We start from the raw sequence: 288,358 nt of genomic DNA on the forward strand, positions 1-288,358 counted from the left end.
ATCAAGATAATGGAGATATCCCACACAACCAAAAGATTCCTTGTAATCCTTTCCTTCCTTTATAATCCTTTCCTCCCAGTCCTTTCTGGCCCCCTTTCCCACAGTTCACAAGTAATAGCAAGCATTTCTAGAATTTCATATAAATAAAATCATGGTATATACTTTCTGGGGAGTGGGGACTCTGACATTTTTCACTAACCGTAACTATTTTGAGATTAAGCCATCGTGTTGCATGTATTAATTGTTCATTTGTATTGTTGAGTATTATTCCATTGTATGGATATACTACAATTGGTTTTTTATCCATTTGCCTGTTAGTGGATGTTTGGGTTATTTCCAGCGTTTGGCTGTTACAAATAAAGCTGCTGTGAAGATTTGCTTATAAGTTATCACTGAATAACATTCCATTGTATGGATGTAACAGTTTGCTTATCCATTCACTGGCTGAAGGACATCTTGATTGCTTCCAAGTTTTGGCAGTTATGAATAAACCTGCAATATGCATTGTGTGTAGGAGGACATAAGTTTGTAGACCTCAGATTTCAGTTTGTTTGGTTTCAAGCCAAGGCATGATTTGCTGGGTCATATAGTAAGAGTATATTTAGTTTTGTAAGAAACTGTCTTCCAAAGTGGCTGTATCATTTTGCATTCCCATGAGCAGTAGGTGAGAGTTCTGTTGCTCCATGTCCCTGTCAGCATTTGGTGTTGTCAGTGTTTTCGATTTTTGCCACTCACATAGGTGTGTAGTAACAGTATGTTTTTGTTGCTTTAATTTGCAATTCCCTAACGACATATGATGAATATCTTTCAATATTCTTTTAACAGTGTCTTTTGCAGAGCAGAACTTTTAAATTTTAGTCAAGTCCAAAATACTCGGTTTTTCTTTCATGGATTGTGGTTTGGTGTTGTATCTAAAAACTCATTGCCAAACCCAAGGTCTTCATTGTCTCCTGTGTTATCTTCTAGGTATTCTATAGTTTTTGTTTTTGTTTGTTTTTTTGCGGTACGCGGGTCTCTCACCGCTGTGGCCTCTCCTGTTGTGGAGCACAGGCTCCGGATGCGCAGGCTTAGCGGCCATGGCTCACAGGCCCAGCCGCTCCGCAGCATGTGGGATCTTCCTGGACCAGGGCACGAACCCGTGTCCCCTGCATTGGCAGGAGGACTCTCAACCACTGTGTCACCAGGGAAGCCCTATTCTATAGTTTTGTATTTAGGTTTATTATCCATTTTGCGAAAATATTTGTGAAAGGTGTAAGATCTGTGTCTGGGTCACTTTTTTAAAGCCCTATGTGTTGAAAAGACTATCCTTTCTCCATTCCTTTGCCTTTGCTCCCTTTTCAAAGATCACTTGACTGTATTAGCATGGATGTATTTCTAGACTCTTTGTTTCTGTTTTCTCCATTTATTGTGATAATCATCGTGTGGCTTTGGGGGATTTTTCTTGTTGTCTTTTATTTTATTTATATGGTTTATTCCATTAATTGATATCCAAATGTTAAGCCAACCTTGCCTTTCCTGGGACAAATCCCAGTGGATCATGTTGTATAATCCTTTGTATATGTTGCCGAGACAGTTTTCTGATACTTTGTTAATGTATTTTACATCTATATAGATGAACAATAATGAGTTTGTATATTTGTTTTCTTCTGATACCTCTGTATCACAGGGGTCCCCAACCCCCAGGCCATGGACTGGTACCGGTCCGTGGCCTATTAGGATCCGGGCTGCACCACAGGAGGCGAGCTGCGGGAGGGCACCCGGGGAGCGAAGCTTCACCTGCTGCTCCCCATGGCTCGTGTTACCGCCTGAACCATCCCCCCCCCCAACAACCCTCCCACCCGGTCCATTGGAAAATTGTCTTCTTCAAAACGAGTCTCTGGTGCCAAAATGTTTGGGGACTGCTGCTGTATCACAGTAATTCTGATCTCATAGAATAAGTTGGGAAGTGTTTCCCCTTCTTTTCTGGAAGAGTTTTTGAAGGATCAGTGATATTTCTTTTTTAAATGCTTGCTGGAATTCCTTAGTGAAGGCACCTGAGCCTGGAATTTTCTTGTGGGAAGATTTTCAATAAAAACTACTTTGTATAGTCCTATATACATTCTCTGCTTATGTCAGATTTGATCATTGGTGTCTTCTAGGAATTTGTCCATTTTAAATTAATTGTCTAATTTGGGAGGAATAAGATTGTTTATAATATTCCCTTATGATACTTTTAATTTCTGTAGTGTCTTCATTCCTGACTTTGTTAGTTTGTTGTCTTTTTTTGTGAGCCAACTTAGAGTTTTGTCAATTTTGTTGATCTTTTGAAACAAATAACATTTTTTCTTTCATTGATTTTTAAAAAATTTTTTTTCTGTTTCCTGTTTCAGTGTTTTGTTCTATTCTTTATTATTTCCTTTCTTATCCTTGCTTTGGGATTAGTTTGGTCTTATTTTCCAGGTTTCTTAATATGGAATATTAGGTTATTGACATCATTCTTCTTTTGTAATAAGCTTTTCTTTTTTAAATTTTTTTTGGCTGCATTGAGTTTTTGTTGCTGTGCGTGGGCTTTCTCTGGTTGCAGCGAGTGAAGGCTACTCTTCATTGCGGTGCACGGGCTTCTCACTGTGGTGGCTTCTCTTGTTGCAGAGCATGGGCTCTAGGTGTGCGGGCTTCAGTAGTTGCAGCATGCAGGCTCTAGAGCACAGATTCAGTAGTTGTGGCGCACGGGCTTAGTTGCTCTGTGGCATGTGGGATCTTCCCAGACCAGGGCTCGTACCTGGGTCCCCTGCATTGGCAGGCGGATTCTCAACCACTGGGCCACCAGGGAAGCCCTGTAATAAGCTTTTTAAAGCTATAATTTCCCTCTAATCATTTAATTTAGTTGTAGCATATCAATTTTTTGTACGTAACATTTTTATCTTCATCTAGTTCAAAATATTTATGTTTGTAACATTTTCCCTGTAATTTCTTCTTTTACCTATAGGATTTTGACAGTTTAATAACTTTTTCTATTAAATTTGCAGGGATAGTATCACAGAGCAGGAAGAATGCTTTTGCTTTTTCAGTCAATGGCTTTTTTCAGTCAATGCTTTTTCAGTCAATGCTTTTTCAGTCAATGGATTTTTCAGTTGAAATGGGGAAAATCTGTGGGTTATTTGAAATACCTTCCACTCTTAGGAAGAGATTAAGCTAAGCTGTTGGTGTTTAATGGAGAAAAAATAGCAACCATACCTACCAGGAATTGATGAAGATGATCATCTATAATTAACTCATCTTGAGGGCTTAAAGGATATGGCAGGTTATTGGCCACTTTTCCTTCCTTAAAGCACCCTGACTGCTCTGATTTGAGGGATTTTCTTTTTTAAAATAATTAATTAATTTGGCTGTTCCGGGCATTTAGTTGCGGCACACAGGATCTTTGTTGCAGCATGCGGGATTTAGTTCCCTGACCAGGGGTTGAACCCGTGCCCCCTGCATAGGGAGCAGGGAGCCCCTGAGGGGTTTTCTTTGTCTTGGTTTTTCTTCATAAGATGGGACAACCTTTTTTCCAGTGTCCCTTCTATTTACAATATTTACAAGTGTCCTTGTCAATAGGTGGTTGGTTGGGACATGGGCCCCTTAGCCCCTGCTGATCTGCAGGGACACATGTTTTCCTCAGATCCTGTCTTGTAGATATGTAGCTGCCAGGTTTTATAGTTCAGCTAAAGGGTCTAATTATTCTAAGTTCTGTTTTTGAATTAGGTCTCCAAGTTCAAACTTAACACCACTGGTAAAATGACATGAAACAGCTGCTCTTACATAAGCACCTCTGTGACTCCCAACTGTTGAAATTAGGAATTTTTTCTAGTCTGTCCTGAAAATCTCTTATAGTTTAAAAGTATTTTTGTTTTAATGATTAAATTACAGTGGATTTTTGCTGTTAATACTTCAGATATAGCTTTCAGGAGACTTGGACCTAGTTTCCTGAACTTTCTGTGACCCTCAGGCTTATTGTGGAAAGAGAACTCCTGTCAGTCCCTTCCTGATCAGTCCAGTCAGCTTTTGTCACCTTTGATTTAGCATCTTAGCTTCCAACCACCATGTATAAAAGTTGTGTAATTTAGATGACCTTGGTCAGATGTACCCTAAAGAATTCTAAACTTTTTAATGATTACTTTCTTGTCTTATTTGAGTTGAAAAGAATCTTTAGTTATACCTCTTAATTCAGCTCAGGTACAAGGTTTAAATTCTAAAATTTTCTGCATGCCTGACTCATGGCTGGGGTGGATATTTAGAGGTAACTGGCATTTGGGGTTTTATAAGAGTTGGGAAAAGGTGATGAAACTGAGTCCCCCTAAAACCGAGTTCCCCTGCTGAGTTTATGATTAACCTCTCTATCCAAAACTCTCTTCCCTTTCTTGTCCCTTTCTACCTCAGTCCTGTGCTAACTGAACCCTAATCAACCAGAGTCAGATGACTAAAATTGCCGTTGTTGATAACATCGTTAATGTACAGACCCGGGTGTTTCTCCAGGGCAAGATGAGCTAACAGAACTTCCAGGTCATGGACCATCAGACCATAGACTCGTAAACAATAGGCATTCTTATTCCTGAAACTATGATTAAGAAACGTCACAAGACGATTAACCCCAGCTTCTTTGTTCCTCCCCTCTAAAACCCCACAACTCAAAGACCCAGTTGCAGTGGGTGTCAGACTTGTCTCCCACTGCCTTGATTGGTGCCCTGCAACAAACCCTTACTTTGCTGCAAACACCCAATGTCAGTTTGGCTTTTGCTCAGTTACAGTAGGGGGTCTGAACAAGGGAGAGAGTAGGGGGAGAGGTGCTAAGGAGAGAGATCAGAAGGATAAGGAGGTGGGAGCACTGGATGGGGGAGGCTACTGCAGGACAAGGAGAGGGTGGCTTTACAGGGGAATGAGTCTCCTTTGTTCCTGCTGAGTTTGTCAACTTGCTCATTAGTTTTGGGCAAAGAATCTTTTAGTGATGTAACTTTTATTTCAGAATTTAATTTGGAGTTCTCTGCATACTAAGAAAAAATACTATCCATTGGGCCTGAGAACTCTTATTTCCTTTATTTTCAAAGATGTCTTACAAATTAACCCTTTTGTTCAAATCAAGTGTCCCCCAGAGTGGCCACTGAAGGCTCAAATCATCTTTGGTACAGTTATGCTATTCGGAAACACAGGCACAAGGGACTTCCCTGGTGGTCCAGTGGCTAAGACTCGGTGCTCCTGGGCTTCCCAGGTGGCGCAGTGGTTAAGAATCTGCCTGCCAATGCAAGGGACACGGGTTTGAGCCCTGGCCCAGGAAGACCCCAGATGCCACGGAGCAACGAAGTCCGTGCACCACAACTACTGAGCCTGTGCTCTAGAGCCTGCAAGCCACAACTACTGAGCCACGTGCCACAACTACTGAAGCCTGTGCACCTAGAGCCCATGCTCTGCAACAAGAGAAGCCACCACAATGAGAAGCCTGTGCACCGCAACAAAGAGTAGCCCCCGCTTGCTGCAACTAGAGGAAACCCACGTGCAACAACGAAGACACAACACAGCCAAAAATAAATAAATAAATTTATTTATTTAAAAAAAAGACTCCGCGCTTCCAATGCAGTGGGCCCGGTTTTGATCCTGGTGCTGCAACTAAGAGTTTGCATGCCACAACTAAAAAGATCATGCATGCTGCAAGTAAGACCTGGCACAGCCAAACAAAGAAAGAAAGAAAAAGAAAAGAAACACAGGCACAAGAATTAGGATTTTAACAAAATATGAAGATTTAAACTTAGACCACCCCAGAGGGCAGGCAGTGATCAGTAGGTATGGAATGCTTGTGGACCTCAAGTCCCTAACCTGATGGTTGGCTCCTCACCACACAGACCCATCGTGTTCCCCTGGCATGCGGAAACCAGAGAGAATGCTCTCTCTAGCTTATAGCCCAGCTCTCAATACAACAGTTTTAAGATGGAAGGAGACCTCATTTGGTTTATTGGTAACCTGCAAGAAAGTTTGTCCATGTAGCCTCCAGTACTATGAGAACTGCAAACCCACTGGTCTGTGAGGCTGGCCTGAACAACAGGCTTATAGGGCAGTGCCTGTGTTCTACCCTGTGATTCATATTCTCATGAGAAACTACATTTTTAGACAACACAGGGAAAACAAAAACAACCAGTAACTCAAAGGACATCAAAAAAGGTATGAAAAGGAATAGCCTGATTCACCCAAGTATCTCAACAGGGAACTATCAACAAAGTCCACGTTTCAAACTGAGAACAAAAAGCCAAGAAAATCAACACAGAGCAGAGTTTAGACCTACTGCTGATTTACCACGTCGTCATGGACTCAAGTTGCCCTTGAGCAGCAAGGCACATGGACATCTGTGGGTACTGCACCTGGTGGAAGGCTAGGGTTTGCGGTGACAGCGTAAACCACATTTCAGTGGGACTTCCACAGTAAACATAATAGGTTGTAACATAGCTTCTACAGTGGATACATCCAATTTTATCTTGTTCCTTTTGTCCATTGAACGTTGATTAGTGAGACACAGGCTCAACAGTAGTGTGAGCTGGAGGACTGATTATATACAGTGTGGAAGCTCCTTACAACTTCTCCTGTTACTATTTTCCCTTCTTAATCTGAATTTCTCGTAACAATTACTTTTTCACTTGCTTTAATACTAGTTGAGGAAATCATATAACTCTCATGCTTAACTTTAGTAATGTTGATTTACATCTGTCCATCATTTTCAATATTGAATGAACAATTGTATATCATTCAGAGACCTCAAAGAGGACTTTTACCACATTTAATAAATAACCACTCTTAAGAAAATTCATCACAAAAATTGTTTTTCTTTTTTTTGCGGTACGCGGGCCTCTCCCTGTTGTGGCCTCTCCCGCTGCGGAGCACAGGCTCCGGACGTGCAGGCCCAGCGGCCATGGCTCACGGGCCCAGCCGCTCCGCGGCATGTGGGATCTTTCTGGACCGGGGCACGAACCCGTGTCCTCTGCATCGGCAGGTGGACTCTCAACCACTGTGCCACCAGGGAAGCCCCATCACAAAATTTATATTTGCATTTTTATATTCAGTAAATACAAAAAATAGATAATAGCAATTTCAGCAAGAATAGAAAACATTGCCTTTGAAATCTCACGTGTGTCAATTTGTCTGTTACAAGTCCAAACTCATAACTGCTAACAGGTTGAACCGTTGAAAGCTTTTCAAACTTGTGAACTAACAGTGAATTGAACTTGGTATCTGATACAAAAAAAAAAAAAAAGAGGGGGAACATTCTGTTTGCCTGCCTGCTCTAATTGTCAGGCAGTCAACTCAAAAAAAGCCAGAGCGGTTCTCATAGGAGCTTTTGGGAAGTCTTGCATTCAGGAATTGGCAGACTTTCAGAAATGGGCATGTTTAATGATTGATGGACTTCCAGGTGTGTTACTTTGCTCACTACTGTTGACTAGGACTTTCAGAAGCAAGGTTGCTATAGTGAGGCACTTACTGATTGGTTGTTACCTAGGGGCTGGGGCTGTCACTGATTGGCTGTCTTTCAGGACTGGGGCCTGAACACTGATAGGCTGAATTCTAGAAGGTTGGGACTATCAATTATTTGCGAATTTTCAGAAGCTTCAGTTTACTGGGGTGAGGCTGTTGCTGACTGGCTGGCTTTCACAGGTTATCTGAAGTTATCTCTAAAAAACCATGTTTTCTGTTCAAGATTTTGGAATTGGGCTAAAGAACAGTCTTTGCTTTCCTGTTATGAAAAATAAACACTTTAATTATTAGTCCCCTCTTTTGTTCTTCCTTAGCCAGACCCTAAGGAGAGACCAGAAGGCATTGTCCAGAAGGTTATTTCTGGGGCTATGTTTATGAGCTAATGTTGCCACTAAGTGATTTAACTGCCAATTACAGTGAGAGAAAAATAGCTCTAACTGCTGAGTTTTTGTAATATATTGTAAAAAGCTAAATACAGGATATTTAGGGCATTCTGACAGTATCAATACAGGATACAGGATGTGTGCTCTATATGCAGAACAGCTGGCAGTCCTATTCCTGATGTCTGTCATGCACCTACTCTTGGACCTGAATCCTTGTTAGTGCTCATTGAACAGTTGTAGATCAGTAAATACACAACAGCACAACTTCTTTATTCATTTTTACCTCTCTGGCAACTCTTTTTAAATATTGTCTTTACCTCTCCCTCCAAGGTGTTAATGCATCATGTTTTCAAGTATTTAAAAAAAATAATCACATTTTGGAACCAAACTCTGAGTGTGGCTAAGGTTTCAGCAAGCCTTGAAGTCTCAGCTTCATTCTCTGACTTCTCAGACTCAGTGACTCTTTTTCAGACTTCATTGATTTCTTACCTTTTTTTCCTCCACTCTCACAGATAAATTTCTCTAGAACCATTTCTGCCACTTTCCTTGAAAACCTATAAAATTATTATTAATAACTTTTAGTAATATCCATTTAACAACTGTTTTCCCAGAGATAATCTCAACTCCCTGTGTATACTGTTGCTGCAATTACAGTTGAAATGACAAACCATTTTCCAGCAAGGAAATGAGATCACAGAATCCCAAACCTTTATGTCAGGAATAAGATGGCCCCTTTGCACACGTGGTCAAATTCTCAGGAGAGACATACTCTGTCCTGGCAGAAGATGGCATGTGATAAGTCCCTGTTCTTTTAGAGAGGTTTCACATTTCTTAAAAGAAATGGAGTAACCTCAGAGTTAATTAATTAATTTATTTAGGCCCTGCTGTGCAGTATTCAAGATCTTAGTTCCCCGACCAGCGATTGAACCCATCCCCCCTGCATTGGGAGCGCCGAATCTTAACGACTGGACTGCCAGGGAAGTCCCAAAATGGTGTATATCTCAGACATGAAGTAATATTATCTTAAATAGCAATGTTGTTGAAACACCATCACTGACTATTCAGGCAGGAAGGATGTTTTCTGTGGGAATCAGGTGCACATCGTCACCCTTTCTGGTGCCTCCAGACATCCCTTCTCCAAGTTCACCATCCTAAGCCCTGTCTGGGGGCTTTTTATATTGCGCTTGAGCGAAGCTACTGAAACTCATGAAAAGCGGGAGTGTACGTGTTTTTGACAAGCAGCAAGATAGCCGACAGCTATGAGAGGACGACAAGTAACATTATGGTATGGTGGATCCCTTTCTATGTGCAGTCTTTGGAAATTTGCTGCGATTCATGCAGTCTGAAATAATATGTCTCTAAACATTTCTGTGACTTGCCGTAGACTACACTCCAAGGAAATCTGGGTATAACGCCTTAAAGAGGCAGAGAAGCCCTGCCGGGTTTACAACCTAAGAACCGCATTTCCCAGAGCCCTTCGTGCCCTCGCTCGGCCTTTAGCCACAATCTGGAACTACCAACATTGAGAAAGCACAGGTAACACCCGTAGTGGAAACTACTCTACCCACAAGGCTGTGCAGCGGCGACCGCCCACCGGAGAGACTTCTGGGTAATGTAGTTTCCGCTGCTAACACCACCTACTATCTCTCACAGAATGAGTTACTTCCTACCTGGCCTATTAAAAGCCAAGAGGCACCCTCAGGGACACTGGGAAAAGGAGTTCCCTGCTCCAACCATGGGACAGGCCTTGCTTACTCTTAAATCGCACCCAGATTTGGAGAGCAGTCTTGGAAAAGCCCACAAAGATTAGGGACCTGTAATTTCAGACTCTATGAACTACAGCAAGTTCCCAAATCTACACACCGAAACAGACACACTATATCATGACATTCTATGTCCACACATAGTTGTCAGCTGTCTTGTTGACTGTCAAATAGACTGAAATTTTAGAGGCTGTTTCATGATATTGAATATGCAAGAAAAGAACCCAGACAGGGCATGAGGAAGAATTGGAGACAGGTAACTTTCCTGCCTTGATAATCAGTGATCGCGTTCCAACCTAGCAAACAACACTTTTATTGAAATGATATTTATTACTAAGATTTCTTTCAAAATCTGAAGCCTAGCTCTAAAGGACAGTGAATTATCACATGCCATCTCCTGCCAAGATACATCACTGAACATTTAAAGATGGTAGATAAATTTTATGTGTATTTTACCACAACCACAACAAAATGATTGATTTAAAAATGTGCTAAGAACTTTTATGACACAAAGACATAGCTGAAAGACACTACAAGAAAAAAGAAGTCAAATAAGAAAAATCTAGAAAGATGTGTTGGTGGAAGCTTGTTTACGAGGCACATGGTTCAAAATTTTTAAAGATATTAATTTCCTATGAAATTGAATTTAAATTTACTTAAACTTCACTTTCCCACTTTAAACAACTTTTTCTCAAAGTGCCTGTCAGAACACACAGCTTTACTACATAACAGAGGCTTGTTTATTCTTATATGATGCCATGCATTTGTGCACACAAAAGGGATAACACTAAATATATATTTATACACTTAGTGAAAGCAGCCATACAAGAATAACTATAGAATTCCATTTATATAAAATTCTAGAAAATAAAAACTATATTGGGAATTCCCTGGAGGTCCAGGGGTTAGGACTCCACACTTTCCCTGCTGAGGGCCCGGGTTCAATCCCTGGTCAGGGAACAAGATCCCGCAAGATGTGTGGCACAGCCAAAAACAAAAACAAAAAAGAAAAAAAACTATAATGTCTCCCTAGAGATGGCAGGTTGGCTAGGGCTGACAGAGAGAATACAAAGGGGCCAATGGAAATGCTATGACAGACATGTTCATTATCATGACTTTGGTGATGGTCCCATTATGCACACATGTGAAAATACATCTTACATTTTTAATAAATGCCGTTTATTGTATGTCAGTACAACAATAAAGGGGTTAAGAAAATCTAAATCTCTTCCTCTACAAAAATCATATCTGGCAAGGTAGTATTGACTCCATCAGCACCCTTCCCCATGTCTTGGGTGGGTCAATTCTGATTCCTTCTCAAAACAGAAGGAAATGTTGACAAATGCTTCAACATGGGGAAGTTATTCTAAGCTAAATAAGCCAGTTACAAAGAGATGAAAAATGTATGATTACACTTATATAAATTATCCAGAGTAATCAAATTCATAGAGACAGGTCCAATAGAGAGGGCATAGGAAGAGATGTTGTTTAATGGGTATAGAGTTTCATTTTTGCAAGATGAAAAGAATTCTGGAGATTAGTTGCACAAATACTTGAATTTTTAAACACACTAAACTGTACAATTAAAAAGGTAGAGGGTAGGGCTTCCCTGGTGGTGCAGTGGTTGAGAGTCTGCCTGCTGATGCAGGGGACATGGGTTCATGCCCTGGTCCAGGAAGATCCCACATGCTGCGGAGTGGCTGGGCCCGTGAGCCATGGCCACTGAGCCTGTACGTCTGGAGCCTGTGCTCCGCAACGGGAGAGGCCACAACAGTGAGAGGCCCGTGTACCGCAAAAACAAAAAAACAAAAACGTAGAGGGTAAACTTTGTTACATGTATGTTGCCACAATCAAAAATGTAAAATGTAAAAAAAAAAAAATACTGTATTAGGATACTATTAAGGATAGATTACAGCAGATATTTTGCTGAAGTCTTTCCCCATTTGCAACACTCCCCCTGTTGTGAAATTTTTGGTGAATGAGGTAGAAATTTTGGCTGAACATATGCCCATATTCACTGTACTTACAAGGTCTTTCTGCATTGTGAAATCTGTGATGTGCAATGGGCCTGACGTTTCACCTAAAGACTTATCCACATTCACTGCACTCAGAAGGCCTTCCTCCAATGTGAACTCTTGATGTCTAATGAGTGGGGAGCTGTACCAATTTCCCATATTTTCTGTACTCATAAGGCCCATTCCAACATCAACTCATAAGGTGCTCCTCCAGTGTAAGGAGTTTGGAGTAGTACCTAAAGAATTTACCATATTCTCTGAACTCATAAGTTTTTGATCACTGTGAATTCTCTGCTGAATGAGGTTGGAGTTGTATCTAAAGAGTTTGCCACATTAAGGGCACTCATATCGTTTTCACTGTGGATTTTCTGCTGATGTATGAGGTAGGACTTCCTAATGAAAGCCTTCTGACATTTTCTGCACTCATAAGGCCTTTCTCCAGTATGGGTTTTCTGATGCTGAAGAAGTACATTCTTATGGCTAAAGGCTTTCCCACATTCGCTGCACTCATAAGGCCTCTCTCCACTGTGAACTGTCTTATGTCTAATGAGTCTACAGTGGTACCTGAAGCCTTTCCCACATTCACTGCACTCGTAAGACCTTTCTCCAGTGTGATTTTGCCAATGTTTAATAAGCTTGGACTTGTAGTTAAAGAATTCCCCACATTCACTGCACTCATAAGGCCTTTCTACAGTATGAATTCTTTGATGTCTAGTGAGTGTGGAGGTGTACCTAAAGAATTTCCCACATTCACTGCACCCATAAGGCCTTTCTCCACTGTAGACTCTCTGATGTTTAATGAATGCAGAGTTGTACCTAAAGAATTTTCCACATTCACTGCACTTATAAATAAAGCCTTTCTCCAGTGCGAACTCTCTGATGTTTAATGAGTGTGGAGTTATACTGAAAGAATTTCCCACATACACTGCACTTATAAGGCCTTCCTGCAATGTGACCTCTCTGATATCTAATGAATGTTGAGCTGTACATGAAAGATTTCCCACATTCACTGCACTCATATGGCCTTTCTCCGGTGTGAATTCTCTCATGTCTTACCAGTCTGTAGTTATATCTAAAGAATTTTCCACATTCTCTGCACTCATAAGGGCTTTCTCCATTGTGAATTCTCTGATGTTTTATGAAGTTAGCATTGTACCTGAAGAATTCCCCGCATTTGCTGCACTCATAAAGCCTTACTCCAATGTGGATTTTCTGGTGCTCAACAAGCATCGTTTCTCAGCTGAAGGCTCTCCCACACTGAGTACCCCTGTAATCACTCTGTCCACTACCAAAGGCCTCCCTGCACTCAGTGTCCCTGTGTGGCTTCCCCACACTGTGAGGGGCCGGCTGCTGCAGAAGGCCTGCACTGCCTGAGAAGTCCTTTCTGTCTCTGTTGCCTGTCAAGGTCCTCTCTGCCATGTGAACGCTGCTGTTGGTCAGAAATGAAGGCTGCCCCTCACCCCTTCTGGAAAGTTTGTCTCTAATCTGCTCCTTCTGGTGTGGAAAAGGTTTGCCCCACCAAAGTATAGTCTGGGATCAGAGAACATTCTGTCATGCTCAAGCAGCTGCAAAAAGTCTTTCAAGAGTGGGCCATATATCTCACAGGGCTGGGCCTTCCTGGAGGATGGATCTGGCTTTGGAGTCCTGACCGGTGACACTCCTACAGAAACATCTTGCTCAGAAGGTGTCTCCTCATCCTGGACTCCATGCCAACAACCTGTAAGCAGAGAAATGCTGGTGAAGTGCATGATTATTTTGGTAGAAGGGGCAGCCCCATCAGAAATGACCCACCGAAAACTAAAGCCAGAGAGAGGAAGGTCTGCTGTGCAGAGATGGACCTGCATAGCTCCCATGAGAGAGCCCTGACAATAGGTAAGGACTGAAGGAAAAGTTACTGTCTCAGTCCTATTTTGCTATGACATACCACAGACTGGCTGGCTTATAAAGAACAGAAATTTATTTCTCACACTTCTGGAGACTGGAACCCATAGATCAGTCTGCACTCTCCTGCGTCACAGACTTCTCATAGTGTCCTCATGTGGTGGAAGGAGCTAGGAAGCTCTGTGGGGTCCCTTTTATAAGGGCACAAATCTCATTCATGAGGGCTTTTCCGGCATGACCTAATCACCCCAAAGGCCCCATCTCCTAATACTGTCACCTCAGGCATGACGTTTTCAACATACAGAACGTGGTGGGGACACAAACATTCAGACCAGAGCAGGGAGGAGAGACAGGCCTCCAAGTCAACATGGCCATGGCTACTGGTGACAGGTGAGCACTGTGTCAAAGGTTGTACCCAGACCTAGAAATACTTGATACAAAAGAAATGCTAAAGTTCAAGGACTATTTAAGGATACATGCAGACCTCATAACATCTTACATATAGGTCAAATGTTGAAAACTGCAAAGGGAGCAATGAAACAACATGTGACAAGTCACATGTGAGAGTCACAAAAGTGTGGCTGGAGTGTGACAGAAAAAATAAAAATGAAAAGTAAGAAATGAAGTGTGGCACTGGTCCAAACATCAATCAATGGTGAACACAGGACAGGTTCCCAGCTCTGACATGTGACCTTTCCCAGGACCTCACACCAAGCCCAAGTACTTCTGAGTGTCTCCTGTCATTGATGTAGTAATGGCCACACTAGCAGATACCACGAGTCCTCCCCATTGTTCCAGGTGAGCATTGATGTGGCACCTGAAAGAGGTTAGTCTTACGTGAAAGACAGAAAAAGAAGGGGCCAGCACATGTAGACAGAGATCCAACACAGGGCTTTCGGCATTCTAAAATTATAAGAACTTCACAGGGGAGACTGTAGTAACAATCAGTGGTTCCCCAAATTAGTAATTAGGTTGGTGCTAAAATTCCTGGCACAGAAGGCCCTAAGAAAAGTCAGCAAGAGGGAGGGGTAAGGCCTGGCACAACAAGAGTCCAAGCATCTAGACTGAGGACCCAACCAAGAACAGGCCAAGTCTGAAGGGGTCTCAGACAAAATCTAGATTTCTGACTCCTGAGCTCTATCTTGGAAGGACTCAGAGTAGAAGAGATGGGGCTCCCTGTGGAGAAAAATGACACTGTACACACAGTCCAGCCCCGGCACCAACAACACGTATGCCAGGAAACCAGGAAAGGAAGCAGTACCCGTGGTCTCAGTGTGGGGAGTACAGAGCTGCCCCCTGGGAAAAGGGAAAGAACAGAGCACAGCTCAGGGAACTGGCTGAGCTTGTGGACCTTACCTAGGGAGGTCACAAGTGCAAAGTTCTCCGTCATCACAGCATGGTACAAGTGTCTCTGAGCTTCATCAAGGAGGCCCCACTCCTCCTGGGAGAAATACACAGCCACGTCCTCAAAGACCACACGGTCCTGCCAAAATTGGAAGAGTTTGGTTCATGGACAGCTTCTTGTTTTAACTATATTTTTGTGGATTCTGTATTTATCTATTTGCCATCCATTAATTACAGGGCTATACTAATGCCCAAATTTGTTTACATCTCCCTTGCAATCCAGAGCCCATACTCTCAACCAACTCCTTAACTAACTCTCACGAACCAGGTCAGTATTTCCCCTGCCCTAAAGCAGCCCAGGGCCAGGTAACAGACAGCTGGGGACAGTTCCCATACCCCAGGTACACAGAATTATACAAACTAGTCACCCATAAACTTTTCATCCAATCCTCCCTGCATTTCCCTCAAAAGTCTAATAAAGGTTCTGACCTTTGGTGTCCCTTAGCTTGTGCTCACGCCTCCTGACCGAATCTGGTGCTTCTAGAGGTAGCTCTGTTACATAGTGTACCTCCTCCTCTTGGGAAATATAAGTAATAAAACTGTCTTTTAATGTCATTGGCCTCTCTGTATCACGACTCACTCGTCTCCACTAGCTAAAATCCTGTGGGTGCAATCACTGATGCACTTCCCTTTCCAGGACCTTCAGCCCTCCCCCTACACATCCATCCCTGCTCATCCTCCTCCCACACGTCCCACCATGGAATATATACCAGGTCCCAGTGGCACCAGTGCCTGCTCTCTCCTTATTACCATTGATCACTGTGTCCGGCACACAGCATAAAACACATGGGGGAGGGAGCAGAAAACCACCACCTAAGGTGTGGAACTGCATGCATGGCCCTACCCCTCTCCTGCCACACAGTTTCCCTGGGGTTCCCCAGGTGTTGACCCTCAGACACATTCAGACTCGTCCCTGTCCTCAAGCGCCCAGTGCCAGGGCCCAGGGCCAACCATTCACACTCCTCCTTACCTGCATCTCACTCGTTGGACTGCACCTTCCTCGTGACTCTAACCCTTCCACAGTGACAGTTCCACAGACAGCCCCAGCCCACACCATAGGCACTTCCTTCACCTCCTTATAGGGCACTCTGCACATGGAATCCAGGCAGTGAATGGAAATGCATCCAGCATTCATCTCAGCCCAGTCCTGCCCCTGAACACCAAAGTCCCCTGGGGCTAGGGCCTGCCCCAAGCCCTTCTTAGAAGGTCTCACCACCTGGCCCTGTTTTTTCCTTCCTCCCCAGCCACCCTTTTTATGTGAGACCTCATGTCCCCTTAGCCCTCTCCCTCTTCCGTGTTGCATGAACTGTCCCATAAGCAGTCAGCACCTTTTCTCCTCACGTGAAGCCCAGGTACACCGACCTCCCCACCCACACTGTGATTGCACCCTAAGTCTAGCGACTCTCCTAGCTGATCCCATTTCCTCCCTCAACATCCATCTCATGTTCGCTCTGGCCTCAGAAGACTCTCACGCCTACATCCTACTGTCATGCACAGACAAGGACACTCTGCTCCCTCATCTGTCTTTGTGATGCGCATCACCACCAGCCAGGTACCCAACCCACAGACTTAGTCCTGAGGCCCTTCATTCTCACTCCTTGTCCTCTAGTGGCATCACAACCATAAACTAGAAATGATGCCGCCTAAATCTTACCTTTGGCTTCATCGTAGTCCACACACGGGCCACTATGTTGTGGCTGTCTCCATCCTGAACCCGTCCTCTGAACTCCAGCCCTCTGTGTAAAAGTGCCCACTCAACACCTCCCCTTGGGAGTCTCTGGAACATTTGTGATGTGGACAAAAACGGACTCTCCTTATTCCACCTGCAAATTCCTCCTAAAGCTGACTTTGCCCATTTTAGTTGATGAGGCATCCATCCTTCCTAACAAGCCCAGAAACCTGAAGTCATCCCCAATTCTTCCTATCAGCCCACTTTCTTGAGTCCCTCACTCTCCATTACATAAAACATGGGCAGCTCTAGTTCAAAATACATCCAGAAACCAACCGATCCTCTATCTCAACAACTAGCATTCTTGTGTAACACCACCAACACTCATCTGGATTGCTGCAGGAAATCCCCCCTCCAAATATTCCTGCCTTCACTCATCCGTACCCCCAGCCCCATCTTTCTTCCAATTTGCAGCCAGAGGAAGCCTGTTAGGCTAGGTCATAGCACCTTTCTCCTCTGATTCAAACTTTCCCTACCACCCACCTTCCTCAGTAGAGGCTCAGGACTTCAGGCTATCATTAAAGGCCTCATACCTGTGTAATTCTCACTCAGCTCCCCATTTCCACTAGATATAACAGAGACATGCAGTTCCCTGACCTTCCCAGCTAAGTCTCACATGCAACTGTCTGAATATTCTGCATCCTGTAGTCAGGACTCTCTGCCACACCTTACCCCATCAGTTGTCAGAAATGGAACTGTTCCATGTAACCTGGTACTAAATATAGGATCCTGGGCCTGGTGAAAGCACATGATCTATAGATGCGAGAGAGGGAGAATGGATAGAAGTCTTGGGAGCTACCATTCCCTGAGGGCATATATATCAGAGTGAAAAAACATCAGGGTGATAATTGGGATGGGTGAAAGGTAGGACCCCTCCACGCACCTGTAAGGGTCCATAACCATTTCTGCCACTGCCGTGGGACCCTGAGGAAGAAGGAAGCCTTGAGAAATGGGTAGCATTGTAGGATCCTACAGCTGAGCTGGACCACCACCCCAGCCTTGCCCTGCCCTGGTATAACGGGATCTCAGCCTGACAGTCTATGGTCAGTTCTTCAGAAAACAGTACTGCCTCTTACTAGCTCAGTGACACTGGAGAAGGACTAAGCCTCCCTGAGCCTCAGGGAAAAGAAAATGTTTATGAAGATAAGAATGCTTCCAAACTCATAGGGATCTAATGTAAGGAGGACATACCATGTATCAGCTATGATTGTACATAGGATCAATAGTTTTGTACATATTTTCAGTGCAAGTGAAGCAGCAGAGTTTTGAAACTTAGGGTCTTCATTTTTACTGCTTTTTAAGATTTCAGAGGATGTCATATATAGAACTTTGCATTGTAAGCAAATACCTAGAGGTAAATCAATGCCAAGCCATTTAAAAAGTGTTTGCATAAATTTAACTGAGTGAACAGGCTCATTTCTAATTGCCTGTATGTATTTAGAGGAATGTTGATTAATTAGTGTTTAAATTAGTTTTCATACATTCTTAAGTTAATGAGTCATGGGGAGGGGCTGGGCAGGCAGGTCAGCTATTAGTCCATTCAGCACCAGCCTATCACTAAATAATCCTCAAAACAGAGCTTGTTGGGGACCCTTGACCGAAGCAGTTGATCATCCCTCTTGCCTTGAGAGGTGGAGGTGAGTTGGCAGTGCCCTTGTCTGGGACCCACTGGCTGCATTAGCCTGGCTGAGTGGCCCTGAGGGTTGGCAGAGCCTGCAAGTGGAGAATCCGCACAAGCACACACTTCAGGCTCTACAGAAGGAAAGCTCCTTACTCCATCCAGGCCTCCCTTTCTACAGACGTATCCCAGAATCCCTCCTATGTCAGGTCTGCTCTTTTCTGGAGGGAGCATCAGGGATGCCAGCACCAGCCCTCATGCCCTGCCCTCCAACTCTCAGCCTTCCCCTCCCTCACCACAGGGCCCATCTCAAGTAACACTCTTAAGACTCCCTCCTCAATCTGATCCCCAGGCCATGCCCTGGTCCAATCCACACCCTCCATGCCTTTGATATTTCCAACCCTGTCCCCTTCCTCTGCTTCCAGACTATATGTTCACCTCCACATATGGTATCTCCATTTGGTGACATCTCCATCTTGATACATGTCAGGATCAACATGTCCAAATACAACTCATGATCTTCCCCCTGAACCTGCTCCTCGAGCTGACTTCCTCATCTCCCCACTATCAGATGTTCAGGCAAAAAACTTGGATGGTACTTCATTCCCTACTTTTGCTTACAACCGTATTTTATGCAGCAGGAAATCCCGTTTCCTCCAAGTTTGAGATTTTTCCAGAATCTCATCCCATCTCCCAATGTCGAACTACCTTCCTGGCCCAGCCCCTGCCATAATTCTCCTGGGGTCTATCGCGGTGGTCTCCTCAGCAGTCTCCCTGCCTCCATTCTCATCCCGTTCTCCCAATTTTTAACTTCTAACTCTGGATACGGTTCTCCCATCCCCATTCCCTTCACAACCTTCCATGGATTCCACCTGCTCAGGTTGCCGTTTCAGGTGAGACAACTCCTCCCCCTCTGTCCACGACACAAGACACTCCAGGTGTCCCCAATGCTGCCGACTCCGTAGCACCTGCAAGCCGTGCACCGGGAACCCCCCGAGGGAACTCTCTCCCTCACCCCAGTCCACGGGCTGAAAGGGGACCCCTCCCAAGGCCGCCTTCTGTTCTGGGCGCTGGGGCTGACCGGCAGGGAATTGAACGGGCGCACCACCGGGTGGGGCCCTGGGAGACACATCACCCACCTGAGCTGGGCTCATCCCTAAGCCTCTCCACCTGCTTTTTCGCTCAGTCACCTCCATGCCCGCCAAGCGGCGTTTAAGCCCGGAACTCCTAAACGTCCAGAGAGACCCCCCCAAAGACAGGAAGGAACTCCGGAAGTCCCGCCCCAGATGATGCGCACGCAACCATCAGTCCCTCCTCTAAGCTTTCATTGGCCCAGTTACCGCGCCGCCGCCGGTCACCGAGCTAATGAAGGCTCAGCTGACGAACGTTTTCCTCTGCACGCATTCGGGGGCGAGACTTCCATAGGCTTCATGTGGGGTCCGGTTTCCGTGTTTTTTCACCTTTTTCAGGGCAGTGAGTCCTGAGTCGGGACCGAAGAGAATGGAACAGGCGAGGAGAGGCGTTGGCCCCGGTGCCCAGAGGCGGCTGTGAGGCCCCCCCGAGCCCGTAGTTGACGGCAGTGACCTCGTTCCCGCCCCGCCCGCCGCCTCTTCCGGCTCCGTTCTTCCCACCGACCGGTGACCGAGGCTGCGCCGATGAGGCCCGCTCAGGTGGATGCTGCGTCTCCCGGGCCCCCACCCGGTCCGACTGTCGCCTCCGAGTCCTAAATACGGACGGAGGGGCGCCCGCTCGGTTCCCTGACAGTCAGCCCCAGAGTCCAGAACAGAGGGCGGCCTTGGGAGGGGTTCCCCTTTCAGCCCGTGGACTGGGGTGAGGGAGAGAGTTCCCTCGGGGGGCCCCCGGTGCACGGCTTGCAGGTGCTACGGAGTCGGCAGCATTGGGGAAACCTGGGGTCGCTTTTGTCGTGGACAGAGGGGGAGGAATTACCTCACCTGAAACGGCAACCTGAGCAGGTGCAATCCGTGGAACGTTGTGAAGGGATTGGGGATGGGAGAACCGTGTCCAGAATTAGAAGTTAAAAATTGGGAGAATGGGATGCGAATGGAGGCAGGGAGACTGCTGAGGAGACCACCGCGATAGACCCCAGGAGAATTTTGGCGGGCTGGCCCAGGAAGGTAGCGCGACATGGGAGATGGGATGAGATTCTGCATAGATTTCATTAATAGAGCCTACAGGACTTTCTGATGTGCCATGTATAGCTGTGAGCAGAAGTAGGGAGTGAAGGACCATCTCAAGGTTTTTTTTGTTTTTGTTTTGTTTTTGCGTTTTTGGCAGGAAGCAACCACAAGGATCAGGTTTCAGAAGATAATGAGTTAAATTGTGGATGTGTGACCCTAAGATACCTCAAGGTGGAGACGGCACATAAGTATGTGGACATGAAGGTCTAGATGCGGGGGAAGAGGGCTGGACTGAAGCCGTCAAACGAGTGCAGGGTGTGGACTGAACCAGGGCATGGCCTGGGGATCAGATTGAGGAGAGAGATTTTTTTTTTTTAAGAAGATGTTGGGGGTAGGAGTTTATTAATTAATTAATTTATTTTTTCTGTGTTGGGTCTTCGTTTCTGTGCGAGGGCTTTCTCTAGTTGTGGCAAGCGGGGGCCACTCTTCATCGCGGTGCTCGGGCCTCTCACTATCGCGGCCTCTCTTGTTGCCGATCACAGGCTTCAGACGCACAGGCTCAGTAGTTGTGGCTCACGGGCCTAGTTGCTCCACGGCATGTGGGATCCTCCCAGACCAGGGCTCGAACCCGTGTCCCCTGCATTAGCAGGCGGTTTCTCAACCACTGCGCCACCAGGGAAGCCCGAGGAGGGAGATTTTTAAGGTTGTTATTTCTGATGGGCCCTGTAGTGAGTGTCAGGAGAGCTGAGACTTTGAGTTTGGGGCATTAGGGGGTTCATCGTCCCTGATGTTCTCTCCATAAAGGAGCATATCTGGCATAGGAGTTACTCTGGCCTGTGTCTGTAGAAAAGGATACCTAGATGTGATGAATTGCCGGCCTGGATGGAGATGAAGGTGTAAGGTCGTGTAGAATGAGCCCTGCAGGTCAGCTCTTCTCCTAGAGGAGAATCCCTGTGGAACAAAGAAATAGCCAGGTTTGTGGAGCAGATTGGTTCCAGACAAGCACACTTCTGACACACCTCTTCCACCACTCAGGGCAAGAGGAATGAGAGCTCTATAGTCAAGGGACTCCTGCATTGCACTTGAGCGGATCCTTTGCAAACAGGAAACAGTCTTGTTTGCAAAAAGGAAAAGTACCTGACCTGCCTGTTCAGACTCTCCCTACAACTCATTAAATTTAAAATGTATGAAACATACTTACTGATCAAAACATCTGTTAACCAGTATCCTTCTAAATATGTACACGTAGAGGGGCAGTTAGAAATGATGACATTCAATAGATTAAACATAGGAACACTTTATTAAAAATTGCTTGAAATTTAATTTACCTGTAGTATTGGTAATACTTTAGGTGTTAGCAAATTTAGTGGAATGTTATATATCTCATTTTCTGAAAAGCTTAAAAAGCAGAAACAGGAGGGGTGGGATGAGTTGGGAGATTGGGATTGACATATATATACTCTATGTATAAAGTAGATAACTGATGAGAACCTACTGTATAGCACAGGGAGCTCTACTCAATGCTCTGTGTGACCTAAACGGGAAGGAAATCTAAAAAAGAGAGGATATATGTATACGTATAACTGATTCACTTTGCTGTACAGCAGAAACTAACACAACACTGTAAAGCAACTATACTCCAATAAAACTACTTTTTTAAAAAAAGCAGAAACAATGCAAACCCACATTTTGAAAACCCAGTCCCTTCATTTGAACTGAAAACATGAAAAATTGTGAATCTTATGTATAGTTACAGCTGATAGGTAGTGTGTCCACTTATGTTTAATACTACTGTCAGCCTTATGAGGTAGAAACCATTGTTATCCCTATTTTACAGTAAAGGAATTGAGGCTCAGGGAGATTCAGTCATTAAAGAAGAGTCACACAGCTGATAATAGTGACACTGAGGTCAGAGAAACAGCATAGACCATCAGGCTTAGACCATTTTGCTCCAGGGCAGGCCAGAGGTGATAGTCTAGCCCAGCCTGTAGAATCCTAACGTGGTTGCCCATTTCTCATGGCCTCCCTCTTCCCACAGGTTCCCATGGCATTTGCAGAAATGCTTATGGACCTGTACAGGTGAATAGAGGATGTGCCAGACCTTCATCCACCCCAGTTATCACCCTGATGGTTCTGCCACTCTCATATAAAGAATGCTGGTGGCCTGAGATTGTTCACCCATCCTCCCTTCCTTGGGTCTGAAGTCCCTGTGGTTTCACCAAGGCCTAGGGTCTTGAACTCAGTCCCAGATTATATGGAGCTGTTCCCATTTCCAACAACTGATGGAGTAAGATGTGGAAGGATGTCGTGGGCACAGGATCCAGAATGTCCAGACGACTGGAGGTGAGACTGAGCTGAAATATTCAGGGAACTGCAAGTCTGTTACATGTGAGAGGATTATGGTTGCGGGGAGTGAGTGGAGGGTAGGGGCACACAGTTATCAGGTCTCAATTACAGCCTGAGGTTTTGGGCCTCTAATCCGAGGGAAGTAGGAGCTAGGGAAGGTTTGAAGTAGAGGAGCCAGGTATTTGACCCAGGTTGTAACTGGCTGTGTGAGAGGGAAGGTAGAGGTAGAGTGACATGGGGGAAGTGACTGTGGTGGACGTTGGTTGTTGCTGGACAAGAGTCACTGCCGTGGAGGTAGCAAAGTGGTTGCCTTCTGTTTGTGTTCTGAACAGACCTGCCCACATTGAGTGATGTGGAGAGCGTGGGACTGGGAGATGAGATGGAAGGGCAAGTCAGAGGTGACCCCAAGTTTCTAGTTTTCTCTGGAAAGATGTGTTCTGGACACAGTGATCAGTAGAAATAAGGAGAGAGAGGCACTGGTGTCACTGGACCTTGTATCTTTTCCACATTTGGGAAGTGGGGGTGGAGGTTGAGGAGGGAATGGACTTGTCGGGGGAAAGAGTAAAGATCCTGGAGAAATGGGCTGCGCATTGATTGAACCATCCCCATTTTGGCAGGGACTTGTGGTTTTTACAGACGTAGACATACATTTCTCTCAGGAGGAGTGGGGGCTCCTTGATGAGGCTCAGAGACACCTGTACCACCATGTGATGCTGGAGAACTTTGCACTTCTCTCATGACTAGGTAAGGCCCTCATAACCCTTCCCCCACCCCAGTGTCCTAGGCTGGGCTGTTTTTTCCAACCAAACCATGAGTAATCCTTCCTTCCTTTGTTTCCTAGCATATATGTGTGGGAGCCATTCCCAGGCTGTGTGCACCGTACTGCCTCTCCCCAAGCAGCCCCATCCCATGTTGCTCTGAAACCTTGCCTGTCCCTGGTCAAGTTACTCTGTTCAGATGCATGGAGGCCTTCCCCCTTCTTGCTGATGTTTTGGGGGGCCTGCCTGTGGCAGAAATACATGCTTACTACTTGTAGAGACCACTGACTCTGCGAGACCCTCCTCTGTAGTTCTTGCGATTTTTGAATGGGGGCCGTCATGTGTTGGCTCGCTCTGGGGGCATGCTGTCCACTCCCTTTTCCTGTGTTTCACCTGGGTTGGTCTGTGCCAGGTCCCATAGAAGTGCTCACCATGAGGCAGCGAGAGGGGCCTGAGTGTCTTGAAAGGATGGACATTACTCCATCAGTGCCAAAAAGAAGTGGCTCTGGAGCTTAGGAGCTGGGAGAGGGTGTGTTGTCAAAGCTGGCTTCAAATCACACTGGAAGCCAGGCCTTTGTCCACCACTGGGTGATGCCAGGGACAGTGGTCACACTTCATTTCTACATTTTCTTTCCTATTGTCATTTCTAATCTTCCAGTCCTCGGCTCCCCTGACTTTTGTAGTCTCCACCTCCTATTTGTTCCTTTGCTGTGCTGTCAACATTTGACCCACACTTAAGCTATTGTGACATTTGCACATATCTTTTTTATCTAAGTTACAAGTTCCTGTATTTTTTTAATTGAAGTATAATTGATTTACAATGTTGTGTTAATCTCTACTGTACAGCAAAGTGATTCAGTTATACATAGATATACATCCTTTTATTTTTTAATATTCTTTTCCATTATGGTTTATCACAAGATATTGAATATAGTCCCCTGTACTATACAGTAGTACCTTGTTGTTTATCCATCCTATGTATAGTAGCTTACATCTGTTAACCCCAACCTCTCACTCCATCCTTCCTCCAACACCCTCCCCTTGGCAACCACCAGTCTGTTTTCTATGTCCATGAGTCTGTTTCATAGATATGTTCATTTGTGTCATATTTTAGATTCCACATATAAGTGAAATCATATGGTATTTGTCTTTCTCTTTCTGACTTACTTCACTTAGTATGATAATCTATGGCTGCATCCATGTTGCTGCAAATGGTATTATTTCATTCTTTTTTACGGTTGAGCAGTATTCTATTGTATATATGTAGCACATCTTCTTTATATATTTGTCTGGCGATGGACATTTAGGTTGCTTCTATGTCCTGGCTATTGTGAATAGTGCTGCTGTGAACATACGGGTGCATTTATCTTTTTGAATTAGAGTTTTATCTGGATATATGCCCAGGAGTGTGATTGCAGGATCATATGGTACTTCTCTTTTTAGTTTTCTGAGGAAGCTCCATAGTATTTTCCAGTGACAGCACCAACTAACATTCCCACCAACAGTGTAGGAGGGTTCCCTTTTCTCCACACTCTCTCCAGCATTTGTTATTTGTAGAGTTTTTAATGAATGGCCATTCTATTTGCACATATCTTTAAACAGTCCTTGGATACCAACTACTGGGTCACAATCAGACATCTCTGGCTCTGGACACAGCCTTCTACACAGTACTCACTTCTCACCAGCAGCCATGGCCTTGTGGAAAGCCATTTTCAGAGGAGTGAGCTGGGGACCCTTCTCCTCCCTGCACTGTACCCCTTCCTTGTGTCCTTGCCTACTGTCAGGGCTCTCCCATCATCTGAGCTTCCCAGGCACAGCTCTGCACAGCAGGCCTTCTCACTGGCTCTGGCCCCTGTTGCTTATCGTCAGTCCTATGGATTTATTCGTAGGTGTGGGTGACACATATTTGTGGTAGGGCTGTTCCTCCCACCAGTGTCAATATGCTTCACCAGCATTTCTCTGGTTGCCGGTTGTTGGCATGGAGCCCAGGATGAGGAGCCAGCTTCAGAGCAAGGTGTTTCTATAGAAGTGTCACTGGCCAGGACACCGAAGCCAGCTCCCTCCATCGGGAATGCCCAGCCCTGTGGGACATGCAGCTCACTCTTGAAAGACATTCTGTCCCTGGCTGAGCAGGGTGGAATGCACCCTGGGCAAGGACTATACACTTGTGAGGCAAAGCTTTGCCAGCACCAAAAACGTCACATTAGAGAGAAACTTTCCTGAAAGGACAAGGAGAGGCCTTCATTTGTGAAAAACTGTACTGTCCACATGACACAGAGGACCTTCACATGCAGGGAAGGAGGGAAGGACTTCCCAGCTAACACAGGCCCTCTCCAGCACCAGCCTCTTCATGGTGTGGGAAAGCCACATGGGGACATTGCAGATGGAGAGGACTTTCAAAATGGGCAAAGTGCTTACAAGTGCACTCAGTGTGGGAAAGCCTTCAGCCATAACCATACACTTGTTGACCAAGAGAAGATCCACACTGGAGAATAGTTTTATGAGCATAGGGAATGTGGGAAGGCCTTTCTTAGAAAGTCCCACCACGAGCAGCATCAGAAAGTCCACACTGAGCCTGGGCTTTATGAGCACTCAGAATGTGGAGTATTCATTACAGAAATATCTGGCCTCAATGACCACCAGAGAATTCACACAAGGCCAAGGCCTTTTGAGTGCAGCCTTCTTTAGACCGTCCCAACTTGTTGGTCACCAGAAAATCCACACTGAAGAAAGAACTTACGGTGGTAGTGAGTGTGGAAAATTCTTTAGGAACTGTTCCACACTCATTAGACACCAGAGAGTTCGCACTGGAGAAAGGCCTTTTGAGTGCACTGAATGTGGGAGAGCCTTCACCTGCAAACATAGGCTTGTTGAGTACCAGAAAATCCACAGTGGTGAAAAGACTTTTTCAGTCACAAAGACACAGTTGTTGAGCACCAGAAAATCCACACTGGAGAAAGGCCTTACAAGTGCAGCGAATGTGGGAAATTCCTTATGGACAGCTCCTCACTCATTATTCATTAGAAAGTTCACACTGGACAAAGACGTTATGAGTATGGCAAATGTGGAAAAAAATTTATTTTAATTTATTTTAATTTATTTATTTTTAGCTGCATTGGGTCTTTGTTGATGCACGTGGGCTTTCTCTAGTTGTGGGGAGTGGGGGCTACTCTTTGTTGTGGTGAACGGACTTCTCATTGTGGTGTCTTCTCTTGTTGTTGAGCACGGGCTCTAGGGCACGTGGGCTTCAATAGTTGCAGTGCATGGGCTCAGTAGTTGTGGCTCGTGGGCTCTAGAGCTCAGGCTCAGTAGTTGTGGCACACAGGCTTAGTTGCTTCACGGCATGTGGGATCTTCCTGGACCAGGGCTCGAACCCGTGTCCCCTGCATTGGCAGGAGGATTCTTAACCACTGCGCCATGAGGGAAGCCCCAAATGTGGAAAATTCTTTAGGTACCGCTACACCCTTATTAGACATCAGAGAAATCATACTGGAGAAAGGCCTTATGAGTGCATCGATGTACGAAATCCTTTTGTTGCAGCTCCACACTCATTAGACATTGGACAAATCCCACTGGAGAAAGGCCTTATTAGTGCAGCTAATGTGGGAAATTTTTGTAGTAAAACTCCAGAGTCAGTACACACTAGCGAGTTCACGTTGATGTGAGGCATTATAAGAACAGCAAATAAGGGAACATCTTTACATACAGCTCTGGTCTTGTTAAACACTGTTGAATTTACACCAGAGAAATGCCTTCTGAGTGCAGTGAGTGCTGGAAAGTCTGTAGTCAAAACTTCCATTCATTTGGCTCCAAAAAGTTCACACCAGAGAAAGAACTTATGAAGGAAGCAAATGGGAAAAGGACTTCAGCTGAAAGTCTGCTCTGATTGGCACTGTGAAGTACATATTATGTACTTTTGGGTTTTTTTTTCCTTCTTATTGTGTTAAAATACACACACATAAAACTTGCCATCTTTTAAGTATTTTAGTGTGCCGTTCAGTACCGTGAGGTACATTCACACTGTTGTGCAACCTAATCTCCAGAGCTCCTCTTGTTTTGCAAAAATGAAACCCTGTACTCATTAAATAATAACTCGTACTCCTCTCCTTCTCCAGCCCCTGGAAACCACTATTCTCTGTCTCCTTGAATTTGAGTGCCCCAGCTGCCTCATGTAAGAAGAATCATACAGTTTTTGTAGTTTTGTGAAGACTTCATTTACCAGAATCTCACATTTCACGTATCACGTGTTCTGTTTCAGAAGTCCTTTCCTTTTTAAGCCTGAGTTATACTCCATTGTATGCATATACACATCTTTATCCATTCATCTGGTGATGAAGACTTCCCTTGTTTCCATATTTTAGCTGTTGTAAAGAGTGCAGCTGTGAGAACACTGCACAAATATCTCCTTGAGATCCTGTTTTCAGTTATTTTCAGTTTATAGCCAGAAGTGGAATTACTGGATCATATAGTCAATTTTTTTTTAATTTATTTTTGGCTGCATTGGGTCTTCATTGCTGCACACGGCCTTTCTCTAGTTGTGGAGTGCGGGCTTCTCATTGCAGTGGCTTCTCGTTGTGGAGCACCAGCTCTAGGCGCATGGGCTTCAGTAGTTGTGGCTCTCAGGCTCAGTAGTTGTGGCACACGGGCTTAGTTGCTCCGTGGCATGTGGGATCTTCCCAGACCAGGGCTCAAACCCGTGTCCCCTGCATTGGCAGGCAGATTCTTAACCACTGCACCACCAGGGAAGTCCCCAATCTATTTTTTTTTTTTTTTTTTTTTGCGGTACGTGGGCCTCTCACTGTTGTGGCCTCTCTCGTTGCGGAGCACAGGCTCCGGACGCACAGGCTCAGCAGCCATGGCTCACGGGCCAAGCTGCTCGGCAGCATGTGGGATCTTCCTGCACCGGGGCACGAACCCCTGTCCCCTGCATTTGCAGGCGGACTCTCAACCACTGCGCCACCAGGGAAGCCCCCCCCCATCTATTTTTAACATTTTGAACTCTTTCCTTTATTGGCTATACCATTTTATGCTCCCATCAAACGTCCACAGAGTTCCAGTATCTCCACATCCTCATTGACATAATTCTATTTTCCGTTTCATGTTTAATAGTAGCTATCCTAATGGATGTGAGGTAATATCTCACTGTAGTTTTGTTTATTTTATTTTATATATATATTTTTTATGGCTGCGTCAGGTCTTAGTTGCAGCATGCGGGCTCTTTGTTGTGGCACACAGGCTTCTCTAGTGTGGCATGCAGATTTTCTCTTCTCTAGTTGTGGCCCGTGGGCTTCTCTCTAGGTGTGGTGTGCAGGTTTTCTGTTCTTTAGTTGTGGCGCATGGGCTCCAGAGCATATGGGCTGCATAGTTGTGGCATGCAGGCTCCACAGCGTGTGGGCTCTGTAGTTTGCAGCATGCGGGCTCTCTAGTTGAGGAGCACGAGCTCAGTAGTTGTGATGTGTGGGCTTAGTTGCCCTGTGGCATTTGGGATCTTAGTTCCCCAACTAGGGATCGAACCCACATCCCCTGCATTGCAAGGTGGATTCTTTACCACTGGACCACCAGGGAAGTTCCCTTACTGTAGTTTTGTTTAGCATTTCCCTAATGATTAATGATCATGTCTTCTTGGCCATTTGTGTATATTCTTTGTAAAAATCTCTATGTTTAGCCCTTTAAAATTTTTCTTATTGGTGAGTTTTAGCAGTTCTTTATATAATCTGGATACTGACCACTTATCAAATATATGATTTGCAAATGCTTTTCTTCCATTCAGTAGCTTGCCATTTCACTCTGTTGATTGTGTCCTTTGCACAGAAGTTTGTACCCTTATTTTTGCTTTTGTTTCCTATGCTTTTCATGTCAATGCCAAGAAGTTATAAATCCAATGTCATGAAGCTTTTCCCCTATGTCTTCATCTAAGAGTTTTTGAGCTTACATCGTACTGTCAGGTCTTTGTTTATTTTGAGTTCATTTTTGGGTGTCGTATAAGGTAAGGGTCCAACTTCATTCATTTGAATGCAGATATCCACTGTAATTTGTTGGAGAGACTGTCCTCCTCCCATTGAATTGCGTTGGCACTCTTGTTGATTATTTGATCAAATATACTGGCTTCCAGTTCGGGGCACTCTGTTCTGTTTCATTGGCCTAAAGTTTTGTGTTTATGGCAGTACCAGTGTTTTGTTTTTGCTTTTTAAAAATTTTTATTACAATGTAGTTAATTTACAATGTTGTGTTAGTTTCAGGTGTACAGCAAAGTGAATCAGTTATTCGTATACATATATCCACTCTTTTTTAGATTCTTTTCCCATATAGACAATTACAGAGTTTTGAGTAGAGTTCCCTGTGTTAGACAGTAGCTCCTTATTAGTTATATTTCAGTTTTGAGTCCCTGGCTTGATGTTAGTCATTTCCTCTTTTAGAGCAGCAGCTGATTAAGACCACAACCAATCACTGTCTATATCAGGCACTCACACTCTGGACACCATCCCTTATGTCCCAGGGCCAGGAAACCAGGCAACTGGAGACAGCCTGTATGCCCCTGACCCCATGAAATTATTCCAGCTAGGTCATCCATGGGGAGCCTGGGAAACCTAGGTAGCCCCAGACCACCTGCTATGTATAGGGTTCTCCCTACAGCCCCAGGTTACTTACTGTGTCCCTGTACAGCCTGTTGTGTGCCCTGCCTGATGCCCTTGTCTCATCCTAAGCCCTAGGTAACAGAATTCTTCTTTTTATCTACCCAAGTGTCATCAAGAACTTTTAAATCTTACAAAACAACTACAAACCCAGAAGAGTGTTAGGAATGCAGTGAATGTTGAAAGTTATTCAGCTATTAACCTAAACTCAAACAGCACTGGTAAATTTAAATTGGAGAAACATCTTCGGAGTGCAGGCAACATGCTGTTTCCTTGTTCTACGTAATTACAGAGCGACATTTGGAGATTAGTCTTTGTGAAAGAGAACTCAGCCATAAATTGAACTTCATGCCTCCAGACATCCCAGGAAGATTCTCTTAAGTACCAAGTATATTGGAAGCTTTCATGATAACACCTTGCACTTCCGGACCTGCCTGGAGTCCTTGCCAGAAATAAGTTGTTACCAGTATCTGTTACGTTAGCCTTCCCTCCTCTGCCACATGGCAGGGTGCCGCACTGTGTATGAATCATCCTTACAGTGCTTGGGAGGCAGGAAGCTACACTTTCTTCCTTCATCTGGAGGACTCACCCGTCTCTTGACTTTTGGGGTATCTCATTCACTTCCCACTGATCGTTTTGGGTGGGATATTACCCAGTTCTGGACAAGAGGACTCCAGCTGGCTTCTGCAGGCAGCTTGTGGAGATTGCCCTTCTTAGTGAGTATATTTGATTGACTTGTAATGGTTGGGTTGATTTTTCCACCCTCAGAGTCACCCGACCCAGGACTATCAGCAGAGCTTAGAAGGGTTTGAATTCCGCTCTATCCCCAGAATCAAAGCTCTCAGACACCAGAGAACACTACCCTGCTCACCTGTCCCATGACTCCAAGATTCAACCCTTCTCTCACTCATGAACTCAGGATACATTTCTGCCATAGCAGTAGAATTTTTTCACTGCATGCACCTGCTTTCACATATGTGTACCATACTTAATGACGAGCTCCTTCCCTGCTCAAGGGCAGGACCCATATCTCTGTCATCCATATCATCCCACTACTCAGAACACAGTGCTTGGTGGGTGGAGCAGCAAGGCCACAGCCAGACCCTCTGAGTGACCACAGATATGAAGACAAGGCAGAGAAAACTGGATGGTGAGAGAATGAACCCTAGTGGGTCCTTCACCCCCTGGGATGCATCTCATATGTTTTGCAGTTTGGGGTCCAGGTCCCTTTATGGGCCACCTTGTCCCAAGGAGCTCCCAGTTATGGAAAGAATAACCCTCTGCTTTGAACCAAGAATTGTTTCCTGAGAGTGGATTCTCTGACTCTCATGGATCCCAAGGCTCAGATTCATGTACAGCTACAGCTACAAACCAGACAATTATCTTGAGAGGAGATATAAGAGGGTAGTGTCTTCAAAACGCAACTTACTTTCCTACAGAATACAGGAACCACACAAGCTATTCTCAAAACATCATAAATTTAGTGGAAAAAATGATGTTTTTTCTCACTGAGAGCCGTGTGTGCAGTAACAATATTGGATAAAACACAACATAAAGGGTTCGTGTCCACCTTGGCAACACAAAAGTATGTATTTGATTATATAAAAGGCTCCAAGGAGGGCTCAACTGGACAGTACATTTTTTTAAACCAAAGGTCATATTGATTATTTCATGCAGCTTTGAAATTAGCCCCAAAGACAGTCCCAAGGGAGGAATTTCAACACAACCTGACTGATAAGAGCATCCTGAGAATAAGACCACAGTAGTAACTGTGAAACCCATACGTGGCTACCTGTATGCATCCTGGTTTTCCTGTTAAAGTTCCAGTCACTTTACAATGTTTCACAGAAACTTTTCTTCCCCTGCAAAAAGCGCTATTTTTTCCATTTGCCCCCAAGGCTTGGAGAAGGCTCCAGGGTGGTTAACAAGCTGCCCAGTGGCTGCAGGGACAGGCTTCAGGGAGAAACCCTGACCCCAGAGGGGCTCCTCACAGGCCGCTGGGCTCCAGGGGCTCCTAGTGGTGCTTGAGGCTGAGCCTTTGGAAGAGACATTCGCCCAGCCCAGCCTGGGGGCCAAGCAGCCTGCGGAGGTTGGTCAGGTGGTCGTCAATCTTCTTGATGAATTTCACCTGCTCATCCAGGAAGTGGCTCCAGGAAGTCCAGAGGTGGAGTCTGTGCGGGCAGAGCCCAGGGCCTGCGGACCCACAGGGCCTGGCGCAGGTTCTTCTCCGTCAGCCGGGCGGCTTCCACGGCGTCCTGGGCTTTACCCACACTCCTGGGACGGCTTCTGCACGCCGCGGCCACAGCGCTGCTTTTGCCTTTTCCAGTGAGCTCGGGCCCTCCGGCTGCTCGGCCAGTTCGCGAAACGATGTCTCATGCCCTCGAGAAGCGCAGAGACAGGTAGGTATGGGAGAGAGGCAGATGCACGTTATCAGGCGGGTGACTGCGGCCTCCACCTGGCGGAGTAATTGTGACGAATCTGGGAGCTCATGCTTGGTCGGCAACAAGGAGCTAAGCTCAGAAAGTGGTGTTGGCTGGTCCCGGAGGGCGAGGAGAGCTGAGTGGGTGGTTCCAAGGTTGTGACTGGAAAAAAGGTTGGAGAGTGGTCAGAGTCAGGAGGAAGGGGCGCCCCTGGGCCTGTTCAGTCCAAATGCTGTTGAAATGAGAGATCTGCCGGACGGCCAAGAAACTTTTATAAAATTAAGCAATGAGCTTTCTTTTCCATGTTTGTTTCTCTGAATTTAACTTAGCTATGTGTTTTATTGTCTTTGTTGTAGTTGCAGTTCAGCACATAGAAAATTAGAAAAGCCCGTCTACTCAGGAGTAAAGACTTCAAGAAACACCAGGAAGAGGAAAGACTTAGGACTCACCTGGGATGACAACACAGCTACATGATCATCCTCACCCCTCTGGGTAAAATACAAACTTCCCAAACAATGGCTAACAATCCAGGGAAATAATTCCTCCCTTTGCCAAACCATCCTTGATCCGCTGTCCCTGAAACTTCCTCAACGCATACTGACCCTCCAGTAGAGACCATAACCTCCCCCAACTCTGTCCCCTTCAGACTGTGATTCCTGGGCCTTGTTAGCAGGCATTTCGGATATAGTTTTCTGCTACCAGGGCTTGGGCTGATTTGCTTCCATCACGTGACCTTTAGTGTTTACATTCGGTCTTCAAACCTGTGAGACTGCAGGTTGTGGCAAGAGCACCCGGCTCCTGTTCTGGCTGCCATCAGCACATCATCAAACCTGCAGGGATGGTGCTAGGATGGGGAAGAGCAGGGGTTATCTCCCAGCCAGGTTGAAACCACCTGTCACACTCGGTCCACGTGCATGATTGTGTGATCTTGTGTGTATATCCACACACTAGGCTTTTGGGCCTCCCTATCCCATGCTTGTCTCACAAGTCTCCCTGGAGCATTTGTGCATTTGTGTCCTCATACCTGGTGTGGTAGTTCAGCACCTCTCTCTATTCCCACAAGCCTCTAATGTGTGCCACATACACTGGTTGTGTGTCTCATGACTATCACATGTCTTTTCTGTTGTGGACGTGGTGTAATGCATGTGTGTGCGTAGGCTTGTTGAGGGGTGTCAGCATGCAGACCTCATCACAGTGTCCCCAGGATGCCTGTGCACGGGCCTCCAAGTTGTGCTGAGGTGTATCATTATTGTTACCGGACTCAGTGGGTCCTTCCCTTGGGGTGCATAGCCAGTGAACACACCAAGTACTTTCAGTTAAAGCAGAAGCATTTATTACTTGTGACAAGTAAGGAGACAGGGAGATAGCTCTCAAAGCACTGGACTGAAGTATTAAGCCTGGGGGGCATGCATATTCAAGAAAGGACCGGCTTGGAAAATGTTACTGTAGGTTGCCAAAATCTGCAAGCAAGCAGGCACTGGGTTGTTTGCTCACAGTGTGTTATCTTGTTCACTGGGATTCACCGTAACCTTTTCGGAATGTTGGGTATTTGGAGCTTTGTGCCATGAATCTCCTCCAATCTCTTAGAGCATTTCCGTTAGCAAACTTCTAATTCTGAATTCTTTCTCTGTCCCTTTGAGACGTACATAAAACTTTCGAAAAGCTAAATAATCCTCTTGTCAGTTTTACAACTGTGTAAAAATGTGCTCCCGGGATTTTAATTTATGGAGGTGACTGAGTGAGGACAGGAGAGGCTACTGCCGTTGAAAGTTCCCCAAGGAAACGACAGGCACAGCAGGACACGTAAGACCACATGAAGCCTGTCACATGCAGGTGTCAGGAAGCAGAGAGGAGCTGGGGCTGTGCCTTTATGACCACAGTGGCGGGAAGAACTAGGTAGTGACTTCCACTAGTGGGCAGGAAGCAAAAACACACATGCTATTGCTGGGAGTTTGTAACCCGTGGCCATGAGACCAGCTCGGAGGTGGGCCAGGACGTAACGAGGTCGGGCATCCGGGCGGCCGGCAGTGCGCCCTCGCCGGCCAGCGATCCGGATCCGTCCCGCTAATGTTCCCGCCGGTTGTCGGGCGCCATCTGGCGGTCACGTTTATTTTGTCCCTTCCCGTCCGGAGCTCGGGCGACGTCTGCAGGGGATGGGATTCGGCCGCAATGCCCGAGGCAGAGTTCCGGGAGGTCGGTGGGGCTGGCGGGATCATTCCGGTCTTGCCGGGCGGGCGCGCTTAGTGGTCTCTCCGGAGGTTGTACCTGCAGACTTACAGGGAAGAGGCTGGGTCCCCTCCGGTTGCCGAAGGGAGCAGGAAGGGGGTCTCCCGGCTCCGGAGGTGGGAACCGGGCCGGGTGGGGAGGCCCGAGGAGGGCGTGAGCCGTTCGGCCGCGGGCTCGCGTGGCCTGGTCTGCAGAGGTTCCCCCGTGGGGTTTTCCCGGGTCCTGATTCAGAGGCCGGCCGGCCCCGCACTGCCTGCGGGCGAACCAGGTAGGGTAAGCCGGGCCGCCTCTGCCCCCGGGGTCGGGGGTAGAAGGGGGGGCCGTCAGCAGGTTCTGTCATTTTCTTCACAAGGGAATTAGTGATGCAGCCCTGGTCTCCAGCTCTGAAGAGCTTCCCCTACTTGTTAAGAGGTAAAGTAAACATTTCAATCACAGCCAAGGAGTTTTTTGCGTTGAATGGGCTCTGTCTGCTTGGTGTATCATGAATGGGTGCGGTTTCTGTCTTTATAATGTCTTTAGTGGGTTGTCTGTGATGTGCATCAGTTTAGTTTCGAGCTCATAGAAGGAAGTATGTTTTTTCTCTACTTTGTGGAAAAGGTCTTGTTTTATTATCTCCCCAACATTGGACACCGTGTCAAACAGTATAAGATCCAATACAGGTGAAATTGAGAAACGTGGCAAATCCTAAAACAACGGCTATTGCAAGAAGGAAGAGTATTTTCTAGTATCAATTCTGTAGGCTAAAGGGGGGATTAATTACAAATGGCTAGGAGAAAACCTTTGGTTTCAGAAGTGTAACCCTGTGCCAATGTTTTTCAAACCCTGCACTTAAAATGCATTTTATTTTTAAGTTGATTATACGTAACAAAACTTTTTAAAAAGCACAATTACGTTCTGGAATGTGGAAGACCACCTTCAGGTTAAATAAATTGCTATCCACACTTCCAGAAGTTAGAGAAGCTATTATGAATTAAGGGTTAATGATCTGTTACAGTGAAAGGATACAGATGAAAAGCAGGAAAGATGGCACAATAGGATAAAGTCACAGAGGGACCACATTGCCAGTTTCCTGTGCCCTGTCACTTAGGCCTCACAGCATCCGTGGGTGACAATATGAAGTGTGCTGCTAAGGGGGGACCTCACACAAGACCTGGTATTATACAGGCTTTTTTTTAGTATGTCACGAACAAGGGACACCTGTGTGGCTGAACTTACTCTCTAGCTTCTCTGAATGTCAGCTACAGAGACCCTAAGGCTCCCCTACCCACTGGCATGTCAGATTATTAGTATAAATTAGTTAGCATGGCACAAGGTCCCGGGTAAACACACACTCTTATTATTCCAAATGTTTCAAGGGCTTAGAAGTTATCTCCCAAGAGTCGGGCCACTCTGCCAAACGTTTCTTTCAAATGAATACACATTGGACAACACAGGCCTGTGATGTAATCCTTTATACAGGTCAAGTAAAAATACTCAAAACTCGGACCCTTGTTTTAGCACATGTCGGTACTTATTATCTATGTCCTCAACCTTATTTATGGGCATCTGTATAAGGGAAATAGTAGAAAGGAGTGCTACTGCATGTGTTCCCCAGTCCACATTGGATGACCTTGAAACTGTGCCCCATAGGGGTTAACAGAAGCTGATGACTAACAACTTCTTGAGCTAGAATTATTAAAAAAAGGGAATATCATGTCAAAACCCCTCACTTGTGAACTGCCTTAATTGGTTAAGCTCACTTGGGTGGAGTTTTTTTTCTCCTACTTGCATGTGCTCCAACTTCCTCCCTAGTTGGGCCATGTAGGTTTTCTCTTCTCTAGTTGTGGAGTGGGCTCAGTTTGTGGCATGTAAGGCTTAGTTGCTCCACTGCATGTGGGATCGTAGTTCCCTGACCAGGGATTGTATCACCCTCATCCCCTATATTGGAAGGTGGATTCTTTACCACTGGACCACCAGGGAAGTCCCCCACTGTAGAAAACATCTCTGACAGGGTGGGGACACTGTAGGGAAGGGAGCCTCAGTTGTTTTTTAGGAAATTGGAGTCAGCTCTTATCCAGCTATGTGTGAAGAACAGAAGCCTGTAATGCAGATACAGCTGTACACACTGACTACTGCCTCACCTTTTCTCTGCCCTTCCCCCCACCTAAGACTACCCTGCCTCTTTGTCCCCTACAGCACCTCACCTCCAGGAAGGTGGCTGTGAGACTTTTTTGTCTCCTGGCTTGTGCTGCCTTGTGAGTGAAATTCCTCTCCGGCAAGCTTTGACGTCCCACTGTTTGGCTTCTTGCACCTCTGGTTCAGTAAAATAACCTCCTGTTCACAGTGTGAAACTCCCCACAGTTGGAGTATTCATACCAGGGAAATTGGCAAACACAATAATTGGGGGGGGGGGTTGGGTTTTTTAAGTAGGTGTTTAGACTTACAGTAATGGAGACTATGTTAATAAGGACTACATGTGGGGCACTAAACATTTATTCCATCCAGCAAAGTCACTGAGAAAAAACAAGTTGCAACACATTTCTTTTTATTCTCTCCACAGTTACTAATAAAAAGACATTTTAATCAAAGAAGACAATACACCTGGCAGAGAACACAGGAATGTTCAACATCATGAATCACTAGGGAAATGCATCAGACCACAGTGAGGTATGTATCCACACTTTTAAAACAGCTAATATTCAGGGGCTTCTCTAGTGATGCAATGGTTGAGAGTCTGTCTGCCGATGCGGGGACACGGGTTCATGCCCCGGTCCGGGAAGATCCCACATGCTGCAGAGTGGCTGGGCCCGTGAGCCATGGCAGCTGAGCCTGCACGTCAAGAGCCTGTGCTCTGCAACGGGAGAGGCCACAACAGTGAGAGGCCCGTGTACTGCAAAAAAAGTAATATTCAAAACAGTAACCATACCAACCCACTACTGGTGCGGAACACAGGGGATGGAAGGTTCCCAATGCAAAAAGGATACAACCCTATTCATTCGTTTTGATATATGAAACCAGGGGTTTCCCTGGTCCAGGGGTGTAAGACTCTGTACTTCCACTGCAGGGGCCACAGGTTCAATCTCTGGTTGGGGTAGATGCCCCATGGTGTGTGATGTGGCAAAAAAAAAAAAAAATTAGAATATGAAACATAAAGACCCCAATGATATTAAAAGTCTAGAAAACACTAACTGAATGGGAAAAAAGGAAATCAATAGTAGTTGCCTGGGAGTTGTGAGGGGGTGTTCAAAGGTGGGTGTGGCAGTGATGGTGGATGTTTGTAATTATGACAATTATGACACTGGTTCTGGGGGTTTATATGTATCAAAATTTAATCAAGCTGCACATTTTATGAGGTATGTTCAAATTCAATACATGCCCATATACAGCTCAATTAAATTTTGGCTCCACATAAAAATCTGAATTTGGGGGTGTGTATGTGTGCGCCATGTGCCTTGCAGGAGCCAAGGATCCCCCTGGAATCTTACTCTGAATCTCCTTTTCAGTAGAACTCTGGCGAACCACAACCCCATCCTTGACTCCTTGTCTCATGGGAGGGATTCTGTAGTAGTAGCGTTGAAGACTGGTGAGCAATGAAAGGTTTTTTTTATTTTATTTTTCGTTGTGTTGGGCCGTTGTTGCTGTGCCTGGGATTTCTCTAGCTGTGGTGAGCAGAGGTTACTCTTTGTTGTGGTGTGGGGGATTCTCATTGCAGTGGCCTCTCTTGTTGCAGAGCACAGGCTCTGGAAGTTTGGCACACAGGCCTAGTTGCTATGAGGCATGTGGGATCTTCCCAGGCCAGGGCTTGAACCCCTGTCCCCTGCAGCAGGTGGATTCTTAACCACCGTGCCACCAGGGGAATCCCTGAAAAGTGTTTCCACTTAAGTTATCCAAGAACCCTGCCTGGGTCCTAAAAATCACATGCCTGTACTACACGATTTCCACACTCATTCCCCATTGTTTTCACGGTGCAACAAATGGCCTTGAGATAAACTATTTGCAGATGCTGAGGGAATCCTAAAACCTTTACGTTACTCAGTCTGACACTGACTGAGGCTCAGGAGGTTTCTGCAAAAAACCTTTATGCAAAACAGCCACAGTGGTGGGAACATACATGAATGCAATTTTATATTTTATTCCTTCTTCTTTGGTAGTCTCTCCCTATAATTCCCTGTTTTAGTCCCACAGAGAGCCCTGCACTCTACCCCAGAAGGCCTTGGACAACGATGCAAAATGGGCCAGAACTGGAGTGAAAACTATTCTCTGCCATGATACTACCCCCAGTGAGGTATACTAAGTTTGGAACACCCACAAAACCTGTTCCTGTGTCCTAGCCAGTTGATGGAAGAGAATGACAAAACCCACGTGCTCAGGGAATCCATGCTTTTCTACAGGGGATAGAGAGCACAAAAGGCTACCTACCCTGATCACACTTAGATGACTGAGTCCCAGTATGGGGATCTGCCACTTGGAAAAGGTAAGAAACTCACAGTGACAGTAAGTCAGAAAGTAGAGCATAGCTCCTGAAAAGCTTCCTACAAACCTCGTACTCACAGGCAATCTGCACACTAGGGTGGTTCAGTTGTATGGCATTCAACTTCCGTTGATGAGTCCCTCACAAAGCCTATTCAGTATGATGTATTAACTAAGGAGACAGCTCATGTGCTACTCTCCTCATCTCATCTCAAGGCCTTTCTCCAGTATGAACTCTGGTGATAGATGAGGTTATAGACCTTTGGCTGAAAGCTTTCTTACATTTGCTGCACTCATATTCTTTTTCTGTGGCATGACCTGTTTGGTGTTCAGTAAGCTGGGTGTTTTGGCTGAAGAATTCTCCATATTTAGTGCATGCATGAGTTTTTTTCCTCCAGTGTGACTGTCTTCTTAAGGCCTCTCTCCTGTGTGGACTCTCTCATGCTCTGCAAGCCTATACATCCAGGGGTAGGCTTTCCCACACTCATAGCACTTATAGAGACTTTTACCATTGTGAAACACTGCTGTGCAGTCAGCATCCTTTTGTGGAGTGACCTGGTGCTGGAGAAGGCTAGAGCTACCAGGGAAATCCATCCCAGCCTCCTGGCATGTGAAGGAGTTCTTGGATGCGTGGACTATGTGGCTCCTCATAAAGGCCTTACCCCTGTCTCTTCTAAAGAGTTTCCCTCCACTGTGCTGGTGAAATTTCACACCTGACACACACAGTTTCTGACCAGGAATTGTTCCCAGGTCTTCACCTAGAGGCAAACTTACTGTTTAAGGCCAGGCTACACATCTTCCAGGGACAGGACTTTGGAAGGACAGGTCTCTGAAGTATTTATTCATGGCACTTCTTCAGAAACATTCTGCTCAGAAATTATCTCCTTGTGCTCTGCTCCATGCCAACAAACTGAAAGCAGAGAAATGACACAATGTTGGGGGGAGTGCACACAAATGAGGTACACAGTCACTGGCTTTGGCACCAAAACACTGTGGGGCACAGGACATGATCCTGATATAATTTGAACCCTTGATGCCAAATCAGTGGGGCCAAGCCCACTTTGAACCCCTCATGCTGGGGCTTGGAGTCATGTCCACTCTGTCATGTCCCAGGGTTCACCTCCCAGCTCCAGTTGGACAACAACCTAGAAACCTAGAAAATGCAAGTCCTAAGGGAAAGACAGGACAGGTGAACAGTCAGTACTAGCCCAGGAGAACAACCAATCCTCCAAAAAACCTGAGGAAAGAAAAACAGTGTCACAAAAAGAACCAGTGTCCCTGCTGGATCCCAACAATTCCTGGTACAGTCAGGGCCCAGGAAATATCAGCTGGAAGGGGGCAGAACCTAGCGCACAGAGGTGTGTGGGTCTACAGAGTCAACTTAGCAGGGAGTGGCTGAGACTGATGGAACCCACTGAACTAATTCCAAGTCTTATGACCCAGAAAAACTTCACTGAAAAAACTTCAGAGCTGCTGGTACTGGGGATACTTCTGAAAGGAGGTCGTACTCATTCAGCCTTGGCACCAACAACACAGATGAGAGGGAAGCAGTAATAGAGATGTGCCCACTGTCTAGGAGTCTGTGAAAAAACAGACTTGTCTTTGGAAAAGGGAAAGGCAGAGACCTACCCAGGATGCTGGGATAGGTGGGAGGGCCTTACCCAATGATGCAACAAGCGCAAAGGGCTCCAGGATCACATCACGGTACAGGAATCTCTGGGCCTCATCAAGAAGCTTCCATTCCTCCTGGGAAAAGTACCCAGCCACGTCCTCAAAGGTCACAGGGCCCTGTGATGATGGGACAGATTTGTACATAAGCAGCCTCTCTCCCCAGGACCCCATAAGTACTTCTAAACCCAGCCCATACTCTGGGTTCATCATCCACCCCAGCTCCGTGACTTAGAGGGCAGTGGGCCCAATAACTCTTCATGCTTCCTTGATCAGTATGTATAACCCTGAGCAACAACAGGCAGGTGGACAGAGAGATACCATGTAATCTGTGAGCCTGGTATGCAGGGCCCTTTCCCTTTCCTCCAAGACAACAGCCTGAGTGTACCGACTATCATGTCTCCCAGATACAAGCAAACTTAGCCCCATCCTTCTCTCTTATACTTCTAGTACTAGGGCCTGGGGCAATTACTTCACACACTTTCCTCACATGCATATTACTCACTGAACCTCCTCATACATTACATGTCTACCATCATTCTCAGAACAGAAACCTCGTGTTACCATTCTAATTCTGCCCCCCTTGCTCTCTGTCCTTATCAGTTGTTAACAGACCTACATGTCCTAGAGCACTCCCATCACAATCACATCCTCAAGCATTTGTATATACTAGCCCCATTACTAAGACAACCTTTCATGTCTCAGTCCGCTGGCTGCCAAAAATGGGAACATGTCCATAAAACCTAGGGTCTACAGACACCAAGTCCACGAAGACACCTGACACCAGTGCAGGGGCCATAAATGGTTCTGCTGAGTGAACCATTTAATATTTCAGGCAAAGACAAATACTCAAGAGAAAAATAAAGCATGTAAAAGAGGGCAGAAAATGTTATAGAGTTGTGCCATAAGGTCATGTGGATACCTTGAGAAAAGGCTGTCCAGAAGTGTGACAAAAAAGTGCAAAGCCTCTCTATCAGAGTCATGTCTGGTGTGTATGAGCAGCATCCACAAGGCTAGTGTGACTGGAGCCCATTGAGCCAGAAGAATAAGAGATTGTGTTGGAGAGGAAATGGTTCTTTTCAAATTTTACTTTGGTTATATTAAAAATTATTACTTTATAAAAATCTCCACCTTTCATAATCCATAGATTAAATTCTGATTTGTAATTATGCTAACATTACATAATAGGATTCAAGAATATATACTTTTTATACTTATCCACCATATTCTTTGATATATCCATTTTTCCCCCCATACCTGTTCAGAGAGACTATCTGTAATTTCCTACTAGATTTCTTCTCCAGGGGTAGAGATCATGAACCACAATTTACTGAATTCACACTGAATATGACTCTCTGGAAAAGGGGTTCTTGCCAGAATCAAAGTGCTTGGCCTCCAGCAGTTGGGGTGGGCATCATTGCTGACTCTTTAAACTTAAGAGAACTGCAACAAGCTATAGGACTTGACCTCTAGTCCATCTGCATTGTAGAAACACAGAAATACCTTATTGAGTTCTTAACATCTTGCTAGGGATTCACAAATCATTATCACTTTTTACACTTACAATGATTCATTTTATCACCCTTAAAACAAGTATTTTAACAAGATAGCTTAATCATTTATGATTTTCCACTAAAATAAGTATTATTCAGGAACTTCCCTGGTGGTCCAGTGATTAAAAATCTGCCTTCCAATGCAGGGGATGCAGGTTGGATCCCACATACTGTGGTGGGGCAACTGAGCCCATGTGCTTCAACGAAAGATCCTGTGTGCTGCAACTAAGACCTGACACAGCCAAAAATAAATAAAACAATACATAAGCATTATTTGAAGTGTACAATCACATTCTACCTGAAAAAGAATTCAGAGTAATGATAATAAAGATGATTCAAAATCTCAGAAAAAGAATGGAAACAGATGGAGAAGATACAAGAAATGTTTAAAAGAAAGGTAGATTTGATGAACAATACAATAACTGAAATGAAAAATACACTGGAGGGATTCAATAGCAGGATAACTAAGGTAGAAGAACGAGTAAGTGAGCTTGGATGACAGAGTGGTGGAAATAACGTTTAATGAACCAACATTTGCATTATAAGGGTCGAAGAAGAGAAAGGGAAAGGGCCTGAGAAAATATTTGAGGAGATTACAGCCAAAAACATCCCTAACATGGGAAAGGAAACACTCACCCGAGTCCAAGAAGTGCAGAGTCCCATACAGGATAAACCCAAGGAGAAACACACCAAAACACATATTAATCAAACTGATACAAATTAAACACAAAGGAAAAATATTAAAAGCAGCAAGGGAAAAGCAACAAATAACACACAAAGGAATGATAACCATAAGGCTATATCAGCTGATTTTTCAACAGAAACTCTGCAGGCCAAAGTGGCACAATATATATTTAAATGGTGAAAGGGAAAAAACCTACAACCAGCAATACTCTACTCAGCAAGGCTTTCATTCAGATTAGATGGAGAAATTAAAAGCTTTACAGACAAGACAAGCAAAAGCAAAGAGAATTCAGCACCACCAGACCAACTTTGCAAAAAATGCTAAAAGAACTTCTCTAGGCAGAAAAGAAAAGGTCACAACTAGAAACAAGAAAATCACAAAAGGGAAAGCTCATCAGTAAAGGCAAACAGACAGTAAAAGAAGGAAACCATCCACACACGAAATATGATATCAAAACAGCAACCATGAGGAGTACAAATGCAGGAAATGGGAATTGCATTTGAAATTAAGACACCAGCACCTCAAAACAATCCTGTACATACATAGACTGCTATATAAAAACCACATAGATGCAGGGGACACGGGTTCAAGTCCTGGTCAGGTACGATCGCACATGCCATGGAGCAAGTAAGCCTGTGTGCCACAACTACCGAGTGTGCACTCTAGAGCCCCCAAGCCACAATTACTGAGCTCACGTGCCTAGAGCCAATGCTCTGCAATGAGAAGCCATGTAAATGAGAAGCCTGCACACTGCAATGAAGAGTAGCCCCCAATTGCCGCAACTAGAGAAAGCCCGCACACAGCAACAAACACCCAACTCAGCCAAAAAGAAAAAAAACATACAGGCAGACTGCAAACCAAAAAATTACAATAGGTTCAAAAAAAGAAAAAAAAAAAAAAAACCCCAAACACAACACTAAAGATAATCATCAAACCACAAGAGATGAAATCAAAAGGAAGGGAAGACAGAACACCAGACAAAAACAAATCCAAAGTTGGGGAACTATGATCCCTCAAGCCATGGGAAGAAGAAAAAATAAAAGAAATTGCTTATATGAAATCCAAAGAAAGCTGGAGTAGCAATACTCATATCACACAAAATAGACTTTATGGTACAAGAGACAAAGAAGTACTGCAGAATGATCAAGGGATCAATCTATAATGCAAAAACGCTAACAGCCATAAGAAGAGAAACTGACAGCAACACAATGATGGGGGGACTTTAACACCCCACTTACACCAATGGACAGATCATCCAGAGAATCAATATGGAAAAACAAGCCTTAAATGACACATTAGACAAGATGGCATTGATATTTAAACCACATTGCATCCAAAAGCAACTGAATACACATTCTTTTCAAGTATACCTAGAACATTCTCCAGGATAGAACACATCCTGGGCCACAAAGAAAACCTTGGCAAATTTACATGAAATCATATCAAGCACCTTGTCCATATGAGATTAGAAATAAATTACACAACAAACTATTAAAAAAAAAAACCCCACACATGGAGGCTGAACATGTTACTAAAAAACAATGGATCACTGAATACATGAAAGAAAATCAAAAACTACCTAGAGGGTTTCCCTGGTGGCGCAGTGGTTGAGAGTCCGCCTGCCGATGCAGGGGACAGTTTTGTGCCCCGGCATGGGAAGATCCCACATGACGTGGAGCAGCTGGGCCTGTGAGCCATGGCCCCTGAGCCTGCGCGTCCAGAGCCTGTGCTGTGCAACGGGAGAGGCCACAACAGTGAGAGGCCTGCGTACCACAAAAAAAAAAAAAAAAAAAAAACTACCTAGAGACAAAGGATGATGAAAACACACTGATCCAAAACTATGGGATGTAGCAAAAACAGTTCTAAGAGCGAAGTTTATAACAATACAATCTTTCCTCAGGAAACAAGAAAAATCTTCAATAAACAACCTAATCTTACTTACACCTAAAGCAAATAATAGCAAAGATCAATGAAACTAAAAGCTGTTTTTTTGAAAACATAAACCTTGCCAGAGTCATCAAGAACAACAGGTGAGGGTTCAAATAAATAAAAACGGACACCACAAAAATACAAATGCTCCTAAGAGACTACTGCAAGCAACTATATACAATAAAATGGACAACCTAGAAGAAATAGGCAAATTCCTAGAAAGATACAACCTACCAAGACTGAGCCAGGAAGAAAAAGAAAATATGAACAAACCACTGACCAGTACTGAAATTAAAACTGATTTAGAAAAAAACTTCCAACAAACAGAAATGCCAGGACCAGATGGCCTCATAGAAGAACTTATCAAACATTTAAAAAGAAAACACCTATAAAAAACTGCAGAATAGGAGACACTCCCAAGCTCATTCTGTGAGGTCATCATCACCCTGATATCAAAACCAAACATACCACCCACACACAAGAAAATTACAGGCCAATATCACTGATGAACATACATGCAAAAACTCCTCAATAAAATACTAGCAAACTGACTACAACACATTAAAAGGATCATACACCATGATCAAGTAGGATTTACCCAGGGATGCAAGGATTCTTCAATATATGCAAATCAATCAATGTATACACCGTATTAACAAATTAAAGAATAAAACCCATATGATCATCTCAATAGATGCAGAAAAAGATTTTGACAAAATTCAAAACTCATTTATGATAAAAACTCTCCAGAAAGTTGGCATGGGGGAACCTACCTCAACATAATAAAGGCCATATACAACAAACCCACAGCTAACATCATTCTCAACGGTGAAACACTGAAAGCATTTCCTCAAAGATCAGGTACAAGGATGTCCACTCCTGCCAATAGTTTCAGAAGTTCTAGCCACAGCAATCAGAGAACAAAAAGAAAAGAAATGCAAATTGGAAGTAGTAAAACTATCACTGTTTGCAGATGACATGATACTACTCAGAGAAAATCCTAAAGATGCTATCAGAAAACTACTATGCTCATCAGTGAATTTGGTAAACCTGCAGAATACAAAATGAATGCACAAAAATCTCTTGCATTCCTATACACTAACAATGAAAGATCAGAAAGAGAAATTAAGGAAACAATCCCATTCACCACTGCAACAAAAAGAATAAACTACCTAGGAATAAACCTACCTAAGGGGCTTCCCTGGTGGCGCAGTGGTTAAGAATCCACCTGCCAATGCAGGGGATGTGGGTTCGAGCCTTCGTCCGAGAAGATCCCACATGCCGCAGAACAGCTGAGCCCCCATACCATAACTACTGAAGCCTGCATGCCTACAGCCTGTGCTCTGCAACAAGAAAGAAATGCCACTGCAACAAAAAGCCTACGCACCACCACGAGGAAGTAGCCCCTGCTCGGCACGACTAGAGAAAGCCTGCGTGGAGCAACAAAGACCTAATGCAGCCCAAGATAAATACATAAATAAATTTATTAAAATAATAATAAAAATAAACGTACCTAAGGAGGCCAAAGACCTGTACTCAGAAAACTGTAAGATGCTGATGAAAGCAATCAAACATGACATAAACAGAGAGATAGACCATGTTCTTGGATTGGAAGAATCTATATTGTGAAAATGACTATACTACCCAAAGCAGTCTACAGATTCAGTGTAGTCCCTAACAAATTACCAATGGCATTTTTCACAGAACTAGAACAAATAATTTTACCATTTGTATGGAAACAGAAAGACCTCGAATAGCCAAAGCAAGCCTGAGAAAGAAAAACGGAGCTGGAAGAATCAGGCTCCCTGACTCCAGACTATACTACAAAGTTAGAGTAACCAAAAGTTTGGCACTGGCACAAAAACAGAAATACAGATTGATGGAACAGGATAGATAGAAAGTCAAGAGATAAACCCACACACCTATGGTCACCTAATCTATGACCAAGGAGGCAAGAATGTAAAATGGAGAAAGGACAGTGTCTTCAATAAGTGGTGTTAGGAAAACTAGACAGCTACATGTAAAAGAATGAAATGAGAACACCCACTAACACCATACACAAAAATAAAGTCAAAATTGATTAAAGACCTAAGTGAAGGCCAGACACTATAAAACTCTTAGAGGAAAACATAGGCAGAACACTTTTGACATAAAGCGCAGCAAGATCTTTTTTGACCCACCTCCTAGAGTAATGAGAATAAAAACAAAAACAAATGGAACCTAATTAACCTTACGAGGTTGTGCACAGCAAAGGAAACCATAAAAAAGACGAAAAGACAACCCACAAAATGGGAGAAAATATTTGCAAACGAAGCAACTGACAAGGGATTAATTTCCAAAATAATCAAACAGTTCATGCAGATCAGTATCGAAAAAAACACAAACAATCCAATCAATAAATTGGCAGAAGACCTAAATAGACATTTCTCCAAAGACATTCAGATGGGCAAATGCACATGAAAAGATGCTCAACATCACTACTATTAGAGAAATGTAAATAAAAACTACAGTGGGAACCACCTCACACTGGTCAGAATGGCCATCATCAAAAAGTCTACAAATAATAAATGCTGGAGAGGATGTGGAAAAATGGGAACCCTCCTACACTGCTGGTGGGAATGTAAATTGGTACAACTATGGAGAACAGTATAGAGGTTCCTTAAAAAACTAAATATAGAAGTACCATATAATCCAGCAATCCAACTCCTGTGCATATATCCATAGAAAACCACAATCTGAAAAGATACAAGCAGCACAATGTTTACTGCAGCACTATTTACAACAGCCAAGACATGGAAGCAAATTAAGTGTCCACCAATGGAGGAGTGGATAAAGATGTGGTACATATACACACTGGATAAAAAAACCATAAAAAAGAACAAAATAATGCCATCGGTAGCAACATGGATGGACCTAGAGACTGTCATACTGAGTGAAGTAAGTCAAACAGAAAAAGACATGATGATATTGCTAAAAAACAAAAAATAATAGAAATAAACTTATTTACAAGGCAGAAACAGAGCCACAGGTGTAGAAACAAACTTCTTGTTACCGGGGGGAAGCGGGGAGGGGGGGATAATTTGGGAGACTGGGATTGATATATACACACTACTATATATAAAACAGATAACTAATTAGGACTTACTTTATAGCACAGGGAACTCTACTCAGTACCCTGTAATGACCTATATGGGAGAAGACTAGAAAAGAATGAATATATGTATATTTATAAGCGATTTACTTTGCTGTACACTTGAAACTAACACAACATTGTAAATCAACTATACTCCAATAAAAATTATTAAAAAACCCCAAAACCCTCTAAGTGTGTGTACGCTGTAAAACTGAGTTTATGTAATGTATAATAAGTCTGTATCAAAATCTAACAATGGGGTAGTTGAAAAATATGTATAATTTCATTCAAAGAACTAAGTTAAAATTAGTAAGAACAAAATTAAAAACTGGAAATGTTCATTTAAATAAATAATTTTAACATATATGCTAGATAAATGCATATGTACACAAGAACAGATGGCAGGTATGGCTATAAATACAGAAAGTAGACCAAAAAAAAAAAGAAGAAAAAAGAAACACGTAAACAAAGAAGAGCCTTCAACAGGGGAACTTATAAAGACATTTTACTCATATACTCATATCTACACAATACAGCACAAGAAAGGAAAATGAATGTGTTAGGGAACTGAAACCGCCCACCTTGGCCAGGCACAATGATAACCACTTGCCTGAATTGTCTCACAACAGGAAGTTCTGATAAAGAGGTGCTGCCTCTGAAAGCTAACTGGGAGAATTTGGGAGGGTCTGAAAGGAGGAGGGAAGAGATATGTCCTGCCTACCTCCCAGAATCCCCCTCACGCTGGAATCCACCTTGGCTGAGAGGTGAGGGCACCACCAGGAAGCACCCTGAGTCAGAACAACTGGCCATAGACAACCCGGAAACTAACCCTATTACCATAAAAGCTGAGATTGCCAGCATCATGGCAGAGCAATTCTCCTGGGTTCCCTACTGTGTTGCTCTTCGCCTAGGCACCCCTTTCCAATAAAGTCTCTTGCTTTGTCAGCATGTGTGTCTCCTTGGACAATTAATTCACGAGTGTTACACAAGTGCCCACTCTCAGACCCTGCAAGGGGTCCTCCTGAAACCATGCAACTCAGATTGGGACTTTACTTGATATCACACACCTGGTCTCAGGACTTAATGAACCTCAGGTTCTTGATGTCTCCTCACAGAAAGAGTTCAGTGAGACAACGTGATAGGTAAGAATTGGATTTATTTAGCGAGGAACACACTCCACAGAGTGTGGGCCATCTCAGAAGGCGAGAGGCCTCAAAATATGACGTGGTTACTTTTTAATTTCACAGGCTGAGTGGGAGGATTATTCCAACTACTTCCCGGGAAGGGGCAGGTATTTCCAGGATTTGGGCCACCACCCACTTTTTGGCCTTTTAGAGTTAGCCTTAGAACTGGCAGGTCGCTGGTGGGTGTGTTATTTACATGCTCATGTATTACAATGGGAGTATAATGAGCCTCAAGATCCACTGGAAATCAAATCTTCCGCCATCTTGGACCTAATTGGTTCAAACCTGTTTGTTTTAGTCAAGTCCTATGGATATGTCATTCCTTTAAAGGCTGTGCCCTGCCCCTTCCCTCCTGTTTCACCTCTTTCTTCCACAAAGGGATAGCCATGAAAAACATGGGTAAAGTCACACCAGATTGCGCAAAAGAAGAAAAACACATCATAAAACATATTACATTCATAAAAAACTTTTAAAACAAGTGAAACTAAACAAGACACGTCAAATAGTTTCCACATAGTTGGCAAAACTATCAAGAAAAGAAAGGAAATGCTTACTTCAAACAGCAGCCAATACATTAACTTGCTGGTGATGGGGATAATTGTTTGGAAAAATCCCACAGGCTGCTTCTGAGGTCCTATTTATATAGCAATTTTGGCCTGAGCGGTGATATTAATCTCAGAGCTTCTTCAACCGCACATTGAAGTCCTCTGCAATTTTTTTTTCCCAGGCAGGTCATATTTCAAACTTCGGAAAGCCAAGTTTTGGGGGTACAAATAATAACTATAGGACACTAGTAAAAGAACACAGATAAAACACTGCTGAATGAGAAGAGTTGGGGGAGGGCCCGGATGACGCAGCATTTACCTGAATCAGACACATCTGCGCCGGCGCCAGCGGAGTTTGTGGGTGAAGGTGGGGCCCGGGCACTGCGGCACCAACCGCCCGACAGAGTCAGGCCGGATAGCGCCCACGCCGAGCCTCAGACGAAGCTCAGAGAAGCGGGCACGGCGCCTTGCTGGCTCCCTGACCTCTGGCCTTCACAGCGTTGCGAAGTTCCCCGCCTGTGAACACAGCCGAGTTTACAAAATAACGACCTCAGTCGACGCCGGAAAAGCCGCCCAGACTCCGTCCTCTAGAACGGAAGTGACTCTTTCCTGAGCCTTCATTGGCCCAGGGGCGCCCACGAACTGGCGTAGTTTTTTTCCGGGTAATGCAGTTCACAGGCCTCTAGAACCTGTCAAGGGGTGGTGCTCCCCGCCTACAGGAAAAGCCCCGCCTCACTGCCCGGGCTCCTGGGAAAGAGTGTCCTGGAGGCTCTGAGGACGGGGGCGGAGTTTCACGCTTCTTAAAGGAGACGAACCCAGATTTCCATGGAATGTAGTCTTCGCTGGTCCCAGAGAGACAGCCATAATATTTCAGATGTTTCCGAAACCTACAATACCAAACGGGCACATGATACCAGGTTGTCACTATGACACAAAGTTCATGCATCCATAGCTGGGGTCTATTAAACATTGTCTTATTGCTCTTCCAAAAGATGTAGCCTAAGGCTTTAGACCTCACTGTGTTAGGTCAGAGTCAAGAGAACATAGACTCCAGACAGGGAGCCATAGTGAACAAGACAGAGGAGGAATGTGGGGTGGCCATAAGCAGGTGGACCATGTGTTGCTTCTCTGTTTCCCTCATTAAAGAGTAGAGCCAGTGATGTCCCATTCAGGGACACCATTTTTGAACATGCATCTGTGAAGAAGCATGTAATGAAATACACCTGCACACAGCAATTACCTCACCTTTTCTCTAACTCTGATGGCCTTTCCCCACACCTAAGACCACACTGCCTCTTTATACCTTAAATATCTCAAGCACATCGCCTCCGGGAAGGTGGATCTGAGACTTCTTCTAGCTCCCGGCTTGGCTGCCTTCTCCCCTGCAAACATTGGCATCTCAGTGTTTGGCTTCTTGCGCCACTGGTGCAGTAAAAACTTCATATTCACTGTTTGGAATTGCCCACAGTTGGAGTATTCATACCAGGGAAATTGGCAAACACAACAATCAAGGTTCGGTTAGTTGTTTTATACGTGTCTAGACTTAAAGTAACGGAGACTATGTTAATAATGAGGACCATACGTGATGAATAACGATGTGAGCACATTTATTCCACCCAGCGAAGTCATTGAAGAAAAGTCAAGCTCCAACAGGTTTTTGCCTTCTCAGTTACTAATAAAAGACAGACATTTTATCAAAGAAGACATACACCTGGCAAATAAACACAAAAATGTTCAACATCATGAATCATTAGGGAAATGCAATCAGACCATAGTGAGACACCTCTACACATTTAAACAGGTAATACTGAAACACTAGCCATATCAACCAAGTACTAGAGAGGAATACAGGAAAACCGGAATGCTCCCATACTGTGAATGGCACACAAAAGGGTATAGTCATTGAATTTTGAATATGAAACCATACGTACATATAATTTATTAAACTTATCTGTCATAGACATAAAGGATACAAACCACAAAAACCCATCCTTTAACAGATGTATGGATAAACAGTCAGTGGGTGGTATATCCAAACAGTATATTTTTCAGGAAAAAAAAATGAATTATACTTATCAGCAACTTAAATGATTCTCAAAATAATTATGCATCATGAAAAAGAAACAAATATAAAAGTAAACATTAAGACCCCAATGATATTAAGTGTAGAAAACACTAATTGAATGGGAAAAAAGTAAATCAATACTAGTTGCCTGGGAGTCCTGGGAGAGATGTCAGAAGGTGGATATGGGAGTGATGGATGTTTGTAATTATGATGGTTCTGTGGGTTTACACATATTAAAACTTAACCAAGCTGTACATTTTAGGTATGTTCAGTTCAGCGCATACCAACTATACAGCTCAATTAAATTTAATAAAAATTGGATTCACATAAAAAATCTGAATCTTTTCTGAATCTCCTTTTCAGTAGAACTCTGGCAACCACATGTTAACCCCATCACATCTCCTTGTCTAATGGGAGGGATTCTATTGTGGTAGCAGTGAAGACTGGTGAGCAATGAAAGGTGTTTCCACGTGAGTTATCCAGGAACTGCCTGCATCCTAAAAACCACATGCCTGGACTACACGATTTCCACTTTTATTACCCATTATCTTTGCTATGCACCAATGGCCTTGAGATAAACAATCTGAAGATGCTACGGGATCTCAAAACCTTTACATTATTTAGCCTGGCACTGACTGGGACCTCAGGAGAGAAACCGCTCTGTATCTCCTGAGAATTTTTGCAAAAACATTATCTTAAACAGCCACAGTCAAGGGAACATTCATGGATGCAATTTTAGAATAGGTTCATCTCTTTTTGTTTGCTAGTCACTCACTCCCTATTAATTCCCTGTTTCTGTACCAAATATGGTTCCCATCTGATGTCTGTAATCTAACGCTCAGCAAAACCAGCCTACCATGTTATGGATTATGGCACATGGCGCTTTTCCAGCTGGACCTAGAGAACTTCTTCTCTTGAACAGTACTGGGGTCATGATCTGACATCCCATGTGAAAAAAGAGAATTTATGCAGCTCCAAAAAACACTGGTGGTTCATAAAACTGTCCTCATCTCAGGGTGACCTCGGGACCCACCAAAAATTCTAACATCCAGGTCACATTAGTCCCAGAGCCCTATAGTCTACCCCAGGAGGCTTTGGACAACAATTCAAATTAGATCAAAACTGGAGTGAAAACCATTCTCCGCCATGATACTATACTTATTGAAGAATACAAAGATTGGAACACCCACAAAAGACGTGGCTTAAACTATAGTCTTTATTTTTTCACAGAGTAGAGCAAATGGAGGCAGATAGTTCCCAAACAGGGTGATCTGGAGCTAGAAACATCCATCGTGAGCATGACATGAGACAATACCACCAAGGAAAGTAAACTGTAAGCTGCCAAGGGAACCCACATTGGGTCACAGTGGTCAAAGCTGCTTAGGTCCTGTCCTTGACAGAAGAGCATGACAACACCCAAGTGCTCAGGCTATTCATGCTTCTCTCCAGAGAACAGGAAAGCACAAAGGTCTACCTACCCTGATCACAATGCGATGACTGATGCCCAGTACTGGGATCTGCCACTTGGGAGAGGTAAAAAACCTACAGTGATATTGAGTCCAGCAAGGGGCTTGCACAGGTTAGAAAGTAGAGTATAGCTCCTGAAAAGCTTCCTATGAAGCCAGTACTCATAGGCAATCTGCACACGAGGGCTGTTCAGATGTATGGCATTCAACTTCCAGTTGATGACTTCCTCAGAGAGTCTACTCAGTATGATGTATTAACTAAGGAGACAACTCATTCACTGCTCTCATCTCATTTGAAGGCCCTTCTCTAGATGAACTTTCTGGTATCAAATAAGGTAAGACCTTTGGCTGAAAGCTTTCCTACATTTGCTGTACTCATAGGGTCTATCTGAGCTGTGAAGTTTCTAGTGCTCAGTCAGAGCAGACCTTTGACAGAAAACTTTTCCACATCTGCTGCACTGATGAGACCTTTCTGGGGTGTGAGCTTTTCGGTGTTGAGTAAGCTGGATGCTTTGGCCAAAGAATTCTCCTCATTCAGAATTCTCCTCATATGGTTTTTCTCCAATGTGAACTCTGGTGCTTAATAAGAGTAGAGCTTTGGCTAAAACACTTTCCACATTCACTGCACTTATAAGGCCTTTCGCCAGTGTGAACTCTCTGGTGCGTAGTGAGAATAGAGTTTTGGCTAAAACATTTCCCACATTCACTGCACTTGTAAGTCTTTGCTCCAGTGTGAATTCTCTGGTGGACCTGAAGGTGGGCCCTTTGCCTAAAGGACTTCCCACATTCACTACACTCATAAGGCCTTTCCCCAGTGTGAATTCTTCTATGTTTAATGAGGCTGGCGATGTACCTAAAGACTTTCCCACATTCACTGCACTCATAAGGCCTCTCTCCAGTGTGGACTCTCTGATGCTGAACAAGCATGCGTTTATAGGTGAAGGCTTTTCTGCATTCTCCACATTCATAAGGTCTCTCTCCAGTGTGGACTCTCTGGTGCTGAATAAGTTTGCTTTTAGTAATGAAGGTTTTCCCACATTCACTGCACTCGTAAGGCTTGGCTCCAGTGTGAATTCTCTGGTGAACAATAAGTTGGGCGTTTTGTCTAAAGAACTTCCCACATTCTCTACACTCATAAGGCCTTTCCCCAGTGTGAATTCTTCTATGTATAACAAGGTTGGAGTTGCATCTAAAGACTTTCCCACATTCACTGCATTCATAAGGTCTTTCTCCAGTGTGGACTCTCTGGTGCTGAGCAAGCCTGTATTTACGGCAGAAAGCTTTCCCACATTCACTGCACTTGTAACACTTTTCTCCATTGTGAAAGGCCTCTACAAACTCGGTGTCCTTTTGTGGAGTGACCTGGTGCTGGAGAAGGCCAGAGCTACAAGGGAAATCCTTCCCAGACTCCTGGAATGTGAAAGACTTCTTGGATGCATGGACGGTGTGGCTCTTCATAAAGGTCTTACCCACGTCTCTTCTAAAGAGTTCCTCTCCAGTGTGCTGGTGAAACTGCACACCTGCCCCACAGAGTTTCTGGCCAGGGTTTGTGCCAAGGTCCTCAGCTAGATGCAAACCACCTTCTAAGGACAGGCAGCACGTCTGCCAGGCATAGGACTTCAGGGTGGACAGGTCTGCCTCTGAAGTATTTATTTGTGGCACTTCTACAGAAACATTCTGCTCAGAAGGTGTCTGCTTGTTCTCTGCTATATACCAACACCCTGAAAGCAGAGAAATACGGGTAAACTTGACATAGGATTTTGGTATAAGGAGGCAGCCCCATCACAAATGTTTGTCTGACATAGAAAGGAATAAATCTATGGGACTGTTTTCAAGACAAGAAGTTGCAGGGACGCTAGGCAAGCCTTGCTGTACAGTACTGACCCTCTACACATCACAGGACAGGGAGCACTCACCAGGCAAATGACAGAAGGATGCGGTGGAATGCATAAAGGAGCTAGGGGTCCACAACTCATTCCTCCAGGAACAGTTTTCACTAGGACCTTGGCTGCTGGTGACATGTGTGTGCTATGTGGAAAGCTGTGTCCAGGTCCAAGAAAATCTGATTTTCACTAAGTAGCTGGCGTTCAAGGACTATTTTGAGGAGAGGTGCAGACCTCATGAAACATTAAGTGTAGGTGAATAGTGGAAAGCACAGCAGAGGGAGGATGGAGAGGAAAAATTAGGAGTGGAAGACAGAGAGGTGAGGGATAATTCTGGGTTGGAAGTCAGAGGAAAAATCACAGGAGGCAAGTGTCAAGGATGGAGGAGAAACAGAAATGAGGTACACAGTCACTGGCCTTGACACCAAAACAGTGTTGGGTATGGGACATGTTCCTGATATGATGTGAATCAAACCATGATGTCACTTCCTCCCCCAATGCTAATTACCAGGGCCAGGCCATATTTGAGCCCCTCTTGCTCTGTCTGGAGTCATGTCCACTCTGTCATGTACCCAGGGTTCTCCTCTCAGCTCCAGCTGGACAACATGGTACCTAGAAGATGAAAGTCCTAAGAGAAAGACACGACAGGTGAACAGTTGGTACTGGCCCGAGGTGCAACCAATCCCAAAACAACCTCAGGAAAAAAATATGTAACAAAAAGAATCTTTGAGATGAGGGTCTCACAGAAACAGTCAAGAAGGCCCCACAAATACTGACCACATTAAGTCCCAACAATTCCTGGAATAGTAAGGCCCCAAGAAATGTCAGCTGGAAGGTGGCAGAGCCTGGAGCACAGAGGTGCAAGGGTCTATGGAGTCAACTTAGCAGGGAGTGGCTGAGACTAATGGAACCCATTGAACTAATTCCAAGTCTTATGACCCAGAAAAACTTCACTGAAAAAACTTCAGAGCCGCTGGTATTGGGGATACTCCTGAAAGGAGATCGTATACACATTCACTCAGCCTTGGCACCAACAACACAGATGAGAGGGAAGCAGTAATATAGATGTGCCCACTGTCTAGCTGTGAAAAAACAGACTTGCTTTTGGAAAAATGGGGAAAGGCGGAGACCTGCCTGGGATGCTGGGATAGGTGTGAGGGCCTTACCCAATGACGCAGCAAGTGCAAAGGTCTCAAGCATGACATCGTGGTACAGGAATCTCTGGGCCTCATCAAGAAGCTTCCATTCCTCCTGGGAAAAGTATACAGCCACGTCCTCAAAGGTCACAGAGCCCTGTGATGACAGGGACAGATGTCTCCATAAGCAGCCTCTCTCCCCAGGACCCCATAAGTGTCCCTAACCCATACTCACTCGGTTCATCTTCCTCCCCAGCTCCCTAACTTGGAGGCACTGGTACCTAATAACTCTTCATACTTCCTTGAGCACTAGGTACAACTCTTAGCAACAACAGGTAGGTAGGTGGGCAGACAGATGCCATCTAAGCTGTGGGCCTGGTATGCATGTCTCCCTCCCTCTCCTGCAAGACAACAGCCTGAGAGTCCCCAGGATCATGTCTCCCAGACACAAACAAACTTGGGCTCATCATTCTCTCTTAAACTCCTGGTATGAGGGCTCTGGGACAATTTGGTCACACACCTTCCCCACATACATACTCACTGGCTAACTCCTCATACATCTGATCCCCATCACCACCACCCAGCCCACAAAACTGGCATGTCTCCTGCCTCCTCACATACCGTCCTGCACATGGCATCAGAAAGTTCCTGCCAATGCAACAGGATCCCACCATACCCCAACTCTCCACCGGTCTGTTCTGAAGGCTTCCCCACCAGGCCTTGTTCCTGACTTTAACCTCAGTCAAAACATGCAAATCTAAATACGCCTGTTCATGTTCCACCTCTGTATTGCACATTATGTCTCTTCACCAGTTGCAATCTCTGTCCATATAACACCCATTCAAAATCCACACCCACTTGACACACCTTAGGTAAACTCATCTGACATTCTGTCAGAAACTACCCAAGTTCCACCACAAAAGCCTAGTGAGTGCACAGGAAGAAAAATAACCACCAGCCTGACTTTACTTTCACTTCACCTACATTCTGCTTTCCCTCTGCATCAATTAATCAATTTCATAGGCACTCCCCCATAAAAACCTGAGCCACCTGATGGACTTTCCCTCCCACCCCCCACCTTCCCACTGATGACCACTCTTCTTATCTGTCTTTGTGACAGCCCCCTTATCTTCCCTTGTCCCCTAATGGCATCCTGAAGCCTCCGCCAGCACTCTAGATTTGCACGTTCAGCCGTCCCCTTGTCTCCTATACTTGGAGTCACTGGAACATCTGAGAATCAAAACAGCCAAAACCCAATTCCTAATATTCTCACGGAAAAGGACTGCTACCACTGACCTCCCCATCTCAGTTGATGGCACTACCACCCTTCCAGATGCAAAGGGAAAAAAAACTTGGAGTTATCCGTGAGCCCTCCACATTAGAAAATCTGATCAGCCCCTACTTTAAAAGCAAATCCAGAAGCCAAGTATTTCTCCTACCTCCTCATGCACCACTTTGGTCCAGCAAGAACTAATGTGCATCTGGATGACTGCAATAGCCTCCTTCATTATCTCCTTTTCTTTCTCTCCCCCAGTATCTTGTGCACTCTGTAGCCAGGAGTAGCCTCTTAAAACCTAAGTCACATCACTTTCCCTCTCTGTTCCAAAAATTCCATGTCTTCCATCATTCTCAGAACAGAAACCTCTTCTCAGTCTACCATTCTAGGTCTAACTCTGGCCCCCTTGCTCTCTGTTCTTACCAGCTGTTAACAAAGACCTACAAGTCCTAAAACACTCCAATCTCGATCTCATCCTCAAACATTTATACATATTACCCGCTATACCTAAGACAACCTTTCACATCTCAGTCCACTGGCTGCCAAAAATGGGAATCTGTCCATATAACCTCTGGCCTGGACTTGGAAACCTGGGCTTAGGGTCCCCAGACACCAAGTCCAGGAAGAGTGGCAGCAAAAGACTTCTAGGACACCTGACACTCACCAGTGCAGGGTCCATAAGTGGTTCTGCTGAATGTGGAACCTGTGGGAAGAGTAGGGCCATGTAATATTAATTCCCATCAGCAACATAGACAAAAAAGGTTAATGAGTGAACCATTTAATATTTCAGATGAAGACAAATGCTCAAGAGGAAACTAAAGCATAAAAGAGGGCAGAAAATGTTACAGTTGTACCATAAGGTCATGTGGATATCTTGAGAAAAGGCCTTCCAAAAGTGGGACAAACAAGTACAAAGCCGCTCTATCAGAGTCATGCCTGGTGTCTTTGAGCAGCATTTACAAAGCTAGTATGACTGGAGCCCAGTGAGCCCAGAAGAATAAGGGATCGTGTTGGCAAGGAAATGGTGTTGGCATGTCATAAAGCACTATTATAGTCCTAAGTCACAAATATCAAAATTAAGTCTCATTTTACATACAGGTCTGTTTCTGACACTTCCATTTGATTCCCTCTTCTATTTATCCCTTGCTAATAATATATTTTTCTCTTCTTGTAGCTTGTAGTTGGCCCTCACATCTGATCAGAAGTTCGTATATTATACTTCCTTTTCCAATTTTACCTCTTATCTTTTTGTTTTGTTGTTGTTGTTTTTTTTTTTTTTGCAGTATGCGGGCCTCTCACTGTTGTGGCCTCTCCCGTTGTGGAGCACAGGCTCCAGACACGCAGGCTCAGCGGCCATGGCTCACGGGCCCAGCCACTCTGTGGCATGTGGGGTCTTCCCGGAAAAGGACACAAACCCGTGTCCCCTGCATTGGCAGGTGGACTCTCAACAACTGCACCACCAGGGAGGCCCCTTTGTTACCTTATAAATTATTGCTTTATATAAAATTTCAGCTTACATAATCCATATACTAAGTTCTGATTAGAAATTATTATAACATTATGGAAACTGGTTCAAGATGGCAGAGTAGAAGGATGTGTGTTCACTGCCTTTTGTGAGCGCACTGGAATTACAACTTACTACTGAACGATCATTGACAGGAAGACACTGGAACTCAGGAAAAAAGATACCCCACATCCAAAGACAAAGCAGAAACCGCAATGAGAGAGTAGGAGAGGTGCAATCACAATAAAATCAAATTCCATAACTACTGGATGGGTGACTCACAAACTGGAGAACACTTATAGCACAGAAGTCCACCCACTGGAGTGAAGGTTCTGAGCCCCAAGTCAGGGTTCCAACCTTGGGGTCTGGCAACAGGAGGAGGAATTCCCAGAGAAACAGACTTTGAAGGCTAGCAGGATTTGACTACAGGACTTCGACAGGACTGGGGGAAACATATACTCCAAGCTTGGAGGGCATACACAAAGTAGTGTGCATATCAGGACCCAAGGGGAAGGAGTAGTGACTCCATAGGAGACTGAACCAGACCTACCAGCTAGTGTTGGAAGGTATCCTGCAGATGCAGAATATGGCTGTGGCTCACCACAGGGACAAGAATAGCGGCAGCAGAAGCTCTGGGAGGTACTTGGCATGAGCCCTCCCAGAGTCCACAATTAGCCCCATCAAAGAGGCTGTAGCCTCCAGTGCTGCGTCGCCTCAGGCCAAACAACCAACAGGGAGGGAACTCAGCCCCACCCATCAGCAGACAAAACAATTAAAGTTTTACTGAGCTCTGTCCACCAGAGCAACACCCAGCTCTACCCACCACCAGTCCCTCCCACCAGGAAGCTTGCAAAAGCCTCTTAGATAGCCTCATCCACCAGAGGGCAGACAACAGAAGCAAGAAAAACTACATTGCTGCAGCCTGTGGAATGAAAACCACGTTCACAGAAAAACAAACAAAATGAAAAGGCAGATGACTATGTACCAGATGAAGAAACAAGATAAAATCCCAGAAAAACTACTAAATGAAGTGGAGATAGGCAAAACTCGGAAAAAGAATGGAGGCAAAGATCAAGAAGATGCAAAAAATGTTTAAAAAGACCTAGAAGAATTAAAGAACAAACAAACAGGGATGAATAATACAATAACCAAAATGAAAAATATACTAGAAGGAATCAATACCAGAATAACTGAGGCAGAACTCACCTGGAAGACAGAATGGTGGAATTCACTGCTGCAGAACAAAGGAAAAAGAAGAAAAGAAAAGAAGACAGCCTAAGAGACCTCTGGGACAAAGTTAAATGCAACAGCATTCATATTATACAGGTCCCAGAAGCAGAAGAGAGAGACAACAGACCTGAGAAACTATTTGAAGAGATTATAGTTGAAAACTTCCCTAACATGGGAAAGGAAATAGCCACCCAAGTCCAGGAATCACAGAGAGTCCCAGGCAGAACAAACCCAAGGAGTAACATGCTGAGACACATAGTAATCAAACTAACAAAAATGAAAGACAAAGAAAAATTATTGAAAGCAGCAAGGGAAAAATGACAAATAACATATAAGGGAACTCCCATAAGGTTAAAAGCTGATTTCTCAGCAGAAACTCTACAAGCCAGAAGGGAGTGGCATGATATATTTAAAGTGATGAAAAGAACCTACACGAAGATTAATCTCATTCAGGATCTCATTCAGATTTGACGGAGAAATCAAAACCTTTACAGACCAGCAAAAGCTAAGAGAATTCAGCATCACAAAACCAGCTCTATAACAAATGCTAAAGGAACTTCTCTAAGTGGGAAACACAAGAGAAGAAAAGGACCTACAAAAACAAACCCAAAACAATTAAGAAAATCGTGACAGGAACATCCATATTGGTAATTACCTTAAACGTGAATGGATTAAATGCTCCAACCAAAAGACACAGGCTCACTGAATGGATACAAAAACAAGACCCATATACATGCTGTCTACAAGAGACCCACTTAAGGGGTAAGACTTGGGGACACATAAGACTGAAAGTGAGGGGATGGAAAAAGATATTCCATGCAAATGGAAATCAAAAGACAGCTGGAGTAGCAATACTCATATCAGATAAAATAGACTTTAAGATAAAGAATGTTACAAGAGACTAGGAAGGACACTACATAATGACAAAGGGATCAATCCAAGAAGCGATAACAATTATAAATATATATGCACCCAACATAGGAGCACCTCAATACATAAGGCAAATGCTAACAGCCATAAAAGAGGAAATTGACAGTAACACAATAATGATGGGGGACTTTAAGACCTCACTTACATTAATGGACAGATCATCCAGACAGAAAATTAATAAAGAAACACAAGCTTTAAATGATGCAGTAGGCCAGATAGATTTAATTGATATTTATAGAACATTCCATCCAAAAACAGCAGATTACACTTTCTTCTCAAGTGCACATAGAACATTCTCCAGGATAGATCACATCCTGGGTCACAAATCAAGCCTCAGTAAATTTAAGAAAATTGAAATAATATTAAGGATCTTTTCCAACCACAATGCTATGAGATTAGAAATCAATTACAGGGGAAAAAGGTAATAAACACACACAGAGGCTAAACAGTATGTTACTAAATAACCAAGAGATCACTGAAGAAATAAAAAAATATCTAGAGACAAATGACAATGAAAACACAACGATCCAAAACCTATGGGATACAGCAAAAGCAGTTCTAAGAGGGAAGTTTATAGCAATACAAGCCTACCTCAAGAAACAAGAAAAATCTCAAATAATCTAAACTTAGACCTAAAGGAACTAGAGAAAGAAGAACAAACAAAACTCAAAGTTAGTAGAAGGAAAGAAATCATAAAGATAAGAGCAGAAATAAATGAAATAGAAACAAAGAAAACAATAGCAAAGATCAATAAAACTAAAAGCTGGTTCTTTGAGAAGATAAACAAAACTGATAAACCTTTAGCCAGACTCATCAAGAAAAAGAGGGAGAGGACTCAAATCAATAAAATTAGAAATGAAAAATGAGAAGTTACAACAGACACCACAGAAATACAAAGCATCGTAAGAGACTACTAAGGGACTTCCCTGGTGGTACAGTGGTTAAGAATCCATCTGCCAATGCAGGGGACACAGGTTTGGGCCCTGCTCTGGGATAATCCCACATGCCGTGGAGCAACTAAGCCCGTGCACCACAACTACTGAGCCCAGATGCCACAACTAATGAAGTCTGCATGCCTAGAGCTTGTGCTCCACAACAAGAGAAGCTGCCACACTGAGGAGTCCACACACTGCAACAAAGACCCAATGCAGCAAAAAATAAATAAAATAAATAAATAAATAAAAATTTTAATTGAAGAATAAAAGCCATATGATCATCTCAATAGATGCAGAAAAAGCTTCTGACAAAATTCAACATTCATTTACATGATAAAAACTCTCCAGAAAGTGGGCATCGAGGGAACCTACCTCAACATAATAAAGGTCATATACAATAAACCCACAGCAAACATCATTCTCAATGGTGGAAAACTGAAAGCATTTCCTGTAAGATCAGGAACAAGACAAGGATGTCCATTCTTGCCACTATTATTCAACATAATTCTTGAAGTAGTAGCCATGGCAATCAGAGAAGAAAAAAATAAAAGGAATACAAATTGGAAAAGAAGAAGTAAAAGTGTCACTGTTTGCAGATGACATGATACTATACATAGAGAATCCTAAAGATGCCACCAGAAAACTACTAGAGCTCATCAATGAATTTGTTAAAGTTGCAGGATACAAAATTAATGCATAAAAGTCTCTTGCATTCCTATACACTAACAATGAAAGATCAGAAAGAGAAATTAAGGAAATAATCCCATTCACCATTGCAACAAAAAAGAATAAAATACCTAGGAATAAATGTACCAAGGAGGTAAAAGACCTGTACTCAGAAACTGTAATACACTGATGAAAGAAAACAAAGATGACACAGATGGAGAGATATACCATGTTCTTGGATTGGAAGAATCAATATTGTGAAAATGACTATACTACCCAAAGCAATCTACAGATTCAATGCAATCTCTATCAAATTACCAGTGGCATTTTTTACAGAACTAGAACAAAAAAATCTTAAAATCTGTATGGAGACACAAAAGACCCCGAATAGCAAAAGCAGTGTTGAGGGAATAAAATGGCGCTGGAGGAATCAGACTCCCTGTCTTTAGACTATACTACAAAGCTACAGTAATCAAAACAATATGGTACTGACACAAGAACAGAAATATAGATCAATGGAACAGGACAGAAAGCCCAGAGAAAAACTCAAGCACCTATGGTCAACTAATCTATGACAAAAGAGGCAAGGATATACAATGGAGAAAAGACAGTCTCTTCAATAAGTGGTGCTGGGAAAACTGGACAGCTACATGTAGAGAATGAAATTAGAACACTCCCTAACACCATACACAAAAATAAACTCAAAATGGATTAGAGACCTAAATGTAAGACTGGACACTATAAAACTCTCAGAGGAAAATATAGGAAGAACACTCTTTGACATAAATCACAGCAAGATCTTTTTTGATCCACCTCCTAGAGTAATGGAAATAAAAACAAAAATAAACAAATGGGACCTAATAAAGGTTAAAAGCTTTTGCAAAGCAAAGGAAACCACAAACAAGACGAAAAGACAGCCCTCAGAATGGGAGAAAATACTTGCAAATGAATCAACGGACAAAGGATTAATCTCCAAAATATGTAAACAGATCATGCAGCTCAATATTAAAAAAACATACAACCCAATCCAAAAATGGGCAGAAGACCTAATTAGACATTTCTCCAAAGACATACAGATGACCAAGAAGCACATGAAAAGTCACTCAACATCACTAATTATTAGAGAAATGCAAATCAAAACTGCAATGAGGTGTCATCTCACACCAGTTAGAATGGGCATCATAAGAAAATCTGCAAACAACAAATGCTAAAGAGGGTGTGGAGAAAAGGGAACTGTCTTTCACTGTTGGTGGGAATGTAAATTGATACAGGCATATGACGAAGAGTATGGAGGTTCCTTAGAAAGCTAAAAATAGAATTACCATATGACCCAGCAATCCACTACTAGGCATATACCCAGAGAAAATTGTAAATCAAAAAGACTCATGCAGGGACTTCCCTGGTGGCACAGTGGTTAAGAATCTGCCCGCCAATGCAGGGGACAAGGGTTCAAGGCCAGGTCTGGGAAGATTCCACACGCTGCAGAGCAACTAAGCCTGTGCGTCACAACTACTAAGCCTGCACTGTAGAGCCCACAAGCCACAACTACTGAGCCCAAGAGCCACAACTACTGAAGCCCACATACCTAAAGCCCATGCTCCACAACAAGGAACTGCAACGAGAAGCCCACGCACTGCAATGAAGAGTAGCCCCTTCTTGCCGCAACCAGAGAAAGCCATGCACAGCAACGAAGACCCAACATAGCCATAAATAAATAAATGACGCATGCACCCCAAAGTTCACTGCAGCACTATTTACAAGAGCCAGGTCATGGAAACAACCTAAATGCCCATCGACAGATGACTGGATAAAGATGTGGTACATATATACAATGGAATATTACTCAGCCATAAAAAGGAACGAAATTGGGTCATTTATAGAGATGTGGATGGATCTAGAGACTGTTATACAGAGTGAAGTAAGTCAGAAAGAGAAAAACAAATATTGTATGTTAACACATATATGTGGAACCTAGAAAAATAGTACAGATGAACTGGTCTGCAGGGCAGAAATAGACACACAGATGTAGAGAACAAATATATGGACACCAAGGGGGGATGTTGGGGTGCGGGGAATGAATTGGGAGATTGGGATTGACATATACACACTAGTATGTATAAAATAAATAACTAATAAGAACCTGCTGTATATAAAAGAAATAATAAAACTCAAGAAAATTATTATAACATTATATAATAGAATTCAAGAATACAAATTTTAAATTTTTATCCATGTTATTTATATATCCTTTTTCTTTCATAAATATTCAGACAGATTTTCTGTAATTTCCTACCTGCTTTTTTCTCCTGCAGTAGAGAAGGGGACCACCATTTGTTGACTTCACAGTGAAAATGAATCTCAGAATTCCCTGGTGGTTCAGTGGCTAAAACTTGGTGCTTTCACTGCCATGGGTTCGATTTCAATCCCTGGTCTGGGAACTAAGATCCTGCTAGCTGCACAGTGTGGCCTAAAATAAAAAGAGAGAGAGAGAGAGTTACAAGAAGAAAATGGCACCAGAAAATTAATCTGTGATAAAGGGGTTGTTGCTGGCATCAGAGTAAAAGTGCTTGGCCTCCAGCAGTTTGAGATAAGTGGCTGTCAAAGATGACTCCTTAAACTTAAGACAAAGGAAACAACATATGAGACCTGACCTCTATTCCAACCTCATTATAAAAACATGGAAATTTCTTTGGTTCTAAACATCTTGATAAGGATTCCCAGCATTATAACTTTTTATCCTTACAAGGATTCATTTTGTCCCCCTTAAAACAAGTATTTTAACCAGATGTCTTAATCATTTTCTCTTCCAATACCAGCAGAGGATGATGACGTAACAGTAAAATAAATACTATTAACAGAGTACAATCACTGCAAAAGCAGAAACCCTCTAAGTGGCTGCATACTGTAAAACTGTAAGTTTACCTAATGCATGATGTGTATAAAAATACAACTACGGCATCACTAATCATTAGAGAAATGCAAATCAAAACTACAATAAGGTATCAATCACCTCACACCAGTCAGAATGGCCATCATCAAAAAATCTACGAACAATAAATTGTAGAGAGAGTGTGAAGAAAAGGGAAGCCTCTTGCACTGTTGGTGGGGATGTAAATTGATACAGCCACTATGGAGAACAGTATGGAAGTTCTTTAAAAAACTAAAAATAGAACTACCATACGACCCAGCAATCCCACTACTGGGCATATACCCTGAGAAAACCATAATTCAAAAAGTGTCATATACCACAATGTTCACTGCAGCACTATTGACAATAGCCAGGACATAGAAGCAACCTAAGTGTCCATCGACAGATGACTGGATAAAGAAGATGTGACACATATATACAATGGAATATTACTCAGCCATAAAAAGAAACGAAACTGAGTTATTTGTAGTGAGGTGGATGGACCTAGAGTCTGTCATACAGAGTGAAGTCAGAAAGAGAAAAACAAATACCGTATGCTAACACATATGTATGGAATCTTAAAAAAAATAGGTTATGAAGAACGTAGGGGCAGGACAGGAATAAAGACGCAGATGTAGAAAATGGACTTGAGGACACGGGGAGGGGGAAGGGTAAGCTGGGACGAAGTGACAGAGTGGCACTGACAGATATACACTACCAAATGTAAAACAGATAGCTAGTGGGAAGCAGCCGCATAGCACAGGGAGATCAGCTCGATCAGCTCAGTGCTTTGTGACCACCTAGAGGGATGGGATAGGGAGGGTGGGAGGGAGACGCAAGAGGGAGAGGATATGGGGATATATGTATACATATAGCTGATTCACTTTGTTATAAAGCAGAAAGTAACACACCATTGTAAAGCAATTATACCCCAATAAAGATGTTAAAAAAAATACAACTAACTACGGGATAGATTAAGACTAAGTATAACAATCTCATTCAAAACACTAAATTAAAATTAGTAACATGGAGCAAAACAAGATCAAAACGTGGAAATGTCCATTTAAATACAATAATAATTTTAACATATATGCTAAACAAATGTGTACTTTATATACCCCAGAAAGCAAGGAAGGTATGGCCACCATAGCAATAGTTATAATTACAGAAAGGAGACCAAAAACAAACAAGCCAAAAGAAAAAAACAAAGAAAGCCTTCAACAGCAGGATTTATAAAGATATTTTACTCATATACTGTATTCACACTATTAGAACACTGCAAAAGAAGGAAAATTAACGGATAGCCATGAAAAAATGGGTAAAGTCCCACCATATTGGGTGTGACACATCATAATACTTATATGATTCCAGTCATAAGAGAGTTTTAAGATAACTGAGCGAAGGTAAACTACAGTCGTCGAATATTTTCCACACAGCTGAAACTATCAGGAAAAGCAACGAAATGCTTACTTGAAACATCAGACAATACCTTAACTTTTGGGGGATGGGGATAACTGTTATGAAAGGAACCCATAGGCGGCTTCTGGGGTCCTACTTATATCTCATATCTTGACTTGAGCAAAGAACGGGTATTAGTAAGAGCTGCTTATTCAACTGAACATGGAAGTTCCCTGCAATTTTTTTTTTCCCCACGCACGTCTTATTTCAATATTCGGAAAACCAAGGTTTTGGGAAATAAAAAAACACAAACATAGGATGCTCGTTATAGAACATTGATAAGAACGAAAATACTGCAGAATGAGAAAAGTTGTCTGAGGGTCCGGAGGGAGCAGCATTTACCTGAATCGCACCCATCCGCTTGGCCGTCCCAGCGGAGTCTGTGGGCAATGGTGGGGCCCGGGCACGGAGGCCCGTCCCGGCCCCGAGACAGAGTCAGGACGGATGGCGCCCACGCGGAGCCTCAGCCTTTCCTCAGAGCAGCGGACACAGCGCCTTCCTGGCTCCCTTCACCTGGTGCCGACCCAAGGTACCGGAGCGGGCACCAGCGAACAGGTCCGAGTTTAAAAATGTCGCCCGCGGTCGACGCCGGAAGGCCCGCCCAGACACCGCCCCCCTAGAACGGAAGTGGCTCTCTCCTGAGCCGTCATTGGTTCAGGGGCCCTTACGCGCCGCGCTTTGCCTTCAGGGTAATGTGGTTCACAGCGCTCTACGACCTGTCAAGTGGCGGTGCTCCCCACCTCTGGGAAAGTTCCTCCTCACCCTGAGGGTAGCTGGGAAGGAGTGTCCCAAGGGTCTGAGTACTGGCGGGGTTCACGCTTCTTAAAGGGGACGCACCCAGATATCTGCCGAACCACGCTTCTTAAAGGGGACGCACCCAGATTTCCGTGGAATGTAGTCTGTGCTGTTCAGAGAGAGGTACTCAGATATAATAGAGTTATAGTCATATATATATATATATATATATATAAACTATAATAGAGTTATAGTTCAGATGTTCCCCAAACCTAAAAAAAAAACAAATGCGCACATGATACCAAATTGTCACTCAGCCACAAAGTGCATCCATCCATAGTTGGGATCTAATAAACACGGTCTTACTGCTCTTCCAAAGTATGTAGGCTGATGCTTTAGACTCAATTTATGAGTCTCAGTGTGTTAGGTCAGGGTCAAGAAAGCAAAGTTTCCAGACAGGGCCATGGTGGGGAAGACAGAGGAGGGATGTGGGATGGCCAGAAGCAGGTGGACAATGTGTTGTGTCTCTGCTTCCCTCAGAAGAAACGTAGAGCCAGTGACGGTGTCCCATTCAGGGGTGGACACATAATTCTTACTCCACATTTAGATATGTATTCAGTTCTTTTCTAGAATCTAAGATCTACCTATCTCAAAAGAGTGACTTACCGCATGCCATTTTCTCCCTGGACAGTGACTCTACGGTCCCAGTCATAGTTTATTTACAAAGGGGGCATTTGAATCCTGAGATAAAGGATTGGTTTACATGATCCTCGTTCCTTGCTGGGTAGAATATAATTTTACCCACAATTGCAGTAACAATGCATGGAGAGTTGATATCATCTCAGAAAAATATTTGTGAAATTTGGAAATTGCTGAAATCCATCATTATTTAATTATTCAAAGTTAGTGGTCAAAATAGCCCTTGACCATGTGAACAAGGTTAGGCTCTCAGTGCAGTTTCTAGAGACACTGAAGTCTGAGAAGTGAGGGAATAAAGCAGAGCACGTAGTTACACAGGAAACTTGGCTAGCTTGTGGTTATAGCTTTGTAACATGTGATCTATTATTTATTTATTTAAAATTTTTTTATTTAAGTACAGCTGGAAGGGCTATGTAAAGAGAGCAGACAGCTAAAAACAAACAGGGTATCTGTAGCATCATATTTATTCCCTCCTTAAGAAACATTCTTTAAGTTTCCCTCTTAAGAAACATTCATTAAGTGCCTACCCCATTCCAGGCACTACTTTGGTTGCATCAAGATCAAAAGAGAAAAAGATGTCTGCCCTCATGAGTCTGACCTTCCGGTCAAAGGAGATGAACAGTAAGAATTAATGACAACACAGTCAATTACAGAATACATTTATGTGTTTTGAGTGTTAGCCAAAATTTCAGAAATGAAGACGTGATTGATCAGGCATTTATTTAGGGCTTGTTAGGACACCCAGGAAACGTAGATGAGAGAAGCACTTGAATTGTTACCTGAACTACAAATGGAGGAAGCCTATAAAGGCAAAAAATGGAAGGCCACAGTTAGTTCCATAAGTTGTTTGTCAAGAATTATAATTGGAGCTGTCAAGAAGTAAGGGTGCTTATAAAGCAAGGATTGGTTAGGGTCAGAAATGGCTATATAGTTACAAAGGGGGGAATGTTGAAACTGCAAGGTTGTAGTTAGCAGAAGTTTTAAAAATGTCTCGTGTCTGTTATCAAACTGAACCTGGGTCTGCTCACCTACTTTCTTCTGATTGGTTGCTGGTAAGGTCACAGGGTGATTTTCAGGAATATTCATCATCAACTTTCTGTTTCCAACCAGTCTCAGGTTTATGTTCTTGTTGTCATCATGTAGTCATCATCCTCCACCTGGCTGGAAGTCTTGTTTCTGCAAAACAACTCAAGGATATGCATCAGATTGTTATCTATAACCTTTCAGAAGGAACTAGAATTCCTGTGAGTGTTTTATCACTGAACTATTGTTCCAACTGTCATTACTGGTTTTGACTGCTTTTCCTTTCTTTCTACACTCTCACCTCTCTAATTAGTAACTACTTGAATCTGCTCTTTGGAACTCAGGGAAGGCCTAGGAAACTAAAGTCTTTCTCTATGTACAGGAAACAAGAGAGACTTCCCTGGTAACACAGTGGGTTAAGACTCTGTGCTCCCAACGCAGGTCGGCCTGAGTTCGATCCCTGGACAGGGAACTAGATCCCACATGCATGCCTCAATTAAGAGTTCACATGCCACAACTAAGGAGTTCACCCACCACAACTAAGACCTGACACAACCAAATAAATAAATAAATATTTAAAAAAAAAAGAAACAAGGGGGACAGACTTTTGTACCCAGGAGGGCCCTGCAGGGTCCTGTTCAGTTTCAGAAACAAGGGTGCCATGGCTTGCAGAGCCTGGTTCAGCTAGGCCTCAGAGGCACCTCTGTAACGTTTCTTCTTGTGCTTTTCCTCTTGGTCACCTCTGCGTGGACCCAGAGCTCTAGAAGCCCATACAGGTGGGAAAAATCCAGAGTCCATAACAATGTCATCCCTAAAGGATACAGGAAGTTCCACTCACCTGTTGTGCACTGCATCTTAAGAGCACTTTGCTAAGCCTTCACTGGCTCAGTCACTGTACCTGCAGACTGAAGTGACTTCTGGGTAATACAGTTCCCAAATGAAGCATGTAGATCTCCAAAATGTGATTTATTTTCATACTTGAAAACACGGGTACTTAACTACTTAGCAGGAAAGGTGAAGACAATGTTTAGACTTGCCAGAAAGGTAAAAATGAATAAAGAAGCTGTACTGTGGTATGTATTCACTGGCCTAACAAATGTACCACAAGCACCTAAGGAGTTTCAACCACAATAGTAGGTGCATGGGACATATTGCGAATAGGGTTGTCAGCTGTTTCATGTATACAGCACAAGTCCTGTATTTCACAATTTTGTCCACAGTCCTTTGACATCGTCAGCACGACATAAACGTCGTACATCCCGCTTTTTGCAATGATTTCCAAAACGCCGTCAGTTAATTTGGAAAATGCTTTATGGTTTCTCTCAGGTTTGGCTGAGGGAAGACTAAAAACAGATATTAACAAATAAAGTGCTTACTTTACATAGTCAGGAGAGGGAAAATGTGTTCCTTGGCCACAGTCCAAAGTCATGAACAAATAATCATCGTTTCTAAGAGATAACTTTCGATGAATACATGTGTCCTCAAAATCAGCAGGGTCAACGACAGCCTCAAGAGAGAAACTAAGCTTCTGGAAGTTAGCAAATCATTGATAGGGACAAGCTTTTGAAATTTAACCAATCGGTGATAAGACTACTGCTCCCCAACCCAAGTCCTGAAAGACAGCCTATCAGTGACAGCTCCAGGCTCCTAAGCAACAGTCAATCAGCAACTACCTCAGTTCCATGCCCCAGCTTCTTAAAGTCAGCTGGTCAACAGGAGTGATCACACTAACACTGCGGAAAGTCGGAAAGTCGAGAAATCCTTCAACACACATTTCTGAAATTCCTCCATTCCTTAATGACTGGCTCCATAAAAGATAAATGCAGCTCAAGGTCTGTTCTAGGACACTGCCTGACAACTACAGCTCTCCCTCGTATGCATGCATAAGGTCCACATTTTTTGTATAAATATTAAGTTCAATTGATTGTTAGCTCAGAAGTTTGTAAACTTTTCAATGGTTCAACATTTGTTTATGGTTTCTTATGAGTTTAGAGTTAATGGCTATGTATAGATGGCAATTTGGGTGGGGATGCAAGGAAAAGAAAAGAGAAGGGCACTGAAACCTTACTGAGGCAACGGGAATATTCATTGACAACTCTGATGATGGGTTCAATGTCTATACATATGTGAAAATATGTCATGTTGGACACTTTATATAAATGCAGTTAATCTACATCAGTAATCCCTCAATGAAGCTGTTTGGGGAAAACTTTTTCCCATAAAGCGTTAAAATGCTATTCCTTCTAGAATATCAAACAACTGACAAAGCTGTACTGATCATCAGGACCCTCTCCCCACATCTTACATGAGTCAACTCTGATTCTTTGTCTACAAAACGGGGGAATAATGGAAACATGTCCACTCGTGTCACCAAGAATGATGGCTAGGACACAAAAGACCCACCCCTGAAGAAGAGAATCTCCCTTCACTCCCTCATGAGGTTCCTGCTTTGCCATTATTGTTTGAGGGAAACAGCCCAGAGAGGCTACAGGGATCCATAAAACCTCTGGCTCTGCTGCTCTGCCAATAAACTGGCTACGGGGACTGGTCTGCAGGTCCCGAGTTCTGTACACTCTCTTTCCACCTGGCCAGTTACTCAGATATTCACAGAGGCCCCTTTGGAAGTGGTTTATCCACTCTACTTTGGGGCAGTCTCCACCAGTCCAGTCCCTATTAATCCAGTCACAATTTCTGTACACAATATGGTTCCCAGCCTGGGCCTTGTTAAAAGTTTTATGTCCATGGACATAAACCTACATGATTTTTCTTCCTCAGGACACAGAGCTCCTAGGTGGGTATCAGGAGAAAGCTATCTCTCAATAATACCATGGAACATCCACGAAGTTCATGGTACTGTCAAATACGCTATTGTTTGCAAACCAACTGCCCCAAGTGACTGCGGAGCCACAAATAATCTTCACAACCAGGGCAGGAGATCTTGGTGCAAGGGTCATTCAGACTTTCCTAGGAGGCCTCAAGCAGCAATGCAACTAGGCCAAATCTACACTTAGTGTTGTGCTTTGTCCTCCTGCTGTTTCCTTTGGAGCACACAAAGTTGAGAGCCCCAGAAGTCTGTACTTTTTATTCTGGCAGAGCCCAATTCTGTTCTCAACCCACAGCATACAGTAAACAGAAACCCAAGAGTAAAGGTGGCTTAAACAATAAGACCTAGGGGAGGGATGGAGTGGGAGTTTGGGGGTAGCAGATGTAAACTTTTATACAGAATGGATAAACAACAAAGTCCTACTGTATAGCACAGGGAACCATATTCAATATCCTATGATAGGGCTTCCCTGGTAGTACAGTGGTTAAGAATCTGCCTACCAATGCAGGGGACCCGTGTCCGAGCCCTGGTCCAGGAAGATCCCACAGGCCGCGGAGCAACGAAGCCTGTGCGCCACAACTACCGAACCTGTGCTCTAGAGCTCGCAAGCCACAACTACTGAGCCCATGTGCCACAAATACTGAAGCCCGCACGCCTAGAGCCTGTGCTCCGCAACAAGAGAAGCCACCACAGTGAGAAGCCCGTGCACCACAATGAAGAGTAGTCCCCACTTGCCGCAACTACAGAAAGCCTGCGCACAGCAATGAAGACCCAACACAGACAAAAATAATTAAATTTATTTATTTATTTATTTTAAATCCTGTGATAAACCATATGGAAAAAAATATACATATATCTGAATCCCTTTGCTGTATACCAGTAATAAACACAACACTGCAAATCAACTGTAGTTCAATAAAAAAGAAGGAAACAAAGAAAAACACCCAATAATAACTTTATCGCAAAACCCAGCAAGGTGAGCAGTTCCTAGGGTGGGTAAAATTGAGGCTCGAAAAAATCTGTCAAGAATGTCATAAGACAATCAATAATGACCCTGAAACAAGCAAAACCTCTGTAAGCTGCCAGCCAACAGCTGATGGAGTCCTCTGTCCAAAGTGGGTGATGTCCACACCTGAACAAATCAAAGGGGTGGGCATGAGATCTCACCAAAGGGCTCAAATGGCTGGCGAATACTCCAGGAAAAGCAAGAGACTACAGCAATCTGTTCTCTCTGCTTTCTAAAAAAAATTGACATATAATTAACATATAATATTTATTAGTTTCAGATGTATAACATAATGATTCAGTATTGGTTTATATTGCAAAATGATCACCACAATAGGTCTACTTCACGTTTTCCTCATAGTTACATAAGTTTTTTTGTGTTGAGAACTTCTATGATTTACTCTTAGCAAGTTTTAAACACCCAATACAGTATTACTAACTATAGTGACCATACTCCCTGCCAGCTAATACCAGGAGAGTGGCTTCTATAATACACATGGGCAGTGACAGAACTCCAGTGACGGCCCCAGGCAGGTCTGAAAGTGCAACAGAATTCACCAGTTTCCCACAAACCTGGCCCTTACCGTGAATCTCCCTAGTGAGGATGTCTGGATGTACAAGATGCAGTTTCTGGGGGATATCTCCCTCACAGGGGCTAATCTCCAGAGCTTACATCTGTTATTATGTTAAAAAGCCAAGAGCACAGTGGCTGCACGTGTAACGTCTTTCTCCAGTGTGAGCTTCCTGGTGCTGAATGGAGACAGACTAGTGGCTGAAGACTGTCCAACATCTGCCGTACTCCTAATACCCTGCTGGGTGTGGAATGGTTCTGTAAGACCAAAAGGTTCTTGATGGTGGAATACACAGCACAATGATACTGGGATACATGAAAGACAGAACACTTTGTTACTTACAGCTCAGAATGAAAGACGTTAGACAGGCCAACAAAGAGGGCTGAGCCCAGGGACAGGATTAACAGAAAGCTGGAGCTGTGGTGGGCAGTTTATATTTGGCAAGAGTGATGGGATTAGCTAGGTTTCATGAGCTGTCTGTGGATTGGCTATTTTGAATAATTGTATGGGTTCCAGAACATAGGAGCTATCACTAAATGTCTGACACCTTGGTGTCTGGTAGTCCAGAGAATGAGAGCCTGATAAGGAAAGTGGTTGGGGTTGTGGGCTTCATCAGCTGTTCTAGAAGGGGAACGGACAGTCCTTCTCCTGCCAGAGCTTCAAAACTGAGTCAAACCACTTTCAAAAACTTAAAAAGTATATATCAAAATGCTGTGTTATTGACATACACAAACATATAGGAGAATGGAATAAAAGAGCACAGAAACAAACCTTCGCATACATACTCAGATGTTTTTAAAGGGTGCAGAGACCATTCAAAGAGAAATGAGTTTTTTCAGCAGGTGGTGTTGAAAAAACTAGATAACCATACATAAAAGAATGAAGTTGCACATGCACCTTACATGATATAGCTGTATCGGTGTAAAATGGTACAGCTACTATGGAAAACAGCCCCTTAGTTCCTCAAGAAATTTACATATTGAAATAATGATCCAACAATTCTCCATCTGGAAACATACCTAAAAAGGACAGAAACCAGGGCCTCAAAGAAATATTTGTGCAATCGTGCTTACAACAGCATTATACGAAATAGCCAAATAGTGAAAGCAGCCCAAGAGCTCACTGATGAAGGGATACAGAAAAAGTAGTTTATACATAAAATGGAGTACTACTCACTCAAAAAAGACGGAAATTCTGACACATGCTAGGACGCAGATGAAACTTGAGGACATTGTCTTCAGTGAAATAAGCCAGCCACAAGAGGAGAAAACCTTTATGACTCTTATATAAGGTACCCAGAGTGGACAAATTCATAGATAGAAAGTAGAATAGTTGTTGTCAGGGGATAAGAGAGTGGGGATGAGGAGTTGTTGTCTAATGGGTTTACTTTCAGTTTTATAAGATGAAAATACTTCTGAATATTTGTCTGCACAAAAGGTGAATGTATTATTACCGATAAACTTACAGTTAAATATGGTTAAGACTGTAAATGCTATGTTACAAGCATTGTATCACAATTTAAAAAAATTTTAAACACCTGCATAGCAGTACTTCCCAGCGCTAAATCAGACCAGACTTTTCCCACATTCACTGCATTTATATGGCTTTTCTCCCATGTGAACGCTCTGATGAAAAACGAGCGTAAAGTGGTCTTTTAATGCGCTTCCCACACTGGCTGCACTCATAAGACATTGGCCTAGTGTGAGCTCTCTGGTGTTCAATGAGGCCAGATCTTCGTGTAAAGAACCCTCCACATCCAAGGTGCTCATATAGCCTGGTTTCAGTGTGGATTTTCTGGTGCTGAACCACATGGAATGGTCTGATTAAAGTCTTCCCACTTTCGCTGCAATGGTTTTTCTGGTGCTCAACAAGTATGTGTTCATGGCTAAAGGTTTTCCCACATTCACTGCACTTGTAATCATTCTATCCACTTTCAAAGGTCTCCCTGCCCTCCATGTCACTGTGTGTCTTCCCTCGTGTGAGGGGCCTGGTTCTGGAGAAGGCCTGAACTGGCCGGAAAGTCCTTCCCTCCCGTTCAGCACGTCAAGGTCCTTTCTGCCACGTGAAAGCTGCAGTTCTTCACCAATGAAGTCCTCCCTTCATCCCATCTGGGGAGTTTCTTCCTACTCGGCTCCTTTTTGTGCTGGGAATGACTCACCACACGGGTACACCTCTTGCTCGCGCTGTGTCCCATCATACTCAACCAGGTGCAAAATGTCTTTCAAGAGTGGGCCACACATCACATTAAGAATGAGACTTCTGGGACTTCCCTGGGGGCACAGTGGTTAAGAACCCTCCTGCCAATGCAGGGGACATGGGTTTGAGCCCTGGTCCGGGAAGATCCCACATGCAGCGGAGCCACTAAGCCCATGCCACGACTGCTGAGCAGGCACTGTAGAGCCCGTGAGCCACAACTACTGAGCCCTGATGCCACAACTAATGAAGGTCATGTGCCTAGAGCCAGTGCTCCACAACAAGAGAAGCCACCACAATGAAGAGTAGCCCCTGAGTGCTGCAACTAGAGACAGCCTGTGCAGCAATGTATACCCAATGCAGCCAAAAATAAAAAGATAAATAAATTAATTTAAAAAAAGAAAAGAATGAGACTTCTGGATAGATGGACCTGGCTTTGGAGTCTTGACCTGTGACTCTATAACTGCATCACCTTGCTCTGAAAGCGCTTCCTCATCCTGGGCTCCATGTTGAAAACCTGAAAGGAGAGACATGCCAATAAACGTGGCCCCAGCAGAAATGTGTCTCAGACACACCCAGCAGTAAGTCCTTAAGATTGTTGAGATGCATGGGGCCAGAGCCTGTGTGAGGAAGGCCTGCTGTGCAGAGCTGAGCCTGGGAAGCTCATCTGATGGCAGAGCACAGACGATGGCTAAGAACACGAGGAAGGGTCTTCAACTTACCTTTCAACAAAGCCTGGCTACTGGTGACTGGTGAGCAATGAGTAGAAGGCTGTGTCCAGACCCAGAATGTCTGAATGCATCACAGCAGCTGGGCTACAAGGAGTATTTAAGGACACATGCACATATCCCAACACTTTAAGTGCAGGTCAATGTTGACAGCACTGCAAAGGGAGCAGTGGAAGGGAATGGGTGAGAACCAGGGCCAGAAGTGAAGAGTCACAGCATCAACAGCGGGCTTCCCTGATGGTGCAGTGGTTGAGAACCTGCCTGTCAATGCAGGGGACCTGGGTTTGATCCCTGGTCCAGGAAGATCCCACATGCCGTGGAGCAACTAAGCCCATGCGCCATAACTACTAAGCCTGTGTTCTGAGCCCGCATGCCACAACTACTGAAGCCTGTTTCTTGTTGCTTGAAGCCTGCACGCCTAGAGCCCATGCTCTGCAATGAGAAGTCACCACAATGAGAAGCCAGCGCACTGCAATGAAGAGTAGCCCCCACTCGCCACCAACTAGAGAAAGCCCGCATGCAGCGGCGAAGACCCAACACAGCCAAAAATAAATAAATAAACTAAAATAAACTTATAAAACAAAACAAAACAAAAAACATCAACAAGAAAGTAAAGGTAGAAACTCTTGAAATCTGTCACTGGTACCACACACTGGTAGATATAGGACACAGGCCTGGTGTGATGGGAACCCAGCTCTGATACCTCACCATTTCCTCACCCCCACACACGTGGGCCACGTTCATTTCAGCCTCCCTTGATGCTGCAGGAAAAACATCCACCCTCTCAGGCACCCAGGGCCCTCCTATGGCTCAAGGCGAGAAACCACCTGGGCCTGAGGAGGCCAGTCAAAGAGGAAAGACAGGGAAAGGGAGTGGGCCCCGTCCCATGAGATCACACATTCTAAAATTATAAGGACATTAAAGGAAGGTCTTAAAGGAAACAAGCCAGTGGTCCCCTCAAGTAGTGACCAGGTCAGTATGTGAACATCCTGGCATAAGCAGGTCCCAGAGTCTGTCAGCAAAAGACAGTGGAAGGCCTAGGACACCAAGGTTCCATGTCTCTGGACAGAGTCACCCAACCAGGGACAGGGAAGGCTGGTGGGATCTTTCACACAAACATCAAGATTTCTGAGCCCTGCCTTAGAAGACCTCAGAGCAGCAAGGATGGGACTGCTGGGAGAGAAGGAATACAGTGCACAGAGCCCAGTGCTGGCACCAATGACACACATGCCAGGAAACCAGGAAAGGAAGCAGTGCCCATGGTCTCACTGTGGGAAGCTCAGAGGTTTCACTTGGCTTGATCTGACTCTGGTTTGGTAACAACCTCATATTAACAGCTTGAAACTGCCCAGGGTTGGAGCATTTATACCAGGGAAATTGGCAAATGCAATAATCAAGGGTTGGCCGGGTTTTTTTTTCTTTTTACTAACTGTCTAGACTTAAAGTAATGGAAACTATGCTAATAATGAGGACTACACATGGTGAGTAATGTTGTGAATAGCAGAAACATTTATTCCACCCAGCAAAGTCACTGAAGAAAAATCAAGTTCCAACACATTTATTGTCTTCTTATGTACTAAAAAGAAGACATACATCTGACAAATGAACACAAAAATGTTCAACATCATGAATCACTAGGGAAATGCAATCAGACCACAGTGAGATACATCTCCACACTTTTAAGACAGATAATATTAAAAATACAGACCATACCAACCTAGTTCTGGTAAGGAATACAGGGGAACTGGAATGCTCCCATACTGCCGATGGGAATGCAAATGGGTACAGCCACTCACTTTAGACTAAGAATCCCTATGTTCATATAAAGAATTTTATGTACATGTTCATAGTAAGCTTATCTGTGATAGCCAAACTGGAAACAAACCACAAGACCTCATCCTTTAATAGAGAGATGGATAAACAGTCAAATGTTGGCATATTTAAACAGTACATTTTTCAGATATTTAAAAAATGATCTCTTCATGTAGACAAATTAGATGATTCTCAATATAATTATGCATCATTAAAGAAGAAAACAAATACAAAAGTAAACATTAAGATCACAGTGATGGGGGCTTCCCTGGTGGCGCAGTGGTTGAGAGTCAGCCTGCCGATGCAGGGGACACGAGTTCATGCCCCGGTCTGGGAAGATCCCACATGCCGTGGAGCGGCTGGGCCCGTGAGCCATGGCCACTGAGCCTGTGCGTCCGGAGCCTGTGCTCCGCAACGGGAGAGGCCACAACAGTGAGAGGCCTGCGTACTGCAAAAAAAAAAAAAAAAAAAAAAGATCACAGTGATATTAAAAGTCTAGAAAACACTACCTAATTGAATGGGAAAAAAGTAAATCAAAGGACTTCCCTGGCAGTCCAGGGATTGGAAATCTGTGCTTTCACTGCCACAGCCAAGGTATAATCCCTGGTTGGGGAACTAAGATCACACAAGCTGTGCAGCATAGCTGGGGGAAAAAAAAAGTAAATCAATACTAGCTACCTGAGAGTCCTGGGAGAGATGTCAGAAGTTGATATGGGAATGATGGATGTTTGTTATTATGATGATGATTCCATGGCTTTAGAAGTATTAAAATTTACCAAGCTGTACATTTTAGGTATGTTCATTTCAATGCATACAAACTATACAGCTCAATTAAATTGTAATAGGAATTGGTTTCACATAAAAATCTGAACTTCTTTTCTGAATCTCTTTTCAGTAAAACTGTGGCAACCACAGCTCAATTCCATCACCTCTCCTACTCTCATGAGGGGATTCTGTCACAGCAGCAATGAAGACTTGCGAGCAATAAAACGTGTTTCCACTTAAGTTATCCAGGAACTCTGCCTGGGTCCTAAAATTCACATGCCTGAACTACATGATTTCCACTCTCATTCCCCATTGTCTTCACTGTGCAGCAGTGGACTTCAGAGAAAAAATTTGCAGATGCTATAGGAATCCTAAAACCTTTACGTTATTCAGTCTGACACAGACTGGGGGCTCAGGGGGAGAGAAATAGCTCTGTAGCTCCTGAGAATTTCTGCAAAAATCTTATCCTAAACAGCCAGTCATGGGAACATTCGTGGATGCAGCTTTAGAAAAGGCTCATCCCTTCTTGTTGCTAGTCTCTCACATCCTATTAATTCCCAGTGTTTCTGTACCAAATATGGTTCCCTCCTGATATCTGTAATATAACAGTCATGAACACCAGCCTACCACATTGCGGACATCATAGCACACGTGGACATTATGGCACACGGCTCTTTTCCAGCTGGACCTAGAGAAATTCTTCTCTTGAACAGTACTGGGGTCATGATGTGACATTCCATGTGAAAAAAGAGAACTTATGCAGCTCCAAAAAACACTGGTGGTTCATACAACTGTCCTCATCTCAGGGTGACCTCAGGACCCACCAAAAATTCTAACATCCAGGTCACAACATTAGTCCCACAGAGCCCTGCAGTCTACCCCAGGAAACCTTCAACAATTCAAATTAGTGAAAACTATTCTCCACCATGATACTATCCCCAGTGAGGTATACAAACTTTGGAACACCCACAAAACCTGCTCCTCTTCATCCTGAGAGACCAATTTGCTTCTCAACATCAGTCTAACAGTGGACAAAGCCCAAGATGAAAGGTGGCTTAAATAATAGTTTTTATTATGGCATAGAGCAGAAAAACTGAGGCAGATAATTCCCAAACAGGGTGACTTGGATCTAAATAAAACCCACCATTAGCATGGTATTAGACAATGCCACCAAAGAAGGCAAACCACTGTGAGCCACCAGGAGAAAATGGACTGGATCCCCATGATCAAAGCTGCTTTGGTCCTGTCATAGGCAGTTGACAGGAACTAAGAGAACGACAAAACCCAAGTGCTCAGGGTATCCATGCTTTTCTACAAGGGATAGGAGAGCACAAAAGCCAACCTACCCTGATCACACTGAGGTGACTGATTCCAGTATTGGGATCTGCCACTTAGTAGAGATAAGAAACTCACAGTGACATTAAATATGGCAAGGGCCCTGCACAGGTCAGAAGTAGAGCATAGCTCCTTAAAAGCTTCCTATGAACCTGGAACTTACAGGCAATCTGCACACTAGGGCTGTTCAGATGTATGGCATTCAACTTCCAGATGATGAGTCCCTCACAGAGCCTACTTAATATGATGTATTAACTAAGGAGACAGCTCATTCACTGCTCTCCTCATCTCATTTGAAGGCCTTTCTCCAGTAGGAACTTTCTGGTGATGAATGAGGTTAGACCTTCAGTTGAAAGATTTCTTACGTTCACTGTGCTCACAGGATCCATCTGGGCTGTTAAGTTTCTGGTGCTCAGTCAGAGCAGACTCTGACAGAAAAATTTTCCACATTTGCTGTACCGGCGATGCCTTTCTGTAGCATGAGCTTTTCAGTGTTGAGTAAGCTAGGAGTTTTGGCTGAAGAATCCTCCACATACAGTGCACTCATATGGTTTTTCTCCAGTGTGAACTCTGGTGCTTAATGACAGTGGAGTATTGACTAAAATGTTTCCCATATTCAATGCACTTATAAGGCCTTTCCCCAGTGTAAACTCTCTTGTGTAAAACGAGAGCAGTTTGGCTAAATCACTTCCCACACTCACTGCCCTCAGAAGTCTTTGTGCCAGTGTGAATTCTCTGGTGTACAATAAGGCTGGAGATTTGGCTAAAGAACTTCCCCTTTCACTGCGCTCATAAGGCCTTTCTCCAATATGAATTCACTGGTGCCAAACAAGTGTGAGTGGGTCGCTATTTAAAAGTTTTCCCAGGGGCTTCAACTAAAGACGCCTCAACTAAAGATCCTGCATGCTGCAAAAAAGATCAAAGATCCAGGGTGCTGCAACTAAGACCCAGCACAGCTAAATCAATCAACCAAACAATAAATATTTTTTTAAAAAAAGTTTTCCCACATTCACTACACTTATAAGGCTATTTTCCACTGTGGACTCTCTGGTGCTTAACAAGTGAGTCTTTGCGGCTAAAGGCTTTTCCACATTCACTGCACTCATAAGGCCTTTCTCCAGTGTGGACTCTCCAGTGCCGAACAAGACTGTCTTTATAAATGAAGGTTTTTCCACATTCACTGCATTCATAAGGCCTTTCTCCAGTGTGGACTCTCTGGTGACGACAAAGGTTTACTTTAGAAATAAAGGCTTTCCCACATTCACAGCACTTATAAAGCAGTTCTCCAACATGGAGTCTCTGGTGCTCAACAAATGACTTTTTGTGTCTGAAGGCTTTCCCACATTCACTGCACTTATAAGGCCATTCTCCAGTGTGGACTCTCTGGTGAACAAGTGACTTTTTGTGTCTGAAGGCTTTTCCACATTCACTGCACTTATAAGGCCATTCTCCAGTGTGGACTCTCTGGTGCTTAACAAGTGAATTTTTGTGTTTGTAGGCTTTCCCACATTCGCTGCACTTATAAGGCCATTCTCTGGTGTGGACTCTTTGGTGCTGAACAAGCGAGCTTTTCCAGCTGAAGGCTTTCCCACACTCACAGCACTCATAAGGCCTTTCTCTAGTGTGGATTCTCTGGTGCTTAACAAGTATCCCTTTAAAGCTGAAGGTTTTCCCACATTCACTGCATTCGTAAGGCCTCTTTCCAGTGTGGACACTCGGGTGATGAGCCAGTTTGTGTTTGCAGCTGAAGGCTTTCTCACATACATAGTATTTATAGAGGCTATGTCCATTGTGAAAGGCCTCTGCACACTTGGCTTCCTTTTGTGGAGTGACCTGTGGCTGGAGAATGCTAGAGCTACCAGGGAAATCCTTCCCAGCCTCCTGGCATGTGAAAGAGTTCTTGGATGCATGGACTATGTGGCTCCTCATAAAGGTCTTACCCATGTCTCTTCTAAAGAGTTTCCCTCCACTGTGCTGGTGAAATTTCACACCTGACACACACAGTTTCTGGCCAGGAATTGTTCCCAGGTCTTCAGCTACACACAAACTACTGTCTAAGGCCAGGCAGCACCTCTCCCAGGGATAGGACTTCCGGATGGACAGGTCTGTCTTTGAAGTATTTATTTGTGGCACTTCTATAGAAACATTCTGCTCAGAAGTTATCTCCTTGTGCTCTGCTCCATGCCAACAACCTGAAAGCACAGACATATGGATGAACTTCATGTAGATTTTGGAAGAAGGAGGCGGCCCCATCACAAATATGTGTGTGATGTACCAAGAAATAAATCCATGGGACTATTTTCTGGACAAGGGAGCTGGCAGCATGTTAAGGAAAGGGCCTCTGTGCAGCACTGTGCCTCTCCATGTCACAGAACAGGGAGGACTAACCAGGCAAAAGACACAAGGGTGGTGGGAGCTCACGGAGGAGCCACGGGTCCACAACTCACTCTTCCGGAAACAGTTTTGACAGGCCTTGGTTGCTGGTGACATTTGTGTGCTGTGTGGAAAGCTGTATCCTGGACCAGGAAAATCCAACTGTCACTGAGTAGCTGGTATAAAAGGAGTATTTTATAAATAGGTGCAGACCTCATGACACATTAAGTGTAGGCCAATATTGGAGAGCACAGCAGAGTGAGGATGGAGAGGTCCAATAAGGAGTGGAAGACAGAGAGGTGAGGGGTAATCCTGGGTTGAAAGTCAGGGTAGAAATGAAAGAAGGAGCAAAGTATCATGAATGGGTAGGAAAGATAGATATGAGAAAAACAGTCACTGTCCTTGGCACCAAAACAGTGTTCAGCACAGGACATGTGCCTGATATGATCTGAACCCAGCCATGGTATTACTTCCTCCCCCTGATGCCAATCACCAGGGCCAGGCCCACTTTGAGCCCCCCTAGCTGGGGTTGGAGTCATGTCCACTCTGTCACATACCCAGGGTTCTCCTCCCAGCTCCAGTTGGAGAACAACATGGAACCTAGAAGATGCAACTTCTGAGGGAAAGATAGCACAGGTGAGTGGTCAGTACTGGCCAGGGGAACAACCAATCCCCCAAAAAAAACCTCAGGAAAGAAAAATAATGTCACAAAAATACTCTTTGAGGAGGGTATCATAGAAACAGCCTAGTGGACCCCACAAATAGTGACCATGTTGGTTCACAACAATGCCTGGTACACTCAGCACCCAGGAAATGTCACCTAAAAGAGGACAGAAGCTGGAGCACAGAGATGGCATGAGCCTATAGAGTCAACGTACCTGGGAGTGGCTGAGAATTATGGAACCCACTGAATAAATTCCAAGTTTTTGAAGCAGAAAATCTTCACTGAACAAACCTCAGAGCAGGTGGTATTGGGGCTTCTTGTGAAAGGAGGCAGTCTACACACTCACCCAGCCTTGGCACTTACAGCACAGATGACAAGGAAGCATTAATAGAGATGTACCCACTGTCTAGCTGAGAAAAGAGCAGACTTCCCCTTGGAAAAAGAAAGAAAGGCAGGGAGCAGCTCAGGATTCTGGGATAGGTGTGAGGGTCTTACCCAATGATGCAACAAGTACAAAGGTCTCCAGCAACACATCGTGGTACAGGAGTCTCTGGGCCTCATCAAGAAGCTTCCATTCCTCCTGGGAAAAGTACACAGCCACGTCCTCAAAGGTCACAGGGCCCTGTGATGATGGGACAGATTTGTACATAAGCAGCCTCTCTCCCCAGGACACCATAAGTACTTTTAACCCCAGCCTGTACTCACTCTGGGTTCACCATCCACCCCAGCTCTGTGACTTAGAGGGCAGTGGGCCCAATAACTCTTCATGCTTCCTTGATCAGTATGTACAACCCTGAGCAACAACAGGCAGGTGGACAGAGAGGTACCATGTAATCTGTGAGCCTGGTATGCAGGGCCCTTTCCCTTTCCTCCAAGACAACAGCCTGAGTGTACCCACTATCATGTCTCCCAGACACAAGCAAACTTAGCCCCATCCTTCTCTCTTATACTCCTAGTACTAGGGCCTGGGGCAATTACTTCATACACCTTCCCCACATGCATATTACTCAGTGGACCTCCTCATACATCTGATACCCATCACCACCACCCGGCCCACAAAATTGGCATGTCTCCTGCCTCCTCACATACCCTTCTGCACATGGCATCAGAAAGTGCCTGCCAATGCAACAGGATCCCACTGTACCCCAACTATCCACTGCCGGTTCCCCAGCCCTGTTCTGAAGGCTTTTCCACTAGGCCTCATTCATGACTTCTACCTCAGTCACAACATGCAAATCTAAATACGCCTGGTCATGTTCATTTCCATATAGCACATTATGTCTCTTCACCAGTTACAATCTTTGTCCATATAACACCCATTCAAAATCCACACCCACTTGACACACCTTAGGTAAACTCATCTGACGTTGTGACAAACTCCCCAAGTTCTACCACAAAATCCTGGTGAGTGCATAGGAAAAGAAATAAGAACAAGCCTGACTTTGCTATTACTTCACCTCCATTTCTGCCTTACCTCTGCATCAATTTCATGGCCAATCTCCCATAAAAACCTGGGCCACCTGCTGCACTTTCCCTACCCCCTACCTTCCCGCTGATGATCACTCCTCTTGTCTGTCTTTGTGACAGCCTGCCTCTCTTCCCTTTTTGCCTAATGGCATCCTGAAGCCTTCCCCAGCACTCTAGCACTGCATGTTCAGCTGTCCACTTTTCTCCTATATTTGGGAGTCACTGGAACATCTGAGACTCAACATGGCTGAAACCCAGTTCACCTGGTGCTTTCACTGCCATGGGCAAGGGTATGATTACTGGTCAGGGAACTAAGATCCCTGCAAGCCGCATGGTACAGCCAAAAAAAGAGGGAGAGAGAGGGAGCAACAAGAAGGAAATGGCACCAGAAAATTAATTTGTGATAAAGAGGTTGTGGCTAGAATCAGAGTAGTTTGAGATAACTGGACATCATTGATAACTCTTTAAACTTAAGACAAAGGAAACAATCTACAGGACCTGACCTTTACTGCACCCTCATTATATAAACATGGGTTCTTGGGTTCTAAACATCCTGATAGGGATTCCCAGCATTATAACTTTTTAACCTTACCATGATTCATTATATCCCCCTCCAAAAAAGTATTTTAACAAGATGTCTTAATCATTTTCTCTTCCAATACCACCAGAGAACGATGACGTACCAGTAAAATAAATACTATTAGAAGAGTAAAATCACTGAAAAAGCAAAAACCCTCTAAGTGCCTGTATACTGTAAAACTGTTAAGTTTACCTAATGCACAATGAGTGTGTATGAAAATACAACTATGGGATAGATTAAGACTAAGTATAATCATCTCATTCAAAGAACTAAGTTAAAATTAGTAACTTGAAGCTAAAAAAGATCAAAAAGTGGAAATGTTCATTTAAATATAATAGTAACTTTAATATACACTCTAGACAAGGGCATTCTTTATATATCCCAGAACACATAGCAGATATGACTGCAGTACGAAGTTTATAAATACGAAAGTAGACCAAACAAAAAAGCAAACCAAAAACCATAAACAAAGAAAAGCCTTTAAGAAGAGGATCTATAAAAACATTTTAATCATATAGTAATATCTATAAAATACTTCATAGAAAGAAAAATGAATGGATACTCACGAAAAACATGGGTAAAATAACACCATATTGTGCAAATGAAGAAAAACACAGAATTCTTACATGATTCAATTCATAAAAAATTTTAAAACAAGCGAGCAAAACTAGAATCATCAAATATTTCCCACATGGTTGGCAAAACTATCAAGAAAAGAAAGAAAATGCTTACTTGAAACATCAGCCAGTACATTCATTTTGGGGGGATGCGGATAATTGTTTTGGAAGAACCCCGCAGGCGGCTTCTGGGGGTCCTACTTATATCGCATTTTTTGACCTGAGTGGTGAACGGATATTAGTTTTAGAGCTTACTGAACTGCACATTGAAGTTCTCTGCATTTTCTTTTTCCACGCAGGTCATATTTGAAAATCCGGAAAACCAAGGTTTTGGGGAATAAAAATAACTATAGAACACTGGTAAGAGAACACAGATAAAATAAAACACTGCTGAATGAGAAGAATTGGGTGAGGCCCGGATGACGCAGCATTTACCTGAATCCGACACATCTGGGCTGTCGCCGTCGCTAGAGTTTGTGGGCGAAGGTGGGGCCCGAGCACGGACGCCCCTCCCGGACCCGAGAGAGAGTCAGGCCAAAGAGCAACCACGCCGAGCCTCAGACTAAGCTCAGAGCAGCGGGCACAGCGCCTTCCTGACTCCCTGACCTCGGGCCGGCCCTGCGTTGCTAACCTTTGAACACATCCGAGTTTACAAAATGACGACCACGGCAGACGCCGGAAAAGCCGTCCAGACGCAGTCCTCTAGCTCGGAAGTGCCTCTTTACTGAGCCTTTATTGGTCCAGGGGCGCCGAAGAACGGGCGCAGAGCCTTCAGGGTAATGTAGTTCACAGGCCTCCAGGACCTGGCAAGGGGCGGTGCTCCCCTCGTCCAGGAAAGGTGCCGCCTCTCCGCCAGGGCTGCTGGGAGTGAGGCTCTGAGGAAGGGGGCGAGGTTTCACGCTTCTTAAAAGGGACGCACCAGATTTTCATGTAGTCTTTGATGATCACAGAGAGGTACACGGACATAATATATGAGTTGTTCCCCAAACCTACAAAACCAAATGGGCAGATGATACCAGGTTTTCACTCAGACACAAAGTGCATCCATCCATAGCTGGGGTCTAATTAACGCTGTATTATTGCTCTTCCAATGGATGTAGGCTAAAGCTTTAGACTCAATTTATGAGTTTCACTGTGTTAGGTCAGGATACAGACAGGGCCATGGTGGACAACACAAATGAGGAATGTGGGGTGGCCAGAAGCAGGGGGACAATTTGTTGCTTCTCTGACTCCCTCAGAAAAGAGTAGAGCCGGTGACGTTGTCCACTTATGGACACCACTTCTAAACATGCATCGTGAAGAAGCATGTAATGAAACACACCTGTACACACCAATTACCTCGCTTTTCTCTAACTCTGATTGGCCTTTCCCCACACTTAAGACCACCCTGCCTCTTTATCCCCTAAATATCACAGGCACCTTGCCACCGGGAGGGTGGATCTGAGAATTGTTCTGTGTCCTCACTTGCCTGCCTTGTGAATGAAATACTCCCCAGCAAACCTTGGCATCTCAGAGTTTGGCTTGCTGTGCCTCCGGTTCAGTAATAACCTCATACACACAGTTTGAAATTGCGCACAGTTGGAGTATTCATACCAGGGAAATTGGCACACACAACAATGAAGGGTCAGTTGGCTTTTTTATTAAGTGTCTAGGCTTAAAGTAATAGAAGTATCTTAATAATGAGTATACATAGTAATAATGTTGAGTACAAATACCTATTCCACCCAGCAAAGTCACCAAAGAAAAGTCAAATTCCAACACATTTATTAACTTCTCAGTTACTAATAAGAAAGCAGACATTTTGTCAAAGAAGATATACACTTGGCAAATGAACACAAAAATGTTCAACATCATGAATCATTAGGGAAATGCAATCACACCACAGTGAGATATGTCTCCATGCTTTTAAAACAGGAAATATTCAAACTACTGACCATACTAACCAAGTACTGGTGAGGAACACAGGGGAACTGGAATGTTCCCATACTGTCAATGGGAATGCATTTGGGTACAGTCATTCATTTTAGAATGAAACCATGTGCTCATATAAAGGATTTTATGTACGCTAATAGTAAGCTTATCTGTGAGACAAACTGGAAACCACAAAACGCCATCCTTTAACAGATCAATACCAGTGAAGTAATGGTATATCCAAACAGTATATTATCATGAAAAAAGTGAATTATTCACATCGGCAACTTAGATGATTCTCAAAGTAACTATGCATGGAGATAAAAAAAGACAAACACAAAAGTAAACGTTAAGGCTCCAATAATATTAAAAGTCTAGAAAACACTAACTAATTGAAATAAGAGAAAAGTCAGTCAATAGTAGTTGCCTGAAAGCCCTGAGAGACATATCAGAAAGTAGATATGGCAGTGACAGATGTTTGTTATTATGATGGTTCCATGGCTTTACAAGTACTAAAACTTACCAAGCTGTGCATTTTAGGTATGTTCTGTTCAGTGCATACCAACTATACAGCTAATTAAATTTCAATAGAAATTGGCTTCAAATAAAAATCTTAATCTCTTTGCTGAATCTCCTTTTCAGTAGAACTCTGGCAACCTCACATTAACCCCATCACATCCCCTTGCCCATGGGAGGGAATCTGTAGCAGTAGCAAAGAAGACTTGTGAGCAGTGAAAGTTCTTTCCACTTAAGTTATCCAGGAACTCTGCCTGGGTACTAAAATTCACATGCCTGGACTACACAATTTCCACTCTCATTCCTCATTGCTTTCACTGCACAGCAATGGCCTTGAGATAAATTGTTTGCAGATGCTGATTCCTAAAACCTTTACATTATTCAATCTGACACTGACTAGGGGCTCAGGAGGAGAGGAACAGCTCTGGAACTCCTGAGAATGTCTTCAAACACTTTATCCTAAAGCGACAGAGTCACTGGAATATTTGTGGATGAAACTTTAGAAAAGGCTCATCCCTTCTTGTTTGCTTGTCTCTCACTCCCTATTAATTCCATGAGTGTTTCTGTATGAAATATGGTTCCCACCTGATGCCTGTAATATAACACTCAGGAACACCAGCCTACCACTTTGGGCACATTATGGCACATGGCTCTTTTCCAGCTGGACCTAGAGAATTTCTTCTCTTGAACAGTACTGGGGGCATGACGTGATATCCCATGTGAAAAAGAGAACCATTCATGTTGCTCCAAAAATCACTGGTGGTTCTCACAACTGTCCTCATCTCAGGTGACCTCAGGACCCACCAAAAATTCTGACATCCAGAATTCAACATTAGTCCCACAGAACCCTGCAGTCTACCCTAGGAGGCCTTGGACAACAGATTGGACCAAAACTGGAGTGAAAACTATTCTCTGCCATGATACTATCCTCATTGAGGTGTAAGAAGTTTGGAACACTCACAAAACCAGTTCCTCATCATCCTGAGAGTCCAATTTGGTTCTCAACACCAGTCTGAAAGTGAACAAACCCCAAGATGAAAGGTGGCTTAAATAGTCTTCATTATGGTATAGAGTGGAGCAAACTGAGGCAAATAGTTCCCAAACAGAGTGACTTAGACCTTGAAAAACCTATCCTGAGCATGATATGAGACAATGCCACCAAATAAGTTGTGAGCCACCAGCAGAACCGAGACTGGATTCCATTGGTCAAAGCTGCTTTGGTCCTGGCAGGACCAAAGAGAATGACAACACCCAAGTGCTCAGGCTATTCATGCATTTCTAAGGGGATAAGAGAGCACAAAGATCTACCTACCCTGATCACACTGAGGTGGCTGGTGCCAAGAATGGGGATCTACCACTTGGGTGAGGTAAGAAACTCACAGTGACATTAAGTCAGAAAGTACAGCATAGCTCCTTAAAAGCTCCCTACGAACCTGGCACTCATAGGCAATCTGCACACTAGAGCTGTTTAGATGTATGGCATTCAACTTCCAGTTGATGACTCCCTCACAGAGCCTATTCAGTATGATGTATTAACTAAGAAGACAGCTCATTCGCTGCTCTCCTCATCTCATTTGAAGGCCTTTCTCCAGTAGGAACTTTCTGGTGACGAATGAGGTTAGACCTTCAGCTGAAAGCTTTCTTACATTCACTGCGCTCATAGGGTCCATCTTGGCTGTTAAGTTTCTGGTGCTCAGTCAGAGCAGACTTTGACAGAAAAATTTTCCACATTTCCTGTACTGGCGATGCCTTTCTGTAGCATGAACTTTTTGGTGTTGAGTAAGCTGGGAGTTTTGGCTGAAGAAATCACCACATTTAGTGTACTCGTGGTTTTTCTCCAATGTGAACTCTGGTGCTTAATAAGAGTAGAGCTTTGGCTAAAACGTTTCCCACATTCACTGCACTTATAAGCCTTTGCTCCAGTGTGAACTCTCTGGTGCAAAATGAGAGTAGAGTTTTGGCTAAAATGTTTCCCACATTCACTACACTCATAAGTGTTTGCTATAGTGTGAATTCTTTGGTGGACTTTAAGGTGGGAGCTTTGCCTAAAGAACTTTCCACATTCACTACACTCATAAGGCCTTTCCCCAGTGTGAATTCTTCTATGTTTAATGAGGCTGGAGATGTACCTAAAGACTTTCTCACATTCACTGCACTCATAAGGCCTCTCTCCAGTGTGGATTCTCTGGTGCTGAACAAGCATGCGTTTACAGCTGAAGGCTCTCTTGCATTCTCCACATTCATAAGGCCTTTCTCCTGTGTGGACTCTCTGGTGCTGAACAAGTTTGCTTTTAGTGGTGAAGGTTTTCCCACATTCACTGCACTCATAAGGCTTGGCTCCAGTGTGAATTCTCTGGTGCACAATAAGTTGAGAGCTTTGGCTAAAGAACTTCCCACATTCTCTACACTCATAAGGCCTTTCCCCCGTGTGAATTCTTCTATGAGTAATGAGGCTGGAGTTGCATCTAAAGACTTTACCACATTCACTGCACTTATAAGGCCTTTCTCCAGTGTGGATTCTCTGGTGCTTAAATAGTATGGGTTTACGGGTGAAGGTTTTCCCACATTCGCAGCACTCATAAGGCCTCTCTCCAGTGTGGACTCTCTGGTGCTGAGCAAGTCTGTATTTGCGACAGAAGGCTTTCTCACATTCACTGCATTTGTAAGGCCTTTCTCCAGTGTGAATTTGCTGGTGCCGAACAAGTGTGTGTTTGTCGCTAAAAGCTTTCCCACATTCGCTGCACCCATAAGGCTTTTCTCTAGTGTGGACACTCCAGTGCTGAACAAGTATGTATTTACAGCCAAAGGCTTTCCCACATTCATCACATTCATAAGGTCTCTCTCCAGTGTGGACTCTCTGGTGCTGAGCAAGCCTAGACTTCCGGCAGAAGGCTTTCCCACATTCGTGGCATTTATACTGCCTTTGTCCATTGTGAGAGGCCTCTACACACTTGGTGTCTTTTGGTGAAGTGACCTGCTGCTGGAGAAGGCCAGAGGTACCAGGGAAATCCTTCCCAGGCTCCTGGCATGTGAAAGACTTCTTGTATGCATGGACTGTGTGGCTCTTCATAAAGGTCTTACCCACATGTCTTCTAAAGAGTTCCTCTCCACTGTGCTGGTGAAAGTTCACACCTGCCCCACACAGTTTCTGACCATGGTTTGTGCCAAGGTCCTCAGCTAGATGCAAACCTCCTTCTAAGTACAGGCAGAACCTCTGCCAGGGATAGGACTTCAGGGTGGACAGGTCTGTCTTTGAAGTATTTATTTGTGGCACTTCTACAGAAACTTTCTGCTCAGAAGGTGTCTCCTCATCCTCTGCTCTATGCCAACACCCTGAAAGCAGAGAAATGTGGGTGAACTTCATGTAGATTTTGGTAGAAGGATGCAGCCCCATTACAAATATGCGGCTGACATAGAAATGAATAAATCCATGGGACTATTTTCAGGACAAGAGAGCTGGGGCAGGTTATGAAAGGACTGCTGTGCAGTATTGGGCCTCTACATGTCACAGAACATGGATGACACACCAGGTGAAAGACACAGGATGGAGTGGAACACACAGAGGAGCTGGGGTCCACAACTCACTCCTCTGGGAGTGGTTTTCACCAGGGCCTTGGCTGCTGGTGCCACATGTGCTGTGTGGAAAGGTTTGTCCAGGCTCAGGAAAATCTGACTGTCACTGAGTAGGTAGTGTTCAAGGACTATTTTAAGGATACGGGGGGAACTCATGACACGTTAATGTAGGCCAATATTGGAGAGCACATCAGAGTGATGATGGAGAAGACCAATAAAGAGTGGAAGACAGAGAGGTGAGGGATAATCCTGGGTTCAGATTCAGAGTTGAAATGACAGAAGGAGCAAAGTATCAAGAATGGGTAGGAAAGATAGAAATGAGGCACACAGTCACTGGCCTTGGTCCTAAAACATTGTGGGGCACAGGACGTGTTCCTGATATGATCTGAACCCAGCCATGATATCCCTTCCTCCTCCTGATGCCAATCACCAATGTGGGTCCCACTTTGGGTCTCTCTAGCTGTGCCTGGAGTCATGTCCACTCTGTCATGTACCCAGGGTTCATCTCCCAGCTCGAACTGGAAAACAACATGGGACCTAGAAAATGCAAGTCCTAAGTGAAAGACATGACAGGTCAGTACTGGCCCAGGGGGACAACCAATCCCAAAACAACCTCAGGAAAGAAAAATAATATCACAAAAAAATCTTTGAGGAAGGTCTCACAGCAACAGCCAAGTGGACCCCACAAACAGTTACCACATTGAGTCCCAACAATTCCTGAAATAGTTAGGCCCCAGGAAATATTAGCTAGAGGGCACAGCCTGGAGCATGGTGGTGTATGGGTCTACAGAGTCAACTTAACAGGGAGTGGCTGAGACTAATGGAACCCATTGAACTAATTCCAAGTCATTTGACCCAGAAAACCTTCACTGAAAAAACTTCAGAGCATCTGGTATTGGGGATACTTCTGAAAGGAGATTGTATATACACTCACTCAGCCTTGGCACCCACAGCACAGCTGACAAGGAAGCAGTAATAGAGATGTAGTCACTGTCTAGCTGTGAAAAGAACAGAGTTGTCCTTGGAAAAAAGGGGAAAGGCAGAGACCTGCCCAGGATGCTGGGATAGGTGTGAGGGCCTTACCCAATGACGCAACAAGTGCAAAGGTCTCCAGGATCACATCACGGTACAGGAGTCTCTGGGCCTCATCAAGAAGCCTCCATTCCTCCTGGGAAAAGTACACAGCCACGTCCTCAAAGGTCACAGAGCCCTGTGATGATGGGGACAGATGTGTACATAAGCAGCCTCTCTCCCCAGGACCCCATAAGTACCCCTAACCCATACTGACTCTGGGTTCATCATCCTCCCCAGCTCCCTAACTTAGAGGGCACTGGTACCTAATAACTCTTCATACTTCCTTGAGCACTAGGTACAACTCTCAGCAACAACAGGCAGGTGGACAGATAGATGCCATCTATGCTGTTGGCCTGGTATTCAGGGCTCCCTCCCTCTCCAGCAAGACAACAGCCTGAGAGGCCCCAGGATCATGTCTCCTAGACACAAACTTGGGCTCATCGTCCTCTCTTAAACTTCTGGTATGAGGGCTCTAGGGCAATTTGGTCACACACCTTCCCCACATACGTATTACTCACTGGCTAACTCCTCATACATCTGATACCCATCACCACCACCTGGCCCACAAAATTGGCATGTCTCCTGCCTCCTCACATACCCTTATGCACACAGCATCAGAAAGTTCCTGTCAATGCAACAGGATCCCGCCGTACCCCAACTCTCCACTGGCAGTTCCCCAGCCCTGTTCTGAATGCTTCCCCACCAGGCCTTGTTCCTAACTTTAACCTCAGTCAAAACATGCAGATCTAAATACGCCTGGTCAGGTTCCACTTTTATATTGCAAGTTATGTCTCTTCAACAGTTACAATCTTTGTCCGTATAACACCCATTCAAAATCCACACCCACTTGACACACCTTAGGTAAAACTCATCTGACATTGTGACAGAAACTCCCCAAGTTCCACCACAAAAGGCTGGTCAGTGCATAGGAGGAGAAATAAGCACCAGCCTGACTTTGCTATCACTTCACCTCCATTACTGCTTTCCCTCTGCATTAATTTCAGGGCCACTCCCCCATAAAAACCTGGGCCACCCACTGGACTTTCCCTACCCCCTACCTTCCCGTTGATGTTCACTGCTCTTGTAGTTCTTTCTGACAGCCCAAGTCTCTTCCTTTGTCCCATAAGGGCATCCTGAAGCCTCCCCCAGCACTCTAGTGCTGCATGTCCAGCCAGTTGTCTCCTATACCTGGGAGTCAATGGAACTTTTGAGACTCAACACAGCCAAAAGCCAATTCCTAATATTCTCACTGAAAATGACTCCTACCATTGACTTCCCCATCCCAGTTCATGGCACATACCCCCTTCCAGATGCAAAGGGAAAAAAACTTTTGGAGTCATCTGTGAGCCCTCCACATTAGAAAATCTGGTCCACCTCTACTTAAGAAACAAATCCAGAAGCCAAGTATTTCTTACCTCTACATCTGTCACTCTCGTCCAGGCACAACAAATGTGCTTCTAGATGATTACAAGAGCCTTCTTGATTATCTCCTTGTCTTCCTTCCCCCGAATCTGCTGTGCACACTGCAGCCAGAGGTAACCTCTTAAAACCTAAGTCACATCACTTTTCCCCCCTGTTCCAAAAATTCCATATCTGCCATCATTCTCAGAACAAAAACCCAACTTCTCAGGCTACCATCCTAGGCCTGACTCTGGCCCCCTTGTTCTCTGTTCTCACCAGACATTAACAGAGACCTACAAGTCCTAAAACACTCCCATCTCAATCTCATCCTCAAACATTTGTACGTACTACCCCCGTACCTAAGACAACCTTTCACATCCTAGTCCACTGGCTGCTAAAAATGGGAATCTGTCCATATAACCTCTGGCCTGGACTTGGAAACCTGGGCTGAGGGTTTCTCTAGGGTCTACAGCCACCAAGTCCAGGAAGAGTGACAGCAAAATACTTTCAGGACACCTACACTCACTGGTGCAGTGTTCATAAGTGGTTCTGTTGAATGTGGAATCTGTGGGAAGACTAGGGCCATGTAATATTAATTCTCATCAGCAAAATAGACAAAAAAGAAGATTAGTGAGTGAACATTTAATATTTCAGACAAAGGCAAATACTTAAGGGAAAAACAAAGCACGTAAAAGAGGGCAGAAAGTATTTTGGAGTTGTGCCATAAAGTCATGAGGATATCTTGAGAAAAGGCTTTCCAGAAGTGGAAAACACAAGTGCAAAGACTCTTTGTCAGAGTCACCTCTGGCATGTTTGACTACCATCTATGAGGACAGTGTGACTGGAGCCCAATGAGAAAAAAGAATACAGGATCATGTTGGCAAAGAAATGGTTGTGCCAGGATATATAACACTATTATAGCCCTAAGCCACAAATATCAAAATTAGGACTCATTTCATGTACAGCTATTTCTGACACTTGCATTTGATTCCCTTATTCTGTCTCTCCCTTGCCAATAATGCATTTTTCTCTTCTTGTGGCTTGTAGTTGGCCATAACAGCTGACAAGGAGTTTTTATACTTCCTTTTCAAATTTTACTTTGGTTATGTTAAAAATTGTTTTATATAAAATTCCAACTTACATAATCCATAGATTAAGTTCTGATTTGAAATTATTATAACATTACATAATAAGATTCAAGAACATATACTTTTTTCATTTATTCCTATTCTTTGATATATCCATTTTTTTCCCCACAAATGTTCAGAGATTATTTGTAATTTCCTAAATGCTTTTTTCACATGTGATAGAGAATGGAACTACCGCTTACTGGCTTCACATCCAAAGTGAATCTGTGATAAAGGGGTTGTTGCTAGAATCAGAGTAAAAGTGCTTGCCCTTCAGCAGTTTGGGATAACCGGTTGTCATTTCTGATACTTTAAACTTAAGAGAGGGGAATTCCCTGGCAAACCAGTGATTAGGACTCCGTGCTTTCACTGACGAGGACGCAGGTTTGATCCCTGGTCTGGGAAGCAAGATCCCGCAAGCAGCATGGTGGGGAAAAAAGTAAAGTAAAAGTAAAGTAAAATAAAATAATCTTAAGAGAAAGGAAACAAGCTATAGGACCTGACCTCTATTCCATCCTCTATGGAAATATCTTCTTGCTTTCTAAACGTCTTGAAAGGGATTTGAAGCCTTATAACTTATTACCCTCACAATGATTCACTTCGTCCCCCTTCAAACAAGTATTTTAACAAGATATTTCTTAATCATTTTCTCTTCCAATACCACCAGAGTAAGAAAACTTAACAGTAAAATATATATTATTATGAGTACAATCACTGAAAAAGCACAAACTCTCTAAGTGGACGTACAATGTAAGACTGTAAGTTTACCTAATACATAATAAGTGTGTATCAAAATGTAACTAAGGGGGACTTCCCTGGTGGTCCAGTGGGTAAAGTGCTCCCAATGCAGGGGCCCAGGTTTGATCCCTGGTCAAGGAACTAGATCCCACATGTGTGCCGCAACTAAGAGTTCACATGCCACAACATAGAATTCTGCATGTCACAACTAAGGAGTCCACATGCCACAAATAACAGTCCACATGCCACAAGGAAGGGTCCACGTGCCGCAATGAAGATCCTGTGTGCCGCGACTAAGACCCAGTGCAGCCAAAATAAATAAATAAACTATTCCTTTAAAAAATGTAACTATGGAATAGATTAAGTAGAATCATCTCATTCAAAGACCTAAGTTAAAATTAGTAACATGGAGCAAAACAAGATCAAAAAGTGGAAATGTTCATTTAAATACAATAATAATTTTAACATATACCCTAGACAAATGTATGCTTGATATACCCCAGAAGACATGGCAGATATGACTACAGTAGCAATGTTTATCAATACAGAAAGCACACACCACTGTAAAACAATTATACTCCAATAAAGATGTTAAAAAAAATACAGAAAGCAGACCAAAAAACAAAGCAAAACAAAACAAAACAAAAAAGCCTTCAACAGCAGAATTTCGAAGGACATTTTACTCATATATCCAATGTAAAGAATACTGCACACACACATAAAAATTAACGGACAGCTATGAAAAACATGAGTAAAGTCACGCCATGTTTTGCAAATGAAGGAAAACACATCATAATATTTACTTGATTCCATTCATAAAATGTTTTAAAACAATTGAGCGAAGGTAAACTACAGCCGTGGAATAATTTCCACGTAGTTGGCAAAAGTATCAAGAATAGCAAGGGCTTCCCTGGTGGCGCAGTGGTTAAGAATCCGCCTGCCAATGCAGGGGTGACGGATTCGAGCCCTGGTCCAGAAAGATCCCACATGCTGCGGAGCAACTAAGCCCATACACCATAACTACTGAAGCCCGCGCACCTAGAGTCCGTGCTCCGCAACAAGAGAAGCCACCCAATGAGAAGCCCGCGCACCGCAACAAAAAGTAGGCCCCGCTCGCCGCAACTAGAGAAAGTCTGCGTGTAACAACGAAGACACAACACAGCCAAAAATAAATAAATAAATTTATTTAAAAAAAAAAAAGAATAGCAAGAAGGCGGCTTCCCTGGCATTGCAGTGGTTAAGAATCCGCCTGCCAACGCAGGGGACACGGGTTCGAGCCTTGGTCCGAGAAGATCCCACGTGCCACGGAGCAACTAAGCCTGTGCGCTAAAACTACTGAGACCGCATGTCACAACTACTGAAGCCCACGTGCCTAAAGCCCGTGCTCCACAAGAGAAGCCACCGCAATGAGGCCCGCGCACCGCAACGAAGAGCAGCCCCCATCTCTGCAACTAGAGAAAGCCCGCGCGCAGCAACAAAGACCCAATGCAGCCAAAAATGAATAAATAAATAAATTTTTAAAAAAGAAAAGCTTACTTAAAACATCAGACAATACCTTAACTTTTGGGGGATGGGGATAATCGTTTTGAAGGACCCCACTGGCGGCTTCTGAGGTCCTATTTATATCGCATTTCTTGACTTGAGCTGTGGCCGAATATCAATTTTAGAGCTGCTTATTCAACTACACTGGGAAGTTCTCTGCAATTTTTTTCTACACGGGTAATATTTCAATATTCAGAAAGCCAAGGTTTGGCGGGACAAATAAATATAAATATAGGACACTTGTAAGAGAATATTACTAAGAACAAAAATTCTGCAGAATAAGAAGAGTTGGCTGAGGGCCCGGGGGGCGCAGCATTTACCTGAATCGGATCCATCAGCGCGGGCCCTGCAGCACAGTTTGTGGGCGAAGCAGGGGCCCAGGCCCTGCGGTCCCTATCCCGGCCCCGAGACAGAGTCAATGCGGATGGCGCCCACACCAAGCCTCAGACCCGCCTCAGAGCAGCCAGCACAACGCCCTCCAGCCTCCCTGACCTCGCGCCGGCCCAGTGTTGTGAAGCTCACCACCGGTGAACAGACCCGAGCTTACAAAATGTCGCCCGCCGTCCACGCCAGAAAACCCGCTCAGACGCGGTCCTCTAGGTCGATGCTCTGGAGCAGTGCCTTTCGGGTAATGTAGTTCACAGCGCTCCAGGCCCTAGCAAGGGGCGGTACTCCCTGCCTCCGGAAAAGTTCCGCCTCACCCAGAGGGTTGCTGGGAAGGAGTGTCCAGAATCTCTCAGTACCAGGGCGGGGTTTCACACTTCTTAAAGGGGACGCACCCAGATTTGCGTGGAATGTAGTCTGTGCTGATCACAGAGAGGTACAGAGACATAATATTTCAGATGTTCCCCGAACCTACAAAACCAAGTGGGCACATGATACCTGGGTGTTGCTCAGACACAAAGTGCATCCAGCCATACTTAAGGTCTAATAAACAGTGTCTTATTGCACTTCCAATACATACAGGCTGAAGCTTTACACTCAACTTAAGAGTTTCACTGTGTTCGGTCAGGGTCAAGCGAGCAAAGGCTCCAGACACGGCCATGACTGGCAAGACAGAGAAGGGATGTGGGGCGGCCAAAAGCAGGTGGACCACGTGCTGTGTCTCTGGTTCCCTCACAAAAAACGTAGAGCCAGTGACGGTGTCCTATCCAGTGACCGACACATACTTCTGACTCCACATTTTGATATATATTCAGTTCTTATTTATTTATTTATTTATTGTATAAATTTATTTATTTATTTATGGCTGTGTTGGGTCTTCACTGCGGTGTGTGGGCTTCTCATTGTAGTGGCTTCTCTTGTTTCAGAGCACCAGCTCTAGGTGTGCAGGCTTCAGTAGCTGTGGCACGCGGGCTCAGTAGTTGTGGTTCGTGGGCTCTAGAGCGCAGGCTCAGTAGTTGTGGCACACAGGCTTGGTTGCTCTGCAGCATGTGGGATCTTCCCGGACCAGGGCTTGAACCCGTGTCCCTTGCATTGGCAGGCGGATTCTTAACCACTGTGCCACCAGGGAAGCCCCAGTTCTTTTTTAGAAGCCAAGGTCTACCTGACTGAAAAGAAGAGTGACTTACCACTTGCTGCTTTCTGCCTGGAGTGTGACTCTATGGTCACAGTCATACTTTATTTGGAAAGGGGGCCTCTGAACCCAGAGATAAAGGACTGGACTACATGATCTACTTTCCTTGCTGGGTAGTCAATATAATTTCACCTGCAATTGCAGTGACAATGCATGGAGACTTGAGATTATCTCAGAAAAATATTTGTGAAATGTTGAAAGTGCTGATATCGACCATAATTTTAGTTACTCAAAAGTGGTTGCTTAGGTCTTCCCTAATGGCACAGTGGTTGGGAGTCCGCCTGCTGATGCAGGGGACACAGGTTCATGCCATGGTCCGGGAGGATCCCACGTGCCGTGGAACGGCTGGGCCCGTGAGCCATGGCCACTGGGCCTGCGCGTCCAGATCCTGTGCTCCACGACAGGAGAGGCCACGGCAGTGAGAGGCCCGCGTGCCTCAAAAAAATAAAGAAATAAAAATTTTTAAAAAGTGGTTGCTGAAATAGCTCTTGGCCATGTGAACAAGGTTAGGGTCTCAGTGAAGACTGAAGGAACATTGAAGTCTGAGAAGTGAGGGAATGAAGCAGAGCACGTAATTACACAGGAAACTTGGCTAGTCTGTGGAAATGGCTTTCTAAATTGCGATTCATTATATATTTAAATCTTATTTTTTAGTACAGCCTTAGGGGACATGAAAAGACAGCAGATAGCTTTGCCTAAAAACAAACAGGTATCTGTCCCACCATATTTATTCCCTCCTTAACCAACACTCATTAAGTGCCTATCCCATTCCAAGTACTATTTTGGCTGCATGGGACACATCAATATTCAAAATGTCAAAGATGCCTGCCCTCGTGAGTCTGAACTTCCAGTCAAAGGAGACAGACAGTAAAAACTAATGACAACATAGTCAATTACATACTTTTATGTGTTATGAGTGTTAACTAAAATTTCAGAAACAAAGGCCTGAATGAAAGAAAGAAGCATGTATTTGGGGCTTGATACAACTGCAGCTGGGAGACACAGATTCGAGAAGCATGTGCATTGAGTTCCCCTGGACTACAAAATGGAGGAAGGTTATAAAGGCAAAAAACGGAAGGCCACAGTTAGTTCCATAAATTGTTTGTCAAGAATTACAATTGGAGCAATCAAGATGTAAGGGTGTTTGTAAACAAGCATTGGTTGGAATTGGAAATGGCTTTAGAATTGCAAGGGGAACTATTGAAACCACAAGGTTGTAGCTAGCAGATGTTTTAAAAACGTCTAGTATCTGTTATCAAACTGAACTTGGGTCTAATCACCTACTTTCTTCTTTTTAATTTTTATTTTATATTGAAGTATAGTTATTTACAAAGTTATATTGGTTTCAGGTGTACAGCAAAGTGATTCAGTTATACGTATACATATATCAATTCTTTTTCAGACTTTTTTCAAATACAGGTTATTGCAAAATATTGAGTACAGTTCCCTATTATATACAGTAGATCCTTGTTGGTTGTCTGTTTTATATATAGTAGTGTGTATGTGTTAATCCCAAACTCCTAATTTATCTCTCCCCACCATATTTATCCTTTGGTAACCATAAGTTTGTTTTCCATGTCTGTGAGTCTGTTTCTGTTTTGTAAATAAGCTGATTTGAATCATTTTTTTAGATTCCACAAATATCATATTATATTTGTCTTTCTCTGACTTACTTCATTTAGGATGATAATCTCTAGGTCCATCCATGTTGCTGCAAGTAGCATTACTTCATTCTTTTTTTTCTATCTGAATAATATTTCATTGTGTATATATACCACATCTCCTTTACCCATTAATCTGTTGATAGACATTTAGGTTGCTTCCATGTCTTGACTATTGTAAATAGTGCTGCAATGAATATTGTGGTGCGTGTATAATTTCCAATGATTATTTTCTCCAGATTTATGTCCAGGAATGGGATTGCTGGATCATATGGTAGCTCTAGTTTTAGTTTTTTGTGGAACCTCCACACTCTTCTCCATAGTGGCTGTGAGCCATATTATATTCCTACCAACAGTGTAGGAGGGTTCCTTTTCCTCCAGCACCCTCCAAATCATATGGAGGCCTCTTGAATAAATCAAGGTTTCTCCTGTTGGAGTTTTCATGGGAAATTGAATCTACCCGGATTATCTAAAATGGTTCCTTCCGTGACCTTTATCAAGTCACTGGAATGATGAGGTTATGGGAATGCACCCCTGGAATTTCCCCCAGCTCTATATAGAGACATTTCAGCTCAGACACATCTTGAGAGCCAGTCCCTGACTTGAGGAGACTGAAGGCAAGAGGGTTCGAAGGGGTAAGTGACAAGAGGGAATGTCTAAAGAGAGTCCTTAGAAATCAGGACAGATGGAGGCGGGCTTCAGAAAGCTTTGGCTTCCTATTCACCTTGCATTAGCTCAGAGACCTTGTGAAAGCAATGGATCTCCCTCAAACCCCACATTAACTATGGTTGATTGTTGAACTCTTCTGTGAGATGAGAAGAATGTTTCCACACACGTTGGTGTGGTGTGGTGTGTTGTGGTTCATTTTTTCAACAAGTTTCTGAACCACGGCCCTATAGACATTTTTGACCAGATACTTTTTTGCTTTACTATAAAGGTGGATGTCAGAAGAATAACAGAATGGATTATAGTTCCTGGTATCAAATATTGAAACAGTGAGGGAGTGGTGTCCAATACTGGGATGAGGGATGTAGGAGAGATGGAAAGGTGGAATAAAGTGAAAGACATCAGGTTCATTCTTTTTGTTTGTTTGTTTGTTTTTGTCCCCAGCCTTCTGAACAGTGACTCTATTGCAGAGGAAAAGCAGAGGAAATCCCTTTCCATAGGGGTCAACTGGCCACCAGCTTCTAGAAGCGTTTGCTCAGAGTCCTATTGGAAAATTCCTCCCTCAATATGGCTGAGGACCAGACATTTTTCCAGGGTCGTGGAAAACTCCCCAGAGGCCCTAGTTCAGAGTCACCAGTGTCTCTGCCATGCCAACATACACTTATGGAAAAGCCAGACTGTGACTGGGAGATGTGGCACGTTCGCTTCAGAACATTTAGAAGCTCAGAGGAATCCGACCCCGTCCAGGATCTGAGGAGACTCTGTGAGCTCTGCCATTAGTAACTGATGCCAGATCTTCACACAAAGGAGCAGACGATGGACAAACTAGTGCTGGATCAGTTTATGATCTGCATGCTGCTGGAGTGCCAGGTCTTAGTCAAGGAAAGTGGAGTGCAGAGTTGCAAAGACATGGAGGACATACTAAGAAATAACCAGAAACCCAGGAAATGGGTGAGTTGGACCCTTATGATTGGTATGGGAAAGGGAGAGGTGGGATGGGATCTGCAAGCTGGGGATTGAACAGATAGGACCTGAGTGATTGACTCTAAATCAGTGATTCCCAAATGGGTGAGAGTTTGCGTTGGGCATCGTTGAGAGATATTGATCTTTTAAACAAAAAAAAAAAGTATGCTTTTGTGGTATGATGTCATCGGATGCCTTGAGAGCTACTTTCCAGGTCTTATAGGAGACCGATCTCAATTTAGTTTTTCCCTCACAGACCACAGTTCGCATACAAGGAGATGAATATCTTGTGCAAAGCTTGGATATTGAGACGTTTGAAATTGAGCTCAGTGACACAAACGATGAGAAAGACCTACCCAGGGATCCCCAATCCCTTGTTAGTGAGATACCTCCAAAGAATGGCCAGCAAGTAAGCCAAGAGCTGCAGAATCCAGCAAGAGCCAAAGAACTGTCAAGAGGACGGGTGAGTGTGTGATGTGCTGATACCTAGAGAGAGTCTGGGAGAAGGTAAAAGAGGTTCAGATGGGCGTGGCTGCTAGAGTAATTGGTAGATTTGGCAAAGGACAGAAATGGACCCATTGACTCCATGAATTCCCATGGATGCATTCGGTTCCTAGACATTTTCAAGACAGTGTGAGAATGAAGACTCATCCATCTTTGTCCCTCCGCCATGAAAGCTTGTGGCCATAAGCGTGAGGAGGAAGAAATCCTGTCTCAATGGGATGGTGCTGAGTCAATTTGCCACGGGTGAATTCTTTGACAGCTGTTTCCCCATGGTCGTTTTCCTCAGAGGCACTTCTTATTTTGGAATATTGTCAATCCCTTGAGTTGAATGAGGAGTTCCCAATTGGAGTGGTTTTGCCTCTCAGAAGATATTAGAGAATGTCTGGAGACAGTTGATTTGTCCAAATGGGGATGGGGGTGGGGGATGCTATTGTTTTCTAGTGAGTAGAGACTAGGGATTTGCTGCTCATCATCATACCATTCACAGGACAACTGTCATCATAAAGACAAATCTAGGCAATGTATCAAAATGTGCTGAAGTTGGGAGACCTGGGCCTAGAGTCCTTTGCTCCAGAGTCAGGGGCAGAGAGAATTTGCGATGACTTGGAGAGACGTATGCGTAGCGAATTCACAGTGCCAACTGTGATGTCCGGACTGGATTGCAAGATGGGGTCAGTATAGATTAAGGACAGACTTGGGAATTAGGAGACAATTATCAATCGGGGTGTTAGGGTGGCCCAGAAGAAGTCAGGGTATATCCCCCAAAATTATATTTAGAAAGTTGGAGTCTTAGACTAGGATATGAGGGGGATGAGGGAAGAGGAGACAGAGCTTTCTATGGGCTAAGATGGATGGGTTATTGACTCTGCTTGGTTATCCATTGACAGGACCAGAAAGGTCTCCTGCCAGAGATCATTCCTGAAACAGGTGAACTAGAGGGTGTGACACCCAAGGAAAACTTGGAGAAGGACCTGATGGAAGACACGGAAGAGACAAGAACCCGTCAGTCTCAAGAGCTTGAACTTCCAAAGCGTCGTGGTGAGTATAAAAACTTGGAATCCAGAGGAGTTAGTGACTTGCTTCCAATGGTGGCACGGAGCTGGGTACCCAGCATTAACATTCCTTGTGGGGGGCAGGGGTTGGCTGGTTCTCTAATGCCAAACTTCTCCATCATTACCTTTCCAGGGTATTTAATAATCTAGGCTCTTAGGTATTTTGGTTGATGGGAAGTCCTCAGCCAACATCAGTGCTGGCTTCCAGTGAGGTTGGCACCACGGAAAATGCTCCTTGTTAAATGTTGTGTGCTGAATCTCTTCTTTCAGCACATTCTGGGAGGGTAGAGGGCGGCAAGAATCCCCAAGAAGGAATTGATATTTCAAATGTGAATGCTGAATGTTTTCCTCTTGTGTTCCAGAAGGAGAAGTTTCGACTAAGAGTGGATACAGAAGAGGCTCTCCAAGGGGTCTCAGACGTTTCAAAAGGAAACTGGCCAACATTCCCAGTTCCCATGAAGTGCATCAAGAAGGAGCCACAAGGACTTCCCTGGTGGCGCAGTGGTTAAGAATCTGCCTGCCTGTGCAGCGGACACGGGTTCGAGCCCTGGTCCGGGAAGATCCCACATGCTGCAGAACAACAAAGCCCGTGCACCACACCTACTGAGCCTGAGCTCTAGAGCCTGTGAACCACAACTACAGAGCCCGTGTGCGGCAACTACTGAAGCCCGTGAGCCTAGAGCCCGTGCTCCTCAACAAGAGAAGCCACCACAATGAGAAGCCCACGCACCGCAACGAAGAGTAGCCCCCACGTGCCACAACTAGAGAAAGCCCGTGCACAGCAACGAAGACCCAACGCAGCCAAAAATAAATAAATAAATAGATTTATTAAAAAAAAAAAGAAGCCACATCTTTGTACAAAGGACAGTTCTCAGGACAATTTGAGTCCCATTCTGTTGTTTCACCTAGCACAGTGGGACCAACCAGTCTTCCTGAGGGAAAAGGAGCCCAGGGATAGGCACCCTATTAATGTAGGGTATGCAAGAAGAGATTTCCTTATCAATCACAGGTTACCCTTCACCAGAGGACACACACAGGAGAAAGACCCTTTCAATGCAATATCTGTGCCGAAGGGTCCATGCAGTCTTCCGACCTGTAAACTCACGAGTGGATCCACACAGGTGAGAAACCATACTGCTGTGATCTCTGCCCCAAGAAGTTAACCCACAACTCCACGTTGCGTGCTCACAAGAGGACCCACACCAAGGAGAAGCCTTTCCGATATGAGCACTGTGACAAAGCCTTCAGCCACAGAGGGAACCTCAGCGTTCACCGATGCACCCATTCTGGGCTCAAACCGTACGTGTGCCCCGAGTGTCACAGCGCCCTCCGTCAGCTGGGAAGTTTCAAATGCCACCAGAAAACACATTCAAAATGACTCACCCAGGGGCTTCCCTGGTGGCTCAGTGGTTAAGAATCCGCCTGCCAATGCAGAGGACACGTGTTCGAGCCCTGGCCCGGGAAGATCCCACATGCCGCGGAGCAACTAAGCCCGTGCGCCACAAGTACTGAGCCTGCGCTCTAGAGCCCGCGAGCCACAAGTACTGAGCCCCCACGTCACAACTACTGAAGCCCGCACACCTAGAGCCCATGCTCCACAACAAGAGAAGCCACTACAATGAGAAGCCCACACACTGCAACGAAGAGTAACCCCCACTCGCCAGAACTAGAGAAAGCCCAAGCGCAGCAACGAAGACCCAACACAGCCAAAAATAAATAAATAAAATAAATTAAAAAAAAAAGACTCACCCAGGACTCTGCTCTCAGATCCAAGTTCCTTCTGCTCCAAGAAGGAAATTCAGGATGATTTGTCACCTCTGAGATACAAAGGATGGATGACATGTGAAGAACTTAGGAGGATACTGGAACCCAGTTGGGTTCCATCCACGTGAATTAGGAGGATCTTTGAGTGATGACTTATTTTCCCTTTGGCTTTTGTTTTCTTCTTTATATAGCCTATTTTCTTATAAGTTTTTGCTTTGTGTTGTTCTTTTTCTTCCAATGAATGCATGTCTCATTGGCTTTTAGTACTTCAGCATGAAACTGAGGCTACTGCTGATTGTCTTCATGTTAGGCATGATTTGTAAAATAGGATGTTCCAGGTAGGGCGGCCAGATTAAACATAGGATAATCAATGAAATTTAAATTTCAAATAAACAAATACATTTCTGTCAAAGAGTGTTTGCGTATTTCCTTCTCCAAGATTTTCTACATGGAGTAGATAATAGCTGTGTTTTTGTCCATGTGGCCTTTATTTCGTTGAGATTTGTACCCTCTATACTTGTTCGCGTATTGCTTCCTTAGTTATTTAGAAGAAGGAAGGTTCCCTAAATTGATAGATGTCATTATTTTTCCCTACTGGTGTACAACCTCTGGTTTTCTAAATGCCTACTCCGAAATAGGTTCTTCGCACACTTTAGCTCATCAGCTGATTTTAGACAAAAAGTCTTTTAAGACTTATTTCATGAAAAAAAGAAAAATAGATTAAATAACCCAATTCGATTACAACTACCAGATCTCAATTCTCTGACTCCCTCAAACTCTCCAGGCAATGAGAAAAAATTCCCTAGATCAGGAAAACCAATCTGTTTCCCCCCAAAATGCAACCCATAAAGTCTAAAATAGATAAAATACAATAAAGAAAATCTACCACCAAACAAATGTGGAGGCCTCTTTAATAAATCATGGTTTCTCCTATTGGAGTTTCCATGGGAAACTGAATCTATTCGGATTCTCTAAAATAGTTCCTTCCATGACATTTATCCAATCACTGTGCTGACTGGGTAACAGGAAGTGACCCCTAGAGTTTTCCCTAGCTCTGTAAATAGAGACATTTCAGCCTCAGACACACTTTGAGAGCCAATCCTCGACGTTTTATTTTTAACTTATTTTATATTGGGGTACAGTTCATTAACAATATTGTGTTAGTTTCAGGTGTACAGCAAAGTGATTCAGTATACATATACGTGTATCTACTCTTTTTCAAATTCGTTTCCCAATTAGCTGTTACAGAATTTTGAGCAGAGTTCCCTGTGCTATACAGTAAGTCCTTGTTGGTTATCCATTTTAAGTATACCAATGTGTACATGTCAGTCCCAAACTCCCTATCTGTCCCCCCTGCCTGCCCTTCCCTCTGGTGACCATAAGTTCGTTCTCTAAGTCTGTGAGTCTGTTTCTGTTTGTGAATAAGTTCATTTGTATCATTTCTTATATTTTGCATATAAGTGATATCATACGATATTTGTCTTTGTCTGACTTACTTCACTCAGTATGACAATTTCTAAGTCCATCCATGTTGCTGCAAATGGCATTATTTCATTCATTTTTTTTTTTTTTTGCGGTACGTGGGCCTCTCACTGTTGTGGCCTCTCCCGTTGCAGAGCACAGGCTCCAGACGTGCAGGCTTAGCGGCCATGGCTCACGGGCCCAGCTGCTCCGCGGCATGTGGGATCTTCCCGGACCGGGGCACGAACCCGCGTCCCCTGCATTGGCAGGCATACTCTCAACCACTGCGCCACCAGGGAAGCCCTATTTCATTCTTTTTAATGGCTAAGTAATATTCCATTGTATATATGTAACACATCCACACCTTCTTTATCCATTCTTCTGTCAATGGACATTTAGGCTGCTTCCATGTCTTGGCTATTGTAAAGAGCACTGCAATGAACATTTTGGTGCATGTATCCCTTTGGACCATGATTTTCTCCAGATATATATCCAGGAGTGGGATTGCAGGATCACATGGTAGCTCTATTTTTAGTTTCTTAAGGAACCTCCATACTGTAATTCATAGTGGCTGCACCAATTTACATTCCCACCAACAGTGTAGGAGGGTTTCCTCTCTCCACATCCTCTCCTGCATTTATTGTTTGTGGATTTTTAAATTTTTTTTGTGTGGTACGCGGGTCTCTCACTGTCGTGACCTCTCCTGTTGCGAAGCACAGGCTCTGGACGCACAGGCTCAGCGGCCATGGCTCACGGGCCCAGCCGCTTCGCGGCATGTGGGATCTTCCCGGACCAGGGCACGAACCTGTGTCCCCTGCATTGGCAGGCGGACTCTCAACCACTGCGCCACCAGGGAAGCCCGTTTGTGGATTTTTTGATGATAGCCATTCTAACTGGTGTGAGGTGATATCTCATTGTAGTTTTGATTTGCACTTCTCTAAGAATTAGTGATGTTGAACATCTTTTCATGTGTCTCTTGGCCATCTGTATGTCTACTTTGGAGAAATGTCTATTTAGGTCTTCTGCCCATGTTTTAATCGGGTTGTCTATTTTGATGATATTAAGCTGCATGAGCTGTTTGTAAATTTTGGAGACTAATCCCTTGTCGGTCACATCATTTGAAAATATTTTCTCCCATCTGTGGGTTGTCTTTTCATTTTGTTTATGGTTTCCTTAGCTGTGCAAAAGTTTTTGAGTTTAATTAGGTCCCATTTGTTTATTTTTGTTTTTATTTCCATTACTCTGGGAGATGGATCAAAAAAGCTCTTGCTGCAATTTATATCAGAGAATGTTCTGCCTATGTTTTCCTCTAAGAGTTTTATAGTGTCTGGTCTCAGAATTAGGTCTTTAATCCATTTTGAGTTTATTTTCGTGTATGGTCTTAAAGAATGTTCTACTTTAATTTTTTTACATTTAGCTGTCCAGTTTCTCCAGCACTATTTTTTTTAAATTTTATTTATTTTTGGCTGCATTGGGTCTTCATTGCTCTGTGGGCTTTCTCTAGTTGTGGCAAGCGGGGGCTACTCTTCGTTGTAGTGCATGGGCTTCTCATTGCAGTGGCTTCTCTTGTTGTGGAGCACAGGTCCTAGAGCAAGTGGGCCTTAGTAGTTGTGGCACATGGGCTCAGTAGTTGTGGCTCGTGGTCTCTAGAGCACAGGCTCAGTAGTTGTGGCACACAGGCTCGGTTGCTCTGCAGCATGTGGGATCTTCCAGGACCAGGGATTGAACCTGTGTCCCCTGCATTGGTAAGCAGATTCTTAACCACTGCACCACCAGGGAAGTCCCCTAACACTATTTATTGAAGAGACTGTCTTTCCTCCATTGTATAGTCTTGCCTCGTTTGCCACAGATTAATTGACCATAGGTGCGTGGGTTTGTCTCTGGGCTTTCTATCCTGCTTTATTGATCTATATTACTGTTTTTGGTGCCAGTACCATACTGTTTTAATGACTATAGCTTTGTAGTATAGTCCGAAGTCAGGGAGAATGATTCCTCCAACTTTGTTTTTCTTTCTCAAGGTTGCTTTGGCTATTCAGGGTCTTTTGTGTCTCCACACAAATTTTAAGATTTTTTTGTTCTAGTTCTGTAAAAAATGCCATTTTAAAATTTGATAGGTATTGCATGGAATCTGTAGATTGCCTTGGGTGGTATAGTCATTTTGACAATGTTGATTCTTCCAATCCAAAACATGGTATATCTTTCCATTTGTTTGTGTCATCATCAATTTCTTTCATCAGCATCTTATAGTTTTCAGAGTACAGGTCTTTTATCTTCTTAGGTAGATTTATTCCTAGTTATTTTATTCTTTTTGATGCAATGGTAAATGGAATTATTTCTTGAATTTCTCTTTCTGATATTTCATTGTTAGTGTATAAAAATGTAACAGATTTCTGTGTATTAATTTTGTAACCTGCAACTTTACCAAATTCATTGATGAGCTCGAGTAGTTTTCTGGTAGTGTCTTTAGGATTTTCTAGGTATAGTATCATGTCATCTGGAAACAGTGAGAGTTTAACTTCTTTTCCCATTTGGATTCCTTTTATTTCTTTTTCTTCTCTGATTGCCATAGCTAGGACTTCCAAAACTATGTTGAATAAAAGTAGCAAGTCACTTGTCTTATTTTGTTTCCAATCTTAGAGGAAATGCTTTTAGCTTTTCACCATTGAGTACGATGTTAGCTGTAGGTTTTTATGGCCTTTTTTAAGTTGAGGTATGTTCCCTCTATGCTATCAGCTATCTTCTTGCTTGTCAAAGACATGTTGACTGAAGTTTTGGAAGATGTTTCATGACCTTCAATATTCAAGAAAAGACAGGGCATAAGGGAGAGTTGGAGAGGGATATCTTTCTGGCCTTGATAATCATTGATTGCTTTCTGACCTAGCAAGTAAAATTTATTGAGATATTTATTATTCTCTGAGATATTTTCCATTTCTTTTAAAATCTGAAACCTGTCTGTAAAGGAGAGCAAATAATCACATGTCATTTTCTGCAAAGATAGCAGGTGACCTTCTAACTGTCGAAACCTTTGTGCAAAGGGGGCATCTTACCATGGAAAAAAAGGTTTGGCATTCCATGGTCTCATCTCCTTTATGGAAACTGATTTAGCAATTCACCTGAAATTGCAGCAACAGTGAATGCACAGGGAGTTGAAATTATCTCTGAAAATTACTTACGAAATGGATATTACAAAAAGTTAATAATAATAATTATGTAGCTATGCAACAAAATTGACAAAAATTGTAGAGAAACGTATGTTACAGCCGAAAGAAAGTTAAGATCTCAGTGAAGTTGGAGTGAGAGACAGAGACGTCTGAAAAAGTCATAGAATGAAATTGCACCTGTGGCTGTGCTAGAACCTTCACCACACTCAGGTTTTTATCTCCAAACAGTGCTTCCTTTTCACATTTGAAAACGTTGGACTCTAACAACTTGGAGAGATAAGGTCGAGATGACATTTTGAAGAACTTACTGGAAATGTAAAAAATAAATAGGAGAACCATAATGTTATGTGTATTTACTGCTCTAACACGTGTTCAATAAACCTCTACTCAGTTTCAGGAACAGTGGTAGGTTCATGAGACACATCTGCAATAGGGTGGCCAGTTCTGTCTATACAGGGTATTTCCTATATTTAATGATTTTCGTTCCGGTTCCTATACTGATTTGTTACGATGCCTTAAGTCTCTTGTAGTCCACTTTTTGTAATGGTTTGCAAAAAGTTGACACAGTGCAATTGTTTGATCAATATTGGAAATGATGGGCAGTCAACTATAATACAGCATGTAATAACAGTTAAGCATGAGAGATATAAATTTTCCACTACTAGCAAAGAAGATGATAAAATAAGATTGTTATTAAGAAGAATGTGGGTGAAAAAGATTTTTAAAAATCAAAGGAGAAGTTGTAGTGGTCTTCCACACTGGACAGTATCATCTGTCCTCCAGCTCACAATGCTACTTACAGCCTGTGTCTCCATGAGGAATGTTCAGTGGACAAAGGAATCAAATAAATTGGATGAGACTACCCTGGAAACTATGAAACAAACTAAATGGAATATAGAGGGTAATTACAAGGAATTTTATAAACAAATACTACAAAACAAGGAAAAGTTAAGAAGAAGCAAATTACCAGGTAAGTATACTTAAAGAGGTATGAAACTTAGTTATAATTTCCTTCAGAAACACAACAAATGATTTTTATATAAGTATGTCCTATGCAACATTTCCTTCTTATTTCAGTGTATATGTGCATAGGGAGTTAGAAATTTTCAAAATTTACTGAGCCAGATATTGTTTACTAAATCTAGCAAGCCTACTTTTCCACGTTATATTACCTAATAACCCTCTCAAGTAATTTCTGCTACTCATCCCCTCAATGGTAAATTCTGCATGTTGGGAGGACTTTTTCTTTAAGGGAGAAAAATTCCACCAGCAGAATAATATTATAAACCTGAATTGGGATATGAGACAGCCAATTGGTCATTTTGGGCTCCTCATGCCATTTAGAAAAAAAGTGAAATGTTCTACTGCCCAGGTGATGATGATTACTCTTTTTTACTAGAGGAAACTGAGTTGCTGCTCTCAATGGAATCCTGGAGCACTATGTCCGGAATCTGGGGGATTCTCCAGGGAATGTGACAGTAAATCCATGTCCAAAAATAAACCTGCAACAACACAATGAAGCAGGATCCCTTGGAGAGTCGGACCATTCTGGTTTTGAATTTTTGGTTCATCCACCAAATTAAAAAGAAAACCAAAACAAAGAAACCTCTGCCTAGCTGAAGGTCTGGCAAAGACGAAGGTGTAGGGTGGGTGATGGACAATGAGTGAAAATTAAAATAAAGTTCAACATGTGACCAGTTAAGAAAACAAGAAATCTCACTACTTTTTTTAGGTAGGAGAGATTGACTATACAAATTGGCAACGGGTACAGCAAATATAAAATAGAACTCAAGACTGCTCTCAGGAACCTAATAAGAGTTGTTGATTTTCAGTATTTTCAGCTTTTTACTTGCTGTTAGGATGGAGTGGTAACTTCCAGCTTCTTACACGCCAGGACAGAAAACGGAATTCCCTCTATCTGCTCTTATTTTCTTCATTTCTAGGGTCTTTGACTTATTTCTTAATAAGAATCTAAAACTTGTATGTCTAAAATTACACAAAAATAGGCACATTTAGATATTTTAAGTATCTTCTCTTAATGCCTCAAATCTCTAAATTTTGACTGTCATGAACTTCATGAAACAGAAAGACTTAAATTCAGATATAATTATCTTAAATTTTTCATTAAGTACATTGTGCACATTGGGACTTTAAAAATACAACCAGACAGTGGCCTCTGTGATTGTTTCCTAGCTCTCACTCTAAAACTATTCTCTTTTGATTTCCTGGTCTATAATGCCTGCTGACCTTTGTAAATTTTTATTTTCTCAAGAGCCACCTGGTTTGAGGATTACATGATAAAAAGATGACAAGGAATTGTACCAGCAGACTGCCTTTTGTCTTGACGGCAACTCTTCACTGGGTCTCCAGCCTACTGGCCTACCCTGCAAATTTTAGACTTTGCTGGCTATCACAATCACATCAGCTAATTCCTTTAAAAATCTCTCTCTCCTTTCTCTGTCTCTACAAAAAATGCATGCGCTCACACACATACACAGATGGTTCTATTTCACTGGAGATCCCAATATATCACAGAACTGAACACTTAAAATAATGAGATGATAAAGTGTATGTTAAGTGAATTTTACCACAACAAATGATTTTTAAAATTCCCTAAGAACCTTTATGACACAAAGATATAGCATAAAGACACGACTAGAAAAAAGAAGCCAAATAAGAGAAAAATCTAGAACGATGTGTCAGTGGAAGCTTGTGTACGATGCAGATGGTTCAAAATTCTTTCTTTTATAATGAATTCATATGAAACTGAATTTCAGTTTAAATTACTTAGTTTCAACTTCACTTCCCACTTTAAACAACTTTTTCTCATTGTGAGAAAAAAAACCACGTTTCTTACAAACAATGCAGCTCTAATACATAACAAAGCCTTCCTTATTTTTATTTAGTGTCATTCCTTTGCACATACATGAATAATACTAAAAATATATTCATGCACTCAGTGAAAACAGTCATAACAAGGAAACCTGTATGATTCCCTTTATATGAAATTCTAGAAAATGGAAACTACAGTGTCTACCTGGAGATGGCAACTTGGGTAGGCTTGGGAGAGAGAATACGAAGTGGCTAATGGAAACTCCATTAAGTAATGGACATGTTCATTATTGTGACTTATTTTTTGTTGTTGTTGTTGTTGCAGTACGCGGACCTCTCACTGTTGTGGCCTCTTTCGTTGCGGAGCACAGGCTCCAGATGCACAGGCTCAGCGGCCATGGCTCACGGACCTAGCCGCTCCACGGCATGTGGGATCTTCCCGGACCAGAGCACGAACCCGTGTCCCCTGCATTGGCAGGCGGACTCAACCACTGCACCACCAGGGAAGCCCTCGTGACTTTGGTGATAGTCCCATTGTGCACACAGATGTGAAAATACATTTTACAATTTTAATATGAAATTGAGTATGTCAGTACCTCAATAAAGTTGTCAATAAATATTCCATATAAAATCTGGATCTCCTCTTTCTCTAAATAGCATCATATCAGGCAAATTTGTATTGACCATCAGAATCCTTCCCCATGTCTTAGGTCAATTCTGATTCCTTCTCAAAACAGAAGAAAAAAAAAAAAAAAAACAGAAGAAAATGCTGACAAGTGCTTCAACATGGGGAAATTATGCTAAGCTAAATAAGCCAGTTGCAAAGAGGTGAAAACTGTATGATTATACTTGTATAAAGCATCCAGAGTAATCAAATTAATCGACTGAGTGTAAAAAAGAGGTTGCCAGGTGAGGTAGGGAAGGAGTAGAAAGAGATGTTGTTTAAGAGGCATAGTTTCATTTCTGCAAGATGAAAAAAATTCTGGAGATTAGATGTGAATTTTTAAACACACTACACCCAACAATTTAAAAGGTAGAGGGTAAACTTTGTTACATATATTTTACCACAATCAAAGAAAAAACAATAGTTCTCAGGGACAGATTAGAGCAGACGTTTTGCTAAAGTCTTTCCACATTTGCAATACTCTCTCTGGTGTGAACTTTTTGGTGCTGAATGAGGTGGGAGTTTTGGCTGAACATATGCCCATATTTGCTGCACTTAGACCTTTCTCCATTGTGAAACAGATGTTTAATGGAGTTGGAGTTTCACCTGAAGACTTCCATTCACTGTACTTAGAAGGCCTTCGTCTGGTGTGAACTCGATGTCTAACGAGTGGGGAGCTGTACCAAAACAACTTTCCATGCTCACTGTACTCAGAAGGCCCACTCCAACATAACTCATGAGGTACTTCTTCAGTGTTAGAAGTAGTACATAATTTACCATAACCTCTGCACTTGTAAGGTCTTTTGTTTTTTAATTGAAGTATAGTTGATTTACAATGTTTCAGGTGTACAGCAAAGTGATTTAGTTTATATATATATTATATATATATAATTCTTTTCCAAATTCTTTTCCATTATAAGTTATTACAAGATACTGAATATAATTCCCTGTGCTATACAGTAGGCCCTTTCATAAGGCCTTTACCACTGTGAATTCTCTGCTTCATGAGGTTGGAGTTGTATCTAATGAATTCCCCACATTCACAGCACTCATATTGTCTTCAGTGTGGATTTTCTGGTGATGAACAAGGTGGGACTTCCTAATGAAGGCTTTCTGACATCTACTGCACTCATAAGGCCTTTCTCCAGTATGGATTTTCTGATGCTCAACAAGTATATGCTTGTGGCTAAAGGCTTTCCCACACTCTCTGCACTCATAAGGCCTCTCGCCTGTGTGATTTCTCCAATGTTTAATGAGGTTGGAGTTGTATCGAAAGAATTTCCCACATTCGCTGCACTCGAAAGGCCTCTCTCCACTGTGAACTCTCTTATGTCTAATGAGTCTGCAGTGGTACCTAAATGCCTTCCCACATTCACTGCACTCGTAAGGCCTTTCTCCAGTGTGATTTTGCCAATGTTTAATGAGTTTGGACTTGGACCTAAAGTATTCCCCACACAAGCTGCACTCATAAGGCCTTTCTACAGTATGAACTCTTTGATGTCTAATGAGGGTGGATGTGTACCTAAAGAATTTCCCACATTCAGTGCACTCATAAGGCCTTTCTCCAGTGTGAACTCTCTGGTGTTTAATGAGTGTGGAATTATACCTAAAATATTTCCCACATTCATTACACTTATAAGGCCTTTCTGAAGTATGAACTCTCTGATGTCTAATGAATGTGGAGCTGTACCTGAAAAATTTCCCACATTCGCTGCACTTATAAGGTCGTTCTCCACTGTGAACTCTCCCATGCCTTACCAGTCTATAGTTGTACCTAAAGAATTTTCCACATTCTCTGCACTCATAAGGCCTTTCTCCATTGTGTTTTCTCTGATGTTTCATGAAGTTGGCATTGTACTTGAAGAATTCCCCACATTTGCTGCACTCATAAGGGCTCAATCCAGTGTGAACTCTCTGATGACTAATGAGTGTGGAGTTGTACCTAAAGCATTTCCCACATTCACTGCACTGAAAAGGCCTTTCTCCAGTATGGATTCTCTGGTGCTGAACAAGGTGAAACTTTCTAATGAAGGCCATCCCACATTTGCTGCACTCATAAGGCCTTACACCAGTGTGGATTTTCTGGTGCTCAACAAGGATCTGTTTTTGACGGAAGGCTTTCCCACACTGAGTGCACCTGTAATCACTCTGCCCACTATCAAAAGCTTCCCCACACTCAGTGTCCCTGTGTGGCTTCCCCGCATTGTGAGGGGTCGGCTGCTTCAGAAGGCCTATGCTGCCTGGGAAGTCCTTTCTGTCTCTGCTGCATGTCAAGGTCCTCTCTGTCGAGTGAATGTTGCTGTTGGTAAGAAATGAAGGCTGCCCCTCATCCCTTCTGGAAAGTTTGTCTCTAATCTGCTCCTTCTGGTGCTGGAAAAGGTTTGCCCCACAAATATACAGCCCTTCATCAGGGTACATTCCGTCATGCTCAGGTAGGTGCAAATGGTCTTTGGACAGTGGGTCACACATCTCATAGGGCTGGGCCTTCTTGGTGGATGGATCTGGCTTTGGAGTCCCAACCTCTGACATCCCTACAGAAACACTTTGCTCAGAAGGTGCCTCCTCATCCTGTGCTCCATGCCAACAACCTGTAAGCAGAGAAATGCCGATGAAGTGCATGATTATTTTGGTAGAAGGGGCAGCCCCATCAGAAATGACACACCGAAGACTAAAGCCAGAGAGAGGAAGGTCTGCTGTGCAGAGATGGGCCTGCATAGCTCCCATGATGAGAGAGCCCTGACAATAGGCAAGGACTGAAGGATGAGTTACTGTCTCAGTCCATTTCGGATGCTATGACAAAATACCAGAGACTGGCTGGCTTATAAAACCAGAAAGTTATTTCTCACACTTCTGGAGACTTGAACCCACAGATCAGCCTGTACTCTCCTGGGTTGCAGACTTCTCATAGTGTCCTCACATGTTGGAAGGAGCTAGGAGGCTCTGTGGGGTCCCTTTCATAAAGGCACAAATCTCATTCATGATGGCTCTTCCCTCATGACCTAATCACCCCAAAGGCCCCATCTCCTAATACTGTCACTGCATGGGGTTTTCAACATATGGAACATGGGGGAACACAAACATTCACACCAGAGCAGGGAGGAGAGGCAGGCCTCCAAGTCAACATGGCCATGGCTACTGGTGACAGATGAGCACTGTGTCGAAGGTTGTGCCCAGACCTACAAATACTTGATGCAAAAGAAATGCTAAAGTTCAAGGACTATATAAGGATACATGCAGACCTCACGATATCTTACATATAGGTCAAATGTTGAACATTGCAAAGGGAGCAGTGAAACAGAACATGTGACAAGTGAGAGTCACAAAAGTGTGGTTGGAGTATGACAGAAGAAATAAGAGTGGGGAAGAAATGAGGTGTGGCACTGGTCCGAGCATCAATCAATAGTGAACGCAGGACAGATTCCGAGCTCTGACATCACACCATTTCCCAGGACCTCACACCAAGCCCGGGTACTTCTGAGTGTCTCCTGCCATTGATGTAGTAGTGACCACACTAGACTAGCAGGTACCCAGAGTCCTCCCCATTGCTGCAGGTGAGCATTGATGTGGCACCTGAAAGAGGTTAGTCTTACGTGAAAGACAGAAAAAGAAGGGGCCAGCACATGTAGACAGAGATCCAACACAGGGCTTTCGGCATTCTAAAATTATAAGAACTTCACAGGGGAGACTGTAGTAACAATCAGTGGTTCCCCAAATTAGTAATTAGGTTGGTGCTAAAATTCCTGGCACAGAAGGCCCTAAGAAAAGTCAGCAAGAGGGAGGGGTAAGGCCTGGCACAACAAGAGTCCAAGCATCTAGACTGAGGACCCAACCAAGAACAGGCCAAGTCTGAAGGGGTCTCAGACAAAATCTAGATTTCTGACTCCTGAGCTCTATCTTGGAAGGACTCAGAGTAGAAGAGATGGGGCTCCCTGTGGAGAAAAATGACACTGTACACACAGTCCAGCCCCGGCACCAACAACACGTATGCCAGGAAACCAGGAAAGGAAGCAGTACCCGTGGTCTCAGTGTGGGGAGTACAGAGCTGCCCCCTGGGAAAAGGGAAAGAACAGAGCACAGCTCAGGGAACTGGCTGAGCTTGTGGACCTTACCTAGGGAGGTCACAAGTGCAAAGTTCTCCGTCATCACAGCATGGTACAAGTGTCTCTGAGCTTCATCAAGGAGGCCCCACTCCTCCTGGGAGAAATACACAGCCACGTCCTCAAAGACCACACGGTCCTGCCAAAATTGGAAGAGTTTGGTTCATGGACAGCTTCTTGTTTTAACTATATTTTTGTGGATTCTGTATTTATCTATTTGCCATCCATTAATTACAGGGCTATACTAATGCCCAAATTTGTTTACATCTCCCTTGCAATCCAGAGCCCATACTCTCAACCAACTCCTTAACTAACTCTCACGAACCAGGTCAGTATTTCCCCTGCCCTAAAGCAGCCCAGGGCCAGGTAACAGACAGCTGGGGACAGTTCCCATACCCCAGGTACACAGAATTATACAAACTAGTCACCCATAAACTTTTCATCCAATCCTCCCTGCATTTCCCTCAAAAGTCTAATAAAGGTTCTGACCTTTGGTGTCCCTTAGCTTGTGCTCACGCCTCCTGACCGAATCTGGTGCTTCTAGAGGTAGCTCTGTTACATAGTGTACCTCCTCCTCTTGGGAAATATAAGTAATAAAACTGTCTTTTAATGTCATTGGCCTCTCTGTATCACGACTCACTCGTCTCCACTAGCTAAAATCCTGTGGGTGCAATCACTGATGCACTTCCCTTTCCAGGACCTTCAGCCCTCCCCCTACACATCCATCCCTGCTCATCCTCCTCCCACACGTCCCACCATGGAATATATACCAGGTCCCAGTGGCACCAGTGCCTGCTCTCTCCTTATTACCATTGATCACTGTGTCCGGCACACAGCATAAAACACATGGGGGAGGGAGCAGAAAACCACCACCTAAGGTGTGGAACTGCATGCATGGCCCTACCCCTCTCCTGCCACACAGTTTCCCTGGGGTTCCCCAGGTGTTGACCCTCAGACACATTCAGACTCGTCCCTGTCCTCAAGCGCCCAGTGCCAGGGCCCAGGGCCAACCATTCACACTCCTCCTTACCTGCATCTCACTCGTTGGACTGCACCTTCCTCGTGACTCTAACCCTTCCACAGTGACAGTTCCACAGACAGCCCCAGCCCACACCATAGGCACTTCCTTCACCTCCTTATAGGGCACTCTGCACATGGAATCCAGGCAGTGAATGGAAATGCATCCAGCATTCATCTCAGCCCAGTCCTGCCCCTGAACACCAAAGTCCCCTGGGGCCAGGGCTTGCCCCAAGCCCTTCTTAGAAGGCCTCACCACCCGGCCCTGTTTTTTCCTTCCTCCCCAGCCACCCTTTTTATGTGAGACCTCATGTCCCCTTAGCCCTCTCCCTCTTCCGTGTTGCATGAACTGTCCCATAAGCAGTCAGCAACTTCTCTCCTCACGTGAAGCCCAGGTACACCGACCTCCCCACCCACACTGTGACTGCACCCTAAGTCTAGCGACTCTCCTAGCTGATCCCATTTCCTCCCTCAACATCCATCTCATGTTCGCTCTGGCCTCAGAAGACTCTCACGCCTACATCCCACTGTCATGCACAGACAAGAACACTCTGCTCCCTCATCTGTCTTCGTGATGCGCATCACCACCAGCCAGGTACCCAACCCACAGACTTAGTTCTGAGGCCCTTCATTCTCACTCCTTGTCCTCTAATGGCATCACCACCATAAACTAGAAATGATGCCGCCTAAATCTTACCTTCGGCTTCATCGTAGTCCACACAGCCACTCTGTTGTGGCTGTCTCCATCCTGAACCCGTCCTCTGAACTCCAGCTCTCTGTGTAAAAGTGCCCACTCAACACCTCCCCTTGGGTGTCTCTGGAACATTTGTGACGTGGACAAAAACGGACTCTCCTTATTCCACCTGCAAATTCCTCCTAAAGCTGACTTTGCCCATTTTAGTTGATGAGGCATCCATCCTTCCTAACAAGTCCAGAAACATGAAGTCATCCCCAATTCTTCCTATCAGCCCACTTTCTTGAGTCCCTCACTCTCCATTAGATAAAATATGGACAGTACAATACTGTAAATCATCTATATTTCAATTAAAAATATACTGATACATTTTAAAAAAATAAATAAAACACGGGCAGCTCTAGTTCAAAACACATCCAGAAAACAACCACTCCCTACTTCCATAGCCACCACTCGGATGTAGCCACCACCAACATTCACCTAGATGACTGCAGAAATTCCCCTCAGGTCTCCCTACCTTCACTCACACCGTTGTCTGTCTTTTATTCTACAGCCAGAGGGAATCTGTTAAAACATGAGTCATAGCACCTTCCTCCTCTGCTTCAAACCTTCCATACGTCCCATCAACCTGAGATGAGAGAACCAGGACCTCAGGCTATCATTCAAGGCCTGATACCTGTGAACCCCTATCCCAGCTCCCCATTCCCACCAGATATAACAGAGACCTGCAGTTCTCTGAACATCCCACCTCAGTATCACCTGCAACTCTCTGAACATTCAGAATCCTGAATGTAGTCAGGACTCTCTGCCACATCTTACCCCATCAATTTTCAGAAATGGAACTATTCTATATAACCTGGGACTAAATATAGGATCCTGGGCCTGGTGAAAGCACAGGGTCTACAGAGGCAAGAGACAAAAAAGGGATAGAAGTCCTGGGACACTACCATTCCCTGAGGGCATACAGATCAGGATGATAAAACTATCAGGGTGATAATTGGGATGGGTGAGAGGTGGGACCCCTCCATTCACCTGTACAGGGTCCATAAGCATTTCTGCCACTGCCATGGGACCCTGGGGGAAGGAAGCCATGTGAAATGGGTAACAGTGGCAGGATCCTACAGCAGAGCTGGACCACCACTTCTGCCCTACCCTGGTGTAATTAGATCTCAGCCTGAGAGTCTAAGCTCAGTTCCTCACAAAACAGTATTGTCTCTTACTAGCTGAGTGACACTGGAGAAGGGTTAAACCTCCCTGAGCCTCAGGGAAAAGAAAAAGTTTATGAAGATTAAGAATGCTTCCAACCTCACAGGGGTCATATTGTTATCTAACGTAAGGAGTACATACCATGTGTCAGCTATGACTGACCATAGGAACAACGGTTTTGTATATATTTTCAGTGCAACTGAAGTGATACAGTTTTGAAAACTGGGGTCTTTATTTTTACTGCTTTTTTAAGATCTCAGAGGATGTCATATATAAAACTTTGCATTGTTAAGCAAATACCTAGAGGTAAATCAATGCCAAGCCAATTACAAATTGTTTGCATAAATTTAACTGAGTGAACAGGCTTATTTCTAATTACCTATGTGTATGTATTTAGAGGAATATTGATAAATTAGTGTTTAAATTAATTTTCATACATTCTTTTTGCGGTACGTGGGCCTCTCACTGTTGTGGCCTCTCCCGTTGCGGACGCGCAGGCTCAGCGGCCATGGCTCACGGGCCTAGCCGCTCCGCGGCATGTGGGATCTTCCCAGACCGGGGCATGAACCTGTGTCCCCTGCATCGGCAGGCAGCTTCTCAACCACTGCGTCACCAGGGAAGCCCTCATACATTCTTAAGTTAATAAGTTGTAGCAAGGGGCTGAGCAGGCAGGTCAGCTATTAGTTCATTCAGCAACCAGGCCTACCCATTAAATAATCCTCAAAAGGGAGCAGTGGATCATCCCTCTTGCCCTGAGGGTTGGAAGTGAGCTGGCAGTGCCCTCGTCTAGGACCCACTGGCTGCACCACTCTGGCTCACCTTCCCCTTGCTCCATCAGGAGTGGCCCTGAGGATCAGTAGAGCCTGCAAGTGGAGAACCCACACCAGCACACACTGCAGGCTCCACAGAAGGGACGTTCCTTACCCCATCCAGACCTCCCTTCCTACAGACACAGGCCAGAAACCCTCCTATGTCAGGTCTGCTCTTTTCTGAAGGGAGCACCAGGGATGCCAGCACCCAGCCCTCATGTCCTCCCCTCAAACTCTCGCCCCTCCCTCACCACAGGGCCCATCTCATGTAACAATCTTAAGCCTCCCTGGTGACGCAGTGGTTGAGAATCCGCCTGCCAATGCAGGAGACACAGCTTTGAGCCCTTGTCCAGGAAGATCCCACATGCCGCGGAGCAACTAGGCCCGTACGCAACAACTACTGAGCCCGCGCTCTAGAGCCTGCAAGCCACAACTACTGAGCCCAGGTGATGCAACTACTGAAGCCCGTGCACCCTAGAGCCCATGCTCCGCAAGAAGAGAAGCCACCGCAATTAGAAGCCCACGCACCACAACGAAGAGTTGCCCCTGCTCACTGCAACTAGAGAAAGCCCGTGTGAAGCAACAAAGAGTCAATGCAGCCAAAAATAAAAACAAACAAACAAACAAACAAAACAATCTTAAGCCTCCCTCCTCAATCTGATCCCCAGGTCATGCCCTGGTCCAGTCCACACCCTCCATGCCTTTGATATTTCCAACACTGTCCCCTTCCTCTACTTCCAGACTTTATGTTCACCTCCACATATGGTATCTCCATTTGGTGACATCTCCATCTTGATACATGTCAGGATCAACATGTCCAAATACAACTCATGATCTTCCCCCGGAACCTGCTCCTCGCGCTGACTTCCTCATCTCCCCACTTTCAGATGTTCAGGCAAAAAAATTTGGATGGTACTTCATTCCCTACTTTTGCTTACAACCGTATTTTATGCAGCAGGAAATCCCATTTACTCCAAGTTTGAGATTTCTCCAGAATCTCATCCCATCTCCCAATGTCGCACTACCTTCCTGGCCCAGCCCCTGCCATAATTCTCCTGGGGTCTATCGCGGTGGTCTCCTCAGCAATCTCCCTGCCTCCATTCGCATCCTATTCTCCCAATTTTTAACTTCTAACTCTGAACACGGTTCTCCCATCCCCAATCCCTTCACAACCTTCCATGGATTCTACCTGCTCAGGTTGCCGTTTCAGTTGAGACACCTCGTCCCCCTCTGTCCCCAACAAAAGCGACCCCAGGTTTCCCCAATGCTTCCGACTCCGTAGCACCTGCAATCCGTGCACCGGTGGCCCCGAGGGTACTCTCTCCCTCACCCCAGTCCACTGGTGGAAAAGGGATCCCTCCCAAGGCCGCCCTCTGTTCTGGACTCTGGGGCTGACCGGCAAGGAATTGAGCGGACCCACCTCCTTCCGGATTTGGGACTCGGAGGCGGGGGTCGGGCCGGGTGGGGGCTCGGGAGACGCAGCACCCACCTGAGCCGGCCTCATCAGGGCCGCCTCCGTCACCGGCCGGTGGGAAGAACGGAGCCGGGAGAGGCGGCGAGCGGGGCGGGAACTAGGGCACCGTCGTCAACTACGGGCGCAGGGGGCCTCACAGCCGCCTCTGGGCAGCGGGGCCAACTTCTCTCCTCCCGCTCTTCGCTCCGTCACCTCGGTGCCCACCAAGCGACGCCGACACCCTGAACAGGTGAACAGCCCGACAACCACCCAACCACTACCAGAGACAACGCCGGAAGTCCCGCCCTCAGGCGATGAGCACGCACGTATGCGTCCCTCCCTAAGCTTTCATTGGCTCAGTCACCGCCGCTTCGCACCGTAGCTGCTTCTGGGTAATGTAGTTTCCGCTGCCACCACTTATGTCTAAGAGCTGAGCAGAACTCATTCCTAAGTGGCTGGTAGTGGCTTTGAGACTCCTTCAGGGGCACTGAGAAGCAGAGTTTCCTGTCTCCAACGGTGGGCGGGGCGTCCCCTTATCTTAAAGGGGACGCACCCAGATTTCTGGAGAGCAGTCCAGGAATACTTACAGAAAGCTTAGTGACGTGTTATTTCAGACTGTGAAACAGAGCAAGTTCCCAAATCTACACATCCAAAGGGACACACTATATTATAATGATACTCTATGTGCACTCATGGCTGTCAGCTATGCTGTCGCTTTTCAACAACTTGAAACCTAACAGGACCCTATGAGACTTTCCTAGAACAGATTCCTCTCCCCCATCCCATGTCCTCTGACTGCCTGTTGTCTGTAGAAAAAGTGTAGCCTCCTAGGCCTCTCGGAGGCAGGAAAGACAGGGACAGGCCCAAGGACAGCCTCTTCATGCATAAGGATTAAGCAGAATCAAAACCACCTACTTGTTTTGCACTTAATGCGGCCATGGTGCATGGAGGAATGGCTGGGGTTTTTTTTTTGGCGGTGCTGCGCTCTTGTGGGATTTTAGTTCCCCGACCAGAGACTGAACCCCAGCCCACGGCAGTGGAAGCGCCGTGTCCTGACCACTGGACAGCCAGGGAATTCCCTGGAATGGCATCTAAAACAGAAACTTTGCAACATCTCAGCAAGGAACTCTTGACGGTGAAAACCATGGAGCCAGCGTGTGCTTTGAGGTAGGAGATAGATAGGCTTCGGGGTAACCTGCTGCAACTGGTTTCATGCTGACCCTTTTGATAAACTACTGTTGGGACTAGGAGCCCTAATTGGATGAAAGATGAGAGGGTCCACCCCAGCCTCCACATTCTTGTGGTCAAGGAGATTTCCCAGCCCCACACATGCGCAGAGGGGGTTCTCAAGTCATCCTCTAGTAACTTTGGCTACATTGTAATATCATTATAATATCATTAGCATTGCAATTTTGACACCCACCCCCAATAGGTTTTGCTTAGGTGTTCTTGGGAAAGATTCAAAATGGAGCCTGGTGGAAGCCCAAATTAGGAATTGCAGATGACACTATCGTAGGGGAGGGAAAAGGGGAGTCACCCTGGCCCAAACCCTGGAAGATTAACCCCATACTAACAACCTAAGCTGCCCCTATTGCACGCAGCTCACTCCGTGAGCTCGCCTTGTGCTTTCCCACATGTACTGTGCTTCTAATGAATTCTGTGCCTGCCTTGCAATCTTAGTCTCTTTGTTGAATTCTTTCTCCAAAGAAAACAAAGACCGAGATCCTCTCGTTAGCTAAAATCATTCCCTGAGTTCCAGAGAGTAAATTTAATCACAGAAGTGAGAAAATCCAGAAGGGAAGTAAAACAGTCAAACAAGACAAAATAATAATTGTTTACTTGTTAAACAAAGTCAAGGACTTTTAATTCCTCTTCAAGGGTTATAGATAATATTCTGAGCCATGACCTTTGAGCTCTTTTACAGATACTGAAACCTGCACCAAGTGGGAAAAATGAACTACATGCAGCCTGCAAGCACATAAACACCAGAATGGTTGGAACCAGAAGGTTGGTGATGTTGACTCCAGATTACCTCACCACCAACCAATCAGAAGAATGTCCACGAGCTGATCACACACCCTACAACCCCCTCCCTCATCCTATTTTTGAAAACCTTTCCCTGGAAGCCTTTGGGGAGTTCGGGTCTTTTAAGTACTAGCTGCCCTGAATTCCTTGCTTGGCACCCTGCAATGAACACTGCACTTTCCTTTACCACAACCCGATGTCAGTAGATTGGCTTTCCTGCCTATGGGCAAGTGGACCCAATTTTGCTTCGGTAACAGACTGAAGCTCTGTATTCGGTTTAATGACCTTCAGCATATTTGGTCCAGGACAAGAAAGAAAAGACTTCAGATAGAGCCATGGTAGGGATAATGGAGGAAGAATGACAGGAAATGCAGAATTGCTTGAAAGGGTGAAACTGTGACTCTGGTTCCCAGAAAAACAGCTTTTCTGGCTGTACAGTCACTGATTCTGTTTGAACCTAGTGAACAACACGTTTCTTCAAACAATATTTATTACTCCATATCTGAGATATTTTCCAATTCTTTTAAGAATCTGAAACCTACCTGAAAAAGAATAGTGATTTATCACATTCCATCTTCTGCTGGGACACTGTGTGATCTTCTAATAGTCAGAGCACGTGTACAAGGGGAGCATCTTGCCCCCAAGACAAATGTGTGGGATTCTAGTCTCTCCTCTTCTTGCTAGGAAGTTATTTATCACTTCACCTCAAATTGCAGCAGCAGTGTCTTCATAGGGAATTTAAATTATCTGAGAAAAACACTTGTGAAATGGAAATTACTGAAAGGTATTATTGATTATGTAGTTATTAAAATAAAGCAGCAGAAATAGTTCTAGGAAAGCATATGTGTGACATGTAAAAAAAAAAATTAAGATCTTAGCCAAGTTTAAGCAAGAGATAGTGAAGTCTGAAAAGCCAGAAAATGAAGCTGAGCCTGTGGCTTTTCTCTCCAAAATGTGCTTCTTTTTAATACTTGAAAACATGGCTCATTAACTGCTTGGAGTGATAGATTGAGACAATCTTTTGAAAGTCTTGCCAGAAACGTGAGAATGAATACGGAAGCTATGTTGTAGTGTGTATTTACTGTTCTAAGAAATGTTCAGTGAGCACCTACTGGGTTTTAGGCACAATTGTAGGTGAATGTGACACATGTGGAATATGTTTGCCGGCTGCTCTGTGTATGCAGGAATGTTGCATATTTCCTAAAATTCTGTATTTGTCTATTTAGCATTCATTTGTGGCAAGGCCAAACAAATCATTTCTCTCTCTTGCAATTCAGTTTTCACAGGCTCTCAAACATATTGTATATTTAATATTAATATTACATATTATAAACACCCCTAGGACAAACCCTAACATGTGTTTTTTCTTCTTGCTAAATAAGGGATGTGTCCACCTAGGTATTCTGTGCTTCTTTAGCCATAAAAGCATTGTAGAAATTAAGTAACCTCCACTAAGGAAAAGTAAAAATAAGATAAATTCCCTAAGAAAAGGACATAGAAAATGGACCCAGTGTGTCTAACAGGGACCCAAAATAAAATGGAGTCGGGAGGGAGGGGCCTTCCTCCCCACCCCCGCTGGGCAGCTCCACTGTCCGCTTCTTGATTCTAAAATATTTCTAGCGCAATGATGACCCCCTTCTCTCCTTTGCCTAGGGCAGCCCGCCCCCTCCATAGAAGGGCTGTTGATCCAAGCAGAGAGGGCCAAGGGGCCAATCTGGAAAGGCCAGCAGAGGCCTCTCCCAATACTCTTGGGGACAAAATATATTTAATGGTTAAGGGACTCGTCCCAAGTTTGACAGCTAGAACAGTAGAAAGGGCCAGAGACCCTCCCACACAATCTTGAACCTACTCCAGGACTAGGATCCGAGGGTAGTTGATCTGCACCGTTGATTCAGTATAGTTCAGAACTCCGCCATGGCATAGATATTTTTATTTATTTATTTATTGACTGAACCATGCAGCACTCGGGATCTTAATTCCCCGACCAGGGATCAAACCCGTGACCCCTGCAGTGGAAGCACGGAGTCCTAACCACTGGACTGCCAAGGAATTCCCCGGATTTTTTTTTGTTTATAAATTTATTTTATTTATTTTTGGCTGCATTTGGTCTTCACTGCTGTGCACAGGCTTTCTCTAGTTGTGGTGAGCAGGGGCGACTGTTGCAGTGCACGGGCTTCTCATTGCAGTGGCTTCTCTTGTTTGGAGCACAGGCTCTAGGCACGTGGGCTTCAGTAGTTGTAGTACACGGGCTCAGTAGTTGTGGCTAGCGGGCTCTAGAGTGCAGGCTTAGCAGTTGTGGTGCATGGGCTTAGCTGCTCTGTGGCATGTGGGATCTTCCCGGACCAGGGCTCGAACCCGTGTCCCCTGAATTGGCAGGCGGATTCTTAACCACTGTGCCACAAGGGAAGCCCTCCCTGGATATTTTTAAAAGAAAAAAAAGTTTTCTTTTCTCCCTTTTCCTGAATATATGGTAAAATTCCAAGTCTTCATCACTGCCTTTCCTTTGGAACCACATCTAAAAGAGAGTAGCTTGTCCTACACTGGTCTACACTTACGGCTAAATTTTCCTGTATTCCTAACTGTTCTGTATATGCTGCATTTAGACTTACTTATGGCAAAGAAGGCATTCTTTTAAATGAAAAAAAATCTCAAGAAATCATGAAGATATATAAAAGCTACATACACCTAAAAATCTCTGAATTCAGGTCCCATTTTCTGTTACATAGGAGTGAACAGAACTCCCACACCCACCCTTTTTTAATATAATAAAAGGGCCTTAGCATGGTTGCAACTGTTATCACTACAGTAAGCTGGTTTATAGATGTTTTCCATTGAATATCACAATAAAGAGTACCTTGTGCTATGAAAAAATTAAATAAAATGGAGTCAGGCAGTCATGACAGACCTGGTGTTCAGTCATGTACTCTGTGTTCTTAGAAAAACCATGACCAAAAACTGTAAGGACTTCAGATTCTGCTAAGGGTCCTACCTAGAATAGTCCCTGAGGAGAAGCTCTGATGACAGCCAATCATCAAAAACTTGAAGTCAAGCTGCATATGTTACTGAACCAAACTTGGGTCCACTTGCCCCATGCACAGTAATGCCAATCTACTGACACTGGGTTGTGGTGAAGGAAAGTACCAGGTTTATTGCAGGGCACCAAGCAAGGAGAATGGGTACCTTATGCTCAGAAGATCTGAACTCCCTGATGGGCTTTCAGGGAGGGGTTTTTAATGACAGGAGAGGGTCACAGGGTGTGTGATCAGCTCATGAACAATTCCTGATTGGTTGATGGTTAGGTAAAAGGGTGGTATTTCAGAAATCTCAATTATCAATTACCTGGCTCCAACCTGTCTGGTGGTAGCATGCAGTGAACTTCCTCCACCTGGTGGGGGTTTTAGTATCTGCAAAACAACTCAAGGATATGGCTCAAGGTATTATCTACAGGCTTTGAGAAGGAACTAAAGGTCCTTGACTTTGTTTCATGGCTAAACTATCATCATTTTGTCTCACTTGAATGCTTTCCTTTGTTTCTACATTTTCTTACTTCTCTGATTAAATTTGTTCTTTGGAACTGAAAGAAGGCCTAAAAGGCTAAAACTTTCCAACAAGTAAGAGGCAGGGGACACAGGGGTGGGGAGTTCTCTTCATGGGAAGGCCATACAGGGTCCTGCTCCATTTCACAAGGGCTTGTGGTCAAGCTGCAAGGACCATCCATTCCCTTTACAAGTCTGCCAACTGTGGCTTTTGTAGGTTTTGCTTTTAAAAATTCCTCACCCCCTTCACCACTCCTCCCAAACGTAGTTTCATTTATAGCTGAAGGCTGTACATCTCTGGTTTGCAAACCTTGTGAACGATAAGCTGTCCTTTTGCTTTAAGATAACCCTTGGGTCTTCCCTGGTGGTGCAGTGGTTGAGAATCCTCCTGACAATACAGAGGACATGGATTCAAGCCCTGGTCTAGGAAGATCCCACATGCCATGGAGCAACTAAGCCCGTGCACCACAGGTGCTGAGCTTGTGCTCTAGAACCCACAAGCTACAACTACTGAGCCTGTGTGCCACAACTCCTGAGCTCACGTGCCACAACTACTGAAGCCAGTGCACCTAGATCCCATGCTCCGCAACAGGAGAAGCCACCACAATTAGAAGCCCGCGCACCGCAACGAAGAGTAGCTCCCACTCGCCGCAACTGGAGAAAGCCCACATGCAGCAACGAAGAACCAACACAGCCATAAATAAACAAACAAATAAAAGAATGATCTCTGAGAGCTGAGAGAGGCTGTGTACCTCCAAGAGTTACTGTGTTACAAAAAATAATAATAACCCTTGATTCGTTTCTGGGATTTTTTTCTAATTTAGGAGGGTAGTATAATCCCCACCCTTTACCTCCTGCATGTGACTAGGTTTCATGTGGACATCCGTGGATTGCTGAGACTCTCATTTTTAGGGTGTTGAGAGTTTAGCTAAGCTACTCCGTCGTGTTGCTACCTTGGCATCCATTTTGTTTGGCCAAGCAGCCTGCAGGGTCCTTAACCTGACACTTCCCCCTCATGAAATCACATGCCCTGTTAGCTATCCCCAACAATGCTGAGGAATATGGGACATCTTCTTTGGACAAGGGACCCAACTCAGGCTACTGCCAAATGCCCCTCCTCAAGCTGATTCTGGGAGGCAAATAATCTTCATATCCAGGGTAAGAAATTGGTGAGGTCCTTCAGACATTCCCAGGAGGCCTCGTGCAGCAATGCAAACTGAACCAAATATGGACTGACAGCTATTCTTTATCCTCTTGCTATTCCATCCTGAATAGCAAATACAAACTAGAGGTGCCCACAAAATCCGTTCACTGTTTCATTCTGTTGTCAATCCACAGCATACAGTAAATAGAACTCTATGTCCCTTAATCAATAAGAACTTTACCATCACAAACACCAGCAGTGTGAGCTGGAGAGTCCTGGGTCGGGTGACTCTGAGGGTGGAAAAATCAACCCAACCATTACAAGTCAATCAAATATACTCACTAAGAAGGGCAATCTCCACAAGCTGCCTGCAGAAGCCAGCTGGAGTCCTCTTTTCCAGAACTGGGTTATATCCCACCCAAAACAATCAGTGGGAAGGGAATGAGATACCCCAAAAATCAAGAGACGGGTGAGTCCTCCAGATGAAGGGAGGAAGCATAGCTTCCTGCCTGCTGAACACTGTACAGATGATTCATACACACTGCGGCACCCTGCCGTGTGGCAGAGGAGGGAAGGCTAACGTAACAGATACTGGCAACAACTTATTTCTGGCAAGGACTCCAGGAAGGTCTGGAAGTGCAAGGTGTATCATGAAAGCTTCCAATATATGTGGTACTTAAGAGAATCTCCCTAGGGGACTTTGGTGGTGCATTGCTTAAGAGTCCGCCTGCCAATGCAGGGGACACTGGTTCGAGACCTCGTCCAGGAAGATCCCACATGCCGCGGAGCAACTGGGCCTGTGCGTCACAGCTGCTGAGCCCGCATGCCACAGCTGCTGAGGCCCACGTGCCTAGAGCCCAGGCTCCACAACGAGAGGTCACCACAACGAGAAGCCTGCGAACTGCAGTGAGGAGTGGCCCCTGCTTGCCGCAACTAGAGAAAACCTGTGCACAGCAACGAAGAAGACCCAACTCAGCCAAAAAAAAAAAAAAAAAAAAAAAAGGTGCTGGACTTCCTAACCTTGAAAAAATATGTTCTTGGTGACACTTGGGTAGATAAAAGGCAGAATTCTGTGTTACCTAGGGCTTAGAATGAGACAAGGGCATCAGGCAGGGCACACAATGGGCTGTACAGGGACACAGTAAGCAACCTGGAGCTGTACAGAGCACCCTATGTATAGCAAGAGGTCTGGGGCTAGCTAGGTCTCTGAGGCTCCCCATGGATGACGTGGCTGGAATAATTTCATGGTGTCAGGGTCATAGAGGCTGTCTCCAGTTGCCTGGTATCCTGGCTCTAGGACATAAGGGATGGGGTATAGCAGTCCAGAGTGTGAGTGCCTGATATAGACAGTGATTGGGTGTGGACTTAATCAGCTGCTCCAAAAGGGGAAATGACTAGCATCAAGCCAGGGACTCAAAACTGGAGCAAGACAGTATTTTCATAAAACTATATATCAAAACACTGTAGTACTGTCATAAAGACAAACATTTAGACCAATGAAACAACAGAGTGCCCAGAACTGGAAGCCAATATATTTGATGAAATAATCGACAAGTGTGCTAAGACAATTCAATGGGAGGAGGAAAGTCTTTTTTTAATATTTATTATTTATTTATTTATTTGGCTGCGCCAGGTCTCAGTTGCATCACGTGGGATCTTCGTTGAGGCATATGGGATCTTTTAGTAGCGACATTTGGACTCTTGGTTGCAGCATGTGGGATCTATTTCCCTGACCGGGGATTGAACCTGGGCCCCCTGCATTGGGAGCGTGGAACCTTAGACACTGGACCACCAGGGAAGTCCTGGGAGGAGAAAAGTCTTATGAACAAATTGTAGTAAAGTGGATATCTGCATTCAAATGAATGAAATTGGACCCTTACCTTACACCACACCCAAAAATGAGCTCAAAATGGATCAAAGACCTAACAGTAAGATATAAACCCATAAACTCTTAGGTGAAGACAAAGGGAAAAAGCTTCATGATCCTGGATTTGGAAATAACTTCTTGGCATTGGAAAAACATAGGAAACAAAAGCAAAACTCGATAAAATTACAAACTTCTGTGCAAAGGACACAATCGACAGAGTGAAACGACAACCTATTGAATGGAAGAAAAACATTTGCAAATCATATATTTGATAAGTATCTAGATATACACAAAGAACTGCTACAACTCAACAATCAGAAAAGAATCTGATTTTAAAAGGGGAAAATATAGCCATTTAAAAAAAGAATATACAGGACTTCCCTGGCGGCTCAGTTGTTAAGAACACGCCTGCCAATGCAGGGACACGGGTTTGAGCCCTGGTCCGGGCAGATCCCACATGCTGTGGAGCAGCTAAGCCCGTGAGCCAAAACTACTGAGGCTGCGTTCTAGAGCCTGTGAGCCACAACTACTGAGCTTGTGTGCCACAACTACTGAAGCCTGTGCCTACAGCCTGTGCTCCGCAACAAGAGAAGCCACCGCAATAAGAAGCCCATGCACCGCAACGAAGAGTAGCCCCCACTCGCTGCAACTAGAGAAAGTCCACGTAACAACGAAGACCAAACACAGCCAAAAATAAATAAATAAATAATTAATTAATTAAAAAAAAAGAATATACACAATTGGCCAAGAAGTATGTGATCATTAATCATTAGGGAAATGCTAAATAAAATCACAATGAGACACTACACATTCATTAGGATAGCTACTAGTAAACATGAAATGGAAAATAAAATTATGTTGAAGAGGATGTGGAGATACTGGAACTCTGTGGACCTTTGATGGGAACATAAAATGTACAGCCAATAAAGGAAACAGTTCAAAATACTAAAAATAGAATGACCAGGACTTCCCTGGTGGTGCAGTGGTTAACAATCTGCCTGCCAATGTGGGGGACATGGGTTTGAGCCCTGGTCCGGGAAGATCCCACATGCCGTGGAGCAACTAAGCCCACGTGCCACAACTACTGAGCCCACGTGCTGCAACTACTGAAGCCCATGCGCCTAGAGCCCGTGCTCTGAAACAAGAGAAGCCACCACAATGAGAAACCCACGCACCACAACAAAGAGTAGCCCCGCTCGCCGCAACTAGACAAAGCCCGTGTGCAGCAACAAAGACCCAATGCAACAAAAAATAAATTAAATAAATTAATTTATTTAAAAGAAATAGAATGACCATATGATTCAGCAATTCCACTTCTGGCTATACACCCAAAAGAATTGAAAGCAGAATCTCAAGGAGATATTTGTGCAGTCATTCTCACAGCTGCACTCTTTACAACAGCTAAAATATGGAAACTAAGGAAGTGTCCATCAAAGGAAGAATGCATGAGGATGTGGTATATGCATACAATGGAGTATTATTCAGCCTTAAAAAGGATGGGAATTCTGAAACATGACACATGATAGATTAATCTTGAGATTATTATAACTGAAGTAAGGTATTCACAAAAAGACACAAACTGGGGACTTCTCTGGTGGCGCAGTGGTTAAGAATCCACCTGCCAATGCAGGGGACACGGGTTCGATCCCTGGTCTGGGAAGATCCCACATGCCACACAGCAATCAAGCCCGTGTGTCACAACTACCGAAGCCCGTGTGCCTAGAGCCCATGCTCCGCAACAGAAGTCACCGCAGTGAGAAGCCCGTGCAGTGCAACGAATAGCCCCTGCTCACTGCAACTAGAGAAAGCCCACGTGCAGCAACGAAGACCCAATGCAGCCAAAAATAAATAAATAAAAAAAAATAAATTGTAAAAAAATCACTTTAAAAAATATAAATAAAATGAAATACATAAGATAGCAAGTTTTATGTATGTGTGTTTTAACACAGTAAGAAGGGGAAAAAAACCCCCAAAGTACATAATATGTACTTCACAATGCCATTCAGAGCAGACTTTTGGCTGAAGTCCTTTCCCCATTTGCTTCCTTCATAAGTTCTCTCTCTGGTGTGAATTTTTTGGAGCCAAATGAATGAGAGTTTTGGCTATAGACTTTCCAACATTCACTGCACTCAGAAGGCATTTCTCCAGTGTAAATTCAACGATGTTTAATGAGGCCAGAATCATATGTAAAGAAGTTCCCATATTTGCTGTTCTTTTTTTTTTTTTTTGGCTGCGTTCAGTCTTTGTTGATGTACGCAGGCTTTCTCTAGTTGCTTCGAGCAGGGGCTACTCTTCTTTGTAGTGCACAGGCTTCTCATTGAGGTGGCTTCTCTTGTTGCGGAGCACCAGCTCTAGGAGCACGGGCTTCAGTACTTGTGGCACGTGGGCTCAGTTGCTCCGATGTATGTGGGATCTTCCTGGACCAGGGATAGAACCCGTGTCCCCTGCATTGGCAGGCGAATTCTTAACCACTGCACCACCAGGGAAGTCCCCCATATTCGCTGTTCTTATAAGGCCTTGTATCAACATGAACTTGCTGGTGTGTAACAAATCTGGCGTTTTACTACAAAATTTCTCACATTAGCTGCACTAATAAAGCCTTTCTCTAGTGGTATTTGTCCAATGTCTCATGAGTGTGGAGCTGCAACGAAAGAATTTCCTACATCAAAACACTCATAAGACCTTTCTCCAGTATGAATTCTCTGATGTCTAATGAGTGACATGGTACCTTCACACACACATAACCTGACACATATACTTGAGCTGTTTTGCAGAAACTCAGACCCCCACCCAGGTGGAGGATGCTGACCACAACCGTTATATTCCAGAAACATCACCCTCTTACCTCAACACCAACCAATCAGAAGAAGGTCCACGAGCTGCATCCCTCAACCCTCTAAATGCCCGTCCCTAAAATCTATCAGGAAGTTTGGGTCTTTTGAGCTACAGCTGCTTGTTCTCCTTGCTTGATACCCTGCAATTAACACTGTACTTTCCTTCACTACAACCCAGTGTTAGTAGATTAGCTTTGCTGCACAGCGGGCTAGTAGACCCAAGTTCAGTTTGATAGCAGACATTAGACATTTTAAAAATATCTGCTACCTACAGCCTTGCGGTTTCAAGAGTCCCCCTTGTAACTACGCAGACATTTCCAACTCCAGTCAATCCTTGCTTTACAAGCACCCTTACCTCATGACAGCTCCAATTATAATTCTTCATTAAAAATTTATGGAACTAACTGTGACCTTCTGTTTTTTGCCTTTATAACCTTCCTCCATTTTGTAGTCCAGGGAACCACAATTTTAGTGCTTCTCAAAACTGTGTCTCCCAGGCTGCAGTCCTAACAAGCCCCAAATAAATGTGTCTTAACTTCAATCAGGTATTCGTTTCCGAAATTTTGGTTAACACTCATAACACATAAAAGTATTATGCAATAGACTATGTTGTCATTAATTTTTACTGTCCATCTCCTTTGACCAGAAAGTCAGACTCATGAGGGTAGGGATATTTGTCTCTTTGGATCTTGATGGGTCCCATGCAGCCAAAATAGTGCTTGGAATGGAGTAGGCACTTAATGAGTGCTTGTTAAGGAGGGTATAAATATGATGGCACAGATGCCCTGTTTTTTTTAGCATTCTGGCAAAGATATCTGCTCTCTCTATGTCACCCTTCAAGCTGGCATTGTTTGGTATACTAAAAAAATGATTTAAATAAATAAATAATAAACACAACTTGGAGAGTTATATCCACAGATTAGCCAATTTTCTTGTGTACCTACGTGCTCAGCTTCATTCCCTCATTCTCAAACTTCAGTGTTCCTTCAGTCTTCATTGAGATCCTAACCTCTTTCACATGGTCAAGAGCTATTTTGGCCACCACTTTTGAATAACTAAATAATGATTGATTTCAGCAATTTCAACATTTCACAAATATTTTCCTGAGATAAGCTCAACTCTCCATGCATTTTCACTGCACTTGCAGGTGAAATTATATTGACTCCCCAGCAAGGAAAGGAGATCATGTAATCCAATCCTTTATCTCTGGGTTCAGATGCTCCCTTTCCAAATAAACTATGAGCCACTCTCCTGACAGAAAGTTACATATGGTAAGTCCCTCTTCCTTTTCAGATATGTAGATCTTAGCTTCTAGAGAAGAACTGAATACATATTAAAATGTGGAGCAAGAAATATGTGTCGGTCCCTGAATGGGACAGTGTCACAGGCTTTCCGTTTTTTTGTGATGGAATCAGAGACACAGCGCCTGGTCCACCTGCTTCTGGCTGCCCCACATCCCTCCTCTGTCTTGCCCGGCATGGCCCTGTCTGAAGTCTTTACTTTCTTGACACTGACCTAACACAGTGAGGCTCATAAGTTGAGTCTAAAGCTTCAGCTTACATGAACTGGAAGATCAACAAGACAATGTTTATTGGACTCCAGCTCAGCATGGATGCACTTTCTGTCTGAGCGAAAACCCGGTATCATGTGCCCATTTGGTTTTGCCGGTTTGGGGAACATCTGAAATATTATTGTCACTGTACCTCTCTGTGATCAGCACAGACTACATTTCAAGGAAATCTGGGTGCGTCCCCTTTAAGAAACGTGAAACCCCGCCCCGTGCTCACAGCCTTTGTACTTCCCAGCAACCCTCCGGGTGAGGCGGAACATTTCTCTGGAGGTTGGGGGTCACCACCTCTTGCCGGGGACGGGAGCGTTGTGAACTACATTACCCTGAAAGCACTGCGCCGCGCGTCAGGGGCACTGGACCAATGAAGACTCGGGAAGAGGCACTTCTGTTCTGGAGGACGGCGTTTGGGCGGGCCTTCCGGCGTGGATCGGCGACATTTTGTAAACACGGATCTGTTCACTGGTGGTGAGGTTGAGGACGCTGGTCTAGCCCGAGACCAAGGAACTAGGAAGCTGCTGTGCCAGCTGCTCTGAGGCAGCTCTGAGGCGGGTCTAAGGCTCGGCGTGGGCGCCATCCAGCCTGACTCTGTTGCGGGGCCGGGACGGGGGCTGCAGTGCCCGGGCCCCACCTTCGCACACAGACTCCCTTGGCGGCGGCAGCGCTGATGGGTCCGATTCAGGTAAACGCTGCGCCCTCAGGGCCCTCCCCCAACTCTTCTCATTCTGCACTGTTTCTGATCTTACCAATTTTTTCTTACGCGTGTCCTATGTTTATATTTATTCGTGCCCCCAAACCTTGGTTTTCCGAATTTTAAAATAATGACCTGCGTGGAGAAAAATTGCACAGAACTTATACATACAGTTGATTAAGCAGCTCTAAAATTAGTATCTGTTAAGCGCTGAGGTCAAAAAATGCGATCCCAGAAGCCGCCAGTGGGGTCCTTCAAAACAATTATACCCATCCCTCAAAAGTTAAAGTATTGTCTGTTGTTTAAAGTAAGAGTTTCCTTGCTTTTCTTGATAGTTTTGCCAACTATGTGGAAAATATTCGATGGCTGTAGTTTAGTTCCGGTCGCTTGTATTAAAACTTAATTAATGGAATCGTATAAGTATTATGATGTGTTTTTCTTCATTTGCACAATATGGTGTGACCTTACGCATGTTTTTCATGCAGGGTATCTATTTTCCTTTTTGTGTAGTATTCTGTAGATATGAATACATGAGTAAAATGTCTGTACGTTTTCCTGTTGAAGGCCTTTTTTTGCCTATGGTTTTTTGTTTGGGTTTTGTTTGGTTTTTTTTTTTTTTCGGTTTGCTTTCTGTATCTATAAGCACTAGTACTGTAGCCATACTTGGAATGTGTTCTGGAGTATATAAAGCACACATCTGTCTAGTTTATATGTTAAAATTTTTATTGTATTTAAATTAACATTTCCACTTACTCATCTTGTTTTGCTCTGTGTTACTAATTTTAACTTAGTTCTTTGAATGAAAATTATACTTAAACTATTTCATAATTATATTTTGACACACACTTATGCCTTACATAAACTTACTTTTTTACAGTCTGCACACACACAGAGGGTTTTCGTGTTTTAAGAGATTGCGCTCTTCCACTAATATTTATTTTACTGTTAAATAATTTTCCTCTGGTGATCTTGTAAGAGAAAATGATTAAAATATTTTGTTAAAATACTTGTTTTAAGAGGGCTGAAAAGAATCATTGTAAGGATAAAAAGTCATAATGCTTCGAAACCCTAGCAGGATATTAAGAGCTCAAGAAGATATTTCCATGTCTATGAGGATGGAATAGAGGCTAGGTCCTATATCTTATTTCCTTTCTCTTAAGTTTAAAGAGTCCAAAATGAGGTCCAGTTATCCCCAACTGCTGGAGGCCAAGCACTTTTACTGATTCTAGGAACAACCCCTTTATCAGAGATTCATTTTGAATGCATAGTCAGAAAAATGGTGGTTCTGTTCTCTTCCACCAGAGAGAAAAGCATGTAGGAAATTACAGATAATCTGAATATTTATGGAAAATTTAACACCAAAGAATATGGATAAGTATTAAAAGTACATATTCTTAAATTATCCTATACAATGTTATAGTAATTTCAAATCAGAATTTAATCTATGGATTATGTAAGCTGGGATTTTATATAAAACAATAATTTTTAATATAACCAGAGTAAAATTTGAAAAGGAAGTATAAGAACTCCTGGCCACCTGTTAGGGCCAGCTACAAGCTATGGGAAGAGAAAAATATGATATAGGCAAGGGACAAACAGATAGAAAAAGGGAAACAAATGGAAGTGTCTGGAAGTGTAAGAAACAGACCTGTACGTAAAATGAGACTAAATTTTGATATTTGTTGCTCAGGGCTTTAATAGTGCTATATGACCTGCCAACACCACTTCCTCGTCAACACGATCCCTTATTCTTCTGGCTCACTGGGCTTCAGTCACACCATCCTCGTGGGTGCTGCTCAAACACACCAGGCATGACTCTGACAGAGAGGATTTTCACCTTTTTGTCCCACTTCTGGGAAGCCTTTTCTCAAGTTATCCATGTGACTTTATGGCACAACTCTATAACATTTTCTGCCCTCTTTTACATGCTTTATTTTTCCCTTGAGCATTTATCTTTGACTTCAGTATTAAACGGTTCACTCATTAATCTTCTTTTTCGTCTATGTTGGTGATGGGAATTAAAGTTACATGGCCCTGCTCTTCCCACAGGTTCCACACTCAGCAGAACCACTTATGGACACTGCACTGGTGAGTGTCAGGTGTCCTGGAACTCTTTTGCTGCCACCCTTCCTGGCCTTGGTATCTCAAGACCCTAGAGAAACCGTCAGCCCAGGTTTCTAAGTCCAGGCCAGAGGTTATATGGACAGATACCCATTTTTGGCAGCCAGTGGACTGAGATGTGAAAGGTTGTCTTAGGTACAGGGGTTAGTATGTACAAATGCTTGGGGATGAGAGTGAGATGGGAGTGTTCTAGGACTTCTAGGTCTCTATTAATGTCTGGTGAGGATGGAGAGCAAGGGGGCCAGAGTCAGGCCTAGAGTGGTACTTTGAGAAGTTGTACCTAGAATGGTACTCTCAAAAGTCTGTTCTGAGAGTGATAGCAGCCATGGTATATTTGGAACAGAGGAGAAAAATGATCTTACTTAGGATTTAAAAGGCTACCCCTGGGTGCAGAATGCAGAACAGACTGGGGGAGAGGAAGACAAGGAGATTATCAGGAGGCTGTTGCAGTCATCCAGATAAGCATTGGTTGTGGCTGGACAGGGTGGGTGGATGTGGAGGTAGGAGAAACACTTGGCTTCTGGATTTGCTTTTAAAGTAGGGGCTGACCAGATTTTCTAAGGTAGAGGGATCACAGATGACTCCAGAGTTTTTTCCCTTTGCATCTGGGAGTGTGGAAGTACCATCAAACTGAGATGCAGAAGTCAGTGGTAGGAGTCCTTTTTACCGAGAGTATTAGGATTTGGGTTTTGGCCATGTTGAGTTTCAGCTGTTTCAGTGACTCCCAAGTATAGGAGACAAGTGGACAGCTGAACATGCAGATCTAGAGTGCTGGGGAGGGTTCAGGATGCATTAGGGGACAAGGGAGGAAAGGGGGGCTGTGGGTGTCACAAAAACATTCAAGGAACAGGACTGATCATCAGTGACACAGAAGGGGGTGGTGAAAGTCCAGCAGGTGGCCCAGGTTTTCATGGGAGAGTGGCTGTGAAATTGATGCAAAGGGAAAGCAGAAATGGAGGTGAAGTGATAGTGAAGTCAGGCTGCTGTTATTTCTCCTCCTATGCACTCACCAGACTTTTGTGGTGGAACTTGGGGAGTTTCTGTCACAGTGTCAGATGAGTTTACCTTAGGTGTGTCAAGTGGGTGTGGATTTTAAATGGGTGTTTAAAGGTTCTAATTGGTGAAGAGACATAGTGAGGAATACAGAAGTGGAACCAGACCAGGGGTATTTAGATCTGCATGTTTTGACTGAGGTTAAAGTCAGGAACAAGGCCTGGTGGGGAAGCCTTCAGAACAGGGCTGGGGAACCACCAGTGGAGAGATGGGGTACGGTGGGATCCAGTTGCATTGGCAGGCACTTTCTGATGCCATGTGCAGAGGATATGTGAGGAGGCAGGAGACATGCCAATTTTGTGGGCCGGGTGGTGGTGATGGGGATCAGATGTATGAGGAGTTAGCCAGTGAGTAATACGCATGTGGGGAAGGTGTGTGACCACGTTGCCCCAGGGCCCTCATACAAGGAATTTGAGAGGACAATGAGCCCAAGTTTGTTTGTGTCTAGGTAACGTGATCCTGGGGACTCTCAGGCTGTTGTCGCGCAAGAGAGGGAGGGGGCCCTGCATACCAGGTCCACAGCTTAGATGGCATCTATCTGTCCACCTGCCTGTTGCTGCTGAGAGTTGTACCTAGTGCTCAAGGAAGCACGAAGAGTTATTCAGTACCAGTGCCCTCTGAGTTAGGGAGCTGGGGAGGATGATGAACCCAGAGTGAGTATGGGTTAGGGGTACTTATGGGGTCCTGGGGAGAGAGGCTGCTTATGGAGACATCTGTCCCTGTCATCACAGGGCTCTGTGACCTTTGAGGACGTGGCTGTGTACTTTTCCCAGGAGGAATGGAGGCTTCTTGATGAGGCCCAGAGATTCCTGTACCATGATGTCATGCTGGAGACCTTTGCACTTGTTGCATCATTGGGTAAGGCCCTCACACCTATCCCAGCATCCTGGGCAGGCCTCTGCCTTTCCCCTTTTTTCCAAAGGCAAGTCTGTTTTTTCACAGCTAGACAGTGTGCACATCTCTATTACTGCTTCCCTGTCATCTGTGCTGTCGGTGCTAAGGCTAAGTGTGTATATGACCTCCTTTCACAAGTAGACCTAATGCCAAGTGCTCTGAAGTTTTTTCAGTGAAGGTTTTCTGTGTCAGATGACTTGGAATTAGTCCAGTGGGTTTCATTAGTCTCAGCCACTCCCTGCTAAGTTGACTGTAGACCCATGCCACCTCTGTACTCCATGTTATGCCCTTTTCTGGCTGTCATTTTCTGGGGCCTGACAGTACCAGGAATTGCTCGGACCCGACATGGTCACTTTTTGTGGGGTCCACCTGGCTGTTGCTGTGATATTCTCCTCAAAGATTCAATATGTGATACTGTTTTTCTTTCCTTAGATTGTTTTGGAATTGATTGCCCTTGTGGGCCAGTGTTGACTGCTCACCTGTCCTGTCTTTCCCTTAGGACTTGCATTTTCTAGGTCGCATGTTGTCCAAGTGAAGCTGAGAGGAGAACCCTGGGTACTTGACAGAGTGGACATGACTCCAGGCACAACATGAGGGGCTCAAAGTGAACCTGGGTCTGGTGATTGGTATCAGGGGAAGGATGTGATATTATGGTTGGAGTCAAGTCATATCAGGAACATGTCCTGTGCCTAGCACTGTTTTGGTGCCAAGGACAGTGACTGTGTACCTCATTTCTATCTTTCCTACCCATTCTTGACACTTTACTTCTTCTGTCATATCTACTCTGACTTCGAACCCAGGATTATCCCTCACTTCTCTGTCTTCCATTCCGCATTGGTCCTCTCCATCCTCACTCCTCTGTGCTTTTCAGTATTGGCCTACACTTAACGTGTCATGAGTTCTGCACCTATCCTCAAAATAGTCCTTGAACACAAGCTACTCAGTGACAATCGGATTTTCCTGGGCCTGGACACAGCTTTCCATACAGCACACATGTGTCACCAGCAACCAAGGCCCTGGTGAAAACCGTTCCTAGAGGAGTGAGTTGTGGACCCCAGCTCCTCCGTGTGCTCCACCCCATCCTTGTGCCTTTTGCCTGGTGAGTCCTCCCTGTTCTGTGACGTGGAGAGGCACAGTCCTGCACAGCTGCGCTTTCTTTACCTGCCCCCAGCTCCCTTGTCCTGAAAACAGTCCCATGGATTATTTCCTTGGTATGTCAGACACATATTTGATATTTGTGATGGGGCTGCCTCCTACCAAAATCTACATGAAGTTCATACATATGTCTGTGCTTTCAGGTTGTTGGCATGGAGCAGAGGTTAAGGAGACACCTTCTGAGCAGAATGTTTTTGTAGAAGTGCCACGAATAAATACTTCAAAGACAAACCTGTCCACCCAGGAGGCCTATCCCTGGGAGAGGTGTAGCCCAGACTTAGAAGGTGGTTTGCATCTAGCTGAGGACCTCGGAACAAACCCTGGCCAGAAACTGTGTGGGTCAAGTGTGAAATTTCACCAGCACAGTGGAAAGAAACTCTTTAGAAGAGATGTGGGTAAGGCCTTTATGAACAGCCACATAGTCCATGCATCCAAGAAGTCTTCCACATGCCAGGAGGCTGGGAAGAATTTCCCTGGTAGCTCTAGCCTTCTCCAGCACCAGGTCACTCCACAAAAGGACGCCGAATGTGTGGAAGCCTTTCACAATGAACAAAGGTACTATAAGTGCAGTGAATGTGGTAAAGCCTTCTGCCGCAAGTACAGGCTTGCTCAGCACCAGAGAGTCCACACTGGAGAGAGGCCTTATGAATGCAGTGAATGTGGGAAAACCTTCAGTTATAAACACATACTTATTCAGCACCAGAGAGTCCACACTGGAGAAAGGCCTTATGAGTGCAGGGAATGTGGGAAAGCTTTTAGCAACAAACCCACACTTGTTCGGCATCAGCGAATTCACACTGGAGAAAGGCCTTATGAGTGTAGTGAATGTGGCAAATTCTTTAGCCAAAGCTCCAGCCTCAGTGAACATCAGAGAATTCACACTGGATCACGGCCTTATAAATGCAATGAATGTGGAAAATTCTTTACGTCCAACTCCAACCTAATTAAACACCGGCGAGTTCACACAGGCACAAGGCCTTATGAGTGCAGTGAATGTGGGAAATTCTTTAACCAAAGTCCCAGCCTCATTAAACATCAGAGAATCCACACTGGTGAACGGCCATATGAATGCAGTGAATGTGGGAAACTTTTTAGCCAAAGCTCTACTCTCATTAAGCACCAGAGAGTTCACACTGGAGTAAGGCCTTATAAATGCATTGAATGTGGGAAGCTTTTTAGCCAAAGCTTTGGCCTCACTCAACACCAGAGAATTCACACTGGAGAAAGACCATATGAGTGCACTGAATGTGGGGAATTCTTTAGCCAAAACACCCAACTTACTCAACACCGAAAAGTTCACACTACAGAGAGGCCTCTTGAGTGTAGCAAATGTGGAAAAGTCTTCAGTCAAAGGTCTGCTCTGACTGAGCACCAGAAACTTCACAGCCCAGACAGACCCTTTGAGTGCAGCGAATGTAGGAAAGCTTTCAGCCGAAGGTCTAACCTCATTCGTCACCAGAAAGTTCATACTGGAGAAAGGCCTTCAAATGATATGAGGAGAGCAGTGAATGAGCTGTCTCCTTAGTTAATACATCATACTGAATAGGCTCTGTGAGAGAGTCATCAACTGGAAGTTGAATGCCATACATCTGAACAGCCCTAGTGTGTAAATTGCCTGTGAGTACCAGGTTCAGAGGAAGCTTTTAAGGAGCTACACTCTACTTTCTAACCTGTGCAGGGCCCTTGCCAGACTAACGTCAGTGTGAGTTTCTGTGGTAAAAATCATCTTACCTCTACCAAGTGGCAGTCACCTCAGTGTAATCAGGGTAGGTAGACCTCTGTTTTCTCGCATCCTGTGGAGGGAAGCATGAGTAGCCTGAGCACTTGGGTGTTACCATTCTCTTGTGTCTAACTGACTAGGCCATGGACTTAACCAGCTTTGACCAAGGTGACCCAGTCTGGGTTCTGCTGGTGGCTTACAGAGGGTTACCTTTTTCAGTGGCATTGTTTCATGTCATATTCCGGATGGATTTTTCTAGCTCTATGTCACCTGTTTGGGAATTTTGTATACCTCAGTGGGGATAGTATCATGGCAGAGAATAGTTTTCATTGCAGTTTGTGTCTAATTTGCATTGCTGTCCAAGGCCTCCTGCAGGGCTTTGTGGGAATAATGTTGTGACCTGGATATCAGAATTTTTGGTGGGTCCTTACATCACCCTTAGATGAGGAGAGTTGTGAGAACCACCAGTGTTTATTTGTTTGTTTCTTTTTGTGTCATACATGGGCCTCTCACTGTTGTGGCCTCTCCCATTGTGGAGCACAGGCTCCGGACGCACAGGCTCAGCGGCCATGGCTCACGGGCCCAGCCGCACTGCAGCATGTGGGATCTTCCCAAACTGGGGCACGAACCCATGTCCCCTGCATCAGCAGGCAGACTCTCAACCACTGCGCCACCAGGGAAGCCCCACCAGTGTTTTTTGGAGCAGCATGAGTTGTTCTCTTTTTCACAGAGGATGTCACATCATACCCCCTGTACTGTTCAAGAGAAGAAGTTCTCTAAGTCCAGCTGGAAAAGAGCCATGAGCCATAATGTGCATAACGTCATAGGCTGGTGTCGCTGAGCGTTAGATTACAGACATTAGGTGGGAACCATATTTGGTACAGAAACACTCAGGGAATTAGTAGGAAGTGAGAGACAAGCAAACAAGTAGGGATGAGCCTTTTCTAAAGCTGCATCCAGTAAAGCAACTGTACTCTGATAAAAAGACAAATTGCTGTAATTTGGGATCTTTAGGAAAATAAAAAATAAAGTTGCATTCACAAATGTACCGGGATTATGGCCATAAAGGATAAAGTTTTTGCAGAAATCCTTAGGAGGTACAGGGCTGTTTCTCTTCTCCTGAGGTCCAAGTCAGTGTCAGACTGAATACTGTAAAGGTTTTAGGATCCCACAGCATCTCCAAATTGTTTATCTCAAGGCCGTTGCTGCAGTGAAAAGAAAAAATGAGGAAGGGGAAAATCGTGTAATCCTGGCATGTTATTTTTATGACTCGGGAAGAGGTCCTGGATAACTCAAGTAGAAACACCTTTCATTGCTATAAAGACAGGTGTCTTTATTGCTACTGTGACAGTCCCTCCCATGAGACAAGAAGAGTTGATGGAGTTGATGTGTTGGTTTCCAGAGTTCTACTTTTCCAAAAAGGAGATTCAGATTTTTATGTGAAGCCAATTTTTATTAAAATTTAATCGAGCTATATCGTTGGTAGGCACTCAACTGAATATACTTAAAATGTACAGCTTGGTAAGTTTTAGTATGTGTAAAATCACAACCATCATTATAATAACAAACATCCATCAGTTCCATATCTACCTTGACATCTCTCCATGGGTTCCTAGGCAACTACTCTTGACTTTCTTTCACATTCAATTAGTTAATGTTTTCTAGAGTTTTAATATCATTGGAATCTTAATGTGTTTACTTTTGTATTTGTCTTTTTCTTTCATGGTGCATGATTATCTTGAGAATCATCCAAGTTGCTGATGTGAATAGTTCTGTTTTTTTTTCTTTTTGCCATGCCACAAGGCTTGTGGGATCTTAGTTCCCTGACCAGGGACTGAACCCAGGCCCTGAGTGGTGAAAGCACGGAGTCCTAACCACTTGACCACTAGGGAATTCCATAATAGTTTATTGTTTTAATTCCTGAAAAATACACTGTTTGGATATACCACCCTTTGATTGTTTATCCATTCATCTGTTAAATGATGGGGTTTTGTGGTTTGTTTCTGGTTTGGCTATCACAGATAATCTTATTATGAATGTACATAAAATCCTTTATATGAATATATGGTTTCATCTTCTAAAGTGAATGACTGGATCCTTTTGCATTCCCATCAATTGTATGGGAGGATTCAAGTTCCCCTATATCCTTCACCTGTACTTGGTTGTTATATTAAATGTATTAAATATTAACCTGTTTTAAAAGTGTGTAGAGTTATCTTACTGTGGTCTGATGACATTTCCCTAATGGTTCATCATGTTGAACATTTTTAATGTGTTCATTTGCCAGCTGTGTATCTTAGATGTTCACAGTAGTTATTTTCCAACTGGTAGTGAATGTTGGCTGATATTTCCCTTTTTATAATAACTAAGAAGACAATAAAAGAAATGTGTTAGAACTTGAGTTTTCTGAAGTTACTTTGCTGGGTGGAATGTTTGTGCTATTCCCAGCGTACAGTCCCCATTAACTTTTTCTCCATTACTTTTTTTTTTAATTGATTTTTGGCTGGGTTGAATCTTCGTTGGTGGGAGCAGGCTTTCTCTAGTTGCGGCGAGCGGGGGCTGCTCTTCGTTGCGGTGTGCAGGCTTCTCATTGCGGTGGCTTCTCTCGCTGCGGAGCACAGGTTCTAGGCATGCAGGCTTCAGTAGTTGTAGCTCATGGCCTCTAGAGCACAGGCTTAGTAGTTGTGGCACATGGGCTTAGTTGTTCTGTGGAATGTGACATCTTCCCGGACCAGAGCTTGAACCCGTGTCCCCTGCATTGGCATGCAGATTCTCAACCACTGCACCACCAGGGAAGCCCCATTACTTTCTTAAGTCTAGACAAGTAATAAAACAATGAGTCGACCCTTGGTTGTAGTGTTTGCCAATTTCCCTGGTACACATACTCCAACTGGCAATTTCAAGTTGTGAACATGAGGTTGTTACCAAACCAGGTAGCATTTCCAGAGGTGCACAAGCCAAACACTGAGACACCAAGGTTTGCGGGAGAGAAAAAATTCATTCACAGGGCAGCTAATGGAGGAAACAGGAGAGCAAGCCTGAGATCCACCTCCCTGGAGTTGGGGTCCTTGAGTTATTTATGGGATAAAGACACAAGGTGGTCTTAGGTGTGGGGAAAGGTGATAGGGTGTGAGAAAATGTGAGGTGATTGGTGTGTGTGGATGTATCTGCATTACATGTTTCTTCATGGGATGCATGTTCAGAAATAGTCACTTTGCATGATCTGAGGGTGGAGGTTTTGGCCATCTGATGTCCAAAGGGCATTCACTGAACACTTGTGCAGGCCAAATTTTATGGGTTGGTAGTTACAATCAGTCTTAACTAGCTCAAAGTGTGTAAGAGCTGACTCTTAAGTTCCTAAAATGACAACTGGGTGGACTTCCCTGGTGGCACAGTGGTTAAGAATCTGCTTGCCAGGCTTCCCTTGTGGCACAGTGGTTGAGAGTCCGCCTGCCAATGCAGGGGACACGGGTTCATGCCTCGGTCTGGGAAGATCCCACATGCCGCGGAGAGGCTGGGCCTGTGAGCCATGGCTGCTGAGCCTGCGCGTCCGGAGCCTGTGCTCCGCAACGGGAGAGGCCACAACAGTGAGAGGCCCACGTACCGCAAAAAAAAAAAAAAGAAGAATCTGCCTGCCAATGCAGGGAACACAGGTTCAAGCCCTGGTCCGGGAGGATCCCACACGACGTGGAGCAATTAAGCCAACGTGCCTAGAGCCCGTGCTCTGCAATGAGAAGCCACTGCAATGAGAAGCCGGTGCACCACAACGATGAGTAGTCCCTGCTCGCCACAAGTAGAGAAAGCCCACATGCAGCAACAAAGACTCAAGACAGCCAAAAACAAAAACAAAAACAACGGGCTCCCTTTACTATAGTGATCCATACATCAGAGGTGTTATTTACAGGGGTTGTTAGGGAGTCTTGTGATATTACTTAGGCCATATGAAGCTTGGAGCATATGCAACTAAAGAGAGAAAAAAGCTAAAACAAGCTTAATCAGTGAAGGCAGTTTACAAGCAGAGGGGTTTTGACAAGCTGTTCCATTCTCTGTGGTTCTGTAAGACAAACTCAAGGATTTCTGTTACTCACCAGCTTCTGTTAACCCTATGGGGCATGGTTTCAAGGTCACCCAGTGTGGACTTGGGAAGATGTGAAGTAGCACACCATTACAGTCTGTTTCCATTATACAGATACCCATAAATAACACTGAGAACATAAATTAGGATAAAATGTAAAAGAATTCCGAAGGGACAAGTTTTGAGTATTTTCACTTGACCTGTGTAAAGGATGACATCACAGGCCTGAGTTGTCCAGTCTATTCATTCCAAAGAAATGTGTGGCACTTACTTGCCCAACTCCTGCGAGACAATGTCCAAGCTCTCGATACATTCACTAATAAAAGTGTCTTTATTTACCTGGTCCTTGGGTTGTGCTAGGCAGTTTATGCTAATACTGTGATTTATGGTGGGGGGGCCTTAGGTCGCTGTATCAGTTTGACATTTGGAGAAGCTAGAGAGTAAGGTCAGCCACACAGGTGTCCCTGTGTGTTACAGATACTCCAAAAGAACCCTGGACAACACCAAGGCTTGTGTGAGGTTCCCTGGTTAGCAGTACTCCATGTGTGCTGTCACAAATTGATGCTGTGAGACTTAAGCGAGGGGGCAACTGGAACCTGGCAATGTGGTCCCACTTGGACTCTGTCCTATAGTGCCATCTTCCTTTACTTCTTTTAATCTGTATCCTTTCACTGTAATAAACTGTAGCTACTGAGCTTAACTTTCTTTAACTTTCTTTCACCTGTAACAGATATGTTTCTCTAGAACTATTTTTTTTTTTGGCTGCTTGGGTCTTTGTTGCTACTCGTGGGCTTTCTCTAGTTGCAGCGAGCTACTCTTCATTGTGGTGCACAGGCTTCTCATTGTGGTGGTTTCTTGTTGTGGAGCACGGGCTATAGGCATGGGCTTCAGTCATAGAGCCAGTGATGGTGTCCCATCCAGTGACCAACACATATTTCTTACTCCACATTTTGATATGTATTCAGTTTTTATTTATTTATTTATTTATTTATTTATGGCTGTGTTGGGTCTCGTTGCTGTGCACGGGCTTTCTCTAGTTGCAGTGAGTGGGGGCTACTCTTCATTGCACTGCGCGGGCTTCTCATTGTCGTGGCTTCTCTTGTTGCAGAGCACCGGCTCTAGGTGCACAGGCTTCAGTAGTTGTGGCACACGGGCTCAGTAGTTGTGGCTCACGGGCTCTAGAGCACAGGCTCAGTAGTTGTGGTGCACGGGCTTAGTTGCTTTGCAGCATGTGGGATCTTCCCGGACCAGGGCTCGAACCCGTGTCCCCTGCATTGGCAGGCGGATTCTTAACCACTGCACCACGAGGGAAGCTCTCTAGAACTATTTTTCCTAATTTAATTGAGTAACTACATAATCACTGTTAATAACTTTCTGTAATATTCATTTCAAGTATTTTTCAGAGATGATTTCAACTCCCTGTGCATTCAGTGTTGCTGCAATTTCAGGTTACTTGATAAATCAGTTCCCATCAAGGAGATGGGATCATGGAATCCCAAACCTTTGTCTCTCGAGTGGGATGCCCCCTTCATACCCAGGCTTCGAAGGTTAGAAGGTCACAAGCTATCTTGGCAGGAAATGACATGTGATAATTCGCTCTCCTTTATGGATAGGTTTCAATCCTTAAATATGCCTGTTTCTGAAAGTCTGCCGATTCCTGAATGCCAGACTTCCCAAAAACTCATATGAGACCTGCTCTGGCTTTTTTTGAGGTGACTGCCTGACAATTAGAACTCTCCCTTACAGGCAGGCAAACAGGAATTTCCTTTTTTTGTTGTTGAGTCAGATACCAAGTTCAATTCACTGTTAGTTCACAAGTTTGCAAACCTTTCAATGGTTCAACCTGTTAAAACTTATGAAAGTTATGAGTTTGGACTTGTGACAAACTGATACACACGTGAGATTGAAAAGGCAATATTTTCTATTCTTGCTGAACTTGCTGTTATCTATATTTTACATATACTGAATACAAAAATGGAAAATGCAAATGTAAATTTTGTGATGAATTTCCTGAAGAGTGGATATTCACTAAATGTGGTAAAAGTCCTCTCCGAGGTCTTTGTATGATACGCAGTTGTTCATTCAAAATTGAAAATGATGGACAGGTTACTAACTGTTAAGCATGAGAGATGTATGATCTCCTCAACTAGTGTCAAAGCAAGTGAAAAAATAATTTTTAAGACAAATTCAGATTAAGAAGGTAAAATAGTAATAGGAGAAGTTGTAAGGAGCTTCTACACTGAGTATCATCAGTGCTCCAGCTCACACTACTGTTGAGCCTGTGTCTCACTAATCAACGTTCAGTGGACAAAAGGAACAAGATAAACTGGATATATCCACTGTAGAAGCTATGTTACAACCTATTATGTTTATTGTGGAAGTCCCACTGAGATACCGTCTGCACTGCCTGTCACCGCAGACCCCAGCCTTCCACCAGCTGCAGTACCCACATATGTCCCTTGTGCCTTGCTGCTCAAGGTCAACTTGAGTCCGTGAAGACATGGTAAGTCAGCAGTAGGTCTAAACTCTGCTCTGTGTTGAGTTTCGTGGCTTTTCGTTCTCAGTTTGACACCTGGATTTTATTGTTAGTTCCCTGTTGTTTGAGATACTTGGTGGATCACGCCATTCCTTTTCATACCGTTTTTGATGTCCTTTGAGTTATGTTTTTTGTTTTTTGGGTTTTTTTTCCTGGGCTGTCTGGATCACACAGGGAAGTCCTGTGTGCCTGTGTTTCTGAATAGCATAACTATTCTAAGGATGATTTGGGCCTTCAATGGCCACTCTGGGGGACACTTGATTTGAACAAAAGGGTTAATTTGAAAGACACCTTTGAAAATAAAGGAAATAAGAGTTCTCAGGCCCAATAGATAGTATTTTTTCTTAGTATGCAGAGGACTCCAAATTAAATTCTGAAATAAAAGTTACATCACTAGGGCTTCTCTGGTGGTGCAGTGGTTGAGAATCTGCCTGCCAATGCAGGGGACACGGGTTCGAGCCCTGGTCCGGGAAGATCCCACATGCCGCAGAGCAACTGGGCCCGTGAGCCACAACTACTGAGCCTGTGCGTCTGGAGCTTGTGCTCCGCAATGATAGGCCGCGATAGTGAGAGGCCCGCACACCGCAATGAAGAGTGGCCCCCACTTTCCACAACTGGAGAAAGCCCTCACACAGAAACGAAGACCCAACACAGCCAAAAATAAATACACATAAAAAAAAAAGTTTAAAAAGTTACATCACTAAAAGATTTTTTGGCCAAAACTAATGAGCAAGTCGACAAACTTCAGCAGGAAAAAAGTAGACTCATTCCCCTGTAAATCCACCCTCTCTTTGTCCTGCAGTAGCCTCCCACATCCAGTGCTCCCACCCCCTTATCCTTCTGATCTCTCTCCTTAGCACCTCTCCCCCTACTCTTTCCCTTTTGTTCAGACCCCCTACTGTAACTGAGCAAAAGCCAAACTGACATTGAGTGTTTGCAGCAAAGTAAGAGTTTGTTGCAGGGCACCAATCAAGGGAGTGGGAGACAAGTCTGACACCCACTGCAATTGGGTCTTTGAGTTGTGGGGTTTTAGAGGGGAGGAACAAAGAAGCTGGGTTTAATCATCTGGTGACATTTCTTAAACATAGTTTCAGGAATAAGGATGCCTATGATTTATGAGTCTCTTGTCTGGTGGTCCATGACCAGGAAAAATCGACTGTATAGTAATTTAATCATTAAAACAAAAATATTTTTAAACTATAGGAGATTTTCAGACAGACTAGAAAGAATTCCTAATTTCAACAGTTGGGAGTCACAGAGGTGCTGATGTTAAGAGCAGCTGTTTCATGTCATTTTACCAATGGTGTTAAATGTGAAGGTGGAGACCTAATTCAAAAATAGAACTTGGAATAATTAGCCCCGGGACATCCCTGGCGTTCCAGTGGTAAATAATCTGCCGTACAATGCAGGGGATGCGGGTTCGATCCCTGGTCAGGGAACTAAGATCCCGCGTGCCAAAACTACTGAGCCCGTGCGCCTCAATGAAGATCCCACACGTGCCACAACTGAAGACCTGATGCAGCCAAAAATAAATAAAGTAAATAAATAATAATTTTAAAAAGAATAATTAGCCCCTTTTGAACTACAAAGCCTGGCAGCTCATATTTACAAGACAGGATCTGAAGAAAACATGTGTCCTTGCAGATCAGCAGGGACTACGGGGCCCACATCCCAACTAACCACCTATTGAAAAGGACACTTGTAAATACTGTCAATAGAAGAGAAACTGGAAAAAAGCGTCTCCCATCTTATGAAGAAAAACCAAGTTACTTCAAATAACTCACAGATTTTCCCCATTTCAACAGTAACACTTGGACCATTGACTGAAAAATCACAAGCATTCCTCCTGCTCTGTGATACCATCCCTGTAAATTTAATAGAAAAAGACTTACTAAACTACACACTGCTAATTATCCTATGGGTAAAAGGAGAAATTACAAGGGAAATTTAAAAAACATAAATATTTTGAACTAGATGAAGATAAAAATGCTACATATAAAAATTGATGTAGGAACTCCCCTGGTGGTGCAGTGGTTAAGACTCCGCACCCCCAATGCAGGGAGCCCAGGTTCGATTCCTGATCAGGGAACTAGATCTCACATTCATGCCACAACTAAGAGTTCACATGCCACAACTAAGGAGCCCGTGAGCTGCAACTAAGGAGCCTGCCTGTCGCAACTAAGACCTGGTGCAACCAAATAAATAATTAAATATTTTTAAAAAATCCCCAAATCTACAAAGCCATTATCACTCATCTATATAGATATAAAATACATTAACAAAATATCAGAAAACTGTCTCGGCAACATACACAAAGGAGTATACAACGTGATCTGGGGGATTTGTCCCAGGAAATGCAATGTTGGCTTAACATCTGAATATCAGTTAATGGAATAAACCATATAATAAAATAAAAGACAATAAGACCCACACACACAGCCACACGATTATTATCTCAATAAATGGAAAAAACTGGAATGGAGAGTGTAGAAATAGACGAACACAAATACATTCAAGTGGTTTTTGAAAAGGGAACAAAGGAAAAGGAATGGAGAAAGAAGTCTTTTCAACAAATGGGCTTTAAAAAGTGATCCAGGGACTTCCCTGGTGGCACAGTGGTTAAGACGCCACCTGCCAATGCAGGGGACGTGGGGTCGAGCCCTGGTCCAAGAAGATCCCACATGCCACGGTGCAACTAAGCCCGTGTGCCATAACTACTGATCCTGCACTCTAGAGCCCATGAGCCATAACTACTGAGCCTGTATGCCACAGCTACTGAAGCCAGTGCGCCTACAGCCTATGCTCCACAACAAGAGAAACCACCACAATGAGAAGCCTCCACACTGCAATGAAGAGTAGCCCCTGCTAGCCACAACTAGAGAAAGCCTGCACGCAGCACTGAAGACCTAATGAAGACAAAAATATAAATAAATAAATACATTTATTTTAAAAAAAAGAAAAAAGACTCCATGCTCCCAATGCAGGGGCTCCAGTAGGGGAACATAAAGATAAAGATCTTTATACACATAAAGATCCCACATACCGCAAGTGCGCCTGCGCACTGCAACTAGAGAAGCCTGTACGCCACAGTGAAGACCCAGTGAGCCAAAATAAAATTAATTAATTAAAAAAATGCTAAGAGATAGTAAAATAGGTAATAAATTATGTATCCTGTTTATAAAATAAATAAAGAAACAATAAAAAAGTGACCTAGGGAATTCTCTGGTGGTCCAGTGGTTAGGGCTCCATTTCCACTGCAGGGGGCATGGGTTTGATACCTGGTAGGGGAACTAAGATCCCGCAAACTGTGCAGCACAGCCAAAAAAAAAGTGATCCAGACACACATCTTATACCTTTTACAAATATTTTCTCAAAACTATAAAACACCTTGAAGATAACATAGGAGACAATGTAAGTTACCCTGGGTTTAGTAATCACTTTTTAGATGCAACACCAAAAACACAATCCATGAAAGAAAAACATAGTAATCTGGACTTGACTAAAATTTAAAATTTCTGCTCTGCAAGACACTGTTAAAAGAATATGAAGAGGGACTTCCCTGGTGGTCCAGTGATAAAGAATCTGCCTTCCAATGCAGGGGACATGGGTTCGATCCCTGGTCGGGGAACTAAGATCCCACATGCCACGGGGCAACTAAGCCTGCACGCCACAGCTGAGCTCACGCACCTCAATGAGAGAGCCCGTGTGCTGCAAACTACAGAGCCCATGCACCCTGGAGCCCGCATGCCACAACTAGACAGAGGAAACCCACATGCCACAACTAGAGAGAAGCCTATACACCACAACGAAGAACGTGCATGTCACCACAAAGGATCCCACGTGCTGCAACTAAGACCCGATGCAGCCAAAAAAAGCTAGCCATCAAAAGCTTATTAAAAAAAGAAGAATATGAAGATATTCATCATATATTATTAGGGAACTGCAAGTGAAAGCAACAAAAATATACTATTACTACACACCTATGTGAATGGCAAAAGTCCAAAACACTGACATCAAATGCTGATGAGGATATGGAGCAACAGGAACACTCACCCACTGCTGGTGGGAGTGCAGAATGACAGCCACTTTGGAAGAGAGTTTCTTACAAAACTAAACATACTCTTACTATATGACCCAGTAAATCATGCTCCTTGGCTTGAACCCAAACAAACTGAAAACTTATACCCACACAAAACGTACACACAATGCATAATGCAGGTTTATTGATAAGTGCCAAAACTTGGAAGCAATCAAGATGTCCCTCAGTCAGTGAATGGATAAACAAACTGTGGTATAGCCATACAATGGAATGTTATTCAGTAATACCTTATACACAAATCTTCATTGGAGCTTTATTTGTAACAGCCAAAAATTGGAAACAACCCAAACATCCACTAACAGGTGAATAGATAAAAAACAAATGTGGTATATCTATACAATGGAATAATTCTCAACAATACAAACGAACAACTGATACATGCAACAAGATGGATTAATCTCAAAATAGTTATAGTTAGTGAAAAATGCCAGAGTCCCACTTCCCAGAAAGTATATACCATAGGATTCTGTTTATATGAAATACTAGAAAGTGCTTGCTATTACTTGTGAATTGTGAGAAAGGGGGTTAGAAAGGACTGGAAGGAAAGTATTATAAAGGGACACAAGGAATATTTAGGTTGTGTGGGGTATCTCCATTATCTTGGTTGTATGGTCTCATCACTATATACACACATGGTGAAACATAACACGTTTTACACTTCACATATATTCATTTTATTTCATGTCACAATACCTCAATAAAGATGTTAAGAACTCAATGTTCCCCATAAAAATCCGTATTTACCATTCCTCTTGGAAAGTCACATCTGGCAACTGTTCTGGTTCAACCATATCCCTCTCCCCACAATTTAGGGGGATAAGCCCTTCCTCAATATCAGCAAAAACTGGAGAGCAATGAAGTCCACATCCACTACTGTCACTAGGAATGTTGGCTGGGTCAGACAAGCCCGATCCCTGGATCTCCCTTTTGTCAGTGCTGGGGTTTCTACCTGTGCCTGTGATGGCCATAACATCCACAGCCGAGGGAGGTACAGAAATCTGCAAACCTTTAGATTATCTACTGTGACAGTCCGTTGGCCACAGGAGACTCAGATATCTGAAGGTCCTTAGAATTTCTGTACCATTCATGCCATACAGCCAAAATCACATGGACATTTACAGATGCCTCCATTAGAATAGGCACACATCCTCTCACTAGCCACAGTCATCCTCACTCCAGTATCTCAGCGTTTCTATACCAACTATGATTCCCATATTGCCCTAAAAGGCTAAAGCCTTCCAGTCAATGATATTTGCCTCTGGGATTCTGGACATCAAGGACTGGCTCCTGTACAGGTCCAGGAGACAGAAATCCCTCAAAAGTGATGGGGAATATGGGACATTCCCTAGGAAAAAAGGACCCAATTCATGTTGCTTCCACAAGCACTGGAGATTTCCACACCAACTGTGCCCTCCTCAGAATGAACTCTGGGCTCACAGGAAATCCTGACTTCTAAGCCACAGGATTAGGTGCACAAAGCTCTTCAGTCTTTTCTAGCAAGCCTTGGGCAACAATGCAAACTAGGCCAAACTAGACTGAGAGGTATTCTCTGCCATCCTACTGCTCCTTCTGAGGCACATAAAGTTGGTGCCAACAATAGGTGTTCCTCCCTTCAGGCTGGCAAAACCCAATTTTTTTTCAATCCATTAGACACAATGAACTGACCTCCCAAGAGTAAAAGCTGCCACAGCAGGCCTTTATCACTGCACAAACCAGAGTAGCATGGGGCAGGGAGTTCCAAAGTTGGGTGACTTGAAAGCAGGATAAATAAGTCACAGCTATCATGTTACAGTCAACATTGTCAAGGAAATCTTTTCTGGTAATCACCAGCAGATTCCGGTTCAGATCCTTTCGGCCAGAGATAGATCATGGTCACTCAGAACCCCGTCATGGGGAAGGAAATGAGGATCTTCAATACACTCAGAACATTCACGATCCCCTAGAGGGATCAGGAGAGACAGCACAGGGCTCCACCTTTCCTGAGCATATTGGAGTAACTGACAGACACCGTGGAAACTTAACACCAATGAGATGGCTTCCACCGCAGGCACTGGCAGTGATATAACTGTCAAGAGCCCTGGACAGTTGAGGAAGTGCAATGCACCTCATGAGAGCTTCTCACCTATGTGGTACTTGTTGGGAATCTCCCCAGGGTGGATGTACGATTGTACAAGGTTGACCTGCTGGCTCCCTCACAAAGGGCACTCACAGAGCTCTTCTCTGGTGTGAGTCCTAATACCTTGAACAAGAATACAGCACATTTTCTGCATTCATAAGGCCTTTCTCTAGTGTGAACTTTCTGGCTGCTAAACAAGTGTAACAGATGCAGCTAAAGGGCCACCAAAGATGTTGCATTCATGAGGCCCTTCACCAGTGTGAACTTTCTGGTGCCGAACAAGATGGGAGTTTCTGCTATAGGCTTTCCCACATTCACTGCACATGTAAGACTTCTCTCCAGTGTGAACCCTCTGGTGAAGGATGAGGCTAGAGTTGCGGCTAAAGAATTTCCCACATTCACTGCACTCATAAGGCCTTGCTCCAGTGTGGACTTTCTTGTGCTGAACAAGATGGGAGCTACTAATGTAGGCTTTCCCACATTCACTACACACATAAGGCCTTGCTCCACTGTGAACCCTCTGGTGTAGAATGAGGCTGGAGTTGTGGCTAAAGCATTTCCCACATTCACTGCACTCAAAAGGCTTCGCTCCAGTGTGAATTCTCTGATGCACAATGAGGTTGTAGCTATGGCTAAAGAATTTTCCACATTCGCTACACTCATAAGGCCTTTCTCCGGTGTGGATTTTCTGGTGCTGTACTAGCGTGTCTTTACGGCTGAAGGCCTTTCCACACTTGCTGCACTCATAAGGCCTTGCTCCAGTGTGAATTATCTGGTGCTGAACAAGTGTGTCTTTGCAGCCAAAAGCCTTCCCACATTTGCCACACACATAAGACCTTGCTCCTGTGTGGACTCTCCTATGTTTAATGAGGCTGGAGTTATGGCTAAAGAATTTTCCACATTCTATGCACTCGTAAGGCCTTGCCCCAGTGTGAATTCTCCAGTGCTCAATAAGGTGAGAGCTTTGGCTAAAGAATTTCCCACATTCACTGCACTCATAAGGCCTTTCTCCAGTGTGAACTCTCTGGTGCTGCACAAGGTGGGAGCTTCTGCTGTAGGCTTTTCCACATTCACTGCAGTCATAAGACCTTTCTCCAGTGTGAACTCTCTGGTGCTGAACAAGCGTGTTTTTGCGGCTAAAAGCTTTTCCACATTCGCCACACTCATAAGGCCTTTCTCCAGTGTGAATTCTTTGGTGCTGAACAAGGTGGGAGCTTCTGCTGTAAGCTTTTCCACATTCACTGCATGTATACTGTCGTTTTCCAGTGTGAAATTTCTGGTGGGTTTTTAGGTGAGACAGGTGAATGAAGGCCTTTCTACACTCCTTACACACATGTGAAATTTCTCCACTATGAATTTTATTGTGATGAGTAAGAGGCGATTTCTCCTTGGACAGATCTCCACATGGTAGGCACCTAAAAGCTCGCACTTCAGCCTGAGTTATCTGGTTGTCATGGAGAGTGAAGGTGTTCAGGAAGGCTTTCCCATTGTCACTGCAATTAAGAAGCATCAGTTCATCATGGTCTCCCTGGTGTCGCCCGAGTCTGGAGCTTTGTGGAAAGGGCTCCATGAACTCAGCCCTTCTGCATGGACTCATTCCATTGTGAGTACTTTGGTGCTGGAAGAGGCCAGAGCTATCTGGCAAGTCCATCCCTTCGTCCCTGCAAGTAAAAGGTCTCCCTAACATGTGGACAGCACAGCTCTTCACAAGTAAGGCCCCATCATCATCCCTTCTGATGGGATTCTTCCCACTATATTGCTTCTGAGGCTGATAAAAGTTTTCACTGAACAGGAATCCTCGCCCAGAGGGGTCACATGTGTACTGTTTCTGTGCAGGGCATGACCTCTGGTGTTCAGCCAGGTGCAAAATGTCTTTCAAGAGTGGGTCACATATCTCACATGGGTGGGCTTTCTGGATAAATGGACATGACTCAGGAGTCCTGACCTCTGATACTCCTACAAGAATGCTCTGCTCAGAAGGGGCCTCCTCATTGTCTGATTCACACCAACAACCTGAAAGCAAAGAAATGCTAGTGAAGGACATGTTGATTTTGGTGGGAAGCAGCAACTCCATCACATACGTATGTGTGACACACCAATGAATGAGTCCACTGGCTTTTGGCAAGATGAGGGAGCCAGGATCAGGGTGAGGAAGCATCCATTGTCAGTCCTGGGCCTCTAAACGTCACAGTATGGAGGAACTCTAACGCTGTGTTAAGACACAGTGATGGTGGACAGTACCAGAAGTAGAGGCAAGGTCTCCAACTCACTCCTCTACGAAAGGGTTTCAGCAGGGCCTCAGCTGCTGGTGTCAGGTGAGCTCTGTGCAGAAGGCTGCGTCCAAGCTCATGAAAATCTGATTGCAAGTAAGTAGCTGGTTCTTAAGGACTACATATGGTTATGTGCACAACTCATGACACATTATAGTAGCCAATGTTGCAGAGCAATGTGGACAGAGAAGAGGAGAATGAGTGAGAGACACAGAGGCCAGAGAGGTGGGGAAACAACAAAGGGATGGAAGACAGAAGAGAAACGTCAAGTGCCAAGAATGGGGAAGGAAAGGGAGAAGTGGGGTACTGCTATGTGCCTTGGCAAGTAAACACTGGTGAACACAAAGCAGGTTCAGAATGATGTGAACTCAGCCCTAAGATGGCTCTCTTTCAGCTCCCATGCAGCAGGGCGAGGCCCTCTATGGCCTCTCTCACTGTGGCTGGAGTCAGGGCTCCCTGTCAGGCACCCGGGGCTTCCTGCCCCTCTCCACCTGGGCAACTACATGGGATCTGGAAGATGGAGGTTGTAAAAAAAAACAAAACAAAACATAGGGGAAACTAACACAACATTATGAATCAACTATACTGCAAGAAAAAACAAAACAAAACATAGAGCAGATGAGTGACCTAGACAGACCCATCCCACAAAAAATAGAAAATGTTAAAAAAAAAAAAGACAAAAAATCCCGAAGGAGGATTCGGCGGAACCTCCCTTTGTCTTCCACAAGCAGTGACCATGTCAGTACCTACAATTCCTGGCATAGTCATGCACCAGGAAATCTCAGCCAGAAGATGGGGGCAGAACATGGACACAGAGGCATTATGGACATGGAAGTGCCCAAGCCAGACAGAATCTGTGAAGCAGAGTGAAAGAGCCCTGAACTCTTAACCCGATCCTGAAAGGCTTTGGGCATAGGTGTCGGGACTGCTCAGCAAGGGAGGGGACACCACACACGGCCCAGCCTTGGCACCCACAGCACCTACTCTGGGAAACAAAGAAGGGAAGGAGAATAGTCACTGATCTGGCTGGACTGAAAGAGCTGCCCCAAGGGAAGTGGGGAGAAAGCAAACCCCAAGGACACTGGAGTGGCCATGAGGGCCTGTGGAAGGCAGTCTCTCCGATGGCCCCCAAGAATGCCTACTTCCCAGTATTCCTGCCCCTATGTAGGCCGCTTCCCTTGACCATAGGCTGGACTGATTGACCCATTTCTAAGGAACAGAACAGGGCAAAAATGATGGGATCATTTTCTACAGGTCAGGTTAGAAAAAGACCAGCCATCATCCTGGACGTTCTCTCTTGCACACTTGCTCAGAGAAGGCACTTTCCATGTTATGAGGTGCACTACAGAAAGGCCACCGTTACAAGGAACCGAGGGAGGCCTCTGACCAACAGCCAGTAAGGAACTAACGCTCACAGTTCAACAAGCCGCAAGAAATTACATCTTGGAAACACAAAACATGAGTGAGTTTGTAAGTGGATTCTTCCCGAGAATGACCTTCAGATGAGAACATAGGTTTGGCTGACAGCTTGACTGAAACCTCATGAGAGACTCTGAGCCAAAAGCACCCAGGTAAGCTGTGACGAGCGAGGTTCCTGGTACACTGAAAGTTACATAACGCATTTTAATTGTTTTAAGTCACTAACTTTTGGAGTAATTTGCCATGTACCAATAGATAACTGAAACAGGGACTTACCCAGTGAGGCCACAAGTGCAAAGTTCTCCAGCATCACATCACGGTACAGGAGTCTCTGAACTTCCTCAAGGAGCTCCCACTCCTCCCGGGAGAAGTACACAAGTACATCCTCAAAGGTCACACAGCCCTGCCACGAAGGGGACAGTTGAGCTCACAGACAACAGGAGTCCCCAGTCTACCCATTAACCTACCCACCCCCTTGTCCCTATCCTCCCCAGCTGCCCAATTCAGAGGCGATACTAGACATTAACACCACTATTGCCTGCTCTCTCCTGTCTCTCTGATTGCTGTGTGCAGCCCAGAACAGAACCAGGCATCTGAGCAGATATATTAATATATTATGGAAGCTATGGGCCTTGCATGAGGGGCACCAAACACTCTCCGGCTGGCATCCTCCAGAACATGCCTGCCAGACACAACTTTGAGGCCATAAGTCCACACTGCTCCCAACATGTACATCACTCTGAACCACCTTCGTCATATCGGGACCACAACCCATTAACACTGACAACCTTCTGATCCACACCATATGCACCTCCAAGGCAACCTCCACTCCTGAAGTCACTCTGCATACAGTATCCAGGAAGTACTCATATGTCTTTATGACAGGCACCACTACCACCCAGGTGCCTAAGGACTCCCAACTCAACCTTACCTCCAAGCATTTACACATGCTGTTCCTGGGTCTAATACACTCTTCCAGTCCTCATCCTATTGGCTGCAAGATGCAGGAACCTCTTCATATAACTCTCGATCTAAATTTAGGATGCTGAGCTAGAAAGGACCCCTCCGTTAAAGCTCCCAGACTCAAGTGCAGGGGACAGGGCAGGTGAAGAGTCCCAGAATCTCACTATGTCTCATCAGAAAATCTCCAACGACCCTAGTTTAAAAACATATACAAAATCCATACACCTCTCTAACCTCCACTGCCACCACTCTGGTCCACCCACCAGCAACACTCACCTGGACTGTTGCAGTAGACTCCATCCTGGTCTCCCTGCCCACCCTCAGGCTTCCCCAATCTTTCCACTCTGCTACAAGAGGAAGCCTGTTAACACCTATGTCAGATCACTTCCCTTCTCTGTTACACACCTTCCATGGCTCCCGCCACCACCAGAAAAGAGGCCCAGCTCCTCAGGCTGCCATTCTAGGCCTGATCCCTGACTGCCTGCTCTCTATTCTCACCAAACATAACATAAACCTGCGGTTTCCTGAACACTCCTAATTCATTCTCACCTCCAAGTGTTCGTACCAGTTGGCTCCTGGGCCTTGGAAGCCATTTCACGCCTCACCCCATCAACACTGGGAAAGGGAACCTCGCCACATATCCACCGTCAAGGACCGCCCTTCACCGCCTTTATACTCAAGAGAAGGGAGCGATGAAGGCGAAGTGCTGAAAGCCCTAGAACACACCATCCCCTACACCTGAAGCGGTGAGGGCTTGAGGGACCCTCCACTCACCTGAGCTCGGTCCATAAGCGCCGCGGCCGCCATGGGATCCTCTGAGCAGAACCGGGTCGAGAAACTGGCGACTGGAGCGGGCTCTGCGGAAGCAGCCGAACCCCCACCCCACACTGGGCGGAGTGGCCTCGGGACGACTGTCGCACTCAGAGCCTCAGGCTCCCCCTTGTAAAAAGGCGCTCAGGCTCAGGGTGCCGCCTCCGGAAGCGGACGAGGACGGAGGGCGGGTGCGAAGGCCTCGGAAAGAGCACAGCCCCGGCCAGCACCTCCGCGCAAGGCGGCCCGTAACACGACGGGGACCATGGATCCTAACAACGACGCGGAGGGAGATCCTATCCTTTCTACTGTCCTTCCCTGTTCGCTTCCGAAGAGCCGCATGGAAGGCGGACCCCAGCAAGGCCTCCCAGCCAACCTCCTCAGCCACTCCCGACAGCCTTGGCGCAAGCAGAAGACGTCACGGCCGCAACGCCGGAAGTCCCGCCTCTGCCGGCAAGGGCGGCAGGAAACGCCCATCTTCCGGACTGTCATTGGCGCAGCGCGGATGCGCCGGGCACAGACTTCTGGGTAAAGGAGTTTGTGTCCTCATACCAACTTTCCGGCTCTCCACGACAGCTGTGCGGAGTCTGGTGGAGGGAGAAAGGTCGGGGAGGAATTTGGTCGCGGAGGGCCAGAACCCCTCTTAAAGGCGACGCGTCCAGATTTCCGTGGTCACCTGTGACAACGCCGCGTCCTCCGCCGTCTCCAGCAGGTGGAGCATTCTTTCATCCTGGGAGAACTGCTTCACCTCTCTTGAGTTTTGGGGACTGAGATTTAAATTGAACAATGAATATCCCTCTCTCGTGCAGTCTTCGTTTAAAAACATGAAATGTTCCTCTAATTCGTTCATACCCAAATTGGGTCAGCATCACTGTGAACTTACTAATAATGCAAGTTCTCGGATCCAACCTACACCTTCTGACACAGAAACCCCCGCGGGTGGGAGCTCTCATTAAAAGTCATGAGCACCTCCTTCCCCCAAAGTTCAACTAAAATGGGAATATACTACAGCCTATCTCATGGGAAGTGAAATGAAAAGTGCTTACCACAAGGCCTGGTGCTAAATACACACAAGCTATTATTGTTATTCATCATCTCCACAAGATTCTCACACATACAGCTATAGGAGGATATCAGAGGCTCCTCTTCGCAGAATCACTGATTATGTTTTTTAAAATATAAAATACAATCATTCCCTGAGTCAGCAAGTAGCATTATAAGCAATGGTTAAAATTTTTGCATAAAGCACACCTGTATACCTTTAGTTTAACTTTTTTTTTTAACTTTAGCTGCAGGAAGTTTTCATAAACTACAGGTAACTCTATTGTCAAAGTGATAAATTTTTACAGGACATATTATTCAAAACTTAGAACTATCAAGACTAATTGTCCTTAGGCTTAAGTGGACAGTGGAATTAGTATAGTTTCATATTATGGGTTATTTCATAAGATGACGTCATATTTCATGTCTAATTCACAAGAACAAAGGCTCAAACTCCTCCTGCCTTCCCATTGAACTCTGAGAGCAGGGAAATCCAGGCATAAATGCATGATCATGAGATGGCCCAACCTGATATCTAGTGCCTCAGGGTAACCAGGTATGGTCCTCCTTCTCATGAAGATATTATCTTCCCATCACCTGGACCTGCAGCTCCCAAAGGAGCAATCAGTAACTCCTGGAGAGGTGTGAAAACTGGAACCAGTGAGACCCAAAGAGGCAACCCCAAGAAGGAGCATAAATGAGAAGATAAATCAAAGAAATATTTTACACGATCACTCCTGCCCATTTCAATTGGCCAAAATTCCCTTGCATGGTCCCAAATTAAGTAAGGGAAGCTGGGACATGCCTGTCCTCTTCGGTGTCCAGAAGGAGAAAACAGTATTGGTGAACACCTAGTGAGTTTCTAGCACAATCCATTGATTTGATCACCAGATGCCCACTTTATTATTCATTCTCTACATTCTACACTCTTTTATTTATTTATTTTTATTTTTTGTGTGTATGTTTGTTGTTTTTACATTCTACACTTTTATACCCTCACTGAAGTGATATCCAAAACTCTATGCATTCACTGACTGCATTGCAAAGTTAGTATCTCTACATGATGTCTTCTGCAACATACATGTACCTCCACTCACACTCAATATAAAGTTATGTGTCAGCGACACAGTGGAAGGACATAATGAAACCATTGGAAGAAATAACCGCCATCAGGTTTCTGTATGCAACAAATGTATCTTTGAAGAAAGTAAGTAAAATATGACTATTTGAGACCAAAGGTGAGAAATTTAATGAAAAAAAATAACCAACACGAATACTTTAAAAACTATGTTTAAGGTTGGAAGAAAGTGATCCCAGGTGAGTGGTCTGCGATGATAAAAGGAATGAGAATCTGGGAGGGGGTGCATTTGTGTATGAATACAACCACTCATTATCTGTATAAAACATTAATATTTCATTTTTGGAGACAGAATGATGGAATTACCTTGCATATCCTCAATAGGATATAAGCTGAGATGAGCAAATTAATGTTTAAATCTCTTATATTTTCCAGAAAAAGATCAAAGATGTTAATAATGCTACACTACGTGTTAAATACATTGTCACTTTTCAGCTTAAACACTAATAAACAGAATCAGAATATATACACTGCAAATCTGAAGAAGGAAAAATTGAAATGTAAAGAAATATTCAATAGAAACTTTAAAAAAAGAAGTGTATAGATCAACTGAGGCAAAGAAAAGCACACCCACAGAAGATGTATTTAAACACAACTATATCAGCTATCACATGAAACGAGTATGAAGTAAATGCTTACATTAGCAGTCAATACTTTTTGATATTAAAAATATCCAACAGGGCTTCCCTGGTGGTGCGGTGGTTGAGAGTCCGCCTGCCGATGTGGCGGATGCAGGTTCGTGCCCCGGTCCAGGAAGATCCCACATGCCGCGGAATGGCTGGGCCCGTGGGCCATGGCCGCTGTGCCTGCGCGTCCGGAGCCTGTGCTCCGCAGCGGGAGAGGCCACAACAGTGAGAGGCCCGCGTACCACAAAAAGAAAAAAAAAAAAGAATACATGAAACAGTTACTGATCTAAACACTAAATGAACCGACATCCCTCAAAATATGTGTGTAGGTAGGCAGTTAATGAACATGTTGAATTAGTTAAATTTATCCAAACACTTAATAATTGGTCTGCATGTTAATATACCTTTAAGTATTTCCTTATGATGAAAAATTTTATGTATCACATTCAGACTAGTCAGTCCTAAGCTATTCCCCTTATTCTCCACATTTTTACTGGGAAAAACCCAATAAAGGCTCTGGTCTAGGTCTCCCCTTGAGCCTGCTTCTGCCTCCTGCTCAAATCTGGTGCTTCCTCACATGGCCCTGTTTGGCATAGTGTTCACTGTACACTTGAGAAATAGAAATCATAGAAATCTTTTTCAACAATACTGACCTCTCCGTGTGCTCATTTACTCATTTACGTCCATAAATTCAAATCTGGTGGGTACAATGGTTCATACACTTACCTCTTCAGGATCTTCAGTTCATCCATGTTAGGATGTAGAGAATAAGGGGAATAGCTTATGATCGACCAGTCTGAATAATTCAGGTGGATTTTACAGCTTCAGAGCTGTCCCTAGCTGTCTGGTATCTGGCCCTGGGTTGAGTTAGGGCAGGGGATATATTGACTTGGTGTATGAGAGTTAGATAAGGAGGTGGTTCAGACCATGGGCTCTGAATGATAGGGAGAGAAATAAACACATTTGGCTTTTAGTTTGGCCCTAGGATTGATGGATGGAGACTAGACAAATACAGAATGGAAGGAAATACAGCACACAAAGCTGCTCATGGTGTGAACTAACCCATTTTTTACAGGGCCTTGTGGTCTTTGAGGACGTGGTCATATATTTCTCCCAGGAGGAGTGGGGACTCCTTGATGAGGCTCAGAGGCTCCTGTACCATCATGTGATGCTACAGAACATTGCACCTTCGTCTTCCATAGGTAAGGCCCTCTCACTCACCCCAGCATCCTGGGCTGGGCTCTGTTCTTCCCCATTTTCCCAGGGGCACCTCTGACCTTTCCACAGTGAGACCATGGGTACTGCTTTCTTTCGTGGTTTCCTGGCATGTGTGTTGTTGGTGCCAGGGATGGGCTCTGTGCAGTGTAGTCCTTCTCCCCCAGAAGTCCCATCCCTGCTGCTCTCGGGTCTTGTAAGACAGGGCTCAGGAGTCAGAACTCTTGAAGTTTGTCTGAAAGATCCCACCAGCCTTGCATGTCCCTGGTTGGGTGACTCTGTCTAGAGGCATGGAACCTCGGTGTCCCAGGCCTTCCCCTGCCTTTTGCTGACAGTCTTTGGAGCCTGCCTATGCCAGGAAGTTCAGGCATTGACCTGGTGGTCACTCCTTGTGGGGACCACAGGGCTGTTTCTTTAAAGAACCTCCTTTGATATCCTTGTAATTTTGTTTTATTTTATTTTGTCTTATTTATCTACAAAGTTTCGCTGTTATTGTTGAAGTACAGTTGATTTACAATGTTGTGTTAATTACTGCTGTACAGCAAAGTGGTTCAGCTATACATATATGTACATTTTTTTCTTTACATTCTTTTCCATTATAGTTTATCATAGGATATTGAATATATTTCTCTGTGCTATGTAGTAGGACCTTGTTGTTTATACATTTTATATATAAAAGCTTATGTCTGCTAACTCCAACCTCCCAATCTAACCCTTCCTCATCCCCCTTCCCATTGGCAACCACCAGTCTGTTGTCTATGAATGAGTCTGTTACTGTCTTATAGATATGTTCATTTGTGTCATATTTTAGATTCCACATATAAGTGACATAATATGGTATTTGTATTCCTCTTTCTGACTTACTTCACTTAGTATAATCATCACTGGTTCCATCCATGTTGCTGGAAATGGCATTATTTTGTTCTTTTTTATGGCTGAGTAGTATTCCATTGTATAAATATACCACTTCTTCTTTATGCATTCCTCTGTTGATGGACATTTAGGTTGTTTCCATGTCTTGGCTATTGTAAATAGTGCTGCTGTGAACATAAGGGTGCATGCATCTTTTTAAATTATAGTTTTGCTAGGATATATGCCCAGGAGTGGGATTGCTGGATCCTATGGTAATTCTATTTTTAGTTTTCTGAGGAGCCTCTATACTGTTTTCCACAGTGGTTGCACCAACTCACATTCTCACCAACAGTGTAAAAGGGTTCCCTTTTCTCCATACCCTCTCCGCATTTGTTATTTGTAGATTTTTAATGATGGCCTTTCTGACTGGTGTGAGGTGGTACCTCATTGAGTTTTGATTTGCATTTCTCTACTAATTAACGATGTTGAGCATCTTTTAATGTGCCTATTTGCCATCTGTATTTCTTCTTTGGAGAAATGCCTATTTAGGTCTTCTGCCCATTTTTGGATTGGGTTGTTTGGTTTTTTTTATTGTTGAGTTGTATGGCTGTTTGTGTATTTTGGAAATTAAGCCCTTGTCGGTCACATAGTTGGGAAATATTTACTCCCATTCTGTAAGTTGTCTTTTCGTTTTCTTTATGGCTTTCTTCGTTGTACAAAAGCTTGTAAGTTTGATTAGGTCCCATTTGTTTATTTTTGTTTTTATTTCTATTGCCTTGGGAGACTGACCTAAAAAAACATTGATATGATTTATCTCAGAGAATGTTTTGCCTATGTTCTCTTCTAGGAGTTTTATAGAGTCATGTCTTATGTTTAAGTCTTTAAGCCAATTGAGTTTATTTTTGTGTATGGTGAGAGGATGTGTTCTAAATTTTTTATACGTTTATCAGCATCTCTCTTATTCCAGGTTGTCGGCACAGTGCCCAGGATGAGGAAGCCCTTTCAGAGCAAGGTGATGTTGTTAGAGAGTCACAGGTAAAGACTCCAAAGCTAGATCCATCCATCCAGAAGTCTCATTCTTGTGAGATATGTGGCCCACTCTTGAAACACATTTTGCACCTGGCTGAGCATGATGGGACACACCCCGAGCAAGAGGTGTACACGTGTGTGTCAAGTCTTTCCCAGCACCAAAAGGAGCTGAGTCGAGGGCTTCCCTGGTGGCGCAGTGGTTGAGAGTCTGCCTGCCGATGCAGGGGACACGGGTTCGTGCCCTGGTCCGGGAAGATCCCACATGCCGCGGAGCGGCTGGGCCCGTGAGCCATGGCCGCTTAGCCTGCGCATCCGGAGCCTATGCTCCGCAACGGGAGAGGCCACAACGGTGAGAGGCCCAAGTACCACAAAAAAAAAAAAAAAAAAAAGGAGCTGAGTCGAAAGAAACTCCCCCGATGGGATAAGGGGAGGAATTCATTTGTGAAGAACTGCAGCATTCACGTGGCAGAGAGGACCTTGACGTGCAGGGTGGGAGTGAAAGACTTTCCAGCCAGTTCAGGCCTTCTCCAGCACCAAGCCCTTCACACAGGAGGGAAGCCACACAACGACATGGAAGGCAGGGCGACATTTGACAGTGGACAAAATGATTACAAGTGCACTGAATGTGGGAAAACCTTTAGCCACAAACACATACTTGTTAAGCACCAGAAAAACCATTGCAGTGAAAGTGGAAAGACCTTCATCAGAAGGTTCCACCTGGTTCAGCACCAAACAATACATACTGAAATGAAGCTATATGAGCACCTTGGATGCGGAAGATTCTTTACACAAAGCTCTGGCCTCATTGAACAGCAGACAGTTCACACTAGGCCAACACCTTATGAGTGCAGCCAGTGTGGGAAGTGCATCAAAGACAACTTCACACTCATTGTTCATCAGAGAGTTCACACAGGATAAAAGCCATATAAATGCAGTGAATGCAGGAAAGTCTTTAGGTGCAGCCTCACACTCAAAAGACATCAGAGAGTTCACATTGGAGAAAGGCCATATGAGTGCAGTGTGTCTGGGAAATTTTTTGTAGACAGCTCCATGCTCATTATTCATCAGAGAGTTCACACTAGGGGAAGGCGTTTTGAATGCACCAAATGTAGAAAATTCTTTAGGTACCACTTCATGCTTGAGAAGCATCAGAAAGCTCACACTGGAGAAAGGCCTTATGAGTGTAGTGTATGTGGGAAACTCTTTAGGCACAACTCAAATCACATTAAGCATTAGAGAAGTCACACAGGAGAAAGGTCTTATGAGTGCAGTGTATGTGGTACACTCTTCAGCCAAAACTCCCACCTCATTCAGCACCAAGAAGTTCACGCTAAAAAGTATTGCAAACAGGGAAAGACTTCAAAGAAAAGTCTGATCTGATTTAGCACTGGGAAGTACTGCTATGCAGGTGTTTAAAATTTTTTTATAGTGTGGTAAAATACATGTAACATAGAATTTACAATCTTAACCATATTTAAGAGTAAGTTCATCAGTAATAATACATTCACCTTTTGTGCAAGCAAATATTCAGAAGTCTTTTCATCTTGTAAAACTGGAACTAAACACATTAGACAGCAACTCCTCATCCTCCCTTTCTTAACCCCTGACAACAATTATTCTAATTTAAGTCTATAAATTTGTCCACTCAGGGGAGCTTATATAACAGTCATAAAGTTTTTCTCCTTTTATGGCTGGCCTACTTCACTGAAGACAATGTCCTCAAGGTTCAACCACTTCCTAGCATGTGTCAGAATTTCCTTCCTTTTTGAGTGAATAATACTCCATTTTATGTATATGTTACTTTTTCTGTATCCCATCATCAGTTGGCTCTTGGATTGCTTTCCCTATTTGCCTATTGCACTAATGCTGTTATAAGCATGATTGCACAAGTATTTCTTTGAGGCCTTGCTTTCAGTCCTTTTTAGGTATATTCCCAGATGAGAATTGTTGCATCATGTGGTAATTCAATATTTAAATTTTTTGAGGAACTGAGGGGCTGTTTTCCATAGTAGCTGTACCATTTTACACCAGTGCAGCTTGAAGGTTCCAATTTCTCTGCGCCCTCAGCAACACTCTTTATTTTCTTCTCGTTGTTTTATTTTTTGTAACACTATCCTAAGGGACACAAGGTGATTATTTCACTGTGGTTTTGATTTACATTTAATGATTTTGAACATTTTTTTCATCTGCTGGTTGGCTGTTTGTATTTGGTCTTTGGGAAAATGTCTCTTCCAATCCTTTCCCCATTTTTTAATGGGGTTATTATTTATTGTTGTTGTTATTTAGATGTTGACGTTCTTTATATATTCTGTGTAGTAACTCCTTAACAGATAAATAGTTTGCAAATATTTTCTTCCACTCTGAGGTTGTCTTTTCACTCTCTCCATTTAGTCCTTTATTGCACAGAAATTTTAAATTTCAGTGTAGTCCAATTTATTTCTGTTATTGTTGCCTGTGTCTTTGGTATCACGTCCAAGAAATTATTGTCAGTGTCGTGAAGATTTTTTCCTGTTTTCTTCTAAGAGTATTACACTTTTAAGTCCTAATATTTGGGTCTTTCATTCATTTTGAGTTCATTTTTATATATCATGTTAGGCAAAGGTGCAACTTAATTCTTTTGCGTGTGGATATCTAGTTTTTTCAACACCATCTGCTGAAAAAACTCATTTCCCTTTGAATGGTCTCTGCACCTTTTTAAAACATCCGAGCATGTGTGTGAAGGTTTGTTTCTGTGCTCTTTATTTTATTCCTTTCTCCTCTATGTGTGTCTATGTCAATACCACAGCATTTTGATATATATGTTTAAAGTTTTTAAATAGTGGTTTGACTCAGTTTTGAAGCTCTATCAAGTGGACTGTCTGTTCCCCTTCTAGAACAGCTGATGAAGCCCACACCCCCAACCACTTTTCTTATCAGGCTCTCATACTCTGGACTACCAGACACCAAGGTGTCAGACAGTGATAGCCCCTATGTTCTGGAACCCTTACAATTATTCAAAATAGCCAGTCCGCAGACAGCTCATGAAATCTAGCTAATCCCATCACTATTGTCACACATAAACTGCCCACCACAGCTCCAGCTTGCTGTCATCCTGCCCCTGGACACAGCCCTCTGTGTTGCCCTAACGTCTTTCTCTCATTCTGAGCTGTAAGTAACAAACAGTTCTGTCTTTCATGTATCCCAGTGTCATTGTTCTGTGTGTTCCACCATCAAGAACCTTTTGATCTTACAGAACAACTCCACACCCAGCAGGGTATTAGGAGTACAGCAGATGTTGGACAGTCTTCAGCCACTAGTCCGTCTCCATTCAGCACCAGGAAGCTCACACTGGAGAAAGACGTTACACGTGCAGCCACTGTGCTCTTGGCTTTTTAACATAATAACAGATGTAAGCTCTGGAGATTAACCCCTGTGAGGGAGATATCCCCCAGAAACTGCATCTCGTACATCCAGACGTCTTCACTAGGGAGATTCACAGTAAGGGCCAAGTTTGCGGGAAACTTTGGTGAACCTGTTGCACTTTCAGACCTGCCTGGGGCCGTCAATGGAGTTCTGTCACTGCCCATGTGTATTACAGAAGCTACCCTCCCGCTATTAGCTGGAAGGGAGTATGGTCACTGTAGTTAATAATACTCTATTGCCAGTTTGAAACTTGCTAAGAGAGTAAATCATAAAAGTTCTCAACATAAAAAACTTTTGTAACTATGAGGACAATATGAAGTAGACATTGTGGTGATCATTTTGCAATATAAACAAATACCGAATCATTATGTTGTACAGCTGAAACTAATAAATATTGTATGTTAATTATATCTATTTTGGGAATTCCCTGGCTGTCCAATGGTTAGGGCTCCCCACTTCCACTGCAGGGGCCATGGGTTCGAGGTGGTAAAAAAAAAATCTCAATTTTGTTAAAAAGCAGGGAGAACAGATTGCTGTGCTCTCTTGCTTTATCTAGAGTATTTGCCAGCCATTTGAGCACTTTGGTGAGAACTCATACCCCACTTGATTTGTTTGGGTGTGGACATCACCCAGCTTGGACAGAGGACTGGATCTGGCTTCAGTTGGCAGTTTTCAGAGGTTTCCCATGTTCAGGGTCGTTATTGATTGTCTCCTGATATTCTTGACAGATTTTTTCCAGCCTCCATCTTACTTACCCTAGGAACTCCGGGCTCACCTTGCTGGGTTTTTGTTTTGTTTGAATTTTGTTTTATTTTTTTATACAGCATGTTCTTATTAGTTATCCATTTTATACCTTGCTGGTTTTTGCAGCAAAGGTCTTATTGAGTTTTTTTTTAAATTGAAGTATAGTTGATTTACAATGTTGCGTTAATTACTGCTGTACAGCAAAGTGATTCAGTTATACGTATATATACATTTTTTTAAATATTCTTTTCCATTATGGTTTATCATAGGATATATATATATATATATATATATTTTTTTTTTTTTTTTTTTTTTTTTTTTTTGCGGTATGCAGGCCTCTCACTGTTGTGGCCTCTCCGGTTGCGGAGCACAGACCCCAGACGCACAGGCTCAGCAGCCATGGATCACGGGCCTGGCTGCTCTGCAGCATGTGGGATTTCCCCGCACCAGGGCACGAACTTGTGTCCCCTGAATCGACAGGCGGACTCTCAACCACTGCGCCACCAGGGAAGCTCTATCATAAGATATTGAATATAGTTCTCTGTGCTATACAGAGGGTCTTGTTGTTTATCCATTCTGTATATAAAAGCTTTTACATCTGCTAATCCCAACCTCCTACTCCATCCCTCCCCTAAGGCTTATTGTTTAAGCTACTTTTATTCTTGGGATTCTATTTACTGTATGTTGTAAGGGAGAATAGAATTGGGTTCTACCAGAATAATAAGTACAGAGTTCTGGGGCTCTCAACTTTGTGTGCTCCAAAGGAAATAGAAGGAGGACAAACAACAGCTCTCAGGGTAGATTTTGCTTAATTGCATTGTTGCCTGAGGCCTCCTAGGAAAGTCTGAAGGACCCCTGCACCAGGATCTCATGCCCAGGATGTGAGGATTATTTGTAGTTCCACAGTCACTTGGGGCAGCTGGTTTGGAAACAACTGTAAGGCCAACTGGCCCGAGGCAGGGGAACACAATCAGATTCACAGGTTGAAACTGACCTGGAGACTTTCCGGACCATCCAGTTCCAGGAACTGACCTGGGGACTTCCCACCCTGCCCAGCGTTCCCGCCTTTCGAGGGGCGGAACTAACGGTCCCCCACGATACCCGAAAAGACCACCAAATAAGGAATACCCTGCGCCCTCCCGGATTCACCACATCCCTTTCCCTTCTTCCCCTATAAATTCTGCCCAAACCCTCGCCCAGGCGCCACTTCTCTGGCCCCTTTCTCTCCGACCAGTGAACCTCGCCCGAGAGCGTACCCAAATAAAGCTTGTTTAAGCTGTCCTCCGTTTTTGGTGCCGTTCCTTACAACAACAGTATTTGGCAGTACCATGAAATGAGGCCCTTGAATTTAGTGGATGTCCCATGGTATAATTGACAGATATTTGTCTCCTGAGACCCACCTAGGAGCTGTGTGTCCTGAGGAGAAAAATCATGCAGGTATATGCATGTAAGACTTAACAAGGCCCAGGGTGGGTAACATATTCTGTACAAAAACAGTGATTGGATTAACTGGAACCGGGGGGAGACTTCAGCAAAGTAGAGTGGATAAGCCCCTTTCAAAGGGGTATCTGTAAATGTTCCAGAAACTGGCTAAGTGGTAAGAAAGTGTACATAACTTGGGACCTACAGTACAGTCCACCGAAATCTGGGTATATCCCCTTTAAGAACCTGAAAACCTGCCCCGCCTCAGAGCCTCAGGTTACTCCGCAACTCTCGCGTTGGGGCGGGACCTTTCCAGGAAGTGGGGAGCACCGCCCCTTGCCTGGGCCTGGGGTGCTATGAACTACGTTACCCGGAAGGCACTGAGCCGCAGGAGAGAAGCACTTCCGTTCTAGAAGACGGCGTCTGGGCGGGCCTTCCGGCGTGGACCGCGGGCGACGTTTTGTTAACTCGGGGAGCTAACTTGTTAACTTGTGGGGAGCTTCGGAACCGTGGGCCGGCCTGAGGTTAGGGATCCGGGAAGCTGCTGTGTCCGCTGATCTGAGGAGGGTCTAAGGCTCGGCGTGGGCGCCATCTAGCCTGACTCTGTCTCGGGGCCGGGACAGGGGCCACCGTGCTCGGGACCCTCATTCACCCATACACTCCGCTGTTGGCGGCGGAGCTGATAGGTCCAATCCAGGTAAATCCTGCGCCCTCCGAGCCCTCGCCCAACTCTTCTTTTTTTTTTCCAACTCTTCTTATTCTGCAGTATTTTGGTTCTAAATCGAGGTTCTCTAACGAGTGTCCTATATTTATTTGTCCCCCCAAACCTTGGTTTTCCCAATTCTGAAATATGAACTGCGTGGGGAAAAAAAATTGCAGAGAACTTACACGTGCAGATGAATAAGCCGCTTTAAAATTAATATGTGTTCTCCGCTCAGGTCAAAAAATGCGATATCAATAGGACCCCATAAGGCTCCTGTGTGGTCCTTCCAAAACAATTATCTCCATTTCTCCAAGATTAAGGTGTTATCTGATGTTTCAAGTAAGCATCTTTCTTGATAGTTTTGCCAAATATGTGGAAAATATTCGACGACTGTAGTTTAATTTCTCTCGCCTGTTTTAAGACTTTTTATGAATGGAATCATATAAATATTATGTGTTTTCCTTCATGTGCACAGTATGGTGTGACTATCCATGTTTTTAATGACCATTCATTTTCCTTTTTGTGCAGTATTGAGTATATAGTACTCAAGATATGAGTATGAGTAAAGTGGTGTATTTACAAATTCTCTATGCGTTCTGGGGTATATAAAACATGTATTTGTCTAGCGTGTATGTTAAAATTATTGTATTTAATTGAACATTTCCACTTTTTTTTCTTAATGATTGCTTTTATTATTTATTTTTGGCTGCATTGGGTCTTCATTAATGCGCGTGGCCTTTCTCTATTTGCGGCGTGCAGGGGCTACTCTTAGTTGTGGCGTGCGGGCTTCTCATTGCGGTGGCTTCTCTTGTTACGGAGCATGGGCTCTAGGCTCAGGCTCAGTAGTTGTGGCGCACGGGCTTAGTTGCTCTGCGGCATATGGGATCATCCTGGACCAGGGTTCGAACCTGTGTCCTCTGCATTGGCAGGCAGATTCTTAACCACTGCGTTGCCAGGGAAGTCCCGAACATTTCCACTTTTTGGTCTTGTTTTACGCCATCTTACTAATTTTAACGTAGTTCTTTGAGTGAAATTGTTATACTTATTCTTCATCTATACCATCTTTATATTTTGATACACACTTATGCGTTACATAAATGTACAGTTTTACAGTATTCACACACTTAGATGGTTTTTCTAAGTGATTTTACTCTTCGAGTAATATTTATTTTACCAGAAAATCATCTTTCTCTGGTGGTGTTGCAAGAGAAAATGATTAAGATAGCTTGTTAAAATTTTTGTTTTAAGGGGGACGAAATGAAAATCATTGTAAGGATAAAAAGTTACAATGCTTCGAATCCCTAGCAAGATGTTAAGAACTCAAGAAGATATTTCTATCTTTCTATAATGAGGATGGAACAGAGGTCAGGTCCTAGCTTATCTCCTTTTCCTAAGTTTGAAGAGTCGGAAGTGAGGTCCAGTTATCCTGAACTGCTGGAGGCCAAGCACTATTACTCCAACACCCGTTTTATCACAGATTCATTTTCAGTGTGAAGTAAGTAAATGGTAGTTCTGTCCTCTATCACAGGATGAAAAAAAACTAGTAGGAAATTACAGAAATCTCTCTGACCGTTTATGGAATAAAGCATGGATATATCAAAGAATATGGATAAATATAAAAAGTACATATCCTGGAATTCTATTGTATAATGTTATGATAATTTCAAATCAGAATTTAATCTATGGATTATGTAAGCTGGAATTTTGTATAAAACAATAATCTTTAATATAACCAAATTAAAATTTGTAAAGGAAGTATAAGAACTCCTGTTGGCCACTTGTTAGGGCCACCTACAAGCTATGGGAAGAGAAGAATCTATTATTGCCAGGGGAGAAACAGAAGAAGGGAATCAAATGGAAGTGTCAGAAACAGACCTGTACATAAAATGAGACTTAATTTTTGATATTTGTGACTTAGGACTATAATAGTGCATTATGACCTGCCACAACCATTTCCTCGCCAACACAATCCCTTATTCTTCTGGCTCACTAGGCTCCAGTCACACTAACCTCGTGGATGCTGCTCAAACACACCAGACATGACTCTCTTAGAGAGTCTTTGTACTCATTTTTCCCATTTCAGGAAAGCTTAAGATGTCCACATGATTTTATGGCACAACTCTATAACACTTTCTGCCCTGTTTTACATGCTTTACTTTTTCTTGAGCATTTGTCTTGCCTGAAATAGTAAATGGTTCACTCATTAATATTCTTTTTTATCTGTATCACAGATGGGAATTAACGTTACATGGCCCTGCTCATCCCACAGACTCCACATTCAGCAGAACCACTTATGGACCCTGCACTGGTGAGTGTCACGTGTCCTGCAACTCTTTTGCTGCCATTCTTCCTGGCCTTGGTGTCTCAAGACCCTCGAGAGCACTACGCTCAGGTTTCTAAGTCCAGGCCAGAGCTTATATGGAGAGATTCCCATTTTTGGCAGCCAGTAGACTGAGATGTGAAAGGTTGTCTTAGGTACAGGGATTAGTATGTACAAAAGCTTGGAGATGAGATAGAGTTGGGAATGCTCTATGACTTGTATGTGTTAGTTAATGTCTGGTGGGAACAGAGAGCAAGGGGGCAAGAGTCAGGCCTAGAATGGTACTCTGAGAAGGTAGGTTTCTGTTCTGAGAGTGATGGCAGACATGGAATTTTTGGAACAGGAGGGGAAGTGATCTTAGGTCTTAAGAGGCTATCCTGGGCTGCAGTGTGCAGAAGTTTCTAAAGTAGGGTCTGACCAGATTTTCTAATGTGGAGCAGTCACAGATGCCTCCAAAGATTTTTCCCGGTGCATCTGGAAGTGTGGAAGTGCCATCAACTGAGATGGGGAAGTCAGTGGTAGGAGTCCGTTTCAGTGAGACTATTAGGAATTGGATTGCAGCCAAGTTGAGTTCCAGATGTTCCAGAGGCTCCCAAGTATAGGAGACAAGTGGACAGCTGAACATGCAGATCTAGAGTGCTGGGGGAGGCTTCAGGATGCATTAGGTGACAAGGGAGGAGAGGGGGGCTCTCACAAAGACAGACAAGAAAAAGTAGTGGTCATCAGCAGGAAGGTAGGGGGAAGGGAAAGTCCAGCAGGTGGCCAAGGTTTTCATGGGAGAGTGGCCGTGAAATTGATGCAGAGGGAAAGCAGAAATGGAGGTAAAGTGATACCAAAGTCAGGCTGGTGCTTATTTCTCTTCCTACGCACTCACCAGGCTTTTCGGTGGAACTTAGGGTTTTTCTTTCAACGGCTGGGGAGCTGCCAGTGGAGAGTTGGGGTATGCTGGGATCCTGTTGCATTGGCAAGCACTTTCTGAGTGCCATGTGAAGAAGGGTATATGAGGAGACAGGAGACATACCAATTTTATGGACCAGATTCTGGTGATGGGGATCTGATGTATGAGGAGTTATCCAGTGAGTTATATGCATGTGGGGAAGGTGTGTGAAGTAATTGCCCGAGGTACTAGGAGCTTAAGAGAGAAGGATAGGCCTAAGTGTGTTTGTGTCTGGGAGGCATTATCCTGGGGACTCTCAGGCTGTTATCTTGCAGGAGAGGGAGGAGGCCCTACATACCAGGAGCACAGACTTAGATGGCATCTATCTGTCCACCTGCCTCTTGTTGCTGAGGCTGGATCTAGTGATCAAGGAAGCATGAAGAATTATTAGGTACCACTGCCCTCTAAGTCAGGGAACTGGGGAGGAAGATGAGCCTAGAGTGAATATGAGCTGGGATTAGGTGTCCTTATGGGGTCCTGGAGAAAGAGGCTGCTTATGGACACATCTGTCCCCATCATCACAGGGCCCTGTGACCTTTGAGGACATGGCTGTGTACTTTTCCCAGGAGGAATGGAGGCTTCTTGGTGAGGCCCAGAGACTCCTGTACCATGGCGTGACGCTGGAGACTTTTGCACTTGTTGCATCATTGGGTAAGGCCCTCCCACCTATCCCAGCATCCTGGGCAGGTCTCTGCCTTTCCCATTTTTCCCAAAGGCAAGTCTATTTTTTCACAGATAGGTAGTGAGCACATCTCTATTACTGCTTCCCTGTCATACATTCTGTAGGTGCCAAGGCTGGGTGAGTGTATACTACCTCCTTTCAGAAGTATCCCCAGTACCAGAGGCTCTGAAGTTTTCTGGGTCATAAGATTTGGAAATAGTTCGGTGGGTTCCATTAGCCTCAGCCACTCCCTGCTAAGTTGACTCTGTAGACGCATGCACCTCTGTGCTCCAGGTTCTGCCCCCTTCCAGCTGACATTTCCTGGGCCCTGACTGTACCAGGAATTGTTGGGACTCAACGTGGTCACTATTTGTGGGATCCACTTGGCTGTTGCTGTGAGACCCTCCTCAAAGATTCTTTTTGTGATATTATTTTTCTTTCCTGAGGTTGTTTTGGGATTGGTTGTACCCCTGGGCCAGTACTGACCACTCACCTGTCGTGTCTTTCCCTTAGGACTTGCATTTTCTAGGTCCCATGTTATGTCCAGCTGGAGCTGGGAGGTGAACCCTGGGTACATGACAGAGTGGACATGACTCCAGCCACAGCATGAAGGGCTCAAAGTGGGCTTGGCTTCAGTGATTGGCATCAGGGAGAGGAAGTGATGATATGGCTGTGTTCAAATTACATCAGGAACATGTCTGGTGCCCCACAATGTTTTGGAGCCAAAGCCATTGACTGTGTACCTCATTTCTGTGTGCACTGCCACCATCATTGGATCTTTTGCTTGGTGAGTCTTCCCTGTTCTGTGATGTGGAGAGGCCCAGTCCTGCACAGAGGCCCTTTCCTAATCAGACCCCAGCTCCCTTGTCCTGAAAACTGTCCCAAGGATTTTTTCCTTGGCATGTCAGACACATATTTGTGATAGGGCTGCCCCCTTCTACCAAAATCTGTATGAAGTTCATCCGTATTTCTCTGCTTTCAGGTTGATATGGAGTAAAGGTCAAGGAGACATGTTCTGAGCAAAATGATTCGTAGAAGTGCCACAAATAAATACTTCAAAGACAAACCTGTCCACCCAGAAGGGCTGTCCCTGGGAGATAGGTAGTCTGGAATTAGAAGGTGGTGTGCATTTAGCTGAAGAGCTGGGAACAAACCCTAGCCAGAACTTTTGTGGGGCAAGTGTAAAATTTCACCAACACAGTAGAGAGAAACTCTTTAGAAGAGACATGGATAAGGAGTTTATGAAGAGCTGCACAGTCCATGCAACCAAGAAGCCTTTCTCATTCCAGGATCCTGGGAAGGATTTCCCTGGTAGCTCGGGCCTTCTCCAGCACCAGGTCACTGCACAAAAGGACACCAAGTGTGTGGAGGCCTTTAACAATGGACAAAGGCACTATAAGTTCAGTGAATGTGGGAAAACCTTCAGCCACAAACACTCAATTGCTCAGCATTAGAGTTTCCACACTGGAAAGAGGCCTTATGAGTGCAGGGAATGTGAGAAAACCTTCAGCCTCAAAAACTCACTTGTTCAGCACCAGCGAGTCCACACTGGAGAATGGCCTTATGAATGCAGTGAATGTGGGAAAATCTTCAGTTATAAACACAAACTTGTTCAGCACCTGAGACTCCACACTGGAGAAAGGCCATGAGTGCAATGAATGTGGGAAAGCTTTTAGCTACAAACTCACAGCTGTTCAGCACCAGCGAATTCACACTGGAGAAAGGCCTTATGAGTGCAGTGTATGTGGGAAATTCTTTACTCAAAACTCCAGCCTTATTGTGCACCAAAGAATTCACACTGCCTCACAGCCTTATAAATGCAGTATATGTGGAAAATTCTTTACCTCCAACTACAACCTTATTGCACACCGGTGAGTTCACAGGGGCACAAGGCCTTATGAGTGCAGTGAATGTGGGAAACCTTTCAGCAACAAACCCACACTTGTTCAGCATCAGCGAATTCACAGTGGAGAAAGGCCTTATGAGTGCAGTGAATGTGGGAAATTCTTCTGCCACAGCTACAAACTTGCTCAGCACCAGAGAGTCTGCACTGGAGAGAGGACTTACGAATGCAATGAATGTGGGAAAGCTTTTAGCAACCAATTGACACTTGTTCTGCACCAGCGAATTCACACTGGAGAAAGGCCTTATAAGTGCAGTGAATGTGGCAAGTTGTTTAGCCAGAGCTCCAACCTTATTGTGCACCAGCGAATTCATACTGTAGTGAAGCCTTTTGAGTGCAGTGAATGTGGGAAACGTTTTAGCCAAAGCTCTACTCTCATTAAGCACCAGAGTTCACACTAGAGAAAAACCACATGAGTGCACTAAATGTGGAGAATTCTTTAGCCAAAGCACCCAGCTTACTCAACACCAAAATGTTCACACCACAGAAAGGCCTCACAAGTGCAGCAAATGTGGAAAAGTTTTCTGTCAAAGGTCTGTTCTGAGAACGAGAAACTTCATAGTCAAGATAGGCCCTATGAGTACAGCAAATGTAGGAAAATTTTCAGTCAACAGTCTAACCTCATCTGTCACCAGAAAGTTCATGCTGGAGAAAAGACCTTCAAATGAGGAGAGCAGCGAATGAGCTGTCTCCTTATTTATACATCATACTGAATAGGCTCTGTGAGGGAGTCATCAACTGGAAGTTGAATGCCATACATCTGAACAGCCCTTGCGTGCAGATTGCCTATGAATACCAGGTTCATAGGAAGCTTTTCAGTAACCATGCTGTACTTCCTAACCTGCCCACAGCCCTTTCCAGACTTAATGTCACTGTGAGTTTCTTACCTCTTCCAAGTGGCAGATCCCCATCCTGGGCATCAGTCACCTTACTGTGGTCAGGGTAGGTAGACTTGTGCTGTCCTGTCCCCTGGAGCAAAGCATGAATAGCCTGAGCACTTGGGTTTTGTTATTCTCTTCCATCAACTGGCTAAGACAGGACCTAACCAGCTTTGACCATGGGGATCCAGGTTGGATTCTGCTGGTGGCTCACAGAGGTTTACCTTCTTTGGTGGTATTGTCTCATGTCATGCTCACAATGGATTTTTCTAGCTCCAGGTCACCCTTTTTGGAAAATGTTTGCTCTGCTCTGTGCCATAATAAAGACTATTATTTAAGCCCCCTTTCATCTTGGGGTTTGTTCACTGTTAGACTGATGTTGAGAACCATATTGGACTATCAGGATGAAAAGGAACAGGTTTTGTGAGTGTTGCAAACTTTGTATACCTCAGTGGGGATAGAATCATGGCAGAGAATAGTGTTCACTCCAGTTGTGGTCTAATTTGCATTGTTTTCCAAGGCCTCCTAGGGTAGACTGCAGGGCTCTGTGGGACTAATGTTGAGTCCTGGATGTCATAATTTTTGGTGGGTTCAGAGGTCATGCTGAGATGAGGATAGTCACGAGAACAACCAGTGATTAGGGAGCTACATGAGAGTGGAAGTCGTGTAGTCCAGGCATGTGATTTTTAGGACCCAGGCAGAGGCCCTGGTTAACTCAAGTGGAAACACCTTTCATTGCTCACCAGTCTTCATTGCTACTGCAATAGAATCCCTCCCAAGGACAAGGAGAGGGGGTGGGGTTAACGTGTGGTTGGCAGAGTTCCACAGAAAAGATTCAGATTTTTATGTGAAGCCAATTTCTATTAAAACTTAATTGGGCTTCCCTGGTGATGCGGTGGTTGAGAGTCCGCCTGCCGATGCGGGGGATACAGGTTTGTGCCCTGGTCCGGGAAGATCCCACATGCTGCAGAGCGGCTGGGCCCGTGAGCCATGGCCGCTGAGCCTGTGCATCCGGAGCCTGTTGCTCCGCAACCGGAGAGGCCACGGCAGTGAGAGGCCCACGTACGGCAAAAAAACAAAAACAAAAACAAAACTTAATTGAGCTATATAGTTGGTATGCATTAAAATGAACATACCTAAAATGTACAGTTTGGTAAGTTTTCATACTTGTAAAGCCATGGATCCATCATCATAATAACAAACATCCAACACCAATATCTACCTTCTGACATGTCTCCCAGGACTCCCTGGCAACTACAATTGATTTACTTTTCCCCCCACTCAATTAGTGTTTTCTAGACTGTTAATATCATTGCCATCTTAATGTTCACTTTAGTATTTGTTTTTTTCTTTCATGATGCATAATTATTTTGAGAATCATCTAAGTTGCAGGTGTGAATAGTTCATTTTCTTCAAAAGGGGTCTTGTGGTTTGTTTCCAGTTTTGGCCACCACAAATAAGCTTACTATCAACATGTGCATAAAATTCTTCATATGAATGTATGGTTTCATATTCTAAAATGAATGACTGTACCCTTAATGCATTCCCATCAACAGTATGGAACCATTCCAGTTCCCCTATAGTCCTCACCAGTACTTGATTTGTATGGTCAGTAGCTAAAATATTGCCTGTTTTAAAGTGTGTAGTATAGTCTGATTGCATTTCCCTAATTCATAATGTTGAACAATTTTATTGTGTTTGTTTGCCAGGTGTATGTCTTCTTTGATAAATGCCTGCCTGTTCTTTTATTTATTAACTGAGAAGACAAATGTGTTGTAACTTCACTTTTCTTCAGTGACTTTGCTGGGTGGAATAAGTGTTTCTGCTATTCACAACATTTAGTCCTCATTATTAACTTTCTCAATTACTTTTAAGTTCTAGACAGTTAATAAAACAACCAATTGAGCCTTATTATGTTTGCCAATTTCATGGTATAAATACTCCAATTTTGAGCAGAGGCAAGGTGCTTCAGATATTTAGGGAATAAAAAGGCATGGTGGTCTTAGGCGTGGGGACAGGCAATCAGAGGAAGAGAAATGGTGAGGTAGTCAATGTGTGCAGGTGTATCTGCATCATAGGCTTCATCATGGGATGCATTTTCAGAAATGGAGGCACTTTGCATGATCTGAGGGTGGAGTTTTTGGCCATCTGATGTCAAAAGGTCATTCACTGGACACCTGTGCAGGCCAAGTATTAGGTGTTGGTGGTTCCAATCAGTCTCAACCAGCTCAAACTGGACAAGAGCTGACTCCAAGTTTCCTAAGAAACAACTTGTGCCCCCTTTACTACAGTGACCACTAGGTCAGAGGTGTTACCTACACGGGTGATTAAGGAGTCTTGTGATTATTACATGGGCCATGTGAAGCTTGGAGCGTATGCAGCTAAAGGGTGTGGGGGGAACCACCAAAGAGCTTAATCACTGAAGGTAGTTTACAAGCAGAGGAGTTTTAATAATGCTGTTCCCTTATATATGGTTCTGTATGCCGAGCTCAAGAATTTTAGTTATTGGCTTCTGTTAACCCTGTGGGGCACATTTCCAGGTCATCCAACGTGGACCTGGGAAGACGTGCAGTAAGCACACCTTTCTACTCTATTTCCATTATACAGATGCCCATAAATAACCTTAAGAACACAGAAAAGAGTAAAATGCAATAAAACAGGAAGAATGTAAGTTTTGACTATTCTCACTTGACCAGTATAAACAACTACATCACAGGCCTGAGTTGTCCAATCTCTACTCAATCCAATGAAATGTTTGGCACTTACTCGCCTAACTCCTCGGTGATAACCTCTAAACCCTTGAAACATTTGGCCTAATAGGAGTGTCTATTTACTTGGGGTTTTGGGCCATGTCAGGCAGTTTATGCTAATACTGTAATTTATGGCTGGGGGGGCAGGGGGTACTTAGGTCTCTCTGTATCAGTTTGACATATGGAGAAGCTAGACAGTAACTAAGGTCAGCCAAACAGGTGCCCCTTGGTCTATTATATATACTCAAAAAACTGGACAATATCAAGGCTTATATGGGTTTCCTGTTTAACGTGTTGTCACATATGGATGCTGTGAGACTTTTAAGCGAGGGGGCAACTAACTGGAAATGGCAATGTGGTCTCTCCTGGACAGTCCTATTGCACCATCTTCCTTTGCTGATTTTCACCTGTATCCTTTCACTGTAATCATCCGTAGCCCTTAAATTTAACAGCTTCTGTGAGTTCTTCTATAGAATCTGAGGGTGGTCTTGGGCATGCCAGAACGTAATTGTGTTTTTAAAAGGCTTTGTTAAGTAAAATTGGCTTGGGCTTCCCTGGTGGCACAGTGGTTAAGAATCTGCCTGCCAATGCAGGGGACACGGGTTCGACCCCTGGCCTGGGAAGATCCCACATGCTGCAGAGCAACTAAGCCCATGTGTCACAACTACTGAGCCTGTGTGCCACAACTACTGAATCACGTGCGCCTAGAGCCTGTGCTCTGCAACAAGCCACGACAATAAGTAGCCCACGCATAGCAACGAAGAGTAGCCCCCGCTTGCCGCAACTAGAGAACGTCCACACACAGCAACGAAAACCCAGCACAGCCAAAATAAATTTATTTTTTTAAAAAAAAGTATAATTGGCTTAAAGCATTTTAAAAGCACATGGTTTGATAAAGTTTTTGCACATACTTACACTTCTGAAGCCAAAAATTTTCTCCTGCCATTTATAACTCATCCCCCCTTTAACCTATAGAACTGATGCTAGAAAACACTCTTCCTTCTTGCAATAGGTGTTTTAGGATTTGCCCTGTTTCTCAATTTCACCTATACTGGATCTCGTACTATTTGACATGGTGACCAATGTTGGAGAGATAATAAAACAAAATCTGCCCAGCCAGAAAATCTCCATAAAGTAGAGAAAGAACATACTTTTACTGTTCCACGAGCACGAAACTAAACTGTGATGCATGTCACACACAACCCACTAAAGAGATTGTAAAGACAGAAACCACACCCCTTTTTGATACACCAAGCAGACAGAGCCCATTCCATGCAAGCGCTCAAGATGAATGCTCACTTGCCTTCAAGTAAGAGGACTTGACAGCCCCATTTGTTACTGTTTATCTCAATGTGCCTGGGAATTCGGGTGATGCTCTGCAGGAGCTATTCGTCTTTATCCAAAGAAAGCCTAGAGCTTCTCATCTATGTCTGTATGACTGGAAAGGTGGGAAGCCCGACGCCTCTGTTGCACGCGCGGAGACCGAGAGACGGAGGCACCATATTCCATGATGTTTTCTTTCCAAAGAGGTGGCGCCAGACATTAAAAGAAACACTCCTTGGTTGTGGTGGGAAAAATGTCCACCTATTGAGAAGTGGGAAGCCCTAAAGGGCTGGAGGCGGGGGCTGAACCAATAAAACGACGGCGCCTGCTTTGGGGCCGACCCGTGGCTGACGGGGTCCTCCTGTCCCCGCAGCCCCGACCTCCCCAGCCGTCCTTCTCCCCGACCCCGGGGCCGTGGGGGAAGAGGCGGCCGGACTCTCCCTCCTGGTTCGCTCGCGGGCAAAGCCGGTCCGTCTGGCCTCCGAATCGGAACCCCGCAAAATCCCACGGAGACTCCTCCGCAGACCCGGCCCCGGGGGAGCCCACGGCTGAACCTCTCGCGCCCTCCTCGGGCCTTCCCACCCAACCCGGTTCCCACCTCCGGACGCGAAGACCCCCTCCAGCTGCCCTCGGCGGCCGGAGGGGCCCCGGCGGAGGCTGATCCAACTAACCGAGCGGCCCCACACCTGGGCCATGAGCGCGGCTCCAGCCTCTTCCCCATGGATCTGCAGCTACAACCTCCAGAGAAAGCACGAGGCGCGCCCGCCCGGCACGACCGGGACGATCCCGCCAGTCCCGCGGGCCCCGCGGACCTCTGCCTTGGGCACCGCGGCCGAATCCCTTCCCCCGCAGAGGTCTCCCGAGCTCGGCAAGGAAGGAACCATACAAGAGGGCGGCCATCTGCAAACCAAGGCCTCCGAGGAACCAGACCTGACAGCATCTTGATCTTGGACTTCTGGTCTCCAGAACTGTGAGAGGATATGTTATCTGCTGCTCAGGCCACCAAGTCTGTGGCATTTTATGATGACAATCCTAGCAAACTAATACAATTACCAATTCACTTATGCATGAACATTTGCAGAATTATTTTTTTCCCTAGCTATTGCCTTTTATCAGTAAAGCTGGTGTTGCTGTGAACATTAGAGTACAAGCATTTCTGTGGACACAATTTTATTCCTCTTGGAGATAAACCTACAAGTTAGATGGCTGTGTCACATGATAAGTTCATCTGTAGTTTTACAGATGTCAACAGTTTTCTAAAGTGGGTTTTAACATTTTGCATTCCAACAGTAATGTATGAGAGTTCTGTTTCACAACTTCACTGACTTGGCATTGTTGGTTTGACCATTCAAGTGAGTATGTACTTGTGTCTCATTGTGGTCTTGATTTGTACTTCCCTAGTGATTAATTATGTTGACCATATTTTCACATGCTTATTATTCAAGTGTCTTCTCTGGTGAAATAGGTATTCAAAACTTTTACTTTTTAAAAAATGTTTTCTTATTGTTGTAAATGTTATTTAAAAATTCTGGACACCAGTTATTAATCAGATGTACTTTGGCTTGTACTTTTTTTTTAAATTAATTTATCTATTTTTGGCTGCGTTGGGTCTTTGCTGCGGCAAGCGGGGGCTACTCTTCTTTGAGGTGTGCGGGCTCCGCATTGCGGCTGCTTCTCTTGTTGCAGAGCATGGGCTCTCGGCACACGGGGTTCAGTAGTTGTGGCTCACGGGCTCTAGAGCGCAGGCTCAGTAGTTTTGGTGCATGGGCTTAGTTGTTCCGCGGCATGTGGGATCTTCCCGGACCAGGGTTCGAACCTGTGTCCCCTGCATTGGCAGACAGATTCTTAACCACTGCATCACCAGGGAAGTCCCCTATAGTAATTCTTAAAATTACATTAAAACCTTTCAAATGTGTTGTCCTTTCCAAAATTTGTTTTGGGTATTTTAGGTCTTTTGAATTTCCATATGAATTTTAGAATCATTTTGTCAATTTCTACCAAAATCACTGGGAATTTGATAATTGTGTGAACCTACAGAACAATTATGGGAGAATAAATTAAAATATTAAGTCCTTAGATCCAGAAATGTGGTGTGTCTCAGTAATGTTTTGTAAATTTGTTTAATAGTTTTTGAATATATTTTGTTAAATATATTCCTAAATATTTCATATTTTGATGCTAGAGTAAGGGGTATAGTTTTCCAATTTCCAAACATTTATTGTATACTGACCTTGTATGCTGGCACCTTGACTGATCTATTAGATCTCTTAACTTTTTAAATATATAATTAAGGATGTTCTAAATAGATAAGCATGTCATCTGTGAATATTGACCATTTTGGTTCTTCCTTTACAATTTGTACATTGCTTATTTCCTTTAATTTTCTTATGTCACTGGCACAGATTTCAGTGCAACATTACATAGAAGTTGTCAGAGTGGACATTCCTGCTTATTCCTAATATTAGGGGGAAAGCATTCAGTCTTTCCCCATTAAGCGTAATGTTAGCTTTATGTTTCTAATGCTGCCGTATATCAGTTTAAAGAAATTGATTCTGACGCCAGTTCTCTAACACCAACTACCCAGAGTTTGTGTCATTCTAGACATCTGTAAGGGTTCAGTCCTCCACCAGAAAGCCCTCACTTCAGACATGCGCTTCAAGTCATTGGGTCCAACTGCACTTCTGAACAGCTGGCTATAATTTCAGGGGTTCCCATGATCCCCTCAAGTTCGGTAATTTGCTAGAATGACTCACAGAACTCACTAAAAGTGCTATACCTACGATTCCAGTTTTGTTATAAAGAATACAGCTCAGGAATAGCCCATGGAAAGAATGCAGAGAGCAAGGTATGGGAGGGTCCCAGGTGTGAAGCTTCCATAATCTCTCTCTCTGGGGAGTCAAGGCATATCACTCTCCTGCACATCAATGTGTTCACCAACCAGGAAACCCCACCAAGCCTTGGTGTCCAGTGTTTCGATTGGAATCTCATTACATAGACACAACTGGTTAGATCATGGCCACATGCCTGAACATCTAGCCCCTCTTCTCTCCCCACAGGTCTTTCTGGCTCAGTTTCAAACGTCTAATCATATGATTGGTTTTTCTGGTAACCAGTCCCCATCCGGAAACGTTCGAGGGGCTTACCAAGAATCACTTCATTAGAACAAGAAAGACTCCTATCACTCCAGGAATTTCAAGATATTTCAAGCTCTGTGCCAGGAACCTGGGACACCTTCTAGTTAATATAGATTAAATTAATGTATTTTCAATTGTTAAACCAACCTTATATACATGATGTCTCACTAGATTATAATTATTATCAGGAATGTAAAGTTGGCTTTAACAATTGAAAATATACTACACACAGACACACACACACTTAATTCTCTAAAATTTTGTGAAAGATTTTTTGCATCTATGCTCACACATTGGTCTATAATTTTAATTTCATTACCTAGTTTTGCTCTTAGGGTTAATATTGGCTTCTAAAAATTAGTTGGGAAGTGCCCCATATGTTACTACTTATTTTTTGGAAGAGTCTGATGGAATCTTAATTATTCATTAAATATTTGGTAGGATTTGTTAGTGAAACCACCTTGGCTTTAAATTTTAAGTGAGAGGGCTTCTTACATTTAAACGTAGATTACCATTACTAGTAATTTGGAAATACTAATTAAATGTCTTTAATGAACAAAGGATTTTTAAGATTATCTATTTCTTCTTGAGGGAACGTGGTCAGTTGGTATCTTTCAATGAATTTTTGTCCCCCACATTTCCATTTATTGGGAAAGAGTCATTTAAAATAGTTACACAGGGGGCTTCCCTGGTGGCGCAGTGGTTGGGAGTCCGCCTGCCGATGCAGGGGACGTGGGTTCGTGCCCCGGTCCAGGAGGATCCCACATGCCACAGAGCGGCTGGGTCTGTGGGCCGTGACCGCTGGGCCTGTGCGTCCAGGGCCTGTGCTCCACGGTGGGAGAGGCCACAACAGTAAAGGGCCCATGTGCCACAAAAATAATAATAATAATAAAATAAAATAAAATAATATAAAATAAAATAATCACACAGGGACTTTCCTGGTGGTCCAAGGGTTAAGACTCCACACTTCCAATGCAGGGGGCACGGGTTCGATTCCCGGTCAGGGAACTGAGATTCTGTATGCTGTATGGCGCAGCCAAAAAATAAAATGAAATAAAATAATCACATATTACCCATTATGTTTCAAAGACATCTAGTGCTATTCCTTCTTTCCTTGCTCATATTTGTAAATGTGTGATTTCTCTTTTTTTTTCTGATGTGGTTTGGAGGCGTTATCAATTCTACTAATTTATTCAAACTGTCTGCTTTACAGGAATTCATAGATTTTCTTGAAAAATATTTATAACATATATGAAACTGATTCTTAATACACTGGACATCAAGCAAATAACAGTGACCTATGAAAGAGGACAAACGATGTGAGCCATGTGGCCATCCCAGCTTACTATGAAAAGAAATTCCCAGGCCCTAATACAAAAATGCTGAGTCCAGTCAGACCCCAAAAGTCACCCTGAGTTGAGACAAAATTTAGAATCTGGACCTGCGAAGGTGTCTGGAGTCCAATAGAGCACAGTACAGGAGAGAGAAAACTTCAGAAACATACAGAGGGTCATCCTCAGGTATGACCTCATGTACATTAGTACATCCTCATGTACTAATCTGTACATGCAGGCAGGAAATAAGCAGAGCTGGGTAAAGAAACACCCAAAAGGATTCAATGAAACAATTTCCAAGGCTAATGCAGAGAATGGAATAGCACCTGTTCTAACCAGTTTAAATGGGAATCCTTATGAAGCATGAGGTAGAGAATACAGAATGATTGTGTCTCAGTAGGGGGAGAGAAATTAGCCTTAAAATGAATGCTACAGTAATTCAACCTAAAAATATTTGGAATCAAGATCCCAAAAGATCATATTGCTTCCAAGGAACTTAAACAATACCAAGAATATCTACTGAAATGCAAGTATTTTCAGTACCCAAAAAGGCAAAATTGAGTGTTCAATCAAAACTACACAACGTTAACAGTATCTGACAAGATAGATTTTACAGCAAAGAATATTCCTATAGATAAAGAGAACCCTTTCTTAATGATAAAAGAGGTCTACTCATTAAGTGGGCATAACAGTAGGAAATGTTTATTCACCTAATAAAAAGACTTCAAAATATACAAAGCAAAACCTGATAGAACTAAACCTGATAGAGAAATAGGCAAATCCATATTTATATTCAGAGATGTCAACAACTTTATTCAAATAATTGACAGAATACCACCCCCCACCCACCACCAGTAAGGATATAGAAAACTTAGACATTGTCAACTGTCTTAACTGAGTTGACATTTGTAGAACTCTCCATCAAACAAGAACACAGTATACATTTATTTTAAGCTAACATGAAATACAAGATAACCCATATTCTGGGCCATAAAGAAAATATCAATAAATGTAAATAATTCAAGTCATAAAGTATATACTCTGACTGCAATGAATTAGAAATCAATTACCAAAAAGATAAGGAAAATCCCAAATAACACACTTCTAAAAAGTACCATGTGTCAAAGAAGAAATTTAAAAGGAAACCAGAAAAGATTTTAAATGTAATTAAAATGAAAATACAACATATAAAGTTTTGTGGGAGGCAACTAAAGCAGTTGTTACACAGTGACTTTTAGAATTTAGCACCTATGTTAGGAAAAAACCCAAAAGTTTCAAATGAAGGATCTCAGGATCTATGTTAAAAAGTAGGAGAAGAACAGAAATGAAATACAATAAAAGCAAAAGGCAATGGTAAAAGTCAAAATGGGGGGGAAAAAAGGAACAGGAAAAAACAGAAAAATCAGTGAAATCAAGTGCATTCAGAAGATCAATAAAGCTGATAAACTACTGATGAAGAAAAAAAGAGAAATATAGACATTACCAGTGTCGGGAATAAGAGAGGTGGCATCACTACAGATTCTACAGGTACTAAAATAATGAAAGGATAGCTTGAAAAATTTGACTACTTAAATAAACAAACTCTTTGAGAAAGATACAAATCACCAAAGCTCACTGTAGGGGGGAAAAAAAAGATAAATTCTATAAACCTATGTTCACTATGGAAATTAAATTTATAGTTAGAAACCTTCCCACAAAATAGACTCCAGGCCCAAATACTTCACCAGTGAATTCCACCAAACAATTAAGAAAGAAATAATGTCAATTCTTCCCAAACTCTTCCAGAAAATTGAAGAGCAGGGGACACTTAACCAACTTATTATGTAAAGCCAGCATTACACTGACAGCAACCAAACTCATGCATTAAAAAGATTAGAGACTAACATCCCTCATGAGCATAGATGCAAAAATCTTAAAAAAAAAAAAAAGAAAAGAAAACCAGCATATAAAATTCAACAATGCATAAAAGAGTAGTACATTATGACCAAATAGGGTTTACCTCAGACATGCAAGGTTGGTTTAACTTTTGAAATCAGTCAATATGATTCCTCATTAAAAGACTAAAAAGGTAAAAGAAAGAAAAACAACTATGATTGTGGTCACCAGTATTCAAGAAATGCTCCCACAAATCCCTACCTCTTTGTATTTTCACTGTTGTGAAGTGAGTCCCCTTCCACCCTGAACAAGGATTAGTCTGTGTTACCCACAGAGTAAGTCAAAAACGATGGCACATCACTTCCAGGTGAAGGTTATGAGCCACAGATACTGTGGCTTCATTCCTGTGAGTTCTCTCCTGGGTCACTTGCTTTGGAACTGTTTCTCTAAAGTGGAATACTTTAAGCAAAAGTATGGATGAAAAAGAATGAATTACTGATACACAGAACACTGATAAATCACAACATAATTATGCATAGTTTGAAAAGCCATATACATACTAGTACCTTTTAAATTATTCTATACACACACACATTTAAAATTCTAGGAAATCCAGACAGATCTATAATGACAGAAAGCAAGATGAGTGGTTGCCTGGGAATGGGTGAGGGCAAGAGATATTATAAAAGGAATCAGGAAACTTTGTTTCAAAGGTGAAAACATGTATCAAAACGTATCAAATTATACACTATAAATATGTGCAATTAATTGCAGAAAATGTTTAGATTGCTCAGACTGTAACTGTAGCCGTAAGATTATGAGACACAAATATGAGTCCTGAGAAGTTCCATAAACCCTCATACCAAAGTCACAGTGATAGAAACATTTGTGGGTACGCCTTTAGAAGAGTTATATTCCCTATAGTTGGCTATAGTCTCCCAACTTCCTATTTATCAGATGTCCTTTTAGGGGACAGTGACATCTGCCTACCAAATAATAGATTTCAGGGATGCTGGTAGGTCCCAGGGAATCAAACTCTCCTAAAGAGGGCTGGGGAATATGAAGCATTCCCTGGGAACAAGGGACCCAATTCATGCTGCTCCCAGGCACATCAGAAGTTGTCATGACAAATGCCCATTGCTCAAGAAGACCTTGGTCACACAAATCATCTTGGCATACAGGACACACGATTAGGCCTGCAAAGATTGGTATTCTTTCCTAGGAGGCCTTGAGTAGCAATGCAAATTAGGCTGAAAGTAGAATAAGAGCTGTTCTTTCTTCACCATTCTGCAAATACCACTGAGACACAACAGTTGGACCTCTCACACAAGCTGTTCATTCTTTCAGGCTGGCAGAGCCCAATTCTGTTCTCAACTCAACCCACAAAGTGAACAGAATCCCCAGGATTCAACGTAGTTAAAAACTAAGGTATTTGTTGCAAACCCAGAAGAATATGAGTCAGACAATTCCCAAAGTTAGGTGACTTGGGGGCTGGACAAATTCATCACGAGTGCCGCATGAGACCAATAAAGTCTGAAAAATGGAAATCTCTGCAAGCAGCCAGCAGAACAAAGCTTACGTTCTTCTGGCCAAAATTGGGTCACATCCACGCTTAACCAGTAGGGGGGCAGGAAGGAGTGAGGATCTTCAATGGGCTCAGGCTACCGATGATTCCCTCCAAGGAAGGGAGGAAGAACAGAGATCTTGCCCATCAAAGCACTCTGGGGTGACTTACACACAATGTGTCACCCTGCTGTTGCACAGACATATGGATTCTTTCAGAGACACTGGCAGTGATATGCTTCTGGCAAGTGTGCAGAGGCCTCTCACAGTGAACAAAGGCATGTTACGAAGTGCAATATCTCTCCAGAAACCTTCCCATATAGCTGGCACACAGAAGCATCTCCTCAGGGTGGGAGTTCAAATGTATGAGACTCATCTTCCAGCTGATGGCTACTCACATACGCTACTCTCAGAGCTTCTCTCTGGTGTCACCCACTATGGCATATTCCTTGCTATCCTAAGGCCTTTCTCCAGCATGAACTTTCCAATGTCTGATGAGGGAAGCTCTTTGCCTGAAGGCCTTCCCACACTCACTGCACTTATACGGTCTTTCTCCAGTGTGGATTCTATGGTGCTGAACAAGCACATGTTTGTGGCTAAAGGCTTTTCCACACTCACTGCACACATATGGCTTTTCGCCATTGTGAACTCTCTGGTGTGCAATAAGGTCAGAACTTTGGCTGAAGAACTTCCCACATGCAATGCACTCATAAGGCCTTGTCCCAGTATGAACACTCCAGTGCTTAATGAGTCTGTATTTGTGACCAAAGTATTTCCCACATTCGCTGCACTCATAAGGCCTTTCTCCAGTATGGATACTCTCATGCTGAACAAGTGTGGATTTGTGACTGTAGGCTTTCCCACATTCACTGCATTTGTAAGGCCTTGCTCCAGTATGGACTCTCTGGTGTACAATAAGGTTAGAGCTATGGTTAAAAACTTTCCCACATATGCCACACTCGTAAGGCATTTCTCCAGTGTGGATCCTCTGGTGCTGCGCAAGTATGGGTTTGCGGCTGAAGGTTTTCCCACACTCACTGCACTCATAAGGCCTTTCTCCAGTGTGGACTCTCTGGTGCTGAACAAGTGAGTCTTTGCGGCTGAAGGCTTTCCCACATTCATTGCACTTGTAATGCCTTTGTCCACTGTGAAAGGCCTCTACACACTTGGTGTTACTTTGTGGCTTCCACTTACTAAGAGGGGCATGGTGCTGGAATATGCTTGAGCTAGTTGGGAAGTCCTTACAACCCTCCCCTGTGGTAAAGGGCATGTCCAATGATTGGACAGAGCAGCTGTTCACAAGAAAGGCCCTACCCTCATCCCTTCTGCAGTGTTTCTCTCCACTGTGCTGCTTCTGGTGGTGAAGGTTTGCACTGAAACAGAGTTGTTTCCCACATGCCACACACATGTATGGTTTTTGCCCAGGGTGTGTTTCCTGGTGCTCAACCAAGTACAAAACATCTTTCAAGACTGGGCCACATGTCTTACAGGGGTGGGCCTTCTGGGAAGACGGAATCGTCTTAGGAATCGTGACCTGTGACACTCCTTTTACAGAAACGCTCTGCTCAAAATGTATCTCCTCCTCCTCCATTCCATGCGAACAACCTGAAAGCAGACAAATGCTGGTGAAGGACACATTGACACTGGTGGGAAGTGGCAGTCTCATTACAAATGTGTATCTATCAGAACTAACATGAAGGTCTGCTATCAGACAAGAGGCCAGAGCTCAAGTTGAGTAAAGGGCTGCTATGCAGTAGTCAGCATCTAAAGGTCACAGGTTGGAAGTGGCCTTGATGGGAAGAGGACACAAATGTGGGGAACAGCCTAGGAAGAACAGGGTGTCTAATGAAGTCATCCACAAATGGATTTTAGCAAGGCCTTGGCTGCTAGGGAGATGTACAGAAGGGTGTGTTCCCTGAATAGCTACAATCAAATAGACTAGGTGGTATTTAAGAATTATTTGAGGTATGTGCACATTTCATGACACATTAAGCATATAAGCCAGTTTTGGAAAGCAGTGGAGAGGAACAGCTGAGATGTGGGCAGAGGTGGGGAACAGTCAGAACATAAAAGATAAGTATGTAAATGGGAAAGTAAAGATAAGAATGTAAAGATAAGAAAGTAAAGATAAGAATGAAGTGTGGCCATTGGCCTTGGCACTCAAACAACTGTGGGCACAGAGAGGTTGGGGAATGATTAGAACCCAGCCCGACATCACACCTTTCCCCAGCTCCAACCCACCAGGGCCACCCCCACCCTGAGCCTCTCTGGTCACGGCTGGAGTCATGTTGGCCCACTCAGATAGCCAGGGCTCACTGTCCAGCTCCAGTGGGGCAATCCCATGGAACATGGAAGATGCATATCCTAAGGAAAAGACAGGTAAATGGCCAGCACTGGTCTGGGTGACCCACCCCTCAGAGAAGACAACTAAATACTATAAAAATAACTCTGAAGAAGTGTCTTGCAGGAATAGCCTAGCGGTCCCAACAAGTAGTGACCATACTGGTCCTTGCAATTCCTGACACAGGCAGGCTACTAGAAATGTCAGCAAGAGGAAGGGGGTAGAACCTGGGGCACAGGGATGGCATGGATCTGGACAGACGCACCCAGTAAGGGAGAGAACAAACTGGAGATGATCCACTGGGTGACAGCAGGACGCTTCATGCCTGCATCCATCCATGTAAGCCTTCAAGGCAGCAGGTACTGGGACTGCTCAGAAGTCAGAGGTGCTAGTGCACAAAGCTCACACCTGGCATCCACAGCACCTACCCTAGGGAACGGGGGAGGGAGGTAATGCCTACGGCTCTGATAGAAGAAACAGGGAAGGGGGAGAGCCCAGTCCAGGACACTGCAGGGGATGTGAGGGCCTTACCCAGTGAGGCCATAAGGGCAAAGTTCTCCAGCATCACTTCGCGGTACAGGAGCCTCTGAGCCTCATCAAGGAGCCCCCACTCCTCCTGGGAGAAGTACACGAACACGTCCTCAAAGTTCACTTTCCCCTGCCACAATGGGGAGAGCCGAGTCTGTGAGTAGTCTCTCTCCTAAGGACCCCCATCTTGCCCCCACAGAGCTCCCTTCAGCATTCCTTCCGACCTAGGTCTTCAACTCATTGGAAATACCAGGGCCAGGTGCCACATATGTCTGCTCTCTCCTTAAGGTCCCTTTGATCACGGTGTGCACCCACACCAACAACAGGCAGGTGGGAAGAAAGGCGCCATCTAAGCTCTGGGGCTGGCATGTGGGGCCGCACCGCATCCCCACCCACGTCCTTCCAGCCAGTTCTCCTGGAGTTGCTAAGATCATGCTTACCAGACAACCAAAGTTGGGCTCATCTTTCTCCCATAAGTCCCCAACACCAGGGACCAAGGGCCATCAGTTCATACTCCTTTGCCACATGCACACCAGTCTTTTGGATCACTCTCAATCTCACAACTCTTGGCTCCCCACCCAGTTGTTGGCCTCCACCATCACCTTCCTGGCTCATTAACTGCAATGCCGTTGTGATGTGTAGATTCTCCCTTGTAGACCTAGGTACACACCATCTTCTGCTTTTTGGATGTTCTCCATCCTGAGCCCCTCCACAGGACTTCAGCCCTGTGTCCAGCAGCTCACTTGACACCTCCACTCAGTGTTTTCTGGAACATCTCAGACTCTTCACATGGCCACAAATAAACTCCTGATACCCATGCAGAGTTACTTCTACCGCTAATTTGCCCATCTCAGCTGATGGAGCTTCTACCCTTCTGACTGATAAGGCCTAACATCTTGGGGCTGTCTCTTTCACACATCAGAAAATATGACCCAGTCACTTTTCCCATCTACAGAGCCAGCCCTCTGGGCCATCCATTACCACTCACCTGGAATACTGAAGCAGTCTCCTCCCCGGTCTCCTTGTCTCTATCCTAATTCCCTCTTCCATCACCACACACAGTCTGTTCTCCACTTGGCATCCAGAAAGAGGCTGTTAAAACCTGGATCAGATTACCTCCCTCCTCTGCTCCACACCCGCCATGGCTACACCACCCTCAGAACAGAGTTCTCGCTTGTCAGCTGGCCATTTCAGGCCTGACTCCTGCCCACCTGCTCTTGATTGCTACCAGATATGGTGGAGACCTGTAGTTTCTTGAAAACTCCCATCTCAATCTCTCCTTCAAGTGTTTGCACACGCTGGTTCCTGTTCCTGGAACAAACTTCCACACCTTATTCCAGTGGTCACCAGAAAACGGGAACCCTTGCATGTAACCCCTGGTCTAGACCCAGAACCCTGGGCTTGGGGTTTCTCCAGGGTCCTCAGACACAAGAGCTGGGAGAGTACAAGTAAAGTGTTCGGGACTTCCCTGGTGGTGCAGTGGTTAAGAATCCGCCTACCAATGCAGGGGACATGGGTCTGGGCCCTGGTCCGGGAAGATCCCACATGCCGCAGAGCAACTAAGCCCACGCACCACAACTACTGAGCCTGCGCTCTAGAGCCCGTGAGCCACAACTACTGAGCCCGTGCACCACAACTACTGAAGCCCGCATGCCTAGAGCCTGTGCTCTGCAAGGAGAAGCCACTGCAGTGAGAAGCCTGCGCACCACAACCAAGAGTAGCCCCCGCTCACCGCAACTAGAGAAAGCCCGCGCACAGTAACGAAGACCCAACGCAACCAAAAATAAATAAATTTATTTTTAAAAAAGTAAAGTGTTCTATGACACCACAATCCTGAAGCCCTCATGGGTGGGGGTGGAATCGATGAGAGCCTGGACATCCTTCCCTCACCTGTATAAAGCCCATAATTACTACTGAGATCAGGGGAACCTGTGGTAAGAGGGAGACTATGAGAGAAAAGCAACCATGAAAGAGGCCCAAGGGCTCAGGCCTATCTTCTACTCCTGCCCTGCCACAGACCTGGGGCCGTCTGTCCTCTGAGCCTCAGTCCAGCTGTGTTGCCTTGGACTACGTCTCAACCTTTCTGGGGCCCACTGTCCGCACCCTCACCTCAAGTCTGTACACACCTGGGCAGTCTACGGAATACTTTTGAAACCATCAGATATTGCCTCTCTGTTCAGAATCTTCCGTAGCTCCCATCACCCTGAGAATTGAGGCACAGCTGCTCGGACTCTTGATCTTTTCAGACACCAAAGGCCCTAGATTTCCCAAATGCTCCGGCTGTGTCGCACCTCCAAGCCTCTGCACATGCTGGCCCCTCGCCTGTAACATCTTTCCACATCCCATCATGTTGGCTGTCAGAAATGGGACCCGACCAAGAGAGCCCCCACTGTCTGGACACATGATCCTGAGCTGCAGGGACCTGAGGCGTCCCTCATTCGAGGCTTCAGGATTCAGAGATGGAGGTCGGGGGAACAACCCAGGGGTGCAGCACCCACCTGCGCCGGGTCCGTCAGCAGGGCGGCCGCCATCGGCACCTGAGGATCGGGGAGGGCGAGGGGGAGGGGAGTAGCTGGAGAGCGACAGGTGCGAGGTCCCGGGCTCCGGCGGCCGGGTCACCTGAGCGGTGCCACTGCCGATCCTCAGGTCCGTCTCTGTTTAGCGCAGACAACGCCTCTCGCGTTTTCCCTGTCCTGTCACCTCGGGTGTGACGCCGCGTTCCGGAGATTGACTCGGTGGATTAATCCGAAAGCAAAGAAAATGTCCGCCCAACAACGGAAAAGGAAGTCCCGCCCCGGCGTCCTCCGTACGAACAGAAACGCCCCTTTACTGGGCCTTCATTGGCCCAGAGTGGCCAGGACTCCTAGGTAATGTAGTTCCCACAGCACCAACGATGGAGTGGGACTTCCGCGCCACCTCCAGGTCAAAGGCGGAGCCACCTAGCTAGCGGAGCCTAGAAATTGCCTCGTTTAGTTTGAGGATTAGGCGGAGCGTTGCTTCCTCTTAAAGGAGACGCACCCATATTTCCGGTGAGTGTAGTCTGTAACACATCACAAAAATGTTCAGAAACATATTATTTGGGGCTTCTTTACATAGGGAATGCTCACTAGAAAAATCAAATGCACACACCATATACTAATGTCGCTCAGACCTCCATAGCTGGAAGCTAATAAATAGTATTTGTTATCAAATATACACAGCGTAGCGCGAAGCACTTGGGTTTGTTGTGTGGGCCTCAGCATTTAGAATCAGGAACAAGAGCAGAGACTACAGACACGGGCACCACGTTAAGTGCAATAGGGATGTGGGACACTGATGAACAGGTGGACAATGCTGGTGTCTCTGGTTACCTCAGAAAATATTTCTCCTGCCTTTATAATCAGTGATTGTGTCTAACCCAGTGAGTAATACTTTTTACAAGAAATGTCACCGAGCCCACGCTCGTTCTGCTCGCCTCACGACAGGCCAATCAATTGGGAGACGAGCTTTTGGAGCAAGGGATAACTTTAATCGGAAAGCCAGCAGACCCAGAATAAGGCAGACTGGTATCTCAAAAAAATCCATCACCCCTCAGTCCGGATTCCGGCTCCTTTTATAAAAGAGGGGAAGGGGCCCACTGCGGTGCTGACCAACGGCTGAGGGGGGCTGCTATAACTAGTGCCTACCCCGCCCCTATTACAGAAATATTTCACTCTGTATACACAGATGTATTCAATTCCTTTTAGGTATTTTACAAAGACCTGAAAAGAAAAGTGACGGAAGAAATGTTCACTTCTTAAGGTATGGAGAAGTCATTCTGGTTTATATATAATTTAACTTGAACTTCAGGCTAACCAAAACAGCCTGTTTGTGGCCAAATATGCACTGTACATCTGCTTTAATTATTAAAGAAAAAGGCACATTGACCAGAAGTAAGGAATGTCCATTTTAAAGATAAAGATTAAAGGCCTCCCTTCCAGGGATGCCAATGCTAGTACTCCTTTGATCATAAGACTTTCTTCCCAGGTGACAAGGCCATACTGAGTTGTGTATGTGCTGATCTGTTTTTGTTTCTTTGAAACGTTGAAGGAGTGTATTCCTGACTTGTTTGATGTTCCTTGTTATAACAAGATATAAAACTGCTCAAAACCATGCTTCTCTAGAGCAGTTCCTCAGAGTAATCTGAGAAGCTGTCTCCTGGGCTATAGTCCTCAGTTTGGATCAAAAAAACCTCTTTTCTATTCCCATTGTAGGTTGCTTATTGATTATTTTCCATGGACAAAGGTAATTTACCAAATGCCACTTGTCAATTAGAAGGACAATAAGAATTGTTTCTGTACAGAAGAAATAACTACCATACGAAATTTCTATACACAGTAAAAATGCCTTTTAAGAAAGTGTGATGTAAGACTATTTGAGGATAAACATGACGACTGTAATGGAAAACAAACCCACAGAAAATAAAATTCTAAACATAATTTTCTGAACTGAAAATAATATTCAAGTACAAAGAAGGCTGATCAAGACGAAAAGTCTGCAAAGAGAGTTGGAATGAGGATTGAGAGAAGTGTGCGTCTTTTGATTAAAATAACTGCTTGTTATCTGTGTAAAACATGAATATGTCTCCTTATAGAGTTAAAGTGATGGAATTCCATGTATAACCTCAGAACATATACATTGAGAGGAGGCTAGTTGCTTAATGTTCTGAATCCCTTATATTTCCAATCAGGAATAAATTTATTTCTAACCCTATACTCTAATGTATTAAATAAGCTTTTGCAATTTTTAGCTTAAATATAATAAATGCAACCAGAATATACTTTTCAAACTAGAAAAGGAAAAATTTGGAATATAAATGATCAATAGAATGGTAAAAACAGTAGTAAAAGAAAAGGGACTAGTCCTATGAGGTGGATTTGTCACCTAGGTTAATATGAGGAAACTGAGGCAGCAAAGGGTCTATGACTTACTCTCAGTTATGGCTGTTAAGTAGCACATCTGGGAATGGAGTCCACAGAGCCACAGCTTTAACCACTGCCCAACAAAGCCTCCAATCCAATGTCATCTATCTGGCCCCTTCTGTGTTGGAGAAATGAGGTCATGGAAAATTCAACAGCCCAGGTAACTGACATGAGGACAGGGATAAGTCTTGCCTTTTTTCTTGTCCCAGAAATATTAGCCTTCAGCTTTATTTATTCCCTAAACATGTTTTTCCTGGGCACTGACCAAGAAACCAGAACAGGAAAAGCCCTGCTGGCCCACAGATACAGAGTGTTTGAGGGGGATAACTCTCATTGCCTGAGCCTTGCTCTGTCATCACAACCATCCACATGTCCTGTCACATCTGCTTCTCAACACCTTCAACTCCACCCCCTTGGGCCGGTCTACCAACAGTACATTTCTGGGCTACAAAACAGCCTCCACCCTGTATCAGCATCAGTTCTTGCTCTACCTCAGCTCATGCTCCACACATCAGACAGAAGGTGATTTCAAAACAAATCAGGTTATATTTGGCAAATTTGAGTGGACAAATGGAACTTCCAGTATGGGACTTCCCCGGTAGTCTAGTTGTTAAGACTCTGCACTTACAGTGCAGGGGGCGTGGGTTCCACCCCGGGCTGGGGATATAAGATCCCACATGCTGCGCAGTGCGTCCAAAAAAAATTTTTTTTTTTTTTTGCGGTACGTGGGCCTCTCACTGTTGTGGCCTCTCCCGTTGTGGGGCACAGGCTCCGGACGCGCAGGCTCAGCGGCCATGGCTCACGGGCCCAGCCGCTCTGCGGCATGTGGGATCCTCCCGGACCGGGGCACGAACCCGTGTCCCCTGCATCGGCAGGCGGACCCCCAACCACTGCGCCACCAAGGAAGCCCCCCAAAAAATTTTTTAAAAAGCACATCGGTGGCCAAAGGGGCAAAGATCTGTCTTCCCTGTTACCTACCCTCCAAAATTTAGCTTTGGGGTTAGTAACACACTTCCCATCAACAGTTACCATTGATCATGCACAACCTTGCCCTGTCTGTGGTCAGCCTCATTGTAAAATATGTGGTGACAAAATCCAGGAGAGGCATAGCAGCTTCCTGAGGTCCCACACAGCCAATCTGAGGTAGACTCAGAAACATAGCCCATGCTCTCTGCTCTAGTGCTCTCCTGCAGGTGAATGGAGGCCTCTTTCTTCTTTATGGAGTAAACAAAATATCGACAGCTTTCAGGAATGGAGTTGTGGATTTCATACAGAAGGAGTAACAGCTGTGGAGTCCTACTGATTACTCCTTTAGCCCAGAGTCTGGCGACAGTATTCAAAGTATCCAATCCTAGCCTTACTCGGTGTACCTACTCAGCCTCACCCATTACTTTTCATGACAACTCCAATAAAGGCTCTGGGACATGCTTTCCCCCTCCCCCTTCTGCCTCATGATCCACCTTGGTGCTTCCCCATGTGGCCCTGCATGGCATGCCCTGCCTTCTGTTTCTAGGGATCTGTGTGTAATCTTCTTCCTTCATGAAAATTATTTGTGTCTGTCTGTGTTACCATACCTGATTAAAACAAATCTGAGGTACATTTTCAGACAGTAGATAATCATTTTACCTAAACTAAATGATTAAATAGTCTGTTCTTTTCTCATTAATCAAGTTATTTCAAACTCCACACCCATTTGAAGCTGTTTTAGTCTGTTGAGATCATCAATTTATCAATTCCTGTGACAAAATAAAACTGTTGCAGCTTCACACCACACTTTGTGGAGAGAGTCCTCCTCACCGCTGACTAACCATGAGCACCCAGATCTAGCAGAATTCTTATGCCGAGGTGGAGGCCGCCGTCAGCCGCCTGATCAACCCGCACCGGCAGGCCTCATCCACCTACCTCTCCCTGACCTTCTACTCTGAAGCTGACGAGGTGGCTCTGGAGGGCGTGGGCTTCTTCTTTCGGGAGTTGGCTGAGGAGAAGCACAAAGGTGCCCAGCTTCTCTTGGAGATGTGGAAGCAGTGGGGCAGCTGCACCCTGGTCCAGGACGGGCAAAAGCTGTCCCCGAACGAGCGGAGTGCCAGCGTGGACCCATGGAGGCCGCCATAACCCTGGAGAAGAGCCTGAACCAGGCCCTCTTGGATCTGCATGCCCTGGGTTCTGTGAGCCGCAGACGCCCAGCTCTGTGAGTTCCTGGAGAGCCGCTTCCTGGAAGAGGAGACGAAGCTCCTCAAGAAGATGGGCCACCATCTGACCAACCTGCGCAGGATGGCTGGCCTCCAGGCCGGGCTGGGCAAGTGTCTTCCAAAGGCTGTCCTGCAAGCATGACTAGGAGCCTCCGGAGCCCAGCGGCCTCTGCGGGACCCCTCTGCCTCTGCCCTCCTGGAGATCTCTGCCTGAGCCTCTTCCTTCAGCCAGGAAGCAAGTTTTTAACCACCCTGAAACCTTCACCTGAGCCGTGGTGCCAAATAGAAACAAAGAATGTTCTTTTGCAGAGGGGAAAAAAAGCTAGGCTGTGATTTAAAAAAAAAAAGTATCTGAATAGTATTAATGATTTGTAGTTTGTTTAATTCTCAAGATTGTCTAAAGAAATGGGTCCTAACTTTTGGGTACCAACTGGGTACATAAAGTATCTGATAAACTATGTTTTCTGTCAAGAAGAATAAATACACCTATTCTGAAGAGGTTGTATAGGGGAGTCCCTGGTGGTCCAGTGGTTAGGAGTCTGTGCTTTCACTGCCCTGGGCCCAGGTTCAATCCCTGGTTGGAGAGCTAAGATCCCACAAGTCGCGGTGTAGCCAAAAAGAAAAAAAATGTTACACAGAATTTTAGGGTTTTCATGACTTCTCTGGAGTCATTCTGGGTACTGGATTTAACTCTGGTTTTCTAAAATTTAAGTGTGGTTTTGCTGAGCAGAGAGCTGAGTACCTTGACCGGATCATATTGTGTTCATCTCTCAACCCTCAAACTCATGACAAAATTGCTTTTCCTGATTTTCAAGTTGGTGTGATGCCATCTGCATGTATTGAAGAAAGAGCCCTGAGAAGTTCATCTCTGAGTCTCCCATTAGGTTGATACTGAGAACACTGATTATTACATCATACACTGATCTCTTTATGAAGCCTCTTGAGAAATTTCTTTCTGGTCTTAATATTAGGAATAACAGTGCTTTGCTTGGGTAATTGGGTGTTTTTGTTTTATGGACACTGTAAATGATGTAACTAATTAAGTTTCGTCTTCTAACTGCCTGCTAAAAAGCTTAGAGCCAAATTTGTGGTCCACCCAGAGTAAACGAGTAGAATTGTATAGGCATTTTGTACATGTTTTATTCCTGGTTCTTCTGTTACTAATTCCTTGGTTTATTTTGTGGATTTTAAGCCACCTTAAACAATTTCTGGAACAAGGTTGTGTATAAACAGATAAAGTAAACTTTAAAAATACAAAAAAATAGGGACTTCCCTGGTGGTGCAGTGGTTAAGGATACGCCTGCCAATGCAGGGGACACAGTTCGAGCCCTGGTCCAGGAAGATCCCACATGCTGCGGAGCAACTAAACCCGTGTGCCACAACTACTGAGCCCATGCACCACAGCTACTGAAGCCCTTGTGCCTACAGCCCGTGCTCCACAACAAGAGAAGCCACTGCAATGAGAAGCCCGTGCACCACAAAGAAGAGTAGTCCCCACTTGCCGCAACTAGAGAAAGCCCACGCACAGCAATGAAGACCCAAATGCAGCCAAAAATAAATTTTAAAAAATAAATTTTTTTAAATGCAAAAAAATAAAAATAAACAAACTGTCTACCTAGCTTTTTTAATTTTAAAAACTGTCATACATTCAGTGGGATGTTCATATGAGATGTATAAATTGTTTTTTTCTTTTACAAAGACCACACCTATAAAACTCACCTCGTGTAATTTTTTTTAGGCATCCCCTGTCCCTTGTTACATTTACATGTTCCTCTGGGCCCCTAGAGCTCACCTGACATTTTCTTTTTTTTAATTTTTTGGCCACAACGCATGGCATGTGGGATCTTAGTTCCCCAAACAGGGATCTAACCTGCGACCCCTGCAGTGGAAGTATGGAGTCTTCACCACTGGACCGCCAAGGAAGTCCCCACACCTGACATTTTGATAATCATTCTTTTGATGTCTTTATAGTTTTACTGCTTATCTATTCTATACTTCCCTAAACGATAGACTGTCTTTTATTGTCAAATTCTGAATTTTCCATAGATTGTATCATAGTGTATGATTTTTGTTGTTGTTGTTGTTTTTTTGGCGATGTGCAGTCCTCTCACAGCTGTGGCCTCTCCCGCTGCGGAGCACAGGCTCTGGATGTGCAGGCCCAACGGCCATGGCTCACGGGCCCAGCCACTCCATGGCATATGGGATCCTCCCGGACCAGGGCATGAACCCGTGTCCCCTGCATTGGCAGGCGGACTCTCAACAACTGCGCCACCAGGGAAGCCCATGTATGCATTTTTCTGACTAGATTCTGTAACATGTTTGTTAGATTTATCCACAGAGATTCATGATATGGTGGTCAGCTCATTTCCACAGCTCATCAATAATTGATAGGGTGAATAATCCAGAATCTACTCTTCTAAGATGTGATTTCAAGAAAATGACACATATCTTCTGTGCTTGGCTTAATAGGGGAGTTTATCTGCACCTCATCTCACACTTGTCAGTGGGACTATCTCTCCTGAATCTCCTCCCTCCCATTTACATGCCACATTGTGGTCTGATCTAAATAACTAATGTAACTTGGGTTTCTATCATCCTATGTTCTTAACTCCAATATTGACTCCTTTTGTGATGTGTGTGATTTCTGATGTGATGTGTGTATAAATTATACAATTGGAAGGAGCCTTTTGAGGTATGTGTGTCAGTTCCATCAAGCATGACATAAAGCCTTGTCTGGAGGCTGACTCCATGTCTTAGGAGCCTTCACTTTTTTTTTTTTTTCTGAGGCTTCACTTTCAGTCATTGCTGTAACTAAGCCACGACTGATCCATGCATGCTGATAAGAAGAGGCAGACATTTTGGGGATCTCCTGCCAAGCTGACCTGAGGTGACACAGTTGGCATTAGAAACTCTCCCCCTCCCAAAATGAATATCTGGTCTTGGAGATAATGTGCTATAAATATGGGTGAGCTGGGACTGTCAGTTTGACACACCATCTCTTTGTGAGGATCCACTAGCCAAGGCATTGGTCACAGGAGGCTTTGCCTGAGTGGACAATTTTCACCTCATCATTGGCGACCCAGGGATGATCTGAATGCCTCCTTGAGGAGACTGGTCTTGAAACTGAACAGACCTATATAGAGCCCTTCCCAGTGACAGAACCCCTGAGTCCCTGCTTACTGGTGATTAAGAAAAAGATGGTGGCCCATGCACTTATGGTCAATTAATCTATGACAAAGAAGACAAGAATATATACAATGGAATCAGCTAGTACTGAACACCCCCTTCCAGAAAGTTCCAGGAAGGAGTGAAGTCTTCATCATCTTTTGCCCTCATGAGTCATTCCAAAGCTGTGAGGAGGTTAGTCACTGATTAGTCCACAGACGAAACTTACAGGAGAAAAATCAGGGAAATGAAGATTGACACAAAAGAAGGAGTCAGTGGTAAAGTAAGTGGTAGGAGAACACATAATAAAGTGTTGGCATCTCTTTTATCAACAGCTGCCTGGTGTCAACAATGGTCCAAAATCCTTCCCACCTGCAGGGAGTTAGCTTTGTATCTCGAAATGGAAGGGTAGTGGAACAAAAAGAGTAATAAGGGATGAAGGGGAGAAATCTGGTGGGAGAGGAGTGTTGGCTTATGGGTTTGAGGTGTATTGTCCTGCTTGGACACCAATGCTGAGCCCTTAAGAAGGGAAAGGGCACAGATGAGTTTGGGGTGAAGAAGGAAGGTGAACACTTGGGATCCTCGACTATCTCATCACCTACATCCAGAACTCAGAGTCTTCGCTTTACCACCATTGTTTTTTATATTGGGCGTCCCATTGTCAAAGGAAATTAGTAATGTATAACTGGCTCATTCCAAGGAAACTGCTTTATTGGCCCTCAAGATCCTCTTTAAATTCTTAAGGGAAGGAAAGCCTGGAGCACCAGCTGCGCAGGAACATTAAAATACAGGCCAATCTACAATAAGGATAGTCTCTAGATGAGAGTCTGGCAGAGTTCTTGACCCTGATTTCCCCTCCGCCTCCATCTCTGCAGCTCTGTCTGTTACTGAACTCAAGTCCTTGTGCCTGACACAGAGTGAGGCCAAACAATATCAAAACATCGGAGTTTGGAGCAGAAAAAGGCATATTGCAGGGCGATGAAAGGAGACGGGTGACTAATGCCTTAAAAACCCCGAACTCTCTGAAAGCTGTCAGCAAAGACCTTTTATAGGAAAGGTGAGGGAGGGGCGCGGTTAGTTGTTGCAAACTTCTTGGTATCAGATCCTTTGTTCTTGAGGTCAGGTAACGGTGTTCCTGTAAAACTCCACCAAAGAAGACTGGCCTGTATTTCTTATCCTCTGTTCTGACAAGAAAGGGCAAGGTCCTAAGGCACAAGTTTCACCCTCTGAGGTCCAGGTGCTGGCTAAAAGAAGGGGGTCCCTGCTCTGGCCAGTTACCCTGTCAGGTGAAGAGGTAGATCTTAGCTGGCGGTGCCTTTAGGGCCAAGTCCACAGACCCTGCCCAGTCGTCATCACTGGGGGAGCAAGGCACCAAGGACCCAACTGGCCCTCGATCTCCTCAGGCTGCCCAAACGGGGTGGTGAGACGTGTGTGTGCATGTCTGCAGGGTTCTGCAAACCGCGATCCATGCAGACGGCCGCCACCACTAGGTCACGGAGGTGGGGATGAGAGGAGACGTTTGCCGTCGCCTCAAGGCCTGGGCCCCGCCAGTGAGCGGCGTTGGCAAGGGCTCTGGAGCTCTGCAGGACACAGCCCCCAGCCTTCCCCGCCAGGGTCCCCCAGCTCACCCACCCGCCTAAGGCCAGAGGGCCTGGGGTGGGGGGAGTCCGGGATCCGTCTCTTACCACACTCTCCGCTGGAGGACCACCACCAGTCATACCGTTAACCTAACGGGACCTCTAACCTGGGCGCCCCGCTCAGGTCTGGCGCTAACAGTCACCCCTAGCGTTCTGGCGGTAACGGTTGCCCGGTAACGGTCGCGCTGTAACGGCGCGTGCAAACAGCTGCGTGCCCGCCCCGCCCCTATTACGTGTCCAATTCCTCAAGGTTTGGCGGTGTGTGAACTACATTACCCAGCAGGCGCTGCTGTCCCCGGTGGCTGTGCTCGGCCAAGAAAACAGACATTTCCGCGCGCGTGAGGAACACGCTGGGCGGGACTTTTGGCGTCCGCTTAGGGGCGGTCGTTTTGCGGTCTGTTGGGTCTCTCCGCCTTGTCTGAGGCTCCGGAAAGCTGCTTTGAACTGGGGTGACGAGAGCGGGAAGGCACGAGAGGAGGCAGGCGCTGCACTGCACTGAGGCGGGTCTGACGTTCGGGCAGCAGCGCCCGGAGGTGACCCGATTCTGGGTAGGGGACTGGGATGCCTGGGGCCCGACTTGGTCCGCCGCTCCCGGCCTGGCTCCGCCCACAGACTCCGATGGCTGCGGCAGCGCTTAGAGTCCCGGCTCAGGTAAACACTCGTCCTCCGGTCTCTCACCGCCCTCACCCCACCGGACACCAAAGGCCCCACTGATCGTCCCCTGCTCGAGCCCCTGGGTCCAAGTCAGTAGGGAGCTCGTTGGGGGAGGGGTCCCCCATTTCTGTCAGCCAGTATGATGGGGTGTGGGAGAGGGTTACAGGCAGAGGGACCGGCACAATCAAAGACTTGGAACAATAACCGAACTGAGAGGCTTAAACTTGAAGTTTCTCTAGAGTCTGCACGGAACAGCTTAAGGGGATGAGTCCCACGTGAAAAGGCAGCCGGAGCAGCTGGGCCTTCATTCTGCGGCCGCTGGTGGCCACGGAGGGTTGTGAAGTAGAGAGACTCTATGTGTCAAAGTTTTCCAAAGGCTTCTCAGGGAAAAACAGACGGGGGTGGGGGTGATAAGAGTGGAGACTAGGAGACCTGTGAGTAAGTAAGCACAATAGACTAATAGAGAGTGCTGGTGCGGACTGGACCATTGCTGGTGGCAACAGCGGGGAGGATTGATCAGATTTCTTATGGGCTTTAAGCTCTGAACAGACAGGATTTCCTGCTGCCCCAGATGTGGCTGTGAAAAAGTAGGGAAGGAAGGACGATGCTGTTTCTTGGTTTGCAGGGAGCAGGCTTCAGGGATAAGACTGGGAGTTGGATTTTGGACATGGTAACCCTGAGATGTCCCAGAGTGGAGGTGTCATGTGGGTAGCTTGCTTACTCACTCATGGGTTTCTGCGGAGGGATCTGGGCTGGAGATATCCAAGGGATGATGGGTGGTGGCCTGGACCAGGGCAAGCACTGTGGGTCCTATTTAGGAAGGAGAATCAAAGTTTTTATTTCAGTTAAGCCTGGAGGGTGGGGCTGCCTCCAAAGGGGTGGAGTCCTGTGATCCAAAGTGGTTCTGGCTGGTGTGTGCAGGAATGGAGGGTTATAGGATATAAGGACCCAGGTCTGGGGTGGAGACTGAGATGTTCAGTGGTGTAGATTTGCCCCTCCAGGCTCAGCAGGCCCTCATTTCCGCTCCTTGTGGAGAAAAAGAATACTCAGCGAGGTTAGTAGAGCGTCTCCTTTGGTGCCTAAGTTCCCCCAGCTTTTAGGGCAGGAGGGATGAGCAGCTGCTCCAGTGCAAATGCCCCTAGCAGGATTCCCTTCAGGAGAGTGTACAGCAGGCAGTTAGGTTGCCAGTAGGACTAGTATCTACTCAATATTCTCAGGCCCAAGTCCCCAGTTTATTAAATCGTGAGTTTATGAAATAAATACTCATTTAACACTAACTGGTAAAAATACATATATACGTGTGTACATAAATTAAAATAACATGGCTTTTAAATAACAATTAAAAAATAAATAACAAATAATATATAAAAACAAATAAATAACATGGCTTTAACAAGTTAATGATTATAAACACTTAATAATTTGTTGAAATTTCAATATACTGCTAAGCATTCAATTAAATCAAACATCTTCAATATTGTATTTTCTTAGTTAAAAGGCATGTTAAAAAACTGCATTTTTAATACCTACCAGGAAATCTTGACAGAAGCATCACTTATGAGGACAGTAAGAGTTGATATTTAGAACTTGTTGCATATGAATGTATTTGACGCAGACAGCAGCCCCACTGAGTGGACACCATTGTTATCCCCATTTGACAGACCACAACACTGAGGCACAGGGAGGTCGAGTATTTATCCAAGGTCGCACAGCTGGTAAGAGGCATCACTGAGGACTGAGGCCCAGATGGTGTAAGGCACCTTGATTGAGCCTTTGGGCCCAACATTATTGCCTGCTTCTCACAGCCTTGCTTTTCCATAGGTTGCTGTGGCTGCAGAATCACTTGCAGACCATGAAGAGGTAAGTGAAAGGTATACTCGGTCTTCACTCTTTTCACCTCCCACCTGCATGGGCTCCAGGATTGTAGTGTCTTGGGACTTTACCTGCTACTCTCCCTACCCTGCCATCTGAGATCCCTGGAAGGTGGTCATCCAAGGTCAGGTCCCTGAGTCCAGACCAGGAATTATACAGATTGGTTTCCATTTCTGGCAACCGGTGGCATGACGCTTAGAAGAAATTCCATTCACAGTGGTCAACATTAGAAAATGCTAGAGGTGAGGTTGAGCTGGGAATGACCAGGCAACCTTAGGTCTCCATTATGTCTGGTGGAAATAGCAGGAAGCAGGCGTTAGACCTGGAATGGTGGGCTGAAGAGGTGGGCCTCTATCCGGAGGGTGGTGGGAGCCATAGAAGGTTTGGAGCAGAGGAGGGAACTGATCTGACCCAGCCTTAACAAGCATTTTCTGCTGCAGAGTAGAGAGAAGACTGTTGGGTTACAGGGAGACCAGGGAGGAGGCTACTGCAATAGTCCAGGTGAGTGTTGGTAGCTGGACCAGAGTAGTGGCAGTGGAGGTGGGAGACATGTTGGAGTCTGTGTCTGTTTTTTTTAAGTAGGTCTGAGCAGACTTTCTGATGTGGAGGGTGGGAGAGAGAAGAGGAAGAGTCGGGTGACTCTGAGATGTTTGGCCTTAGTAGCTAGAAGCAGGGTTAGTACTACCATGTCGAAGTCGGCGGCAAGAGTAATTTTCAGTGGGAATATTAGGAGCTAGGTTCTGGCTGTTGAACTGAGATGCTCCAGAAAACCCTTGAGTGGATTCATCCAGTGGATACCTGGACACACACATCTTGAGTTCAGATTGGATTCACCCACAATATGGATGGTGTGTGGACCAGGATGGAACTGTGATCAGATTTGGCAGGGGGCACCTTCAGGTCCTGTGGCAGTGTGTTAGGTGACAAGGGAGGAGTGTGTGGGGCCGAGGACTGGGTCTCTTGCTAGATGGGGTGGTGGGCTTCACAGAAACACGTGAGGGAACATAGTGGCCATGGGGAGGCGTTGTAGGAGTGAGGAGGATCTGGCTGATGACCAGGGTTTCCATGGGGAGTGGATATGAGACAAGGCAGGGAGATGACAGCAAACCTGGTGCTATTGCTTATTCATCAAGCTATGGGCTCCCCAGACTTGTTCTTATCCCCACTGTGACCTGGAGGTTAGCACAAGATCACACAGTGTCCTCTGGGACAGCTATTAGGCCTGATGTGAGAGACAGGTGGATCTGGGCTTTTGTTCTTTTATTTTTTTTTTTAATTTTTTGGCCACGCTGTGCACATGTGGGATCTTAGTTCCCCGACCAGGGATGGAACCCGAGCCTCCTGCATTGGAAGCACAGAGTCTTAACCACTGGACCACCAGGGAAGTCCCTGGACCTGGGCTTTGAATAAGTATCAGAGGAAGCTGAGACTGATGAGGGGACAGCTTTGCAACACAGAAGTGGAAGAGGGCTGAGTGTACCTGAGATCTGTGCATCGTTTTGGGTGGCTGACGATGAAGCAAGGATAAGGGCCAAGTAAGGAGGCCTTCAAAGCTGGCCTGGGGGTTGCCCCTGGCAGTTAGTGCCTTTGGAACACTGGGACAGTAGGATTCTGATTGCACTTGCCAAGCACCCTCAGGATGCTACGTGCACACTGGCACATGGTGAGGCCAGGGAGATGCAGGATGTGGTGTAGTGGGTGGTGGTGGCCGTGAGGGGTTGGAGCTGTGAAGGGAGGTGTGGTGTAAAGAACAATGTATAGGGCTTCCCTGGTGGTACAGTGGTTAAAAATCCGCCTGCCAATGCAGGGGACATGGGTTTGAGCCCTGGTCTGGGAAGATCCCACATGCCGTGGAGCAACTAAGCCCATGTGCTACAACTACTGAGCCTGTGCTCTAGAGCCCTCAAGCCACAAATACTGAGCCTGTGTTCCACAACTACTGAAGCCCTCTTGCCTAGAGCCTGTGCTCCACAACAGGAGAAGCCAGTGTAATAAGAAGCCCGTGCACCACAATGAAGAGTAGCCCCCACTCGCCACAACTAGAGAAAGCCTGCGTGCAGTAAAGAAGACCCAACGCAGCCAAAAATAAATAAATAAATTTATATTTAAAAAAAAAAAAAAGAACGATGTACATGTTGGGAGGGAGTGTCAACTGATGGCCCCAGGCCCTTGGACTGGGGCCTGAGGGGAGGACAGTGACTCAGTTTTGGTTGTGTTTGGGAAGCACAATCTAGAGGATCCCAGGTAAGCTGTCTGGCAGAAGGGTGAGGCTCTGCAGGCCAGCACCAGGGCTCAGATGACATGTACCCCCCTGCCTGTTGTCGATGAGGGCCGAACACAGTGATTGATGGGATGGCCAGCAGAGGGTGGGCATCAATGGCACCAGGGCCTGGGATCTCCTGAGGTTGGTGGCTTGGGAGGAGGGTGGATATTTGGGGAGATGCTTAGAGTCCTGGGAAGGAGGCTGCACATAAACTGAACCATCCCCATCTTGGCAGGGCCGAGTGACATTTGAGGATGTGGCTGTCTACTTCTCACAGGAAGAGTGGGGGCTCCTTGATAAAGCTCAGAGACTCCTGTACCGCAGTGTGATGCTGGAGAACTTCTCACTGATGGCCTCTCTGGGTAAGTTCCTTGCACCCCACAGCTTAGGCGGGGCTCTGCTCTTCCCCTTCTCCAAGGGCAGGTCTGTCCTTCCCAAAGCTGGTCCATGGGTACTACATCCTTCCCTGTGTGCTGTAGTAGGTGTTGTGAGTGAAAGCCTGGGCTCGGTACACTACTCCTTCTGTCCCCAAGCTGCTGCTGCCCCAAAGTTGTGCAGGAAAGGATTTGGGGATCAGGAGTGTTGTAGTCCAACCGATGGATCACACGCTACTGGCTTTTCCCTGGCCTGATGCTGTGGAGATCCATGGCAATCCTGTGCCCCCAGTTCTGCCCTCTCCCTTTGGCTGACATGGGATCGGCCTGTGCCAGGAATCGAGGTACTAACACGGCCACTGCTTGACTGGGTTTTTCCTGCAAGATCCTTCTCCAAGCTTCTTGTTTGTAATATTCAGTCTTCATCCCTGTGGGCTGCCGTGGAGCGGGTTGTTTTGACCTGCCTGCCTTGTCCCTCCCTTAGGACTCACATTTTCCAGGACCCAGGAAATTACTCAGCTGGAGCAGTGGGGAGAGCCCTTTGTGCCTGCCTGTGGAGTCGTGATCACAGCCACGCCAACAGGTGCTTGGAGGGAGGAAGTGGGGAAGAGGGAACTCAGGGATGGGTTCAAATCATACCAGGAGTCTCTCCATGGTGCCCTGATGTTTTGGTGTCAAACAAGGGGCCAAGGCTGATTTTCTCCTTTTCTTCCTCAGCTCTGCCCGCTGCTCAGGGCAGCTCTGGTTTCTGACCCAGGGCTGTCCCCCACCCATCCTCCACTGCTCCCTCTCCAGTGCTCACCAACAGTAGACCCATTTTGTGCTCTTTTATGACATGGCCAGGCAGATGCAGCCACGAGAGGAAACACAGGACAGCCTAAGGAAAAAAACAAAGTTTATTATGCTCACAGGTCCAGAGAGACAGTCACTGCACGCCAAGAGGGGGGTCACGGGGGAGGAGCGCAAGGGAGCAGGCTAAATGGAGCAGGGGGGAAGCAGAGGGTGAGGATCTGTTGGCAAGTGTCTCTGTTGGTGGTTGGGGGGAGAATGCAAGAAAAGGCACGAGGGAATTTATTTATTTATTTGGGGCTGCGTTGGGTCTTTGTTGCTGCGCGAGGGCTTTCTCTAGTTGCGGCGAGTGGGGGCTGCTCTTTGTTGCGGTGCATGGGTTTCTCATTGCGGTGACTTCTCTTGTTGTAGAGCGCGGGCTCTAGGCACATGGGCTTCAGTAGTTGTGGCATACGGGCTCCGTAGTTGTGGCTTGCAGGCTCTAGAGCACAGGCCCAGTAGCTGTGGTGTATGGGCTTAGCTGCTCCGTGGCATGTGGGATCTTCCCAGACAAGGGCTCGAACCCATGTCCCCTGAATTGGCAGACAGATTCTTAACCACTACACCATCAGGGAAGTCCCAACACGAGGGGATTTTATTGGTGCATTTAAACGTACTAGGTCACACTCAGGGGAGGAGCAGAAGGGCAACTTGTGGCAGGGACCAGCCTCCTCACACTGGTGCCACTGGGGGGAGGATCACAGCCTCTTTGTGGGGATGCCGAGGGAGCAGGAAAACAGGGAGCTTCAAAGGTTGCAATATAGTTGGCCCTGTTGTGTCTCAACATCGTTATAAACTCTCATTGGGATGGGTGACGCTTGCCACCTGGGTTGTGGCGATGTTAGAGGTGACAGGAATAGTTTGTTCTTGCCACCAAAGGCAATCTTTGACAAAGGTGACAACTAAGAAGGGTCCTACCAGATATATAATGAGGGTTTGAACCCAGGCCGCAGCCAGCACGGCAGGTAGTAGGGGAAAGGCAAGAGAACAGATCAGGCACCTCCGGGTTTAAGGGAGTCTTTTGGAAGCTTTTGGTTCTGTTACAAAAGATTTTTACCACTTGTCCTAATCCTCATAGCTTGGCCTGTAGCTGTCCTGAGCCACCTTTCCTGGCTAGTAAACAATCAGGAGCCAGTCTGTTATCCATGACCATTTGGACTCAGAGACTTGTAGGTTTGTTGAATAAGGGCGAAGGTTTCCTGCACCCTTTGTACGTGATCTGAGAGGGCCGCTGAAAGGCGCTGGTTGGCAGACGTGATCTGATCTTGTTGGACAAAGGCTGCTGTACTGGTGCCAAACCTGGTGTCTCCTGCGGCTACCACAAGTCTGATTAAGATGGGAATAAATAGGGACTTCCCTGGTGGTCCAGTGGTTAAGACTCCACACTTCTGCTGCTGGGGGCATGGGCCCAATCCCTGGTTGGGGAATTAAGATCCCGCATGCCACACGACATAGCCAAAAAAATAAAAAAATAAGATGGGAATAGATAATTGCCTGTTTTGCCCAGCGTCCTTGGGTTGATGGAAAAAGGGAGGTACCTGGTGGATTAAGAACTGGAGTGAGGATGGGACCTGGTCCACGTCCTGGCAGTAATTGTGGGCTGGGCTGTTTAAATAACTCACGGGCAACTTTGTAAATGTATGTTGGGTTTCTTGAAAAGTAAAGGCGAACTGGGGCTGTGATTAAGGGGTCATAGGCCCAGAATAAAATATACTGGGCCAGATCCACTGTGGCCAAGTAGTCACTGGTGCCCTCTTGATGTCTTCAGTTAATTGGATTATGTTAGGTGTTGGACCCCTGATGGGGGGAACTTGAGCTTTAAGGTTTCGATAATCAACAGTTAAGTGCCACTCCTATTAAGGAGAAATAGCAGGAATCATATCCCCTTCTTTTAGTAGATCTTGAACAACGAGTCAAAGGCCAGTACCTTGTTTCAGGTGATACTATGGCATGTTTACTACCTTCACCAGCAGGGGCAACTCCACAGGTTCTCACTTTGTGAGAGGGACTTGAGCTTGTTCAGGTGTCATACACATCTGTCTCTCACAGGAAAACTCAAAGCATCAGGGGTCACCATCACGGGCAGCTGTTTGATAAAGATTGTTGACACCTGGTGCAGTGTGTTTGCCATGACTAGTTCTACCACTATCAGCCTGGAGGCAGTAGGGGGTGTCAGCAAGTCGGGAAAGAATGCTAGGCGTGGGGGGTGGTTATCCGCACACCAGGTGGCGGATGTGATACATCAGAATTTGTGAGTCAGGGTGCGCAGAGCTCTCGTGGTACGTCTGGAGATAGTTCCATCCGTGGCCTCCCATTTGGTGTGAGATATACCAATAAGGTTAAGCAACAAAGCTCTGTATCGGGATGGGCGCCTGCAAGAACAACTCCTGGACTCTGTGACAAAGAGGGCCTCCTGATTTAGAAACGGGCTCAGGGTTCTCCTTGTCTGAATGCCCAAAGAACTGATAGATCCATTGAACCATTCCAGTTTTTGCAGAGGAGCACATGGGCTTCCTTTCCTGTTTCCCATCGGGCATCTCCAGGCCATGAAAATCCAATTCAGTTAACGGCAGGGCTTCTGAGTCCCAAGTGGTGGTAGAGGCTTCAGATTCCTCATCTGAGGCCTATATAATCCCGTCAAAAGTTTTGGTCTCTGTCACACCTACCCTGGCGTTTGGGATGCCCTCTGTCCTCCCTGAGGTCCTTCAGCCCCAAAATATCAGGTAAGAATTGAACTTGGAGGGCCAAAATATTTTTAATTATGCATCTTAGCCTCTTTCCAAATGCTGGCAGCTGCCTCATCTCTGGGGTTGAATATGCACCCATGTTAAATGCTCTCAGTAACCAATCAGCTCCCTTTCCCCACCTCTTTGAATGAAATATTTAAGAATTATTGGTATTTCTAGTCTTGTGAAATTGCAAGTTTCACCTTATAATTCCTTATGATCTCCTGTGCTCTTGAGCCGCTGGGTCTGAGAAGACCTTGGATGCTTCCTTTCTGTGGCCCCTCTCGTAGGCAGCAGCTTCCCTTTCTAAGGTGACTTCAGCTGGGTTGGGATCCATTCAGGACAGCTCTGGTGGCCAGATCTTTTCTGATCGTTCTTAGACCTCAGGAGCTGAGCAGTAGTTGGCAGGTTGATAGGCAGTGGCACTAAGTAGAGCCCAGCAATTTTGCAAAGATGTTTTACTTTGAAATAATTGGCTCACCTCCTCTGGTTATTGGGAGTTGCTGGAATTAAATGTTCCTGCTAAGATCCTGGCCTGTAAGATCTTGAGCCACTGATCTCCAGGAATGGTGCCCCCAATACCCATGGGATCAGGAGACAAAGAGCAACAGCAGTGAAGAAGTGGTTGCCAGCACCATCGACCTTCACAGAGTGCCATGGTGGACTTCTCTGAAGGGGATGCAGCATCACTGGTTAGGACTGAGGAGAGGAACAGGGGGAAGGTGCAAGGGGATTTCACTGGTGAGTTTAAATGGCCCTGGGTCTCAGTCAGGAAGGTAGGTAAGAGAACTTGTGGCAGGGGCCCACCTTCTCACACTGGTGCACATGGTGGCATAGTTTACAGCTTTTTTGTGGGGCTGTTGAGGCAACAGGAGAATGGGAAGTTTTCCAGGTCACAATACAAGCTTTCACTCCATGTGTCATGAGGTGTACACATATCCTTAATAGTCCTTGAACACCAGCTACTCAATTGCCTTCCATTTTTCTGGGCCTGGACACACCCTTCTGCACTGTGTTCCTGTGTCACCAGCAGCTGAAACCCTGCTGAAAGCCATTTGAGGAGGAGTGTGTTGGAGACCCTGCCTTTCCTCCCTGGGATGCACCCCATCTTGTATCCTTGCTACTCATGAGTCCCCATAATCTATGAGGTTGTCAGGTCTGGCACTGCACAGTGAGCTCTCCCTCACCCTGCCAGTAATCCCAGGGACTCCATACTGGCTGTGTCAGACACATTTGTGAGGGTGCTGCCCCGTCCCGCCAAAGTCTACATACTATTCATCAGCATTTCTCTGCTTTCAGGTTGTTGGTGTGGAACGGAGGCTGAGGACGTGGCACCTGAGCAGGGTGTTTATGTAGAGGGAGTGCTCAGAGCAAACCTTCACCAACACCAGAAGCTGAGCTCTGGAGAGAAACCCTCAAGAAGAGAAGAGGGTGAGGAGGGTGGGAAGGTCTCCCCAACTAGCTCTGGTCTTCCCAAGCATCAGGTGGCTCACAGCAGAGGGGAGCCACATAGGAGCACTGAAAGTGGGGAGGGCTTTCACCCTGGAAAAAGGCATTACAGATGCAGTGAGTGTGGGAAAGCCTTTGGTCAGAAATACTTACTTGTTCAGCACCAGAGACTACACACTGGAGAAAAACCTTATGAATGCAGCGAATGTGGCAAATTATTTAGCCATAAATCCAACCTTTTTATACACCAAATAGTTCACACTGGTGAAAGGCCTTACCAGTGTAGTGAATGTGGAAAATCTTTTAGTCGCAATGCTGACCTCATTCAACACCGGAGAGTTCACACTGGAGAAAAGCCTTTTAAATGTAGTGAATGTGGAAAAGCCTTCAGGCATAATTCCACACTTGTTCAGCATCACAGAATCCACACTGGAGTGAGGCCTTATGAGTGCAGCAAATGTGGGAAGTTCTTTAGCTTTAACTCAAGCCTCATGAAACATCAGAGAGTTCACACTGGAGAAAGGCCTTATAAGTGCAGCGAGTGTGGGAAATTCTATAGCCACAAATCAAGCCTTATTAATCACTGGCGAGTTCACACTGGAGAAAGGCCTTATGAGTGCAGCGAATGTGGGAAATTCTTTAGCCAAAGCTCTAGCCTCATGCAACACCGAAAAGTTCACACTGGAGAAAAGCCTTTTAAGTGCAATGAATGTGGAAGATTATTTAGTGAGAATTCTAGCCTCGTTAAACACCAGAGGGTTCACACTGGAGCAAGGCCTTATGAGTGCAGGGAATGTGGGAAATTGTTCCGCCACAGCTCCAGCCTTGTTAAACATCGGAGGATTCACACTGGAGAAATGCCCTATGAGTGCAGCAGTTGTGGGAAATCATTTAGCCAGCGTTTCAACCTCATTCAACACCATAAAGTTCACAGTGGAGAAAAGTCTTGAATGCAGCTAATGTGGAAAAGTCTTTAACCAAAAGTCCACTCTGATTCAGCAACAGAAACTGCACAGCTCAAACAGGCCTTATGAATACGGGGACCTGAAGAAAGTTTGCAGCCAAAGTCTTAACCCTGTTTGGCACCAGAAAGTTCAGACTGGGGAAAGGCCTTAAGAGTGCAGGGCATGTGCTGTCTCCTGGTCAACCTAACTTAAACATAAAAGCTCTGAGAGCAGCCTTTATGAGTGAGCCAACAATTGAATATCATTCATCCAAACATGCACACTGGAGCAGGATGAGAATTGCTGACATCCTGCTCCTCTTGAGAGGCTAGTCCTCTGCCAGGCAGCTCTAATGAGAGGGAGCCCTGTGTTCTTGGCTGCCTCAGTCTGGAGTTTTCATCTCTGAGTTCGAAGCAGGGAGAGAGGGTGTGGCCTTGGTTCAGATGTGACTGGCTCTTGCTGTTCGTCCTGAGTATTAGATTTCCTTAAATGTTTCCTCATTTACTGTGTAGACTTAGGATCATTTCTAGAGGCTTTAGATGGTGTTTTTATAATTTTTCACCAGTTTCATTGGGAATCAGGGCTTGCAGAGCTCCTTACACTGCCATGCTGGAAGTTGATGCAAATATTTAACTTTTTAAGAACTTGCCACCTTGTGTTCTAAATGGTTATGCCATCTCACATTTCCTGGAGTGTATTCATTTTCCAGTTTCTTCACATCCTTCCTGACCTTTGTATGTAAGACACTGGCCATTCATTTTAGCCATTCTAGTACGTATGTAGTAGTATTTCACTGTGGTTTTAATTTGCATTTCCCTAATGACTCCCTGTGTATTTGCCATCCATATATCTTTAGTGAATTATCTGTTCAAAGTTTTTTGCCTACTATTAAGGAACTGTCTTGTAATTTCTTAATATATTCTGGGTGCAAGTTACTCATTTGATATATGCTTTATCAATATTTCCTCACAGTCTGTGGCTTTGCTTTTCATTTCTTAACGTTATCTTTCCTAGAGTAGAATTTCTTAATTTTCATGAAATCCAATTTACCCATTTGTTTTTTATTGATTGTACTTTTGGTATTGTACTCTTTCTCTTATCTTTGACTGTAAAAAAAGGCTTATCTGAGTATGCTATTGGAGTCTTAAGGCCCTTTTAAATATCCAGTCTTGGGACTTCCCTGGCAGCACAGTGGTTAAGAATCCACCTGCCGATGCAGGGGACACAGTTTCGAGCCCTGGTCCAGATAGATCCCACATGCTGTGAAGCAACTAAGCCCGTGCACCACAATTATTGAGCCTGCGATCTAGAGCCCATGCTCTAGAGCCCACAAGCCACAATTACTGAAGCCTGCATGCCTAGAGCCCATGCTCTGCAACAAGAGAAGCCACCACAATACACAATGAAGAGTAGCCCCTGCTTGCCACAACCAGAGAAAGACTGTGCACAGCCACAAAGACCCAACACAGCCAAAAATAAATAGATAAATCAATAAATTTTAAAAATAAATATCCAATTTTGTGAAATTTCTGTAAACTTAAATACACATAAAAAAACAACGTATGTAGAAATGTTTACATATGAACACATTCCCTATCTCTTCTGAGACAGCCTAGAAAGAAGTGGCATTCCAGCAGCTGTGAGCATATTTATTGTCCAGTTATTGGCTTATGAATATGATATTTCAATAAAAAGAACCAGAACTCCTTAAATAAGAGGCTATTTCCAGGTTGGAGCTGGAAAAGTATAACACGAGCATAGGAAATATTCTTGCATTAGAAAGTAAAGAAGTACTTGAAGGGAATTTCCTGGCGATCCGATGGTGAGGACTCAGTGCTCTCACTGCCGTAGCCTGTGTTCAGTCTCTGGTCGGGGAACTAAGATCCCACAAGTTGCGTAGCATGGCCAAAAAAAAAAAAAAAAAGTACTTGATGAATAATGTTGATGTATTAGCTTTCTATTGCTGTCCTAAAAAATTACCACAAACTTATGGCTTAAACAACATAAATTTATATTATAGTTCTATATGTCATATGCCCACTGAGACCTGGGATAGGTTCACTGTGCTAAACTCAAGTTGTTGGCAGGGTTGTGTTTTTTTTCATGGAGTGGAGGAAATTCTGTTTCCTGCTCATTTTTCTTTTTTTTTGAGGTATGCGGGCCTCTCACCACTGTGGCCTCTCCCATCACGGAGCTCAGGCTCCAGACACGCAGGCTCAGCGGCCATGGCTCACGGGCCTAGCCGCTCCACGGCATGTGGGATCCTCCTGGACTGAGGCATGAACCTGTGTCCCCTGCATCAGCAGGCAGACTCTCAACCACTGCGCCACCAGGGAAGCCCCTGTTTCCTGTTCATTTGAGTCATTAGGCAATTTCAGTTCCTTGTGGTTGTAGGGCTGATATTCCTGTTTTCTTGGTGGCTGTCAGCTACCAGGTCATCCCTGGAACATGTAAAAACTCTTAAAGAATATTTAAAGATGAAACAGTACCAATTACACAGAAATTCTTCTAAAACAAGATTCAAACACTTCCCAACTAGTTAAGTGAATGATGCTATTAAAACACTATGGACCAATACCCACATGATCACAGATACAACAAAAACCTTAACAAAATTTTAGCACACTGAATCCAGCCATATACATATGTAAACACATAAATCATAACCTAGTGATGTTTATCAGGAAAGCAAAGATTTAACAACTGAATCTATAATCTATATTAATAGACTAAAATAAAAACAATCATCTCAAAGATGTAGTGGAAGAATTTCACAGAATTCAAAACCAGTGAATGATACAAATTCTCAGCAAATTAGGATTAGATGGGAACTTCCTCAGCCTGATATAGTGTATCTATGAAAAAAACAACAGCTAATATATTTGATGGTGAAAGCCTAATGCTTTTGCCCTGATATTGGGAATAATGCAAGTATGTCTATGCTCATCACTTAACATTATACTAGTGGTCTGTGTTAGTAACATAAAAAAAAAAATTCTAAAGATTGTAAAGGTAGAAACAAAACTATCTATTCATGTAAGACATGATTATGTTGAAAATTACAACTCATTCACCAAAAAGCTACTAGGTCTAATGATTGAGTTTAGCAAGTTCCCAGGATAAAAAAGCCAATATACAAAAATTACTTGTGTTTACATATACTAGCAATGAAAGTTTGGAAATTGAAAAAAAGAAATCCGTTACAATACCATCAAAATATGAAGTATTTAGAAATAAATTGAATAAAATATGTTCAAAAACAATAAAATTATCAAACACTGCTGGCAAATTCTATAAAACATTTACAGGGTAAATAATACTACAATAACTTGTCCTTTCAGAAAATAAGAGAAGGATCAAATGCTTTCCAGCTCATTTTAAGAGAAAAACCTAATTGATATAAAAATGTAATGACTACAAAAAATTAGTAATTACAGAACTATAGTCCTAATTAATACAGGTGAAAAAAATCCTTAACAAAATATAGAGCAAATTAAATCTAGAAAAAAGTAAAAATAATAAAATATGAGGCTTCCCTGGTGGTGCAGTGATTGAGAGTCTGCCTGCCGATGCGGGGGACGTGGGTTCGTACTCCGGTCCGGGAAGATCCCACATGCCACGGAGCGGCTGGGCCTGTGGGCCATGACCACTGGGTCTGCGCGTCCGGAGCCTGTGCTCCACAGCAGGAGAAACCACAGCAGTGAGAGGCCCACATACGGGAAAAAAAAGATAATAATAAAAAAAATGTATCATTAGATCTTGTCAGAGGAAAATACAGCTGACTGAATACTAGGGAAACAATCACCCCCACAGTGTGTTCTGTAGCCAGAGAGAGCTTGTTACGACCTGAATCAGGGCACCTCCATCAGCTCTAAACCGTCTATGGCTCCCACCACCCTCAGAAGGCCCAGCTCCTCATTTGCCATTTCACAGCTGATTCCTGCCCACCTGCTCTCTCGTCCCAAAAGACATAGTGTAGACTTGTGGTTTCTAGAACATTCCCAGGTCAGTGCCACAACGAAGCATATGCACATGCTAGTTCTTGTGCCTGGCAACCCTTACCTCATCCTATTGGGTTCCAGAAATTGGAAGTGCGTCACACAATCCCCGTTTTCGATTAAGGACCATAGGCCAAGAATAACTCACCTCTGAGTACCTCTAAAGCCCACGCACCACAATGAAGAGTAGCCCCTGCTCGCCACAGCTAGAGAAAGCCCACGCGCAGCAACAAATACCCAGCACAGCCAAAAATAAATAATAAAGAGCTAAATAAATAAATAACAAAAAACAATAACAAAAACCCAAAGAGAGACACCGTTCCTCAGCCTGCCATTCCAGACCTGACTTCTCTCTCGCCACTCTGTCCCCAACAGGCAAAATGGAGATTCGCAATTCCACCCAGCTCAGCCTCACCTCCCTGCGTTTTCACCTAGTGGTTCAAGTGCCTGGGATACCCCTACACAGATCATCAATTAACTGAGTTGGGAACTCTTCCATATAAATCCTGGCCTGGATTCAGGGCACTAGGCTGGGACTGACTGACCGGCCTCCACGGCCCCCAGACTCAAAGGCAGAGTAAGGGGAAGTGAAGAGACCCAGGAAAATTTCGCTCTATATGGGGGCGCCGGGATGATGTGTCTGGAGGTCCAAAGGGCCTGAGGGGCCATCCACTCACCAGTGTCGGGTCCGTCTGTGCCTCTGCCGCGGCCATGAGACCCTTTCCAGGGACCTGGGCCTTGCAACACAGGAGACCAGGGAGGGTCCCAACGGTTCAGCTGACGTCCCTAGCCTGCCCCGCCCACCCTCAGCCCTGCCTCCGTGCAGGGAGGGGAAGAAGCTTCTTCCCGAGACTTTCTGCTCCCGGCCCTCGAGCCCGCTTATGGCTCGGGAGCTGCGTGCGATCCCGAGGACAGACGCAGGCGCAGTCAATACGACCGTCACGAGAATTCCGCCGAAAGTCTCGCCCAACGTGGGATCCCAGTCCTGCACAGTCATTGGCCCGGAGCTACCGCCTCTTGCCGCAGAGCCTCCTGGGTAATATTGCTTCCGCAGCACCACCTGGTACCTCGAAGGGCGCCCTTCCGGGAATCTCTGCGAAGGATCACAGGTGCCCGCGTGAGGGCTTCTGGGAAACGAAGTCGTCGGGCTCTAGAGGCGGAGCGAGGCGTCTATGCTTCTTAAATAGCCACCACCCCATTTACGGGTCGTGTCTTCTGCAGCTAAGGAAAATGATTGGACGTGTTATTTCATACATGCCCCAAAGCTAAAATCCCCAAGGGACACACCAGACCATGATATCATGCAGATAGAAAGTGACTCCATTCAAAGATTCGACCTATGGCTTCCCTGGTGGCACAGTGGTTGAGAGTCCGCCTGCCGATGCAGGGGACACGGGTTCGTGCCCCGGTCTGGGAAGATCCCACATGCCGCGAAGCGACTAGGCCCGTGAGCTATGACCGCTGAGCCTGCGCGTCCGGAGCCTGTGCTCCGTAACGGGAGAGGCCACAGCAGTGAGAGGCCCGCGTACCGCAAAAAAAAAAAAAAAAAAAAAAAAGATTTGACCTAATATTATCTTGCTGCTCTTCAATTTCAGGGAGACTGAAGCTTGAGAGTCATTCTGTGAGCTCTAATACTGGTGAGGGACGAGAGGGAAAAGACTCCATAGAGGAGAAAAATGCAGCGATATTAGGCAGCCTTGAACAACGTGGGCAAGGTGCCGTCTGCTTTTCCGTCAGAAAACACCTCTGCTTCTATACTCACTGATTGTATTTGTATCCAACCCAGCTGTTTTATCAAGATAGTATTTCTTACACCATTTTCCAAGGCATGTTCATTTCTTTTAGCAGTGTGACACCTAAGATCTATTTGAAAAGGAGAGATATCACCAAATTTCATTTCCTGCTACGACATTTCCTGCAGTGGTCGAATTGTGTAGAAAATGACCACCTAAACTCTGAGATAAACGTTCTGGTTTTCTGGATTTCAATCTGTTTCCTCTAATGGCAATAACATCTGCCAAAGGATTTGAAAGTATCTCTGAAAAACATTTGTGAAAGGCAAGTGACTCCCCACCAGTTTCAGTCTACTAGCAAGATTATACACAATTACTTCATTCTATACATTAAACTTTATCCAATAAAAATTCACTAAGATTTAGAGAAGAGCTAACACCTATCCTTCTCAAACTCTTCCAAAATATAGCAGAGGGAGGAACACTCCCAAACTCCTTCTACGAGGCCACCATCACCTTGATACCAAAACCAGACAAGGATGTCACAAAGAAAGAAAACTACAGGCCAATATCACTGATGAACATAGATGCAAAAATCCTCAACAAAATACTAGCAAACAGAATCCAACAGCACATTAAAAAGATCATACACCATGATCAAGTGGGGTTTATTCCAGGAATGCAAGGATTCTTCAATATACGCAAATCTATCAATGTGATAAACCATATTAACAAACTGAAGGAGAAAAACCATATGATCATCTCAATAGATGCAGAGAAAGCTTTTGACAAAATTCAACACCCATTTATGATAAAAACCCTGCAGAAAGTAGGCATAGAGGGAACTTTCCTCAACATAATAAAGGCCATATATGACAAGCCCACAGCAAACATCATCCTCAATGGTGAAAAACTGAAAGCATTTCCACTAAGATCAGGAACAAGACAAGGTTGCCCACTCTCACCACTCTTATTCAACATAGTTTTGGAAGTTTTAGCCACAGCAATCAGAGAAGAAAAGGAAATAAAAGGAATCCAAATTGGAAAAGAAGAAGTAAAGCTGTCACTGTTTGCAGATGACATGATCCTATACATAGAGAACCCTAAAGATGCTACCAGAAAACTACTAGAGCTAATCAATGAATTTGGTAAAGTGGCAGGATACAAAATTAATGCACAGAAATCTCTGGCATTCCTATATACTAATGATGAAAAATCTGAAAGTGAAATCAAGAAAACACTCTCATTTACCATTGCAACAAAAAGAATAAAATATCTAGGAATAAACCTACCTAAGGAGACAAAAGATCTGTATGCAGAAAATTATAAGACACTGATGAAAGAAATTAAAGATGATACAAATAGATGGAGAGATATACCATGTTCTTGGATTGGAAGAATCAACATTGTGAAAATGACTCTACTACCGAAAGCAATCTATAGATTCAATGCAATCCCTATCAAACTACCACTGGCATTTTTCACAGAACTAGAACAAAAAATTTTGCAATTTGTATGGAAACACAAAAGACCCCGAATAGCCAAAGCAATCTTGAGAACGAAAGAAGGAACTGGAGGAATCAGGCTCCCAGACTTCAGACTATACTACAAAGCTACAGTTATCAAGACGGTATGGTACTGGCACAAAAACAGAAAGATAGATCAATGGAACAGGATAGAAAGCCCAGAGATAAACCCACGCACATATGGTCACCTTATCTTTGACAAAGGAGGCAGAAATGTACAGTGGAGAAAGGACAGCCTATTCAATAAGTGGTGCTGGGAAAACTGGACAGCTACATGTAAAAGTATGAAATTAGATCACTCCCTAACACCATACACAAAAATAAGCTCAAAATGGATTAAAGACCTAAATGTAAGGCCAGAAACTATCAAACTCTTAGAGGAAAACATAGGCAGAACACTCTATGACATAAATCACAGCAAGGTCCTTTTTGACCCACCTCCTAGAGAAATGGAAATAAAAACAAGAGTAAACAAATGGGACCTAATGAAACTTAAAAGCTTTTGCGCAGCAAAGGAAACCATAAAGAAGACCAAAAGACAACCCTCAGAATGGGAGAAAATATTTGCAAATGAAGCAACTGACAAAGGATTGATCTCCAAAATTTATAAGCAGCTCATGCAGCTTAATAACAAAAAAACAAACAACCCAATCCAAAAATGGGCAGAAGACCTAAATAGACATTTCTCCAAAGAAGATATACAGAGTGCCAACAAACACATGAAAGAATGCTCAACATCACTAATCATGAGAGAAATGCAAATCAAAACTACAATGAGATATCATCTCACACCAGTCAGAATGGCCATCATCAAAAAATCTAGAAACAATAAATGCTGGAGAGGGTGTGGAGAAAAGGGAACCCTCTTACACTGTTGGTGGGAATGTAAATTGATACAGCCACTGTGGAGAACAGTATGGAGGTTCCTTAAAAAGCTACAAATAGAACTACCATATGACCCAGCAATCCCACTACTGGGCATATACCCTGAGAAAACCATAATTCAAAAAGAGTCATGTACCAAAATGTTCATTGCAGCTCTATTTACAATAGCCCAGAGATGGAAACAACCTAAGTGTCCATCATCGGATGAATGGATAAAGAAGATGTGGCACATATATACAATGGAATATTACTCAGCCATAAAAAGAGACGAAATTGAGCTATTTGTAATGAGGTGGATAGACCTAGAGTCTGTCATACAGAGTGAAGTAAGTCAGAAAGAGAGAGACAAATACCGTATGCTAACACATATATATGGAATTTAAAAAAAAATGTCATAAAAAACCTAGGGGTGAAACAGGAATAAAGACACAGACTTACTAGAGAATGGACTTGAGGCTATGGGGAGGGGGAAGGGTAAACGGTGACAAAGCGATAAAGAGGCATGGACATATATACACTACCAAACGTAAGGTAGATAGCTAGTGGGAAGCAGCCGCATAGCACAGGGAGATCAGCTCGGTGCTTTGTGACCGCCTGGAGGGGTGGGATAGGGAGGGTGGGAGGGAGGGAGACGCAAGCGGGAAGAGATATGGGAATATATGTATATATATAACTGATTCATTTTGTTGTGAAGCTGAAACTAACATACCATTGTAAAGCAATTATACTCCAATAAAGATGTTAAAAAAAAATTCACTAAGAAGATGCCACGTGTTTTCATTATATAGTATCTTTATTACTGAGGATATGCACATGATTGTGGTTACACAGCTCCAAGTCTTCAGATCAGAACATGGCTTCACCTCCTAATCAGCCTCACACTACAATAATCAAGATGACTCAAGGTTTTTGTCCAAGCCGGAAGGATGGACTTGTCATTAACTGAGATAGAAAGGGTAGTGGTGGTGTTCATGGAGGAGGTTAGGAGGAAATATTAGAGTCTCACTTTTGAACATATTTTGTTTTAGAGTCAGTCAAACAGCCAAGTGAAACAGACTTTAGACATTTCAATGTAGGACTCTGATTTATTTAGTTATTGTAAAACAAGTGAGAAGTTTTATTCTTTGATTCTTTATTCTTATTCTTTTATTCAAACCCTTGTTGCCTGCATTGGCAGGTGGATTCTTAACTACTGCACTACCAGGGAAGCCCTTTGATGGACTTTTTTAGAATGATCATAGTTACGCAATCTAGACTCTGCAACAGAAGAAGAAATTCATGTTCAGAAATAACACCAAGTGGGACTTCCCTGGTGGCATAGTGGTTAAGCATCTGCCTCCCAATGCAGGGGACACGGGTTAGAGCCCTGGTCTGGGAAGATCCCACATGCCATGGAGCAACTAAGCCTGTGTACCACAACTACTGAGCCTGCGTTCTAGAGCCCATGAGCCACAACTACTGAAGCACACAGACCACAACTACTGAAGCACACGTGCCTAGAGCCTGTACTCCACAACAAGCGAAGCCACTGCAATGAGATGCCTGTGCACTGCAATGAAGAGTAGCCCCCACTCGCTGCAACTAGAGAAAGCCCGTGCACAGCAACGAAGACCCAACACAGCCAAAATAAATAATAAGAAAGAAAGAAAGAACACCAAATAAAATGCCTCATATATGAATTCCTGCAGTTACAGGTAAGTCCAATGTTTTAGAAAAAGTAAACAAAGAAAGCAGTCTCTCTGGGAAATATTTAAGGACTGTCTGACCTGGAGTTACAAAAAGATACTCCCTTATCTCAAGGTGGGACAAATATGTGGTACCATTTACATTCCAGATCTCCAAAAGGGATCAGGCTGAGGGAGATTCCAGTTGAGCCCACACCCTTACTTAGCTCTTTTCCTTGCCTTGTACTCTATCATTAAACTTCTCCTGTTAATTTCCCCTAAATAAGTCATATGTCATTGAACCCTATGTCAGGTTCTGCTTTTGCAAAACCCAACTTTAGGCAGAACACATTTGGTCAAAACCTAAAATATTAATCATGTTAAGTATGTCAGTGATATTAAGTTTCTTTTCCATGAGAATATGAGCAAAGGCCAGGTAACCTGCCTTAAATGTGTAACTGCAGAATCAGACTAAAACTGGCCCTATCCTGTTTGTAACAAGATACTCAGTTGTTTCGCAAAGACAACAGAATAAAACCACAAGTTACGTGGCCAAACCATGCACTAAGATTTCAACCACAAACAACACTCAGAACCATAGTTTCTCCCCCTGTCCCTGCATGTAATTCTCTTCTTTTAGAGTGACTTTGTCTGGTTTTGGTATCAGGGCAATTGTAGAATAAATTTGGGGGTGTTCCATCCTCTTCAATTTTTTGGAATAGTTTGAAAAGGACTTGTATTAGCTCTTCTTTATATGTTTGGTGGAATTCCCCTGTGAAGCCATCCAGTCCTGAAGTTTTATTTCCTGGGATTTTTTTAAATTCAAAAAAAAAAAAAAAACAGAATATACATACTTTTCAAGTGCACATGGAACATTCTCTAGGATAGACCACATACTAGGACACATAACAAGCCTTAACAAACTTAAGAAGATAGAAATTATTTAAAGTGTCTTTTTTTTTACCACAATGGTATAAAGTTAGAAATCAACCACACAAAGAAAAATGAGAAAAAAAATGATTACATGGAGACTAAACAACAATGCTACTAAAAAAGCAGTGGGTCAACGATGAAATCAAACAGGAAATCAGAAAATACATTGAAACAAATGACAATGAAAACACAGCCTTACAAAATCTGAGATGTAGCAAAAGCAGAGGGAAGTTCATAGTGATACAGGCCTTCCTCAACAAGCAAACAAACAAAATCTCAAAAGAAAACCCCAACTTAACCTACCACCTAAAAAAATTAGAAAAAGTAGAACAAGCAAAACCCAAAGTCAGCAGAAGGAGCGAAATTATAAATGTAAGAGAGGAAATAGAGATTAAAAAAAAACAAGAGAAAAGATCCATAAGACCATGAGATGGTTTTTTGAAAGGATAAACAAAATTGAAAACCTCTAGTCAGACTCACCAAGAAGAAAAGAGAGATGACCCAAATAAACAAAAGAAGAAATCAAAGAGAAGAAATAACCACTGATACCACAGAAAAACAAAAAAAGTAAGAAAATACTATGATATGCCAACAAATTGGAAAACTTAGAATAAATGGACAAGTTTCTAGAAAGACAGAGCCTGCCAAAATTAACAAGAAGAAAGATAATTTGAACAGACCAATCACTAGAAGTGAAATACAATCTGTAGTTAAAAAAAAAATTCCCTGCAAACAGAAGTACAGGACCAGATGGCTTCACTGGGGAATTCTACCAAACATACACAGAAGAACCTATACTGATCGTTCTCAAACTCTTCTGAAAGGGTGAAGAGGGAGCCCTCCCAAAGTTACAAACACCCTGATACCAAAATCAGACAGACAATACCAAAAAAGAAAATCCCCCAGGGTAAAACCAATAATAGTCTGGAGTGAAAGAGACTTGCAATCTATGGCTCTACCATGGTCCCTCCACTTACAAGCAATATGAGCTGTGTGTCACCCCATCTACCTGGGCCCCATGTTCTCATCTACAAAATGCTCATTCATTTGCCCTGCCTACCTGGGAAGGTTTATTTTTAAATTAATTATTTAATTAATTATTTAATTTTGGCTGTGTTTGGTCTTTGTTGCTGCACGTGGGCTTTCTCTAGTTGCAGCGAGCAGGAGCAACTCTTTGTTGTGGTGCGCAGGCTTCTCATTGCAGTGCTTTCTCATTGCGGAGCACAGGCTCTAGGCATGCAGACTTCAGTAGTTGTGGTGCATGGGCTTCAGTAGTTGTGGCTTGCAGACTCTACACCGCAGGCTCAGGAGTTGTGGCACAGAGGCTTAGTTGCTCCATGGCACGTGGGATCTTCACGGACCAGGGATCAAACCCCTGGGAAGGTTTTTAAGTGTGATGATGTAAAAGCATTTTGCAAACTTCTAAGCATTCTACCAATTTAAATGACTTTGAAAAAGAAGAAAGAAGAATGAAAATCACAGGCCAATATATTTGATGAATATAGATACAAAAATTCTCAACAAAATGTTAGCAACAAAATCCAACAACAGATAAAAAAGATCATACACCACGACCTAGTTGGATTCATCCCAGAGTCACAAGGACAGTTCAACATATACAAATCAACCAATGTGATACACCACATCAAAAAAAGAAAAGACGAAAACCACAGATCATCTCAATAGATGCAAAAAAAGCATTTGATAAAATTCAATGTCCATTCATGATAAAAAAAAAACTCTCACCAAACTGCGTATAGATGGAACATATCTCAACATAATAAAAACCATTTATGACAAACCCAGTCAATATAATACTCAATGGTGAAAAGCTGAAAGCCTTCCCACTAAATTCTGGAACAAGACAAGGATGCCCACACTCACCACTTCTATCAACATTGTATTGGAAATCCTAGCTACAGCAATCAGACAAGAAAAAGGTAAAGAGGTAAAATGGTCATTATATGCAGATGACATGATACTCTATATAGAAAACCCTAAAGATTCCACACAAAAACGATTAGGACTAATTAATTAATTCAGCAAGGTAGCAGGATACAAGAGTAATATACAGAAACCTGTTGCATTTCTTTAAAATAACAATGAAGTATCAGAAAGTAAAAAAACAAAATCCTATTTAAAATCACATCAAAAATAAAATAAAATAAAATACCTAGGAATAAACCTGACCAAGGAGGTGAAAGACACTGATACTATAAAACATTAATAAAGGAAACTGAAGATGATTCAAAGAAATGGAAAGATATTCCATGCTCTTGGATTGGAAGAATTAATAGTGTTAAAATTGCCATACTAGCCAAAGCAGTCTACAGATTTAATGTGATCCCTACCAAATTACCCATGACATTTTTCACATAATTAGAACAAATAATCCTAAAATTTATATGGACCCACAAAAGACCCAGAATTGCAAAAGCAATCCTGAGTAAAAAGAACAAAGCTGGAGGCATAACCCACTGGACTTCAGACAATACTATAAAGCTACAGTAATCAACATAGTGTGGTACTGACACAAAAACAGACACATAGATCAATGCAACAGAATAGAGAGCCCAGAAATAAACCCACACACCCACAGTCAATTAATCTTCAACAAAAGAGGTAAGAATATATAATGGGAAGCAGACAAGCTCTTCAGCAACGGATGTTGGGAAAGGTGGACAGCTGCATGTAAATCAATGAAGTTAGAACACACCCTTACACTATACACAGAAATAAACTCAAAATGGCTTAAAGGCTGGGACTTCCCTGGCAGCCCAGTGGTTAAGACTCTGTGCCTCCACTACAGGAGACACGGATTTGATCCCTGGTTGGGGAACTAAGATCCTGCATGCTTTGTGGTGCAGGAAAAAAAAAAGGCTTAAAGACTTAAGCATATGATACCATAAAACTCCTATAAGAGAACATAGGCAAAACATTCTCTGACATAAATCATATTAATGTTTTCTTAGTTCATTCTCCCAAGGCAAAAGAAATAAAAGCAAAAATAAACAAATGGGACCTAATCAAACTTATAAGCCTTTGCACAGCAAAGGAAACCATAAACAAAAAGAAAAGACAATCTACAACTGGGAGAAAATATTTGCAAATGATGCAACTGACAAGGGGTTAATTTCCAAAATATACAAACAGCTCAAAAAACTCAATATAAAAAAACAAACAAATAAACAACACAATAAAAAGTGTGCAGAAAACCAAAACAGACATTTCTCCAAGAAGACATAAAGATGACAAACAGGCACATGAAAAAATGCTCAACACTGCTAATTATTAGAGAAATGCAAATCAAAACTATAATAAGGTATCACCTCACACCAGTCAAAATGGCTATCATTAAAAAGTCTACAAATAAACACTAGAGAGGGTGTAGAGAAAAGGGAACCCTCCTTCACTGTTGGTGGGAATGTCAACTGGTGCAGCCACTATGGAAAGCAGTATGGAGGTTCCTTAAAAAAACTAAAAACAGAGTTACCATATGATCCAAAAATCCCGCTCCTGGGCATATATCAAGAAAAGATGAAAACTCTAATTCAAAAGGATACACGCACCTGAATGTTCATAGCAGCACTATTCATAATAGCCAAGACATGGAAGCAACCCAAGTGTCCATCAACAGATGAATGGATAAACAAGTTGTGGTATATATACACAATGGAATATTACTCAGCCATAAAAGAAGAATGAAATATTGCCATTTGCAGCAACATGGATGGACCTAGAGATTATCATACTGAGTGAAGTAAGTCAGACAGAGAAATAAAAATATTTAGGATATCACTTATATGTGGAATCTAAAGAAAAATATAAATGAATTTATTTACAAAACAGAAACAGACTCACATAGAAAATAAACTTATGATTATCAAAGGGGGTGTGGGGAGAGGGAGAAATTAGGAGTATTGGATTAACAGATACACACTAATATAGATAAACAACAAAGATTTATTGTATAGCAGAGGGAACTATATTCAGTATCTTGTAATAAACTATAATAGAAAAGAATCTGAAAAAATTATACATATGTAACTGAATCACTTTGCTGTATACCTGAAACTAACACAATATTGTAAATCAACTATATTTCAATTAAAAAAAAGAGCTTCCCTGGTGGTGCAGTGGTTAAGAATCCGCCTGCCAATGCAGGGGACACGGGTTCGAGCCCTGGTCTGGGAAGATCCCACATGCCGCAGAGCAACTAAGCCCGTGAGCCACAACTGCTGAAGCCCACACACTTAGAGCCCATTCTCTGCAACAAGAGAATCCACTGTAATGAGAAGCCTGCACACCACAGCAAAGAATAGGCCCACTCGCCACAACTAGAGAAAGTCTGCGCGCAGCAACAAAGACCTAATGCAACCATAAATAAATAAATAAATAAATTTAAAAAAAGAAAAAAGTCTCTCCAGATTTTGGTAACTTGAAACTTTTGAGTTTTGCTAAGTTAAGTTAAATGATGGAAGTTTATTGAATATCTAGATCATTCCCAAATAAGACACTGGGAAATTAATTACTGAACATAGGCTTCCTTCTACAGGGAAATTAAAGGTATTTAGGACTGTTAATAAATGTTTGGCCAGGGACTTTCCTGGTGGTGCAATTGTTAAGAATCCTCCTGCCAATGCAGGGGACACAGGTTCGATCTCTGGTCTGGGAAGATCCCACATGCCGTGGAGCAACTAAACCTGTGCACAACAACTACTGAAGCCCATGCATCCAAGGGCCCACGTGCCACAACTACTGAGCCCGCGTGCTGCAACTACTGAAGCTCACGCACCTTGAGCCTGTGCTTTGCAACAAGAAGCCACCGCAATGAGAAGCCCTCGTACCCCAGCGAAAAGTAGCCCCTGCTCACCACAAGTAGAGAAAGCCCACACGCAGCAATGAAGACCCAACACAGCCAAAAATAAATTTAAAAAAATATATATGTTTGGTGCCACAGGAGACATTTTCTATAAGAAAGCACTTTTTAAAAGAAATTATAAATAGTATTTATAAGTTTGCCAACTTACAGAATGCTAATGTAAAAGATAGTTCAAAATTGCTTGCTTCTTAGTTTTCACTTTAAATTAAGGTTTTAAAGGTGAATAATTCTAATTAATATATGTAATGAAAAACACTAAAAATTACTAAGGAAAACATCTTTGTATGCAAGAAAAAAGAAGGTACAAGGAAAGGAAATACACTTAGTTAAGAGAAAGTAATTTTGACCTAAAGAGAGGTTAAAAAGAGAGAGAGATAAAGAGAAGGCATAGGAAAAAATTTGAAGGTAAAAAAGGAAGTTATAGGTTTGTGGAAAAGGAACCCTGGGGGAAGGGGGAGGGGTTTGTGTGTGGTCAGGAGTAAGAATAGAATAAATTTAATTGAGTAAATGAATTTTAAGGGTAAGATGGTGCTAAAACCTAAATTTGGTTTCGTCTCTGTTGAGGACAGTGTTTTCTTAGAATACTGTTCAGCTATTGGGACTTCCCTCGCAGTCCAGTGGTTAAAACTCTGCCTTCCAAAGCAGAGGGTGAGGGTTCAATCCCTGGTTGAGGAGCTAAAATCCTACATGCCTCATGGCCAAAAAACCAAAACATAAAAAAAGAAGCAATATTGTAACAAATTCAATAAAGACAAATATATACATATATCAGCTATTGATAGCAGATTGTAAAGCTGTAAAGCTTATCTTTTAAGTAATCTATTATAACTTCCTGTATTTGCCTTTGAAATCTTTTATTTTCACTTTGGTAAGGTGCATAATTAAACATGTTTGACAGTGACTTATGATACTTCTTAGTCAACTGTTTTAAAACCTTTTTGATATTTTTGACAAAATTCCCAAGGATCAAATTCTAATTCAGTTTCTTCTGACCTCTAGTGGGCCCCTGAAGAATCTCAGAGCCAGAGATATTAAGCTAATTAGGATTATTTGCTATGTGAAATTACATGGGAAGCATTGCCAAATGAGTGGTGATAAACCCTCCCAGGTTATAATGTATGGGTAAATGTCTTTGATATAAATATTCTAGATATTATATGAAATTTCTAAAATTTGACTATGTTCTGTTAGTCATAATTCTTGAAGTAAAAAAAATTCCACAAGTATAATGAAAATAGGTTACAGAATTAGAAAATTAAGCAGAATAAGAAAATTGACAGGGGAAGTAACCAGGAATACTGAGAGGAACCACAAGGTGAAGTTAAATAACAAAAACATATGCCAACAGAATTTATCATGGGAATTTGGAAGTTTGCATAAACCTGAGAGTCTGACAACCATGACGTTGTTGAGGTCATGGGTCAATCTACTCGTAATGACCTCCAGTGAGTCACAGACAATAATGATTGATAACTTCCCCTTATCATAGAGGTTCTGTGAAGGCACAGGAAGGGTCTAATTTAAATGCCCTGTTCTCACTGAGTGTAGGATGATTCAATTCTTTTAAGAGGTTGTGTGGTCCAATTTTTTTCTCTCTAAAAAAATTATAAATGGGGACTTCCCTGGCGGCAGAGTGGTTAAGACTTCACTTTCCAATGCAGTGGGTGAGGGTTCGATCCCTGGTCAGGGAGCTAAGATCCCACATGCCAAAAACAGAAGCAATATTGTAACAAATTCAATAAAGACATTAAAAATGGTCCACATCAAACCAAGAAAATCTTTTAAAAAATTATGTCATCGAGATGAAATCACAATAAAGTAAAAAGGATATAGAGGTAGACGATAGATAGATGACAGAAGAATGGATCCATTTTTATAAGTGAGGAATGGAAGCCAAGGTCCTAGGAGGGTAGAGAGTGGCGATTACTGATAAAGAGGACATCTAAGTACTTGAGATGTAATGGCCTTCTGCCAAGGATAAAAATTTAGAGACACATCATTAAAGTCTCCATGACACAACATGCCCCTCATCAGCAGATACCACACAGACACTAGGCCTCTACTCAGAGTAGGAACTCATCTTCTTCATCTTATCACTCACAACCTACCTTATCTTGAAGCCTCTACAGTGAACCCTGTTTATGGTCAGTGTGTTTAGTGAGAAGCCAGTGAGACAAGTTTCAAAACAATGCAACTGAGGAGAAAGGGGAAGTGTCAGGCACTCCTGATGTACGTTGATGAGGGGCAACATTCCTCTGGTTTCCCCAGCAAATGCCTTTCCTGATTTTATGGCTTTGTTCTTATCTGTCTATATCTATGTATCTATATATATAACCTTCCTAAGGTGGTTCCTTTTTTACTGTCCTGACCTCAGGAAGTGAAATTTATTTTAAGAATAGTTATTGTTGGGTTTCCTGACATAAATGTTTTCTAAGAATCAGATACCTGAAGAGATACTTACCAAATGTGTATTTGCTCCCGTAACAAGGACTGCCGTGGCAGAAACTGAGAGTCTGCAATGGGGACACAAAAGCCCGAGATAAATGTTTAGAACCCAACGATGTCATCTGCTCTTGGAAGTGATTACCACATCACCTGTAAGTGCACTGACAGTGTCTGCAGACAGAGAGGAGACAAACTCTGAAAAACATTTGGGACTGTGTAACTACCAAGAGCTATTAAAAGTGCTTAATGAGATAGATATCAGGATTTCCCTGGTGATCCAGGGGTGAAAACTCTGCGTTTCCACTGCAAGGAGAGTGGGTTCAATCCCTGGTTGGGGAAATAATATCCTGCATGTCGCACAGCCAAAAAAAAAAAAAAAAAAAAAAAAGATAGATATGCATCAGGAGTGGCAGAAATTGATGGCGGAAAACCTGTTTTTGAAATAAACAATCAAACTCCCAATGGAATGTGAGAAAAAAAACCCTCTGAGATCTAATAAGAGAAGGAAGCCAATAAAATAACTATTGGGACTTTTTAGTTGATTTAAAGGCTTTTTGCAAAATATGATTTGTCCCATAACTCAGAGCATTTTGAGGGTAGCGAAACTGAAGGAAAAGGCAGGGTGAGGAGAAAGGCAGGGTAAGGAGAGTTAGAAAGTATACCCACAGTTGTGCAATTGAACGTTAAATGAGCATTGTCATTTTGTTATGTATTTCAAGACATCAATGTGTACCATAGGTGTTTCAGACATGTTTCTAGGAATATGAAATATATCAGTGCACAACATGTAAATACATATTCCCCTACTGGAACTTAGTCTGTATTTGATAGAAATATACAATAAGCAGTTCATCTATGATATTAAGTTGCATAGTGTAATAGAAGGTGATGGGTTCTAAGGAAGTAAGAAGGGCGGCAAATAGGTGATGAAAAAATTAGGAGTTTATGATGGGTCCAGACACTAAACTGAGTGTCCATATTTGGACTCATAGTGAAGATAAAAACTGTGGACATATTTTAGGTGGTTTATTTCTTCCTTTCCAATTGCTAAATATTCATTATTTTGCCGTATATTTTTGTTGTTGTATTGAATGAAATTGGAACTCCAGGATGATACTGAATAAGAGAACAAAGAGCAGCTGTCCTCCTTTTATTCTAATGGGAATACTTTAATAATGGTTCAAAGGGATAGTATTTCTAATAGCTCTTTGTAGATGTTATTTATAAGATTAAGAAGGATCACTACTAGGGAGTTCCGTGGTGGCCTAGTGGTTAGGATTCCGGTCTTTTGCTGCCGTGGCCCAGGTTCAATTCCTGGCCAGGGAACTGAGGTCCCACACGTTGCCCCCCCCCCCAAAAAAAAGAAAGATCACTTCTGTCCTTAGTTTTATATCTCTCTAAGTGTAATAGGTATGAACAATTCATAAATTGAATATTTTTTAAAATTCCCTTTCACAATAAGATGTAGAAAATACCTGAAGATGTGTAAGACCTACAAACGGAAAACTAAGAAAGACTGCTAATAAAAATTAAGCAAGATCTAAATAAAAGGAGATCTATCAAGTTTATAGATTGGGACACTCAGTATTTCTTTCTAAACTGAAGATTAAATGCAATCCCAGTCAAAATTCTAGTAGGATTTTTTTGTGATGCACAAATTGAAAAGTGGATTCTGAGCTTCATATTGAGGAATTCCCTGGAGATCCAGTGATTAGGACTCTGTGCTTCCCCGGCAGGGGGCACAGGTTCAATCCCTGGTTGGGGAAGTAAGATCCTGCATGCCACAGCATGTCCAAAACCACCCCCCCCCCAAAAAAAAATAAAGTCTTTCTCTGGAAAAGTGACTAAAATGAGAAGAACAAGTCTGGAAGAATATTGGTAAATATTTCCATTAGAGGACCTTAATCAATAATCCATGAAGAAACATCAAAACTCAGTAATTAAGATGACAAAATTATATGAACAGAAATTTCAAAAAAGAAATATGGCTGTCTGATTCACTTTGCTGTACACCTGAAACACAGCATTGTAAATTAACTATACTCCAATAAAAACTAAAAAGAAAAAAAGAAATATGGTTGGAAATTAACACATGGAAAACCACTCACATTGTGTCAATAGGGAAATGTTAGTTAAAATCACTAGATACACCTATGACATCACTGAAATTAGAAAGCCTGAACATACCAAGTGTTGGTAAAAATGTAAAAAACAGGAACTCATGTTCTGCTGCTTCTCGTGAGACTATAAAAAGATACTACCATTTTAGAAAAGTTTGACTGGCCACATATAAAGTATACATTCACCTACCCTACTACATAGGAGTTGTGCTGCTAGATATTAACTCAAGTGAAGGAAAGCATAAGTCCAGAAGGCATTGCCCCAGTGTGAACTTTGTTTTTTGTGAGCTTGGAGCTGCTTACAAAGAACTACATTCATAAGGCTTTTCTCTAGTGTGGATTCTCTGATGGACAACAAGACTTCTACTGTAGACAAAGACTTCCCCACATTCACTGCACATATAAGGCCTTTCTCCAGTGTGGATTCTCTGGTGGACAACAAGACTTGTTTTGTAAGTGAAGGGCTTCCCACATTCACTGCATTTAAAAGGCTTTACTCCAGTGTGGACTTTTTGGTGCTGAACAAGTGTATACTTGCGCATGAAGGCTTTCTCACATTCATTACACTTATAGGGTCTTTCTCCAGTATGGATTCTCTGGTGCTCAGCAAGTTTAACTTTGCCGTTGAGAGCTTTCCCACATTCGCTGCACTCATAACACCTTTGTGCACTGTGAACATTCTCATGTCTATTGAGGGCAAAACTGCTTGTAAAGAATTTCCCACATTTGTTACACCCATAAGCCTTCTCTAAAGTGTGAATTCTCTTATGCACAATAAGACTTCCTTTGTAGACATAGGCTTTCCCACATTCACTGCACATGTAAGGCCTTTCTCCAGTGTGGATTCGCTGGTGATAAAGAAGCCTTTTTTTGAAGACAAAGGACTTTCCACATTTGCTACACCCATAAGGCCTTTCTCCACTGTGGATCCTCTGGTGCACAAGAAGGTTATTTTTGTACAGGAAGCACTTTCCACATTCACCACACTTATGAGGATTTTCTCCAGTGTGGATTTTTTGGTGCTGAACAAGTGAATCCTTGCGAAGGAAGGCTTTCCCACATTCACTACACTCATATGGTCTTTTTCCAGTGTGGATTCTCTGGTGCTCAAAAAGTTTATATTTGTGGGCAAAGACTTTCCCACAATTACAGCATTCATAAGGCCTTTCTCCTGTGTGAACTTTCCGATGATGAATAAGACTGGAGCTGTGTCTAAAGAACTTCCCACAGTCACTGCACTCATAAGGTTTTTCTCCAGTGTGAACTCTCAGGTGCTCTGTGAATTTAAACTTTTTACTGAAGGCTTTACCACATTCGCTGCACTTGTGATGCCCTTGCCCAGGGTGAGAGACCTCCCTGCTCTGCCTGCTTCTACATGGATGCTCTCCATCATGGGAGGGCTGGTGCTGGGGAAAGCCCAAGCTGCCTAGGAAAGCCTTCTCAACCTCTCCGCACGTGAACATATTGTCAGCCAAGTACAAAACATCTTTCTCCGCCAGGACACTCGTAACAGAAGTAAGAGGCTTCAGGATAGATGGCTCCAGCTTTGGATTCCTGTTTTCCGTCACTTGTTCTACAGAAACACATTGTTCAGAAACGGCCTCCTCAGCTTCTACTCCATGCCAACAACCTGAAAGGAAAACAAAACAAAACAAAAAAACTGATAAAGTGCATGGAGACTTTTGTGGGACAGGAGCCCATTATAGCTTTTGTATGACACATCAGAGAAGAAGTCCATTGTGCAGGATTCAAACAAGGGAGGCAGACAGGTAGAAGAAGGGGCTACTGTGAATACTAGACCTCTGATGGTCACAGAATAGGGAGAGATCTTATGAACAGCAAGAACACAGGACACCAGGATATGGCACTGTACTAGGAGTAGAGGCCTGGAACAACCCACTCCTCGGCCAACGGTGTTCAGCAGAATTTTTTGGTGGTGACAAGTGTATTGGGTAGAATGTGTGTCCCACTCCAGGAAAAGGCATTCACACCATTCACACCTGACTACCAAGAGTTCAAGGACTATATAAGTACTTTCACCTCCCAAGATACATTAAGAAGAGACTATTAGACAACATTGCAGAGTGAGAGGAAAAGGAGAAATGTGGATGACACTGAGATAGAAAGAGCCAGGAGAAAGAACCCACAGTAGATACATAAAAGGGGCAAAGTGTCAAAATGGGGAAGAACGATAGAATGAGGTACAGCCATGATGAGTTTAAGACTAAAACAGTCGTGGAGAAAGGACATTTCCCTGTAGGATTAGAACACATCAATGTATCACGCCTTCCTACAGCTCCTACTCACCAGGCCCAGAATGCAATTAACACTCCTCCTATGACTAGAGAGGGCCCTACCTTGCCAGGCACCCAGGGTTGTCTCCATCCCTCAGCTCAGGCTGGGTGACTATGAACACTACCAGATCAAAGTCCTCAGAGGAAAATAGGGCCACTAGGAGAAAGACACTGGCCCAGAGTGAACCAACCAATGACAGGCTTCAGGAAAAAGATGTATCACTAGAAGAACCTTAAAGAGTCTTGCAAACATAATCTAGGGTTGACCACAAGTGGTGACCATGTAAGTGTCTGTAATTTCTGACACAGGCAGTGCACAAAAAAAGGTTAGAACATGTGACACGGATCTTGCACACATCTGAACAGTCAACACAACAACTGGTGGCAAAGCTAAGTGGTATCAGTCGGGCAGGCTTCAAGCCTCTGAGACCAAAGCCTTCTGTGAAAGGCTTCAACATCTATGGTATAGGGCTGAACAACACACAGGGTGGGGGAACACAGCTCAAGTGATAGGAAAGCAGGGAAGTAAGCAGTGTCCAAGGTCCAGGCTCGGAAGGATGGAGTGAGCCATGCAAAAAGAAGGGCAGAGTCCCGTATGGGGCGATGGTGTGGGAACAGGGGTCCTTACCCAGGGAGGCTATAAGTGACAGGTTCTCCAGCATCACGTCACAGTACAGGAGTCTCTGAGCATTGTTAAGGAGACCCCACTCCTCCTGGGAGAAGGACACAGCCACATCCTCAAAGATCACATGGCCCTGTCATGAGGGGGACAAGTGAGTTCACAGCAGCCTCTGCAACCAGGACCCCCAGGTCATGGTTGTCCACCCCAGTAACCCAATTCAGAGGACACACCAGGTCCTGATGCCACAGGAAATTGCTAGCATTACATCATTCAGTTAAAACAGAGAGGGAGACAGGCAGTCTCACAGACGCTCTGTGGTTGCTACACAGACCCCCAGCCACTCTCCTCAGAGTCAACTCTCCTGAGATCACACAGATCACATCACATACAATGACACTTGTGCTCAGACCCCTGGAGTAAAGCCTGGGGACAAGGGCTCTGAGTCCATGCTCACACTCCCTCCCTCTCCACTGCCCAGCCCTGCAGGGTCACAGCTCCCTCACGTGCCTGACCGTGACCCCAACCCCACCCCACGCCACCACCTCAGCCCCAGGACTTCAGCACCTCACTGTGTTCCCCACATGCCACCCAGCACGCGGTGCTTCCCCAGGCCTCTGTGGGACCTCCCACAAGACATCCCAGCAATATCTCAGACTCAGCATGGGAACATGGAACTCTGGACAGTCCTTCTGTCCATTACTCCTACTTCTGACTTCCCGTCTCAGACATGGCATCCCCACCGTCACCTAGAGGCAAACATCCTGGGGTCATGTCAGACTACTCTCTCTCATCCTGTACAGCAGAAAATCAGCTCTACCACAAACGAGATTCAGAGACTCACCTCCTCTCCTGCTACAGAGCCATTGCCAGGATCCAGTCACAATCGACATTCACCAGGACTGTGCCCTCCACTTGGCCCCCGGCTCCACCCTCACCCCCAGTCTTCCTCTCGGCAGGCAGAACAGCCTCTTCAGACCCAGTGTCAGATCACTTCCCTCCTCTGTGGCCAACGTGTCACGGACCCGCCCCCTCAGGAGAGGCCCAGCTCCTCAGGCTGCTATCTCAGGAATGACTCATGCCCCCAGTCTTTATCAGCCCACGTCATGGGTTTGGCAGTTCCCTGAAGACTCCCGTCTCAGTCTCATCTCCAGTCTGTGCCCAAGGACATGTTACCACTTGACCTTCTCCATTGGACACATGGGAACACCTCCATACAACTGCTGGATTTGATTAATGATCCTGTGCCTGAGATGGTGCCAGGGCCCAGACCTAAGGGCCCACAATCCCAGGACAACACTGTCTCCTATATCTGTGTGTCAGGACCAGGGGTAGGGATGACGTGTGGGTAGGTACTGGGGTTTCTTCCACTTACCTGTCCAGGGGCCATAAATGCTGCTGCTACCATGGGAACCTGTGAAAAGAGGGAGGATCTGAGATAAAGGTGATCATGGTGTGGACGTAAAGGCTGAACTGTTTCCTCCCTTCCTTTTCCTGGAGATGAGTCATCTGAGGCTGACCTCTGACCTCGGATCCTCAGTCTTCAGAGCTATAACTTGACAACTCTATGGCCCTGAACAAAAAGACTCAACGTCCCTGAGACTCAGTGTCTTTATGTGTATAATAGCAATATTTATGGTGCCTATCTCATGATGTTAGTGTAGACATCAAATGCATTAGTGCATATCTAATGCTAAGACTGAGCTATTACTGAACACAGGATTAACATTTCTGTAAATGTTTTTGAAAACTGGGTATTTCCTACATGTCTTTCAAGTCATTATATAAATGTGACTTTTAATCAATACCTAGAGGTTTCTGTGATTCCCTATCTGACACCAAATATATGATGTCTCTTCCACCACCAATGATCTGATTCTATGATACCAACTGGGTGACTGACATTTAATCATATTCTGACACTACCTGAGGTTAGGGACAGAATTTAAAGGTTTAAGGACGCAGTCCCATAAGACTGCCCTCTTTAAAGAGGCCAGTTCCAATGTCTGGTTCCCAGGCTAACGGTACTTCTGTTCTACTTGGCTACAAATTCAAGATTTCCCATGAACATTTCCTAAGTTATGATAATTTGCTAAAAGGACCCACAAAATTTAGGAAAACAGTTTTCTTATTTCTCTGGTTTATTATAATGAATACAACTTAGGAACAGCCCAATGGAAGAGATATCTAGGTCTGGGGGGGGTGGGGTGCTAGAGGGCACCATGGTGTTTCCAGGCCCTTTCAGTACATGCCACCCTCCCAGCACTTCCGCAATTTCAATGTGTTCACCAATCTGAAGGAACCTTGAATTTCATTCTTCAGCAGTTTTTATACCTAGTCTCTAGTTTCCTTCTGATCCTTGGGAGGCCCCAGTGTTGGGGGGTTGGGGGAGAGTATAAACTTCTAATTGCTTAGTTTTTCTGGTGACCAGTGCCCTCCTGAGTCTACCTAGGGACCCTGCCCTAAGTCACCTCATCGTAATAAACTCCTGTGTGACAAAATGGGGTCGTTGTGAAAAAAAGTCCTAACCCCCAGGAAATTCCAAGGGGTTCAGAGGTCTATGTGAAGAGCCCAAGGCAAAAACTAAATTTTATATATATATGTATTTATTATTATTTTATACACAGGTATATTAAGCAGTTATTATTTGCTTACACAAGATTAACTTATTAAATCTATACCTTTTTAACTTCGTAGTTTCCTGGGAGAGCTGAGACACCTCTGCCCTTGACTGGGCCTGGGCTTCAATGACTGGTCAACATTGCCCACTTTTTGCTGGCTCAAAAACGAATGCACAGTCGGCTAAGTGTTCAGAGGAGTGAATCTACACAATCTAACACATCTTTCTCCATCTCCACTCCAGGCAAGACTCCTTACTCCTTATACCCTTGCTTCCCCAGAAAGCTCTGGAACCACAGAACCCTCCCATCTTCAGGTAGCCTCAGAAAGTCTCACCTGTTCTGCACTGCCCGCCAGCCCCAGGTCTCTCTTCTTTCATCTCAGGTCCCCTTTCCCAGAAAAGTGACCAAACTTTCCCTCTTAAATTTGAGATTCAGAATTGGCCGGAGTCCACGACTTAGTCTGTAACCACATGGACATCAGTGAGCCACAGACCTCCTCCTTCAATTCCAGACTACAGATTCCACCGGCCCCTATGTTACCTCAACTTTGGAATTTCAGAAGCAGCATGTCCCGAATCCAACTTTTAATCTCTCCCTGAAACTGACTTCTCACATCAGTTGCTGGTCTCAAGTCTTCCAGATGCTCAGCCAAAAGAAAATGCTTATTGTCCTTTACTCTGTCCTTAGGTCAGAGCCACATTCACTGCACCAGGAAATCCTGCTAATTATCTTTAAGAATTATTAAGAATCTTATTACTTATATTCCTTCATAAAAAAATTAGTAAACAGAAACCTCAATTAGAGTTGGCACACCAGAAGAGGTCAGCCCTCACTGACCTGAAACAATAACGGAATCCAAAAGGATGAAGACTCCTTCTTTCCTGGAAAGGACTCAGCCAATGAAAAGCAAAGCCATGGACTCTTTAAAAAAAAAAAAAAAACCCATGGACAATTTGGTGGCTACAGCCCTTCTAACATCCTTTTTTAATCTCCATAAAAGTGATAGCCCACCATAGCTGCACACCCCAATTGCAATTCCCTAATGATGGTTGGGGGGGGAGGATGGGAAGGAGGAGAGGGGCGGAGGGGGGGAACCATATTTGCAATAGAAATAGCGGGCAGTCTATTTGTTTCAGGTCAACAACTTCCATAGGCACCACTCTGGTCCAGAAGCCACCTTACTCTGGAGTGGAATGCACTGGGCTCTCCCAGGTCTCCCTGCCTCCACCCTGAGAACCCAGTCTGTTCCAGTCTGTTCTCCCCTGAGCAGCCTTTGGAATACTTTAAAACTCTAACTCAGACCGTGTTCCTGATTTATTCACAACCCTCCGCAGCACCCAGAATGCTGACAGTTGGCCCAGACTGTTGACTCCTCCCTAAATTCTCTGTTCCCTGCATAAATGACTGGAACCCCAGGTTTCCCGAATGCTCCCGGCTCTTGAGCACCTCCAAGTCTTTGCACTGGCCAAACCCACAGCCTTTAACACGCTCCACACTGCGTCACACAGCCTGTCAGAAATGGGACCACCACACACGCACACCTAAAGTTCTGGAAGCAGGGGACTGAACCCCAATGCCCTGAGCAGGAGACCCTCCCTGGGGGCTTGAGATTTGGGTCAGGATCGGGTGGGGTGGGGCGGAACAGTCACCTGGGCCGGGTCCTGCACCGTGTTGGTTGACATAGGACCCTGTGGGCGCGGTGGTGCCAGGAGACGCGCAGGATAATGGCGGAGACCTAGGCCGAAAATCCCGGAAGTGGGTTCCGCAACCCGCTCACTCCTGGGCAGTGTGGACGGCGCCCCTCGGGTTCTTTCCAGTTTCTCTAAGCTCGGCTCCACCAAGTGATACTGAGCCTCGGGTCCTGCAGACGGCAGCAAAAGCAGCCAAACGACCTCCTTCAGGAAGGAGCCAGAAGTCCCGCCCACGCCTAGTTCACAATCCCGGAAGAGCCCCTGTTCGGGGCCATCACTGGTGTGGAGAACAAGGCCGGTCCACACACAATCTCCTGGGTAATGTAGTTCCCATCGGTCCACCGAGTCGGGGGCGGAGGAGACCCTCCCCCAAACTCCGGGGCACTAATGGGCCAAGTCCGTGCGGGAAGAACAACACATCAAAGCAAACCCATCAAACCCTGTATGGTTAATCTTTTTAAAATTCTGATTTAACTCATTTCTCAACATAAAAGTTGATACAAGATTAGAAAAAAAGCATTCCAGTTGTGTAAAGACTGAGAGTAGCCAGAGTCCTTATTTGTTGTTTTTGTTTTTTATGAAAACCTTGGAAGTATTTTCAAATAAGAAAAACCAAGTTAATAAGATTTTGGAATAAAAAGGGAATTATGTGCAATAAAGTATGTTGATCATTGGCTAAAATAAAATACATGAAATTAGAAAACATAACTATATAGTGGATACTGTCAACCTAAATTAACCTGAGAGACAATAATCAAGCACAACGCGTTACCTTGGGACTAAAGAATTGCAATTCGGGGCACACATTTAAGTAACAACAAAAAAGATGTCGGGCTAGGCCATCGGTCCCCAACCCTTTTGGCACAGGGTCCGGTTTCGTGGAAGACAATTTTTCACGGGGGTTGGGGGTTTGGGGATGGGTGGGGGTGGGGCGGGGGTGTGGGCTAGGGAATAAAAGTAAGGAGCTTTTAAAGACAAAGAGAGGTTTGCATTACAAAGGATTTTAATTGGAGTTGGAGGCAGAAGCTAGTCTCTGCTGAACAGGACTGGGTGCTAAGGCTATCACTACAGGGAAGTAATAGTCCATTAGTGTGACAAGTTGCAGGTGTTTTTGCAGAATCCTTGGAATATTTGCAGGTTGGCCCAGATCAAAAGTTCATGGTTTCACAAGATGGGGAAGTGCAGGAGGTCCACTAATTAATAGCCTCCCAGCTCCATGTTAAAAATCCCTTGACGGGGGACTTCCCTGGTGGTGCAGTGGTTAAGAATCCGCCTGCCAATGCAGGGGACGCGGGTTCGAGCCCTGGTCCGAGAAGATCCCACATGCCGCTGAGTAACTAAGCCCATGCGCCACAACTACTGAGCCTGCGCTCTAGAGCCCGCGAGCTACAACTACTGAAGCCCGCGAGCTACAACTACTGAAGCCCACGTGCCACAACTACTGAAGCCTGCGCACTTAGAGCCTGTGCTCCACAACAAGAGAAGCCACCACAATGAGAAGCCCGCGCACCACAATGAAGAGTAGCCCCCGCTCGCCGCAACTAGAGAAAGCCCGCGCGCAGCAAAGAAGACTCAATGCAGCCATAAATAAATAAATAAATATATATATATATATAATTTTTTAAAAATCCCTTGACAGAAGTGACTCCTTTTTATTTCACATTTCACAACACTATTAATTTGGCATGCCTTACAGGACTTCTCAAAGCAAATATAAAAATTATCACAGCATGTACACAAACTATATGATAATAACAGACTCTTTAAAAAAACGTAAAAATTGAAATGACAAGAAAACACTTAGGAAGATATTAAGACATCTATAAATTATTAAAGATTTAATATATAAATAATAAATAAATTCGATAATTACTACAAATGAAAGATTTAAAACCTGAGAAGGCAAAATTCTTCTATGTCACTTCAGATTAGAACTATGAAAGCAAACAACATTTTTAAAAAAGTAGTCTTATTTTCCATTAGGAAAATGAAAATGAAACGAATCAGATTGATGAGCCTAAGGAAGTCTGACATTACCAAATGTTGGTAAAACTAAAGAAATTAGTAAATATCACAAATTGCCATTGGGTATCTATTAAAATTACTTTGCAGAAGTGTTTAGCGTTATGCAGTTACTTTAAACCTCTGCCCCTTTGTGCAAAAAATACTTTCTATTGATACATGCACTACGTAAACCAGTGTATCAATAAGAAAACATGTCAGATATCTCTAAGTAGCACTGCTATACCTACCAAAAGCATGAGAAAAAAAAAAGAAGCAAAGAAAGATTTCAAGATTTGAATGTAAAATTGAATTAAAAAAATTCAATGCCACGGAGCAACTAAGCCCATGCGCCACAACTACTGAGCCTGCGCTCTAGAGCCCGGGAGCCACAACTACTGAGCCCGTGTGCCACAACTACTGAAGCCCCCGTGCCTAGAGCCCGTGCTCCACAACAAGAGAAGCCACCACAATGAGAAGCCTGAGCACCATAACGAAGAGTAGCTCCTGCTCGCCGCAACTAGAGAAAAGCCCACTTGCAGCAATGAAGACCCAAAGCAGCCAAAAATAAATAAGTTTTAAAAATTCAGACCATGCAAACCTATACAATTTGAAAAAAAAAATGTTAATACATCTTAAGAGAAAATTTCACAGACTTTAATTTTGGGATATAGTTTGCTTTTACGTAGTGACTCATGAACTGGAAAGCATCCAGTCTAGAAAATAGAGAGGAGCTCTGAAGAGCTATTCAGAATGCACAGATTACATAGACAAAAATACTTGAGAACAAGGAATTCATACTAGGCAATAGCTGATTGGTCATAGAAAGGTTAATTTTCTTTATGTGGGGCACAGGGAAGTTTTGGAACAAGGTTGTGAAAAACTAAAGCTTATCAGGCATATTCTGATTGGCTGGCCTTAGATTTCCGCTCCTGAAAGAGCCAGATATCTGCAAAAAATAGAAATTGAAGTAAGTTTCAGCATTCAGATTTGGGTCTTAGCATGAGCCACTCTGCCTTGGGACTAGTTTAGATATTTTAACACATGACAGGGGAAAAAAAAGTAAAATCACAAACGTTATATTGTTTTTAGGCTTTTACGAATAAAGCTGCTGTTACTGTGAATATTTCCACCGAAGTATTCCTGAGTCATAAGATTTAATTTTTCTTAAGGATATACCTACAATTGAGATTACCGTGTCGTATGATATGTGTATGTATAGCATTACAAGAGAATACAACAGTATTTTCTAAAGTTATTTATCAATTTGTATTCCCTCAAGAAATATGAGTTGTAGCTGTTTCATCTCTTCATTAACTTGAAATTGTCAGTGCTTGAATTTTAGTCATTCCAATGAGTGTGTAGTAGTCCCTCACTGTGGCTTTAAAATGTGTTTACAATGCTGAGTAATAAGGAGAAGCATATTTTCATTTTCTTATTTACCATTTATACTTCTTTGGTGACACATGCCTTCAGAAGTTTTGCGAATATTTTGAATTGTGTTATTTTTCGTTATTGTTATAAGGACCATTTATATATTGAGAATCACAGTCATTTTTCAGAGATAGTTCTTACAAATATCTTTCTCTAGGTTGTGACTTGAGTTCTTACTTTCTTAACTATCTCTTGAAAAGGAAAGTTTTAATTTTGATTAAGCTTTAATTAATTTATTTTCTTTGGTTGATGACCTTTGTGTTTTTATTTATTTATTTTTGTTTATTTTTATAAATTAATTTATTTTTGGTCGCATTGGGTCTTTGTTGCTGTGCGCAGGCTATTTCTAGCTGTGGAGAGCAGGAGCTACTCTTCCTTGAGGCGCACGGGCTTCTCATTGCAGTGGCTTCTTTTGTTGCGGAGCACGGGCTGGAGGTGCGAGGGCTGAGTAGTTGTGGCTCCCGGGCCTTAGAGTGCAGGCTCAGTAGTTGTGGCACACAGGCTTAGTTGCTACACGGCATGTAGGATCTTCCCGGGGATTGAACCTGTGTCCCCTGCATTGGCAGGTGGATTCTTAACCACTGTGCCACCAGGGAAGTCCCACCTTTTGGTTTTTAAATAATCCTTACCCTTAACCAAAAACAAGTCCTAAGTCATCTTTTCTACTGCATTTTTTCCCTCTGACATAAAGAACTGTGTGGGGGGACTTAAATAAATATATAAATATGAAAATAAATAAATATGAAAAAATAAAATAAAATGTTGATTGCTCAGACTGATGTACATGGATTACCTTTATCAAGATCTTTCTTTTGCAGACTTCCAAGAACAAATGTAGGATATTTGTAAAAGCTATTTTAACATCGTCTACTTATCCTTGTATGTTACTATTCAATTAGATTTTGTTTGTATGTTTGTTGTGGCCGCACCATGTGGCTTGGGGATCTTATCTCCCTGACCAGGGATCGAACCGGGCCCCCGGCAGTGGAGGCACGGTCAATTGGATTTTTTTTTCTTCCTGCTAACATGTATTATATTTCTGATTGTTTGCCTGGATTATAATTACCCTCTTCACATGCCATGATGGACACACTGAGAAGACGAACGTTTTCCCTTTTTTCTGCCTTAAAGTTTTCAAAAGGAAGTCTCCATTCGTGCTTTGTTATTGATACTTTTCTGACTGTGAATAATTTCCCTTTTTTATGAGAGAACAATTTTATACTCACAGGCTTCAGAAGGCAGCATGAGCTCCCTGGGACTTGATTTCATTATTTCAATTTCATTGTTGTGTTTTGAGGGCAAGTCTCCATTTGTAGCCAATCAAACTGGTTTTCCAATTTACCAGAGTAATGCATCTTTCCCTCCTGGAATAAATCTACTTAAGTTAAATAAAAAGTACATCCATTTAAATTGAAAGCACTGGTATCAATGGCTATCACTAATGTCCACTGACACTGACCACATGTCAGGCCTGTTCCAGGCACTGTCGATTACCACACGTTTAATTCTGGCACCCCTGTGCTCTCAAAGTCACGAAAATACAGCTAATGCATTAAGTCTCTCATTAAGCTCAACTTACATTAGAAGATGCCCCTCCATTGTGAGATGCTATCCTCTGCCTTCTTTCCAGGTAAAAGTCCTTTATTTTTTGAAATGTGGGTGTGAAATGTCCTTTTTTACCAAATCTGTGTGAGCTTTCTAGTCAAAAAAAATTTTTTAGTGATTCATGAAATGCTAACATCTGGGAATCACCAAATCACCGTCCCCCATAGGCTCCCTCTGTTATCCCATTAAATTCTCCCTATCCCACTGACCCCTCACCTCCACTTTCCCCTTCCTGCTGCATGTCCTTTCCTCCTTTTTGTAGCACCCAAGAGTCCAGTTCTGGAGGCTGACTGATGCGTCAAATTCCAGCTTCACTGCTTATGCCCTGTGTGACCCTGTGCTAGTCAATGAGCTGTTTGTGTGTCAGTTTCCTCCTTGGTAAAATAGGATAATGTTGTAGCTGCTGCTCAGGGCTGTAGGAGGGTCTATTGGTTAATGTATGAAAAGTGCATAGGGCAGCACCTTGTGCTCCCTAATGAATGGGTCTGTTGATGGTTACAATCCCAGCTGCCATCATCAACATCATTGTCATCACCATCCCCATCATCATCATGGTCACCATCGTGCCAGACCTTGGCCCATTCTGGAGCCATGTGGCATAGTTTTGTGGTTATACAGCACAAACCCCATGTACAGCCAAACTCTATCTCTAGCTTGGTTCAGCTGCTCATCAGTTCCCTGCCTTTCAGCAAGTACATTTATCTCCCTGAGCCTCGATTTCCTTTTATGGAAAATGATGCCTTTCAGGCACCTGCTTCATGGGGAGGCTGTGAGGAAAACCCAAAATAGAATCCTTTAGTGCAAGGCCCACAGGAAGAGATGCCTAACGCAGTAAGATTAAGGTGCAAACCATGTTCCTGAATAAGGAGACCAAAGTATGTGTACACAAGGACAGACATGAACTGACTAGATGGTATGTATAATTTTGTTATGCCTGGGCAATTAATTAAAAAGCCCAGGAAAAGTATCAATAAAAACCTTAATTAAAACTTATAAATATATTTAGCATTTCAAATAAAATACTTCTATTTCATAAAACTAGTACAGGCTAAATTTTTTTTTTCCACTCCACAGAACTTGTGGGATCTTAGTTCCCCGACCAGGGATTGAACCCAGGCCCTTGGCAGTGAGAGCACCCAGTCCTAACCACCGGACTGCCAGGGAATTCCCCAGTATGGGCTAAATTTAGATACCAATGAAAGAATAGGCAAAACAACTACATTGAAAAAAATCAGAAAGTGAATGACTCTCAGAGACTCACGGAATCAGGAAAGTGGGCATTTTTCGGCATCACAGAATTGTTCTATACCAAGACTGGGAAGTTTTTTCATGTATAAATGCATTTATCAGTCATCAAATTGTACAGTTGATGTTCGTGTATTCCCCTGAAATAAACTTTACCATGAAAAAGTTTGAAACACTTCCTGAACTTTAGTTAATGGCTTGTATCTTGCCATGGCATGGGTAGTGTTTGTGAACCTAAATGCAGTGTAGTCAAAGAAGGCCCGGAAGCAACGGTTCACCTATGTCCTTGAGCACATCCAAGACACAGTTTTTGATTTCTCAATACCTTTCTCTACCAAAAAGAAAATCTCCTTAGAGAAAAGACTGATTCCTGGCAGAGAAAGGAAATTTGCAGGATGAAACTGTAATATCTTTTGTATCAGAGCTAAGTGCACAAAATGTGATGGTGACATGAAAATGGGACAAACCAGCATAAAGGAACTCCCATGGACTCAAATCTGGGAAATTTTGAGATTCAAAACAAATGACGGGCTTCCCTGGTGGTGCAGTGGTTAAGAATCCGCCTGCCAGTGCAGGGGACACAGGTTTAAGCCCTGGTCTGGGAAGATCCCACACGCCACGGAGCAGCTAAGCCTGTGTGCTACAACTACTGAGCCTGTGCTCTAGAGCCCACGAGTCACAACTACTGAGCCCATGTGCCACAATTAGAGAAAACCCACATGCAGCAACGAAGACACAACGCAGCCAAAAAAAAAAAAAAAAGGCTCTGAAGGGACTTTCCTGGTGGTCCAGTGGCTAAGAATCTGCCTTCCAATACAGGTTTGATCCCTGGTGGAGGAACTAAGAGCCCACATGCAGCGGGACAACTAAGTCCACACGCCACAACTAGAGAAGCCCGTGCGCCACAATGAACACCCAGCGCAGCCAAAAAAAAAAAAAAAAAAAAAAAAAAGGGCTCTGAAGAAGGCCCCGAGTGAGAAAAATGATCATTTTATATTTTTCTGTACGGCACATTTTTTTTTTAAATTTCTTTTTGGCTGCATTGGGTCTTCGTTGCTGTGTGTGGGCTTTCTCTAGCTGTGGCGAGCGGGGGCTACTCTTTGTTGCAGTGTGCAGGATTCTCATTGCGGTGGTTTCTCTTGTTGTGGAGCACAGGCTCTAGGCACATGGGCTCAGTAGTTGTGGCTCTCGGGCTCTACACCGCAGGCTCAGTAGCTGTGGCACATGGGCTTAGTCACTGCAGCGTGTGGGATCTTCCTGGACCAGGGCTTAAACCCGTGTCCCCTGCATTGGCAGGCAGATTCTTAACCACAGAACCACCGGGGAAGCCCCTGTATGGCACATTTTTTCACATTATTTCAGTTAATACTGATTATCTTGTGTAGCTTGAAAACTAGTCTCAAAGGAAAAAAAATCTCAGGACAAATTTCAAGTACTCATATCCAATGCCAGCACAAGGGAGTAAGTCCATGGTGGCAACTGTGAAACCCATACAAACACGAGACCTGCATGTATACATCTAGACTCACCTGTTAAAATCCCTGGCACTTTACTCTGTAAAAACATAAAAAACAGCTTCACACAAACATGTATAAGATCGGACAAGGAGGATCCTTCTCCTTTACCATGAATTTAACTTGGATGTGTGTTTTATTTTACTGGTTTTACCTACAATTCAACCTCTAGAAAGCTGCAGAGGGGGACTTGGAAATGTCCAGTCCTTTCCACAGGGTTAGAGAGGCTGAAACAGTGGAAAGAGGAAAGAACTAGCACTCACCTCAGAAGGCCACAGCCATACAGGATGAGCACCTTGCTGTCAGAGACAATAAAGGAAACAAACCCTCCAACAAACCACTTTCAATACATCAGCCGGTGTGACCCTTCAAAGACATGGCAGATCAAGCCATTCCTCTGCTTCAAATCCTCCAATGTCTCCCCATTTCATTCAGAGTCAAAGCCAAGACCCTAATAGTGTTATGCAGCGTTTGACTGCAGTTGGACTCCCAATTTCCTTTCTGAATTAATCTCCTACTATTCCCTCTCTTCATCACTGATTCAGCTCCATAACCTCCTTGATGTGCCTCGAATATTCCAGGTTATGTCCCAGCTGTAAAGCCCTTGAACTGGACATTCCCTCTACATGGGGAGAACTTTCTCCAAATACCCACATAGCTAGCACCTTCTTCTCTTCCCAAGTCTTTGCATAAACGTCAGCTTTGAGAAGAGGCCCCACTTTAACCATTCTATTTAAAATTATGACGTGTTCTTATCCCCTCACAGATTGGTGTGTATCATTGAACTTACACTGCTCCATTTTTTCCCTTCAGTAACACTTATGACTTTCTAGTATTTTATACAATTTATTGTTTATTATGCTGCTTATGTAAACTCTGCAGGGCAAGATTGTTTCTTTTTTCAACCTGTTTTGTTCAGTGATGCCTTTCAAGTGCCCAGAACAGTGATTCTGGCATCCAATAAATATCGAAGTGAATGAATGAATGATTAAAAAAAAGAAAAAGAAAAAAACCTACATAGAATAGAATCAAGAGTGAGAATTGGGGGGGGGAGGGATAAATTGGGAGATTGGGATTGACATATACACACTACTATATATAAAACAGATAACCAACAACTGCCTATGGTATAGAACAGGGAACTATACTCAATATTTTGTAATAACATATATGGGAAAATAATCTGAAAAAGAATGAGTATATGTATAACTCATATACATGAGTATATGTATATATGTATAACTGAATCACTTTGCTGTACACCTTTGCTGTACAACATTATAAATCAACTATACTCCAATAATATTTTTAAAAATAGATAAATAAAGCCTCTAAGTGACATGGATCAAGTTATCTTCCACCTTGCTAAACATCTTTTCAAAGAACCTATTGAGGGCTTCCCTGGTGGTGCAGTGGTTAAGAGTCCACCTGCCAACGCAGGGGACATGGGTTTGAGCCCTAGTCCAGGAAGATCCCACATGCTGTGGAGCAACTAAGCCCGTGCGCCACAACTACTGAGCCCGCGTGTCTAGAGTCTGTGCTCCACAACAAGAAAAGCCACCGCAATGAGGAGCCTGCGCACCACAACGAAGAGTAGCCCCTGCTCACTGCAACCAGAGAAAAGCCCACACACAGCAATGAAGACCCAATGCAGTCAAAGATAAAATTAAAAAAAAATTAAAAGAAAAAAAAAAAAAGAAACTATTGAAGACTGAAAATGCAGCCAGTTAATAGACTCATGTAATTACCTGTCTGCCATTAAACAAATACAACATATTTTCACTGAGGTTTGTTGAATTTGACTGAATTTCCCTAAATACTCTAAATGTTTCTATTCTGCAAACTGTGTGCATATACTAATAAACGTACTTCTTTTTAAACTAAAAAAAAGAAGAAGAAGAAGAAGAAAGAGTGAGAGATAGTATCAGGCATTTAAAACCAGATGAACAGGAATTTACCTATAAAAAAAAAATTCAACGTCTTTAGGGGTGCACATTTTAATGTGGCGATCCCTATGTGGACCATTCTCTCCTTAGATATAAAATACAAGTATTGTGTGATGCTATTTTCGGTATTCTAATTTCTTACAAGTTCAAGTAGCTCATGACTCAAGCCCTCATATTTCTCACAAAGAATTATGCCAATGGCTAGAGATGTTCGGAACAAAGCCTTCCAACAAATGTTGGTGGAGCTGCCCTCAACGTCCAAGTTTCATGACACAAGACAGCAGTGAACACATAAAAGCAAAGGGCTGGGGTCCTTTGCTCCCTCAAACATTGCCCCACCAAAAAACAGGACTGATGAAAAACTGCAACAGGCTTGGCAATAAAGTCTGAAAGAGCTTACAAAAGCATTTGTTTTTTTCCGTTTATAGTCTTTGTCTCTATCCCCTCCACCTCTTTGTTATTTTTCTTTTTTCTTTATTGGTCACACCGTGGGGCTTGCGGGATCTTAGTTCCCCCGACAGGGATCAAAGCCAGATCCTCTGACAGTGAAAGCGCGCAGTCCTAACCACTGGGACTCTGCAGGGAATTCCCTTGTTAGTTTTCTTTTTAACATAATGCTGAGATGGCTTAAGTGCAAACCAACGGGGAGTCCTGTGGCTGAATGTTGTTATAAGCGCATAACGAACCCTGAGTCTGTCTCCTCTGCGCTTCCTCACAGGGAAAGCCCAAGCTCCGTCAAGTTCCAATATGACTCTACGTGACTAGTGGTGACATGTCACAGGAGGCTTTCTCACGGCAATAATTAAGTGGTTCCTCTTCATTACACATTCTCAGGTGGTGAGGATGAGTCTTCTTTTGGCTGAGGAGCGTCCTTCTGGTTACATTCAGAACGTCTTTCCCCGGTATGTTCTCTGATGTTGACAGAGGTGGACGGACCCATGGGTGGCATAGTTTCATGTGCTGAGTTTCTCCACAGAATGAATCCTCTGAACGATGAGCAGGGGCCGAAGGCTTTTGACATTTCCACTGCATTCGCAAGGCGTCTTCTCCCACATGACCACTTATGCATTTGAAAAGCAGACAAAAAACCCTCCCAGAATTCTTTACACTCAAAGGGTTCTTCCCTCCAGCATGGATCCCCTCATGAAAGACAAAAAAGGAGCAGCGGTGAAGGCCTTTTTCTCAAGTATGAACCCGCTGGTGCTGCAGGAGATGTGACCTGCGTTTGAAGGCCTTCCCACACTCGGCGCACTTGTATGGCGTCTCCCCGGTGTGGATGACAGAGTGCTGGATGAGGTACGTGCTCCGGTGAAAGGCCTTCCCGCACTGGGCACACTCGTAGGGTTTCTCCCCCGTGTGAATCCGCTGGTGTTGTAGGAGTTCTGAGCTGCACCTGAAGGCCTTCCCACACTCTGTGCAATCGTAGGGCTTCTCTCCAGTGTGGATGATGTAGTGCTGGATGAGGTGTGCTCTGTTGCTAAATGATTTCTCACATTCTTTGCATTCAAAGGGTTTTTCTCCAGTGTGGGTCCTATTGTGGCGAATAAAAGTAGAGCGGTGGGTGAAGGCCTTTCGACACTGGCCGCACTCATAGGGCTTCTCCCCAGTGTGGATCGGCTGGTGCTGCAGGAGGTATGACCTGCGTTTGAAGGCCTTCCCACACTCGGCACATTTGTATGGCGTCTCCCCGGTGTGGATGACGTAGTGCCGGGTCAGGGTTGAGCTCTGGCTGAAAGCTTTCCCACACGCATTGCATTCATAGGGCTTCATTCCAGTGTGAATCCGCTGATGTCGAACAAGGTACCACTTCCTGTTAAAACTCTTCCCGCACTGCTTGCACTTGTAGAGGTTATGAATCAGGGGGCCTTTTCCTGGTCCCTGTGGGTCATGTTCACAGAGAACATCTCCCTGAGAGACTCTCTCCTGGAACGCCCTGGAGTGCTCACCATCATCCACCTCCAAACCATCATCTTCAAGGCTCGTTTTCCCAGGATGGGTTTCCTTGTGGGCGTCTGTCTCTGGCCTCAGCTGACCTTTCTGCACTTCCAAAAGCCCTTCTGGATCCACGGCTTGCCTCGACCTGCAGTCCCTTGAAGATCCCAGAGTCAGGCTTCCCTGGAGCAAGACTCCTTCAGACAAAACCAGCTCTCTGGTCTGACGTTTTGCTCTGTCATCTGGAAAGAATCCAATACACAAAGGGGGACTTTCGGTGATGCAACACAGAAGAAACAGAAGCAACACTTCAGTGAACAAATGAGGATGAAATCAGCACCTCTGATATCTGCTATGTTTTAACGTCAGTGTATCCTAGATTTCCAGTTACTTTCTATGACCCTTGTACCCTAACACCATTAAAGGGAAAATCTGGCAGGAGGCCGGACCGGGAGACAGAGGATCTGGAGTAGGGGAGGGAGGACAGTTTCAATAATACTGTCTGGAGAGCATCTGCCTCAAGGATTGATGTCTTGGTTCTGTGAGAGTGTAGGGAAGTGGCACCTAGCAAGACTGGGAAGAAAAGGTCATCTTCCCTGGGAGGTGTCCCATGAGCTGGGTCCTAATGCAGACATCAGAGTTGCCAGAAAGAAAGAAGGATGGGGTACTGGGTAGAAACGGAAGGAATAAGCATGGGTAGATCCACCTTTGGAGAGTGCTTAAGAGTTATAAGAAGAAAAGGTACTATCACTCAGCCATAAAAAAGAAGGAAATCATGCCATTTGCAGCAACCTGGATGGACCTGGAGATTATCATACTAAGTGAAGTGAGTCAGAGAAAGACAAATATCATAGGATATCACTTATATGTGGAATCTAAAAACAATGATACAAATGAACTTATTTACAAAACAGAAACAGACTCACAGACATAGAAAAAAACTCATGGTTACTAAAGGGGAAAGGCTGGGGGGAGGGAAAGATAAATTAGGAGTTTGAGTTTAGCAGATACACACTACTATATATAAAGTAAACAACAAGCACCTACTGTATAGCACAAGGAACTATACTCAATACCTTGTAATAACCTATAAGGCAAAAGGATCTGAAAATGAATGGATATATGTATATGTATAACTGAATCACTTTACTATACACCTGAAACACAACATTGTAAATCAACTATATTTCAATTAAAAAAGAAAAAATTGCCTAGAAAATGGCCTGGGATGTAATAAGTGCTATATAAGTGGGTGATAAATAAAACACTGAAAATACTGTTTGAATTAAAAAAAAAACAAAGAGGTACTTCACTGGTGGTCCAGTGGTTAGGACTCCATGCTTCCACTACAGAGGTCCTGGGTTTGATCCCTGGTCAGGGAACTAAGATCCCACAAGCCACACAGCGCAGCAAAAAAAAAGAGAGTTAAAAGAAGAAAGTGGCACCAGAATCCTGGTGAAGGCAAGCCTGAAGGGGCGGTTACAGGAAGAAGAGAATAAAAATCTCAGAAGAAAAGGGGTAGTGGGACACACAAACTCAAACGGTATGAAAGACGAGTTTCTGCTCTGTTGAGAAGCATTAGAGTGGTGTTAGCAGGGAGAGCTCTGGAGTCACAATGCCTCAGTTTGAGGAGCGGCTTGTGGGATCTTAGTTCCCTGATGAGGGATCAAACCTGTGCCTCCTGAAGTGGAGGGGTACAGCACTAACCACTAGACCGTCAAGGAAGTCCCTCCTTTCTTCTTTTATTTTCCTTTAAATTTATGTATTTTATTTATTTATTTTTGCTTGCATTGGGTCTTCGTTTCTGTACGTGGTCTTTCTCTAGTTGCGGCAAGCGGGGGTTATTCTTCGTTGTGTTGCGCGGGCTTCTCATTGCGGTGGCTTCTCTTGTTGCGGAGCATGGGCTCTAGGCGTGCGGGCTTCAGTAGTTGTGGCATGCAGGCTCTAGAGCGCAGGCTCAGTAGTTGCTCTGCAGCATGTGGGATCTTCCCGGACCAGGGCTCAAACCCGTGTCCCCTGCATTGGCAGACAGATTCTTAACCACTGAGCCACCAGGGAAACCCCCTCCTTTCTTCTTTATGTCATAATTTCCTCACCTAAGAGACTAGAGGACTCTCAGTTTCTCCGGGTGTCATGAGGGTTAAATGAGAAAATGCCTGTAAAGCTCTCAGCACATTTCTTGACGCAGTGCGAGTATGTATGGTGGTTAATTTTATATGTCAACTTGGCTTGGCTACTGTGCTGAGCTCTTTGGTCAAACACCATTCTGGAGGTTGCTGTGAGGTACTTTTTAGATATGACTGACACTGGAATCATCAAACTTTGAGAAAGGCAAGTTACCCTTCTTAATGTGGGTGGGCCTCATCCAATCAATCAATGTCCTTGGGACTTCCCTGGTGGCGCAGGGGTTAAGAATCCACCTGCCAATTCAAGGAATACAGGTTCGAGCCCTGGTCTGGGAGGATACCACAAGCTGCGGTTCAACTAAGCCTGTGCGCCACAACTACTGAGCCTGGGTTCTAGAGCCCGTGAGCCACAACTACTGAGCCCACGTGATGCAACTACTGAAGCCCGTGCACCTAGAGCCCGTGCTCCACAACAAGAGAAGCCATCAAAATGAGAATCCCATGCACTGCAATGAAGAGTAGCCCCCGCTCACCACAACTAGAGAAAGCCCACATGGAGCAATGAAGACCCAACGCAGCCAGAAAAATAAATCAATAAATAAACTTAAAAAAAAATCAATGTCCTTAAGGGAAAAGGCTGAGATGCCCTGGGAGGGAAAGGATTCTGCCTCCAGACCCAGGACTGCAAGCATCTACTCTTCCAGCTTACTGGAGTGCCCCGAAGATTTTGAAATCACTTAACCCTCACAATCACATGAAGCCTAATCAATAGAATAAAACTCTGATTTATCTCCTTTTGGGTCTGATTCTCTGAAGAAGTCTAATGTTATTATTCTCATTGTTGTACTGGGCAGTTAGGATGACAGCAATGCCATTAGCAAGAACAAGCCATCTTATTCTACAGGCCAAAGAGAGTGGCCTCAGTAGAAACCAAACCTACGGACACCCAGCATCTAGAACTAAGACAATAAATTTCTGTTGTTTGAGGCACGCCCCCTCACCCAAAAGGAAAAGAAAAATAAAACCTATCCACAGTAATAGAGTGTAAACAGTGGGTAACACTGTAGGACAAGCTATTGACAAGGATGAAGCACCAGGAACCTGCAACAGAACTGGAAATAGTCTAACTTTTGGGTGAGGTGGAGGATACCTCAGTTTATACATATGTGAAAAGTAAAGATGATTTCCCACTCTTGGGCATATATCCAGACAAAACTCTAATTCAAAAAGCTATATGCACCCCTATGTTCACAGCAGCACTATTTACAATAACCAAGACATGGAAATACCCTAAATGTCCATTGACAGAGGAATGGATAAAGAAGATGTGGTACATACATACAATGGAATGTTACTCAGCCATGAAAAAGAATGAAATAATGCCATTTGCAGCAACGTGGATGGATCTAGAGATTGTCATGCTAAGCAAAGTAACTCAGAGAAAGACAAATACCATATAATATCACTTATATGTGGAATCTAAAAAAAAATGACACAATGACACAAATGAACTTACCTACAAAACAGACTCACAGGTATAGAGAGCAGTCTTGTGGTTGCCAAGGGGGTTGGTGGAGAGAGATGGATTTGGAGTTTGGGATTAGCAGATGCAAACAATTACATATAGGATGGATAAACAAGGTCCCATTTTATAGCACAGGGAACTATATTCAATATCCTGTGATAAACCAAAATGGAAAAGAATGTATACATATGTATAACTGAATCACTTTGCTGTACAGCAGAAATTAACACAACATTCTAAATCAACTATACTGCAATAAAAATTTTTTAAAAATTGAAAAAAGAAAAAGTGAAGCTGAACCTGAAGGATTGATATGTATCACTGTATAATTCCGATATAAAAAAATTAAGTAGATTTTAAAAACAAAAGGTATGGAAGTCAAATATATAGAGTCAATCCTTGAATAACACGGGTCTAAAACCCATAGGTCCACTTATACACGATTTCAGCCCTTTGTATCTGTGAGTTCTGCATCCATGAAATCAACCGACCATGGATCAAAATACTACATAATCTGCAGTTGACTGAATCTGAAGATATGGAACTGTGCATATGGAGGGGGACGGCCCACCATAAGGGACCTTAGCATCCACGGATGTTGGTATCTGCAGGAGCACTGGAACACATCCCCCACATACACCACAGGACAACTGTCCATCATTTCCAAAATGAGACAACTCTTTCAAGAGTTGTGGGCTTCCCTGGTGGCACAGTGGTTAAGAATCCGCCTGCCAATGCAGGGGACACGGGTTTGATCCGTGGTCTGGGAAGATCCCACATGCCGCGGAGCAACTAACCCCATGAGCCACAACTACTGAGCCTGTGCTCTAGAGCCCGTGAGCCGCAACTACTGAGCCTGCATGCCTCAACTACTGAATCCCATGAGCCTAGAACCTGTGCTCCACGAGAGAAGCCACCGCAATGAGAAGCCCACGCACTGCAACGAAGAGTAGCCCCCGCTTGCCACAACTAGAAAAAGCTCACGTGCAGCAATGAAGACCCAACAGATCCAAAAATAAATAAATAAAATAAATAGTTATGGAGCAGAAACTAACACACCATTGTAAAGCAATTGTACCCCAATAAAGATGTTAAAACACACACACACACACACACACACACACACACACACACACACACACACACACAAAATAAATAAATAAATAAATAAATTTATTTAAAAAAAAAAAGATGACAAGAGGGACTTCCCTGGTGGCGCAGTGGTTAAGAATCCGCCTGCCAAAGCAGGGGACATGGGTTCGATCCCTGGTCACAGAAAATTCCACATGCCGCAGAGCAAGTAAGCCCGTGTGCCACAACTACTGAGTCTGCACTCTGGAGCCCACGAGCCCATGTGCTGCAACTACTGAAGATCGTGCACCTAGAGCCCGTGCTCCACCACAGCAAATGAGAAGCCCACACACCGCAACGAAGAGTAGTCCCCGCTCGCTGCAACTAGAGAAAGCCTGCGCGCAGCAGTGAAGACCCAATACAGCCAAAAATAAATTAAATAAAATAAATAAATTTATATATATATAAAAAGATGACGAGAGCTTGAATTAGGGTGCTGGTGATGGACTCAGGACACACGGATAATCTCAAACGGGCAGGCCTGGGGATGGACGGATGTTGGTTTGATGGAGAGAGAGGCTGGCTGAGGTGTTGCTAATCTTCTAATCAGCTTAGATGGCAGGACGTTCTCAGAACACGGCACGGGATAGGAGTGGGCAGGATCCCGGGGGTCTTCTAAGGCAGGACAAGTTTGAGAGGTCTCTGAGACACGAAAGTGGAGATCTGGGAATAAGGAAATGGGGGTGGGGTGGTGTGTGGAACAGAGCATCGGTAGTGGAGTTGGCCAAAGACACTTACAGGCGGGCTGAGAAGACTGAAGGACCGATAGAGAGTAGAGACCGTGACTCACTGTGGATTATTCAAGCTACAGTCAGCAGCAGAGATGTGGGGCTGAAAACCCCAAACATCCGCTTGGTGTTCTTAACGGCAAGAGGGGCAGGAAGGTACAGTGCAAGGGGCTGCTTCTGAGTGTCTTGTGGACAAACAGGAGGATGGATAAATGGATGGAGAAGGTGGGAAAGAGTTACATAGAGAGTATAGCATAGATCATAACTTCAAGAGGAAGAAAGGCCCCTTTTCCTCTGAGTCTAGAAGTCCAGGAAAAATGCGTGATACCACCATTCACTTTGATTAATACAATTACATGGATACGGTAAGAACTGACCTTAGTCGACCCTCTCTATAGACCAGGCACTGTACTAAGCAGTTTTCTGCATTATCTCATTATACCTTCAAACAACCCACTCACATACACACTAGCCTCGCTCTGACTTTCTGAGAGCAGGGTGAGTAGAGTAGACAGAGGTCATACAAACCAAGCCCACTGGCTCTTCTCCTTCGGCCCAGAGCAAAACCACACTCTCCAGTCCTGAGCATCCAGCTGTGGCCAAATGCCTAGTCCTTGCCTGTGAGATACAGAGGAGTAAAGTATGTGTGCATCTGGGTGTGGCCTGGCCCCTATCCCTTGCTGTTTCCCCTCCACCAGCTGGATTATGCTGGACCAACCTTAGAGATATACGTTGACGTCAGAAGGTGCCTGGATCTCTAGATGCAACTAGAGATTATCATACTAAGTGAAGTAAGTCAGAAAGAGAAAGACAAATACCATATGATGTCACTTATATGTGGAATCTAAAATATGACACAAATGAACCTACTTATGAATGAGAAACAGACTCACAGACATAGAGAACAGACTTGCGTTTGCCAAGGAGAAGGGTGGGTGGGGAGGGAAGGAGTGGGAGTTTTGGATTAGCAAATGCAAACTATTATATATAGGATGAATAAACAACAAGGTCCTACTGTATAGTGCAGGGAACTATATTCAATATCCTGTTATAAACCATAATGGAAAAGGATATAAAAAAGGAATTATATATGTGTATAACTGAGTCATTTTGCTGTATGGCAGAAATTAGCACGACAGTGTAAGTCAACTGTACTTCAATAAAAAAAAAAGAGAGAGAAAATAAAAATTAAAAAAAAAAAAAAAGAAGGTGCCTGGGTCTCTAAATAATGGTGTGGTCCCAAGCTGGCCAGCTGATGCACACTATACTTTGATGTGAGAGAAACCACCAGACCCCACAAAGGGGGTTTCACATAGCAGCTCAGAGGCACTGGTCCCCATGCATTCTCAAGGTTGCTGTGAACCCACTTGCCCAACAGCTATTGGCTCCTACCTGGGCACATGCTATGTGGGAGGCCTCTCCTTCCCATCCACAGCTCCTGCCCATGTTCCAGCAAGTGGATCAACTCTGGTTTGGGAACTGGATGCCCTGTGGATGGAGAAAAAAACAGGACGCAGGTGTTTTGATGAGAAGAATGAAACCTTCCAGCCTATCTGGGACTTCATGACAGGAACAAGACCATGAATGTAGCAGCTCCCAAAGTAAAGAAAATGTTGATCTGTGACTGGGAATCCAACGGCACAAACACCATTCCTGGGCTGCAACTGCTATAGAGGGTGGTGCTGTCTGTCTACACAACACCACTTCCCTTAAACTTCATCAGTGGAAGCCAGCCCCATGCAGGGTCATGCCACTTTCACACACAGCCACGGGACCCTGGGAATACTCCAATAAAAAACAAAAAAACCCACAACGCTGAAGTCAAAATAATGGCATTAAGGTCCTAGCATGTTCACGTAGAAGGCTCAGGGCTGTGAGCTAGAGGCTGGTCCCTCTGTTGAACAGAAAAATTAACCACAAAGGGGGCCATGGAATACTCACTCACACTGATCTGAGACTTTCTCTTGACAACAATCAGCGTGCCAGACAGAGAAGGTAAAAGGACTGGCTTTTGCAGGGTGTCCACCTGTGGCATTCCATGACATTCCTGTGCACCTTCTAAAATGATCTCCTGCCCAGGGGAGGATCATGGCCCAGGCCTCAGAAAGCATGTGATGATGATGTAGACACGAGCGGCCTTTGAACCAAGATTGTGCTGTTTAGGAAGATCCCTGGGTGGCACTGATGACAAATGCCATGTAGGGGTCTCCCTCACTCACCCACTCGTCTGAGAACAGCCCTGCTAACTGGCTGTGGTGATACCTGACATCACCAGGCTGGGTCAGTCAGCTTCCCTCCTGTGGAATCTGCAACAAGGACCTCAAACTGAGGCCCTAGGGTGCTGGGCACTAGGATGGGGCTGGTGTTCATAAGGACATTGTTTCTATCCCACCGATCACTGCTACAGACACAGGGAGACCAGGCAGGAGGAGAAGCGACCAGAAAAATGCAGGGCCTGTGGGGAGGAGGAAAGGTGACTCCTGTGACCTTGATCAGCCTGGAAACAAGGTGGGTGGGGTCCCCCACATGTGTGAGAGCTAAGCACTTACCCAGTGAGACCAGGAGCCCACAGATCTCCAGCATCACCTCTTGGTACAGGGTCCTCTGATCCAGGTCAAGTTGTCCCCACTCCTCCCGGGTAAAGGTCACGGCCACATCCTTGAAGGTCACCAACACCTGGACAGTCAAATAGGTAGTGGTGTTGGACTTTTGCACTTGGATAGGATCAACCCTGTCACTCTGTTGCCGGTTAAGATGCAGAGAGACGCAGGCCTGAACCACTGAGGCCTGCTGATCGCCGAGTTCTGTGTTGGGCTCAAGGGGGAGGTGGAAGCAGTCTCTGGATATAATGCAACTGTGGCTGAGAGAAAAGCCTCCTGTGAAGGAAGCCACTAGAGATGACACAGACAATGGTTTTCCATGAGGACTGGGGGCAGATGGTACGTGCTCTGGGAAAATGTTCATGATGATAATTCCAACAATGGTAACAGCAAAGTGACAGGTGCTGAGCCTCCCTGGTCCTCACGGTGCACCTGCCCCAGGCTGTGGTCTTCACACGCTGCGATAAAGTGACTAGAGATCCCTCGCTCTGGAGCCAGATTTCTGGGGTTTGAATGAAGACTCTTAAATCTGACACTCGGGACTTCCCTGGTGGTGCACTGGTTAAGAATCTGCCTGCCAATGCAGGAGACACGGGTTTGAGCCCTGGTCAGGGAACATCTCACATGCCACGGAGCAGCTAAGCCCGAGTGCCACAACTACTGAGCCTGTGCTCTAGAGCCCGTGAGCCACAATTACTGAGCCCGCATGCCACAACTACTGAAGCCCATGTGCTCTAGGGTCCGTGCTCCACAACAAAGAGAAGCCACCGCAATGAGAAGCCCATGCACCGCAATGAAGAGTAGCTCCTGCTTGCCACAACTAGAGAAAGCCCGCGCGCAGCAACAAAGACCCAACACAGCAAAAAATATATAAACAAATTTATATATATAAAAAAAATCTGACACTTGCTGGCAGTGTGATCATGGGGAGGACGACATCCCATCATTTCTCCAAGCATCAATTTCCACATCAATACAACAATCACTCCCACTATGCCAATTCTTAGAACTAAAGAGAAAATGTTCCCACACCAGATGCTGTGGAGTGCCTGGCCCAGTTAAGTGTTCAGTGTATTTTGTGACTTTCACTAATCCACAGCCCACAAGGTAAATGCCATCGTCACCACCATGTCACAGCCAGAGGCCTGAGGCTCAGGCAGCTCTAGAAAATCAACCACAACCTCAAATTTAAGGAAAAGTGGGGGAATTCCTTGGTGGTTCAGTGGTTAGGACTCCACGCTTTTACTGCTGAGGCCCTAAGCTCAATAGTTGGTCAGGGAACTAAAATCCTACAAGCGATGTTGCGTGGCAAAAAAAAAAGGGTGGGGGCGGTGGCGAAGCAGTGCGGAGGTAGCAGCTACACGAGGGGCTGCGGCGTCAGAGGCGAAACAGCAACCCAAACACCTGGGTTAACCACGTCTCGTCCACAACCCTCCTAGGTGAGAATTATGAAGATGACAACCTAGTAAACTCTGATGAGGTTATGAAGAAACCATTTCCAGTACAGATTGTTCTTGTACATGAAGATGACCATAATTTTGAGCTTGATGAAGAAGTTTTGGAGCAGATATTGCTACAGGAGCACATAAGAGATCTTCACATAGTAGTGGTATCCGTGACAGGAGCTTTTTGTAAAGGGAAATCATTTTTACTGGACTTCATGCTTAGATGTATGTATAACAAGGATTCTCAAAGTTGGATTGGTGGAAACAATGAAGCACTGACTGGCTTTACATGGCGAGTTTGTTGCAAAAGAGAAACAACAGGCGTATGTCTGGAATGAACAAAAGTGGCTGTGCTGCTAATGGATACCCAAGGTGCCTTTGATAGCCAGTCAACTATCAGAGATTGTGCAACAGTGTTTGCTCTGAGCACTATGACTGGCTCTCTCCAGGTATATAATTTGTCTCAAAATATTCAAGAAGATGATCTTCAACACTTGCAATTATTTACAGAATATGGCAGACTTGCAATGAAAGAAATCTACCAGAAATCATTTCAGACATTAATGTTTTTGATTCGAAACTGGAGTTATCCTTATGAACATTCATATGGTTTGGAAAGTGGAAAACAATTCCTTGAAAAGAGATTGCAGGTAAAACAAAATCAACCTGAAGAGCTACAGAATGTAAGGAAGCACATTCACAATTGTTTCTCAAATCTTGGTTGCTTCCTTTTGCCACATCCTAGTCTTAAAGTTGCAACTAATCCTAGTTTTTTTGTGGCCTCTCCCGTTGAGGAGCACGGGTTCCGGACGCGCAGGCTCAGCGGCCATGGCTCACGGGCCTAGCCACTCCGCGGCATGTGGGATCTTCCCGGACAGGGACACGAACCCATGTCCCCTGCATCGGCAGGCGGACTCTCAACAACTGCACCACCAGGGAAGCCCATCCTAGTTTTGATAGGAGATTGAAAGATATTGATGAAGAGTTTAAAGGAGAGCTTTGAAATCTGGTTCCAGTGCTACTTGCCCCAGAAAATTTGGTAGCAAAAGAGATAAGAGATGAAAGTCATTTGTAGAGATCTTGTAGAATACTTTAAGGCTTATATTAAAATTTATGTAAAAAGTCCATGCTTCAGGCAACAGCTGAAGCTAATAATTTTGCTGCAGTAGCAGGAGCGAGAAAGTATGGAGCAGGTAGGCGGTGGGGACAAGCCTTACATTGCACCTTCAGATCTGGAAGTGAAAACACCTGGATCTCAAGGAAGTGGCGATTAAACAGTTTCGTTCAGTAAAAAAAATGGGTGGAGATGAATTCTACCGTCATTATCAGGACCAGCTTGAGGCTGAAATAGAAGAAACCTATGCAAATTTTATAAAGAAACCTATGCAAATTTTATAAAGCACAATGATGGCAAAAATATCTTCTATGCTGCTCATATGCCTGCCACACTGTTTGCAGTCATGTTTGCTATGTATATAATCTCAGGACTGACTGGTTTCGTTGGCCTAAACTCTATAGCCGTCTGTGTAACCTTGTCATGCGGTTAGCACTGAGGCCTCTTTGTACTTGGGCATATGTTACATACTCTGGGGAGTTCACAGAAATTTGAACAATGATTGATCAGATTGCTGAAACACTATGGGAACAGGTATTGAAGCCCCTGGGTGATAATTCGACAGAGGAAAACATAAGGCAGTCTGTAACAAACTCTATCAGAGAAAGCCTGACTGTCCAGCTGTCTCATCATGCCAGATTAAAGACTGACAGTTCTTCTCCTCATGGACTCCACTCTTTCTTCTTTTCATGCTAGCTGTACAATGAGAACTCAAATAAAAATAAACCAAAGTTTACAATCAACTGTAGCAGTAGTTTAGTATAACTGGCTTCACAGATGGCTGCCACAGAGTTGAAGTTGTTGGTTTTAAGCATTCTATTTATGGCTCCTAAGACATGAAGACTAACTGTGCATTAGTTTTCATGCACACTTGTGCCATGTTTAATTCTTTTTTTTCCCTTTTTACTTAATCTAATGTTAGTGAAATCTGTCTTATGTAAAGGATATTTCAGGGAAATATTTTAAGAAATCTATTTAGAATCTCTTTAACACAGTGTCCCATTGAAATTTTAATTTTTAGAGGTTATGAATCACTGTATCAAGAATCAGATTGCAATGACAATGAAGCCTTTATTGAGCCACGACATTAAAAGTACATATTGCTTTACTGCCTTCAATACCAGTATTACATAAATGCATATATCAGGAACTTCACAGAAATTACATGATAACTCTTGTAGCTAAGAAAATGACTCTGAGGTGTACATTTGTCTTGCCTTTGAAAATTTATAAACCTGTCCAAAAAGGAGATGCATATCTGGGAAACTGAACTGTCTTTATGCAGTTTAGCCTTTGTGTACATAAAATATGCCATTAATTTTATTGGGGGAGAAATTCCAACCAAAAATGTTGCCTACAGCTCTGAGTTAAGAGTATCTATACAGTGTGCAGCTTTTATTTTCTAAAATCGCAGATAGGGCATGTATATGAATTATAAATATATAAACACGATTTTGTATTAAAAGTTTTGTAGTTTATGACAAAATCTAGTTCTGTGGTAGGCTAATGAGTACAGTCACTGTGAAGGAATGTTTGTGGCTCATGTCAGTGTGTGAATGCAGACACAATTTGAAGTTTTTGATATATTTGTGATATTTATCTTCTTGAGCACTGCAATCTCACCCCCCACCCCCCAAGGGAATTCAATGGGAATGTTTATCGTGACTTTGTCCTCTGTAGCATTTTAAAGTTCTTTCCTGTAATTTATTTTCAGTACATAATTAAAATTTTGTTATATATATATATAAAGGAACAGAAGTGGGAATTGAACATCCAGCCAGAAAAAGATGGCACAGAGTTGCCAGAAGATGGGCAGGTGGGAGCAAGTTGTACCTTAGCTAGAATTACAACAGCTAGGAAAAGACTGTCCTAAGAGGTGACAGTGATGCACAGGAAGGGTGGGGAGAGATAGCCCTGCAGAGATCTGGGAACAGGGCCCCAGATGAAGGAAAATGCAAGGGGAAAAGCTGCCAATTGGGCAGGAATTTTGCAAGTTCAGGACCTCCTGGCTGACTGCGGTGAGTAAGGGAAGAAGGGGAGAGGAAGAAGCATGGAGGAAGTCATGGGGCAGCTCCAGTACAGGCCTGTGGGCCACAGTGCAGGAGGTTGTACTTATTATAAGTGTGATGGGAGCACCTGAGTGGCAGACCCATTCATTCATTTAACCATTTATTGAGTGCCTTTTACAAGCCCAGGCTGTTCTAGGTCTTGGCAGAGAGCAGCAACAGGCGCTCATGGTCCAGGGCTGGAAAGAGATGCTAAACAAGTAACGATATCAATGAGCAAGACAATGTCAGAGGGACGCAAAGATTCCAAAGTCAAGAAAATAGAGTTCCCTGGTGGTTCTGTGGTTAAGAATCCGCCTGCCAATGCAGGGGACAGAGGTTTGAGCCCTGGTCCGGGAAGATCCCATGTGCCGCGCGGAGCAACTAAGCCCATGCACCACAACTACTGAGCCTGCACTCTAGAGGCCGTGTGCCACAACTACTGAGTCTGTGAGCCACAACTACTGAAGCCCGTGCACCTACAACCTGTGCTCCACAACAAGAGAAGCCACCGTAATGAGAAGCCCGCACAACCCAAGGAAGAGTAGCCTCCGCTGACCACAACTAGAGAGCCTGCATGCAGCAACAAAGACCCAACACAGTTAAAAATAAAACAAATAAATTTTAAAAAGAAAGAAAAAAAGAAAGAAAATAGAGTGAGAAGACAAGAGGTCACGGTCTGCTTTCGACAGGGCACCAGGGAAAGCCTGTTGCAGGACAGCACACTGGAGTGAGTCTGAAATAAAGTGAGGAAGGAGCCAAGTGAATGGGAAGTTAACAAATAAGACAAGTCCTGACAGCGATCAGGACTATGATGAGGGTACTCAGGGTCACGGCTATGGAATTACCCAGGACCTCTTGTGTTTTCATGTCCAAATGGACACCACACTCCTGCACACTATCACCACTTACCATATGTAACTGAGCCTCAAATAGGAAAACAGATTCAGTGGGAAGCCAGTTCCATTGGCTGTAAACTGAAAGACAAATTCCTTGGCCTTCTGGGCACCCTGCCTGTCCTGACACCCTTTCTGTCCTAGCAGGGCTGCAATCCCCAAGCTGCTGCAGGCTACTCCTGCCTCTTCCTCACCCCAGCCCTTATCTTTGTAGAGGTTACACAGCTGGGAACCCAAGGGTCAGATTCCCCTATGGATGAGCCTCTAAGATCAACAAAGGCTAAAAAGGCACCTCCGTGGAAAGAGAGCCAGAGCGATGCTCCCTGCACCGTGCTGTACTCGGGGGGATACACGTCACCTATGTGGTTTTTCTAGTTCCCTCAACCTAGTTGGAGGAACTTTAGCATAAAAACCAAGGATAGGGACGTCCCTGGCGGTCCAGTGGTTAAGACTCCGCGCTCCCAATGCAGGGAGCACGGGTTCCATCCCTGGTCGGGGAACTAGGATCCCGCATGCCTCACCACGCAGCCAAGAAAAACATAACCAAGAACAGCAGGGAAAGCTGCTCAAAGTCCTAGACTCGGGAAGAGGCGGGGCCGCAACACACAGAAAGGTCTCCGGACTGCGTGGCCTGCGCTCCTCCCTGCGGGTCCTTCCACGCCAGCGGTATGGGGTCAGGGGGATTCGAGAAGCCACATCTCTCCCTACCACACAGCGTCTCACTCACTGACTGACAGAAATGGGACCCTCCGTGTGAAGCCGCTAACCTGGATTCCCACCCGAAGCACAAGCGACCCCATCCCGAGGCTCCGACAAACAATGCCCTGGGGAGGACAAGGTGACGACTCACAGGACACCACCATCCTGCACAGCAGCGCGCCTCGGCCACCTGGATGGGGTCCGAGCGGGCGTGGCCTGGCGCGCCGTCCACTCACCTGCGCCGGGGTCACCAGCGCCGCCATCGCACCGCGGGGAGCGTAGGACCACGTGAGGGCGCCGGAGACCGGCGGGTCCAGCGGGCTTAGCTGACCCTCCCCCAGGTCGTACAAAGGCGCAGGTGGGCCCTCCAGGCTGTCCTCCCCGCTCCGTCCCGACGACCCCGGTAGAAGTCACCTAAGATAGAGACACAACTGCCCCATCACGAACAAACGGCCTCCCTGGCGACACAGGAAGTCCCGCCCCTGACAACACGAGCCACTAACGCCCGTTTTCTGTGACGTCATCAGAGCGGCGCTCACAGCCATTCCGCGGAGCATAGTCTTCAGGGTAATGTAGTTCTTGTCCAGCATACGCTCGGGAATGGGAGTCTGCTCCTTGGAGTCAGTGTCCCAGAGGCGGGAGACTGGAGCTGGCAAAGGGCCTACAGAGGCTCCAACGAAGGAGGCGAGGCATTGGATGTTTCTAAAAGGGACACACCCAGTTTCCCTGTTGTGTTTCCTTTATCTTGTCATTTAAGATGCACCTAACTGAGCAAGTGGACATACTATATGGTAAACTTTTTAAACTTCGTATTCTGCTGCCTCCCATCGCCACAGTCTGTGAGCACCCCGCCCAGATGACTGAGTACACCAGAGTGATGAGGCTGTGGCACCTGACACAAGCTCCCCTTGTCCTCCCTTGTGACCTAGTGACATTACAAGGCACCAATGAAATTCCCTCATGACATCTGCCTGTGTACTCCCCGCCCCCCGCTGCCCGACCTTGTCTTGGGGGCCTCTCTCTCTCTGTCTGGGCTCTCCTCCTGATTGGTTGAGCCTGCTCCGAGGATATCATGATATCACGCAGATACAAAGTACCTACAGTCATAGATGTGAACTAATAAACTTTATCTTGCTACTGTTCAAATACATGCAGACTGAAGTTTCACAGTTCTGTGCGTTTCAGCGTGTTTGCTCAGGGTCTAGAGAGAACCGACTTCACACATGGCCATTACTAGGATGTTGCAGAAGAAGAGGTTGGGTGTCCCTTAAACAGGTGGACAATAGAAAAACTTTGCTTTCTATAAATGTTTAAATAAATTCATGAAGATCTTCAAAAGTATGTTTGGGGAGGCTTCCCTGGTGGCGCAGTGGTTGAGAGTCCGCCTGCCGATGCAGGGGACACAGGTTCATGCCCCGGTCGGGGAAGATCCCACATGCCGCAGAGCGGCTAGGCCCGTAAGCTATGGCCGTTGAGCCTGCGCGTCCGGAGCATGGGCTCCGCAACGGGAGAGGCTACAACAGTGAGAGGCCCGCGTACCGCAAAAAAAAACAGTATGTTTGGAACATATACAGAAGATTTATTTTACAAAAAGTGAAAGTGCTTTAACATAAATTATAAATTTAAGTGTATGTTATTATCCAAATATCTTCATATTTATTCTGTCCCTTCTATTTTTTGAAAACATAATCCCTTTAAGGGGAGACATTATATTGTAGACTCCATTCAGCAAGCAGTAGCCCAAAGAAAAACCTTGATGCACACACTGCAGTGTCACTAAGTCACAATATGCCTGCTTTCAATAGTTGGCAAACAAGATATATTATCTTATCACTCTCCAACTTCCTATAGATCAGAACTTTAGAGATAATTTTGTAGGCGTCAGTGTATGCATTCCAGGTGAGACAGGCTGTGACCTGGGACCTGGGACCCTTTGCTGTAGTGCTTGCACCTGGATGAACATCTCCTCAAGCAACAGATACAAAGAAACTACAAGGGACTAAATATAACTGTGTACATGTGCTTTAGGGCAAATTATGAACAGCAAAATACAAAAGACCAAAAACCCAACTGCCACTTCTGAGGTGTCGGAAGCAAAAGCAGGGTACTGTGCATGAGCCCTGCACAAAGCACCACCAAGGGCGTGGGCAGACCACCTAAGCCATACCTCCGTTCCAACCCTCAACCCTCCTTTTACCCTCATCCCATTTAAGGGACCAGCTCACCCCCATATCAGGGACCAAGCAAGGGAAACTTACTTGCTTTTTTGCTCCCTAGTGCTGCAGCATGAGACCCAGCAAAGTCTTGTCTGAATTTCTTGTCTGGCCTCTGATCAATTTTGATTAAGGAGGCCAAGAACCCTGGTCAGTAACAAAGGGATAAGAAAGAAAAGATTTCAGCAAGGATCATGAGAGGGGAAATGGATGACAGCTGTAAGGAGGCCCATAAGGAAGTAGATGATGAGGCATTCTGCCTGCTTCCCACACAAAATAATTCATTCCTGCATGGGTACACCTCAGTGTTTGTGTTGAAACCCCAGCGAGCCCGGCTAATATATATATATATATATATATATATATATATATATATATATATATATATATAATACATTTATTTATTTTATTTATTTATTTTTGGCTGTATTGGGTCTTCGTTGCTGCACGCGGGCTTTCTCTAGTTGCGGTGATCAGGGGCTACTCAGTTGCAGTGCGCGGGCTTCTCATTGCAGTGGCTTCTCTTGTTGCGGAGCATGGGCTCTAGGCGCATGGGCTTCAGTAGTTGAAGCACGCGGGCTCAGTAGTTGTGGCTCGCGGGATCTAGAGCACAGGCTCAGTAGTTGTGACGCACAGTCTTAGCTGCTCTGCGGCATGTGGGATCTTTCCAGACCAGGGCTCGAACTCCTGTCCCCTGCATTGGCAGGCAGATTCTTAACCACTGCACCACCAGGGAAGCACACAGCTATATTAAAAAATATATATATTTTTTGGATGTGGACCATTTTTTAAAGTCTTTTATTGAATTCGTTACAATGTTTCTTAGTTTCTGTTTTTGTTTTTTTGGCCACACCACAGGGCATGCGGGATCTTTGTTCCCTGAGCAGAGATCAAACCCATGCCCCCTGTAGTGGAAGCTCTGTTGCTTAACCATTGGACAGCCAGGGAAGTCCCTCAATTTGTTACAATGCTGCTTCTGTTTTATGTTTTGCATTTTATAGTCCAGAAGCATGTGGGATCTTAGTTCCCTGTCCAAGGATAGAACCCGCACCCCCTGCATTGGAAGACAAAGTCTTAACCGCTGGACAGTTCCTAGCCCTGCTATTTTCCCATTTATTTATTATTTTTAAATTTTATTTATTTATTTTTGGTGGCGTTGGGGCTTTGTTGCTGAGCACGGGCTTTCTCCAGTTGTGGCGAGCAGGGGTTTCTCTTGTTGCGGAGCTCGGACTCTAGGCGCACAGACTTCAGTAGTTGTGGCTCACGGGCTCTAGAGCATGGGCTCAGTAGTTGTGGCGCACTGGGTTAGTTGCTCCGAGGCATGTGGGATCTTCCCGGACCAGGGATCGAACCCGAGTCCCCTGCATTGGCAGGTGGATTCTTAACCACGCGCCATCAAGGAAGTCCCTATTTTTTCCATAAAATATTTCTAACTCAATTTCCTGAAATAGATACTGCTATGATCTCAACGTTTGTGTCTCCCTCAATTCATATGTTCAAAACCTAATACCTAACGTGATGGTATTAGGAAATGAGGCACTTTGGGAAGTGGTTAGCTCATGAAGCCTCTACTCTTATGAATGGAATTAGCGTCCTTATAAGAGAGGCCCCAGATATTTCCCATCGCCTCCTGTCATGGAAGGATATAGCAAGAAGGAAGGCTGTCTATGGACTAGGAAATGGGCTTTCACCAGATCTGCCAGCACCTTGAGTTTGGATTTCCAGCTTCTAGAACTGTGGGAAATAAATATCTGCTGTTTATAAGCCACCCAGTCTATGGTGGTTTCTTATAGCAGTTTCGAATGGACTGAGACAAATACAATTAATTTTAAAATATGAGACTTATCGGAAAGGAAGAGCAACTTAACTAAATGCTATTTCTTACTAGGACACTGGCTGCCACAATCACAGTCTGAGCATGTGTGCAAAAGGGGCATCTTACCCCCGAGAGATAAACATTTGTTATTGTTTGAGGAGGATGATAATGCTCCAAATAATTATCCTGAAAATTGCTGGAGTGAACAGATCTAGCTCTTTCCTCCCTTTTCTGTACAAAATGTATTTTGAGGTAGCCAAATAGAAAATTATGGAAAAGTTTTCTTTATACAGGATTTCTAGCTAAGAAATGCAGAAATAGCAATAGAAGTAGGTACAAATGTTTCAATAGCTTATAAAATAATCAACTACCCAGAATCATCAGCGCATGAAGACAATGGATAAAAGATGCATGGCAAAATGATGCCTGTAGAGAAACACTCATAATATTGGAACCCCGTTGCAAAAGAGAGACACCCAGACATCTGAACGGGCTTATGTGATGCAGTCACAATTTCTCAGCACTGTGTGTGGAGTATTATGACCAAAGGCTGAATCTGGATTTCAAACTTGTTTGGATGACAGGACTGTTCACTGAAATTGGGGGGGAAATTCTGTTATTCATGATAAGCTCAAGGTGGTTTGAGATAGTCAAGGGAACCTGGAAAAGGAGATGGGAGAGCATTATAACAGACTCATCTGGGACTTCCCTTGTGGTCCAGTGGTTAAGAATCTGCCTTCCAATACAGGGGACATGGGTTCGATCCCTGGTTGGGGAACTAAAATCCCACATGCCGCGGGGCAACTAAGCCTGCGTGCCACAACTGGAGAGCTGCGTGCCACAACTGGAGAGCCGCGTGCTGCAACGAAAGATCCCGTGTGCCACAACTAAGACCCGATGCAACAAAAAGTTTTTTAAAAAAGAAAAGAAAAAAGAAAGAACAGACTCAGGATATGAGTTAGGGCTGGACAGGGACACTTACTGGCTGGCTGAACAGCATGAAGAAGGATTAAGAGGGGAGAGGCCACAACATGGCAGGGAAGCCAATCCACTCATTTTATGGATCCAGCTTCCTTCCTTTATAGTCAGATGTGAGAGAGACAAGGCCAAATATCATATTGGTATTTCTAGGGCACAAAGGCAAGGGAGACACAGTGCAAGGAAAAGCCTCTGATAGTCTGATGGACAAAGTGGGGGGAATGAATAAAATGAATGAAGAATGTGGGAAAGGATGGAATGCGGAGTATATTAGAGAGAGTAATTTCAAGGGGAAGAAATATTCCTTTTCTCCTGAGTTGGGAAGACAATCTACAAGAAAACGTACATCACTATTATTCATTATGATTCATATTATTACATGGATAATACAAATAATTTATTTTTGTTGATCCCTTTCCTATGAGGAAGGCACTGTTCTATGCACTTCTGTGCATTATGTCATTACATCCTCAAGCAACACAAAGCCACAGAAATGATTATCATTCTATTTGTCAAGAGCAAAGTGAGAATTTTTAAAAAGTAGCTATAGCACAGGGAACTATATTCAATATCCTGTAATCACCTATAATGGGAAAGAATCCAAACATATATGTATATATGAATCAGTTTGCTGTACATCTGAAACTAATACAACATTGTAAATTAACTACACTTCGATTTAAAAAAAGAGTAGTAGACTGATGAACAGAATATTTCAGATCCATTTAATTAGGTTAATTAGAAAATGACTCCAGCAAGGTGAGCTTCACGTTCTCAGCATCCCATGGGATTGTAAACCAAGCTCATTTTCTTATCTCCTCAGGAACACAGCAAACCACACGTCCCAGTCCTGGCACCCAGGTGTGGCCTCCAGTCAATGGCATGAGAGTGGAAGGGATGTCTGTGTGCAAGTGGTTATGACTTCTGCCCTCCTCTCTCATTTCTTCTATGCAAACAGGATGATGCCAGAGCAAACTTAAAGCCAGATGGTGACAGGAGAAGGAACCTGGGTCCCTGAACAATTGTGCTCCCCAGAGCTCCATTCTGACCCACACTGGACCTTGATGTGAGCAAGAAACAACCAGGCCCCCAACGAGGCCACACTGAGGAGCTTCCCACAGACATCCAGAGGCAGGAGTTCCCTGCCTCTGGATGTCTGTAGGAAGCTCCTCAGTGTGGCACACATCCAGTCAGCTCATGGTTGTCCTTGTGTATGCATACTTTGGTCTCCTTTTCAGGAACATGGTTTGAATCTTCATCTGCAAGCTTTAGGCATCTCTTCCTGTGGGCCTGGCCCTAAATACTTCTATTTTGGCTTTTCCTCACAGCCTCCCCATGAAGCAGGTGCCTCACAGGCATCATTTTCCATAGGATGAAATCAACTCTCAGGGAGATAAATGTACTTGCTGAAAGGCAGGGATCTGATGAGCAGCTGAACAAAATTGTACACCAGGTTGGCTGCATCTGGTGTCTGTAATGTATAACCACAAAGCTATGCAGCACTGCTCCAGAATGGGCCAAGTCCTGGCACGATGGTGATCTCTATTTAAAAAGACAGAAATATCATCAACCAAAGAAAATAAATTGATTATTTGAAGCTTAATCAAAAATAAAACTTTGCTGTTCAAGAGACAGTTAAGAAAGTGAAAACTCAAGTCACAACCTGGGGAAATATATTTGCAAGAAATATATGTGATAAATGACTGATTCTCAATTTATAAATAGTCCTTATACCAATAATAAAAAAAAACACAATTTAAAGTATTTGCAAAAGTTTTGAAGGTATACATCACCAAAGAAGTATAAATCGTAAAGAAGAAAATGAAAATATGCTCCTTGTCATTAATCACCATTGTAAACACAATTTAAAGCCATAGTGAGGTACTACTACACACTCATTTGAATGACTAGAATTCAAGAACAGATAATACCAAATTGATAAAGATGTGAAACAGTTACTACTCTCATATATTTCTTGAGTGAATAGAAATTGGGTGACTTCCCTGGCGGCCCAGTGGTTAAGACTCCACGCTTCCAGTGCAGGGGGTGAGGGTTCAATCCCTGGTCCAGGAACCTAGATCCCACATGCCGTGTGGCCAATAATAGTAATAATAATAGGGCTGCCCTGCCTGACAATACAGGGGACCTGTATTGTCGAGCCCTGGTCCTGGAAGATCCCACATGCCGTGGAGCAACTAAGCCCATGTGCCACAACTACTGAACCTGCGCTCTAGAGCCTGTGAGCCACAACTGCTGAGCCCGTGTGCCACAACTACTGAAGCTGCGTGCCTAGAGCTCATGCTCCGGAACAAGAGAAGCCACCACAATGAGAAGCCCAGCCACTGCTACAAAGAGTAGCCCCCTCTCGCCGCAACTAGAGAAAGCCCGTGCACAGCAACGAAGACCGAATGCAGTCCCCCCAAAAATAAATAAATAAAATAATAATAATAATAAATAGAAATCGGTAATTAACTTTAGAAAATACAACTGTACTTTTTTGAGATGGTATATATATACATATCATATGATATACACAGTAACTTCACTTGCAGATATATCCTTAAGAAAAATTAAATCATATAACTCAGAAACACTTCTGTGGAAATAGTCACAAAAATGGCAGCTTTATTCATAAAAGCCAAAACACAATATAATATTTGTGATTTTACTTTTATTTTTCCCCCATCATGTGCTAAAATATCTAAACTAATCCCAAGATAGAGTGGCTCATGCTACATCTCAAGTCCCCATGCTGGAACCTACCTCAATTTCTATTTTTTGTAAGTATTTGACTCTGTCAGAAGTGGAAACCTAAGGCCACCCGATCAGAATACACCTGCTCAGCTTTAGTTTTTCACACCCTAGCTCCAAAACTTCCCTGTACCCCATATAAGAAAAGTTAACCCAGGTATGACCAATCAGCAATTGCCTAGTATGATTTCCTTGTCCTCAAGGACAGGAATTTTGTGTAAGTAATCTGTGCATTCTGAATGGCTCTTTGGAGCTCCTTCCTGTTTGCTACACTGGATGATTCCCAGTTTGTGAATAAGTACATAAAAGCCAACTGGATTCCAAAATTAATGACTGAAATTTTCCCTTAACACATATGTCAAGACTTTTTTCCTTTTTTAAAAAAGATAGATTTCTATGGTCCAAATATGTGGGGATTTTTTTTTTTTTTTTTTTTTTTTTTTTGCGGTACGCAGGCCTCTCACTGTTGTGGCCTCTCCCGTTGCGGAGCACAGGCTCTGGACGCGCAGGCCCAGCGGCCATGACTCACGGGCCCAGCCGCTCTGCAGCATGTGGGATCTTCCTGGACCGGGGCACGAACCCGTATTCCCTGCATCGGCAGGCGGACTCTCAACCACTGCGCCACCAGGGAAGCCCCAAATATTTTTAATTCAATTTTACATTCTACTCTTGAATTTTTAATTTCTTTGCTTCCTTTCTTCTTGTTTTTGGCAGGTATAGCAATGCTACTTAGAGCTATCTGACATGTTCCCTGATTGATATACTGGTTTATGTAGTGCATATATCAATAGAAAGTAGTTTTTGCATGAAGGGACACAGGTTTTAAAGTAAATGTATAATACTAAACACTACTGCAAAATAATTTTAATAGATACCCAATGCTAGTTTATGATATTTACTAATATCTTCAGTGTTACCAACATTTACTTACTAACATCAGACTTACTGAGTCTCATCAATCTGATTGGGTTCATTTGTATTTGCATTTTTTTCTGTTGGAAAATACGGTTCTTTTATTTTTAGAAAATTTAGTTTCTTTCTGGTAATTCTAATCTCAAGTGGCATACAAGAATTTTGCCTTCACGGGTTTTAAATATTTCTCTCATTAATTTGTAGTATTTATTGAATTTACTTATTATTTACATATTAATGCTTAAAAAGTATAGGTGGCTCAATATCTTATGTGTTTTCTTCTTATTTCAATTTTTATGATTTTTTTTAAAATAAAAGAAACCTGCTATTATGATATAGTTTGTGTATATGCTGTGATCATTTTTACATATGGGTTGAGAAGTCCTGCAAGGCATGCCAAATTAATAGTGCTGTGAAATGTGAAATAAAACGGAGTCACTTATGTCAAGGGATTTTAACATGGAGCTGAGAGGCTATTAATTAGTGAACCTCCTGCACTTTCCCATCATGTGAAACCATAAAGTTTTTTTTTTCTAACATCTTTATTGAAGTATAATTGCTTTACATTGTTGTGTTAGTTGCTGCTGTGTAACAAAGTGAATCAGCTATACATATACATATATCCCCCTGTCCCCTCCCTCTTGCGTCTCCCTCCCACCCTCCCTATTCCACCTATTCTAGGTGGTCACAAAGCACCAAGATGATCTCCCTGTGCTATGTGGCTGCTTCCCACTAGCTATCTATTTTACCTTTGTTAGCGTATATATGTCCATGCCACTCTCTCACTTCGTCCCAGCTTACCCTACCCCCTCCCCGTGTCCTCAAGTCCATTCTCTACGTCTGTGTCCTTATTCCTGTCCTGCCCCTAGGTTCTTCAGAACCATTTTTTTTCTTAGATCCCATACATATGTGTTAGCATACGGTATTTGTTTTTCTCTTTCTGACTTACTTCACCCTGTATGACAGACTCTAGGTCCATCCACCTCACTACAAATAACTCAGTTTCGTTTGTTTTCAGAAAGCATAAACTTTTGATCTGGGCCAATGTGCACCCCACTTTGCCTTTAAAATCTCTTGACTTTTATTCCCCAGCTGGACACCTTTTGGGTTGTCACTTGAATGTGTGTCCACAATTGCAAATCTTTGATCCCAAACAAATGTGTCATGCTTGATTAATGCCGCTCAGATTTACTTAGGTCCACAGTATCAACGACAGACTTCATTATCTAATTTTATATACTTATTCTCTTAGCCAATGATGACGAACTCAGAGATATTTAGTTGCATATAATTCCCTTTTTAATTTTTTATTCCAAAATATTATTGACTTGATTTTTCTTACTTGAAAATTCTTCCAAGATTTTTATAAAAACAACAACAACAAGTAGTACTGTGGCTACTTTCAGCCTTTTCACAACTGGAATGCTTTTTTGCTAATCCTGTATCAACTTTTATGTTGAAAGGTTATACATAAAGGCTTTGCTGGGTCTACTTTGATGTGTTTTTCATTTGTACTTCCCTCAAGGACAAGGTGCATTAATGCCCTGGGGCTTTTCACATCACAAACAGGCAGCGAGGGGAACTACATTACCCAGAAGACTGTGTGGACCGGCCTTGTTCTCCTCTCCAATGAAGGCACCAAATTAAGGCTCTTCCGGATTTTGAACTAACCATGGGCGGGACTTCCGGCGTCTTTCTGATGGCGGTCGTTTGGCGGCTTTTGCTGCCGTCTGCAGGACCCGAGGCTCTAGGTCACTCGGTGGAGCGGAGCTTAGAGAAACTGGAAGGAGCCCGAGGGGGCGCCGTCCACACTGCCCAGGAGTGAGCGGGTTGCGGAACCCGCTTCCGGGATTTTCGGCCTAGGTCTCCGCCATTATCCTGCGCGTCTCCTGGCACCACCGCGCCCACAGGGTCCTATGTCAACCAACGCGGTGCAGGACCCGGCCCAGGTGACTGTTCCGCCTCCTCCCGCGCGCCCCCCCGATCCTGACCCAAATCCTCAAGCCCCCAGGGAGGGTCTCCTGCTCAGGGCACTGGGGTTCAGTCCCCTGCTTCCAGAACTTTAGGTGTGAGTGTGTGGTGGTCCCATTTCTGATAGGATGTGTGACACAGTGTGGAGCGTGTTAAACGCTGTGAGCTTGGCCCGTGCAAAGCATTGGAGGTGCTCAAGAGCCGGGAGCATTCGGGAGTCCAGGACTTAGGCTGTCACCATATGGACATCAGTCCGCCAGTGATCTCCTCCCCCAGGGCAGGAGGTTCTTTCTGCAGGGACAGGGCATTTAAGGAGGAGTCAACAGACTGCGTCAACTGAGCCAACAGTCATCATTCTGGGAACCATGGAGGGTTGTGAATAAATCAGGACGACCCTCTGAGTTTTAAAGTATTTCAAAGGCTGCTCAGGGGAGAACAGACTGGGGAGGGGGAGCTGAGGGTGAAGGCAGGGAGACCTGGGAAAGCCTAGTGCATTCCACTCCATAGAGTAAGGTGGCTTCTGGACCAGAGTGGTGCCTATGGAAGTTGCTGACCTGAAACAAACAGCCTGCACGCTATTTCACTTGCAAAGATGGGGTTTTTTGTTTGTTTTTATTCCAGAATCATCAGGGAATTGCAATTGGGGTGTGCAACCAAGGTGAGCTAAGACTTTTATAGAGATTAAAGAAGGAAGTTAGAAGGGCTGTAGTCACCAAACAGTCCATGGCTTTTCATTGTCCAAGTCCTTCCCAGGAAAGAAGAGAGTCTTTCTTCTGCCTTTTGAATACTGTTATTGTCTCAGGTCAGTGAGGGCTCCACCTTCCTGTGTGCCAACTTTAATTGAGGTTTCTGTTTATTAATTTTTTTACAAAGGAATTTAAGTAATAAGATTCCCAGTAAACCTTAAAGATAATTGGTAAGATTTCCTGGTGCTGTGAATGTGGCTCTGAGCTAAAGGACAGATTACAGTACAATAAAGGTTTTCTTTTGGCAGAGCATCTGGGAAGACTTGAGACCAGACTGATGTGAGAAGTCAGTTTTAGGGAGAGATTAAAAGCTGGATTCGGGACATGCTGTTTCTGAGATCCCAAAGTTGAGGTAACAATAGGAGCTGCTGGAATCTGTAATCTGGAATTGAGGGAGGAGGAAACTGGCGGACTGATGTCCATGTGGTAACAGCCTAAGTCCTGGACTCCAGCCAAGACAGGATCTCAAATTTAGGAGGGAAAAGTTGTCACTTTTCTGTGCAAGGGGACCTCAGATGAAAGTAGAGAGACCTGGGGCTGGAGGGCAGGGCAGAAGGGGTGGGACTTTCTGAGGCTGCCTGAAGATGGGAGGGTCCTATGGTTCCAGGGCTTTCTGGGGAAGCAAGGGTATAAGGAGTAAGGAGCCTTACCTGGGATGGAGATGGAGAAGAAGGTGTGACGTGTAGCTTCACTGCTCTGAACACGCAGCTGACTGTCTATTCCTTGTGGAGCCAGAAAACGGTCAGCCAGGGTGGTGGAGCAGCTCAGGCCCAGTCAAGGGCACACGTGTCTCAGCTCTCCCAGGAAACTACAAGGTTAAAAATGTAGAGATTTGGGCTTCCCTGGTGGCACAGTGGTTGAGAGTCCGCCTGCCGATGCAGGGGACACGGGTTCGTGCCCCGGTCCGGGAAGATCCCACATGCCGCGGAGCCGCTGGGCCCGTGAGCCATGGCAACGGGAGAGGCCACCACAACAGAGAGAGGCCCGCTTACCGCAAAAAAAAAAAAAACAGAAAAAGAAAAAGTATAGATTTAGCAAGTTAATCTTGTGTAAACAAGTAATAACTGCTTAAAATGAGAATATATATCTGTGCTATAATAATATACATATGTTTAGGTTTTATTTTGGGCTCTTCACCTAGATCTCTGAACCCCTTGGAATTTCCTGGATTTAAGATTGTTTTTTATTATTCACAACTAGCCTCTTTAATCACAAAGGAGTTTGACTTAGGGTGGGTCTCCTAGATAACCTCAGGATTGGACTGGTCACCAGGAAAATAAGGTGAATAGAAGGTTAAACTTTCATCCCCACATGGGACCTCCCAAGGATCAGGGGGGAGCTGGAGATTAAGTGTAAAAACTGCTGAACAATGAAATTCAAGGTTCCTTCAGATTGGTGAACACATTGAAATGGTGGAAGTGCTGGGAGGGTGGCATGTACTGAAAAGGCCTAGAAACCCCCTGCTGCCCTCCATCTCCCCCAACCCTGACCTAGACGTCGCTTCCATTTGACTGTTCCAAAGTTGTATACATTACAGTAAACCAGAAAAAGTAAGAAAAGTGTTTTCCTAACTTCATGGGTCATTTCAGCAAATTATCAAAACAGAGAAGGGGTTCATGGGAAACCCTGAATTTGTAGCCAAGTGGGACAGAAGTCCTGGTAGCCTGGGAACCAGGGGTCGGAACTGGCTTCTCAAAAGAGGGCAGTTTATGGGTTTGATGCCTTAAACCTGTGGATTCTGTCACTAAGTTCAGGTAGTGTAATAATAGGAATGAATTTTAGGGCACCATGGTGGTGTCATAAAATTAGATAATTGGTGGCTGAAAAAAGATACTTTGTCTCAGAAAGCCTTGAAAGACATGTAAGAAAAACCTAATTTTCAAAAACATTTATAGAAATCTTAATCCTGTGTTCTGTAATAGCTGAATCTTACCATGGGAGAGGTAATAATGCATTTGGTATGTACACATTATGAGACAGACATCCTAAGTGTTGCCATTTACATGAAGACACTGAGACTCAAAGAGGGTGAGTGTTTTTTTCTTGCCACACCACACGGCATGTGGGATATTAGTTCCCCAACCAGGGATGGCACCTGGGCTCCCTGCAGTGGAAGCTTGAAGTCTTAACCACTGGACCGCCAGGGAAGTCCCAAGGATGTTGAGTCTTTGTCTAAGGCTATCGAGTTGTCAAGCTATAGCTCTGAAGAGTGAGGATCTGAGGTCAGAGGTCAGCCTCAGATGACTCATGTCCAGGAAAAGGAAGGGAAGAAACAGCTCAGCCTTTACATCCTCACCATAATCACCTTTACCTCAGATACTCCCTCTTTTCACAGGTTCCCATGGTGGCAGCAGCATTTATGGTCCCTGGACAGGTAAGTGGAAGAAGCCCCAGTACCTACCCAGACATCATCGCTACCCCTAGTCCTGACACACAGATATAGGAGACAGTGTTGTCCTGGGATTATGGGTCCTTAGGTCTAGGCTCTGGCATCATCTCAGGCACAGGACAATTAATCAAAGCCAGAAGTTGTACAGAGGTGTTCCCATGTGTCCAGTGGAGAAGGTCAAGTGGTGACATGTCCTTGGGCACAGCCTGGAGATGAGACAGAGGGGAGTCTTCAGGGAACTGCCGAACCCATGACATGGGCTGATAAATACTGAGGTCATGAGTCATTCCTGGGATGGGAGCCTGAGGAGCTGGGCCTCTCCTGAGGGGGCGGGTCAATGACACGTGGCCTCAGAAGAGGGAAGTGATCTAACGCTGGGTCTGAAGAGGCTGTTCTGCCTGCCAAGAGGAAGAAGACTGGGGGTGAGGGTGGAGCCGGGGGCCCAGAGGAGGGTACAGTCCTGGTGAATGTCGATTGTGACTGGATCCTGGCAATGGCTCTGTAGCAGGAGAGGAGGTGAGTCTCTGAATCTCGTTTGTGGTAGAGCTGATTTTCTGCTGTACAGGATGAGAGAGAGTAGTCTGACATGACCCCAGGATGTTTGCCTCTAGGTGACGGTGGGGATGCCATGTCTGAGACGGGAAGTCAGAAGTAGGAGTAATGGACAGAAGGACTGTCCAGAATTCCTTGTCCCCAGGCTGAGTCTGAGATATTGCCAGGGTGTCTCGGGGAGGTGTCAAGTGGGCCACTAGAAACACACACCTGGAGTTCAGGAAGGATGGGGTTCAGGATTGAAGATACCCCAGAGAGGTGGATGGCATGTGGACCAGGTCAGATTACAGGCCCTCAGGTCATGTGTGGGTGCCATGAAAGTTGTAGAGTGGGGAGGGACATGCCCTCCCTGGGCACGGGGACAGGGGTGGCTGTCATCACTAAGATGGATGAGGCAGTGCAGTGACCATGAGTGTGTGGGGGTTGGGAGTGGCCTCAGGGGAGGTCCTGGTCATGGCACAGAATTCGAAGGGGTGGATAAGGTATGGATTCAGAAGCTAAGCAGGAATGGAGGTCAGATGACAGGGAGGTAAGGCCTGGGGCATTGTTTCCCCTCCATAGGCTCAGAGTCTTGTGATGACTGCGGTTGGAGCCTGAAGTGAGTGAGACTGGACGACAGACCAGCTGAGGGCAGATGAGCACAGCTGGGACAGGGTCTTGGGCTGGGCTGGGGGGGGTCTGGGGGGCTGGGCTTGGAATGAGAGGAGTAGAGAGAGGAAGGGGTGAGTGGTGCAGGGT

At 44.2% G+C, this 288,358-nt stretch overlaps 11 protein-coding genes, 2 long non-coding RNA genes and 2 pseudogenes across 19 annotated transcripts in view; 8 read left to right on the forward strand and 7 right to left on the reverse strand.

Moving 5' to 3' along the window:
* Nucleotides 1-19,678: 19,678 nt before the first annotated feature.
* On the forward strand, nt 19,679-147,228 carry LOC309977285 (uncharacterized protein). 2 transcript variants are annotated; one of them, XM_082863323.1, is made up of 5 exons: nt 19,679-19,933; nt 20,559-20,649; nt 22,440-22,744; nt 23,365-23,491; nt 143,271-147,228. In XM_082863323.1, exon 5 carries the CDS (start codon nt 143,534-143,536, stop codon nt 144,650-144,652), a length of 1,119 nt encoding a protein of 372 aa, XP_082719449.1. In that variant the 5' UTR covers nt 19,679-19,933; nt 20,559-20,649; nt 22,440-22,744; nt 23,365-23,491; nt 143,271-143,533; the 3' UTR covers nt 144,653-147,228. The 2 variants fall into 2 exon arrangements, with proteins under 2 accessions (XP_082719449.1, XP_082719450.1); XM_082863324.1 differs by lacking the exons at nt 19,679-19,933; nt 20,559-20,649; nt 22,440-22,744; nt 23,365-23,491 and adding an exon at nt 142,965-143,071.
* Nucleotides 37,253-50,435, reverse strand: LOC309977287. Of its 2 annotated transcripts, XR_014327043.1 has the most exons (4): nt 50,249-50,435; nt 40,894-41,020; nt 40,007-40,142; nt 37,253-37,613 (listed from the first exon to the last, which is right to left on the reverse strand). It is a non-coding gene; the product is annotated as an uncharacterized lncRNA (long non-coding RNA). The 2 variants fall into 2 exon arrangements; XR_014327044.1 differs by lacking the exon at nt 50,249-50,435 and having other exon boundaries at nt 40,894-41,823.
* On the reverse strand, nt 53,478-67,882 carry LOC309976453 (zinc finger protein 671-like). Its single transcript, XM_082862034.1, has 6 exons — nt 67,729-67,882; nt 65,314-65,487; nt 58,420-58,458; nt 56,510-56,636; nt 55,852-55,971; nt 53,478-55,181 (listed from the first exon to the last, which is right to left on the reverse strand). The coding sequence occupies exons 3-6, from the start codon at nt 58,432-58,434 to the stop codon at nt 54,007-54,009; spliced, it is 1,437 nt and encodes a 478-aa protein (XP_082718160.1). The 5' UTR covers nt 58,435-58,458; nt 65,314-65,487; nt 67,729-67,882; the 3' UTR covers nt 53,478-54,006.
* LOC309977284 (uncharacterized protein) lies at nt 79,436-86,973 on the reverse strand. Its single transcript, XM_082863322.1, has 3 exons — nt 86,894-86,973; nt 84,610-84,736; nt 79,436-83,269 (listed from the first exon to the last, which is right to left on the reverse strand). The coding sequence occupies exons 1-3, from the start codon at nt 86,912-86,914 to the stop codon at nt 82,104-82,106; spliced, it is 1,314 nt and encodes a 437-aa protein (XP_082719448.1). The 5' UTR covers nt 86,915-86,973; the 3' UTR covers nt 79,436-82,103.
* LOC309977283 (uncharacterized protein) lies at nt 90,888-99,210 on the reverse strand. Its single transcript, XM_082863321.1, has 3 exons — nt 98,981-99,210; nt 93,862-93,988; nt 90,888-92,538 (listed from the first exon to the last, which is right to left on the reverse strand). Exons 1-3 carry the CDS (start codon nt 98,993-98,995, stop codon nt 90,899-90,901), a joined length of 1,782 nt encoding a protein of 593 aa, XP_082719447.1. The 5' UTR covers nt 98,996-99,210; the 3' UTR covers nt 90,888-90,898.
* LOC309977319 (uncharacterized protein) lies at nt 115,756-124,436 on the reverse strand. The gene is made up of 3 exons (XM_082863363.1): nt 124,277-124,436; nt 119,074-119,200; nt 115,756-117,552 (listed from the first exon to the last, which is right to left on the reverse strand). The coding sequence occupies exons 1-3, from the start codon at nt 124,289-124,291 to the stop codon at nt 115,967-115,969; spliced, it is 1,728 nt and encodes a 575-aa protein (XP_082719489.1). The 5' UTR covers nt 124,292-124,436; the 3' UTR covers nt 115,756-115,966.
* Nucleotides 137,668-142,581, forward strand: LOC309977286 (zinc finger protein 671-like). Its single transcript, XM_082863325.1, has 4 exons — nt 137,668-137,895; nt 139,954-139,992; nt 141,810-141,936; nt 142,472-142,581. The coding sequence occupies exons 1-4, from the start codon at nt 137,881-137,883 to the stop codon at nt 142,564-142,566; spliced, it is 276 nt and encodes a 91-aa protein (XP_082719451.1). The 5' UTR covers nt 137,668-137,880; the 3' UTR covers nt 142,567-142,581.
* Nucleotides 147,229-177,535: 30,307 nt separating the features above from the next.
* On the forward strand, nt 177,536-180,392 carry LOC309977492. The gene is made up of 3 exons (XR_014327063.1): nt 177,536-177,615; nt 179,739-180,012; nt 180,208-180,392. It is a non-coding gene; the product is annotated as an uncharacterized lncRNA (long non-coding RNA).
* Nucleotides 180,393-191,611: 11,219 nt separating this feature from the next.
* Nucleotides 191,612-197,997, reverse strand: LOC309976394 (zinc finger protein 772-like; the record flags this gene model as incomplete). Its single annotated transcript, XM_082861959.1, has 3 exons — nt 191,612-195,590; nt 196,858-196,984; nt 197,971-197,997. The coding sequence occupies 3 exons, from the start codon at nt 197,995-197,997 to the stop codon at nt 194,443-194,445; spliced, it is 1,302 nt and encodes a 433-aa protein (XP_082718085.1). The 3' UTR covers nt 191,612-194,442.
* Nucleotides 197,998-199,313: 1,316 nt separating this feature from the next.
* LOC309976395 (ferritin light chain-like) lies at nt 199,314-204,125 on the forward strand (annotated as a pseudogene). Its single transcript has 2 exons — nt 199,314-199,559; nt 203,622-204,125. The product of its transcript is annotated as a ferritin light chain-like (transcript).
* Nucleotides 204,126-209,242: 5,117 nt separating this feature from the next.
* Nucleotides 209,243-225,076, forward strand: LOC309976396 (zinc finger protein 419-like; the record flags this gene model as incomplete). The annotated part of the gene is made up of 7 exons (XM_082861960.1): nt 209,243-209,436; nt 211,261-211,299; nt 213,810-213,936; nt 214,433-214,531; nt 218,802-218,933; nt 224,269-224,336; nt 224,948-225,076. Exons 1-7 carry the CDS (start codon nt 209,347-209,349, stop codon nt 225,074-225,076), a joined length of 684 nt encoding a protein of 227 aa, XP_082718086.1. The 5' UTR covers nt 209,243-209,346.
* On the forward strand, nt 218,945-221,281 carry LOC309977083 (uncharacterized protein; the record flags this gene model as incomplete). The annotated part of the gene is made up of 1 exon (XM_082863007.1): nt 218,945-221,281. A coding segment is annotated over one exon (957 nt), but the record flags the coding sequence as incomplete, so codon positions are not given.
* A 14,704-nt stretch (nt 225,077-239,780) lies between the features above and the next one.
* Nucleotides 239,781-246,828, reverse strand: LOC309977026 (uncharacterized protein). The gene is made up of 4 exons (XM_082862939.1): nt 246,453-246,828; nt 244,370-244,408; nt 243,004-243,130; nt 239,781-241,711 (listed from the first exon to the last, which is right to left on the reverse strand). Exons 2-4 carry the CDS (start codon nt 244,400-244,402, stop codon nt 240,381-240,383), a joined length of 1,491 nt encoding a protein of 496 aa, XP_082719065.1. The 5' UTR covers nt 244,403-244,408; nt 246,453-246,828; the 3' UTR covers nt 239,781-240,380.
* Nucleotides 246,829-267,402: 20,574 nt separating this feature from the next.
* On the forward strand, nt 267,403-270,348 carry LOC309977084 (atlastin-2-like; annotated as a pseudogene). Its single transcript has 3 exons — nt 267,403-267,432; nt 268,451-269,314; nt 269,499-270,348. The product of its transcript is annotated as an atlastin-2-like (transcript).
* A 13,335-nt stretch (nt 270,349-283,683) lies between these two features.
* The window catches only part of LOC309976906 (uncharacterized protein), a 9,162-nt gene continuing 4,487 nt past the window's right edge, over nt 283,684-288,358 (forward strand). The window contains exons 1-2 of one of the 3 annotated variants that reach the window (XM_082862733.1): nt 283,684-283,911; nt 287,015-287,053. In XM_082862733.1, the coding sequence (XP_082718859.1) occupies nt 283,879-283,911; nt 287,015-287,053 (72 nt within the window). In that variant the 5' untranslated portion in view covers nt 283,684-283,878. Of the gene's footprint in view, nt 283,912-284,924; nt 285,032-287,014; nt 287,054-288,190; nt 288,275-288,358 lie in introns of those variants that run through there. The other 2 variants (XM_082862734.1, XM_082862735.1) reach the window with 2 other exon arrangements.

The sequence above is a fragment of the Leucopleurus acutus genome (genome assembly GCF_964270905.1).
Source record: "Leucopleurus acutus genome assembly, chromosome: 20".
NCBI classification, from domain to species: domain Eukaryota; kingdom Metazoa; phylum Chordata; class Mammalia; order Artiodactyla; family Delphinidae; genus Leucopleurus; species Leucopleurus acutus.

Excerpts from the sequence above, each read along its gene's own strand:
- LOC309976453 (XM_082862034.1), bottom strand. Across the intron at positions 55,972-56,509 it reads TGCACTTGCTGCGTCATTGG|GACTTTCATCTTCTAGGTAC; the intron begins GTAAGGCCCTCA and ends TCTTTCTCTTAG. Across the intron at positions 55,182-55,851 it reads TCAAATATGGCCTGGCCCTG|GGTGTTGGTATATAGCAGAG; the intron begins GTAATTAGCATT and ends CTCTGCTTTCAG.
- LOC309977284 (XM_082863322.1), bottom strand. The coding sequence starts at position 86,914 with ATGTACTGGCTGATGTTTCAA. Across the intron at positions 84,737-86,893 it reads TGTACTGGCTGATGTTTCAA|GGCCCTGTGACCTTTGAGGA; the intron begins GTAAGCATTTTC and ends CCATCATCACAG. Across the intron at positions 83,270-84,609 it reads TGTACTTGTTGCATCATTGG|GTTGTTGGCATGGAGCAGAG; the intron begins GTAAGACCCTCA and ends CTGTGCTTTCAG.
- LOC309977283 (XM_082863321.1), bottom strand. Across the intron at positions 92,539-93,861 it reads TGCACTTGTTGCGTCATTGG|GGTGTTGGCATAGAGCAGAG; the intron begins GTAAGGCCCTCA and ends CTCTGCTTTCAG.
- LOC309977319 (XM_082863363.1), bottom strand. Across the intron at positions 117,553-119,073 it reads TGCACTTGTGACCTCCCTAG|GTTGTTGGCATGGAGCACAG; the intron begins GTAAGGTCCACA and ends CTCTGCTTACAG.
- LOC309977286 (XM_082863325.1), top strand. Across the intron at positions 139,993-141,809 it reads CACTTATGGACACTGCACTG|GGCTCTGTGACCTTTGAGGA; the intron begins GTGAGTGTCAGG and ends CTGTCATCACAG. Across the intron at positions 141,937-142,471 it reads TGCACTTGTTGCATCATTGG|GACTTGCATTTTCTAGGTCG; the intron begins GTAAGGCCCTCA and ends TCTTTCCCTTAG.
- LOC309977285 (XM_082863323.1), top strand. The coding sequence starts at position 143,534 with ATGAACAGCCACATAGTCCATGCATCCAAGAAGTCTTCCACATGCCAG.
- LOC309977026 (XM_082862939.1), bottom strand. The coding sequence starts at position 244,402 with ATGGTAGCAGCAGCATTTATGGCCCCTGGACAG. Across the intron at positions 243,131-244,369 it reads CATTTATGGCCCCTGGACAG|GGCCATGTGATCTTTGAGGA; the intron begins GTAAGTGGAAGA and ends CCCTCATGACAG. Across the intron at positions 241,712-243,003 it reads GTCACTTATAGCCTCCCTGG|GTTGTTGGCATGGAGTAGAA; the intron begins GTAAGGACCCCT and ends TTTTCCTTTCAG.